At 39.9% G+C, this 282,726-nt stretch overlaps 19 protein-coding genes across 47 annotated transcripts in view; 13 read left to right on the top strand and 6 right to left on the bottom strand.

Moving 5' to 3' along the window:
* agfg2 (ArfGAP with FG repeats 2) overlaps positions 1-2,587 on the top strand; it is a 14,996-nt gene extending 12,409 nt beyond the window's left edge. For all 4 annotated transcript variants that reach the window (XM_067579330.1, XM_067579332.1, XM_067579331.1 and 1 more), the window contains 2 exons: positions 1,191-1,261; positions 1,469-2,587. In XM_067579330.1, the coding sequence (XP_067435431.1) occupies positions 1,191-1,261; positions 1,469-1,516 (119 nt within the window). In that variant the 3' untranslated portion in view covers positions 1,517-2,587. The remainder of the gene's footprint in view (positions 1-1,190; positions 1,262-1,468) is intronic.
* A 2,370-nt stretch (positions 2,588-4,957) lies between these two features.
* On the top strand, positions 4,958-55,765 carry si:ch73-335l21.1 (insulin receptor substrate 1-B). Of its 3 annotated transcripts, none has more exons than XM_067580687.1 (4): positions 4,958-5,882; positions 16,440-16,741; positions 17,193-20,376; positions 52,495-55,765. In XM_067580687.1, the coding sequence occupies exons 1-4, from the start codon at positions 5,534-5,536 to the stop codon at positions 52,500-52,502; spliced, it is 3,843 nt and encodes a 1,280-aa protein (XP_067436788.1). In that variant the 5' UTR covers positions 4,958-5,533; the 3' UTR covers positions 52,503-55,765. The 3 variants fall into 3 exon arrangements, with proteins under 3 accessions (XP_067436788.1, XP_067436789.1, XP_067436790.1); XM_067580688.1 differs by lacking the exon at positions 4,958-5,882 and adding an exon at positions 5,895-7,475; XM_067580689.1 differs by lacking the exon at positions 4,958-5,882 and adding an exon at positions 7,515-7,729.
* Positions 55,766-61,867: 6,102 nt separating this feature from the next.
* Positions 61,868-66,194, bottom strand: LOC137174751 (uncharacterized). Its single transcript, XM_067580210.1, has 3 exons — positions 66,003-66,194; positions 65,783-65,853; positions 61,868-64,895 (listed from the first exon to the last, which is right to left on the bottom strand). Exons 1-3 carry the CDS (start codon positions 66,029-66,031, stop codon positions 61,945-61,947), a joined length of 3,051 nt encoding a protein of 1,016 aa, XP_067436311.1. The 5' UTR covers positions 66,032-66,194; the 3' UTR covers positions 61,868-61,944.
* A 364-nt stretch (positions 66,195-66,558) lies between these two features.
* Positions 66,559-68,202, bottom strand: si:ch73-335l21.4 (E3 ubiquitin-protein ligase-like). The gene is made up of 2 exons (XM_067579952.1): positions 67,607-68,202; positions 66,559-66,941 (listed from the first exon to the last, which is right to left on the bottom strand). Exons 1-2 carry the CDS (start codon positions 68,088-68,090, stop codon positions 66,883-66,885), a joined length of 543 nt encoding a protein of 180 aa, XP_067436053.1. The 5' UTR covers positions 68,091-68,202; the 3' UTR covers positions 66,559-66,882.
* A 454-nt stretch (positions 68,203-68,656) lies between these two features.
* si:ch73-335l21.2 (RING finger domain-containing protein) lies at positions 68,657-74,935 on the top strand. Its single transcript, XM_067579951.1, has one exon. The coding sequence runs from the start codon at positions 73,882-73,884 to the stop codon at positions 74,530-74,532; it is 651 nt and encodes a 216-aa protein (XP_067436052.1). The 5' UTR covers positions 68,657-73,881; the 3' UTR covers positions 74,533-74,935.
* A 3,344-nt stretch (positions 74,936-78,279) lies between these two features.
* Positions 78,280-104,344, top strand: dvl2 (dishevelled segment polarity protein 2). 2 transcript variants are annotated; one of them, XM_067579340.1, is made up of 15 exons: positions 78,280-78,839; positions 89,331-89,400; positions 92,187-92,341; positions 94,599-94,708; positions 94,937-95,066; positions 95,510-95,600; positions 95,772-95,841; positions 95,954-96,093; positions 97,110-97,186; positions 97,319-97,386; positions 97,495-97,632; positions 98,094-98,225; positions 100,565-100,741; positions 101,165-101,389; positions 102,461-104,344. In XM_067579340.1, the coding sequence occupies exons 1-15, from the start codon at positions 78,679-78,681 to the stop codon at positions 103,021-103,023; spliced, it is 2,307 nt and encodes a 768-aa protein (XP_067435441.1). In that variant the 5' UTR covers positions 78,280-78,678; the 3' UTR covers positions 103,024-104,344. The 2 variants fall into 2 exon arrangements, with proteins under 2 accessions (XP_067435441.1, XP_067435443.1); XM_067579342.1 differs by having other exon boundaries at positions 78,281-78,839; positions 97,498-97,632.
* A 3,011-nt stretch (positions 104,345-107,355) lies between these two features.
* On the top strand, positions 107,356-124,246 carry acadvl (acyl-CoA dehydrogenase very long chain). The gene is made up of 21 exons (XM_067579343.1): positions 107,356-107,481; positions 107,701-107,787; positions 107,900-107,963; positions 110,313-110,384; positions 110,499-110,571; positions 110,671-110,735; positions 110,830-110,964; positions 111,724-111,868; positions 112,049-112,178; positions 112,331-112,456; positions 112,580-112,778; positions 113,904-114,008; positions 114,405-114,491; positions 115,004-115,066; positions 117,570-117,671; positions 118,191-118,288; positions 118,914-118,986; positions 119,233-119,305; positions 119,899-119,971; positions 120,242-120,317; positions 122,180-124,246. Exons 2-21 carry the CDS (start codon positions 107,714-107,716, stop codon positions 122,315-122,317), a joined length of 1,971 nt encoding a protein of 656 aa, XP_067435444.1. The 5' UTR covers positions 107,356-107,481; positions 107,701-107,713; the 3' UTR covers positions 122,318-124,246.
* Positions 124,247-125,190: 944 nt separating this feature from the next.
* Positions 125,191-129,339, bottom strand: zgc:194312 (uncharacterized protein LOC794943 homolog). The gene is made up of 2 exons (XM_067579344.1): positions 128,195-129,339; positions 125,191-125,841 (listed from the first exon to the last, which is right to left on the bottom strand). The coding sequence occupies exons 1-2, from the start codon at positions 129,133-129,135 to the stop codon at positions 125,667-125,669; spliced, it is 1,116 nt and encodes a 371-aa protein (XP_067435445.1). The 5' UTR covers positions 129,136-129,339; the 3' UTR covers positions 125,191-125,666.
* A 4,476-nt stretch (positions 129,340-133,815) lies between these two features.
* ponzr1 (plac8 onzin related protein 1) lies at positions 133,816-142,492 on the top strand. 3 transcript variants are annotated; one of them, XM_067579345.1, is made up of 4 exons: positions 133,816-134,003; positions 137,258-137,371; positions 139,912-140,057; positions 141,847-142,492. In XM_067579345.1, exons 1-4 carry the CDS (start codon positions 133,910-133,912, stop codon positions 141,976-141,978), a joined length of 486 nt encoding a protein of 161 aa, XP_067435446.1. In that variant the 5' UTR covers positions 133,816-133,909; the 3' UTR covers positions 141,979-142,492. The 3 variants fall into 3 exon arrangements, with proteins under 3 accessions (XP_067435446.1, XP_067435447.1, XP_067435448.1); XM_067579346.1 differs by lacking the exon at positions 133,816-134,003 and adding an exon at positions 135,404-135,552; XM_067579347.1 differs by lacking the exon at positions 133,816-134,003 and adding an exon at positions 136,086-136,311.
* Positions 142,493-148,483: 5,991 nt separating this feature from the next.
* On the top strand, positions 148,484-167,581 carry si:dkey-33c9.6 (breakpoint cluster region protein). The gene is made up of 22 exons (XM_067579771.1): positions 148,484-150,747; positions 150,936-151,048; positions 151,760-151,864; positions 154,420-154,707; positions 158,024-158,131; positions 158,228-158,282; positions 158,362-158,414; positions 158,533-158,670; positions 158,835-158,950; positions 159,179-159,335; positions 159,446-159,565; positions 159,663-159,738; positions 161,650-161,745; positions 161,970-162,044; positions 162,225-162,322; positions 162,761-162,862; positions 163,945-164,108; positions 164,387-164,526; positions 165,136-165,270; positions 165,507-165,612; positions 166,593-166,734; positions 167,450-167,581. The coding sequence occupies exons 1-22, from the start codon at positions 150,696-150,698 to the stop codon at positions 167,549-167,551; spliced, it is 2,541 nt and encodes an 846-aa protein (XP_067435872.1). The 5' UTR covers positions 148,484-150,695; the 3' UTR covers positions 167,552-167,581.
* A 4,724-nt stretch (positions 167,582-172,305) lies between these two features.
* On the bottom strand, positions 172,306-190,801 carry ntn5 (netrin 5). Its single transcript, XM_067579552.1, has 7 exons — positions 190,608-190,801; positions 183,131-184,608; positions 182,019-182,207; positions 179,262-179,411; positions 174,783-174,833; positions 173,704-173,784; positions 172,306-173,463 (listed from the first exon to the last, which is right to left on the bottom strand). The coding sequence occupies exons 2-7, from the start codon at positions 184,596-184,598 to the stop codon at positions 172,898-172,900; spliced, it is 2,505 nt and encodes an 834-aa protein (XP_067435653.1). The 5' UTR covers positions 184,599-184,608; positions 190,608-190,801; the 3' UTR covers positions 172,306-172,897.
* A 5,686-nt stretch (positions 190,802-196,487) lies between these two features.
* LOC137174602 (zona pellucida sperm-binding protein 3-like) lies at positions 196,488-200,320 on the bottom strand. Of its 2 annotated transcripts, none has more exons than XM_067579994.1 (8): positions 199,809-200,320; positions 199,502-199,620; positions 198,180-198,283; positions 197,441-197,615; positions 197,101-197,218; positions 196,934-197,019; positions 196,717-196,847; positions 196,488-196,609 (listed from the first exon to the last, which is right to left on the bottom strand). In XM_067579994.1, the coding sequence occupies exons 1-8, from the start codon at positions 200,223-200,225 to the stop codon at positions 196,524-196,526; spliced, it is 1,236 nt and encodes a 411-aa protein (XP_067436095.1). In that variant the 5' UTR covers positions 200,226-200,320; the 3' UTR covers positions 196,488-196,523. The 2 variants fall into 2 exon arrangements, with proteins under 2 accessions (XP_067436095.1, XP_067436094.1); XM_067579993.1 differs by having other exon boundaries at positions 198,180-198,286; positions 199,809-200,318.
* Positions 199,990-218,228, top strand: LOC137174601 (calpain-5-like). Of its 3 annotated transcripts, none has more exons than XR_010925412.1 (15): positions 199,990-200,072; positions 206,512-206,758; positions 207,286-207,605; positions 210,595-210,760; positions 213,274-213,405; positions 213,517-213,728; positions 214,347-214,539; positions 214,627-214,814; positions 215,194-215,271; positions 215,541-215,970; positions 216,055-216,177; positions 216,250-216,411; positions 216,933-217,051; positions 217,289-217,425; positions 217,524-217,662. XR_010925412.1 is itself a non-coding variant. In XM_067579991.1 (15 exons), exons 4-15 carry the CDS (start codon positions 210,596-210,598, stop codon positions 217,698-217,700), a joined length of 2,151 nt encoding a protein of 716 aa, XP_067436092.1. In that variant the 5' UTR covers positions 199,990-200,072; positions 206,512-206,758; positions 207,286-207,605; position 210,595; the 3' UTR covers positions 217,701-218,228. The 3 variants fall into 3 exon arrangements, 2 of the variants coding, with proteins under 2 accessions (XP_067436092.1, XP_067436093.1); XM_067579991.1 differs by having other exon boundaries at positions 216,250-216,446; positions 217,524-218,228; XM_067579992.1 differs by lacking the exons at positions 199,990-200,072; positions 206,512-206,758 and having other exon boundaries at positions 207,108-207,605; positions 216,250-216,446; positions 217,524-218,228.
* On the bottom strand, positions 200,452-204,761 carry cnpy4 (canopy FGF signaling regulator 4). The gene is made up of 6 exons (XM_067579996.1): positions 204,568-204,761; positions 203,761-203,887; positions 202,697-202,793; positions 202,223-202,345; positions 201,838-201,955; positions 200,452-201,124 (listed from the first exon to the last, which is right to left on the bottom strand). Exons 1-6 carry the CDS (start codon positions 204,650-204,652, stop codon positions 200,976-200,978), a joined length of 699 nt encoding a protein of 232 aa, XP_067436097.1. The 5' UTR covers positions 204,653-204,761; the 3' UTR covers positions 200,452-200,975.
* Positions 218,229-221,342: 3,114 nt separating the features above from the next.
* Positions 221,343-226,900, top strand: LOC137174604 (transmembrane protein 272-like). 2 transcript variants are annotated; one of them, XM_067579997.1, is made up of 5 exons: positions 221,343-221,456; positions 223,088-223,173; positions 223,282-223,332; positions 223,500-223,706; positions 225,760-226,900. In XM_067579997.1, the coding sequence occupies exons 2-5, from the start codon at positions 223,110-223,112 to the stop codon at positions 225,966-225,968; spliced, it is 531 nt and encodes a 176-aa protein (XP_067436098.1). In that variant the 5' UTR covers positions 221,343-221,456; positions 223,088-223,109; the 3' UTR covers positions 225,969-226,900. The 2 variants fall into 2 exon arrangements, with proteins under 2 accessions (XP_067436098.1, XP_067436099.1); XM_067579998.1 differs by lacking the exon at positions 221,343-221,456 and adding an exon at positions 221,487-222,058.
* Positions 226,901-228,467: 1,567 nt separating this feature from the next.
* LOC137174605 (transmembrane protein 272-like) lies at positions 228,468-245,234 on the top strand. 7 transcript variants are annotated; one of them, XM_067580004.1, is made up of 16 exons: positions 228,468-228,488; positions 229,170-229,244; positions 229,337-229,387; positions 229,554-229,736; positions 229,991-230,119; positions 231,398-231,477; positions 237,967-238,046; positions 238,738-238,812; positions 238,922-238,972; positions 239,170-239,349; positions 240,253-242,234; positions 242,472-243,023; positions 243,358-243,441; positions 243,552-243,599; positions 243,753-243,941; positions 244,906-245,234. In XM_067580004.1, exons 2-6 carry the CDS (start codon positions 229,187-229,189, stop codon positions 231,415-231,417), a joined length of 441 nt encoding a protein of 146 aa, XP_067436105.1. In that variant the 5' UTR covers positions 228,468-228,488; positions 229,170-229,186; the 3' UTR covers positions 231,418-231,477; positions 237,967-238,046; positions 238,738-238,812; positions 238,922-238,972; positions 239,170-239,349; positions 240,253-242,234; positions 242,472-243,023; positions 243,358-243,441; positions 243,552-243,599; positions 243,753-243,941; positions 244,906-245,234. The 7 variants fall into 7 exon arrangements, with proteins under 7 accessions (XP_067436105.1, XP_067436107.1, XP_067436100.1 ...); XM_067580006.1 differs by lacking the exons at positions 237,967-238,046; positions 238,738-238,812; positions 238,922-238,972; positions 239,170-239,349; positions 240,253-242,234 and adding an exon at positions 232,045-232,173 and having other exon boundaries at positions 242,984-243,023; XM_067580002.1 differs by lacking the exons at positions 228,468-228,488; positions 229,170-229,244; positions 229,337-229,387; ... (6 more) ...; positions 243,358-243,441; positions 243,552-243,599 and adding an exon at positions 238,386-238,434 and having other exon boundaries at positions 234,840-238,046; positions 238,736-238,812.
* A 1,092-nt stretch (positions 245,235-246,326) lies between these two features.
* Positions 246,327-249,755, top strand: LOC137174607 (transmembrane protein 272-like). Its single transcript, XM_067580013.1, has 5 exons — positions 246,327-247,401; positions 248,097-248,162; positions 248,275-248,325; positions 248,479-248,664; positions 249,486-249,755. The coding sequence occupies exons 2-5, from the start codon at positions 248,114-248,116 to the stop codon at positions 249,665-249,667; spliced, it is 468 nt and encodes a 155-aa protein (XP_067436114.1). The 5' UTR covers positions 246,327-247,401; positions 248,097-248,113; the 3' UTR covers positions 249,668-249,755.
* A 9,123-nt stretch (positions 249,756-258,878) lies between these two features.
* Positions 258,879-267,712, top strand: LOC137174606 (transmembrane protein 272-like). Of its 7 annotated transcripts, XM_067580011.1 has the most exons (8): positions 258,879-259,604; positions 260,137-260,205; positions 260,428-260,605; positions 261,532-261,605; positions 261,966-262,047; positions 262,148-262,198; positions 263,184-263,366; positions 264,402-265,279. In XM_067580011.1, exons 5-8 carry the CDS (start codon positions 261,987-261,989, stop codon positions 264,590-264,592), a joined length of 486 nt encoding a protein of 161 aa, XP_067436112.1. In that variant the 5' UTR covers positions 258,879-259,604; positions 260,137-260,205; positions 260,428-260,605; positions 261,532-261,605; positions 261,966-261,986; the 3' UTR covers positions 264,593-265,279. The 7 variants fall into 7 exon arrangements, 6 of the variants coding, with proteins under 6 accessions (XP_067436112.1, XP_067436109.1, XP_067436108.1 ...); XM_067580008.1 differs by lacking the exon at positions 258,879-259,604 and having other exon boundaries at positions 260,070-260,205; positions 261,971-262,047; XM_067580007.1 differs by lacking the exon at positions 258,879-259,604 and having other exon boundaries at positions 260,070-260,205; positions 261,567-261,605.
* Positions 267,713-267,930: 218 nt separating this feature from the next.
* Positions 267,931-279,838, top strand: LOC137174527 (transmembrane protein 272-like). 5 transcript variants are annotated; one of them, XR_010925385.1, is made up of 9 exons: positions 267,931-267,995; positions 268,200-268,250; positions 268,385-268,549; positions 268,867-268,995; positions 269,323-269,465; positions 269,886-269,959; positions 270,071-270,112; positions 270,273-270,428; positions 272,329-273,442. XR_010925385.1 is itself a non-coding variant. In XM_067579880.1 (9 exons), the coding sequence occupies exons 6-9, from the start codon at positions 269,908-269,910 to the stop codon at positions 272,514-272,516; spliced, it is 441 nt and encodes a 146-aa protein (XP_067435981.1). In that variant the 5' UTR covers positions 267,931-267,995; positions 268,200-268,250; positions 268,385-268,549; positions 268,867-268,995; positions 269,323-269,465; positions 269,886-269,907; the 3' UTR covers positions 272,517-273,442. The 5 variants fall into 5 exon arrangements, 3 of the variants coding, with proteins under 3 accessions (XP_067435981.1, XP_067435980.1, XP_067435979.1); XM_067579880.1 differs by having other exon boundaries at positions 270,270-270,428; XR_010925386.1 differs by lacking the exons at positions 267,931-267,995; positions 268,200-268,250; positions 268,385-268,549; ... (4 more) ...; positions 270,273-270,428; positions 272,329-273,442 and adding exons at positions 275,677-276,201; positions 276,510-276,630; positions 277,435-277,487; ... (1 more) ...; positions 277,834-277,992; positions 278,835-279,838.
* Positions 279,839-282,726: the final 2,888 nt, after the last annotated feature.

Here is a 282,726-nt window from a genome sequence, read left to right on the forward strand (position 1 = left end):
ACAAATAACACAACATTACAAATGAACAAATCTCCTAAGTGCTACACATAAAATCTTTTTCTTTTATATTTTAGTTTTTGTAAATAAGAATAGAAATACAACAAAACATAGTGGAACATATAATACGTTTTCATACAATGTTATACTGACGTCAGTTCGTACAGTAATGGCTCAGGAATCATCTCATGAGGTCACGAACACAATCCATTTTTCCCAGTAGTGCAAGTATTCATCAACCAGTAGATGCAGTGAGAAGGTCGTTCTCTCCATACTTTGACCATTAGTCATAATATCCATCCACTCAGACTTTGTTGGAGGTTAGTCTGTAACCGTTTTACAGCTTTCTTGCCGGCTGCTAATAATATCTTCAATAGATATTTTGTCTTGCACCAAAAAATGAGCTGCAGTATCGTCCAAATAGATTTTAGAGAAAGAACAGTCACTAAAAATGTTCTGCATCACTTCCTGCCAGTATGACCGAATGTCTGGGTAGCTCCAAAATATATATGGAAGTGATCTGCCTCCAACATAGACCCCTTCCCATCTCACCTGTCTGCACACATTTTAACTTGGGGGTTATAAAATATCTAATCAAACTCCGCCAACAGAATTCTCTCCATAGACCTGAGCTGGTGGAAGTCGACTGTACAAAGCACGTAAAATAAAGCCTTTTCTTTCCAGGTTGGCTATTAAACCTTCTTGCTTCACATAAGGTCCAACACTAGAGTCATTTTTTTATTAGACAAGATGTTCATGATTTAGGTTTGTACTACACATCAATAAACCAAACCACATGATTAACCTTTATGAAAAAATGAAAAATAAAAAGGAGTAGAATAGGGTTTTAAGCTACAGTAAACAAGCCATATAAAACAGCCTCTCATCCATATATTCAACATACAAACGAAAACCCGAACACATACTGTCCTGTAGCACTGGCTGCCTGTATGACCTGTACTGTATGTGCTGCAGATCAAACGGTGAGAAGCTGCGAGGCGCCGATGCAACACAAATGATTCAGTATTTCAACAGTGACCGGCAACAGCTCAGGAATACCAATTCACACGCCCCAGTGTAGAGCCGCCGCTGCTGCGGTTCATGTTATCATCTGCGGTTTCTGGTTTCAAGTTTCAGTGCTGTCTTCACTCCAATGAACATGTGTTTTTTCTGTCTTGTCATGTGTGTTTTAGGTTTTGCCTCCTTCCCTGCATCCGACTCTCAGCCCAAAGTCCCTCGGCCAATGTCGGTGAACCCGTTTACAGTGAGTACCCCCGTTCACTTGCCCGGCAAACAAGTGGCACCAAGTGGCACTTGAACACTGAGCGAGATGGGATGGATAAAAGGGAGGCTAATTGGTATTTTTTGCAAGCTGTCTTTTTTTTTTCTGCTAAAATACAGGAAGCATAGTAAAGTCCTCTCATCTCGTTCTCACCCTGCCTCTCTTTCTTTCTCTCTCTCTGTCTTTCAGGGGAATGTTTACCCCAGTCGAGGGACGTCGCGGAATCCTTTCATCTGATACCACCACCCCCCCGCCCCCCACCACACCGCTCTCCTTACTCCACCCTCCCATCCATCTCTGGGAACCGAGGAGGGAGAAGTGAACTTGAGGAGTCGCTGCCATTTCAATGCCTCTGGAGTATTTTCACCCTCTGAGGGAGGGTTTGGACGTCCATGCAGAACCCCTGCAACCTCCCACCCTTTCTCCTTTTTCTGTCTGTGTTTACGTGTTGTGTGTGTGTGTGTGTGTGTGTGTGTTCGTGTGTGTGTGTGTGTGAGGAGGGAAAAAAAAGGCACGAATGTAATTATGAAATTCAGTATGTCTGTATGGGAGCCTGCTGTGTTTGTACCACGTGACATTACGTCTAAAAAGGTGTTTGTGTGCCAGTAGATGCCACCTCAGGGCTCTGTGGGAGTCACAAGTAAACGACGCCTCTATGATTTTTTGCAGAAATACACACGTATATCACACCACGACGTTGCTGCTGATGCTGCTACTTTGCTTTCATCTCCTGCTTTAAACTGTAAAAAAAAAACAACACAACAACAACAACAGTAAATCCGTCAGCGTTGTCTCCTGCTTTAAAACTCTCGAGTCGTCCAAAGGAAAAGCCAGTTGAATGACCCAGCATCACGAGTTTCTACAGATGGTTATAACCGCCTTAACAGCCTCTTGATGCGTGCAAGGAAAGCGTTGGAAGTTAAAGACAGGCTTTTCTCTGTAGTGTGTGTGTGGAACATGTTTGCATTCGTCACTGTTTTTTGTCAGGTTTTCCTTTGAAGGATAATTGTACGTTTTTTTCCCACTCTCAGGCTGCATGCGCTTAGAGGGCTAAAAGGAGATGCTACTGAATGTAAAAGCAATTTCAAGAATAACTTAAATGTGTATAAAAACGTCATCGCTTCATGTACCGGACCAAAATGTTTCTAGCTGTTTCTTTTGTTGTTGTTTTTTTTTTTTTTTTTGGTTGACATGGAGGCGAAGTTTATTTCCCTTATTTTGCCAGAAAAAAAAGAAAGAGATTCATGTAACAACGTCTTTGTAATGACAAGTATTCATGTTCATAAAATCAGTTTGTTGCTTCTTAAAGCTGCTCGCCTATGGGTGGTTTTTTTTTTCCTACCGTAGTTGTTTACATTAATTCATAAGAAAATGTGCTAGTTAATTAATCTCCACAAACAAAATCACCAAATAACTGCTTGAGTGTGTGAGAGTGGCTGCAGTGGTTTATGTAAACAGCAGGGGGCGCGTGGCATCCAGATTTCTCTGACCTCGTGCACAAGGTTACTTTTGGATGCATATTGCATAACAACATACATACTGCATAAGCATACACTACGAAGATAGAAACCCTTCACCGCCATCTGAATGACTATTATTAGAGTTATATGAATGATTTATTACACTTTTTAGATTCAGAGGCGAATCTAAACTGTACATTTATATATATGTATGTGTATATATACATATGTAAACATAAACGTGTGTTATTCAATGAGATTTATTACAGTGGGATTATCTATTATCAGCCAGACAGTCTAGACACATTAAAATTATTTTGCTCGAAATAGCACATCTGGAAATTCCTCATCTGGCTAATTACAGCAGCTCATTCCGTCCTTAGGAATCAATAATCACAATAAAAACGACTGTTTCCCCAAATGAGTTCACCGTGACCCCGGATTTTCAATATTATTATGCGACCTTCTGCTGTGTTAATGAAAGATTTCATCTAGTAAATGTTTGAATGTGCACGGTGGTGGTTGTGTTAAAATATTTACATGTTCATAAAGGGCAGAAGGGGATTTTTTACAATAAATAGAACAGGATGGAGTCAACACTGACATCTCTCCAACACACTCTGGAGCTGATGCTGCCTTCACGGACTGTGGGAAATAAATGAATGCACCTCAGATGACATAAATCAGAACTTGCACTAAATAAGTAAGACTTTATCGATTCCCATCCCAAAATTCACATGTTACAGCAGCACATGAATCAAGATAAACAAGATTTCATACACTGCAGTACGTTGCAGTACCCATAACCCTCAGGGGCCCAAAAGATGTAGATTCACTGCAAATAAATAGGTTTAATGTAATTTGAGTAATTGTCAACTTCTGTTTTTGAGAGAATAATCTGGAATTTGGGACGATTTCCCAAAAATAGTCTGAGATTTTCAAAGCATATTAATATACAAAACATGTCTGTTTTCACTCAATTAAAATATCACTCAAGTGTAAATAACAGCTGACAAACTCCAGACATCAACTCACTTACATTCACTATAGTACTTATTCATTTATCTCCTTCTTGTTGGTAACACTTTACTTTTAGTCCCCCTATTTAGGATTAATAAGCAGCATACAAAAGTTTTACAAATAGTTCATAACACACTATATTGTAGTTATAAGCAGATATAAGAACCTTTTTAAGTGTTTATTAAGTACAGTATGTGTCAACAATTATAACTTCTCCTATAAAGACATATTTTATATTATTACAACTGTGTTTTACTAAATTATCATTTATACACCAGCCTCCAGTTATAGGTGCACACAGGAGGAACTGTTGACAAATACATTAATAAACTTATATCTGCTTACAACCACATTATAGTGTGTTATAAACCATTTATTAACTATTTTTATACTGCTACTTAGCATTTATAAGCCGAATAACTTAAAGTGTCTGTTATGTTCATTCAATAACGACCACGTCTATAACTCTCAATATTTGTTTATTTTTATTATTATCATCTAATTTTTTTCCTGTAGATCTTTGTTGTATACTTTCCTGTTTATTACAAACATGTATGTGTACTCTACATACATAAAGCATATTAACACCATTGAACAGTGCATACTCAGCAAATAGTATATTATAATCATGGTTGTATGTCTAGTCTCTATTCTATTTTTAGTTATTCTATTTTTTTTATATATTTGAGTTAGTTTATTTCGTTTTGTATGTAGTTTAGCCTTTAATTGCAATTGTAAATTGTATTCTTTTACCTACCTGATCGTTTTTGTATTTTGATTTATGTCAAGTGGCTGCTGTAACACTTTATATTCCCTTTGGGATTCATAAAGAACTATATCTATCTATCTATCTATCTATCTATCTATCTATCTATCTATCTATCTAGACCTGTACATACATTGTTTACATACTTGTACGTAACTGTGTGTATACAGTACATAGGTTCACAAGTACTCCCGATACGCAGATACAGAATACAATTCAAATTGAGCATATTGCTATGTTAAGAAAGACAAAATACAGTATGTGTTAGATTGTATGAACAAAAATAAATGTATGGACCTAGTTTTATTTCAGTTTCTAGTTCAGATTTTAGTTATTTATATTGCCACAAAGCGCTGGAATTCGCTCCAGCATGTAGCTCCGTTGTCGGAGCTCCGGCGGGTTCCATGAACGCACCGTGTTCCAGAGTACTAGTACAGCGCTGAGTGACAGTCCTGCTCCTCCTCGGTAGCTGCTCCGCTCCGCTCCTCACTACAGCTACAGGACCAGAGCCGAGCAGGGCAGGGGTGGGGGGACATACTGACAGACAGACAGACAGACAGACAGACAGTGTGAAGCAGGATGGGCTCTGTACTCTGTGATGTGCAGTAAATGGGATTAAACCGCTCAGACAGCGCTTGGAAACACTCGCAGCAGTAGTAGTAGTAGTAGTGGAGAGTAGGGGGAGCTCCGCACCGCGCCGCGCCGCATGTGGTTCTCCCTGTGCGCCGTTCGTACGAGAGGAAAAACAACCAGAAAGAAGAAGGAAACTAAGTATTTCTGCAGCCCCTCATTCAGGTTTAACCTCCGGGACTCGCAGTAGCAGCAAACCCAAAAAGCCGACCCCTGCCTCCCCTCTCACATGCCTGCGTTGATGTGGGAGAGAGGGAGGGGAGCGGAGCCGGGGGATGTTTGAATTACCTCGCTAAACTTGCAGAAATACTACAAGAGGGGAAGAGATAAAAAAAAAAAACACAAGTTGTGGAGACCTTAAGGGAGATACTGGTTGTCATGGAGAGCCAAGTGTGCGAGAACCAGAGTTGCGAGGACGTGCGGAAGAGCGGCTACCTCCGCAAGCAGAAGTCCATGCACCGGCGGTACTTCGTGCTCCGCGCCGCCTCGGAGCGCGGCCCGGCCCGCCTGGAGTACTACGAGAGCGAGAAGAAATTCCGCGGCAAGGCCCCCGTCCCGAAGAAAGCCGTGGCCCTGGAAACCTGCTTCAACATCAACAAGCGGGCCGACTCCAAGAACAAGCACATGATCGTGCTCTACACCCGCGCCGAGAGTTTCGCCATCGCCGCGGAGAACGAGGCGGACCAGGACGAGTGGTACCAGGCCATGGTAGACCTGCAGTGCAAAAGTAAGCAAAAAAAAAAAAAAAAAAGTCCAAAAAGAAACACACTCATGCACGCTCTCACGCATGCATACACACACTCAATACTGTATGAGGCTCTGCACGGGAAGAGAAACGTGGCAATGCCTGCAGAGCAAAACCCGAGCGGAGCGGCGGTGCAGCAGCAGAAGCGCACTGCAGATCGGGACATGTCTCATTCCAGTGTTTGCGGTAATATGCAGGGATTGTTTGAAAACTATTACAGCTCCACCAGGGCCAGGTTTTGCATAGTTTGTGTCTGCGATGTAGCCGCCAATACCTTTTGGATTCTTGGGATTTTTTTAAAAGCAGGGTGGTATTCATTTTTTCACACTTTTTAAAAAACGGGGTATAGTTGTTTACAAACGGCCTCTGAAGGGAGTGTGAGTGTAAACATGCGCCTTGAAGCTGCACACTGGAGCTTATCCTCACCACCAGTGCTTATCATACTGGTGTCACAGGGTAGATATTTACCCGTAGTTGTCCTCCAGACTTTCTCTGCGGGGCCCCCGCTACCATCTTTTACCTCTTCCCCCCCTCCCCAAGTTAAACTGCTCAAACACACCCTGCCTGCCTTCTTGTTTACTTTGTCTGCTGACATTGCGATATCACTTCATGCATTGATCTTAAAAGAGCATAAAAATGCCTGAAAGTAGTCGGAGAAGCACATCCGAACTTGGACACTTCATTCATTTAAGATTAATAGTCATTTCCTGATTTATTAGCAGAATCCAAGCTTCTTCAAGATGTGTTTGATGCTGCTTCAGATAGCCTCAACTCCCCCAAATATCACCCATGTAGATTTCTCAAATGGTGTCTATCAGCCGCTGTGTAAACACAGCTGTCAGAGCAATAGTGGTGAGCACAGCAACTTCAAATCACCTGTTCAGCCTTCCCCTCCTCTCTCTCTCTCTCTCTCTCTGTCTCTCTGTGTCTCTCTCTCTCCTGCTATGGGAGACCAGACGGGCCACAAGGGACACATGACGCAATCTTGGCAAACTAAGATAGGAGTTCAAAGGTGCTTCTTACACATGACCTGCCGATCTGTTACATAAAGCAGCTGATTAGCGGCGGGGCGGCTCTGAAATAACACACCTGAGGAGAGAAAATGAGGCCAGATATATTTATTAGTCCAGTTTTCCATTTGGAAGCGAAGGCGAGCGAGTAAGTTTCAGATGCAACAAGGATTTACAAGCGAAAAAGGCTGCCAGTAGGTGCATTAGGGAACTCTAGTGTGACCCTTATAGATCAGGAATTGGTGTCAACATCATGGCGCCCCCCCAACCTTCCCAGTTGCTTTTAAACAACTGGGCTCTGTGTGTGTTTGTGTGTGTGTTTGCGTGTAAGTGCATCCCACTCTCCTCAAGTATTTGACGAGTTTCCGCGAGACCGAGGAGAGAGACGGTGAGAGCGAATTGGCAGATGTTGGATCGGAGATGCAAGCCTGGGGGATTGTGGGAAAAAATGAAAAGAAGTTGAGGAACAAAACAAATTTTTCAAACATCCCTAAAGTGTGTGTGTGTGTGTGTGCGGAGGTCAGATGTACAGAAATCCTGGTTTTCATTGGCTGCAGCTCAGCAGGTGAGAGAGAGAGAGAGCGCGCGCTGGGCCCTTCCGAGAGGCAACCAGACCAGCAACCGTCGACATCATCGCGCCATCTTTGAAATAACAAGTCAGTTGAGCCGGCGCTGCAATGACGGCCGCTCGTCTCCGTCGCCCTCTTTTTGTTGCTTCAAGTGTTGGGTTTCCAACGTAAATCACCCTCGCGGACAATGACAAAGAGCTGCGGCTGGGCTGCCGGGTAAACTCGTGCGCTGGCAGGCATTTTTCTTGTGGTATGTGCTGCAGCTCGTGCACAGTTTTCTGCTCATACAAAAATGAGGCCACACAAACACACACACACACACACACACACACACACACATGATCCAGGCTCCTACAGGGAGAGTTTTGTAAGAAGGGGGAGTTGTAGGGTCAAAGCCAATTGCTGCCTAAACCTGCATGTGTGAAAATAGCTTCAGTGCACTTACACACACACACACAAACACACACACACACACATTGAACAGTGTCAGGCTTCCTGCCTGTAATAACCCTCCTGTGGTATGTGCAGCTCATACACAGTTTCACGTCTTTGGTGTCTGTATGTTGATTGAGCCCTCCGCACCTCCTGCTGTCTTCCTGCCTCGTCAAACACACACTATCACTACTCCTCCGCTGTCAGTACGGTGCAGTACTTGTCCCCCCCCCCCCCCCCCCCTCCCCAGCTGAAGAATTCACAGCCTGCAGACTGAAAACAGGGCGAAGCCGAAGGGGCCCGGAGCCAAGAGATGCTGCACTCTCTCTGTCTCACATATTTTCCGGCCGACCACTCCCTCAACTTGATACCTGTGTAGCTCCTCATATCTTCTCTGTAAAGCCCTGTCAGAGTTGCTACGGGGGGGGGGGGATGAAGTTCTCAGCGGGACGCCTCGGCTGGAGGTGGAATCAAAGTTTTGGGTTAAAGTTTGAAATAATTGGGTTGCTTTGAGACTTCGCAGCAGGACGCTGCTCATCTTGCAGGGCAGCGAGCGTGCATACAGTGGAAGCACAATAAACAGTATAGATGTCTGTGTTGTGTATAGTTCTGCTTTGGGTCTGGGAAACTCACCTAAAGCAGTCCAGGAACTGTCCAATATCACACAGGCTCCCCTCGAGCGGGCGGTAATTACACAAACACGAGCCAGCTGCCGTGCAGGGCGATATTAGGATCGGAGTTATTTATTCAGCTGAGTCCAGTAAGACCCTTTCGGGCAGCGAGTACAGTATCAGGCTTGTGGGCAGCTATTTGCTCAACTATTAGGAGTCAGTCGAGTGTGTAAAGGCTTAACCTCGACGAAACGGGCGGAGGTGCGGCCCACAATCGCCGCTTGCCAGGAAAACTTGCCCATAGCTCAGGCACCACCTCAGGAATTGTTGACCTCAATAAAACAATATGGCAGAGTCAAACTTTGGAGCCGGTGGCACTTAATGAAAGAGAAGCGCTATCTACGAACACACCCACACAAACAAACAGCTAAATAAGCAGCATGTTGAAAACATGAACAACAAGCAGATATAAGTCTTTCATTCAGCGCTGAAACAATAAGTCGACTGATATTTTTTAGATAATCGAGTAATCGTTGAAGTCGTTTATCAAGCAAAAGTAAAAATATTTGCTGGTTCCAGTTTCTCCAACGTGAGAGATTATGCTTTTCTCTATTTTACATCAATGTAAATGTATTATCTTTGAGTGCTGAACTAAACCAGTTGAAGGCAAAACTGTCATTTTTCACTACTTTCTTATATTTTCTAGTTTAAATACTCAATCAGTAAATAAATGATTATTAGTTGTGGCCTTACGCAGATATAAATTCACCTCAACAAGATATAATGTGTGTTTTTAAGTATCTGTTATACCCAAAAACATCATAATTATTTTTAGATTTATCCAATGTAGGGCTGTAACTTGATTAATTGATTGTCTGTGTTAAAAAATAGTGGAAAAAGCTCATCACAGTTTCTTTCAACTCAAAATGATGTCGTCAAATCCAAATAATCCAAAACACAAATATAGTTAGATCATTGTCACAAAATAAAATAAGAAAACTCTTATAATTCAGAACCTGGAATGAGGGAAAGTTTGGCATTTTGTCTTAAAATTTGGCTTTAACGAGCAATCAATTATCACATTGTTGCAGATGAATTCTCTGTCGATGGAGTTATTGTGTCAGCTCTGCCTTACGGAGCTGTCTATATAGTTTTGTTGTGATCTTCTGAGGCTTGTTGACATCACTGCAGTACAGTAAATCCACATGGAATTCAGTTTTCCGTGTTCAAAGCTCCCCCCCCCCCCCCCAAAAAAAAAAAAGACATTTGAAACACCGAGTAGCAACATCTGTTTCCAAATATAATGATATGGTTAGTCATGCTAATCCGCAGAGCAGTTTTTCCTTCACTGTAAACCTGTTGTCAATTAGGTCTGTGGATTATCAAGATGTAATTTTTGACACTTTTACTACCACAAAGCAAAAGCAGTCGATGGCACTGAGCTGCAGCCGATATCTACAAACCTCAGCAAACCACACTCAAAGTATCTTGATATATAAGAGGAGGAGTTGTGTTTTTTTGGGGGTGAGCTTGTCCTATATTCTCTATTTCAGGATTATGAACTAAAGAGACTTTCTGTCAGACTGTCTGCGGCTCTGTAGTGTTTTTATCCTGGAGTGTTGGTTGGCTGCGCAAGCCAATGAGATCTGGATCTCACCAGTGGCTAGCCGAGCTGGCCGATTAAACGTTAAGCCGTGCTTAAGCACTGCTCATCTCCCTAATTAGGCAGTAATCATTGTCTCGAGGGTCAGCCGCTGGTGGCACAGTAGAGGCTGTGTGCTAACAAAGTCAGAGAGGAGAGGAGTCATTAAAGGAAGTCATAAAACCAAGAGTTTAAAAAATAATGTCCATCTTTTCTACTTCTCTTGCTGGTGTTCTTTTAGAGCCCTAATCCAGGCTGAAGAGCAACGAGCTGCCACAGGGTATTTCCTCTGCATAAATAGTTTGCGCACGTTAACACCCTGTAATTTCATTTAACACGACAAGCTGGCCAGCCAGGCCTCATCATGGCCTCTCAGCTCTGGCTTCCTCGCATCACAGTTACAGTTAAACATGGCGGGCTGGAGTCTGACAAAGGCCTTGAGCTCTCGGCTTTATCTCTGCCGCTGCGCATCGGGGTCGGCTCACCGCGGAAACAGCCCGTCAATTAAGTGCTCCGGTTTGATCGACAGCAAAGCAAGGCCGGGGGCAACGTGATCCATTTAGTCAATGAGCGTCCATATGTTGAGCACGACAGAGCCGTGGGGCTTTAAATGCATGGTAACCTTTTACAGCGGGCTGTATTGATTGCTGCTGGTTGATACTAACCCATTACCGACGGCACAGTGGAGGTCAGGAAGTTCATGAGTTGGGATTTATCAGCTTTGCAGTGAATGCATTAGAAACTTGGAGAGAAATTAGTGAAGACCCTCCTCATTATTACTTAGCGTGCAGTTCCTCTGGGATGCAATACAAGATACTGCATTGATTGGATGTACTGAAACATGCAGTAACAGCACTGCACCGCCAAGACATACATGCAAGATGAATCCTCTTCCAGTCTTTGCAGCAAGTTAAAAAAATAACATGTATGTTCTGTTTTTTTAATTGTGTCTTTAGAGGGGAATTCTTATGCACTACTTTTGGCAGTGAAATCCAGGAGTTCAGACGTGAAATCAGGTGAAAGTTGGATAAAATATTCACTTCTGTACAATTTAGCTCAAAGGAATGTGTGCTGGGTATTAACAAGTTGGACAGTTTCCTATTTTCTTTGGACATATACACTCTGCTGCACATGTTTACACAGTGCTTGTAGATACGTCTTACAACTGTGGATGACTGAAACTGTAATGAGTTAGATCAGCTCTACAGCATTAAGAAACATTATCTAGGCTCTTTAAAAAAGACAGGCATTAATAAAAGGTTTGACAAGGCAGATACATGAATGAGTAAAATATCTATGAAGTGCAAATGTATGATATACTGTATAATATGGAGATAAATGGTGAATTACAATTGAATTATAAACATTTACACATTAAACGTGACCTTAATCTGATGCTTTGCACTTTTTAACATGAATTTTGTTGGAATGCAGTTCATGTGTGTTATGAGCTATTTTTTTTTTTTTTTAATATTCATGCTCTGTATTTGCTGTAAAACTACCAAAATACTTTTAAAAAAATCACTTCCTTGGTAGACCAGAATGAATTCCTGAATTGCTTTGGAAAATTGAAATAAGAAGAAACATATTGGTCAGTTTTTTTCAAAATTGTATTTTATTATATTAAAAAAAAAAAAAAAAAAAAAAAACCTCACTATTTTGGAAGTTAAGGTCCTAAAACAATGCTGGAATACATTAGGAACCCACACTATCGTTCACACTTACAGTTAACTCCTGGGACTCTTCGCTCAGCGTTACCAGAATGTTCTGTTCTGACCTGATATTACCGAGACGTTATGTTTACTAACTCCGAGCCAGGCGAACCAACAAAATCCAAGCCCCAAGTTTCTCTTTTTTTTTTTTTTTTTTTTTTTTTTTTGCGTGTCCCGTCAAGGGACAACAAACCTTGGATGCGTCACCTATAATTTCATGTGCTTGTGTATGTGTGCACTTCTGGATAACACGAACCACATGTGGAATTAACCTTAGGCAGATGCTGGTGTTGGGGGAAGCATTGTGTCCCTGAGTGTGGGCCCAGAGAGAGGGGGATTACAGATGGTGGAGATGGATGCAGAGATAGGAAGTGGAGGAGCTGAAAAAGAGGAAAGCGGGTACACATGGCAGCCAGAGATTAGCCCAACTGTTTTCACTGCTGGGTGGCTCTCTCTCTCTCTGTCTCGCTTTTCTCTCTCTCAGATACATGCTGGGACAAAAAGTACACAGCTGTCTCCTATCTATCCGCGCTGGTAACCTGGTACGGCAGTAAGGGGGTGCGTAGGGGAGGGGAGGGAGGGGGGCACAGTAGCTGAGACAGAGACGGGGTGGAAAACGGGGTTCATTCAGCCCACCAAAGTTCCTTGTGCAGTGTTTTGCGGTGTTATGACGCAGCACAGCATGCTAGGGCAATGAGGTCAGAAACTTGGAACCGAACCTAGCGAGAGCCAGCCGGTTCATTGCCAGAGTAGTTTTCTCTGATTTACAGGCTGCATTAGCTAACTAAAAAAGGGGATTTTATTATGAATCTTGCTATAAATTTGAATCATTTAAGTCTCTGATATTTTCTTTCTTGGCGGCTTCTCATCAACCCTAAACACTTTTTCAGAAATATATTATATCAAGATTATTGAGTGACTGTAGCTTAAAGTTGCCAGTGGAAAGACGCTACACTTCCATATTGTTTTGCTACTTGAACATTTGAATCTTTAAACTCACAAGTATCCCACCCAGTGCTTCAATAACAATTCCCCCGTATCCTGTTGTTGCTGTGGGTGAGTTGATACAATCCACAGTCCCTCAAGACCCCTATGGAAGACCTACTTCCTTAGGATTTGTGTGATAACCATAACAATAATCAGCCTGTCACACTGGGAGGAGCTGTCAATATCTCAGCAGGCATCTGGTGGCCCCAGGGTAAATATCGCAGCCCTATACCCCCCCTGAACACACACATACACACCAACACATACTCCCTTATAGCTCGACAGCGATGAGAAACCAAAGGCAACACAGCTCCGCCTCAACGCCAATAGCTCGACTCATATTTAGTTGAGAAAATTGGGTTAGATTATGGCTTCCTTGTATACAGTCTATGATCTCAAGGGAGGCAGCTCGAGCACAGCAAATAAATTGGCATGAATAGACAGCAGTGTTGGCCGCGTAGGTTGCCATTCTCCAGCCGCACGTAAGACTGCGAGTTTCATGTGTGGTCACGGCGAAAGTGAAGTAAACAACTGGAGTGTGAATAAGCTAGTGTAAGTTGTTTTCATGTTGCTAAAAAAAGGAAAATACAGCACTGAAACTTTTAAATAATATCAGTCACCTTGTATGAACTATTTGACCAGATATGGGCGGCGTTTCAAGGTTGCGTCAAGGTTAACAGAATGTTGTTCCGCACACATCGCCCCTATTCAACCAGCAAGCTTAACGCAGATGCTTCATTACCTCCAGGTGTGTTGTGCTTTCATGTGCATCCGGCTTCAGTCCTTAGATTTATCTCCTGCTAAGGGCCACTTTGCGTGCGTGCGGGTTCGTTATTTTTTATACGGGTGGAAGCGTTGCTGCACGGAAGAGAGGGGAAAAAAAAAAAAGGGTACAGTTTTCTCAACAGCCACCTCCGTCGAGCACCACACCGCCATGAGGGTCCCCCGGAGGAAAGCCAGGGGCAATCTATAATTCATACCGCTCCGTGTAGGATCAACCCTAGCTTTATGTAACCACGAAGAAAGGTCTGTGATGCCTGACAGGAGTAAATCAGTCTGCAACCCTGTAGGACTCTGGGAAAAAAAAAAAAAAAAAACCTCTTAAAGGTTTTTTCAGTGCTTTTGAGAGTTTTCGGGAAGTGTGCACAGCCTGAGTGGCCCTGAGATGAAGGGTGTTTGTGTGTTTGTGTGGAAGGGCTGTTGAGGGCACAGCTGAGGTTTAAGGCTGCACTGTACTCAAAACAAACAACACACTTGTTCTCAAGACAAGTTAAATGGGCTCTTGAAAATGAAAAGAGGAAAAGATACTCTTCGAGGAACATGCTGCACTGCGGTCTCAGTTAATCTCAAGAAGCAACGGCCTGAAATTTTTAATTTAAGAATAAATTATGCAAGCAATCCGAAAAGAAACGTTTACTTTTTTTTTTTTTTTCCTCTTGAAGGATTCTTTTAAAAGGCCCCGCTGTCCCTTCTTAATGGCGCTCTGATATCTCTTTTCAATCTCCTGCAGTCTCTCATTCCCTCAGTCCCCACTGAAAAATCCCCAAACCATCTCTTCCTGTTGTAAATCTAAATCGAGGAGGCAAACAGGACTTCTTGCGCACAGAGAACAGCAGTACATGAAACAGCCATGCATGGCCATGAATGAGTCATCTAATGTAGGGGGGGGTGCCTCCACACACACAGCCACTAAGCCACAGCCTCCATAGCTTTCAGCAAAACATCTATTCTAGGTCTCTTTCAAGTTGTGAACGATCCTCCAATTTTGGGGAAGCAGACTGGAAGAAGACACAGCGAGACACGTCAGACTTCTTCTTTTGCAATCACAAGAATCACAAGTAAAAAATGTTTTTGGGAAGACGATTCGGGGAAATGTTTGTCATAATGGAAGCGCAGCTAATATGGCGTCCGCTGTGCATGCTGAGGGTTCTTGTCTACATATGGTTGTCATTGTAGGATTTGCAACAGAGGCATGGGAAAGGAAGAACAAACGCACGCAGACATACAAGCATATATTTGTAATGCTGCGGTCAGGGTGCACTATGATTAGACTGATTGGGCCAAAATTGTTGCTTAAAGTTAGAATACCACACAAACTTTGTGAAAGTATGATCGTTCACTCAGATACAGGTCAAGAAACTTTTATGCCATCAACACTTTAATCTGCTGCCAGATATGATGGGCTAATAACGCAGGTGCCCAAGTTCACAGTTATTGCACAAAGAACATCCTGTTCCCACGAAGGGAACAGGTGAGCCTCCTCGTTGAGGTTTCAGTCTTGTTGTGACGATGATGGATTCTGTGTTGTAGATTGACAATTCATATCATGCTCAGACGTAGCCAAACTGGCGATTCAACAGAGGAGACTTGAGAAATGTGATACATGGGAGGAAAGGGAACATTTTTTAAGGAATATTTTGGGGTGGTTCCTTAAAAAAGAATAAGAATCCACCCCAAAACATGAGCTACATTGTGGTATTCCTGTAATCCTGGGCTTTTCAGTCAACAGATGTGAAGTCCCTTGTTGCTGAAAGTAATAGAGCTTAGAAGTAAATCTGTGATATATTCAGAGGCAGTTTCAATTGCTGAACTGAAAGAGTTGCACAGCATGACAGAATTAAGGTAATTTTCTGGGGTAATGGGCACATTTCCTGCTTCAGATCTGTGAACAATACTGTGACTTAAAACACCAAACAGGCAGCCAAATATTGTTAAGTGGTTAAGTAAGTCCCCTGCTTTTGTATGGTCCCTACCGGGCCAGGATCAAATCTCACCAAGTGCTTTCTCTCCTGTGTTTCCTCCCCTCATTAATTCCCTACTGTCTGAGTACAGAACACCTAACACAAAGGATGAATAGACTGCCCTGTACTCCTGCTAAAAGACACTAGGTTTTATTAGTTTACAAAGCCAGTTTATTGTCGGTAGAGCAGCTCAAGAAAATGGCTCTTGAGGAGCTTATTGAATGCCTGCTCTTTGGTTTCTAGCCATCTATTGGAATTGCTTGCTTTGGTTTTGGAGAAGATTCACTTGCTAAGCACTTTCCAAGTTGGTTCACTTTAGTTTTTCCACAACGGTTGCTTTTCTTTCATAGTCATCATTCTTGTTTGGGGCTTCAGTTGTCAACGGTTTAATCCTTCAACACTGGTATGTGTGCTGTTATGTGTGAGTTTGTGTGTGTTTGTGCAGTTGATGAATGAGACCCCAGGTATGGAGCCTGCAGGTACAGCGAGCAGGTCTCACAAGCTGATGCATGCTTAGTTTGAACTGAAATCTGGTCTAAAAATCTGTGAAAAGCTCAATATCAGCACAGCTTACATAATAAAGGCACCTTGCCCTCGACATGCAGGTAAATAGTGGTAGTTTCACCTGGTGTTCCTTTTGTTCACAGATGCATGAAGGTCATAGTGGTGCTTTGTTTCAGCGGTTACACTTGCCAGTGTTCTTCGTAACATAAATCCTCCTTTCTAACACTTCAATTACCCTTGTTTCTATCCAACCATATCCCCCCCCTCATTTTTCTTTTTTTCACTCAAACAACCCTTTTAATCTGCTACTATCTCTGTTTTGTCCCTGTAGGTAAGAACCCCACTGACTGTGGAGCTGCTGGGGACTATGGTGTGCCCAATCCTGGGCCAGCCTTCAAAGAGGTGTGGCAGGTGAAGGTGTGGCCCAAAGGTCTAGGCCAGGCCAAGAACCTGGTGGGCATCTATCGCCTTTGCCTAACTGACAAAACAGTTAACTTTGTCAAACTCAACTCTGATGCTGCTGCGGTGGTGCTGCAGCTGATGAACGTCCGACGCTGCGGACATTCAGAAAACTTCTTCTTTGTTGAGGTGGGCCGCTCTGCTGTGACAGGCCCGGGCGAGTTCTGGATGCAGGTGAGCCTGTAATCTGCAGTCCCCTTTATGTTGACTGTTTCACCCACCAATCCCAAATATATGTGAAGAGCCTATAATCAGCAGAGTGGAAGAAACTGCACAGTTACCCAGTTTTACGGTTAGAGTTGAGTCAACCCTATATTATGGTTCAATTCAGGTTTTGTAGATGCAGTTAAATTAATTCCAGAAGGCAGTCATACATGGAGAAACAAAGAGCTAGTAGTAAAGAGGCTTTTCTGATCTAAAAATACTCCCTAAATGCAAATGTTACTGAAATCCCAACATCAATCTACTATGAGAATGAACAATTAAACTTTCCAAATCATATTTGCTTCAGTTTTCATTCATTGAATGATTTGGATTGAGGGTTGAATTCACAGATCGATTTTGTGTCTGCTACAACTATGGTTTGAGTTTACTGTTTGAGATGGATTTTTGTTTAAATTCTTAGGTGGATGATTCGGTTGTCGCCCAGAACATGCATGAAACCTTGCTGGAAGCCATGAAGGCGCTGAGCGAGGAGTTTCGTCAACGGAGCAAATCTCAGTCAAACTCTGGCCCTGGAGGAGGTGCCACTGCCTCGAACCCCATCAGCGTTCCCTCTCGTCGCCACCACCCAAACCCTCCTCCTAGTCAGGTGGGCTTCACCCGCCGGCCCAGAACTGAGCCTCCTGGAGGAGCTAACAGCGGAGCAGGGGTCAGCAGTGCCAATGCTTCTCCCACCCCACGGCACAGCTTCCCGAGGTCTCGCACTGCCAGTGATGGGGGTAAAGGTGATGAGGGGACCATACCACTCCCAGGGCCAGGCTCCAATCCCTCTACCAACGGATCTTGCTCTACCACCCCAATCCTCAGGTCAAAATCAGCCCGCTCAGCCTCCACCACAGCTGCTAAAACTCCTCTTGGGCTGATGCGCTCCATCTCCACCCCGGCACCCTCCCCAGCCCCAAGCCTCTCTTCTAGCTCTGGGCATGGGTCAGAGTTTGGTGGCGTAGCATCATCTGCTGGGCCTGGGCCTGGGTCTGGTGCTTACAGTCGTGTACCAACACATCGCGCCTCCGTCTCCGGCTCACCCAGTGACTATGGCTCCTCAGATGAATATGGCTCCAGTCCTGGGGATCACACGCTCCTCCCTTCCCCCAGCCTTCCTGGAAGCTCTGTCGGTAGTGTCAGCAGCCAGTCCCTTAGCGAGGAGGGAGCCAATTATATTTTAATGGGCCAACGTAGTGGTGGTTGCAGCGGCAGCAGTAATCAAGGGAGCTTGATGTCCAGCTCCATGCCAGCACCAGGAACACCAGCCTGTGGCTCTCAGCCTCAGACCCGGAGAGTGCTGCGTCGCTCCTCCAGCCGTGAATGTGAAGCTGAACGTAGGCTGCTGAGCAAGAGGGCTTCCTTACCTCCTATGGCCCTGGAGAGACTGGCCCCGCAGCAGCGCAGAGGTGAGGAGCTGGCAGATGAAGACTCAGCCGACTATGCTATCATGTCGAGAAGCACCAGCCGCGAGTCATTTACTTCCATCTCCTCTTCCACACAGAGGGAATCCATCATGGGTGCTGGGTCAGCAGGGGGAGGAGGAGGGTACCTGGATGTAGCTGGGGAGTTCAAAGGTGAAGGGGGTGGTGGGGCAGGTGGAGGTGTCGATTTAGGTGTGGACAATGGGTACATGTCCATGCTGCCCGGAGTCACTCAGCCTCCAGTATCCATGTCCCAATCACTGGCTGTCTCTGTCCCCGATTCAGATTCCAAACCTGCTGATGATTACATGGCCATGACCCCTAACAATAGCGTGTCCCCTCCACAGCAGATCCGGCCTCCACCAACCTCTGATGGCTATATGATAATGTCCCCCAATAGCAGCTGTTCCCCCGATCAGCGTGGGGGTCTCTCTGGAGGGGCTTGGGTGGGCAGTGGCAGTGCTGACAGCAGGGCGGGCAGTGACTATATGAACATGTCTCCAATCAGCGCACGCTCTGTAAATGGTAGCCCCCCACCTCCTGAGCACACCAATCATTTGGAGACCAGTTCTCAACAGCAAGCCCCCAAGATGGTATACTCATATTATTCCCTTCCCCGGTCGTACAAACATAACCCCTCCACTGGACACTTTGACGATGGGCCTGGACGTGGCAGAAGGCCCAACGGGAGTGGTGTTAGGGGAATGGGAGGAGGAAGGACTATGGGAGGTCGTCAGGAGCAACTAGCCGCAGGCAATTCAGTGGTTGGACGCCACCTGTCACTCTCCTCTTCCTCATACTCCTCCAGCTCAGCCAGCAGCGAGAGCCTAGGGGAGAGCGAGGACAGAGCTACCCAGGCTGTGAGCCCCATGGCTGGGGGAACTCAGTCCAAAGATGGGAATAAGCTCCAGCAAAGACGGGGCTCTGGTGGGGTATCAAAGCACGGTAACCACTCTAGAAGCAGACCAGTAAGTCTGTTTGTTGATGTATCCAAGGCTAACACCCTTCCCAGGGTCCGTGAGAACCCTCTGCCTCCAGAACCTAAGAGCCCTGGGGAGTATGTCAGTATCGAGTTTAAGGGGGAGAAGTGCAGTCAGGCTGGGGTTGGAGGAGGACGTGGCAGGGGTCTCAGGCATGGCTTATCGCTGCCTCATGGTTCAAGCAGCCAGCATCCTCAACACAGGCCTATTTCTTGCTCAGGGAACTTTATCCCCCTCTCCCGTAGCCCTTCTGCCCCCATTACTCCCCCGGCTGCCTCCGAGTATGTCAACATGGACCTGGGCCCTTCTCCGTCCCCCTCGCCCCTCTCTCTTACCCCACTGGTTTTCCCATCTTTCCACACACCTCCCACGCCCCCAACTTTGGCTCATGCTCCCAAGGCCTGCGATGAAGTAACAACTGGCCCTCCTGAAGAGGTGGCGGAGGCGGCTGAAGCACCACTTAGAAAAAGCAGAGAAAGTGTTCCATCAGTGACTGAATCTGAGTCCCCTACATCCTGTGGTGACTACACAGAGATGGCCTTCAGCTTGAATAACAACACCGTCCCTAGGTCATCATCCAGTGTCTCTCCCAAAGCTCCTTCCCCCACCAGGACTGATCCTTCTGTACCAGTGCTATCACGGGGTCTAGACTTTCCTCTAGCCAAACCAGGGCCCAACCCAGATCATGGGGCAAAAGTTATCCGGGCCGACCCCCAAGGACGCAGACGGCACTGCTCAGAAACCTTTCTTGCCGCGCCCTCCCTCCCCACCTCTAGCTCTACTTCCTCTTCTTCAACTGCCTCCCTCTTCCCAGAACATGCCCAAGCTGTGGCCCGCCGGCTGGGCCTTGAAAGCATGCTGTGGGGGAATGGTGCTGTGACTGATACCCCCACTCAATTCCCTCTCCCTGGACAGCAGTCCATTCCCACAAACACTCAGACTTCCTCAACAGAGCAAGGCCTTAACTACATAGACTTGGACTTGGCCAACAAAGAGAGTCCCCATTTGGGCCTGGATGGGCCCTCAGGTAACCAGGCCCCCACTCGCCTCTTCTCTGTGCTGGGTGGAAGTTCTGGGGTAGGGGGAGTGGGCGCAGCAGTTGGCAGCAGCAGCAGCTCCAACCTCAACACGTACGCCAGCATCGACTTCTACAAATCAGAGGAGCTGCGGACGCATCAGAATGGAAACAAGGAGGGTACAGGTAAGAGTAGTTTGTTTCCTTTTTAGATACATTTCACCGACTGTCTTCAATTTGCCCTCAAGGTTCTCCCTTCACACAAATGTACCATGTTCTTAATATGTATCGTCATTTTCTCTCTCTCTCTCTCTCTGTCCTACTTGTGTTCTGTCACATTATTCAAATGGAAAAGAATATGCTTGAAAGATAATCCAATGGAGCACAGCTCCCCTTTCCATCTATGCATGTAATCAAACTTCACCTGGCGCCAGATTAGAAAGGAGACACTCGTCTGATTTGTACGACTGTCTATATAATCCACAATATGAGATAAAGATCGGCTGTTCTCACAGTTCATAAGCAGATTTCCTTGTCTGGGGCATGGTTTACATCTGAAGGCATACACACACTTTTCACCTGACGTGATTACGTAAAGTGTGAAACACCAGACACAACCTATAGAGATATAAGCAATATTGACATTCTGGGAATTCTTGAATGTTGTATAAGCATTCTCGTGCTAAACCCCCACCTTAGTCCAGTCTTTTGGTGTTTGAGATGTGTAGATTGTATACATACAGTATATGACAAGTGACTTCTGTTCTGGTTGAGCCATTGTTTTCCCATGAGGAGTGCCATCGCAAACATGACATTACAGTACTACTCCGAGCAAAGGAAACCATTCAGACCTGCCATTGAAGCGTTCTACACCAAGTTCAATCATGTTGAACTTTGACCCTGTTTTCTGTTGACCTTTTGATCAAAGATCCGTCAATATGACATTAGAAGGGGAGAGAGATGGAAAAGTGTGAAATTTCTATGCATCATATTTCAGTTTTTACGTCATTTTATGAGTGTCCAGAACCCTACAACTTAAAATTTATGATGATATCATGAAAGAAAATATGCATTAATTTAAATAAGGTGGCCAGATTTGTAGATTTGGCTGTAATTATATAGGTTGAATTGTTTGCTATGGTTTGTATATTTCTAAATTCAAGCAGGGTGTGGCTTTGTGATTAAAAACCATAATGCATGTACTTACTAATAAAGCTGTAGGACTATGCTGTAACTTTCTATATCATACAGACTGTATGCCTACAATTGTGCCCTAGCTGCAGTGCTATCAGACTTTTTTGTATTGAAGGGAGGTCAACAAGGCCAGATGCCGAATTTGTATGGTATTTACATTTTTTCCTACCGTGTGGGGCAATTTTGTAGCTGTGGGGGACCACCACAGCTAAACAATGCCTCAACTAGGTCACTTTGAGACGTTTCCTCATAGAAAAACATTCTCTTTGAGCCACTGTCTGCACTAAATTGGCCAGTTAAGAAATAGACGCCTGCAGTTTAAGCAGATAGAGCAGCATTTAAATGGAGATGTGGATTTATATGCATCAGTAAAACACTCAGTCGGCTTACTTAACCTTCCACAGAGGGGCTCTTGTGATGAATGCATCCTGCCAAGCCTTGTTGTTTATGTAGCCCTGCGAGCTTCCACATGATTTGTACCGTAGGTTGTGTTAGCCTTAAACCTCCAGGGTTTTTGTGGTAAACATTGCATAGCTTGACTCCACAGTTGGATTTAATGAAGGCATTAGCAAAAATTCATCATGGGATGTTGCGGTGAGTGCAGAGCAGCTGAGCTCAACAGTTGGTTCTCATAGATTCGACAGATGGAAACGAACCATCAGCCTGCATCCATACGTCGCCGTGTTGGTTTTATTGGGAGATGAAGGCCATGTTGGTGGATGCAGGCGGTGTTGACTGTGTGTATTTTAAATAGAAATGCTAGCAGGCTGCCACAGTGGGACCATATGGGCTCAGGCTGCTGAGTACGTCAGCGCGGCAGCGTGGGGGAGAATGTTACACATTGGCTGTGAATGTTGAGATGGGGCCAGTGTTTCACTCACACAGCTCTCAAATGCCTCTGTACAGTGTTCCCCCTCCTTTCATCCCTCCATTCCAACTCCCCCTCTTTCCTCCTCCAATAAATGATCCTTTTGTTAGACTGTTTTTGCCGCCGTGGGCTGGCGGGCCTCAGCAGGGCCAAGCCCCAAGACTAGTGGACTCTCCTAAAAGTTTTTCTCTCGCGGCGTTTTTTATTTTTCTCTCTTGATTCTTTAATTATCTTATTTTCCTCTTTTACTGCCGTCCCCCGTATCTTTGTTTTTGCCATTTGACTACTTGTCCTCGCACTTGTTCATTCTTAACAATCTTCGTCCTCATCTGACATCTAGGCTGATGGATTGTTGAAATTCCTTCCCTCCCTTCTGTTCACTTCACACACAATTGTTCGACATTTTTTCACCAAAACTTCTCTTGTCTTTAAGCCTTTTGTCATCCTCCCTTCTCACATTGTTTCACCTCATCCTATAAACCAGTGGTTCTCCAACCTTTTTCACATCAAGGACCCCTAAACTGACACAAATAAGTCCACAGACCCCCATCTGATAAGATTTTTGCTTCTGGATGTTTTATGTATGAAACCCATGACCAAAATAGTCATACATCCTGTTATTGTGTAACGTTGTCTTATGAATGGAATTATAATGAAAATAAATTATCCCCCTTTTTGCTGGGGACACCCTGGGACCCTCTTAAGGACCCCCTGGGGTCCCCGGACTTCACTTTGAGAACCACTGCTTTAAACCATTTCGGAAACATTTAGAAATAAATTTTTGTATCATGCTGCAATGTCTCCCTTTTGCTGCAGAGCAGAAGTTAAATCAGAGACAGACAGACACATAAAAAGAGAAAATAACTCAGAAACTACATGACAACCAATGTATTCGTTGCCATATAAACAAAAATACGGTTTAGAAGCAATTAATTATCTTGTCTTCGTGGATCCTGTGTGCATTTTTAAAATGTTCTGATCTACTGTAATTACAGGGATTTTTTTTTTTTCAACAGGCACTAACTTGTGTAGGAACTGAGTGTGTGTATTTCTCAGGGGTGCGTACTTTTGGCACAGAGGGCCAGGGGCTAAAATTGAACATCAGTAGTGGGACATGTGCCAAAAACAATCCTATTGGACACTGGTTATGTAATACGTAATGTGTAAGAAATAACCTCTCAGGATTTAGATAATGAGGAAAAGCAGGGCGAGCTATTTTTCGCTCGAAATTATGCCTCTCAGAAATGAAAAGAAATCAAAATGAATCCACTACAACAAATGTGACGTGTGTGTGTTTCTACCTTGCAGCAAACCTTTAAAGACTGTGTGTTTTCTCACGCAAAAAAATGTGAGTGTGTGTGTGTGTGTTGAGATGCCTGCCTGCGTGAGACAGTGACCATAATTACACTGAGCTGAGTGTGTACGTTTGTGCGTCTGACCTGTTTTGACCTTCACCAGAACATAGTGAAACCTTAGTTTATGTTGTGGAGAGGCGTTTCGGGACAAAATGTTAATTTAAATTAAATCAGCCACCACTCCCACAATCTCCTCCAGGAAAACCATGTGAGAGAATTTTATTATCCGCACTTCCAGCTGTCCCTTACCAGCCAATTATTTTATTTCTTTACCATCTGGAGGGGGATGTGTATGCCAGTCTCAAAATAACCCTTCAAAGCCCTTCAAAATTCCTCCCTTGAGACACGGTACTTTGAGGATGAAGTTACTAACGGGTAGATCAACGCATATCCATAGTATGAAATTTTGCCTTGATGCGTGGTCGAAAAACACACATTTGGATTTAACCTGCAAATAGATTTAATACCTCGAAATCTAAACTAAACTGCATTTGGTTTTTCTTCATTTCTGATTCACATTAACATTGTTGACAGTTGACAGTGCACAGAAGCATGACTGTTTACATTTGTTTAGTGTTGGCTAATTGGGCAAAACTCATGCATAACTGACCAACTGGATCAGTATCTACTGTATGTGTGTGTGTACACTGTCTCCTGATGTCTAGACACTTAGCATTTGTAAATACAGTAACTCCAAGTGTATCTTCTATCAGTTTTTATCACTTGTCAAGTTGTTAACAGGTAAATGTTATAAATAGACTCTCGTGGATTCTTTCCTGGACTGAAAAATGTCAGTCTTGAGGATTTAATTGCTCATTAGTTGGATTTTAGTCCTTTGATAACTTGTTTATAGATAAAATAACCAGATAGGAATGACTGTCTTTGGCTAATCTGGCGAATAAAATAACTGAAACATAAAATGATGTAAACTTATTGATGCAAATTTTGCTAAAATTGTTAATATTCCAATAAAAACATAAAGATTCATATAAACTACCGTTCACAACTTTTGTCATTTTACAGTATCTGAATAAAATACCAGAAACTTTATTGACACTGACCTTCCCAGTAGCATTTAGTTTTATTGGTAGCTCACTGCTGGATTTCTTGGCCCAGTTGGCAGCTGGTTGGCACATTCCCACCTCCTCAAAGTCCCATGTCATGTAGGCCAGAGAGAGGTAAACATACTTAAAGTCAGTCAGTGGAGTGACCTAGAACACACACATATAAGTGTACTCTAATACACTCTTTTTTCCCTCTCGGTGAGTCTGGGAGAGCGATTTGCTGTGAATGTTTGGAATGAAAGACGCCACCTATCTGAAGGGGACTGATTAGCAGTTATTTGTATCAGGGACCGATAACATTGATTTTTTCTCTTGTGAAACTGAACATTAAATCATCAAACCTGCAATAGCTGATTTTTACGCCTCATACTGTAAATGTCACAGTTGAAATGTCACAGTTTGGAGTTGTGTTTCTGGGCAGTTGGCCAATTTAAGTCTAATTTTCACTCTGTTTTTGGTCTCCACCACCTCCTGAGGGATCGGGCTCTTTAGCTGCTAAACGCTCCACTGTGTTCGTCAGTCAGTAGCTAACTTTGTCTTAATGCTGTTTACTGTTTGACATGTAGTGTACAGCGGGTTTATCAGAGCTTTTTCCACCTTAAACAGGTTACAGCGATAAGAGTGAACCAAAATAGTAAAGTTTCAGGCCGTAATACCGACATAATGAGCTAAATGACCCAGTAAAGCTGCAGAGTCAAGTGATAATCCTCTCTGGGTTCGTCACTATGGGCAACCCCTTTCACGTACATGTCATGAGATCCATTGTTAAAAAATATTGACCTTCCAGTCCAATCATTAAACCGACTCTTTGTTACATGCAGTTAAGTATTTACTTACTTTTTTTCAGCAATCCAAATATGTCTTGTGTCATATTTGTGCGCCGTTGCCAGAAAAAAATGTAACGGAAAAATTTCTGTGAAAGTGGTGACACGTAGAATCAACTTCAGCCGACATAAGAATGGAAAAATTTTCAACTTGATGGATATGTCAGTCGCTACTAATTGCTTAACAAAAAAATACCCCCCCCCCCACTCTCTCCCAAACAGAAAACAGTTACCATGAACACAATGTTAGATTGAATAATGAAGTGAAACTAAATGGCTATTAGGTCTCATTATCTGGCTACATAGCATGTACTTTGCAGTCTACGTTATAGCAAACACACACACACATTCATTCCTGTGTACACAACACACACACAGTCCCACACACACACACACACACACACACACACACACACAGACACAGACAGAGTGCTCCTCATGATGACAGGCGTGAATCGCTGGGTGTGTAATCCAGGCCAACACTAGGTTAGACTAACAGCACTAGTAGTGTTATGTAAAACACAACCACGTGGATGGGACATGACCCCCAAGAGGGTGAGGCTCAGGGCAGAGTGTGCGGATGTGTTTGTGTGCACTTAGTTGTTTATCTGTTGTGCTTTTTTAACCTCGTTTGCGCTATGCGCTGGAGGCAGACAGAGCTCCAGTCTGCTGCTGCGTACAGTTAGTCCCTCTCTCTCTCTCTCTCTCTCTCTCTCTCTCTCTCTCTCTCTCTCTCTCTCTCTCAGCACATTGACGCACGGCTCGGCTCATACTTATGCAGAGCGTAAATGCACACAGATGTGAAGCCAAAATAGCAGGAGCGAACACGCGGAGGGGCAACTGCAAGGTCGATATTTTACTTTTAAAAACCCTTTCAAATCAATTCACTTTCTTGTCACTTCATTAACCCGGTTAATAAGAACATTAAAATATTTTTTTTTGGCCTCTTGATTCTTACACCAACTGTAGATGAAAGCAATTTAAAAATATAAGATTTGAACTTCTAATTGCCCAGACTTTGCTATTTTCTATCCCAGTTGTATAATCGACCGTATGGATATGAAAAACAGGACGAGGTGGGTGGTACGGCCCTGAATCTTACGGTTACATAATCCATATTAAGGTGGAAATTGGCTCAAATTTCTCCGGATTGCAAACTTTCATTCATTAGACTAATTACAGCATTACACAACCGATTTGCCCCCATGGGAAGATGCAAAACAACCTGCGTAGTTACAGAAAAGACGGCAGAGAACCTGAATCCAATTCCTCTCTGCTTTTGAGGTAAACAAAAGCCGTAATTCTTTTGTTTATCTAATATTTTTTTTCCACGCACATTCAAACAGGTCCGTTCCTTTCGAATAATATCACAAAATGGAGGACATCACAAAGCACAGCCGACCGTGGAATCTTTTTTTGGGGATAGTTTGTTTTTGTTAAAAGTCAAGGAGGTTCAGTTCTCTGAAGTCCGGTTTGCTTTGTTTGGGTGGTCTGTTCAGGGAGTCACCAAACTCGCACCGCACATAGCAACAACTCTCCTCTGTTTGGGTTTTCGGGGGAGTGTTGAAGGTTGTGTGCGCATGTGTGTCCTGTCCCCACACGAACGTGTATATTAGAGGACGAAGGCTTTTTTTTTTTTTTTTTTTTTTTTTTCCCACTGCCTTCAAGCACAGACCATGTGATGAGGTCATCTGCGTGCACCGCGGCAGCAGGATCGTCTCATTACAGGCCCTCTGTCCAATTAGGCGAATCCGAGGGCTAGTGGAGTAATCTGAGTTGAATACTAACACACACACACATACACACACACACACACACACAGCTCCGCGTATACAGCTTTGTGATGGATGATCGAGCTGTCACACACACACACACACCGCTGCTCACTGTGCAGAATTCGGTGTGACACAGCAAAGGCCGGCAACAGTCAGCACTGTCAGTTCCACGGTACAAAATCTCTAAGAAGTACGCAGCGGCTCTTAACTGTGAAACTCTTATCGCTGCTGTAAACTGTCACAGGATATTTTCTGCTCCGGTCCCGCTATCAGCCGTGCTCGCGCGCCGAGCTTTCCACTAACTCTTGCGAGCCAATAAACGTCTGGAGTGTAAGAATAGAGGACAATAACAGCCTGCGCAAATCTCTTTGCAGCCACACATCTGGCGCCGTCATGGAGATCTACTGGAGAGTTTTTTTTTTTTTTTTCGCTGTGTGCAAATAACGGCTAAATACACAACACCCACTGTTTAAAAAGACAGACACCTGGAAAACAGGTGCTGCGGGGGTAAGGTTTAGTCTTGTCAGTGGTGTTAAAGTAATAAACGTGAAAGCATTCAGTGGTTTCATGGAACACATGCAAACTCAGTCAGCAAGCAAAGTGAGCGGAGTCAGTTCAGGTCAGAGGTTTTCAGACTGTGAGGCGGGAGGAGGGAGGAGACGTGTGAGCCGCAGTTTGCGTCGCAACTTGCACTCCTCCTTTTGAGCCATAAATCAGTGAAATCTGAACACGCCGGCACGATTCACATATTTTTAGATGCAGCGTGACAAGCACTTCCCGTAGATATCATGCGACTACCTGGCATGACTTTTCCTGTGGTTTCTGGAAACAGCATGGCATTAAATTAAAAAAAAAAAAAAAGGGTGTGTTGCGTTCAGGTATCAGTGAGATGTGAAATACTATCCAACAAGGCCGGTTTGAATAATAGATTTAAGAGTTTGAAGGTTTATCAGATGCTGAAACACTGCGCCAGAAGGATTTTACAGCTCTGGAAAGTCATCACGGCAACAATCGCCAGGTTAACCGTAAAACCAGCAGCAACTGTGTGGCTACAAAAAAAAAACCACATTTATCTTCTTTATAGCTTATTGATAGGTGAGATTTAATGGTGTCATTTCCAGAAAAACGTTTGCCTTTATAGGGAAGTGCTGTTAGGACTTGTGTTGTTTCAGATGTTGCCTGAGGTCCTCTCTGCCACAGACTAATCTCCCATTGACTACAGTGTAAGGGAGGAGAGGAAATGGTAGGATTTGGTTCTGCAGGATGAATAGAGACTGAATCTCCTGTGTGTGTGTGTGTGTGTGTGTGTGTTATTGTGCAGACTTGCAGCACTTGTTGAACCTTCACGCACGCACTTCTCCTCCATTAGTATCGAACTATAATGCCGATCATTCGAACCACGCTCTAAATCTTTTTCACCTTTCTCGTCCTCGTCTTCGGATGGAAAATTTTCTCGGTTCGCCCGGGTTGCGTGCGTGCGTGCGTGTGTGTGCGTAATATTTGCCATCACTCCCACATATTTGCTTTTATACTATTAGTATTTGCCTCATTTCGTCAGACATCAAAAGACCTTTTCATGAAGCGTTGTTGACACTCGAACATTAGAGACGGACACGGCGGGGAGCGTGGAGAATGGATGAGGATGCTTTTTTTCTAGAGCAAGAGGGGGGGAGATGGATGTTGAGGAGAAAAAGGGGGCGAAGAAAGGAAAGACAGGAGAGCAGTATGACTGGAGAAAGAAAAGAGATGATTGACGAGGTAAATTCACAGCATGGAGATGACATTCGCAAGAATAAATGACGTTTAATCGTTGAATTTGGGGGTTTACATTAGAGATTACCCAGTTAAATGAATGTAGAAATGAAAGAAGAGTGTAAAATATACTAGGAAGAAGTAGGAGGATATTCCTGAACTAAAACCCACCTGTTTCTGTTTTTCTTTCTTTCTTTTTTTTGGTACAAGCTAGAGAGAAGTGAATTGGGAATTACTGTGGGCGTCCAAAAGAAACCCTCCCTTTCATTTTCCGCGCAGACAACGGTACTCGACTGACAGCCGGAGCTCTACCGAGGCTTGTATCAGTACAAAAGATGAGCGACTGTGTCAAAGTTACAAGTCTGTGTACATAAAGAAGGGAAGTTAACGACGACCCCCCCCCCCGGAGGGGAGCCTTATCGCTACAAAATGATCCAATCACAGAGCTTCACGTTCTGTTTCCTCCTCCTGTAAAGCAGAAGCAGAAGTTTTTAGATGAGCTGTTATTCATTCAGCTGTTTAAATCGGTTTCCCCTTTGGGAAATTGGGACGATTTTGGATGAATTTTGGCAACTACAACATGATGTTTTAATCCCGACCAGTGCAACTGGATTCACTGCCGCTGTGATACCGCTGTGTGGGCTCATGAGTTATTTGCTGAACCAAACTGATGTAAAAACACAATTTCTTCAAAAATAAGTTGAAATAATGACAACTTTTGGCCTTAATATGAACATATTGTACAATATCTTGAAATTAATGAGGCAAACATCAGTGGATTTCTCTCTCTTTCTGCAACATTTCAATAATTTCTGAGGTTTTTAATCTTCAAGAGAAAATAAAATACAGCGTTTTTTCATGCTGCCCCACTATTTCGTGGAAAAGATAGCTCATTATGAGAAATGTTACATGATTTTTGAATAGTTTGCCACTACATGTTCCAAAAAACAAAAAGAAAAAGAGTAAAAAAAAGAGGAGAAAAGTCAAGAGTTGAACCATGTGTTCGCTGCCGCTGTGATCACCAGTGAAGAAAACTCCTTCATGCGTTGTCACACTCCCTCTCTCTTTGCCTTTGCTCCCAACATGTTATCAAGTTTTGTTTTCAGTCGCTCATCTTCCCAAGACCTTGATCAGGCTACGCTATCCCTCTCCCACACATGCCTTTTTAAAAAAAAAAAAAAAAAAACAGTTTTAGAGGACATTTTATGCCTTTATTACAGCAATAGCGGAGAGTGTTGACAGGAAATGAAGGAGAGAGAGAGAGAGAGAGATGGGATGGTGCCACAGCAACAAGAGTCTGCTGATGGAATCAAACTGTGGAAGTAGCGGTTATGTTGCGTTCGTCTTAAGCAGTAGGCTACCAGGGTGTGCCGCCATTTTTTAAATTTTTAAAAAGCACACACACACACACACACATACACACACTTAAATCTTCCTGCTCGGTGCGATCTTGCTTAGACGGCATATCCACGAGGTCAGAGGAGTGAGAACAGCAGACCTGAGTGGCTTCATTCTTGCGCTCGTCACATGAAGCCTGAAGAGGGACAGATCAGCTGATAGGACGAGGCGTGTGTGACGTGTGTGTGTGTCTGTGTCTGTGTGTGTGTGTATGTGTGTGTGTGTGTGTAATTCCAGTAATTCCACACACCCAATGAGGGTCAGATCTTGTGTCCGGGAATTAATGTAATAAACATCCATCTTAACTTTGACTTCACAGGTATCACTTACATTCACAAGTACACACACACACACTGTATCTATTAATTCCTTATCGCCTGCTGTATTCAAAGCAAAGGGTAAACACAGACGAACACTCTTCCTGTCAAGCGAATGTAGGTTAATTCAACAAAGGTAGAGTTCGATGATAAGGTGTCAGGAAGTCGTCCAAATGAAAACCGAGAAAGGAGAGATGTGGGAGGAATGTGGCGAACACGACTCTGAGTGTTTCAACATTAACGTTTTACATTTTTAACGATGCTTTAAATTTGAATATTAGAGTTGTGACCAAGTGGAAAATTTAATAGTTGAAAAACAAACAAATACAGCAAATACAACAGTAAAACATTACTAGAAATTAAATGAATATCAATTCAACAATAAACAAAAACACACTAACACAAGGAAATATAGGACTAATGTTTAAAAATGCAGCCCATAAAATGCTTTAAAAATCAGCACTATGACCTATAACCCTTAAATCTAGTAGTGTGAGAGTCTGTATTATGAAGATTAAAGCAATAAAAAGCTAATATGCTAATAAAATAGTCTGTCAGCAACTACTAATTCATCTTGATGTACTAATATTGTTTACTGCTTCTCTTTTGGCATTTCTTGTACTGCACTTTCTCGTGGAAAAACTAAAATTGGCGGATTATATGGGTTCTAATTGATTGATTGATGGTTTTAAATGGTATCTTTGTAATACTAATAAAAATACAAACAGTATACAAGACATAATAAACACTCACTCGTTTGACTTTTTCTCTCGCAACACTGATTCAATTTCCTAAACTCAGGACACTGAATCAGATACCATCCATCCTTTTCTCAAATGAAAAATCTGTACAACAGCTAACTCATTGTGTGGGACTCATTGAGATAAATGAGAGAATATTATGGCACTAAAACTTTAGTCGGCAGCCTGATGTGACTGAATGAATCATGAGATGAAGACATAAACTTTATTCATAAGTCACATCTTCTTAGTAAAGTCAGTATCAGGGCCAATGGTTAGTTCCAGGAAAGGGGACTTTCAAGGTCTGCAAAAATGAATACAATGGATCCCAAGTCCTCTATAACGTGTCCAACTTTTGATCCAAACTTCTTTAATTGCACAAGGCTAGTAATCCATATTTCAACAAAAAGGGATGAAAGAAGTCGACCATGGCAGTAAAAACATTCCTTAGCTAGTAAAAAAAAAACATATAACTTTCCAAAAGCAACATGCAAACTAAGGCTGTTGAGATAAACGCAACATTGCAATACTGCGCTAATGACAAGCCAACCGCGGTGGATGGCAAGAAACCGCCACAACCGCCATGTTGTTCTTGTCCTTTTTTTCATGAGGCTAGGCCCCTCTTGTTTTACACTTCAATGCTTGTGCTCATTGGCTTTTGTCTGCTCGGTTTCCGGCGGGGCAGCTCTGGAAGATCCTGCGTGTGGCATCTTGCGTGCTGCTAGCCTCCCGTAGCTAGCATCCAGGCTAAAAAGCTAACCTGGCAACCAGCCCTCATAACGGAGCCAGGCTTGGGGGTTAGCTGACTGGGGGGTGATGCTCAGTAGTTAAAAACACGTCTGTATGAATCCTTTGTCTCTAAAGTAGTTTTCCACCAATCATACAATCTAAAGGCGCTTCCAGCCAGACTCTATTTCATAAATCTCAGGTTTAAGGAGACTCGGCTGTAGACCAGCGTTGTTTCCTGCCACAACACAGTTTAAAGTGTTTTCCTTGTTTGTCAGGTACAACCGCTTCATTCAGCCGACATATAATCAGACTAACATACCTTGATTTTCACAAAAAAAAAGAAAGAAATGGTGCTAATACCTCTTACCGCGCTGTTGAACCACCCTAAATCACCGCAGGGGAAATTCCTTCACTGCAACAGCCGTAATGCAAACTGTCCTCCAGTTGAATGTCGAATGTCAGAATGAATGCGCTCTGCTATTTTTATACAATGTTGCGCAGGGAAACAAAGGAAAACCAAAGATAACAATGATTTTAAGATACATTATCTGGAGGAAAACTAGAGTGTCTGTGTACACTGAAAATTTTAAACCAGTCAGACCAAAAGACTGAACAAGACATGGAGATCATGTTCCCATATAGACTTGAAAGAACCATGAGTAGTATGACAAGAAAATGACAAAATTGGAGATCTATATAATCTTTTTAAGCAGAAATGAGAATGTTTTCTTTATTTCTGTCAGCTGTAAGTCTACTTCACTGTCCTCAGAGAGATTTAATGTATATTTTGTGTATTTTTTCATTGAAAAGTTGCTCTGTTTCAACAACATATTCCTCAGTTACCCTTGTGCATTGACTTGTTCCGTTTGAGGTGAAGCGGTTTGCTCAAGGGCTCCTCGGCAGGAGCTCGAGCTCAGCCCTTTTTTTCCTTTTTGTGTGTGTGTGTGTGTGCGTGTGTGTGTTTTCTGGTGAGCTGCCCGTCCAAGCGAATGGTAATTAGGTAGTAAAACCTCAGCTAATGGCTCAGTACTCTGGTCATGTTTTGACTGACGAGTAGTGCCTTATTCACATGCATTTGGCACACACACACAAACACACACAAGAACACAGCGGCAGGGGAATGAATTGTATTGGCAGCTTGGTCAGTCAAAGAGGCGCCGCTGGACAGACTAATGTGTGTATTTGTGTGTGTGCGTGTGTGTGTGTGGGTGCTTTGAGGACTTTCACCATTGAACTCATCATCGGATGTGACAGAAAAGCCTTTACCACACCTGTGCGTGCTAGCCTTTCAATTCAGAGCTCTTTAGTTACGTAAAGGTCTTGTTTTTTTTTTGGTTTTTTTGGGGGGGAGTTTTTTGGTTTAAGTGCACACACACACCTACACACAAGTCTCGGGGCTGTGTTGCTCTTAATAGGAAAAGCCGAGACAGATCATCCAAGCCAATCATCTCGCAGGAAGCAGGGATCAGCCAAAAGCTCCTCAACTAATGGCCTACTCGACTACAACCCCACACACACACACACAAACACACACACACACACACACACACACACACATCCATTCTGTTTTGAACAAAGCCGCAGTGCCCCGCCATGCCTCGAAGCCTCTCTTTCTTCCCTTCCTCTTCCTGTCTTTTCTCTCTTTTCTTTTTGTTGTCCCGTTAGACTTTTTGTTTGCTCTCTTTCCTTTTTTGTTTTTGTTTTGTATTTTCACGCTACGCTTTTCTTTTTCTCCTTTTTCATAATCATGTTCCGCAGATTAAGGAGCTTTCAGCCGCTCGTGTGAGCGCTGTTTGTGTACGAAGTGTTTGTGCCTCGAATGAATGAATGCGGCTCCTGTTGTGAGGTCACTGCGCGCCGAGGTCATCCATCAGATATAATACACAGTACATGATTTGATTTAGTTAGATCAGAGGAAAGATTTCAGATAACTTAAAAGGGTATGTCTGAAATCATTGCCAAACATGTTTTTTAGTCGGCGCCTTGCCCTCAAAAGTTAAGGTGAGGCGCCTGCTGAAGCACAGTCTGTTTGTGTCCAACTCTCATTACCGTAACGCATAATGTGTACTTTGTATGCACGTATGTGTACCTGTCTTAGTTTGAACGCTTGATTATCGTCAACTTGTTCATGTGTCGCTGCATTAGTAGAGTTTAAAGGAACAGTTCAACACTTTTGGAAATACGTTTATTTGCTTTCTCGCCCAGAGTTCAATGACAAGATTGATACAACTCACACTTATTTTTACTACTTTTTCACATGTTTTTGTGCAGATTATACTAACAAGATATAGCGTGTTAATTAGTGAGTTTACACATGCTGGTAGGCAGGTTTTGCTAGCTGTTTCCCCTTCCGTATGCTAAGCTAAGCTAACAAGCTGCTGGCTCCAGCTACACATCGAACGGACTGATAGCGAGTGAGGTATCGATCTTCTCGTCTAATTCTCAGCAAGGAAGCGATTAAGCGTGTTTCCCCAACATATCGAACCGTTCCTTTAAGATTCTCCCATTAATTAATTAGTTATAATCAACAGAAAACTATTGAACAATTCTGACAAGAGGCTCTATGAAGAGGCGTTTACTGTAATAGAGCAAAAACGTCCGACATTCTCTGCTTTCAGCTGCTCAATTGTGAAGTTTTGCTGCTTGTCTCCTTTTTTATATGATTGTATATTAAATATTTGGGGGATTTTTGCTGTTTTTCTTAAAAACAAGCAATTTGCAAAATTGTTAGGGCACTATTTTCTGACATGTTACAGACTAAGATATAATCAGCTAATAAAAAGCAGTTTAAGATAATTGACATACTTGTTAGTTGCTGCCCTACTTTGAGGGGTTTTTCAGGTTACTGTTACATCAACTTGTATGTTCCTTTATATATCCTCTGTGTGTTTCTGTCTATATATGTGCATGCCTGTGTGTGTATTTGTGTGTGTGTGTGTGTGTGTGTGTGTGTGTGTGTGTGTTTGCATGGCGGCATGCCAGCTCCCTGTACAAGTGTGATCCTGGCTACAGAGCGTTGATTGTGCGCTGTGATATGGGATGTATGCCGGGCCCGGGGAGTGTTGGGCGCTGCCTAAAAGAACGGAGCAGCCACCCACCAACCCACTGGGGTTACTGAGTGCACAGGAGGAGGAGGAGGAGGAGGAGGAGGAGGAGGAGGAGGAGGAGGGACTGTTTCCCTCCTTTCACACACTCCTTCTTATTTGTTCGCTTTTTTTTTTTTTTTCTCCCTCCTCCCTCCTCACACTCTCTCCCAGGAGCTTCTCTTTTTTGCTTTATTTGAGTTTTTTTGTGTTCTTCTCACTCCGTATTTGTTCCCCAGTCTCACCGTCTGTCTCCGTCTCACATATAAATTTCCTCACACACACACACACACACACAGACTTCTCCGCTCCGTCTCAGGTGATTGTCTTGTTGTCAACAACCGCAACAGCGTTTCTCCCCATGTCTCCATCATGATCTGTGTGCGTCCGACTGTGTGTGTGTCTCGTCAGATTCGGGACCGTGGCATCGCTCAGCTGCTACTTCTCTAACTGGGTTTGTCTGTAAAGAGCTTAGCGCCGGTGGGCGTTGGAGAGCACTAAGCTGATTACCGTCTACTAATGAGCCACCTCTCACATGGAGACCTAGTATGCGAGTGTGTGTGTGTGTGTACTTCTGTCTGGGTGTAGTATTGTTTGTTTAGGTGGTTCGTGTACATATTTGCATGCATGTGTGCGGAGGGGAGCGTGTTACATCTCGAACTATGCCGAACCCGGATGGATCAGGTGGACGAGGTTCAGGGGGATGAGAGAGGGTCAGAGTTGATCTCGGGGTCAGCTGAAGTGCTGACGGTGACAAGAGGGTGGGAATCCAGTTAAGACTCCTGCAAAGGGGTCAAGGTATTCTCAGAGGAGTCGCCATAAAATCCGTTCTCTTTTTTTTTTTAACCACTTGGACTTCGCTGGTGAAGCCTTGATCTGACTGGACTGTTTGAATTGTGCCCAATTAAAACATTTCAGACACTACACTAGTTTTTGAGCAACTGCTTACCTCCTTAGTAGGAAGCAGGTTTGCAGTGAAGCAAAGAAAGGCGAACACTTTTATATATACTGTTACTTTTCTTTCCTTTTTTGTTTTTCATTCAAAAAAATTTCACAAATTTTTTGAAAATGATGAAGTTACGGTACTTTTTTGGTTCTTCTGTCTCATCTATTATAATGTTTACGGCTTCCAATGACTGCTTTACTGCGTACATTAGATCATAAATCACTTTATTTAATGTTAATGACTCAAAATAAGTTTCTCAAAACACAAGTTGACACTATAGACTCTATATAATAATAATAATATATATATATATATATATATATATATCCACCCCATTTATATTGATGAGGGTAGACAAAATATTGGAAAAATGTCACACTTGATGAATGCAATTCAGCTCAACAGTGACGCAGCCTCCTAAACGACCACAAAGTTCAGTCAACAACATCATAAAAGTTATTGCAGGGCAGCTGTAAAAGTGTTATCTAGGATGACCTATTATGTGTGGCATCATTTGTAATAATAAGATAACCGCGTCAATAACAGGTGCAACAGGAGAGCGTGTGAGATGTGTGTGAACGTGCCCACGCAGTCCCGAGAAGAGAATCTAAAGCTAATCAGGCCTCTGTAGCGGCTAAAACATTAATCAGTTATCAGAAATGGTGTTAAACTGTATTCAATGATAACAGCTACATAGTCCGGTTGTACAGTTTGGTGTTAACAGCTCTGTATGCTTCAGTGTTAAAGATTCAGAGCTTTAAGGTGTTTAAACTGTTTTTATACGCCTAAAACTGACATTTGACAGCTACCGAGCACATTTAGTCACTTCAGTCTACACTTACTCTTTTCAAATACTAATATAAAACTTATCTTTCAATCATTTTAACAGTTTATGGCTTTGTGTAAACAAAACAGCTTGCAGACAGCCGACAGTAGCCAAACAACAGAGCTTAACTTGCTGTTGATTAACGTTAACCAGCTACAGATTAAAATGCCCAGTGACAGTTGTAATTTAAGCTGGCAAAACGTAAGCCTCTTAAAATTTGTTAAGATGACATTGTTCATAATTTGCAGCTCTTGCACTCTTTCAGATTGTGATTTTAAAAAACAAAAGTGACATTTTTTTTTAAAATAACAACCAACAGGAGTGATGAATAAATCCATTTAAAATGAGTTTTTAACTAAAGTAAAAGCAAAAGTAAGTTTTCATAATTATCTGTCGTGATAGTTAAAGGTCAGACAAGCCGAGGGTTTTGAGTTTTTGACAGCAGTAATAAGATGCATTTCCTCTTTAATCGCAGACGTGAAATGAAATAAGATTTGTAAAGTATAAAGCAAGAAGTGAAAATGCAAGCTGGTCCTGCCACACAGGGTCTGGAAGTTGAGTTTGGAAATCGGGTGTTTCAAATTAGAAACAATGAACTAAAGATCATGGGACCAGTGGGGCCACCTTTCAACTTCATAACGATTGCTCAACTGTGACTGCCTAGAGGGAAACTATAGGCAAAACACACACACAGTCTACATCTCAGTTACCTAATCCTGACACATCGACCAGGGTCCATGTACTCTGCAGGCTGCCAGACTTTTAGCAGGCGGCTCATTATGATCGAGAAGCCAAATTGACCAAGAATCAAGAATCTGATTTCATCTCAGAGAAACAGAACATTTTCCAATTTGGACATGAGGACGGAGAGTTTTAGATTTACCCCTGACTTGTTCCCCTAACACACACATACAAACACACTTCATCTGTCAATCACTCTCCCGCCCGTCTACGCATGCTACACCCCCCCCCCCCTCCCCCCACACGCTGAAGACTCCACTTAGACAAGATTGTTGAAATCTTCTATAAGGTGATTGAGAGAGAGAGAACAAACAGTCCCTCAACCGGGCTTATGTAACTCATCAGTGCAGATCAAATGAAGGAGCAGAGATGTTTGCTCACTGCTGCCATTATTGGCCGGAGAACGGTCGTTAACCTTTAGAGTGCTGCCTCACCTCCACGTCACCTCGGCGTCAGCACCGTAGCCGGGCCTCAGCGATAGAGCTAACAGCTTCCTGTGCTCTGCAGGCTTTTTTCTTTATTAAATTGCCCAAATTGCTGTGGGGCACAGGATGTGTGTGTGTGTGTGTGTTTGTGTGTGGCAGAGGCAGTTACGTGTGAGCACATGTTGTTGATTAATTCTCTCTTGTCGACTGACAAGAAAGAATTAATCAACAATGCTTGTGATAAGAGATTAATTATTTGTCATTTATCAAGCAAATGCCAAATATTTTCCGCTTCCAGCAAATGTGAATTTTTTTTTGCATCGCTGTTTTTTTGGCTACATTAGCGGCACAGCGTGTCGGTCATCCACCTCTTTGGTCCAGAATCACCATTGGATGGATTTCCATAAATTTTCTACTTACTGTACATTCATGTTCCCCAGAGGATGAAGCCTACTGACTTTGAAAATATTGACTTTTCCTCTAGCGTCACCACGAGGTTGTTTTGTTTTTAGCAAAAACCTATTGCAAGGATCGCTATGAAATTTGGTTCAGACATTCATGTTCAGGCCAAACTTTTTTGCTAAATGTGTGCAGTATTCTGACATGTGAAACTCATGACATCCCTGTCAGCCCCAGCTGCATGTTGTGTCAGCTAAGTGTTCACCTAAGAAGGTGAACATCTGCTAAACATCGGTATGTTAGCTTTACTGTGCTGATGCTAGCATTTAGCTAGTGGCTAAGTACAGCGTCATAGAGCTGCTAGCATAGCTCTGCAAGGTGCTCTGACAGTTTGTAGATATGACCTGAGCTCTGGGAAACCATGGTAACTGTTTTTCACACAGTCTGTCTTTTTTTTAGACAAAATAACTGATGCAAAAATGTAAAAGAATTCACAGATTTGTGTTATTTGCTGGCCTTGTAGCTTGGTTTATTTTATTAGATATGCAGAAAAATGCAATAATAGAGACAAAATCCAAGATCTGGATTTCAGTTTACAGTTGTTTTTAAGACTTTCTACTAAATAACTTTGACTTTGAATCATAGCAATTGAATGTCCACATATTGTAACACATCCAGTATATTAATATAGTAGAATAGAAAGAGTTTAACACTTAACAGGAGTTAATCATGGAGTGAGCTGTGGTCTTACACATTACACTACGATCACTGTTCAGTTGTGATGCATGTGTGCACTTTATTTTAGTGTCACGCTGTAGGCGGAGAGGCAGAGAAAACTGCGCTGAGGGCTAGAAGCAGAGATTAACATTGAACCCTGATCAGCTGATAATCAAACACTGTCAGGTAGTGCGTCCGAACCTGCGTTAACACTCCCTGTTGAAGATGAGTTTTATAGAGATGTGTACAACAACCATATATTAGTCAGGGCAACATATAAAGTATATTAAAACACTGTCAGCTGTTATATTTCATCATCATCAAGGCCAAATTTGAATTTCATGCTGCGTCAACTTTGCAGGTGTTGGCAAAGAAAGTGCATTTTCATTTGGAAACTAAGCCAAGCTTTACTCCATGTTTGGCAGGATTTGTTGTCTTGCCACTCGCGGCGGCATTTGCCATGTGCCTCTTTCTGTGCCAAATTCAAATGATGCGGAAACCACGCCCGTCCGGCACAAACTGGCACCGTGTCGGTCAGACTCCTGAAGGTTTGTGGCTGTGAATGTCTGCACTTGTGCTCGTATTTTTTTTTTTCAACACTTGCATTTAAACTGTGCTGTATCCACAATGTTTCAGGTGTGTTTGACAGTCAGCGTGTTTTCGCCGCCTGCAGTGTAGACTCAAGACGTTTATGTGCTTATAGCTGTGTGTCTTATATGGTTGCTCTTACGGTCGTGTCTTTTCATGTTTGACGGGAACGTGATGCTCCCTTTCTTCCCGCTCATCATCCCACTATTGACCAGACGGGGACCATCTCTGGAATCTACAATTATACCCCCCACCACCACCACCATCACCACCACCATCATCACCACCATCACCGCTTCTCTCCACAACCATTAACACAATGTTCTTCTGCGCTTCAGGCGTCACAGCACCTAACCAGAGCATTAAAAGCCTCGAATCAGGACGGGAGAGGAAATGAAAGGCGCACAACTCCCCTGTTTACTCATTAGTCATACCTGGTGAAGAACAAACAAGTAGAAATTACATGTCGAAGAGACGGAGGGTCAGGAGGCTGTTAGGAAAAGTGGATGAGCAAGGGATGATTGAGAGGTGGAGCACGCTATATGTGCACGCACACTCACTGTTTGCTTCTTACGTTTCTGATGAATTTCATTTTCCATTAATGAAATTGTTTGTATTCATGACCAGTTGTCGTCCGGAGGAGCTGAAAGAAACGTGACATGAGTAATGTTGCATGTATGAGGGTTTTTTTTTGTTTTTTTTTTTTCCTTGTGAACATGTGCCCCGTTGTAGATTGTATTTGTGTGCAGTCGTCACCAGCATGTGTGTCTGCTCGCCATGTCCGAGCGAGGTGGTGACAGCGTGTTCCTTTCCGCTGGGAGCTGATACGGTAGATTGTAGAGCTGAAGGCTTTTTGGAGTCCAGCAGAATCTGAATATGAATCATCACCTCCTGTCCAAAACAACACATGGCCTCACACACACACACACATACACACACACACACACACACACACACACAATGTGCTGTGAAGGCCATGCGTCATCATGCTGCTCATTTACATGACGTGGGGACTGTATGTCCACAAGGATTTTACTTGATGCACATGTGAGAAGGAGTATGGTTATACAGTGAAAAATACCACTTGATGTCTTCTTTATGTGTGTGTGTGTGTGTGTGTGTGTGTGTGTGTGTGTATTTCTTGTCCAGTCACTGGCTGCAGTAATATAGTTGTGCAGCCATGACCCAAGCCGGCCACAACTGTCGCCTCGCTGCCCAGCTCCACTCCACACACACATAAACACACGCACATACTCATTTCCCAATGGCTTGCGGTCCACTGACTCATACATTACACACACGACCGGCGTGTCCTGTTATTGTGCCATCTGACACTTGCATCCGTGTCTTCATTTAAGACACTCTGTCCGTTTTTTTCTGACGTTTTTTCTGCCGTCTCCATTCACGTCCGACGTTGTCAGACAGCCAACCACCACGCATACAGAGCAGGACTTAAAGGACCATATCACTGCTTTAGCATGTTTTAGCTTAACATCACAGCTAACTATGGTGCAACAATATAACAATCAAATATCAGACTCTTGAAACTTGCTTGGGTTGCTTTAGTCACAGTAAACACCAAGCTAGCATACTTTTATACAAAGCTACATCAATGCAACTTTGACAACAACTAAAGCAGCCTTGATGTTCACTCTAACAGACTACACAGTGGAAACATATCCAAAAATCTAAAACTATACAGCACCCATTTGAAAATATAATGATTTTTAGTTAAGCAACACTTGCAAAAATGTTTTATGTCTAATTATTAAATGATGCTGACACATTTTTTCGTTGTCTTTGGTTCTTTACTCCTGCATGTTGGATCTGAAAGTTTTAATGAGGGTGTTTACATCCTCGTTGGTGAGTACTGGATGTGTAAAAACACCCTTAAAACTATATTAATGTAATATATTTTGACAGGTGCAGAAGAACTCCAAAACAAACTGAGAGTCACACCCCTGCCCTGACATAATATCACCTTATAATGTGTTATTGCTAATGTGTTAGCTAACACTTTCCTCTATTTACACATCCAGCACACATAGAGCAACATTAGCATTTATTTGGAGTCGTGTCCGTGGCCACAGGACAAATTAAAGTCCAATATTTACTCTTCTTTGAGTTCTTTTTTTTTTTTTTTTTTGGTCTCCAACAACTCCTGAGAAAAATATGAGCGTCTTTAGCATGCTACATGTAGAGCTGCAGAGCTCTACTTGTGTTGTCTACGAGTGACCCCTTTCACCTTACACGCAGAAATTAGATTTATTGTAAATATAAAACTATATATATCGACAAGTGGAGCCTTAAAGGTGAGGATCAGCACTTCACCTCATGCTGTGTCAAATCCAATTTGCTGGAGTGAAGATAAAATAATAGAAAAGGTCACTGTCCAGATAGTTTCAGGCTGCAAAAAGTCTTATATTTGTAGGCAAACTTCATGCTAAATGTACGAGGCGGCGGACAGAGGAGTTATAGAAGTGGAGCGAGGAGGCTGAAACCAGACGGAGATGCAGAGTAGAAGGAGAGAATTCTTTTAGGTAATTTTTTCTTCCTGTGGAGACGAGGAGAAGGCGAGAAGCGTCGCTAACGGAGCCTCCAGAAGGTTCGTAGATAAATATTTGTGGTGCATGTTGGCCAAGTCTGGCTGTCTACCCACAGTCAGACACACACACACACACACACACACAGGTTTATAGGCATGCAACTTCAAACACTCAGTCTCACCTACGCTCATATGCATGCCTGCACAGTCTATCACTCACTTACAGTGTTTGCACACATACTGATATACAATTACACCCCTGGTTATTCCCCCAAAACACATAGCTGCTCCGGCCTTAATAAAGCAACATGTAGTAACTTAATATGGTGCGGCCTCTGCGTGGTGTGTTGGCGTTGTAAGGGGTCAGGGGTGTCTCTATTAATAATTACACAATTCATCATCAGACTGGAGCAGAGGCCAGGAGCTGGCACGTGGACACACGCACAGAGGCACTGTGAAACACAGATTGGCACCGGCCTCTAAACACACGGGACGCGATTTCCAAATGCAATCCAGATTCCACACTGTCAGCCCCCCTCGTCTTTGTAACGATCCAAAGGTTTGTCAATTGTTCTGTGTACCCTCTGACTCGGCAAAACATTCAGAGACAGTGAAACAGCTTAGCATGAATTTAGTTTATTAGGTAAATGAGGAACACATTTATGATTCACTCTCTTCCTGGCAATCAGTCTTTGTTTTGTTTTTTTTGTTTTTAAGCGGCTATAATCAATATTTTCCATAATAACAACGTATCAAATGACATGTCTGTAATGTGAGAGACGTTGCTTGTAGTGATGAACCTACAGAGAATTATCACCGGAGTCTGCAGCTCCCCCACGGCTTTACGGAGCTTTATGGTGAATTTTTACCTCATTGTTTAGCTGTCCAGCTGCAGCTTAACTGTTTTGGTTTACTCTCACTGCTCTCATAGGGTTCTTTTTTGGCCACAGCAGGCAGCTGTTTTCCGAGAAAAAGCTCTAAAAACCAACTGTACCCACGCCCTGCTCAGCACCAACATGGCAAACACGGCACAGCTGGTTGCTGTTGGTGAACATAGTGGAGCATTTAGCAGCTAAAGAGCCAGATATTTCACCTCTGGAGTCGGTGGAGACCAAAACGGAGCTAAAATGAGACTTACATTCAACGTGTGGACGGAAACACGACTCCTAACGGATGATAATGTTCCACCGTGTTCAGACAGGATGCAATGAGAATTTTAGGTGCGATCGCATACAAAAGGAGACGGCGCAAGTTTCAACTTGAGCGACAAAACAAAAAAAAAACGCGCGTATCCCGAGGCTTTAAACGTACAGAGACGAGAGGGAAAAAAGAGAGAGAATAGAGAGAAATGACAGAATGAATCAGATCAGCAGTCAAATCCATGTGAATCAGGGCAAAATGTTACGTAACCTTCTGTCTGAACATATGTGGAGTAATGAACTGTACTGTATATCAACTTTTGGTGCAAACACATAGATAAGAACAAAATTAGCCAATGTTTTTTCTCCCCTGTTGTTTTGTTGGATGCAATACATCAGAAAAAGTGTAGCAAAAGTATTTTTATTAGTCATATTGATTTCAACCATATTGCCCTGCCTGATTTAGCATTTAACATATTACATTTCAATCCTAGAAAACTCTGTTGCAGTTGAACCATCTGGGTAACACCTCCATCTCGCCAAATGACTTATTTAGCTCCTTGTCACGCTTGAACTGAAAGTTTACCGTCACATCTACAACTATCACAAGATCAGACAAGTTTCCTGAAAGTAACGACATGTTAATGACAAAAGTAAATAATTATCCCACTGACTGTTAGTGAAATCACACTGATATGAAACAGTGAAGCAAGACAAAAAAAAAAAAAAAAAAAAAGAAAAAGTCTCAACAGCAGCTCCTTCGCTCAGCTGCCTTTCCTTTCTTAAAGATGGTGCAACAGCGTCTTGTGTTTCATTTCGTTTGTCCGTCCACGTCAGAGAGCCGGAGCGAGCCGGTCACTGGCATTCTGGGAAAAGCCTTACTTAGAAGTGGAGACCCCACCTGCTTGTGCTATCACTCTATATATCATTTCACTCAAGACACTGCCCCTGTGTGTGTGTGTGTGTGTGTTTGTGTTTAGGAGGGCCATCCACATTGGCGGAAAGTGGAAGAACTGGTGGAGCGACACGGCACACACACACACACACACAGACAGAGACAGAGAGAAATCGGTGGTCTGAGTCAGCAAACAATGAGAATGTGTGTGTGTGTGAGAGAGAGAGAGAGAGAGAGAGAGAGACAGAGAGAGAGAGTGAATGAGATAACATCCCCAAAACCCTTTACTCCCATTGGCTTTAGCTCTGTGTGTCCTGTCCAGGGACAGGACGTCCCATGTCACATTTCAGTCCAGTGGCCAGTTTCTGTTACACAAGGACACCCACATTTTAAACGCTATATTTACAACCTCTAAACGTTTTCTGCTCCAACAGAGTGGAACTTTTGCAGAAGATGTTTTTAAGTAGTTCAAATGAAAATATATCTTCTCTCCCTGCGGTGGATATTTGGCTTTCGGACCAGCAGTGGAATCACTTGACTATGAAAGACATAATGTTTTTGCAGCATGAGCTATTTGGAGAAAATTTAAAGTTTTTATTGGCACTTTAAAAACAATTCTCCTCTTATCTTCTGTAGTTAAGGCGATGACTGAGTTTAAAATACATGGCACTGACTAAGGAAATGTTTGTTGTTCCTATAAACCTGATTGCAGTTTTATATGATACTGCCGCTATTTTGGGATTAACTGCTGCTATACGGAAACACAGGGATATAAAAAGTAGATCCGCAGCCAAGTAATGTCATCATTATCAATTTGCAGATTATTAACAGCTTATCACAATTTTTCCGGCACATTCAAATGTCTCGTTTGGTCCTACCAACAGTCCAAAGCGCAAAAAATATGCAGTTAACAACGCCGTAAAACAAATAAATGACTTAAAAGATAATAGAGTTATCAAAATAGCTCTAATATCAAGTGTCGTATCTACGCTTACAGGCAGCACAGTGGTTTGAACTTTGCTCTAAAGTCTATGACGCTCTGTAAACCGCCCCGCTGCAAGATTGGGAACGTTTTCAAAAGCTTCCAGGTGCACGCGCACACACACGCACACACATGCCTGCATACAGGGACCAGCATAGGGTTCAGCTAACTCTTCAACACTGCTATCTGCCTCTCTTTATATTTAAAAAAAAATGCAAATGTCACAGTCTTGTACATTTTTTTTTTTTTACGATCTGATGAATGTCAAGTATGTAAAGGCCGGGCTCAGGATCCTGACAGGGTAACGAATGCAAAGTGGACGTTGAGATTTTGCTCAAGGATGATCTAAAAATACTCGGATGTGAAGCTGCACGCGAGGCAGCGAACGCGGTTCTCCCCACAAATGTGGTTTTTTCCCTCCGTTTTCCCCCACTCAGCACTGCCGCTCTGTCTCTGTCTGTCTCTTCCTGTCCCCACACATTCCATCTCCTCTGTGTGCCGTAACACACCCACTCCGTCGCTCCCACTGTGTGGCTGCATAATAAAACCAGCCTGGAGCCTCTTGTCTTTTTTTTTTTTTTTATATATATATACTTTAATCACTATACAATCACTTAAAAAAAAATTCTGACAGACTGAAATGACAACTTTAATGAGTGAAACCTTTTTAATGTGTCATATTTTCTTGCCTTTCACACACTTTCTCCACCTCTCTCTCTCTCTCTCTCTCTTGAGATTTCATAACACCTTGTCACTACTCTCTGGTGTTTGCATGTACTTTCATCTGTGTGTGTGTGTGTGTGTGTAAGTATCCACAATCCACGTGTTTTTTTTTTTTTTTTTTTCCGACAGCACACCCCCACAGACTCCTATACACTCATATATGCACACACACCTGGATAAATAGCTTGCTGCATAACTGCTGCGACTGTGATTGACAGCGGCAGGGTTAAAGGCAGCGTAGAGTATGTGTGAAAGTGCAATAAGCGCACACACACACACACACACACACACACACACACATACACACACACTCGTCTTTCCACCTCACACGAACCTGCTCTCCTCTGCCAACTGCATAGAATAGTGTTTGGAAATTTACCGCTGAACATAAGAGAAAATGTGCTGCGTTCACTGTTCTCGTAATGCAGCCGTTTAAAACAATAAAAAGCCTGTCAGATGATTGATAGCATTGCCGTATGTTGTTGTGCCGTTAAGTTAGCCAGTTATCACCCTAATTTTTCCGTAATATTATTAAAGCGGATGTGTTTATGTACTGTGACTTAACAGAAATCACTCGTCTATCGAGCCATGTTGGCGTTACTGTGACAGCTTCTTCTTTGGAGTGTTTTCTGTTGATGTGCTCGGCCTTGGTGATGATCGATGTTCACCCTCCAGCCAGTTCCTCTTGTATGTACTCCAAACAAACTGCTGCTGGTGTTTCTGCGAACATAAAAGGCTTCCAGTGTCCCAGAAGACTTTTCCTTGGAAACACCGGCCTTCTCTGGCCTGTGCTGCATACTGTGTGTAAAAAAAATGTTAACACTTTCATTGACTAAGTGTAGAGAGTCAAAGAAACATACGTTTTTATATGATAATATTGTGTATTTGTGACTGATTATTGCACCTTATTAACTCTTATCTCGCTAGTTAAGCAGATGTTTGAACTTCAGGTTGAAGACGTTTCAGAAAATGTCCATAAAGTGGTTTGGACCTTTATGTACTCAGTCTTTGTATTATCCAAGGCTATTCAGTGTGTGAGAAGGCTTACAGTGGCACAGGGCTACATAAATACATGTGAGTATACTGTACTGCCGATTAGCATTCATCATCACATTATTACGGTCAACCTAGTCTGAGGAAACGGCCAGAAATGAACCAGAGACCTTCAGATCTTCAATCAAAACAAGCGTTCTCGCTGTCGGCTTTTCTAAGCTCATAAAGCAGATTAAATATGATACACATGAGTTTGAATCCTCTGTTGGATGTTATTCACGGATAATGTATTTATGCAGAAATATTTTTTTCTGTGTTGTCCTTCATTTTTTTTATTTTTTTTTCCACTCAACCTGTTATGAATGGATTCATCCAACCAAATTCATTCTCACTGAGTCCTTGATGTTTCCTTGTAGTTGTTCACCCAAAGTCTATCATCTGATCAAATACTCACCTCCTGTAGTTTAAAAATGTTTTTCATGAGGTCATGAGGTTTATGGTGGATTCTAACGGTGACCAAGTTTTTCAAATATCACGCTCAGTCTCTCAAACGCTCCGGTTAGCACGAGTTGTTTCCCGCATGTTGGAATTCCTGCTTCTAAAGACGTTTTCAAACCTGCCTTGTTTCATCCGGTTGAATCGGGCTCTTGTTCATTTTACCTCTTGATGTGATTTCTTTAGGGCTGATCTGTACACAAAAGAGCTGTAAGATGTATCCGCACACTGCTCAATTGTTCCTAAATCTTTCTTTTTAATTCCACACGGACATGATAATGTTTCACAGAGATGTGAACTGAGTGAACGAGCTCATGTGGCTTGTAGTGATGCATTCTGGTTGGCTTGAATTTGACGGGAAAACACAAGAAGTATACCAACTCATCCACTGATCTGGACCAGAGCAAAGGAACTATAGGTTTGTCTAACAGCATCTAAAATCCCTTCACCCTCACACAGTTTTTGGAAAAAAGTTATAAAGGCTTCTCCCTTTATACGTCATTGGACGACCTAGTTCGCCTCAAGCATACTGAACCCTTTACTTTCCTGTTGGCCAACGAGTCAGCTTGGCTTGAGCCGGCCCAACGAATGAGAGTCGGTAAGAGAAGGAGATGATTCGTACGCAAACGAAAGTATATGTTTGCTCAAGAAGCTTAAAAGTGATTATTGAAATGGAAATAGTATATTTATCAGACTCGTTTGAAGCAAGACGCGCATGCAGAAATGGGGGATTATGCAGTTTTATAAGTTTCCATTGGATGTTTTGATGCTCTTGTTTCACCGCGAAACTGAGTCACCATTGGAACGGTTTGTGAATCTTAAGCTGACTACAGCTGCCGCCCTCCACAAAGAAGCAATTTACCAACTCTTTACAGCAACCTTTGAAGCCCACAGGAGGCAAATGCTTGATACTCATAGATTTCGGGTGGAGCGCGGCTTTAACCGAATTGTCTTCCGCAGATGTGCCAGATACATGACTAACAAATAAGTGCTGTGAAATCAGACACATACACTGTGGTCAGACTGAACATTATATCTTCGCAACTGACAGACTTTCTGGCGTCATTGGAAGAAATTAAATGAGGTGACACAGGAGCTATCCCGCTGGCTCAGTCTGCCAGTGTTCATTCCCCGTATCTGCAGCTGTCTCGACGCCGAATCCCGGCTCATGTTGCGCTGTTCTACCTCATACCCGCTCGCAGGATAGATGATTTAATGGAATCAAGTATAATAACAGCGCTGGAGGATCACAGGAGCTAAAGCTGCTGGCATGAAAAATTGCTGCCATTGTGGAAAAAACTGTTCGAGTGGGATCGTTGGGATTTTCACATCGTTATAATTCTTTTATGATCTCCAGAGAAAAAGAAAGTTCTTTGCTTCCCTCAGGGTGTAGGTCAAAGGTCACAGAGAAGCACTCTTGCAGTTAGAAGGAATTTTGGTATCTTGCATAAAGACACCTCTGCAGGGTGGATGTTTGCTGACATGGCGATTGAACCGCACGAACCACACAATTATTTGCTTGAATGCAAATCAAAGATTGACGTATCCAAGAAGAAGTAAGATATTTTCTGCCCCCGGGGGACTTATGAGACGCTTGTAAAAAAAAAAAAAAAAAAAAAAGATGAGCTAGTGATAAAAGACATGGGGATTTCCAGTGATTCTCATTCATTTTTTTTTTTTTTCCCATGTGAAGTACGTAGAACATACCATCGCTCCCTGCTGTCGTCGCCGTGCAAGTTGGCGCTCGGTGATTTCCAACAGTAATGATGTTTTTCTGCTGTTTAGTGTCGTTTTTTTGTCTTTTCTCCAGTTTCTGTTTTCATTTATTACAACCATATGAGGGAAGTCTGATAACTCTACTGCAGGTCTGCTGACTTTCCTTTAAAATAAAAAAAATAAAAAAAAGATTTAACCCAAGCTGACTGAGTGACCAGTGGACTCAGTGACTCACATCACGTTGCTCAGACCGGCTCCGTGTCTTGTGGGAGCGGGGCGGCATGAAAATGACAGACTGACACACTCGATTTACGACCAGAGAACAGGGTGGCTTTCAATTTTAGGCAGCCCTCGATTGAGACATCACATAGACCCAGACTCTCCTAATTACACACACACACACACACACACACACACACACACACAGGCGGCTAGAGAACAGTCATTGGCTAGACACGGACTGCGGAGGCAGATAGCCCTGTCTAACCTCTTGATTTAAACAGTCTGAGAGAGAAAAGGGGAAGGGACACACACATACACTCACACTATCGCCACCGCGGTCATTATTACATCGATTAGCCCACAACACGGAGAAACGATGCAAGGGAACGAATGAGATCAATAGACAAACCACCAAGGGGAGGTTAGACAGATAGATGGGGAAGGAAATATCTGATTAAAGTAGCCAGGAGAGGATACATATTCTGTGTAGTTGCATATGAGAGAAAGAGAGAGAGAGTGAGAGAGCATGTGAGTCAGTGCATTAACATCAGGCAGCGGACAAATGTTTAGTATGTTTCTGTGTATAATTTAGCATGTCTGTGTTTGGAGAAAGGTCATCATTATCTGCATAATCATAGTGTCTTCCTCTGTGTGCCTTTGTGCGCACCCGGCTTCATGTGAGTTTGCATGTGTGTGTCCGTGGCAGTGCACCAGTGCGTGTCCAGCCTGTCTCCTCCGGTCCCTTTGGTTGGCTGGCTTGATTGTTTGTGTTGCTGTTTTTGAGCTGGCTGGCCCGGCTGAATGAGGGAGCTGCTCCGCACCACAGCGCTCCTCTCCGCTCTGCTCCTGCTTTAGGGCCGTCATGGCTTGGCCGGCTGGCGGGCACCGTCTGTGCTGAAGGGGGGGGTGGGGGGTGGGGGTGGGGTGAGGTGGGGGGGCACTAAATATAGCTCACTGCACCAGGAAGAAGACAAACTGGAGAGAGAGGGAGGGGCGTAAATATAGAGTACCCTCGTGCAATTAGAGAGTCAAGCAGTGCTGGGAAATTTTAGGGAATGAGACAGCAGGGAACTCTCTCCGAGCCTGTTCTCTTCACTGGCTTTGTGCATTTGTTGTTTTGGCTGACGGCAGCGTGAGTGCCTTTAGTGTGAGTCATCGTCATCACTTAACAGAAAGTAACCGTGTTAAAAGGGCACGGACTAATAAATGCGTAGTAGCCACCTAGTATTCATTCTTTCACCGAAACATTTGTAACGTACTTTTTCCCACTCATAATATATTATAATCAATAATATCTTGATCTGAATAGTTAGCGCAAGACTGTCACTGATTTAAAGAGCCCCAACTTACTGTGTGATGACAGCAATTTTGCAGGTTCATTGCATATCGCACCGCGCGAGACGGGTTTAATAAAATCTTGGTCACAGTTCGTGTCAGTTTGTGTCATATCAGTTTTGAGGCATGTCACATTTTGCACAAAGACGCCCTCAGTCCGTGTATTCTGCAGCATTTCATGCCGTTTTCAAGTCAAGTCATGTCAATTTTATTTGGATAGCCTGATATGACAAATCATAAATTTGCCTCGAGGTGGCTTTACAGTCTGTACAGCAATATATAACATCCTCTATCCTTAGACCCTTGTTTCAGAAAAGCGGGAAAACTCCCCCAAAAAACATCTTTAACGAGGAAAAAATGGAAGAAACCTCAGAAAGAGCAACAGAGGAGGGATCCCTCTTCCAGGATGGAATAGATGTTGTGTGTATAGAATAGACCAGATAGCAAAATTACAGAAATACAGCATAACAGGATGACAAATTACACATGTATACAAAGCAGTAGGCTGGTTTGTAGCGGCGTTCACATTGTGAGAATTTGGTTTTAAATTTTGACGCAATGTCTTTGGTTGCCAGAGCTTTTAATACACAATATTTTTTCCTTACGAGATCGTCACTCTGTCAGATTAGACGATCAGAGAGTCATAAATTCTTGCCACGACTTGCCCCGTGAGACGTAGCATAGCGCCAATCATCGCTTGTCGTCTTTCACAACTCCAGTGACGTACATAGGTGGGTGAGAAGGACCGCCTGCTCTAAAAACATCATTTCTGCGTCTAGAGGAGCCTATAGGTGAACATCACAGAGCGTGTTTTAGAGAGGGGGGGAAAACATTATGTCAGGACTGTGTCAGGGTCAGACTATTATCACGCTGATATCATGTAGAATAAATCGACCGTCGGTGTATTGTTCCGCTCGCTCCGCTCTGGAGCAGAATTATCATCAAGTCTGCATTCCTGCTAATCCTATCAGCAGTGCGAAAACAAGGCCTTGAAAGACACGTATGTGTTGTAGGGACTCGACATTGTGAATCACCGCGGTAGTGACATTTTCCTCATGCTATAGGGCTGTACGTTGTGTTGTGAGGCACTGAAATTGCCAGAAAAAGCTGTGAGCAGAGATCCTAAAAAAAAACATGTTTTTGGGATGTCTCTTCTCTCTTGTGCCGACACACACACACACACACACACACTTGACTTTGTGCCTGCAGCAGTAGGTATCCTTACTTTCTCCTTCTGCGCTGTTCCTTTTATCACTGTCTTCCTGTCTGAATCTGGGAGTCTTTTTCCAGCCTGTTTGGCCGTATTGTGTATTGCTTTTGTTCGTTTTAGGGTCACTATGTTCCCGAGCCGATAAGCAGACACTGATATCTTACATTAAATATTATAATTAACCTGATAAGCAAGCGACACTGTATATACATGTCATAACATTTATTTCTTCTTCATATCTTCATATCTGAGTTATTGTTTATGCTGCATCTAACCAAACCACTTCCTCTTTCTCTCTTTTCTTCCAGAGTGCTGATGTCAGTGCATCGTCCTTGGGGAAACAATCTGGTACCACTCAGAGAGCTTCAAAGCTTTGCCTGTTCGTCCTGTGACAACCAATCATGTTGGGAGAGCAGCTGGATAGGACACGCCCCACCCCCACCGCCTCCCTCCCTCCCCCCCACCCCCACCCGAAGCCCCGAAGCACTTTGACAGAAACTTGATGGAGAAAGTTGTTTTTTCTTTTTTGTTTCATCTTGTTGGTTGTGAAAACTAACAGGGATGTGTGCCAAATGACATTCTTGAAAAGCTATTTGCTGCTCTCATTCCCTGAGTGAAAGCCAATCAGAGAAGGGTACAAAAAAATAAAAAAGAAGAGAAAAAGAGAAACACTCAAATCATAAAGAATACAATGGTGGCTGAGTATTTAGTGTATGAAAAAGAAAATATATAGAACTATATACCTGCTCAAAAAGTGCCTCATTTTCAGATTGTAGCCATCTTCAACTTAGCCTCGACTAAATGAAGCTTTGGGTTTTGTTTTTTTTTTTCTTTCTTGATTTGATGTAGTTACAAAAATGGCAGCAGAAAATATAAGTGGATAGCACTGGTGTGAGCTTTTGCCGCGTTCACGTTGTATGGATGGCATAGCAAACGGAAATATTGCCGTGTGTAATGTTTACGACGCACAAACATCCAGCTCAGATTACAGAGCTGGTCATGTGAGGGTTAAAAATACTGTTCATGGTCAATATACGACTATATCCATTAAATTTGGGCTTAATTATGACTTTTGGGGTCGTCCATATTGGTTTTGGATATTTTGGAGCATTCAGAAAAATCAGAATTTCCCGGTCACAATTATTACTCGGATGTTGACGTGAACAGTATTTTTAAGTCGTAATCTGGTCATCTCAATAAATCCGATATGACATGTACGCGGCATTTCTGCTAACATTAATAATGATAATGGTACTAGCAATCTGCTGGCCTTCCTGTCTACTGTGAGAAATATAAGCATAGCTGCTGTTAGCTTTCTGCTCATTATAACTTACGCCGCATCTTTTCTGTCAGTCCCCCCCCTCCCCCCCACTTCCCCCTTTTTTCTCCTTCTCTTAACTTTTTTCCACCACCGTTTAATAGAGCCATACACCGAAAGTATTAAACACACAGGCTTGAAACTAAAGGCACTTGTAGCAGGGGATACAGCTTAGCTTGCCTACTAGCTAAAACCAGCTAGGTCAGATTAACATATTAGCATTGCGCCAGGGCGTAAATTCACCATCCTGCTGACTACAGCTTAGGGTGAGACCCCTGATATAGAGCCAAGCAATCCCATTAGTGCTATTAGCTCCAGACACTTGTGTCTCACGTAATCCCCCTTCATCTCAGGATGCTAAATAACATACGGTACACACAGATGTGGATAGAGACCCTATCAATAGCCATACTAATGCTAGCTTTGTGGCGGTCAGCACGCTGCTTTTAGCAGAGGAAAGGGGGTCAGGTCTTATTTCAATTCAGTCAGGATTAAATAATTAATGAAAATGCTAATTTGTTATCAGTTATTTTATATATTAAGGTACAAAACATTTTAAGAAGACAGTTTTTACACTTTTTCATTTTTAAACTGGTTGAGTTGAAAGTGCTTTGCCCCCTAATCCTCATTTAGGACTGTCTGTTTCCGTCTCTGTATCTCCTCCCTCCTCTCTGTCTATAGGCTCTTATTTTAATCTCCGCTATGCATCAGCACTTAAGTGCCTGTCTGTCCTATTTGTCTGTCTGTCTCTCTGCCCCCTTCTTAGCAGCTAGCACTAATAGGGCTGTCCTAGCAGAATATATCAAGTCTATTTTTGTGTCTATTTTTGTCTCTTTTTGGCTGTACAGTTCTCATAAAATAATGTGTTTATGTTTGTTCGGTGTGATGATGAGCTATCAGATGACTTGACTGACAGCCGCGGCCCTAATCGGAGGAGTTTTGGACTGTTTCACTTTGCCGGTAATGGAGGACTCACAGTGATGGTCACAGGGCCGTCAGTGCCAAAACGCAACTACAACACCAACAACAACAACAACAAAAAAGACTACGCTGTTCTCCTCTCCGACAGCACCTCAAGAAGCAACCTTCAGCTCTCAAAGTCTGGACATATTGCTTTGTTTTGTTTTAAACTGTAACCTTTTATGTTCCCCCGTTGTTTTCTTTTTGCAGCGGGGGGAAGAACTGTGACATATCTTGCCTCGCAGTCTGCTTATGTGACACTCGTGAGATAAAGGTCATTGTGAGGACTTGCGTACGCTTTAACCTTGAATTTGTCTATGACTTTGATCGGTGGATTAAAAAGAAATGCATGAGGAGAAAGAAAAGGCCACACCATACCACACCACACACGAAAAATAAAAAAAAAACACAAGACAAAAAAGAAACAACCTAAAATCTCAATACATGTGTATCTGCATAGTTACAAATTGTACTCATGTGTTTGTCTGCTTGTCTGGGAAGTTCATGAACTTTCTCATTCTGGTCACATGACCGTCGGGGGCTGAGAGCATAACAATGCAGCTTTATTACAAGCAGAATGGGATCTGTGGTTGGAATTGCCCCAAATAATGGTGACTAAAGTGGGAAAGGGGGGGGGGGGGTGAATGAAAAAAAAACAACAATTGGATTCAAACCAGATTCAACACATAAATCCAAGATCTTTGCTTTCATGCAGCCTCGCAGGCAAACACATGATGATTGAAATGTTTGTAATGTATTTTTGGGGATGATCTCTTGTTGTAAAGGACTCATCAGTTCTCAGCCAAAACACAAATGCTCGAAGGTACTTGTAGTTTAGAAAGCGCACAATCCTGGCTAGCAGACATTATTATCCTGCCATTTAGAATGAACCACGTTTTTTTTTTTTTATTATTATTTTTATTTTATCAAACTGCCTGCAGTCTGGAAAGTTCTTGGTTTTTGGTGGCCCGTGGCGATCCTGTTCACAAAGGACAAGAGCGTGATGGTCACCGCCACATATCGAGTTCCTTCAGGACGGTTCAGGCAAACAGGGTTCAACAGTTTAAGTGGCTGTATGATTTCATTCATGCGTTGTTAATGAGTTTAGAAATGTTCATAAAATGGGCAGGAAAGTGCTGCTGCTGTTCTAAATTGTTTTTATCTCTTCCTCCTGTTCCCTTAAGGGATGGTACTGAATGGGAATATTGTGAGATTTGCCATTGATGTAGAAAGTTTTACTTCTGTTGCTTGAGAAAAAAAAAATCTGACTAAAAGGAGAAAAAAAAAAGTCAAACAACAGACGGACTTGTGGTTTCTTTTGTTTCTGAGAATGACTGCTTTTCTTTTGAGTGATGTAATGGGGATAATTGGGATGAATGTGTTAAAAGGCGACAAGCGGCTTGAGACAGAAAGACAGCAGAAGCTACTGATCTGGTTCGTGAGAGAGGAGCGGAAGACGATTTACAGGCTGAGGCGAGGGTGAACATCTGCTCGAAATGCCACAGACACTGGTGGGCTCATGCCCTTCACACGCTCGCTCATAGAGGCTGCGACCACAACGCAGATGTCACACTGTAATGTGGAAAAGAAAATAGCCTGATTGTTACCCTCAAAGCTTTTTTTTTTTTTTTTGCCGTGTTAGTCACATTCACCACTCCCCATTGATAAGATCATTTGCACTCAAGGTTGGCAGGTTGCCTGCGGAGTTAATCACTTGTCTTACCGGTAATTTGACCAACATGGTGTTTGCTTGGTGAGCTCAAAGACCTCCCTCTCTGTCGTATTTGATACTGCCCTCTCACTCAGCACTCACTTTAATTAAATAAGCCTCTTTTTTTGGCATGATAAATATATGCTTCTCCCTCTTCTTTATTGTTAACATGTATGGGATCTTGTATCATCTTCGTCACTGGCTCATCCGCAGATGGCCAAGTAACTCAACCCCAGCCGGGTGTGATTGTGCGCTGACTGAGGCGCCGCAAGAATTAATAGAAATGAGAACACACACACACACACAGTCTGAACCCGCACCTGCGCATGCTCTCACTTCCCTTACTGTGTAAAAAAATAAGGTTAGTGTGCACAATAAAAAGCCAGCCAGCACCTGTACGAGAGAAGAAGAGACCTCACACCCATGCCTGAAGGGCTACTGAAACCTACACTGTCTGACCTTGTTAGTTATTTGCACGGCTCGTGTTCACTCAACTTTTGTTGACTTACATCTTAAACTAAGTGTGTCCCGGGAGGATACAAACCCTACTTCTGATTTGTTTGTTCGCTGGTTTCTGCAGATATGATAAACTTGCTCCTGACTCAGTGGCTGAATCATTATTACCTGGAATGTTCCTCATCTTATAATTTTCTCAAGAAAGTCAGGGAGGCATGAATGTGTGAACTGATTGTGAAAAGGTAAACCCTTGTCCCTGTGATGCACCCTTAAGCAATGAAAAGCTCTAAATCCTCAACAGTCACAGTTACTGAGACTAATCATTGCTTCTTTGGTTGATGCGAGAAGGTAAAGAAGATAAAGTCAGGAAACTCAAATCTGACCCACATTCTGTGTGGACAAAGAGCAAGACGGAAATGCAGAGCCGTATCAGCGCTGTTCTCGGATAAGGAGAGAATGGAGGGGCAGAGGCGGGCGAATGGGCACAGCTGCCATCTGGTTGTCGTGGCGACAGGCAGCGACAATGCTTGCCTCCGCTGTGGTGGTAACATCTCCGGTCAAGAAAAGAGAGAGAGAGGGGGAGAGCGAGAGAGAGAGAAGAGGAGGAGGAGGAGGGGTACTGGATGGGAGCCAAAGCAAGAGGACACAGAGTTCATACGAGAGAGGTGCTCTGGATAGAGGCCAACAGGTGGACCTGTTGTGTCTGAGCGGGCGGGTGTGTCATCTCCTCATTATGTGTGTGTGCGTGTTTGTGTCTAGGCCTATATGATACTGCATCTTTGGATCCAAGCTCAGTATCATGTGGACACCAATGAAACACAGGTACATTAACAAACATATACGCACTTATTTGTGCAGTCTCATGTGTTTTAATCAAATACTAAAACTTCAGCAGATAATTAAGTGACCAGCTTGTGATCTTCATCAGCAGGTTGGAGTTTGCCTAACTGTCAGATTGGCAAACATGGATGAGAAGTCCTTAAAGTAGTCAGGAACAAAAATTAAACTTTGATAATCTTCAACTTCACAAGTGAGATCAAAGCTCCACTAACTCTGGACCACATGGTGAAATTTCCAAGCTCAAGATTAATTGATGAACTGAGAGGTGTTGATTCAACACAGTGAGAATCTCTGACACCGCAGTTTGTGAGGATGTATATTTAAATATGTTTTGCATTATCTCCCCTCCCCCTAATCTACTTTACATACTATACAGATGGTCGACACCCAGCCTGGGGTCGTGACCTCTGAAGGGTTTGCTAGATGATTACACAGATAAACAAAATTATTGAGTTTTCTTAAAACGATGCATTTTTCTTATGAAATACTTGATACTTTCAACTTTTCACGCCTCTAAAAAGCCTTAAAATGAAGCCATCTGAGAAGGGGGGAAAAAATCACTCTTTGAACCGCTGTGCATATATCACATTTGTTACTGCTCCCCTGCTCTTTTTCCTAGACTGTTGCACAATTCAACGTTGGGAGCCAGACAGTCCTACAATATTATGCAACAGTTCCACAGACTGTGGCCCCAAAATTGATCAGATTGAACATTGCGAATGGCCTGCACATGTACTGTAACATCCACTGCAGAATACTATACTTACTGTGACAGTTATTGGAGTTAAAGTGCGTTGTATTGATGATGCAGTGATGGAAAACATGCAACTGGTTTCATAAAAACACCCTAGTTTCAAATCTGCTGAGACCAGTAAAAACACGCCTTAAATCTGTGAGAAGCACTGGTACAAAGGAGTGGTATAAATCGCCCGTCATGTGTGTCTTGGCCTATTCCAGAGGGGTGAGAGTGCTATTTTTATGGTGTTTACATCAGCGGTCCCCGGCCTTACCGAGCATGTACTGCTGTGTGCTGGCAACAATACAGGAAGTCTTCCTGTCTTTATGACTTCCTCCACAGTGCAGACCACAGGAAGCTCGCTGGATGTAGGACACGGAAATAGCTTTTGCTCCCATAGCAGATGTGGGAATGTTAACATCGGCCCTTTTCCATGCTTCCATACTGCTTCCTTCCCAGCATTCACATACATTCAAGTAGAGGTTTGGTGTTGGTGAAGAAATGGAAAGTCTATACAGTTAGCGAGATATCATTTTCCCCTTACAAGTAGTCACAATAAACCACATAAGTAATGTTACAGGTGTTTTAGCTTAAAGGTAAACCCGCTGTATGTTGACCGAGCTAATAAAGCCCTGGATTACAGTCTGTACACTGCAAGCTGCTTCTGCTAATCCTCCCAACTTTCCCTCTTTTTCACCCCCTCCCCACTCCTTCCATATAGGTTTTAGGGCAAAGTTAATCACAGTAGACTCAATAAAGTTAGTTTACACACACACACACACAGTCATGGTCAAACCGAGTGGATCTGATGGTTGGGCTGATCCGCTGCATGGCATGTGAGGTAATCTGATCCACAAATGCCACAGCCGACGCAACCGTTTTCTAATGTATTTCCAGCTCTCTTTCCTCACCGCCCCCTCTTTCACATAGTGTACTTAGCCAAACAAAAAGCCTTTCTCTGTCTTTCCCTCCCTCCCCTTTCCTCCCCCTCACTAACGCTCTCTCTCTCTCTCTCTCTCTCTCTCTCTCTCTCTCGCCTCATGAGAGAACGTTTGCCATGATTATGGATTTGTCTTTATTACAGGCTGCATACGAAATTAGCTCTGTCACTGAGTAGCTGCTGGCTGGATTGAGGAAAAGGGAGGTTGAAACTGTAAAAAAAAAAAAAAAAAAAAAAAAAAAGTGCCACATGGAGTGAGTGAGGGAAAGGGAGAATGGGAAGGAGGAGGGAGGGAGGTGAGGGCGTTTTGGGGGAGTGGTGGTGGTGAGGAGGGGTGGGGGGGGGACTGTGAGGCCTCTGTGCTTTATTTTCCTTGAAAGCTCCCTGAAAACCGCAGACACATGGTACAGAATTCCCCTCACAGTATGAGGAGGAGGAGGAGGAGGAGGAGGAGAAGGAGGGGGGTGGGTATGGGGGGGGGGGGCAGCTTGCAAGAGAACACCACACTGTCTGCGATAAACACACACACACACACAGAGAGAGAGAGAGAGAGAGAGGGAATATTATAGATGAGTACACACACTTGGAAAGAAGAGAGTGTGTGAACTAGACACTCACTCAGAAAGAGGCGACTTTGAAGGAGGCCGACACCTTCTTATGTTGGCCAGGAAACCTCAAAAACATCATATCACCTTAATACCTCTCAGCTCTATGGGAAAGTGGACAGTCCCACTTTCCACGGGTATTGCTCGGGTGGTGGTGGTGGTAGTGGGGGGGCGTTAATCCAATGTACAATGTGTTTAACTTTGACTGGCAGATCCCTCAAAACCCTCCCACCCTCTCCTCGCTTTGGGGCCCCTTCTAGCTGTGGACTCAGAGGACAAGCGTAGAAGTGGTATTTTAGGTGGCCAACTGGGAAAAGGTGAAGGGTCAGGTGGTGTGAATGGACCTGTTAGGAGCTGTGATCTGGGCTTAGCGTGGACCCAATGACCCTGAAATAGAGCGCATGGTTGCCTGACAGCTGTACGTTTGGGAAATCTCAAGAAAAGACAATAAATCTGCAATTTCTCTTGTCTGCTTCTACTTTTTTTTTTTGTACATTTCTTTTGCTTAAAAGTTATGTAGTAACCCAACAGAACACCAAAGCACAAGAACTGCAACATCCAGCACTTAAGGCCACACATGTGATAATAAAATGGATGAGTAACGCCATCTAGTGGAAAATCTGGCACCTGCTCTTGCTGCAAATGCACAATCAGGTCACTATAGGTATGTCAATCCGTAGCCTCAAGTCAACTCAGTTAGTGTTGACGATGTAGATAAGCAAGCAGCTAAAATAATACCTTCATTACAGCTTCTTTTGTGGCTGAAATCAATGAGAACAAAACCACATAATGACCTGTTTTCTCCTGATACTCTTTGTATACTCATTAATGGCTTGGCAGAGGTAGAAAAAGGCTTTCTCACAAAGGGTGAGATCAAGTTTTTCCGTCTCGTAGCGTGTTAACCCAGAGACCAGCATGCTCCAAAACCTCCTTGTAAGCTCAAAAGAGGAGATGGAAAATCTGTGTCAGCACACTGAATGGCCACCACACCACACTGCCTGCATGGGAATGAGGACACAAGGAATGGGAATACAATCAATTTATAAAAAGCCTCAAGTATGAATGACCTTCCTTCGTTTCTCCTCTTCATGCTTGACATTGCATTATGCAAATCATTTGCCAAATGAGGCAAAAGTTATGCTCAGAAAGTCACGTTTTGACCTCTGTGGTTTTTCCAGTGAGCATAAAGCTCGCTTTCTGTTTGTCCCAGGAGACGAGACAAGCTGAAGCCATCGTTTTTGACTTTTCACTTGGAGTCACAGTTAAAAGATGTCAGTAAAAAATGCTGACATGATTTACAGGAAATAGTATTTTCAGTTAATTCCTAGCATTTCTTGTACTCTGCAACATCAAACAACATAATGGAAATACCAAAAAGATGAGATAATCAAGGAAAATATCTGAAAGCCAATTCATTTATTTTCAAGACTACTTGGAGCTGATCAGCAATAACCAGGATGAACTTTACAGGCTTAAACATATGATTTATTTCATTATTTCATTATCATTTTTGTCTAGAGTCCAAGGTGATGGCTTCAAGAATCATGTCTTATCCAATTAACAGTCCAAACCCCCAAACATACTTACTTTTCTATCATATAAGACCGAGAAAAGCAGAAGATTATCACACATGAGAAGCAGGAACCAGTAAATATGTTATTTTGGCTTGAAAAGTGACTCAGATTATTATTTGATTATCAAAATAATTATGGAGATTAGTTTTCTGTTTGTCAGTTATATTTAATAGTTTCAACTAAGATGGACTCATTAATATGTTACAATTCATTATGATGTCCCTGCAATTAATAGTCTATTTTAAAGCATATAATGTTCTGTTTTTTTTCCTATTTCTATTGTAATTTTTGAGGTTTTAATAGTGGTCTATTGTGTCCATCCCTTGTACATCTCACCAACCTCCTACTTAAACCAATTAACACAAAAACTTGTTTAAGTACATGTTGTTTTTGACACAGTTTGTTGTAAAAAGCCGAATTATCAGACTTTTCTTACACAGAAAAGGGTATTATTTACCACAATTACCTGCAGGTCTCAATTTTAGTCATTTTACTAAATTATAATGATTTTTAACCTTTTCTTGACCAAGAAAATCACAAATTCTTATCCAGCCTTTATTGGAATTGTTCTTCTTGCACATAATAATACAACACCTCTGTTTTTTCCTTTCATTTATCTTAACGGGACAGTTTCATCGACTTAAAGGAGATGTTCCCTGTAGAAATTCGTAGGTAATCTAGTTCTAACAGATCTTCATCGAGTGCCTGACTTCCTGTAGAAGCAGTTGACAAAATATCAGACAGATCAAAAGCTGCACTTCCACTTCCCTCAGTATCCAGGAATAAATGAGATGTTTTCACTTCACTGTCAACTTTTTTTCGAACACCTAACTTGCCTTCCTCAACACTGCTGAAATCTTCTACCTCACCTTCAGCAGGTGCTTTGGTGTTTTCCCTGCTATGCACAGAACCCTCAGAGTTCGTCTGATCTTTTTCTGCCATGGATTCATCAACCGCCCACAGTCTGTCATCGCTTAATGTACCTCCTTTTTGCTTGGTTGCAGCTGTAGTGTATGGAAAAAAGTCCTTATCAGCTGCTGTGATAGGCGTCTGCGTTGTAGCTCTGACACCGCTGAATGAAGCGCTTCCAAGAATATCAGCATATGTGACAGCTTTGACCCTGGCAGGCCGCTTGGGCAGCCTGACTATAGCTACATATCCAGTGTCGTTGATCAGAGATGTAGAGTCGTTCAGCTTTTTGCCATTGGTGTGTTTTCCCTTCACACGTTTGCCTCTCACAGTGCTGCTGGTTGAACTGTTGAGGAGGCTCGTCTTTATTGCAACAGGTTTCATAGGGTCCCCTGCTGATCTGAGATAAGCTGAGGAGACTCTGGGTGTTGGATTTTGCTCTGTCTGGTGGTTCCACTGTGGTTTGTTATGTGCATTTCCAATTCGGTTTTGAATGGACTGAAATCCCTGAAAAGTATAGATTTTGTGGTTTTTCTTGTATTTGTCAGGCGTAAATCTGGGGGCTGATTCAGTGCTTCCTGATGTCTTTAGAAGTGGTTTAAGGTCTTCCCCGCTGAGCTCATTTCCTCTGTGTGTAGCTGTCACATCGCTTTCAACTGTTTGATTGTGCCATCTGTGAATCCTGCTGTGTTGCCACATCTGTGCATTGCTAAGCTTAAAATCTTCAAAACCCGGAAGAACTGCAGACTTGTCTGATTCTCTGACTGAAGGTTTGGCACCCTCTACCTGATTAAAAGTGGTAGTGCTAAGTGGTCGAGTGCCAAATCCTTTCAGACCATATACCCTTTTGTAGCCTCTGAATTGTCTGCGATCTGGGTTGCTGTCCATACCAGCATTGCTCTCAGGCACCAGAGGCCAGACTTCACTGAATCCTGATGTGAACAGTGTTGGTGTCGAAACAGTTGTTGTTTGGAGAGCATCCAACCTGCTTGGAGAAGGTGAGGTGTTTCCAGGCCCAGAAAACTCTGTGGTTGTCCTCTCGGTTTTTGCTGGATTTGGTGTTGTAGTCATGCTGGATTTTCTTCTCTGGCCAAAGCTATATTTCTGTGACAAAGAGGGATATATATTTGTAATTTTAACTGTATAGTCCTTTCCCTTATCAAAGCTGTATCGTCGAGAGTCAGCTTTTCCATCAGTGCCGCTGCTGGAGAGAATCTTTTTATCTATCTTTTTAAACCCTCTGAAACCATAGATGCTTTTTGTGGATCGTCCAGGTTTGTAACCATGTGCAGACCCTCGGGCGGTCATATTAACCAAGCTGCTTACTACAGATTTCTCGCTGCCAGTGGCGTAGTTATCCTGGAAATCTTCAAGAGGCACAGGGACAAAACTTTCCATGGTCAATGGTCCATGAGCAGGAGTTTGAGCTGTGGTGTGCAGCGGCAAATAAATGCTAGAGATGGGTTGATATTTGGTAAAACTATCTGTCTGACCACCAAACTGGGCGACTTTGGTGTTGGTGTTATCAGAGAAGTGCTGTTCTTCCTTATTTGGATCTTTCCTGTGTGATTGCTGTTTAAAATTTGAAGGAAGCCTGCTGTAAACTCTTACATCCTTTTGAGTATTTGATGTTGCGGAAGAACTGATCAGTCCACTTGCAGTTTCTTCCGTGACTGTATTAACTGTCTCACGTCCAACAATGGAGGCCTGGGAGTCCTTGAAGAGATATGACTGAACCTTTTTGTGTCTTGGTGTCTCACTGCTACTTACAGAGTACAAACCCTGGGAGAAATCTGTGACAGATGATGGCAGTTTTTCTGGGCTAGGGTTGCGTTTAATAACAGGGGTGCCTAAGCTTTTGCTGACTGATGGTGCACGAGGGGCAGTTTGAGTTGCAAAGCTGTGAAATTTGCTTGATTGAATGCCACCACTCCACGCTCCGGCCACAGCACGCTCATTTGTCTCTTTATAGCCACCGTAATGCCCTCTTGAAGTTGGCAGTGAACCACTCCGATATCTACCAGTCTGGGATGAAAAAAGAGAAGATTCAGAGGACTGCCAAACAGTTTTATCTTCACCAGCCGCCCTTGGGGAGTCACTTCTGATGACTTTTCCTTCATCATAGGACTTCTGAGCATCTTTGGGGTCCCAACTCTGCAGAAGACTAGAGCGCTGATGAAAGGGGCCAGCAGCTTCTATGTGAGCTGATTTTCGGATTATAGCTGGGGATAAATGATAAGGACTTCCAGTTTGGACTACTTTATGAGAGAGGGGGTGGGAGTTTACTCTGGAGCTTTGCCCTCTGTGCTGAGAGTGACCAGTGAAAATGCTGCTTGCTGGCCTTACATCTCCTGTGTTATGACCTCTCTGCAATCCAGTTATTCTTGCTTGGGACTGTTTGTTGTGTGGGAGGTTTCGATTGTAACTGAAGCTACTTTCGGTAAGCAGCAGAGGTTTTGATTGACGGTCAATGATTGACAAAGGCCCTTTATCGGAAAGTTTCCAGCTTGTCCCAGTTTCACTTTTAGATGCAGTTGGAAGTCCAGTTTCTGTTGACAGCAGACCAGTAGAGAGGAGATGATTCTGGCTGTATGGAGTATACAGCGATCTCAGGGTGATGTGCTTCACTCCATTTTCCACTTGGACTGTTATGGGACTGACTAAAAGTGGAAAAGAATAAGAAATAATGTTGTTGTTTTTTTGAATACGGTTAAAATGACAATAATTCAGTGTTGGCTATTATGAAGATTTCTGCTTCCCAAGAACTCATAACACTGTTGAATACTGCCTTTTAATAATATTTTCTATATTATCTGATGAAGAGCCAATCTGGGCTTGAAACATTGTAGTTTTTCTTTATTATGTTAGTAGGGAAGGTACAAGTGATGAGAGGCCTTGAGAATCAAAAAATCACCTATTAATTGTTATGACTCAGCACCTGAACAAGAAAGGTAGGTGTGTGTGTGTCATTACTATTATAAAAACTATCAATAGAAAAAGCCCAAAGTCCAAGTTGAATTAATAATTGATGATAGTAATAACAATACATTTTATTTAGAGCATTCTCTACACAGAAGAAAAAAAATATATAGGTAAAAGACACATGAAAAGCACGATAACACACTGAAAATATGTTAAGTAGCAGTAAGAGTAAATCTAACATTAAAAACAACTCTAAAAAAAGTGAGTTTTGAGTAGTTTTTTGAATGTGAGTCAGTTGGTGCATTCAGAAATGTGTTTTGGAAGTTTAATTAATGAAATGGCCTTATATTTAGTACCACACTTTGATAATATGTCATTTTATGCCCCTGGAATTACTATGACTAAAGCCTAATCCTAGTTTGCTCTGTTTAAGACATGCCAAACAAAACTTATACTGTTATTGTTAAAACAATCCACTGCAGCTTTATTGAAACTATATCAATCTCCATCTAAGCCAACACATTCCTCACGATATTTTTTTAGAGGGCCATTAAGATAAGCATTGGTTGACTGGAAGTGCACACGCTGCGGTATTGGCCTGACAGATACCGGCCTGTTTACTCACCTCTTGCAGCATCTGAACTCATGATAAATGACATGACAGCTGCACAGACCAGCACAAGGACAGAGAGGAGTCTGCAGAGAGAGAGGTAAAAAAAAAAAAAAAAACACTCGCAGGAGTTTTGTTGCAACTTGTGGAAACTGTCAGTCAAAAATAATCTCCAAACCGTTTCTTGTTTTATGATTACGTGAGCAGAAAGATAGGAAGATACTCTGATATTTACCTCGAGCAGAAAGGAAAAGTGTCTAACATGATGGACAGCTTCCTCCTTGGTTTGTATGAATGACTTTTACAATAAGCTGCAGCAGTGTTGTCGATCCATGTGTTTCACTTGTCAAACAAATGAGTCATGTAGGAGCTGTAACGCTCTGCTGCAGGTTGTGAGTCTGATTGGAGGCAATGCTGTTCACCTGGCCTTGGGTAACCCACTTCCTGAAACTGTCAGTGAAGAGTAGTTTTTTTTGGGGGGGGGTTAGACTGTTTCATGTAGAACACTATCATTTCTTCACATTTTTGTTTTCTATTCCCTGAGTCTTGTGTGTTTATCTTCAACCATGTGCATTTTTCCCCAATACAAGGATACCTTCCTCCTCCTCCTTGAATTTCACTTTGTAAAGTCAGCTTTTATTTAGGCCTTAACTTCATGCAATGTGTTTAAACTGCACTTTTGTGCACATGCACACAGGTCATAGCTAAACCAGTGTATTTCATTTTATAATACACACACTGATCCAGTCATCCAAAATGCAGCATGCAGTCAAAGAAAGATTCAAATCCAGTTAAAACCAGAATGGTTTTTATTTTCCTTAAATATGTAACAAATACATAAAAAAATAAATACATTTATGAAACAAATAAATATCACATGCATAAGTGCATCACTAGGCCTAAAATGGTCCACTTTGGAAACTCATAAACTTCACATTTTTTCTTATTTGCTGAAACAGCTACATTATATTGGTCACTGCTTAAACACAGAATCAGAAAGCAGATTTCAATCATTTTGTTGGTGAATCTCGCCAGCATCATCATCACCCGTCCATTCAGCAAATTGAAATATATACAGTATCATATTATCCAGGGCGTCTGAAGTTGTGGGCTCTTTAAAACATGTAGCAGGACATCATGGCGAAGTTCTTTAAGTCATCATTGCTCAAAAATTCTGTTGAAGGAAAAGAAGACACATTAGAAACATGACAATAATAAATAAAACAATTATTATGATCTATATTTAGCTTATCTTAGAGAAGTTAAAATTACATATTAAGGCTTGTTCTTTTCAGCTCAAGGCTGTTTGTTAGAAATAAATTCTGGGAATAAGACAGAAATTGGCAAGATAATGTACATGATGGATGGCTTTATGAGATGTGGGTTTACAATATAAACCTGAAACTACCACTTTTGGTCTAGTCTGACAATTTTACAGCTTCAAAGATGATCAAAAGCCTAAATCAGCGGTTCTCAAAGTGGGGTCCGGGGACCCCCAGGGGTCCTTGAGGGTGAATAATTTATTTTAACTATAATTGCATCCATAAGTAACACAAGGACAGACTGGATGACTGTTTTGGTCATGTGTCTCACACTTTCTAAAAGCAAATTATCTTATCTTAACAAATGGGGGTCCATAGTCTAACCATGAGAACCACTAAATTAAGTCCACTGTCCACTGGTTTTTACTCACAACCACCAAACCCTATTCTGAAACTGCTCCTCCTCTTGTTTCGTCCAAAACATTCCCTCTCATGTTACATTTCAGCCAAAAACATGACAACTTGTAAAACTTGTTATGAACTACGTTTCATGAACCACAGCCGTCTATATACTCACTTTCTCCGCCTCTCTTTCGTGACGTCTTCCCGTTTATCTTCCGCCAAACTTTCGACCAAAACCGCCGGTGCCTCCCACCACTGGATCCCGAGGAGGAGCCGCTCTCCTCGGCGCCAGTCTCGGCGAGCGTCGCCTCCTCGCCGTCGTCACAGCCGTCTTGAACTTGACCGTCCTCCTCCTCTTCCTCTGGGTCGTCCTCCTCTTGCCCGAGGACCCCCGCTGCCATTAGACGCTCCAGGACATGCTCGTCCACCTTGAGATCCGCTCTCACCTTCCCCTCGCCGGATATGGGGGTGGTGTGTCGGCACAGCGGGCACACGATGAGTCTGTCGGCTCCCAGACGCGCCTCCTCGGGTCCGTGGGGTCGTGAAAGGGCCAGCAGGCAGCTCTCACAGAAGCTGTGTTTGCAGTGGAGCTCCCGGGGACACCGCAGACCTGCGTTGTAGGTCTGGTAACAAATTCCGCAGTCAAGCTCTGAATACATCTTGCTTTCTGATCTGCTGGTCTCGCGGATTTACCTCCAAGTGTGAATGAGAGAAAGAGGTGACCTCACACTACTTTATATCTAGTGGGGAAGTGTGTGGGAGGAGGGACTTGTCAGACACACACAGGCCTAGTATAAGTTTGTGCCAAACAAATGTTATGAGTCACCAAGCTCGTATCCATGGAACCAGAGGACTGTGACGTGTAACTTCACACACCTCCGCATGTTTGTTCCCAACAGTTGGAGTTAAAAACATACAGTGTTGATTTAATTTAAATTGTCCTTCCCACTCAGTTATACAGTGAGTCACCCTGTTTGTACAAAACAGTGTTAGAAGCCAAACCTAACCCAATGGATTGGTCACTAAAAGTTGAATTGAAAGGATCCACCTTGGCTCAAAGTGTTTATTTTTTTGGCTAAAAGTTCAGTGAAAATGCCTTGTCCTCAATTGGTAAAAGGTTGACTTTTGGGGTCAGTGGTTACGGTAAGTCTCCAGGAAATGAATGTAAGTCTATTTAATATCCTCAAAAGTGACCAAGGACAACATGTGTATGTGTATGTGTATGTATGTGTGTGTGTGTGTGTGTGTGTGTGTGTGTGTGTGTGTGTGTGTGTGTGTGTGTGTGTGTGGGTGTGTGTGATGTGACGTAATGTCCTCCTGCTCCGTGGTATTCCCCAAAGAGTTCACCTCCTATCAATTGTCCCAGCCTGAGCTCCCTAAATGGTGATTTCCGTAAAAGTCTTGGCCAACAATCGCAAGCTCTCAGAGTTGAGTGTGTGTGTGTGTGTGTGTGTGTGTGTGTGTGCGTGTGCGTGTGTGTGTGTGTGTGTGTGTGTGTGTGTGTGTGCTCATACACATTTTATTGTCTTTAGTTTAATATTTTACAGACTTTCATACTTTTGCCCCTGGTGATGTAGTTACTGTAAGGTTGCTTAGTCACACAAAACACAATCATGTTCTACATCACTGACTGTAAAAGAAAACGTGTCTGTTCCAGTGAAACCTTTACAAATATATCCATCAGTGTCTGTGACTTTCCCAAATGTGATTTATGTTTACCACAGGGTGACACACCCACAAACGACAACACAAAGGCCAAACAGGTCTCTGCCGAGAATAGCTGCCAGTTATATGCCAAAAACACTCCCTATGAACTCCCAACTTTTTGTGTTTTCCAACAGCCTAAATGAGCATTTCAGACATTATATTGCTGGTAGTAATAAGTAACATGTTATCTATTAGGATTATGGTAAAAAAAAAAAAAAAGAGTTTTTAGATTATGTTCACTAATAATGGTTGATAGATTAGAAATTATAAAACTTGTAAAAGTTGTTTATTTTATTTTATATAGAAAAAAATGTACAGTTTGCTACACGGGTGACTGGTGCAAATGTTCTAATGTGAAAATAGACACTATTCTATTTAAACAATATAATCATTTTACTATGACAGATGATTTGTAAGATTGTAAAAATTGCATAGAAATGTTCAGCAGCAATTAAATGTCAGATTTATGAAACTAAGCTAAATGCCCAGAAAAGGTACTAAATGTTTCTGTGTTGAAGGGGAACATACATTAAATCAAAGCTATGCATTCATAAGTACAGTTAAGAGAAAAATGACCCTCAAGGGCATCAATAATATCAGCAATAACCTTTTTAATCCACTTACATGTTGTGTACGAACTGTATTTAGAAATCTAGTCAAATCTAGTCACTATGGACCAGGCTCTGACTCTGGATCCACTTATCAAGTGTCTGATTCACTCTTGTTTTTTCCAGCTCAGAAACATTGCAAAACTTAGGCCCCATTGTGTCTAAAGCGGAGACGGAAATGTTAATTCATGCTTTTATATCGTCCCGTCTCGACTACTGTAACTCCTTTTCACCCACCTCAGCAAAACATCCCTGGATCATTTACAAGTGGTCCAAAATGCCCCTGCTAAACTCTTTGCCAGGTCCTCCAAGAGGTCTCATGTGACACTGATTCTGATTGCTCTTCACTGGCTCCCCATCAAATTCAGAATCCAATTCAAGATTCTTGTGATCACCTATAAAGCTCTAAGTCTCTATGGTCTTCTGATCAGCAGGTCTCGCAGGTCTCTAAGGTCTAAGGGGGCAGACACCCTCTGTATTGATAAAGCTTATAGTTAGGGCCGACCAGTCTTGCCTAAGATCAGCCCTTAGTTATGCTGCTATAGGCCTAGACTGCCAGGGGACTTCCTGAGATCATCCCATCAGTAAGCAATCATGTACCACTTATGCATGTTATTATTTTGGCTTCTCCAGAGTTTTTCTGATTTGTCATCTCACAGGAAACTCCAGGATTTGAAATGTGGGCCTTGGCTTCCGGGATTGGAGCAGGGATGGTGGCGTGATCCTGCCCGGACACTTTCTCTGACTATTATTTCTATTGTTCTCATTAGTCATATCTCTTGTTGTTATTGTTATCATTGTTGTTGTTATGCTTCTCTGTGTGTCTCTCTCTCAACCTAACCATTCAAACCAGATGGCCACCCACTCAGAACCTGGTTCTGCTTGAGGTTTCTTCCCGTTAAAAGGGGAGTTTTTCCTCACCACTGTTGCCAAGTGCCTGCTCATGGGGGAATTGTTGGGTCTTTCTAAGTTTAAGAGTTCTTGACCTGCTTTGTGTGAAAAGTGCCCTGAGATAACTTTTGTTATGATTTAGTGCTTTATAAATAACATTGAATTGAAAAAAACTGAATCAGGGTTTGCTGGTTGTTCCTTGAACGAGGCTTAAAACCATGGGAGACTGTGTTTTTGAAGTTGTGGCTCCTAAACTTTGGACTCTCTCCCATTAGATTCAAGATCTGTGTACACCTTTAAAAAAACAGGTCAAGACCCATTTGTTCAAATTTGCCTTTGTGTAATTTTTCTATTTTCTATTCTGTGTGTGTGTCTGTGTGTGTGTGTGTGTGTTTTATGTCTGTGTGTATGTTTATGCTTTTTTCCCTCTGTGAAGCACTTTGGGACGTCTCTGCTCTTGAAATAAATAGAAATAAATAGATAAATAAAGTTATTTATTTACTTATTTGTCAGTTTTTTAAGGATTAGTTGCTTTTGTAGGTTCAGAGATTGTAAAACCTTCCCAACTTGTAAAAGGGTTTTGTTTTGTTTTTTTTGTTTTTTTACAGTTTCTGTGTATTCATGGTAGTACCTTCTTGCCACTGGAGGCTGAAAAATCATTTTTTCCCCCCAGATTGTTGGCTTTATTTAAATTTTGGAGTAGTTCAGACTAATCGCTTTAAGTGTTGCATTAATCTGTTTTGAATCAGGTAGTAAAAAGCAAACTCAAATGTGTTTTTAATCATTTTGTCGGACAGATAGCGTGTGTTCACATGTTATTTCACTGAAAAAATAGCAGATTGGCATCAAGGAAATCAGTCAACCTGCAACAATCATTGTACCATTGAATATGACTCATGTTACTTTATTTATCTGCCAATAATATGCTTGTTTGCGCTTCAGGAGAACGCTCCCCCTGCTCTGAAAACACATATTAACTGTTTTGTACCTGCAACTTTTGGACTTTTACTGTTTTCTTTCACTGTTTTAACATAAAAAAAAATCCCTCTTGACTTGGAAAAATGTGCAGATGTTAATACAGGAACAATTCACACTTTGCTATTTCAAAACTCCTATATGCTGACTGTGAGGAAGCTTAATCGCATAATGTGCAAGTAAGAGAGTAGAGTAAGTCGAGATAAAGAGGCTCCAATCTGTCATTTTCTGTCTCGTGTGTCCTGGTTACCTTTACATCACCATGGGGTTTAATTACTGCTGTGCAAACCACAGAGATGCCTCATGGGGGGACTAGACAGAGAGACGAGGACGAGTAAAATCAGGTGAGACGGAGCGAAAAACAGGTTGCCAGTGAGCCAGCTCAGACACGTACAGAATATTAAGAAAGAAATTTGAGTGTTTCATGTGCACAGAAGAGGGAGGAGGAGGACGTTCTTCCCGGATGAGATCTGTACCAACATGAGAGGAAGTATATGGATTGTTTGAGGGAAAGTACCCGGGTCGGAGGTGGGCATCAAAGCATGCTCTGATCAAAGGGGTGTGTGTGGAGGGTAAGTGGATCTCTTATCTGCTTCTTAGTGTGTAATGATGGAGCGCTGCCAGGTTCTCTCCTCACTGACAAATGATGGCCTGCATGGATAAGCTCAGTTACTTACACACAGCAACCATTTACTACTATTGTCAACATTTCTCTGTAATAGCAGGTTCGTCATTGCATGTGTTGTAATTTTGGAGTCAATTAAAACGCTTATTGTCGGTGCACAGTGTATTTTAACCCCTATTTTAGCTCTGATTGCACGAAATTGTGCATGAGTTCAGGTGATCTGTTGCCATGGACCAATACAAAGGAGACCCCATCTGCTAAGCAACAATCCCCCCCATGAGTGAACTCAGGTTGCCTCGTTTCTCGTCCCATGTGACAGCAATAAGGACGGCGCCAAAAAAAGCATCAGCAGTAAACCCAAAGCAAATCAAAAGCTTTGTTCGATAAATGAAGGTTTTCATACAGCGGACCAAAAATGTGGCTCGAGTGCCAAGAGAAAAGTGGATCATAACTGGATAATATCAGAAGAATTTACACCCAAACTGAACGTTTATTTGAATCACGCTGACACATTTTTATGGTGGCGAATTCCTTGGCTACCAAGATCAGCAGTTTGCATTTACTTCTTGGGCCTGATGCTCGGTGTTAGTGTCATGCCCTTTCAATTGTCCCTTAGTGTTAAAGGGCCACTCCAACAAGTGTTTAGTTTAGTTTAGTTTAGTTGAAGTTTTGTATTGCACAGTAGGCAGAATTACAAAAGATAGATTAAAAAAAGAAGAAAAGAACAAAATGGAAGCAGCAGAGGCCAAAATATTATACGTCAAGCCTCCAAAGCACTCAATCCTACATTGCCCATTATGCAACTTTACAGTGTCTTTTGTTAGACCCTGGTTATCAGGGTTATTCTCTCTTTTTGAAAGACTTTGGAGAGTAAACCTTTATTTTTAGCCTTTGAAACTGATTTCAAGCAGCACATCAAAACCATTTGTACTCTAAACACATAAAAGCTCATAAAACACTGGATTTATGTACTTTATTCATGTATTTATTGTGTTTGTCATTGTCATTGTATATATCACCTCTGATTTGATTTGTTAAGTGTTCAATAAAGTTAACAAAAATAAGGCTTTAATAAAAAGAAAACAGACTGTCTTCACAAAGAAGAAATTGGTGGAGTCCCCCTAAAATTACACAAGCCTGAGTGGAGAAAAAATGATGTGTAAACCCTTACCCATGCACGTATACAGGGAGTATCATTTCAGTGACTTATTACATCCTTTTAACAGCCCTTCTGCTGCTTTGCTTGTTTTCATTTCTCAACTTCCTGGATGTGCTTTGAGTGTGGGTCGTGCAGGCCAGCACTCACTACATGGAGCCCGGATGATTGGGGAAGATTTGGGGATGGTGGATGGTTGAGTGGTTAAATGGATGAATGAAATGAGTCATGGGCTGTGGAATCTGTTCATAAAACACAGAAAAAAACCCACACAAAAATGAAACACAGAAACATCCCTGGAGGAGCTGGAGTTTGATGCCACATATAGTGTTTTTCAAGCTGTATACTTCAGAGCATGTAGGTAGTTGATCTTGTTGTTTTTTCCTCTCTACAGATTATATCATCTTCTGATACAGAAAAAAAAATCATTGTGAAGTTTAATCCAGCCTTCCCTGTACCTCCAAACCAACACCCTCCTCATTTCCAGCATGATAGGGGATGCTGTCTCAGCCCCCCAGCAGGGGGGCCCAGCTGCTGCAGAACCCAGCCCCAGTACCACCCCAGGGGAACCCATGGATGTGGAATGTCCCATCTGCTACCAGGAGTACAACCAGTACAACAAATGTCCCCGGATGCTGGAGTGTCTCCATGTCTTCTGCACCGAGTGCCTCCAGAGGATCCAGCTATGCCCCTCTGAGCCCCCCGACACCCGCAGCCCACCAGCCATCCCCTGCCCCCTCTGTCGCCACCTCACCCCGCTGGAGGCCGGGGATGCCCTCTCCTTACCCTGCAACTCCCACATCCTGGCCAGGCTGCCCCCCGTGGCCTTCCGCCTGCCCGTGGCCATGACGACTCGCCTGGCCACCGTCACCCAGAGGGTGGTGCTCTCCCTGGAGGGTGACAGCAGAGACACCCGCTTCATCATCCTGCCCACTGTCAGCCTCCGGGTACAGCAGATGCACCCGGAGAGGCCGTACGGCACAGCGCCAGGCCTGATGGGGGAAGAGGAAGTCATACAGCAGAGCAAGAAGACACTGTTCTGTGTGCAGCTGCTGGCTGTTATCTTCTGGGTGCTGTTTGTGATCACCTGTGTGGTCGGGGTGGTGTTTGGACCACATTTCTTAAACAGGAAATTTTAATTTATCTCCATGTCTTCATAGCAGATATAGATCTTGATCTAAAGTCATGATATGAAAGCACTGTAAATAGTATGAATCTGACACTGTATATAGTCTTACAGAAAAAATAAAACACAGAATGTTATTATATTATATTTCTATGAACATATATTTTCACTACTATGGTGGTTACTCACCTTGTAGTAACTTATTTACTAGAAAACAACCATTTACTGCACTGTATTGAGTTGCTCTTTCATTAATGATAGCTTGATGAAGAGTTCCCTCTAGTGGATTGATTGGAAATGAACTGAACTGATAACTAAATTAAAAAATTAAAAAAACAAACATACATATTCTTTCTTTTGTTGCTTAGGTTTGAGCTGTTACCCATCTTTCTCTTAGCATGCTTGGTAATGTTGTTGTACAGCTGCAGACTGTCCTGCCAATGAATAAATTCAATAAAGTAGTCTTACGCAACACTATTAGACTGTGTCAGGTGTGAGTATATATTTAGAAAGTGTGTAATTGTTTCATCTTTGTGGATACATTTGCCTTCTTTGTCTTGTTTGGAGCAGAAAACTGATCACAAATGTAAAAACATTTTTCATGAAACATGCTTCCACCCTTCTTCTTCTGTTAAAACGGCTGGATATTTATAGACTATTTCTATGATAAGGAATTTGATTTCCTTATCCAAGAAACTTTTTATTGGATAAGGAATTCAATTACCTCCAGAAGTTCTCGTTCAAAACAATGGTGTCTTATGTGGATAGCAGTTTTTGATGATGGTGACTCTGGCTGAACTGGCGCAATAGGTCAAATTAAGTGATTTATTAGCTTTAATGATGGCATTTAATAGCCTAACCATGCAAAGCAATTGTAAGAGTTTTCTAATCTTATTCCCTCTGTGTGTATACTTTCTTTATTGGACTGTGTGGATCTTTCTTGTACTTTTTAATGTTGATGGATTAATATATTTAACCCTTTTCATGAGTTCAAGTGGCTCTGTTATCATACTGTTGAACTCAAGAATGGCCTGATAGGCTGAGATCCATAAAAACGTCCACCGGCAGACACAGGAGCAGCTGTTGCTTTGCTGTTATCAAAATAGGCATTTTACATCCCCCATTTAATCCCTGCACTTGTCACTTTGATATATTTCATCAAACTGGACATTTTACATTGCATTTCACCTCCACTCTTAAATAATTTATTTATTGCACATGTCAAATTTCATTTTTGCTCTTGACACCTTCATATATTTCATTTCTTTGTCCGTAGCAGAGTCCATATTTCTTTTGCACAGTCTACATATTATTTCAGGCTTTATATCCCATTTCACGCTCAGTATTATTCTATTCTGTAAATAGATTTTAAACTTAATTTTGATATTATTTTGTTGTATTTCAATGTTTATTATTACCTCACTTTCGCTCTATTTTTATTCTTTAGTCTTCTATGTGGCGTTTGTGGCAACAAACACAAAGACACATTCTTTGTGTGCTTGCATAACTGGCTAATAAAATAGATTCAGATTCTGATAATCCTGTTAGGGGGCCTCTATTGACCCCATGTTTACAGAAATTTGGTTAAACACAATATGCAGTTAAACAAGACTGTAACAGTAATATTGATTTAGTGGTGCTACCTAAATCTGGGGCAGTTTTTACTCCATTATATTGATCTGAAAGTTGTACAAGCATTTAAAGCTCTTAATAAAGTTAGGTATGTTTTGTGAAATGTTGTTGTGTTTTCTGATTTGTTACTGTGTTTTCTAAAATGTTGTTGTGTTTTGCACCTCAGGGCCTCCGTAGCAGGCTTGTAATAGTGTTATTTTACTTTTTAAAAGTCAAATTTGAAGAGCAGGGTGTGACTTATTCTTTTTTTTAATCATTGATATTCTTTCGTATAATGATAGGATTATTCCACTGCTGCTTTTTATGTTCTCAAGTTTTAAAATTCTGTTTATTCATTCGTATATATTCCCATCCGAATCAACCAAAGCTGATTACAGAACATAGAAAACAGATACCCATCAAATCACATCAAATCCAGAATCACATTTATTTGCCAAGTAAGGCGACGCAAGTTCATTTGTATAGCACATTACAACAACAAAACAATTCAAAGTTCTTTACATGAAACATAAAAGGCATCAAGACAAAATGAAAAAGAAACACAAGACAATATGAGAAGATATTTAAATACAATGAAAGATAGTTAAATAGAAAATAAGAATAAGCTAAAATTGAATAAGACCAATAAAACAGGAGAATAAAAGTTACAGTGCAGTGTAAGATACGAATCAGAAGTCTCAAATTTGATCTAATAAAAGGCAGCAGCAAACGGAAAAGTCTTCAGCAATGATTTAAACGAACTGAGAGTTGCAGCAGACCTCAGATTTTCTGGGAGTTTGTTCCAGATATGTGGAGCATAAAAACTGAACTCTGCTTCTCCATGTTTAGACTCTGGGGACAGAAAGCAGACCTGTCCCAGATGATCTGAGAGGTCTGGACAGTTCATAACGTAGCAGCAGATCAGAAATGTATTTTGGCCCTAAAACTATTCGGTGCTTTATAAACCAACAGCAGTATTTTAAAATCAATTCTTTGACAAGTAGCAAGTACAAGGAATGCAATGTGGTCCAGATGTCAACAGGAAAAGCAATAAATATGAACATTAGACAATAAACACAAATATAACACTGTAAGAAAGAGAGGGAGAGTCATTTACAAAGATTATTTGTAGTGGGGATGGACTATATGCATGCATACTGACATGATAAAAGTATGTATGTGTGCAAAAAAAGCAGAATATACATAGAAGTATAAAGACTATGTGCATGCATATTGACATGATAAAACTGTGTGTGTGCAAAAAAGCAGAATATACATAGAAGTATAAAGATTACATGTTTGCATATTTACATGATAAAACTATGTGTGTGCAAAAAAGCAAAATATACATAGAGGTATAGACTATGTGCATGCATATTGACATTATTAAAAGTATGTGTGTGCAAAAAAGTAGAACATACACAGAAGTATAAAGACTATATGCATGCATACTGACATTATTAAAAGTACGTGTCCAAAAAAGCAGAATATATATAGAAGTATAAAGATTATGTGCATGTATATTGACATGATAAAACTATGTGTGTGCAAAAAAGCAAAATATACATAGAGGTATAGACTATGTGCATGCATACTGACATTAAAAATATGTGTCCAAAAAAGCAGAATATATATAGAAGTATAAAGACTATGTGCATGCATATTTACATGATAAAACTATGTGTGTGCAAAAAAGCAAAATATACATAGAGGTATAGATTATGTGCATGCATATTGACATTATTAAAAATATGTGTCCAAAAAAGCAGAATATATATAGAAGTATAAAGACTATGTGCATGCATATTTACATGATAAAACTATGTGTGTGCAAAAAAAGTAGACTATACATAGAAGTATAAAGACTATTTGCATGCATATTTACATTACTAAACACACTATGTGTGTAAAAATAAACAGAATATACATAGATGTATAGATTATATGCTTGCATATTGACAACATCATTAATTAAAACAATATTAATGTGAATTAGTTGTTAATGTACTGTTGATTAGTCATGTATAACTTAAGTTTTTTTCTCAGTGATAATAAAATATGTGTGTGTGTGGTGGGGTGGCTGGGATAGTACGTAAAGAAAAAAAGAGAGGGGGGGGGGTGTACGTAGCTACGTCACACGCCGCGTTGGCTCGCAAAAGGTGGTGAAAAGTTTTCAGCCCCCCCCCCTCCCCTGTATGTTTTTGTTGGGGGAAAAGTTGTTGGTAGTTAGGTCGTGTGAATGTAGCGTGTCCGTCGTTTTTCGCCCCTCGGTAACAGGCGGAATGCGAGTTTGTACCGTTTTAAACCCGGAGAGCGAGCTTTAGAGCGGCGGTTAACGCTTTAACGTCCTCCGGCTCGGGCTGAAAAAAATCTCAGTGGCCATCATCGTTTCACCTCTGCCGTCTCGTTAGCCACCTAGCTAGCTCCGCCGCCAGCCCGAGCTATACCCAACAAAGTTAACGCTACCTCGCCTCACTTGTGTGTTTCTTGTGGTAACTTCCAGCTTTTTTTTTATAAGGGTTGGTGGGGGAAAAAAGCAACCGTTGAGATGGCGGAAACCAAAATAATTTATCATATCGACGAAGAAGAGACGCCGTATTTGGTGAAGATACCCATTGCTGCCGAAAATATCACTTTGCTGGATTTTAAACAAGTCTTGAACAAGCCAAACTACAAATTCTTCTTCAAGTCTATGGATCAGGACTTCGGGTGAGTTGCTGCTGCTTTTTTTCTTCTTGTTACTTAGCAGAAAAGAAGAGCTTATGTGGTTTGCATGCAAAATGAGGAGTGATACAAAAAAAAGTTGTAGGTAGTAAGAGTAAAGATGCAAGATAAATGTTGCTAAAAAAGTTAGCAAGCAAACCTTTTTAATGTGCTGTTATGTAGAGAATGGGTGAGCCTTGACTTAGCATAAGTTAACACTGAGCAAAAATGCGTGTTGACTTTGAGAAAAAGCTATATTTAATGAAAAGTTGGGCCTGTTTGCGTGTCAAAAAGTCACGCAATCCTATCTTGTGACCGATATTTGTCACAGGGGATGTTAGAGGGGAGAATAAACTTGAATGAAGCCAGCTAGTTAGCTCGCCATTCACAGAGCACATCCCTAATCAGAAACTGCACTAGATTTAAAAAAGAAAATCCAAGTGGCTCTATAAATAAATACTAAGTGTTACGTAGGCTGGGGGACATTTCTCAGAAAACATCATCATTACAATGGGAGGCATTCCCTGTCCCTGCTGCTTTTCTTTACCCCTAATCCTCATCCCTCCCACCCTGCTTGAGTCCATCATCTTGTGAAATCCTCGCCTTTTCTTTCTTTAGGGACTGAAGCCAGGGTTTTGTCTCCCCTCTTTAACACTTTGGCCTGCCAGCCATCCTTTCATTCCCTGGCTTCCTCCCTTCCTCTCCCCTTTTCTCCTAACCCCACTCCTCCAGAGAGAGGGAGAGAGCTGTCTCCTCTCCTCTATCAATTAATCTTTTTCTCTGTGTGTGTATATGTGTGTGTGTGTATGTGTATATATATGTGTGTGTGTGGCTGTTGTTCGTTTTCCTGCAGAGGAATGCATGTTTGTGGTTTATTCACCCAGTGAGACCCTTAGGGCTTCTGTTAAAAGCATTGTAGTCTTGGATGGGTATTGAGTGAGGCGCTGGGCTATTTGCCTCTTTTTCCTCTTTGGATGGCACCGTCGGAGCCCGTGCCAGAGGAGCTGCAGTATCTGCTAGGTTTGGTTTTAATTTTTGGTTTGGGCATTTTTTTTTTTGTCGGATGGCTAAAGTAAGTGTGTATGTGTTCTTCCTCTCATACACATATCAAGAGCCTGACTCTGCAAAAAGTTGCTGACTTGCCTGAAACTGGACTTGTGTCATGATTCTTATCTGATTGTTTTTTTTTTAATCATTTTTATTTTATTTATAGACTACTTAACTATAAATCTGCAACCAAAATTAACCTTAACAATGTAAATAAACGTTACAGTAAGCTCAAACCTATTTTTAAATCATTGCAAAAACTTTGTATTAGTTTTCATTCAACTCCTGAACTTACGATTAGATCTTTCACTCGGATACCTGAGCTCACCTGAGAGGCTGCGGCTCACCTGTCTGTGTGTCTCTGTGCCGCTCAGGATGCTGCTGACAGTCACAAACAGAGCAGTTGAACAAGCTGTGGCTAATTTAGCCTATAAATAATGTTCATGTCTTAATGACACATGTGCAATAATAACTCTACTTTTGATCCACTCATAGAAAAGTGGAGAGATGGCGTTAAATAGTAAATATTTCTCCCGCTAATTTCAAAGATTAATGTTTGGATTGACTACAGATCATTCTTGTTAAATAAGCTCACTTTGGTTCTTCTTTAAAAAGGATCACATATCTTAATTTGCTTTTGGGAGGAATTTGCACCAAAAGTAATAAAGTTGTTTAATTGGACAGCATGTCAAATTAGCTAACAACACATAACGCCTGAAATTAAATATAATATCAAATGACATTAGTTTTGTTCACTGAAGTTTTTCAATTCTGTGATGTTTGGAGCTTTAAAACTATAAATGCAAACCTGCTTCAGATTCTCCACCTCACCCACTCCACTACTGCTGCTTGAAGTTGAGGGTTGCCAGATCATCCCCATATCCTGCTCTTTCACTCTTTATCATGATAGCGCACTTTTTTTTTTTGCAGAAAACAGACAAACCTGGCAACTCTGCAGAGATCTTATCGTTAACATTACATGGAGTTACAGCGGACAGGTTGTTTGAGATTGGTAAAAATATTGGAATATTATAGCAATACCTTGATATTGGAAGGGACATGTCCTGACCGTCCATGACTCCAACACCTAAATGAAATGGCTTTTCATCCGGCTGTGACAGCTCAGATGCAGATCATTTGAATATTAATACAGCAACATCAATAACTGGGTTGAATAGATTGTTTTTTGAGAAAATCTGTGATAATTGCCCTCGTAAATACTTGAATTCTGACTTTTGGGGTGTATGAATCATAAGTTTAGTAATCATTTTCTTAATCTATGAAAAAAAAGCAGTTGTGTTAATTTATTTATCCTCGTAGCCATTTATTAGGTGAAAATGCAGTTTCCCAGAATGTGGTGAGCGTCTTATTTTTCCACACAGTACGCCTTTTGTAAGTGATGTTACGACATCCCTTCGGGGTACGTAAAATTATGTTTATTTTACTCTGCTATGTTCATTTATTTACCAGGGTGAACACACATTAAAATGATGTATGTCAGACTTTGCCTGAAGGCAAAAAGAAAAAGAAGGCGAGAGAAAAGAAACAAACAAAACACAAAAAGCAGACAAAACAACATCAAAACACGTGCAAGAGAATACAGCATAAACACGCCGTCCGCCATCTTTCTGACAGTTCATAGACTCAGCTAATAACCAGTTTATAACAAAAACAGGCAGATTAGAGCTGCCACGATCGACAGAAAATTACTCAGCAACTGTTTTGATAATCAATTAATCATTTTGGACATTTCTTAAGCGTTTGTTGTTTTCAACTTCTTAAACATGAGGATTTCATGCTTTTCTTAGTCATATATGATTATAAACTGAATATCTTTTGTTTTTTGGACTGTTGGTCGGACAAAACAAGATATCTGAAGACGTCACCTTTGACTCTGGAAAATTGTAACTGTCATGTTTTATAGACAAAACGATTAATAGAGGAAATGATCTGCAGATTAACCGATAATGAAAACGATCGTTAGTTGCAGCCCTACAATAGATAATGAAAATAAATTGTTGCCACCTTAAATTGGACATGACATGTCTGTAGCCTCTATTGCATACAATTTATTTAACTTTTTTAAATCAAGTTATTTGTTTGTACCAGTAGATAGCCATTATCACTGTTATCAATGTAAATAGACTAAATATTAAAAACACTTCTCAGTGTAATGATGTAAAGTTTAACAGCAACACAAGCACAGCTTCAAAAAATGACCATAAAGTTGAATTTACACCTCTGCGAAACAGTTTAATCAAAAACGGAACATTATAACCGTCATGAAGGAAGGATTTATCGCAGCGCAGTTGTATCAGACTGCATTAGTTTTACAGGCAACTGAGAGTGTACACTTAAAACTGTGAAAAGCTATTATTATGGCCAGAGTAATATTTGTAGAGCTCCACTTTATACCCTGTAATGGTCCCCATCAATTATTTTAACTTGACTAGCCTCACCACAATCACCAGTGTAATTTCCAAGTTTTCTGTCAAATTAGGAGCTTGTCCCTGTTTAACTGGACAGAGCGTGATTACATTTAGACCCTTGTGTGCTTGTAAGTGAGCGCACAATGTTCGTGTTTTTCCAAAGGCAAAAAAAAAAAAAAAAAGTCCTCATCTTAAAAGAGCCACCCACGCCAAACTCTCTCAGCAGCGTGTGGGAAGTCTTTCAAAGAGAATTTTGCAGAAAAACTCCAATTTTTTAAGTTAAATTACGCCGCCTGGCATCACACTCTCTCATTTCAATATCTCCAACTGAGTTCAGATGAAAAATTTCAAACATAGCTCCGAGTCAGCTGTCCAATCAAAGCAGGGACATTTTTTTCCCCCCTCTCCGACCCAGGAGAGGAGTGTGTAATAGTGTGTGTTTTCATTTGTTCTGGTACAAGGCCAGCTGTCGACCAGAGCTGTGTGTGTGGCAGTGGGGGAGATCCGTGGAGCAGAGCAGACCAGGGCTGGCGCTGGGAACCTGGGGCTGGACGGAGGCCATTTGCTGGGGTGTCTGGGGCAGGCTGAGCTCTTAACTAACTTATTTCACCGTCCTCCTGGAACCGTCCTGAATTCAAAATCTCTGTTTTTCTACTTTATCATTGGTTAAAATCATTCAAAGTGACCTTTAACTTAAATAAACATCATACAAATGATTAGAGCTTTTTATTTAAAGTCATCTGAAAAGATTAGATTAGAGATTAGAGGTAAACCACTAAAAAAAGGAAAGCGAGGAAACGGATGAAATAAAAGCTGCTTTCAAAGTGCAGAAATTTTTTAACTGTGGTAATTATAATGCATAAAGTAGATCCTGATAACACATTTTAATGGTCCTCTCTGTCTACAGACGTCTCGCTCCTTCGTCATTTTGATAAACCCACATCTCATGTACTGTTTCATCATACTGATGTAGCTTTGACTTCTTAGCTAACTTAACAATACTAACACATTAATACACAGTAATGTGGAGTGCTGCCACATTGAGACGTATGCTAATATGCTAAATGTGATTAGCACCACAATTTTACAAACGACATGAAATTAACAGTATTGAAAATGCACACACGTGCATTTACCTTCTGTAGATTTTAGGCTGTGGGGAGACATGTAGCGACGTCTTGGGTCTAGCTAATGTTACTTACCGTATTTCTTCTAATAGTGGGCAGTAGTCAGTTAAAAGCCAGTTCAGAGTAGATAAACTCCTGGTGCCTGTTACATAATGTGCATCCCAGTTAAGTATAAATAGTTACCTGAATATAACTCCAGTTCTATGCGTACATGCGTAGCCCTCTGGCTTACTGTCACAGAGAGGTGAGGGGGACAGAGGAGTCGCAATATTGTTTTAATAAGGGGATAATGGTGCATATTTTAATAATGATGGCAACGACACCACATGAGCATGGGTAACCAGGGTAACTTGACTAAGCTGGCGAGCATACATCCATGAGCATGCTACAGCTAAGTGGTGCACTGCCAAAACAAGGGATGCACGATAATATTGTCACGTCATCGATATCAGCCGATAAAAGGCTTGAAAATGAAATCTTGGCATCGGCCCAAAATAAATATTTTTGCCTATATGACAGGCTGATTCATTGCCTTCTCCTCCGCTTACTGACTGTGCTTCACCCTGACGGTCCCGGTGTTTCCTCCACAGGCTCCACTTCACTCAGCTGCCCCACAGAACTACTGCTTCCTCCCACTTTAACCTCAATAACAAACCAGGGCTCAGTGCTCCGGTTTGATCCACACGGAGAGCCGGGGCTAGCTGGGGGGCTAGGGGAGGCTAACTGGCTGTGCTTCCCTCCGACCATGCTGCGGAGGGAAGCCCTTTTGGCCCTTTTGGGATTACCCGTCCCTTTTGGGCTGTCCTTAAGCTGGAGCCGCGGTCTGGGAGGTGTCCACAGGGAGAAGAAAGGAGAGAGAAGAGTGGGATGGTGTTGGCTTGGAGTTACTGGATAGTCTGGTGTGTACATGTGCTGGTAGGAGGGGGGGGAAAGGCAGTTTTTGTAAGATGAATTGTTAGAAAGGAGATGCTGTGTTGGGTGAAAGGAATTAAATGGAAGTTGGAAAAAACTTCAGGTTTTAGAAACACAACTCAGCATATTTCAGGGCTGTTTGTGCATTATTCGAGGCATTTTAGAGTGTGTGTGAGATGACTCTTGACTGTGGTCACTTGTTTGTTTGTAGGGCCAAGGAATGAAGACAATTACAGTCTCAGGAGAAGAATGTTGCATCTGTTCATCTGCTTTCTGGTCCCCGCAGAGTTAAATAAATGAGATATGGGAAACATTCATTTGTTAACTAACATTCGGTAGCCACACACACACACACACACACGTCTCTCACAAGCTAAGGCTTCCTGCAACAGTTCCCCGCCAGTGCCCACAATAATCTGGCTGTATGCTAACACTCGCCCACAAAACCAGCTCTCAACAGCTGCTTACGAAAGCCCAGTGGAGCCTGACCAAGTCTCGCACACATAAGAGGAGGCACATTGGCAGATAAAGCTGGGAAAAAACTAAGGAGTTGGAGCACTCAAGTGTCCTCTATGTAGCACTTGTGCCCAGCCCCTGTCCCAGTAAACTACTGTAATAATAACATAGCGGTAGGCTGCTGGAGGGAAATTACACAGCTGAAGCCGAATGTTTGCCTTTCTGACAATCATGGAGGAAGAGTACGGAGGAGGGAAGAGCGGCCAGACAGATGTGTTGCCTCGAAAGAGCTTTGGACATGTGGACATCAGGCTTTAGTAGTGGCTGTTACGGAAAGGTTACTGTTGTTTTGTGTATTGGATTTTCATGCATATTTAGTCGACCTGCCTGTTCAATTTACAGGGAGGCACAAAAACAGTAAGATTGTGTGTACTTAAGCTCATCGCTGTGACAGAAGAAATTCCATAGCGTCTCTCGCTCGCTGGAGGAAGTAAATCGGGATTGTTTGTTCTTTTTGCTCTGAAATCAGCTGTGCTGATTCACGGCTTCATGGCTCGGGTGGTATTTTGTTAATAAGATTAGATCCGAGTATAATCCCAGTAATACAATATTACTTCCATTAGTAGTGAAATTTGTACTGATGAAGGGAAACTGAAGCCTAATGACTGGATGGTTGCTTTTAATGGACAGATAATCACTACAACACTGCAAACAGTGTCTGAAATTTGACTTTTTTTTCATTTTGCCAAAGGGAGTGGAAGATGGAAAAACATCCGCCGGCCATTTATTTACTAGCCAAAATAGTAAATTGCCTTTTTGTGTCACATATACATTAAAGGTTGGCTTATTCCTTGTAAATCTCGCCACATAATAGTTATTTAATTAACGGTAGCTAGCAGCAGACCAGTGGCAAGTGACAGTTTAGCGGAGAGCTGCGACGTCGTGTAGCCGATGTCCCGTAGCGTAAACAGTCCCGCCAAACAAGGAGCGCTCGAGACGTTCTGTGGCCGGCGCTCCTTCGCCTCACACCGTCTCGAGCGCTCCTACAGTTTCACAGCACTGTTCAGAGGCGCATAAAAAAAACACCTGCACCGTGTGTGTTTCCTCCGAGCTATCATGCCAGATATTTTATTACACGACTATTTTGGTACAAACATTTACCCATCAGTGTGGCAGATAGCTCTATAATATATACCTGCATGTGTGTTAAAGACTTATTTTCACAAAATACAACAAATAAGATATAAATAACATGGGGAAACAGGCACAAATAAGGAAAAATGGCAATATATACTAGAGTTGAGAACCGAGAACTGGTGCCAAATTAGAACCAATTCAAAATTCCGGTTCTGCGTATCAGTTCCTTAACGTGATAACTCTTTATTTATACAAGGCTATATATCTGCAAAGATGTGGCTATCTGCAAGGACCTGCCTACGACATGCATCAATGCATCAGAGTGTTGATTTGTTTAGATACGAGCATGCATGGCTAACGTCACATCAGTAGTGAAAGATGGACCGCGGCAGCACGGCGTTGATCTAAAAGAATGTCCAGTGTTTGATGTCTTGTGGTATCCTCTCGCCCAGAGTGCGTATCAGCCAGCGCTAGCACCTCCTGTAGAGCTAAAGATACCAGGCCATGAAAACACCGTGTATGCATGTACTGTATTACTGCTGTACTCCACAGCTGCGTTCAGACTGGAAACAGTCTTGTGTAAACCAATACTCGGGGCTGTGTCGGTGTGTGTGTGTGTGTTGTTTTAAGTGCCGGTAAAGACAATGAAATGTAATCCAGCAAGTCCGGTTGGAGTAAAAGATTATTGCGTTTAAAGGCTGATCAGAAAAACACAGCACAGCGGTTTATAATAATCACAGACTGGATTTTACAACTCTGGAAAGTTATCACGCTTGCCTGTTTGTTAGTGCACACATGTGGAACGCGTCTGTGTCCGCGGACCTCCGACAAAAGTATGTATGGAACCGCGTCCGCATGCGAGTCCACAGCTGTCCGGCATGAAACGGCCTGTACAGTGACAGCACACTATGTCATCGAGGGAAAGATGAAACAGAAATTACTCAAAACAAAAGCAGAATGTTCAGTTAAAAAGACTTTGAAATTACTTTTTTTAATGAAACAATATGAGTAAACACTCAAAAGAATAAAAATATTTTTGTTATCTAAACATTGAATTTTTTTTTACCATATTGGGATTAAAACTAGGAATCAATAAGCAGAATCGATAGAATTCAAACGACACCCAACCCTGATATATAAAGTGAGATGATTAGAGCTGCAACTAACAATTGTTTTTATTATTGATTGTATCTGTTGATTATTGTCTCAATTTCTCAATCAATTAATTGTTTAGACTATGAAATGACTAACAGTATAAAATGTTAAGATATTCATTAAACTGTTATATATGAAAAAGAAAAACAGCAAATCTTCACATTTGGCTTTTCTTTTTCTTGACAGAAAACGTTGAACCGATTAATTGTTGCTGCTCTAGAGATGATAGAAATGTGTCTTAATACACTGAATGAACCAAAACCTGAAACTTCTCATACTGTGAAAGTATAGGCCTATATGAAAATGACATACTGGTGATGTACAGACGGGTGACAAATGAAAGGAAAACCAACATAAAGTGTCTTTAGTAAAGTGTTGAACAGCTTCAACGCACCTTGGCGTTGACTGTCTGAACTCGACTGGAGGGATGAACACTATTCTTCCAAAAGATATTCCCTCATTTGGTGTTTTGTTCCCTCTAAAGGGACAAGCGGACTCAAACCATGCCAGCAAAATGCCCCCCACAGCATAACAGAGCCACCAGATCCCCTCACTGTAGGGGTCAAACATTCAGGCCTGTACTGATCTCTTGGTGAACGCCACATATGCACTGGTGAAGGATGACTCATCTGACCATATCACTTTTTTTTCCACATCTCTGTAGACCAGTGTCTATAGTTTTTGCACCACTGAACTCTCTAATGTGCATTCATCTTTGTAATGAGAGGTTTATGCGCTGCCACCCTGCTATAACATCTCTCTCTATGTAATTGTCGACACACTGTTCTCGCCGACAGTCTGGTCACGTCTTGCGTTGACATTCTCAGTCACCTGAGGAAGAGTTGCTCTTCTGGTTTTCCTTACATATCACATTAATGCACAAGCATCACGGTCGTCAAATGTGCGCTGTCAACCACAACTTCCTACCCTATTTGCTGATGTCTTTCCCATAGATCTGTTGTTGTTCCTGTTGAAACACTAACCAGCTGAGCCGTCTTTGTGACTGAAGCTCCTGCCATCCATGCCCCGACAACAAACCCTCTTTCAAAGTCACTCACATGTTTTTCTCTCGTCATCTCGATACAAAATCAGAGTCAACTGGGCCTGCTCAGCATTTTTATACACGCCACAGAGTATTGCTTGTGCAGAGTTAGCCGCAGACCGATCAACAAAACACCTGGTGAAACGAGTAAAAAGGGAAATGGCAGGCGAACAAAAACAGCTTGTCAAAACATATTTGGGTAATTTATTTGAAATCAAGCTCAGCATTTGATTTATTTCAGCTGTGTTGTTGTCATAGCCGAATATATTTCATGTAACGTGTCAGTAATATAAACTATTTAAATCCATTGCAGTGTTTTTTTCTTTATGACTTGGCTAAAAGCTCTGGTGTAGTTTTCAACCCCCCATTCCTCCGTCCTGCTGTACCATCCAGTAGGGCTGAATGATATATATCATCTCAGCGTCGACATCGCAATGCGCGCATGTGCAATAGTCGCATTACAGGAAGTGCGACGTCAAGTAAGGCAAATTAACTTAAACGTGTCATGCTACAACTTTTTTGACGTGCTCTGGTGAAGGAGTGCACTTCATCAGTTCATCAAACAACCAAAGCAGGCCCCACTAGTCGCCTTAAAATGAGCGCTGCCTGCTTTGGTTGTTTGATAACTGATCGAGTGCACCTCTTCACCGAGCACATAGAGAACAGAGTCTGCGTATCATCTGCCTGTAATCATGCACACGATGCGGCTGCTGGTTCATGCCTCAATGTTAGTAGTATAGCTGTGAGCATGGCAGTGCAGTTTGTGCACAGTTTAGTGAATAAAGGCCATGACGACTCAAGACTCAAGCCAAGTTCCCGTGTCTGAATGTAGGGGGGTGATCGAGCGAAATCAACCTCTTCTGATGGAGCATAAATGAGCTACACCTGGTGCCCATTGGAACTTGACCAGGTTCACTTAAGGTGGACTGACCTTTAAGGTGGACCAGCTATTCTCATTTTTAGTAACAATCTCAGCTGCTCCTAAACAGAGAACGGAAAGAAATGTCTGGCTCCTGAATCTCTCCCGAGTCGCTCACCCCCCTCACCCCCCTCCCCCCCCTCCCCCTCAACCCCCATATCGTTCCAATATCATGCAGCTCTACCGTCCAGACAGCACATACCACGCTATAATGTTATGATGACAGAACAATTTATACCCCCTTAAGCCTCACTCTGTTTCTCTCTTTTTCAGGGTGGTGAAGGAAGAGATTTCCGATGACAGTGCCAAGCTGCCATGTTTCAACGGCAGAGTGGTGTCATGGGTAAGAAATAATAAACCTGCTGCATATTTATAATCAAACCGGGAGTGGGAGCTGTTCAGATTTCACTGGTAACCATTGCCCTAAATCCATAAATGACCCAGGTTTAATAATTTTCCTGTAAGGCTTCTCTGAAAATGTCAAAGATTTGGCTTTTATCTCAAAAGTCAGCCAACATTATTAGCCACAGGCTGTTTTCAGAAACCACTTTTCCTTTTCCTGTGCATTCCTTAAGACCCCCTCTGACTAATGAGTCTGTCTAACAAGCAGCAATAAAAGGAAGTAATTAAATTTCACATTTCACTTATTAACTTTAGCGTTATCGTATATCATGTTGCAACATCATAGGCTTCCCAGATCTAGTTTAGGCGTGTGCTTGGTGAGTTGTGGTGAAAAATATCTTAGAAATGATCTGTTGGAAAGAGTTGGAAACCTGAACCAGATTAACTGTCCTGCCAGGTTAAACAGGAGGAAACAGACTCAACAGATCTGAGTAAAATCTACTCGGGGCTTTAGCCGCAGACTGACTCACTATGGCCAATAACATGTTGACTAGCTTAGAGTGTAAAAATGTTGATCTTAGCATCCATTAAATCTCTCGTCTTGCCTTTTTGTAGTTTACTTTATTCCAGTAGAACATATCTCAAGAATTTTCTTAAAGGATATGGCAATTTTTAAAATTATCAACATATGCAGAGCAAAACCATCAATGAACTGATTCCTAATTTCAAGTGTTTGTATCCAGAGCCTGATATGTCGTATCATTCCGTGCTGTAGTCCTCCATTGTTGTCCAAAAACTATTAAAATCACATTAATGAGTCACACAGCTGCACTCAGTGACATGTTCCTTTGCCCCCGAAGATTGCAGTTACCATAGTTTGTTTAGAAACGACTCCAAAGTCTAATAACAGTGATAACATTTTCAGTCTCTGGAGAGTAGTTGCGTGTACGGCAGGCGCCACTGCGTATGTGCAGGAACGTGGTTCTGTTTACAGAGCTGTGCTAGCTTGTTGTGCTACATATTAGTTGGTCTTTTTTTTTAATTTTTTTTATTTTGAACATGTTAAAAAATAAAACATAAAAGCAAAACAAGAATAACAACCCCTTTCTCAACTACTCATCCATAAACTCATACAATTAATAAACAACCATGCCATTTCCTATACAAATATCCCAATTTCTAATATCACAAACTCTTGAAGGAACGTGTCACCAAGTGCAGCTGTGTGGCTCCTAGATGTGTTTTTAATAGTTTTTGGACAAGAACAGAGGTCTGCAGCACTGAGGAATACAAAATATCAGACTTTGGATCCACACATAATACTTGTAAGTAGATCAATCCATCGTTGGTTTTACTCATGAGATTTGTTGACAAAAAGAAAAATATTTTTAAAAATCGCCGGCCATATCCTTTAAATCAGTTGTTTTTTTGCCAAGAGAGCCAAGTGTGGTACATATATGACTCTACTATAGTCATCCATATTGTCCGTAGATCTATCCAGATCCAGATATGATGGCATCTTCGTTGGTTGCAATGAAGCAGATCCAGATCAAATAACTTGAGAGGAAAGATACATCTCACCCTGTTCCATAGTTTCTTATACTTGGTGTAAGAAAAAGCAAGGCTGGAGTCACTAAGTCACTGAACCGGTCTGTAAAAGTTTGCAGATACATGATATAATCTAACAAATCTGCACATTACAGTGATTATCATGACGACGGAACATGTGGAACCGAAAGGGCGTTCGGTTTTCTGAAGAAATTATGAAGAAAGCAAACGTTTCCCTCATTGTTAATCGAGTTTGCGAGCCACGAGCAGCATGGCATATTACCACTTACAATACAGCCGGCTTTCCAGGTACAGGTTTCATACTTTCCATTTCTCCAGACGGCCCCAGTCGTACCCCACCCTGCAGGTTACATTCGAACAGAGACAAAACATCGGGACTTGGCCCAGATAAGCAGGTTTGAGGCCGAAGCATCTGTTAAGTGCATAAGAATGAGGGAAGGCATTAAGGGGGGGGAACAAAGCGAGGATACCAGAGGGACTGATATGTGATCCGCGCGCCAAGATGGATGGAGGGATCCCAGAAGACGAGTGTTTCACAGTCGCATAGCCATTAGCGGGGAGGGAAGTGTAGGGAGTGACTCTGGGAAGAAGGGGGGGGGGGAGAAACGTCAGACTTTACAGGCTCCATTTGGTCGAATCATTCTGACAGAGGATGCGGAGCTTGTTTATCTGAATGTGAATGGAAAATAAAAAATGTATGTTCAGGCATTTGCAAGTATTCTGCAGTGATTTCTTAAATTTTTTAAACCAATAGGCCCACATATTTTTACCAGCTGCTCATAACTACATCACATTTCCCTTCTGTGTCTGTTTTTAACGGTGTAGGTAATTGGACGCTGAGTGGCATTCATCCTAATTGTTGATGTGTGTTACTGTGTGTGTGTGTGTGTGTGTGTGTGTGCGGGCACTTTTGTTATATAATGAAGAGAGACAGGTTAAGTGTAGGATAGCGTTTCAGTATGCCCTTGAGACGTCCATCTGAAAAGAGCTCAGTGTTTGTGTGTCAAAGTAATTGACATTTTACCCGTTTTTTTTTCCCTCCTCCACCTCTTTCCTCCATTCATTCCTCTCCTTTTCTCACCCTCTCTTCTCTCGATTTATACCACTTCATTCCTGTTTTGCACCAATCTCTCTCTACTTTTTTTTTTCTCCTCTCTCTGTCTTTTGTCTTGGATTCTTTCTCTCTTATTTTTTTTTCCTCCCCTTTTTTTTTATCAGTTGGTATCTTCAGACACTCCTGCAGCAGAGCCTCCGGTGGCAGTGGTCCCCCCTGTGGAAACATCTACCCAGCCTTCGCCCCCTCCGCCACCCCTACCACCCCCACCTGCAGAGAGGACCGGGGGCATCGGAGACTCGAGACCTCCGTCCTTCCAGTAAGCAAAGCACTTGTTTATGCTTGAAACATTTACTGCATATCTGCTGTAAGAGGATGGAAAAAAAGAGAAAACCTCACACATTTAACAAGAAGTTTAAAGCTCACACACTCGTGTTTGTCCCATAACCGTAATGCAGATACTGTATCTTTTCCTGAATATCTCATTTACTCCCAGTGTCACGTTACTACAAGAATAGCAAGAATACTACAGCTCATTTAAACCTGATCTTAGCTGGGGCCGCCCTTGTTATTTACAAGACCAGCTCTGGGAAAAGCTTCCAATACAGTGAACCTCAAGCTGGTGCTGTATGTAAAAGATCTGCTTTTAAAATGTTCTTACATAGAGTTTAAGTAGGTTTTTGGCATGAATGTATTAGTATATTTTCTTATTTTCTCATTTTAAAGCTGCATTAATCAGTATTTTATTTTAAGAAAGGATAAAATGACTGTAAAACAAAAGGAGACACTCGCAATAATGAAGCCACAGTGAATTATCACCCGACACTTCAGTCTCCCTCAGCTCTACAAAATCTTTTAGTCTCTTTCAGCTAATTGTTTAGGATTTCCTGCCCGCATTTTTACAGTTTGATTCACTCTCATCAACCTCACTTCCAGCTGTAACAAGCAGCTGTTTTCAGCTAAAATCTCTGATTAAACCTACTGTGCGCTTCCTGCCTCAGCACCGAGCAGCAGACAAACAAAGTTAGCAACTATCTGGTGAACACAGCGGAGCATTTAGCAGCTAAACAGCCACATATTTCCATCGAGAGTAGGTGAAGACAAGAACAGAGCTGAAAGGAGAATATCGGAATTAAATTAGAGGGAGGGACAGAAACATGACTCCAAATGGACGCTAATGTTTCTGTGTCATCTGGATGTGATACTGTTTGCTAACATCTTGGTCATTTCAGTTCTGTAAGGTAATAATATATCAAGACTGTAGCTTGCTCTGCTGCTGCTGCTGCTGCTGCTTTAATTCTGTAAGAAGGAACAAAATATGAGAGAGCCTGTTTCCATTCTTATCACACAGACTGTAATTTGTCCGAGGTTTAAGCAGGCAAATTGGTTTAAAAACTGTTAGCGTGAAAACACAAGAAAGTCTGGTCACAGACATGTTCAGAATGAAATAAATACCCTTTGAATAGCAATAGTTTTCCTTTATTCTTTACTGCTGTCTGTAGTATCCATGTTATCCTAATAAAATGTGAGAAAACCATTACAGTCATTTGAATAAGGCCTGTAGGGTCCAAAACAAACCTAAGTATCCTTCACTTAAACAACTTCTTACCATCGCTCTCAGTTCCTGAAGAAATACGTCGTCTGGAGCTCTTTAAGTTTGGTTTAGGGGTCAAACGGAGTTCACACCCATCAGTCCAACCTCCCATCATGCCTGCAGCGCCCTCATTCATTACTTATAATTGGACCTCGACCTTGTCTGATGGTGTGTTTGCATCCAGTTTCAAATTAAACAATTTCTTTTTTAGCTTTGCTTAATGTGCGGCTTGCAGCTGTTAGAGAATCGACCGCGTCAGTTTTTTCTTTCCATACTTCGTCCAGAGCTGGAACAACCCCCGTTGCTCATGCTGGAAAATTAGGGTCTCTTTTTTACTGTCTTATGAAAAGAAGTCTTCATGGGATATTTTTTCTCTTGTCTAGACGTAAAGTAAGCGTAGGATTGCACCCAGAATGATGGATTTGCTCGAACGGATCAAACATTTTTAGCGTTACTTCCTTCTGGTCCCTGCGCTAAGTGGCTTTATCTTCCTGGTCATCTTCTGAAGCTGTGTGTATTTTTGGACAACCCAAAAGGTTTTATGTCATCAGATATTGTCCATGAAGACTTATGCAGATGAAGGTTTGAGTTTCAGACTCAAAACCTCAATTGAAGTGTGACTGAATCATATTGTTTTACCCAATAAAACTGAGCATTGAAGCATTTACAGCCACACACACACCAGCTAATCCTGTATAAAGACATCACAGCTGAAAATGTTTAGTTGCCAAACAATCAAAGTGACTGACCAGACTAGATTGAGGTAACGATTTTGGTACAACTGAATCATTTGAATGCATTAAAATTGCGTTAAGATGATTACTTTACAATGTCCCTTAAGTCATAAAAAATATTATTAGCAATATCTGGAAAAATAGCTACACTTAGACCTTTGGAAAAATGGTTATATTGGATTAGTTAAATAAAATTTAAGTTCAGTCATGCTCTAATTCCAGCTGTGATCTCGCTTCTTCTTTTCCAGCCCCAACGCTACAGGCAGTGTGGAGACCTTGGATGACCAGACCGAAACCGAGTCTGTGGTTTCCTTCAGGAGAGAGAGACCACGGCACAGAGAGAGCATGGAGCAACACGGTGAGAAACATAACTCTGCTACGACGGCGCGCTATCAAGATTTGGCACGCCTCCATCTCCCAAACAGTGAATAGATCGTGATATAATCGAGGAATGACAAGAAGTGAGGCATGTTGGGGGGGGGGAGAAGAAGAAAAAAAAAAAAAAAAGCTTGACTTGAGCAAACATGAAAATTGAATGTGTTCCCTCTCGTGTCTGTGGCTTCTCCCCTCCCCCCCTGTGTCCCAGGGCCTCGCATAAACGGCCAGAGTCGGCTGGAGCGCCACCTGGCAGGATACGAGAGCTCCAGCACAGTGATGAGCAGCGAGCTAGAAACCACCAGCTTCTGCGACTCTGAGGACGACGACACCATGAGCAGGTAAGAAGTAGATAAACGGACCAGAGGGGAAGAGTTTAAAATGTCAGTTATCCAACCACAGCAGAGTTAAATAGCTGTCATGTAAAAGGTAAATAGAAGTCTATTGTTTTAAATCACTGTAAAGCAATCTCATCTTTTTAATTTTACACTATTTTGTGCTGTTTTTTTGTTTTACATATCACTTTATAAGCATAGTTTGCAGGATATCATCATCAACTTTTGATATTTTAATGTTTTTCCTCCACAGTGACTGTTTTGGCCTCTTCTCTCATTAAAAGATGCTAAGTGGTTTTAAATGTCTCCCTCAGCTGATCGTATATTTTTGGGGTTCCAGACACAAAATGCGACAGTAAAGAGGAGACTATTAAGGAGCCTGTTAAAGGTTTACGGCAGCATGTTTCTCTGCTGACCCGTCACCTCTTTCTGACCTTTTGAACTTGCAGGTTCAGCAGTGCAACAGAGCAGAGCACGGCCTCTAGGCTCCTAAAACGACACCGCCGACGCAGGAAACAGCGCCCTCCACGTCTGGAGAGGGTGTGTACATGACTTCTTTTGTGTGTTTTTTTTACTTTACATTTTCTTACGGTTCTTTGTTCTGACTGCTTATGTATTTGTGTGATTGCCCCCTGCTGGTCTTCACTGATTTAACATTGTTTGAGTATATTTGTAGGTAAATGTGTGTAATTTTGTTGTTTTCAACTCCAGGCTTCCTCCTTCAGCAGCGTGACAGACTCCACAATGTCCTTGAACATCATCACCGTCACTCTCAACATGGGTTTGTACCCTCCTGATGTGAACTCTGTCTGGGTTTTTTTTAATGAAATATTAAATACATTGCTTTGCCAAATATTACTGTAACACTGTACTCTTATTACTCCACAATACAGAGAAGTACAACTTCCTGGGCATCAGCATCGTGGGCCAGAGCAACGAAAGGGGGGATGGAGGCATCTACATCGGCTCCATCATGAAAGGAGGAGCTGTGGCTGCAGACGGGCGCATCGAACCTGGTGACATGCTGCTGCAGGTGAGGAGGGATAAAGGTTTAATCCTAAATCAAAGGGAGCACTTTCTTTTTCTTTCAAATGACTGTTTAGATGAATGTTTTGCTGCAGATATGCTGATGAAGCGTTTTCAGTTTCGAGAGATTCTCAGGTTCATTACAGGATCTTTTCTAGTGGATTGTCAGCTGAAGGTAACGCTTTATTTTACAGTTCCTTTAATCTTAGTTTCCTAGAAATTTGCTGGTATAAATTTAAAAAAAATTTCAGACATTTTACAAAAAGGGTGGCGCAATTTGGTACAAAAACATGGAAAAAAGTTGGTTTAGTTGGTAAATACTCATATTAGGGTTCATATGTTGCTGTTAATTAGATTCATAAATGACAGAAAATACTCAGTTTTCAGTATGTAGTTTTTTGTGTCAAACTACATGTTAGCATGTTAGATTCTTTCTTAAAAGCTATAATGAGCACATTTCCCAAATACTATCAAATTACAAATATCCTAAACATCAACTGTTACGCAGCAGCAAATTGTAGAAAAAATGTCCTGAAAATTAGAAGGGAAGTACAGAATCTATAAAATAAAGTGTTGATAGACACTTAGTCATTACAACTTAACATGTATGTTCGGTACAAAACTACACACAGAGTTGGGGTCTATTTAAGAATTGATAAGAATCTAATGTATTTAGATTTTTGCAAATTAACAACTACATATGAAGCCAAATATATTGAGTTTGTACTTCCAAACTAAACCAACTTGACACTTTTTTCTTCATTATTCTTATAATTTTCATCCCCTTTTTGTAAAATGTCCTAAAAATGAAAAGTTACATATCTGAAAATTACTCATAAAATTTCCAGGGAATTAGTGTAAAATCAAAGGACCTGTAAAATAAAGTGTTGGTTTAGTTGTAAAAATTTCTTTTCTGTGCTGAAATATACTGAACACTTTTGTTTAATATGTTTACAATTTTTTCACTATAACAAAATGAATGTCAAAGCCTAAACCTGGTTTAATACTTTAATACTCAACAAGGTGAACGACATCAACTTTGAGAATATGAGCAACGACGATGCAGTGCGGGTGCTGAGAGAGATTGTACACAAGCCAGGGTGAGTTGTTGTTGTTGTTATTCTCTCAGTCTGGATCAGATCAGATCAGATCAGATCAGACTGCAGTTTTTTTTTAGCTAACAGATCTTTTTGATCAGCAATAATGATTTCTCTCCTTCTGGTGTTTTCCAGACCCATCATCCTCACAGTGGCCAAGTGCTGGGACCCCTCTCCTCAGGGCTACTTCACTCTGCCGCGCAGTAAGTACCAGACTTCCAGCGTCTGGCTTTTTTTATTCCCTTGTCATTTTTATCTTTTAATGTGACGTCAGTGTCTGTAACAGTTTCCTTTTTTTTTCTCCACATGAGTAGACGAACCGATCCGACCCATCGACCCGGCGGCGTGGGTCAGCCACTCTGTGGCCATGACTGGGGCCTACCCTCCCTTCCCAGGCAGCTCCTCCCTCAGCACCATCACCTCCTCCTCCTCCGTCACCGAGACTGAACGTGAGAGTCTTTTTTTCAACGTCTCCGTAATTACCTCACCTTCCTCGTGCTCTATTCTTTATTTTCAGCCTCTCACAAAACTTTATTCATCCCCTGCTTCTAAACTCGCCCAGATTCTGTCAGCCGATATTCGAAGCCTGAATGACGTTCATTACTGTAAAGTATCTTTCCTGTTACAGCCTCCCTCCATCTATCTCTCCTAACGACATTGGCACAAGAATCATCTTTCACATCTGTCTTTCTGCTTTTGTTGCTGCTGTTATGTGATGTGACAAATGATGTCTCCTGCTTTCCTGCCTTTGATCTCCTCTTCCAAGTTCCCCTCCTTGCCTTCTTGTTTTTGACCCAGTTCTTCTTTCATCTGCCCGTCATTCTTTAATTCATCCTTGCATGTCTACAATTCTCCCTCTTCCGGTTTCCCTAAAGTGCTCTTCAATCTCTCTCTCTCTTTCTCTCTCCAGGTTTTGACGACTTCAGCTTATCACTACACTCCGATATGGCATCGGTTGCCAAGGCCATGGCCTCACCAGAGTCGGGCCTAGAGGTCCGGGACCGCATGTGGCTTAAAATCACCATCCCCAACGCGTTCCTCGGTAAGAAAAAAAGATGTGGAAACAAGGCAAAAAGAGCACATTAGTTTCATAAATGTCTCAGTGCCTCACAGGACCTTACAGGGCAGGCATTATGTTCCCAGAATTAAAACCGTGTGACTTGTGGGAGGGAGAAAAAAAAAAAACCCCTCAAAGTACTAACGTGAGTGCCTGTTCTGACTGAAAACATCTGTTAAATTGGAATCACCTGCAACTGAATCACAAGGACTAATTACATAAACAACATGTTTGTCCATTTTGTGCTTTTTGAAATGAAAAATTCGGGGGTTGTATCAGTTTCTGATTTCATTAGATCTTTTTTTTTTTTTTCCCAATTTGCATTTGATTGTTAATCATCTATAAATCCAGCACATCATCAGGCATTCAGAGCTGAACTGCTGAACTGCACTGATACTTTAAAATTACAGGCAGCCAGTATTCACTAATCCTCAAATGCCTAAAATCCAAACATAATGCACAGCCACAGGGGACGGACAAAATTACACCTTTCCCCTGCAGTAAATACCTTCCTTTTTTTTTTTTTTTTTGGGAGAATGTTGGTTTGTGGTCATTTTTGAGGCTGTAGTTTGTGTTGTAAAAATAATAATGCTGCCAAATTCCTCTTTGGCACAGCCTTTACTGACTCTTTATTGTCACAACATAATTAAAGCATTTAGTTGAAATCCTGTCACGGGAACAGTAGACTAACGGCGTCTTCACACCTGCCTTGTTTAGTTCGGTTGAATCGAAACCCTGGAGCCGTTTAACCCCTTTTGGGCAGGTGTGAACACAGCAAATCACACCTGGGTGCGGACCAAAACAACCAGACCGAGACCTTGTCGAAGGAGGTGGCGGTTTCGGCCCGGTTACAAATGAACTTTGGTATGGTTCGTTTGCGGTATGAACGTGATCTGACCTAGATTCGACCCAACTGCAGGAAGCATTGCACATTTTTTGGATTAAATCAGCTCCCGTAGCCAGCTGTGCTCTCTGTGTGTGTGTGTGTTTGTGTGTTTGTGTGTGTGGTATGCGCTCAATATGTGCTCCCTTTCTCCTCTTTTAGCCGACTGAAAGCAGCATGTCTTCTTTGCGTAACGTGAAGCAACACATTGTTCTCTAGACATCCCCTTGAAGTGCGTTCAAACGTGCCATTCTGCTCACATATTTTGGCGTGGTATACAGCCTAAACGATGACCGCAATTATGAAAAAATGCTGATGAAATTCTGCCAGTGGTCCATTCTGGATCCCGGAAGAAAAACAAATGTTCTTTTTTCTGCCCGCAAACCCCACGAGATTTCCGACCAGTGAACAGGGTGACATCTCCCACGTTGCATTTGTTGGTGCATTTTGGCTGGTTTGAAATGTTGCCATGTGAAAACCAAACCGAACCAAAGGGAAAACACAACAAAGTAGCAACTCTGATCAAAGCGAACGGACTATCAGTGTTAAAATGCCCTAAATGGCCTCTCAGTACATAGAAATAATGTTGTTTTAGCCACTTAAAAGACAGCTTTGGGTATTTGTGTTCCAAAACATTCATGCATGCTCCCATATTTTTAAACTGTGATTTAGGCCGTAGTCAGACCAAATCAGGCGTTGTGGTGCACCGCCGCAGGGTTTAGCAGAGATATGTGGGGGTGTGGGCGTGTTTATTTGCGCTCTAGAATGTAACCGCTATGAAACAATCAGAAAATAACGTTTTATTGATCTGATTCACCAGCTTTCTCGCCGCCACCGCTCCCTCTCTTCATTCACTCTCTAGCTCGCTCGACTGCAACAGCTTGCTGGTGCTCTCTCTCTTTTTCTCTCTTTTTACAAAAAAAAAAAATGAGAAGAGAAAAATGAGTCGGGAAGCTGACAGCAAAGTAGCTTTTAACGTCGTCAAGGAAGAGAAATGTCCTCCCCTCCTCCTAGTGACGTATTTGTACTCCCTCACGGCAGAGTTTACAGCTCTGATCGGTCTGATCGCTGGCCGTGATTGGCCACTGCAGCGTGACGTCGGTTTGCGTGGGAGGACTGGCCTGATTTGGTCTGGACACAGCCTTACACTGCTACTTCTTGATGATCAAAACACTCTAGATTAAGTCTAGTTGGACACAAATTATGTGTGTGTGGAATATTTATCGTATTTGTTGCTTGTGGAAGTTTCCTTCTGCTGTTGTAATTTCACTGTGTGTATAACTGCACACAGCACTGCGTACATACATTTAAAGACACATGTTCTTTATTTTAATTCTGATCTATATACCTGAAACTCAATCTACTACTACAGTTAAGACTTTTCATTGCCTTTGGGACGACTAAAGTTGCATCTTATCTTGTCTCTGTCATCCTCCCTCAGGCTCAGATGTCGTGGAGTGGCTTTTCCACCACATCGAGGGATTCCAGGACCGCCGTGAAGCCAGGAAGTACGCCAGCAACCTGCTGAAGGCCGGCTTCATTCGACACACCGTCAACAAGATCACCTTCTCCGAACAGTGCTACTACGTCTTCGGGGACTTAAGTGACTGCGAGAACTGTAAGTAACTGGCATAAACATCACAGGCCGACTCGAATGTTACGCTTAATAGCATTTGGCACACAGGCCTTTTGTGGACACACTGGTGGTTGTGTCGGCCCGAACATGTGATGTTTCAGTCATGGAAAAGAGTTTTATGACGTCCTGTCGCCGTGCAGCAGAATAACAACCAGCTATTGCATGTCTGTCCTCGATCATTCTCTCGGGTGCAGTCTGACTTTTCTGGTTTTATCTGCATGAAAAAAGATAAATGCGCTCATGTAAATGTGTAACAGGCGAAGACATACAGAGATAAAGTTGATTACGTGTAATGAGCCTATCTGTTAAAGATCTTGCTCAGTCGATCTCCACATCAGCCTCAAACGAGTTCCACAAACAACCTTGTCGTTCTCGTTCATCTCCTCCCTCTTATCTCCTACACAGACATGGCCAACCTCTCCCTGAATGACAATGATGGCTCCAGCGGGGCCTCGGACCAGGACACCTTGGCCCCACTGCCTCTCCCTGGGGCCTCTCCATGGCCCATGATGCACACCTTCCCCTATCAGCCTTACCCTACACATCCCTACTCCAGCCAGCCCCCTCCGTACCACGAGCTCACCAGCTACAGCTACACCCCCGGCAGCACCGGCAGTCAGCACAGTGAAGGTGAGCACAGACAGTGATTAGTGATTTCACTTTTCTTTCTTTGTACATGAAGTTCAGTTCACAAACTCATCATAAGGCGGACTACTCACCCTCTCTGGCTCTGGATGATGTCATCAGGATTATTAGCGAAAGATGCTGTTGAGTTGCATTATGGGAATTGTAGGATCCAGTGTTTTTGGAAAATCTGCATGTTGCTTCAGTTTTTCTATGAGACCTCCAACTTTTTGGAAGTGCAATACTAAATTTCTTGGGTACAACCTTTAAGGAAACTGTGACAAGCTGTGATGTTGGAAAATCAAACCCAGGAGAAATGTAGTTCTTGGTAGTTTCTTGCATTAAAAGACTGTTCAGCATCTTTAAAATATTCCTTCAAATCAGGCTACCAGGAATCTATTTTTGCTCAGCTCAACACAACACTTGAACCCCTTTAAACTTTTAGTGCATTGTTGATTGTTGCAGTACTTTCTTGCTGTTTATGGTATTTCTTATACACTTGTCTACTTCCAGTCGTTTCTTACTTGAATAATAAGTGTGAGTCACTGTCCTCTTAACGCTTGATTATCTTGCATCACTTGTAAGTCACTTTGGATAAAAGTGTCTGCCAAATAACAAAATATAAATGTAATAAAATGTAGTGCTATGCTATGAAAAGTCATATGAGTAAGGTGACTTATACTGTATGTGATTTGTAGTCATTTGGATAAAACATGCAAACTATTGGTGTGGACGAGAGCTGCAACAATTAGTCCTTTAATCAAATAGTTGCCAACTATTTAGATTTTTTTTTTTTTTTTTAAGACAAAAAAGTCAAAATTCTCTGATTCTGGCTTCTAAAATGTGAATATTTTCTTGTTTCTTTAGTCTTCTGTGATAGCAAACTGGATATCTTTGGGTTGTGAACAGTTGATCAGGACAGAAGGAGATGTTTGAGGATTGAAAATAGTCATTAGTTGCAGCGTTAGTATAGACGCTCACCTGTGATGCTGTTCTCTTTTAGGTGTGTGGTTCTTTGACTAAGCAGGATTGAAGCTTAACAGTATTTATCTAACGGCTTTGTGTTTCTGCCCCCAGGGAGCCGAAGCAGTGGATCAACAAGAAGCGAGGGTGAGCGACGCCGCAGCAGTAAAGGCCCCGGCAGCACCGTGGGCGGAGGAGAGAAATCCCCCTCCGGCGGGGGCGTAGAAGCCGGAGGGGCTGACTCTCGCTCCGGCAGCGGCAGCGAATCAGAATACTCCACCCGCAGCAGCCTGAGGCGTGGCCACGGTTCGGCCGCCCCCAGCGAGCACAGCCACGCCTCCTCCCAGCGCTCACATCATCACCGCATGGCCCAGCCACCCCACATGTCCCCCTACCCGCCAGGTATCCTGCCTTACAACCCCATGATGGTGATGATGGTACCCCAGCACCCACACCCGGCCATGGCGACCGCTCACGCTCTCCCTCACGCACAGCAGCTGGCCACAGCCCCCATGCACCCTGCTCTACCCCCGCCCCCTTCCTCCACTCCGGGGGGACCTCCCGGCGCACCGCCAACCCGTGACCTGGGCTCCGTACCCCCAGAGCTGACTGCATCGCGCCAGTCCTTCCACCTGGCCATGGGCAACCCCAGCGAGTTCTTTGTGGATGTCATGTAGTTTTTTTGTTTTTTTTTCTGTCTTGGTGTTGAGTGACCATTCATGTGAGGTTAGCGTACGGTTCCCACTTGTTTTGACGAGGATCTGGCGGTAGCTTTCTGAGCTCACAAGGGCCTATTGGATTGAGGGCACTTGTTACAAATTTGGTGAGAACAGGGTTAAACATTGGCAAAGAAAAATAAGATTCAAACACAATGTGGGAGACGGTCCCACTACACTACATGTGTCTACAAAGTCTAGTTTCTTCTATTCAAAGTCACTACATAACAGTCACTTTTTCAATCCACTTCTTTCTGATGTCAGCAGTGAGCAACTGCATCTAATACGTAATATGACCATAGTCATACTGTGTATTTGTTTATGTTTGGCTCTCGGCACTTCCACTCTGTAGGACAGTGCTTGTTCCAAACTGTACACCTCTTGTTTGTTTGTTTGTTTTTTTTATCAAAAAACAAACTGATGAGCTCTCTGGTTTTTGGTATACCCCAAAAACTGAAATACAATCTTTTTAGGAGGGGAAGCACATTCCCAAATCAGCTACTTGTCTCAGAGCTGTTCAAACACGGGAAAGCGCACAGACCATATTTTTTAAACACTAAAGGATGCACTGTGTACTTGAAAAGGATACAGTCCTGTACGTACACATCTGGATCATCAGCCAGATCCGTCTGCAGTACAGGAGCATATCGAGTGCCTTACTTTTTGCATTTTTTTTTTTTTTTTTTTTTAAGAGACATTTTCACACTCCAGGTACATGAAACAACACATCAGCATTGTCTGACAATGAACTTCTCTGTATATATCTACTACTCGTATATATATAAAAAAAAAAAAAATGCAAAAGTACCAGAACAGCAAGAAGCTCTAATGTGAAAAGAAAATAGGTCCAAATATTGTCAGGCAACTTGTGTTTAGTGATCACTGTCTAGGCCTAGTCGTCAAATAACTCTTAATTGTGAGGAGTACCATGGTTTTCGGTGTGGGACTGTAGAGGCTTAACGGTACAAGTAGGCGGAAAAAAAAAGAGAAGATGCTGAGAGCGGTACTTCTTGATTACATGCAGTGTCTATCTTAAGTAACTGTGATCCAAATGCCCCAGCTCCTCATGCTTATTTTTATGTTACTGACTTGCATTATTCACCCATTTCATTTTTTTTTTTTTTTTGTATGAGTGACTATATAAATCATGTATAACCGAACTACTAAGGTGCTAAATGAAGAGTCAACGTTTCAAAAAAAAAGAATGACATTGACAGTGTCGCATTGTTTGATTTCATATTGCCACCTTTGTTTGTGTATTTGAGAATAAATTTGATACTTACATACTGTTCCGACTTGATTATTTTAAAAATTCAGTTTTGTGAACATGAACTTTCTCACACAGATAGATAATCAAAATTGAAGTGTCATCAAGGTCCTTTGACATGCTTTGGCTCAGACTTTGTAGTAGATATTGTGTGTTGATCTTAATATACTGTAGATATCTGGGATTTGGGTTAGTATAGAAGATGTTGCAGGTCACAATTTTTCAAGTGTGCCTTAAAACAAGTTAGGTGTCCATATGAATACTGAAGGAGGTTTTGCTCTTTCTAATCATTCCTCCTGTTCATACTGGCTATTAAAAGATCCCCTTCAAATCCACAGTGTGTCCACAGAGTCATTTTGTGCCAAAATGCATTTAAAAGTTCATCTGAAGCTTATATGAGGCTTCATCAATCTGAGTTAGTCATATCAAGTGGATATCTGACACATTTACAGTGTATTTAGCATCAAATTCCCTCTTTGTGTTTTCCTGTTGAGCTGTGGTGAAAGAATAGTAATAAAAAGAGGAACTTTGGCACTAAACAGACTGTAATGTTGAAAGATCTACTTGATTTGCCTTGGACGGCTGTAGCTTTGTATTAGCTTCAGATAAACCTTTAAATACAGTTTTGCACAGAAGGAGGCCTGTGGATTTTGTCTCCCATCACTTATATTGTAAGTGGATTATGAAGGGATCTTCTGACGGTCGGTATGAACAAGAGGAATGATTACAGCAAGAAAAAACATGTTTCATTGTTCATTTTGGCTCCTGACTGTTGTTTTAAGACAGACTCGGAAAAATTGTGAACATGTTCTTTCAGCAGTACAATTATATAAACCGTTTCTAGACTTCTTCAGCTGAGTGAAATGAACAATGCTGGACCATCACATCCATGTGACTCAACCACCAATAATTAGATCAAATATCACATGAAAGCACCAATAGTCATTCCCAGCTTTATCAATTATTGTATTATCAATATTTAGGCACCAAAATAAACATTCACTCAAGTGCTGTACCTAAGTACAATCAATTTTAAGCACTTGTATTGAGTATTTGTAAATATTTGATTTCGACACACTGAGTCAATAATATTTGTTTTCCTTTCGGATCAGACTGTTTGTTTTGGATCAAACAAACAAATATGTAGTTATGTAACGAAAGGTTTCTTATAAATCTGGAATAATTTGATATCTAGTAATAACGAGAAAATACGTCATAATAACATGAAAAATATCTTGTTACAACGTGTAAAGGATTGTGTTAAAATGTTAAAGTCATCACGTAACGAGAGTATGAATGTGTGCTGGTGGCAGAGTTAAGGGGAACATAAATAATGATATTTAGTGGCTGATTCTCCGTTTCTTGAACCAATTACACTTCTGAAAAAAGTGTTAGACATCGTAGCAAAAACTTTAATGCTGATTAAACCCACTTTCAGATTTGTGAAACCTTTATTCTACTGGTGAAAACTGAAAAAAAGGGCGATTTCACTGCTTTTTTTCCCATCTAGACCACATTAGACCAGGTCCAGATCAAAAACCACTATACTTAGACTTGTCAAATCTGGATTACATTAACAAGGAGACTCAAGAGATTCATTAAAACACATTTTCAAATTTGTGAAACCTTTATTCTATTTGTGAGAACAGAAAAAAGGGTGAGTAGACATTAGGTTCAGGATTTTTTCATTGAGGGGGCCGTTAACCGCTGCGGTGGAAACGCAGGACTGTATGTTTTGTTCATTTCTTATAATTCATGTAAGAATAAAACAGATTTATAAACACTGTTTAGGATTATATCTGAGGGCAGATGTCATTATACCCATTAGTAAGTGTGGCCCAACAGAATTATAGTTTATTTTATTAGTCATTTGTCTAAAAATGACTAATGACTAATTATTCCCTTCAAACTTTGCTTTTATGACCAGGACAGTGATATTTTGAAATGCACCTATTTCAAATGGGAAAACGAGCAAATTTGCATATTTTCATTCACTTAAAGTCAGAAAAAACAGCATATGAATCACCGGATACGATGATGGGAGACACAGTATAATCATAAATCTCGAAACACTACTCACTTCTAAATCTTTTACAGTCACTTTTGTATAAACGCGTGTTAATTTTGATTCATATGTTGTTTTTTTCTGACTTTATGTGAATGAAAATGTGCAAATTGGTGTCATACAGACTCTGTTTCTGGACTTTTTGTGTTTTTGGTGTTGCTCTGGGTTACAAATTGTTCTTGATAACCGCATTCGCCATTTGCGTTTCTTTGTTTAGTGCCTGAGCTTGGTATTGTTTTTCCTTTAAGTCCAGTGCTCTGTTAGTTTTATATCTGTTATCTTGCTTTGGTTTTATTCCTTGTGTTTTTCATGTGCTGCTGTAGTCCTGTTCAGGCTGTTTTCCACTGCACACCTGTTCAGTGTTTAGTCTCGTTAGCTGTGCCCTGGTTGTTGTCTGCCACACACTCATCGTCTTCATCATTAACCAATCCTTCTGTTCCCCTCCTTCTCCAGTGCCTGCTCCACTCCAGCTGTGTCTTGTTCTGTTATTAGTTCCTTGTGTATTTATACCTGTCTGTTGTTTGAGTTCTTGTTAGTTTGTGGTCAATGTATCTCAGTGTTTGCAGCTGTTTTTTTTTTTTTTTTTTTGCACCTCATGTTTTAAGTCAAACAGTTTTGTCTTTGGTCTGCCCGTAACCAGAGTCTGTCTGGTAAATAAATGATTATTTTCTACAGTCCCTGCAGTCGCCTGCTTGTTGTGTCTGCATTTGGGTCCACTTGTCTGCATAACTGTGACAATTTGCCTGTTTTCCCATTGGAAATAGGTAAACTTCAAAATATCACTGTCCATATCACAAAAGCAAAGGCATAAACAATTAGGAAATAACACTTACTACCCAGGAACAAAAACTGTATTGCATAGTGTAATAACCATAGACTGCAGTAATAACTTTGTTCCACAGTCTAACAGTAGGTGGCGGTAATGCGCCTGAACGCTGGTTACCACCCGCCATTAAACATTAAAAGAAGCAGCAGAAGAAGAAGACCGGTTGAAAGGAGAAAAAAAAAATCAGTTTAGTGGGTCACTTGGAGGAGCGGTCGACTATTAGCCGGACGTTGGGGACGTGTATTAATATAACTTGCACAGGTATGCAACATAACTTTATTTTCAATCGAAGGAATCCAAATATTTCTGCTACTTTCTATACAAAGAGTTAAAGTCATTAGTTACAAAACAAACCGACGTCGTTACGTAGCTGCTAGCAACCCGCGACGTTAACTGTTAGCTACGCTCCCTTTTTTCTGTCATTTGTTTTGTGTAATTTATCTAATAACGATATATTCTTTTATTTTCATTTTTTTATAGAACAAATATAATCATGCTGCTTCGTAAAGTGAGCCAGTCTTCCTCGCTGTGCGGCACCATCCTCAGGATGCCTCCGGTGCTGTCTGGGTAGGTAACGTTTAAATGTCATTATTGAACATGGTTGTCTCTTAAGCCAGATGTGATATTTTGCCTAAAAATATGTTTGTAATTATGTGTAATGTCTTGTTTTTGGCTACAGAGGTCAGCGTCAGGTTGTAGCTGCTGTGCAAAACACCCGTCTCTATGCCAGCCAAACCGCTCAGGTACGATCACATTATACAATATAATACATAAATTATACATATAATTTGCTCTTTGTCAGGTTGGTTTGTTTCATGCTGCAGTTTTGCTATGATCTTTAGAGTATGTTTAGTGTTCAGTGGCTGGATGATATAACGTCGGCATCCCCTCCAGCTGGAAGTAGGGGAAAGTTCACTGGTCACATGACTCTGCTATAAAGGTGACACCATGTATGTGTTGTACACACCAGCGTTAAGGACAGATATATTTACAGACAAGATGTCATTTATGTAATGTCTTACAATCAGATGGACTCTTAAGTTTCAGAAGTAGAGTATATGTTTGATTCAGCAGCCACATTTATGAGTTTAGGTTTTTTTTTTTTTTGTATTTCTGTCATGTTAACCATTTGGCCCATCCCACACGGGATTACAAAACATGCATCTTCCGGTAACATACATACAAAGCATTTAGAGAAGCATGTAGAAAAAGAAAAACACAAACAAAATGAAACTAGACAAAACCACACACGAACTGTTAACAGAAAAGGACTATTACATACATACAGCTTATCTCGATAAAGGCCTTAATATTCTCTTCTCTCAGGTTTTCTCCAAGTAACTGGCTAATTTACATGTTTCATATGTGAACAGTCAACTCAGTCTTTGTGCATTTCCGTCAAAAGTGAATAATTTGTCCCGTCATAGTCCGTTTATTTTTTTACCGCTAACCGCACTGTAATTGCAATATAATCTTTGCGAGTAAAAAGCCAATAATTTAGCAATACACCTGTTCTACAAACAGAAACATGTGGAAAAGCAATATATCGATCTGCTCTGTCTGCAGTCTCTCGTCCACCGCTGCTAGCATATTGCTACGAACAAGCTAAAACAAAACTGTGTGTATGTAGTAACTGTTTTAGCTTAAATTGTCACGTATCTTAAAATTTGGCTCATTCTTGTAAATTCAGCTGCTGGCGGAGACAAACCAGTCCCCATACCGTCCAGTCAGTGGTAAAATACCAGATCTCGGCTGGGCGTGTAGAGATCTTTGCTTTTTTGACAAATTATATACAACATAATTCTCAGTACCATATTCAATTATAAATATATACCGTTGTGGTTGAATAAAACTATTAACTCTAATATATTTTCTTTTAGTCGACATTTTTTTTTTGTATTTTACAAGCATGATTATATGTTTGCAGCATACAGTACCAGTCAAATGTTTGGACACACTTTCTCATTAGAGGAAATGTGAAGGTGTGTCCAAACCTTTGGACAGTACTGTATGTTTACATATGTGGTAACAGATGCTTAATTGCTCTACTTATATAATGTAATCATTTACTGTCAATGTCAGGATCATGGAGTAATGGTTTTTAGGGCTTTTTTCCATTATTGATTAATCTGTTGATTATTCTCTTGAATAATTGATTAGATGTTTGGTCCATAAAATGGTGAAAAATGTCGATCACTGTCTCCCCAAAGCTCAACCTCAAATGTCTTGTGGTGGGTATGATGTGTGAGGCTTTCATACTGTTTCCTTATTACTGGCAACTGAAACAGTAAAATATGTAATGAGAACAACTCAACGTCAAATAAAGAATAGTACATTGCTCATGTGTTAGTCTAGAAAAATACACAGTAAAATTGACTTTTGTTTCCCCGGCTGAAAGTAACATGTGACTCGCTGTAAGGCTAAGCTGATTTGTGCGATAAACTGTTGGAAACCTTTCAATAACCATTTCCATTTTAAAAATCACCCCAGTATAAACTGTAAGCTGCCCACAGCACTCCCACTCACTGTCGCTGGATGACTCAACTTGCTGGCTGTGCCTTCAGTGTCACCTCTCACCTATTTGGGCCTTGAGATCAGTCATTTGGGCGTCTTACCAAACCGATGCCCTTACTGGAGTAGGAAAAACTTTGACTCATGTTTTCTTTGGCTCATAAAACTGGCTTTAGATCACCGTATGTGAACGACGAAGAGCACGCTGTCTGCATGTTTACCTTTGTCCTGCTGATGCCTTTTTATTTAACTTATGTAATCATCTTTCTTCAGATAGGGCACTGAAAGTTGGCAGAGAGCTGAAATATCTGTCTTAAAGTGTCTTTTTTCCCACTTTTAATCTGATATTTTGTCTCGACCTTGTTGTTTATTTAAAGAATGTACAGTATGCTTTCACCTTTTGTTGTTAAGTTAAACCACTGGAGGTCAGCAAAAACAAGATTTCCAGGGGATGTTAAGTTATTCTTGAAGCTTCAATATCTTACAAAGATACTTTATGCTGCTTTTTTATCAAGGCACCTGTTTTGTTTTTGACAGCTTTTCCTCACTTCTCTTGAATATCTCTGTCTTGCTCTCTTTAGGCGGTGCTGGATAAGCCAGCAGCAGTCGGAAGTGACGCTGCCTCTAAAGCTGAGAAGGCGACAGTCGCTGCTGTAGGTTATTTCTCTAAATATGTTTAATAATTATATTTGAGATCATGTTATCATTTCTCTCCTATAACAGTGCGTGCCGTGACGCAAGCTATGTTTGACTTTGTTTTCCCACAGGAATCCAAATCATTTGCTGTCAGCATTTTCAAGGGGCAGATCGCTACTCCTCAAGTGTTTCCCTTCCCCTCAGGTAAGGATATTAATGAGGATATTAATGTATATTCAAAAATTTGCCAATATTTAATCAAGAAGGTGTGTATATCTGACATTTCTCTTGTCTGTGCCGTAGTTTTGAACGAGGAGCAGGATCAGTTTCTCAGAGAGCTCGTGGGACCTGTTAGCAAATTCTTTGAGGTAATTATAAACCTCTTTGAGACCTCCTGATAAATTAGCGTAACCTCCCTCTTAATCACCCGTCACCCTCCATGTTTCTGCTTCCCGTCGGCAGGAGGTGAACGATCCCGCCAAGAACGACGCGTTGGAGAAGGTGGAAGATCACACCATGGAGGGCATGAAGGAGATGGGTGCCTTCGGACTGCAGGTGCCGGCTGATTTGGGTGGCCTCGGCCTCTCAAACACACAGGTATGTCAGCTTGATTAGCTTTAGGGATAATTACTCTGAACACATTATAGGGTTTTTCCACTAGTCCAGGTTGGTCCACTTAAGCTGCTATGATCCTATTGGCTGGCAGGGCCGACCGCAGCCAACCCGTGACGACCCCCCCTTCTCCTCCTCCTCAGACAAGCAGCGTGCTGTGAGACTCAACTCGTGTGTCTGTGCTGGAGACCAGAGAGAAAAAGCTGTTTTTTTTTTTTTTTTTTTAAGTCTGTGTTTTCAGCTCTCAGTACTTTTGTAGCGTCTAACTGAATTTTTGCGGTTTAAAGTTTAGTTTCTCTCCTGCATTCCTGTTTGCACGTTCAAATATCTGCTTTATTTTACTGTTGCAGCTGCTGATGGCTTACAGCTGTATCGGAGCCGCGTTAAGTTCCAGCTGATGAAAAAACTAACTAAAAACTAACTATTTAAATGATGAAAATGTGGAGAATTTATAGATGATGAAATGTGTTTGTAACCCAATTAGCGGCGCTTCGTTAGCGGTGCCATTCTACAATAAAAACAGGTCGACACAACAAGATCTGGAGATATTTGTTCGGCAAATCATGCCAGGAGGAATTACACAAGCAGAAACAGTCGATTCTAGTGCTGCCAGCATGGTTCGGGGTGACTACCCCAAAAACAATGTGAAAACACCTTTAGTAAACACTTTTTTTTATTTGTTCAGTGTGTGAGACAGCTGGGAACGCAACCAGTCTAACGTGATAACATCAATCTATCTCACAGTACGCTCGACTGGTTGAGATCGTCGGCAGTCACGACCTGGGTGTCGGCATCACTCTAGGCGCCCACCAGTCCATCGGCTTCAAGGGCATTCTGCTTTTCGGAAATCCGGCCCAGAAGGAGAAGTACCTGCCTAAACTCGCCACAGGTAATCTGGATTGACATCAGCAAACAAGCTTATTAATGTAGTTATTTATATATCTCCACCCAAAGAAAAAGTACAAACAAAAATATTCATTGTACCATTAAGGAACGTAATCTAACGAAGGAAAGAAACTACATTTCTTGACTGTTTCCTGCATTTATATGTGATTGTTGGTCCGTCCAGGTGAAAACATTGCCGCCTTTTGCCTGACTGAACCGGCCAGTGGTTCGGACGCCGCCTCCATCAAAACCACCGCGGTACAGTCGCCCTGCGGACAGTACTTTACTCTCAGCGGAAGCAAGATCTGGATCAGGTGAGGGCACAGCTGAACTACATCTGATCAAAGCGTTTTGGTACTTTGACCACAAGCTGGCAGCATTGTACAATATGTCGACATGGTAATGGTGTCAACATATTGTATTGTGTCTTCTCTTCCTAATCTGTTTTTTTTTTTTCTCCTGTCAGCAACGGAGGTCTGGCTGAGATCTTCACAGTGTTCGCCAAGACCCCTATGAAGGATCCCAAGACAGGGGAGATGAAGGACAAGATCACAGCGTTCATCGTGGAGAGGAGCTTTGGCGGGGTGACACAGTGAGGATACTTTTTCCTTTACATCGTTGACCTTTTTTTTATCACGCGATTATTTGTTTTTTTCTTTAAATCTCACTTTTTTCCCCACTTTTTTATTTCTTCGCCCCACCTTCTCGCTCGCAGCGGGCCTCCCGAGAAGAAGATGGGCATCAAGGCCTCCAACACGGCCGAGGTCTACTTCGATAACGTCCGCGTGCCAGCCGACTGCGTGCTAGGCGAGGTGGGCGGAGGCTTCAAAGTGGCCATGAACATCCTGAATAACGGGAGATTCGGCATGGCGGCTGCCCTCTCCGGCACCATGAAAGGAGTCATCAACAAAGCTGTGAGAAACACGCCTCTAGATCCATACATGTAGACAGGAAGAGAGTAAAGTGTGAGCTCTTCTTATAATTTGGAACCTAAAACTTCCATGTAGAGCTTTTATGTGTGTTTCCCACTGTCTCTTATCTGTACTGTCTTTGTGACTCCCCCTCTTTTTAATCATATGTTTAACTCATAGGTGGTGGGAAATTCCCTATCTGATAGTTCGATCTGGCCTTTGTCTGTAATGCAACTTCCTGCTGCAGAGTCAGATGTCTGTTTTCTTAGAACATTTTCACTTCTCAAGAACAGCACAGTGTCACACGTTAAGTTCACACCATTAACGTTCCGCTAAATATTTATTTTGTCATGTCAGTATCAGAGTAATTGAAGAAGGTGTTTTTATAAAAATAAACGTGACCAGTATTTGACTTTAAGGTGAGTTGCAGCAGGGACAGACTTACCTCATGTGCTGAGAAACATGAGTCAACCTGTTTGATAGTTTCATCATCAGAAAAGTATGGGGCAGAAGGTTTGTGTCTTTTGTGTTTGTTTGTTTGTTTGTTTTTTTGATGAAAACACTTCCAACGTGTGCCACAAATTTTACCGTTCAATATCAGCCTGGCCATTTCTGTGTTTACTGCACATGCAACGTAAGTGCTAGTCAGAAAACGATTCTTGCTGTTCCGTGCGGTGTAATCGATGATTTTGATGATTGATGCAATGTGGTTTATAACTTAGTCAGTGGTTCAGCTTGTTTATAATTCACACTGGTGCCACGCAGCACTTTTTAACTGGTTGAACTTTTAAAGGTGGCAGTTTCACTTCAGTTGCTTACCTTTTTTTAGATCATGTTTCATTTCCAACCAAAACAACAGTGTGGTTGCGCTGTGATCTTTGCTTGACATCATTACATTGTTCGGGCCCCTCTGCATACTGACCCAGAATCTCACCAGATTTCCGCCTTTTGCACAAAAGCCAGACGGCCATAACATTTCAACGAGGACTCCAAATATGTGTGTGTATGTATGTGTGTGTATGTATAGAGAGAGACAACCTGCAACAGAAACTGTCTGGCAATGTTGCACACGAGCTGTTAATATGAACGACGTGATAGCAGCTTTCACTCTCTCCCCCTTTTCACCAGGTGGATCATGCAGCCAACAGGACCCAATTCGGGAGCAAGATCCACAACTACGGAGCCATCCAGGAGAAGATGGCTCGCATGACAATGCTGCAATATGTCACTGAGGTCAGATTTAGTATCTTTCTACTTGTACCCAGCTCTGATTTTACATTTATTTCAACCATCCTTTCACAAACAAATCACCAGTGCTGATTCTGGCTAAAATAGTGTGGAGCTAAACACCGACCGTATCTTACAACATCAGCCATCACTTCCTGTTATACCCTTAAACAGCTGCAACAGCAATAATCGTCCATCTCGCTGGGTGATATGTGGCACAAAGCATGTTGACTTCCTGCCTAACAAATATCTTTTGAGCACAAATGTTATAATTCTTACTACCATTATTATTATTACTACTACAATATGAATAGTAATATTGAAACTTTCAGTAGCACAGATGGAAAAGATATATTCATGCTTACCTAAATAAAAAAAAAATTCTTCTGTGTCTTCTTGCAGTCAATGGCCTATATGATCAGCGGCAACATGGACAGCGGAGCAACTGAGTTCCAGATAGAAGCTGCCATCAGCAAGATCTTTGCCTCTGTAAGAACTTTTTAATAGCACTCTTTGATTGGTTTAATGCTCCAGAGGTGTAAATATAATGCCAGGTTGACTGTGTTTAATTGCCTTTTATGTCAGCTGTTATGGTTAGCAGGGAGCCTTTTGGAATATGCAGTTTTCTTGTGGTGTCACTATTATAATTAATAACTTTTAGGCAGGACTGTATGTAAACAACAACATCTTTACTGTAACTATATAACCAGTACATCAAGGCTCATGAGGGCGATTGTTAATGATAACCGTACCGTCTCATTCATGAGAGTAAAGAAGGCTTTATGTTTGTAGTATTAATGCAACTCAGATTATGGTGTGTCATACAGAAATGTGATTAAGTCACTTTGTCGCTCCTCTTTCACAACATCGATGATGTTCTGCATTCTGTGGAAGTCTGAAGAGAAAACTCAGGAAGTTGATGCCTCAAGGCCCGTTTGTTTAAAATAAGATGACTTAGCAGAGTGAAATCACTTTTTTACATGTTTTTAATATTTCGACAGGAAGCAGCATGGACTGTGACAGACGAGTGCATTCAGGTCATGGGCGGCATGGGTTTCATGAAGGTGAGTTCAGCTCAGTTGGCATCCTGGAACAAACAAACCAGTTGAAAACCAAAAAAGCGAGAGCAGTTTGCATTACTGCCTGTTAGCATTATTATTGAATCTGCCATATACAGCGTACACAAATATACTGACAGTATAAAGTATTTATGTTGTGATCTTTAAGCTGGGATAAGTGAGCACCTGCTAATCTGTACGCTTTTCTAGAAACCGGGGAACTTTTTTAGTAATTGGATCTGGATTTAAACTGTAGGGTCTACAGTTCCTGGGCTGTTTTCATTTCCATTTACTAATTTTAGCAGATACTTTTGTCCAAAGTGATGTACAAATGAGGTAAAGTATATATAAGCTATAGTGCTGTACTCACTGGCCCCCCAAAAAAGTCCCTCTTCTGTTTATAAAATGGACAGTTCTCAGCGCAGGAACGTTTTCAGGAACCCTGGAACCATTTTAGAAATTTATAAACTTAACTTGTGTTTTGACTACAGGGTCTTAATATTTCCTGGATCTAAATAATTCCCTTCCTTTGAAGATAGTATTTTCACATTCAAGGGACTATTGGAGTTGAGTTTGCGGCTCTGAACCATCGCTCACTGAAACACGAACGGGAGAGTCTGCAACAACTCGTGTACAGCATTCAGTCACACTCTCGACTAACAATATTTGCTGGTAGTATCTATATTAGGTGTGACGGAACATTTCTTGTCATTACTACCGACTTTAAAGCGATCGAGAGCAAGAAAAAGTAAACGAGAGATAAAACAAGATCACATGCAAAAATTTGTGTCACTAATAAAACAGTTTTTATTACCGGTCTATTTGCAGAGTCTTCATGGTACCACAGTTTTGGCTCAAACTCAAACTACAATATGCAAAAGAGACTTTTTGTTCCTGGTTTATTTTCTGGATCTTCTCAGTTCCTGGTACTATTGTTTGATAGAGGTTGTTTTTCCTGTTTTACATCATCACTCTAATATTATTTAACTACATTAAATAATGTGTTCGAACAATATTTGCAGCCAATATTGACTTGAGCTTGATGTTTACTTAAAAGCTTATTTCTACATCAGGTGTATATGGATCAGTGGCTACCTGATCTGAATCAACTTAGTTGTTGTTGTCAACGCTGGCTTATGTCATCACATAAGATAAGAGCGCAGTGAAAGAGGCTCTACCTTTTTTGTTGTTTCACAGAAGAAACATGGACAATACAGCGCATATATGGCAGCAAAGTCTTGGTTTGTGAGTGTGGTATTGAGTCACACAGTTAGTACATGTGAGACACTGCTCAGTTATGAAACCGCATCGATGGTTTTCTCAGGGAAGCAAACCAACCAGAAGTTCACCAGAATAGGCCGGTATAAGCTAGTCGAAGATATGGGGGCGAAGTGAAGCTATGTAAACAATAATGTTGCTTCGTCTTAAAATAAACCAGAGAATATACCACTTCTTAGGCGGATGTCTTACACTTACAGGTTCCTAATACAGTGGAAAGTATGCCGGGTCATGGAGCAACACTTTGAAGCTCTTAACTGCAGAGGTGGAAACTGTGGTGCAAATTCTCCTCTGTAGTCGTTTTAAAGGGCACAGACACAATTACCTGTACAGTTTAACTCAGTTTAACAGCAGCATTAATTCACACAGGACTGACTTAGAACCTGATTTTTTAAGCTCCACTCATGTTCTTATCGTAGGCTGTTACACTGATCTCAGAGATTTTTGCAGTCGTTTCTGTAATTTTATCTGCTTCTGCTGTGTTTCTACAAGTGATTTGTGACATTAGCAATGAATTGTTTTAAAGGAAGAGGGTTTATAACATTTTGACTCAGAGTTTCATTTTACCAAACAAGCAGATTCAGAGGTAGGGATGAACAATTCATCGAATTTTTATCGAAATCGCACTTTGGCTTCCGACAATTTTCAAATCACGTGAGGTGCGATATTAGTTAAAGGTGAAACGTGCATCAAAATACCATAAAATAAATATTGTTGTGCTGCAGAGATGTACTGGCCTACACATCATATTTTACAGACTCAAGAAAACATCTTTGTTCGGTGCAGATCCTCTCAAAAATCACATCTTAATCATTTTAATGGTTTTTCAATTAAAATGAAAATAATTAAATAAAATGATCATTCCCTCTAATCGTGCAAATCATATCACAGTTGCAATATCAGTCAAAAAAACCGCAATTAGATTTTTTTTTTTTCCGGAATCGTTCAGCCGGAGTCAGCAGTGTGCCCCTGTACATTTTCATTTCTGCTGTTCTGGTCAGAAAACATGAACAATGTCTTACACATGCAGAATTTAAAAGCTAGAACATCTCTGTTCCGGTTTCCGTCTGGCGTTTTTTTTTTTTTTTTTTTCACTACCTTATTTGAACTTATCAGAGAGGCTAAGCTCAAAATGTCTTGTAAATGTAAGGTATGATTAAATATGCATGTTGGCTAATGCTAGTCGCTCAAGTAGAAACTCATCATCATCTCTCTGTATCTGTTTCCACAGGACTCTGGAGTGGAGAGAGTCATGAGGGATTTGAGGATTTTCCGCATCTTTGAGGGCACGAACGACATCCTCAGGCTTTTTGTGGCCCTCAACGGCTTCCAGGTAAAAACTCTTCTCTTTTTTTTTTGTGATATTGCTTTTCTCACACTCAGCATGCTGTGATGTGATAATGCCTGCGTGGACAAAACACAGACATGCCGTAGAGAGGAAGTCATTTCTGTACTTCCTTAGATAAGATAATCTTTTATTAACCTCACAACGGGGAAAGTTTCAGCGTCGCATAAGCAAAGACACAATAGCGAGACGCATCGGTCAATAAAAGCAAGATACAATAAACAAGGTAAAGGACTCGGTGGTTGAATTCACATTATTGTGCAAGAGCAATATTGCTATTGCACAAGTTGGTATACACCGACACGGCACACGAGTGATTTTGTCACTTTTGGTGCATGTGGTTTACTGGGAGTGGTGTTGATTGTAAATTCAGCAGCTGGAAGGTGGGACCTGCGGTATCTCTCCTTCACACGCCGCGGGTTAGGCAGCCTGCCACTGAAGGAGCGAAACATTCACACTTGTGATGGATAATATTGCATCTGTCTCTTTCTTCTTCTTCTTCTCCAGAATGCTGGTAACCAGCTGAAGGGCTTACAAAAGGCCCTGAAGAACCCTCTGGGCAACGCCGGGCTTCTTGCAGGAGAAATTACCAAGAGAGCCAAAAGGTTGCATCATAAACACACACACACACACACACACACACACTTCTCTCTTTCTCTCTTCCGTCTGGGTGACAGGAAGTATAAACTGCTGTAGCTGACTGTGGGACTTCCCTCGACATGCAGAATACATGATGAATGCAGTTTATTAATCTATTGTAAATAGGCTGCATTTCTAGTCTTCCGCCCAATCAATGCGCTTTACACCACAAGCCACATTCACACACACACATTCACACACACATTCACACGCTGATTGCAGAGCCTCTGGGAGCAATTTGGGGTTCAGTATCTTGTCCGAGGACCCGCTCTGCCTCCTGAGCCACAGCCGTCCATAATTTAAATGACACTTATCTCCTTTGTGATGCCACTCGGTTGCAGCAGGCATCTGAGCAGAAGCAGCGCCATCCTGCCTAAAAGCCACAATTTTTTTTTAAAAAGAGGTTTTAGATTTCAAAATATCAGCCATGTAATTGTTTTGGGTCATTAACGCTGGTAAAAAGCCTCTAATCGTACACCAAAATTGAGGCTAAACGGATCAAGTTTAGACACTAATTGAGGACATTGGTTAATTTATTTATACTTCCTCAGTCATGTTGCGGTAACAGTGTCCTTTCTGTTGTGTTTGCAGGAAGGCTGGTTTGAGCACAGGTCTGACTCTGCAGGGAACCGTTCACCCCGAGCTGGCACACAGCGGCGAACTGGTGTGTTAAATGTTCTTTTTATACACTTTCCAGTTTAGCCGTTTATTTTAGGGGCTTGCCCAAAGCAGCTTGGCCCAAGTGAGTGGGTGTCCAGATGTCAGCGAGAGATGGTAGAACAGTTGTGATTTTTGGTGATATTATTATTTAACTGCTACGGTACTTTTTTTTTTAGCCCCAAATTACTTATACACACCTTTTATTTTGAACGGCACCTATCACCCTCTGACTTTAGTTTCTGCTTTCTAGACAGTTAAAGCCATCGAACAGTTCGGAGCGGTCATTGAGGAGCTGCTGATCAAACACGGCAAGAAGATTATCGGTGAGTGTGAACATGTTAGGTGGAGAAAAACTCCGTGGGGGCTGTGCACATTTCTAAAAAAAAAAAAAAAAAAAAAATCCCCATTCGGCACCTTTTTTCGCTTTTTAGGGGGAGATGGACAGGCGTGTTGAGTCATTTCAGACATTAAGCGATTTCTTTTTGAGTCTTGAAGAGCAGAAATCGAACCCATTAGCTTAAACGGAGGAAAATTATGACGTGTCAACAGAAAGTCATGCACTTTAGGTTTATCACCAAGTATAACATGTCCTTTACAGCTGCAATGATTAATTGATAAGTTGATCAACAGAAGATTAATCAGCAACTATTTTGATAATCAAATATTTGGGGTTTTATTTCTTTCTTTTTTTTTTTTTTTTTTTTTTTTTTTAAGCATAAATACCCAAATGTGACAACTTGTCAGATGTGAAGATTTTGTGGTTTTCTTTGTCTTCTGTGATGATAAGATGAATATTTTTGGCCTTAGTCAGACAAAACAAAACATTTGATGTCAGGCCGTGATGTCAAATATCACATCGTATGTTTTATCGGCAATATGTTTGTGATAATTTGATTCAATTATTTCCTTTTTGCAGACGAGCAGTTTGTCTTGAAGAGAGTGGCAGACTGCGCCATTGATCTGTACGCCATGATTGTCGTCCTGTCCAGGTATGCAAACATTAAAAAAAAAAAAGGAGCAAAATCATGTCATGCTCTGTTTTCTCTGACCCCATTACATTCGCATCACCCCCCACACACACACACACGCACACACACACACACACTTTCATACACTGCCTCTCTAGCCACACATTCCCACTCACTTTCTCAATCATCTACTTTTCTTCCACATTCATACACCTACACAGCCTAAAGCAACATGTCTTTCTTTTTTTTTCTTCTTCTTCTTCATGTTCTTCTTCTTCTTGTCATTTGCAGGGCTTCACGCTCTCTGAGTCAAGGCCACGCCGCAGCTCAGCATGAGAAGATGCTGTGTGAGACCTGGTGTATGGAGGTAAGATCCTCTTCAAAACCACACACACACACACACACACACACTGACACAAATATCTGTGTGAAATAAAAATAACTTGCTTATAGAAATGGGTTGATATTGAAAAGAGTAAAATATGTATGTAATATTTGATGTCTGTGTAACGGGGGAGTATCTTCTCTGACTATATTAACCTCATAGTTTATAACGCCCCTGTTAAGTCTCTTAGGTCGCTGATAATAGTTACAGCCTACAGTCTCTGCGTGTGTTTTTTTTTTTTTTTTTGCCTGCAAGCATTTCAGGGTCTGGAGGATACAAGCCTGGTCTCAGTGAAACTATTTAGTATAAATAAAATCATAATCAAAGGAAACTTATAATACCTTTTTATAAAACCGTTAAATTACAAATTACAGGGCCAACAGTCTAACTTTGACCAGGAAAGATTTACTATATTACAAATTACACAAAGACACTATTGATCCAGATGGATCAGTACACATAGATAATCACTCTGTCAATATAGTTATAATTAGTAATAAAGTCTCTCTCAGATCGTCTATACAGTAATATTCACAGGTTTCCATTTAACAGTCACACAATCACCCGGGGGATACAAGCCCGATCTGACTTGTTCCCGTGGATACTGTGTAGCCAAGTATTAAATATAAAATAACAGCATAAAAATATGACATACACCTTTACAACTATTAAATAAAGGTAAAATAACTACATAGTGACTGTTAAAAGCTCAAATTATGTATTTAATGTAACATGCAAGAGGCGTATGTTACATCTGTATTAATATACATCCATATCATTTCATTAGTTGGCTAGTTGTAATATGTGTCACCTTTTTAAGACCAGAAAAAAAAAAAAAGTCAAAGATCCCCTTCAGACATGTTTCACAATACAGAAAATGCTCCGCTTTGGATAAAAAGGCTCTATTTCCTCATTAAAATCCTAAAACCAGACCTCTCCTACTTCCTCATTAATATCAAACTTTCCTCTTTCAGCAGAAGAAAGTAAAAACAGACTTGCGGACACATAGTGTTACTCAAACATTCAAGTGAAGTAACAACACATTTTTGAGTGGAGCGGGATTTTAAACCCAGAGCGTATCTCGTCACATCAAAGTACTGGTTCAAGGAATACTAACCTACTTCTGTTTTAGCGATTATCTGGGAGGGGCAGTTATATTTCTCGACAAGAAATGAGAGAGTCACCATGGAGAAAAAAGCCTGACATGTTAGATAAAAATTCAACATAACTGAGATCAAGTCAAACAAAATACAGACAGTTAAAATGACTTTTTTTTCCAGTTTTTTGCCTGTTTGGATTGAATCATCTGTTATTTTAAGAAGCATAATTTTTCAGAAACTGATATACTTAGTAATGAAGATTCTTCTAATATCAGTTCAAACAGCTGCCATCTAGTTTCAGTTTGTAGGCAGCTCTGAAAAGTTAAGATCAAACAAATTCAAACTAACACCTTTTTTTAAGTCATTTGAATGCAACCTACTCAGTCAAACCCAAACTAGCTTGAAGAAGTGACATTGTAACGTGAGGAGGCAGTTACATTTCACAAACTCAGCAAACACTCTGACCTTTATCTGATTAATTTGTAATTTTTTTTTTTTTCCTAGTGTACAATCTAAAATATTTCCTCACATCACTCGTTTGTTTGATGTGGTTTGATGATGTGATTACACTCAGCAGGATGTGCCGGTTTTCAAAATATAACTTATGGTTTTTTTTTTTTTTTTTTTTTTTATGGTTTTGTTTCACACTGTGTCAGCTCTTGATGAATTATTTAGAGATGTTCCACCAGTTTTTAAGAGAGAAACCTTCTGAGCTCAGTTTTTGTCAAAACCTCCATCCATCAGGCCTACGAGAGAGTCATACGGGACATCAAGACTCTGCGCTCCGGCGAGTCCAGACAACTCTTCAAGAACCTGCGGGCCATCTCTACGGCGGTGGTGGAGAACGGCGGGGTGGTCTCTCCTCACCCTCTGGGTTACTAAACACACTACGCTTCCCGTATCCTGATGTCTGCTCTTCTGTTTCCATTTTTCTTTTTTTTTTTCCACTCTTCCGGATCTCTAACCTGCTTCTTGGTCATGTTCACCAAGTCCCCTCATACATTTTTTATTCATCAACTTTACAGCTCCATCACACATCAGTGCCCTTTTTATCCGCTCTGTATAATTAAGCTTTCATGCGTGAATTCGATTGATAAGCGCTTTTGCTGCCGTGGGGGGGGAAACCTGTTTTTTCATTCACATCGTTTATTTATTTAATGCTGATGACAGGTTGTAGCTGTCAGAATATCATCGTTTTGAACTTAAAGCATGAAAAACTCAAACTGAATTTTAAGGTTGAGTTGAATGGAAAGTAAAAATCATGAAAATTAGTCAATGGGTTTAAAAAAAAAAAAAAAAAATCACTATTTCCTCAAATTGTTCAGCCCATCTATCACCTGCATTTAACAACCATTGATGACTGAATGTCTTTAATGATCTTTTGATTTAATCTGTTGAAACTTTACTAAGTTACAGTGTTTTTTTTTTTCTTTTTCCGTTGATTAAACATAAATACAACAACAGCAATGCAACTTTAGATAGGCCAGTCAAAGAACAAATTTGTGATTTAATTTATTCACAAAAAGTATTTGAAAGGACTGATTTATTATTTTTTTTCCTTTTAATTTCTTCACATATCTCCACTGTGTTCAAATGTATATAATGGTGTGGTGTTTATGTACATGATGCCTTTTCTGCATGTCAAGCTCACTCGGTGCTCATCACGATTAACATTAGCGTCCGGAGCAAAAACCTTTTTGCCTTACAAACTGATCCGCAGATGCTGTTCAGACTCCCTGCTGCGACTTTTAGTCATAACACAAAAACCAGTGTGCAGGTCAACATCATTCTTTACTAATAGCTGTCACATTAACGACATAAGAATTTTATTTTCTCTGCTAAAAGGTAGCAGGCATCATTAACTGTAATTGTACAAAATTAACCATCGGGCTTGCAAACCTGGTTTTTAAATATTTTTAACAAATAGCTGTAATTTGTTACAGACATCAGGGTTGTGTACATATAATGGTGGTACTTTAATAATAAACAGGTAAATATATACTTATGAAAAGTTTAAATTGTGTTAAAGCATCCATAAAACCTAAATCATGTCTGCACATTTTTTTTTTTTTTTTGCCTCGCCATGATTTGTGTTGTGACAACGCCTGCTGCTCAGTCAGTAACCGGTTGTCTGAATGCTGAATGTGCATGTCGGGTGATTTAATAAAAAGGTAATATGATAACGTGACTTTAAAGGGAATATACAGTATGTTTTGGTAGAATGACAGTGTTTTTGCAGATCTTCTTTGAGAGTTTTGGTTTAATAAAGCAGTTACCCACTGGGATAAATCTGTTCAACCGTCTAGCCGTTTATCTGTCAAGCCGACACCGGTGAAAGCAATGGATGTCCTTATTACTTTAATTTATTTGTGCCGCCCATTTTTCTGTCTTTAAGCCTGAATATTGTTGCAGTACAGCTGTTGCCTCTGTTTAAATCCAGATCCTTAAAACATTTTGTCTCCATATCTGTGAATGTCGCTTTTAAACAAGCCAAACTACACTTTCTGGTTTCCTTAAACTCTTCTTGTAAAAGCTTTTGTAACCTGTATAAAAACAATTACATGTTGTAAGCTCAGCAAAAATAAAAAAAAAATTCCATCGACGCATTATTTTCTAACACCCTTCCCGCCAAAGTTGCTTCCTATTTCTGTTGTATTTTAAATAACCTGCAACTTTGGTTTCACTTCTGCAGCCTCAAGGCTAAAGCACTGAAGAGGGATGCCAGTAAGTACTTTTTGCCACTAGATGCCTGGCGGTGCATAAATGCTGCTGTCAAATAAAAACAGGAACCTCTTCCTGCCTTTATATACACATTGACTCTTGGTGTGTTTGCGCTGTGGGTGCTAGACACAGACACGCTCAGGGCTGTGGTTAAACGTTGAGAATTTCCCCTGCATGTGTGCCTCTATATGACTGAAAGAGTAACTGACAAGCTCAGCAACAGTCATTACCTACCTGTAGACACTCCTTGCTGATTATATAATTTCCCCTTATTTAGTAGTGGTAAATATTGAGAGAGGAAGCATTAAAGCAAACAACTTTGCTTTGTGAAAGTTGGGGTTTTTTAGGCCCTTTGTTCTTTCTCCAGAAGGGACACTTAGCTCGGAATCATGTATTGCTCTTTTAAAATGTTTTAATACATTCAGCCTCATAATCTATTTAAAATTAACCAAAATATATTCTTAAATTAATTCTGTAGAATTGTATGTGTCCAACTAGTAGAGGAAGTTAGGAGTTACAGCTTATTTTAACATTCACTTAGCTGGAAATGACACATGCAAATACACTATATGTTCTGTGCTGCACGTGGAGAAAGCGCACACACTTGCACCTGTTTATGCTGGTGAAGAACAATTCTGCTCTGGTCTGAGAGGCTAAAGTTGTGAGATTAAAACTGTGTTAGAATTCACACATGAATAAGCTATTCCTGGAAGGTTATTTACACTTAATTTCCACTTAAGTGTGTCTCGCGTCTCCTGGTGTGAGGGCAGTATCAGATGCGACAAGCTGATATTTTACTGAGATTTGCATGAGCTTTTTTATTTATTTTGGTCTGTACAGTAGATTTGTGGGGAAAAAAACATGTAAAAGTTTAATATAAACTACAAAAGTACAAAACTTGAGCTTTCATCAGCGGGTGAAATATGTTTTCTGGAGGGCCGGGTTTGGCCCACAGTCCGCAATTAGCCTCCCACTGATGTATTGCAGACGTGTACATGATTTCAAGGTGCTGAAAGTATTCACGTGAATCAAGATCATTTATACTCCTGATTTTAATATTCACAAAGTTCACAGTAGATAAAAACAGCATTCACTAGACTATCGATAAGCTTTAGTATATCCTCAGTCCCGGACGTTTTCATCCAGAACGGGGCAGGACTGTTTGTAGCCTTCAGGTCAGAAGTTTTTTTGGTTCCTGGACCAGCCAGGAAAATGTCCATTTTCGAGGGAAGGAACTGTCCATTTTTCTTGAAACCACATTGTTTTCTGCTGTTGGCCACAACATGTGTACTTCCCTTATTTTAAAAAAAAAAAGGTCAAAAATAGAGCAAAATATAAATATGCTGCTGTCCCTTGATGCTGTACATGCAGGTCTAAATGTGCTCAGGGTGATTCGTCAGACCATTATTTATGTCCAAGGTGGTTCCTTTTAGTCGAGAACACCAGCAACACATCCAAATATGTTCCTGTGGTGATCGGGATCCTTCTGCTGACTTGCTTTTTCCCCCCATCAGGCATTGTCCTTTTCGCCTTGACATGAGTGCAGGTCATGTGAGGAACTCCTGACTAGAACTGGCCCAGTTTCCTCTTCCCTCTCCTCCTCCTCCTCCTCCTCCTCCTCCTCCTCCTCTGGGACTTGCGGAGTCTCTAAGGAGATGATGGTCTGAGCTGTCAGTGTTCGCTCCCTGAGGGGGGAAAAAAGAGTAAAAAGAACCTGAAATAACTGTGTGTTAAGTGATGAACTCATGCCCGCTTTGTGGTTTCACGTGGCGAAACGTCCTAACACGCTCAAGTTTCCAAAACACTTAAAAGGGAAGTGTTTGCCTTTGAGCTGTGGTTTGATCTTCAAGTCACGTCCATTTTAATTACTCATTCAGTAACAGTAGTACTAGTCATAGTAATATTGAACCTTACGCAAATCAAAGCCACCATAGTGCGATTAGTGATCACGCTTCTTCACAGAATCTACTCGTCTTTCTCATTGAACAGTTGCGCTCAACGCTTTCCCCCAATTAACAGTAACTCCTGCAAGATCACAGTGATGTTCCTGCTCATCAAATGCTTATTATTTCTAGTAAGAACATGTCAATCAAGCTTATGTCAATGCTCTTGTGATGAGTGGCTTCAAGTGCATATGACAAACTGTTTGTAGTCCAGTTCTCAGATCTAATTGGATGACCTTTTATACCCAGTATATTTAAATTTGATGACTTTTAAGCCAACAAAAATAATGAAAGGATTCAGCTCAGTGTGAAGAAGAATTTGAAACATTTAGACCTTCATGTTGGGGAAGAATTAAGACAAATTTGAGACTTTCCTTTTTGTGTCTGGTCAATATCTCTGAGGGTTTAGGTTTGTGGGATTGCATCATGACATCTGTATCTCTAAAATCTTTTCTTCAGCTCTACTGCTAAACTGTTCAAACCAAAATGTCTCCTGCTTGACTTGGTTTTAAAATGTGGTTTGGTTTAAATGAATAAAACAAATGAATAAATAACACTTTCTCTGGAACATGCCACAACATGTTATTGGGTTTCTAGTCTGGTCTAATGTTGTTCTCTGATGACGCATCATGACGTGCTTATGAAAAACCATTAATGCGATTAGCATAACATCAAAACACTAATATGTGTTTGAGTTATGGATGGACAGATATGGAGGTTTAGCAGGCAGCAAATAAAGAACAGTGGGCCCAAAATTCCTACCTACACTGCTGATATAATCTATCTGTGTGGCTTATTGCTCAGTTTCCCTTACGAAAAATAAAGTCACATATGAAACCCTACACATTGAACATGTAAAACCACATGTTTATTTTGGATGAACACTTATTCCACACAGTTTTCTCACATCATGTGACTTCATGTGACGATGTTTAATTCAGTGTTTAGTTAAATTTTCCCTCCCATCAGTCATTTTTTCCCATATGCAAGTGAACATATATAAATCTGCATGTGTTTTTGAAATTCAATAGTTCTCACATCAAATTTTGGCACCATTTTAACTAATGGCTTTGTAAATGGTTAATAAATTGTTTATAATACTTTATAGTTCAGTTATAAGCCAATAATGAGAGCTGTCAGGTTTCGAAACATCTCTGGCTGTTGTTGATCCTCCTCTAGCAGGACTCTTTTTAGCTCTGACCTTCTGCAATTATTTAATTGACTGTTTATTAATGTTTATAACATGATCAGTTACTGTAAAAACTCTTTCTTAATGACTTCAATCATATATTTCTAATTCCAGATCACTTACTAACTTTTGCTAATGGCCTGTTCAAAGGTCAAGACCCTTTATTAATGACTGTGTGTGACTGCAGAACTGATGTTTATAGCCCTGTGTGAATGACTGATAGGGAGGTTTTCAGCGTGGGAGGCGGGTCTCCCCAGGGGGGCTCCAAACAGTTTCAGGGGAGGCTCAGTGAATAAAAGTGAAAACATTACATTAGTTATCAAAAAATCACGTAGAATAGCCTAAATTTGTGTAATTTGGTTAAAGAGTTAGTTCAGAGATGCAGTAGTTTTGGGGGTATTTTACTGTTTTTGCCACTTTCCCAGAGTCAGAAACTAATAAAAGCCTTCAGACAGACCTTTTTATGTATTTGTTGTAGTCTTATGTCAAACAGCATTATTAGGCTTTCTTGGTTCAATTGTTGAGTGCCTATGGGATCAAATAACATAATAATGATCCTATAAGCATCCAGGAATTGATACAAGCTTTGTCTGAGTGGAGACCCACAGTCTCACACTTTGAAAAGCTCTGACTTAGAGCGTTCATAACAGACTTGATGACATAATAGAAAGTAGGAAAATCATGACCTTTCGTTAATGACTGTTAATGATTTTCCAGAAGGAGAGAATTTTCACACGCTGGCAACCCAAAAGTTGCTCTTTATCCTATCTGATCAATAATTAGTAAATAATTTATCAACCATTCATAAAATAATATATTGCTACAAAGAAAGGGCTCCCTATCAGAAAGTAGTACTTTGACTTCTGTAGTTAAAGTAGAGATAAATGTAAATCCATTGGGACATACCGTGATATGTGTTCGATGTGGGGCCAGTTGGCACGCACAGTCCAGCCGAGCACACGCTTCAAGTATCGGGAACAATAGGGGAACCTGTGACTCAACTGCTCCAGAAGTTCCTCTTTACGCAGCCCGTAAACAACCGGCGCGACGCACTGCGCCAAGCTGAAGAAAGCAAATATAACCACGGCTAACAGTTCTTTGGTCTCCGGCTCAATGGAGTTCTCTGGGTACAGCTTTTTTAGGAAGAAGTTCACAAAGTTGGGGAGGATGTAAACAGCCAATTGTGAGCCGTGCAGGGTGATGGTCCTGCAACCGGCACGGTTGCGCCGATTGAGCACCCCTAAACGCCGTCCCTCCATAAGTATCCTCACATAGCTGTACAGTATGAGCAGCGTGCACACAGCGATGAATAACACTTTCTGCACGTCGCCTTTCTTCAGCTTCTCCCGGGTGCACTTCCCATCATAGTCGGCGTCCGGGCGGAGCAGCAGACTGAAGGGGATGATCAAGGCCACGACCCAGGTGAGCACACCCAGCAGCCAGGGCCAGTGTCCCTTGTTGCTTAAAGAGCTGTAGCGCATGGGGTGGCAAACGGCGCAATAGCGGTCCAAAGCCATCACCGTGAGCGTCAGGAGGATGTTGGAGCCGCTGCTGATCAAAATGGTGAGCATGGCCATGCAGGCGGGACGATCCAGCTCCGCGCGCAGGTGGATCTGGTAGTAGAAGACGCTGCTCATGCCCATGTGAACCAGGGCGGAGACCAGCAGGTGGAAAACCAGCACGAAGCGGGCATGAGTGCGGAGCTGCTCCTCGCGAATTATGGTCCAGTTGATGATGAGGTTGAAGAAAAGCAACACCGAGAAGGACACGGTGGAGACGTAAAAGCGCACGCAGGGGTAGTCATTGTGGTCCTGTGGAAAGGTCGTGTTGTTGTTTGCTGACATCATTCCTCAGCTGGGTTTGGTAGGATTTACAGGACAGGGATGATGGATGTGGTGCTGATGGGAGAGAAAGTTTGTCCGCCGCATGGTCCTCTCTCACTGCTGTCCCACTGAAGACTGACTCAACGCGATCACCAGCTCACTTCTCACCTCCCTCTCTCTCTCTTTCTCTCTCTCTTTCTCTTTCACTCACACATATACACACTACAGTACAGTCCTGCTCGAGACACTTGAACGACAGTGACTTTTTTCAGTGAATAATAATTGCAATCAATCAAGTAAATGATTAATTGTGATCTTTTATGTCTTTAAAACAAAGGAGTAATTGACTTTTCTTTAAATTGAGTTGTAAAATGTATTTTTACACAGACACATTTTGTTTAACATGCGTGTCCTAATTGCATGTTGCTGCCACCCTGTGTTGTTTGCAGGAATAGCAAACAGCTGGCAGGACTCATTTGTGGAGTCAGAGTTCAGTTAAAGGATCACAAGTTCTTTCAAGTTTGTCTTAAAACAACGCCCAGACTCCATAAATGCAAATGGAGTATAATGTGATGAGATTATATGTTTACAGGAAGCACATTTATGTAGGCAGGAAAATGAGACGGTTAAGAAGTTTGGTTATGCAAATACCTTCTACAGTTCATTCTGCCATGACTGTGGAAGAGGTGTGACCATACTTAACCTAACTTATTGAAATTTGAATGTACTAAAGAAATCTGTGATCATAATAACAATGAATTAATTTTGTATAGCACCTTTCATACAAGCATTGCAGCTCAAAGTGCTTTACAACATAAGAAATTACACGCACCAAGTGCTTCATGTGAAAAAAGACATAAAATGAACATAAACATGTAAAAATAAAACAACACCATTAATGTAACGTGAGATGGAAAACAAAACCCACTTGATCTCTGCAACCATAAACATAACACATCCTCCCTTTTCCCAACGGACGCAGACTAACCACCAATCTTGATTAAGTGATAAGGAGGGAAGATAAATTATTGTGAAAGGAACACTGGGAAAATAAAAAAGTGACATTGGTTAATGTTTATGCCCCACTTAACAGTGAAAAACTTTTTGGAGAGAACTGCATCCCTCTAAAAAGGATTACACACATTACTCAGCTCCTAATAAAAGTTATGCCAGAACTGACTATATTTTTATGAATAAACGTTGGATCGGTGGTTGAAGAGATAAGAAAAGACAGATGAAAATGATAATGGGGAGTTTTGTGGGATGTTCTTAAAGCAGTCATGGGAGGGAAGCTTATTACTAAGACGGCATCTATCAAAAAAGCTAAATAAAAAGCTTATAAGAAGGAAAAGGAAAAACTGCTTGAAAATGAACAACATAAGAATACACCAGACTCACACATTACTACCAAAAGTTAAAGAAATTAGGGATAGTATTGACAGATTATTAACCACAGAGATAGAAAAGAAAATATGATTTCTAAAACAATCCTACTATGAGGTAGAGCCCACAGCAACTAGATTACTAGCAAAAAGACTGAAAACAACAGGCGGATAGGACAATTGATGAGAGAAACAATACACTCACAAATCAGATTATAAACTAGTTTATAAACCCAAAGAGATTCAAACTATCTTCAAGAACTATTATGAAAATTTGTATAGCCAGCCTCTGTCTGCTGATATTGACCAAATGAAAGCTTTTCTAAAGGCATTGGACTTACCAGCAACTGAGAAAGATCAGAATGACCTTCTGACTTCACCTATTACAAAATCAGAAGTAGAGAAAACAATAAGTAGACTAAAAACACTTAAGTCCCCTGGCAGCGATGGACTACCATCTGAGTGGTATAAAACATTCAGTGAACAACTTATACCACTACTTGAGTCTTCATTTAATTATACACTTGAACACAATGAACTCCCACCAGGAAGCTATAATATCAATAATTCCTATGGGAAGGAACAGTGAGACCTACTTGGGTTATAGATGCATATCAATACTGAACATAGACTATAAGATGTATACCTTGATTATTGCAAAAAGACATGAACACTTTATGAATGACATCATAGATCAGACAGGCTTTATTAAGGGACACCAAACACAAGATAATATAAGGATAACCCTACAAATCATCGAACATGTTAAACACAAAAAGATCAATGCAGCTTTAAGTCTTCATGCAGAAAAGGCATTTGACAGTGTCAACTGGATATTTGTGTATCAAGTACTTGAGAAATTTGGACTAAATGGCAAGGCCATCCAATATATTAAAACACTTTACTAAAAACCAACTGCAAGGATAAAAATACTGTAAATGGCCAGTCTGACTGATAATATAATATTAGAGTGGTCCACCAGGCCCTGAAATAACCCAGAACCTTTAGCACAAGTAATCAGGCAGACTAAAGACCTTAAAGGGATAAAGGTTAGGAATGATGAACACATCATTGGGATCTTTGCTGACGATGTGATCTGTTATTTAGAGGACCCGAACACATGCCTCCCTATATTGATTAACCAATTAGAGCAATTAGAGATGCTCTAAAAATGAATATACCTCCATGACTCCTCTACATATTTCAGTCATTACCAATCGAGATACCTGAGAAACAATTCAGAGCCTGGGATGAAGTAATTTCAAGGTTTATATGAAATGGTCAAAGGCAAAGAGTCAAATTTGAAATGTTACAGGGCAGTGCCAAACCTCGGGGAATATTTCCATGCAGCACAAATTAGACCAGTAATTTACTATTTGCTCTGATAGTACAAGGAAGGTAAATTCAAAGCCTCATTGGAGACAGAGAGGCAGCAAAGGATTTACTTGAACAGGTAGATAGTGTCACTCGATTTACATTAAAGTTGTGGTTTAATCTAGTATGAAAATATAGATTAGAGAAAGAGCTCAGACTACTTTGATACCTATGACAGACATTTTTATCTCAGGCACTCTGGATCAGAGGTTCAAACAATGGATTCCAAATGATATAACAGCATTATGCACAGTAATAAAAGATGAGACTGTCATGAGTTTCCAGGAGCTAAAACAGAACTATACATTAAATAAACAGGACTTCTTTAGATATCTGCAATTAAGGAACTTTTATGACAGAGAAATAAAGCACAATGTAAAGATAGATGAAAATGGAGTAATTAGAACCATTACTGGAGTTTACAATTCAAAGAAATACAGAATAATATCGACACTATATCAGCCCCTAATGGAGAGAAGAGGAAACACAGCATTATATGTAAAGCTGAAAAAGGAACTAGATTTGAATATTGCAGAAGATGATTGGTTGCATGTTTGGAGAACACAACAGTCTACAAATAAATGTAGGTCATTCTCATGTATTTTGGCTTTGTCCTGAAACTGTGCAGTTTTGGGAAAATGTTCATACAGCTATTATAAAAAATTCTGGGTTATGATATAGATCATGTATAGTAGTGTACTTTGGTAATATGACGGGAGATATTGTGTTAAGAGAAAATGGATATTTGCTGAAGGTTTGTTGGCAGCTTGTAAGAAGCTATTACAAAGAGATGAAACCACCGACACTAGATGAATGGCTGAAAATTGTGAGTGAAATATATGATATGAAAATGTGAACTCGTACGATAAGAGCCCAAGAGGATTGATATCAAGAGAAATGGGAGAGATGGACGATGTTTACATGTCAATGACAAGATAAGAGAATGAATTATTGAACATGTCACAGGAATTTGTTGTTTGTTGGTTTGTTCTTTTTCTTGTGTTTTTGTGTGTATGTGATCTTTCTGTAATGGAAAAGCAATAAAAATAAAGAGAAAAAACAACAGTCAGGTGCCAAAATAAACATTGACACATGTTTTTCTTGCCATAATCATTCCTCCTGTTCATACTGGCCATTAGAAGATCCCCTCATAATGCATTTACAATGGGGACAAAATCCAGGAGCCTCCTTCTGTACAAAAATGGATTTAAATGTTTATCTGAAGCTAATATGAAGCTTCAGCCATCCAAATTAGTCAAATCAAGCAGATATCTATCAGTGTTACAGTCTGTTTAGTGCCAGGGTTCCTCTTTTTGTTACTATACTTCCACTGCAGCTCAACAGTGAAACACTGTCTGAGAAAACAGAAAGAAGGAATTTGATGCTAAAACAAACTGTAAATGTGGCAGATATCCACTTGACATGACTAACTCAGACTGCTGAAGCCTCATAGAAGCTTCAGATAAACTTTTAAATGCATTTTGGCTCAAAATGACTGTGTAGACACTGTGGATTTTGGCCCCCATTGCTTACATTGAAAGCACATTTGAAGGAGATCTTTTAATAGCCAGTATGAACAGGAGGAATGAGTACGGCGAGGAAAACCTCTTTCAGTGTTCATATGGGCACCTGACTGTTGTTTTAAGACAAATTTGAGGCTATGTTGCTGCTCTTTGGGTTACTTCAGTGAAAGAGGATGAATGTTCACAGACTCTGGTGCAAATGGGACCTTGACAGAAAACTGAGTCACTTGTAATTTCAAGCTGAAAAGCACTGGTGGAACTTAAATAATTAACAATAGCTCAGTTCCATTCAAGTGTCCACAAGCAATGACCTACCGGTGAACCCACATGCAAAAACTAAATGGGATCCAGCCATCATTAATGTTATCAAATGCACCTGAGTGTTTCCTCCTTTGAAAAGTGCCAAAATGCCCTCTGTGAAAAAGGTCTATAGATGCCAATAGCACAAACTAGACATGTCATACAGATTGAGGAAATAATCATGTAGTAGCCCAAGATGTGTCCTCTCTGGGAGGTGAAATGAGTTGCTGTCAACCTGTGATGAGGTGCAGACAGAGAACATGCACAAGAGAGAGAGAAGGAGAGAGGCATGACAGACTGCACCAGGTTCAAGGTATTTACTGCCAAAATAGCCTATGATAAAATATAATTATTACTATTTAGCTTTTTTGCCAATATCAAATGTCCTGAGGCCTTGTGGTTGGGACCCCCCGCCTTGAGATGTCATGATGTTTGTTCTGACATGTTCAAAATGAAGATTTGTTAGGACTTTCCACCGATCACTTAGACTCCCCAAAAGGAAATATCCAAACCACTGCACCCACACAGGTGTTTTCACTTATTCTGGCTGATTAGATCTTTTGCACAGGTTGTCAATGTCACAGTCTGTATACACCTACACTGTCCTAATCAGGTGATATCATTAAAATCACCTGTGTGGGTGGCTCAGCGGCTCCTCTGGCCCTTAAGACCCCCGTTTAGTAATGGATCCATGTCCCGTCCTTTCATCTGATGCTACCATCAGGCTAAACTATAATTTTACCCCACTTAAGAGCAGCAGTCTATCTCAAAATTTTGATCCATCCAACAGTTTTTTTTTTTTTAATTTTCTGATGTGTAATGATCATCAAAGCCTCACAGGGTCGCTATAGTGTGACATTACTCAGAGTGGTGCATACATTTGTCCTTCTATTAGAAAGCGTATGCAAACACGCCTATTTGTGGATGAACAAAAAGTAAGTAAAGTTAATGTAGAAATAATGTGGCACCAATGTGGCAGGAGAAAACTGTAACCTGCTTTGCAGGTTCTTGTAACAACACTGCAGAATTCCACCCACCTATCCAGGTAGACTATGGTGATGCATTACCAGAGAAGTGTTAAAGCCTAACTGACTTGTTCTGACTCATATAGCGAAATATTTTCCACTCACAATTTCAGTACTGTCTTGTATCTTGATTTGGCATGCAAAACTTCTCTACTCATTTCTGTAGAGAAGTTTGGCACATGTTCAGGCTGTTTGTTCTTAGAAACTAACCAATAATTAATTATACTCTAAATAAACAGGGTAAAAAAAATGCCACTACAAATAAGAATAAATGCAGGAAAACTCTAAAAGTTTAGCACAATTTAGTATTCAAAGGCAATACAACATGATCATATCAATACCACCAATATCAAACACACTTCCTGTTTACTCATGTTTTTATGTTGCGTCCTCTCTGCCTTATACTTGATCCAGTATGCTTATAATAATCCCAGAGGCACTTAATGACATTTAAAAAACATTTTTACACAGGGAATAGTTTGTGGTGCATTACAACTGCACTAATGTTCATGCATTTGAGGTTTTTTGTCTTTTATTATATATATATATATATATATTCACATGTAATCTTACATCTCTCTATATAGTTTGTTTTACTGTTACATTTTATACTGGTTGAAATCAACCAGTATAAACCTGAATGCTTTAAATCTAACTTATTGTAAATTAACTATTCACTGGCACGTTGGCAAAGAATCGTTTCTATTGAACTGTGGGCGTTTCCAGAGAAAGGAAAGTCAGTTCACACATCGTGCCGCACACACCACACTGTCCTCTCAGTTTTTATTAATTTATTTTTTAAAAGTTCTTTCTGAGCTTACGGACCCCGGAGAAAAGGTAAGAATGGTTTCTTTATCTATCCTGAATAGGATCATTTGTAGTATTTATAAGTTAGTGGATGATGTTCAAGCCCATAACGTTAGTGGTCTACTATAATACCGCTTATGGTAGATATAAATTATATTATTTCAGCCAGATATCTTTGGTTTATTTCACTCGAATTCACTTTAGCTGGCTCTTTTGTTGTTGTTGTTGTTTTTTTTTTTTGGTTTTTTTTGCAGCTATAGCAGTTGATGAAATACTCGTAGCTTAAAGTAAAGAGAACAGTTAATGCAGTGAGTCGTGTCCTACAGTGGTCAACCAACCTTTATAACCACATTAACATTAACAGCAGCAACATGTTGTATTTGAGCCTTTTACAAACTAACTAACAGATACATTTGATTCAATTTTTGTTTCCGCTACATTTAGATAGCAGTTTCCGTTGTTGAGATTTTCGGTTCCTCTTTTCATAACCATGACAATGAATTGCGTTTCACCTAATACATTTGAGTATTTTCCTCAGACTCATAAAACATTGATGCTAAACTATTAAACTAAAGCTATATGGTAGATGAACGTTAGCTAATGAAGCTATAATGCAAAAGCTCTTAATTTTTAGTAGGATATTTTAAAACTAAGCAGTCAGTTAGGGAACAAAATGAGGAAAATGCTCAATTTAAAGGTGTTATTTTAAAGCATAAAATGGCCGGTAACAGTTAGCTGAACCGTTAAGCTAACGTATGCAACTAACTAGCTGAAGCGCTGCTGCACAAGGTGATTTTTGTGATTTCTATTGGATAAAGTAACTATCTGAGAAACTCCATAGGGCTTAAATTGTCATAATAAGTCAGTTAAGAAATTATAGGCCTATATAAAACATAGCTGTTGAATATTTGTATTTGAATCTTTAAGCTACTGCTACACTTGGCAAAGCTAGCTAAAAGTTAAAGTTAACCTTAGGTTTATTTTGGTAACTAATTAGCATATTTGTAAACTCTCAAACACAATTAATGATGGAAGCTGTAATTAAAAAAATGACGCTATTGCATTGGACATTTTTTTGTGAATCAAAAATTGGCATTTATAATGTGTTTTGAGTTAAACGTAAGACTACTAGCCATGTAACTTACAGTGATATTTGTGGTGTTAGCCCACATTTAAAGTCAAAGACTTCACTAAATACAGTATATGTGCCAAAATATGCAGACACCTGAACATTACCAAATCTTAGGGAAGAGCAGTGTGGATAAAATCCTCCAACATATATTAAATCACATGTTGCAATATAACATCAACATTTGCTGAGATATAGTTAATTATTTTCTTGCAAAATCAACTTGAAAATTACTGATGGAAAAACCAGTGAAGAAAGAGCGTTTTTTTAAGTAAATCAATAAACGAAATACCATATCAAATCAAGATACTTCATCACATTGCTGCAGAAATAATGTAAACTGCCATAAAGCACAACAACCGAATGCATCCAAAGATATTAAAAGGATACCATGTAAAAACTCCCATGGTATTAATCTATTATAGTAGACTAGGTTTGCAACCGATTATTCTCATTATCGATTAATCTGTTGATTGTTTTCTGTAATTTTGCTTCCTGGATCAACAAAACATAGACAAGCCTTGATCATAATCCAGCACGTCCTGTGCATAAAGCGGTCCCCTGTCTTCCTTATCAGTTTCTCAACTTCTGTCTTGTATTCTCCAGGCATGGCCGTCTACCAGCAGCCAGCTCAGATGGTGGCAGTGACCACCACCACCGCCCACGGCCCTTCGGTATGGACTTCTGGCCTTTGCGATTGCTGCAATGATATGGGCACCTGTAAGTCAACCCAACAAACACTCTTAAAGTTGCTCACCAATTTGTGCCATTTATCACTACAAAGAACTTCTTCAACCCACTGTATAAACCAAAATGTTCTAAAATGTCAGTAGCTACATGACTACAATGAGGAACACAGTGCATATAAAATAGTGGCGCTGAGCGTCATGGTTTCCATGCTGAGATCTGAGATTAGACAACCACCACCAAACCTTTTCCTGGATAAACTGTTGAGAGAACAATCTCACCACAAGGTCCATTAAGCAGCTGTTCTGAAGCTTTCAAAAATATCACATGATCATCAGCAAATGCTCCAAAATTGTAATTTTTTAACTTATCATCCAGGTTGGCTTTAAAGATGAGGCTCAAAATGCCGTGGACCTATAACCCTTGATGTCACTGACTGACTGACTCACTGAGTGATGAAGTTATACCATTGGCCAGCTGGCCCAGTGTTTCCTTACTGGCTGTTGCTCTTTTAAAATGAATTGGTGTGAACAGTTTCAGTTACATCCTCAGGGGGGCGTTTACAGCGGAGCCCTGAAATAAGTTTCAAAAACACACTTTTACTCACTGAAGCATCTCACACGGAGGCTCCGACATTTACAGGAGCACCAACTCATGGATACAAAGAAACACGACGGATCCATTTTACAAGCCTGTACTGGCTAGCAATTAGTTAGCATTGTTAGTATAGCCGTGCCGTGCTGTGTGTAGGTGATAGTATAAAAAAAAGGTGTAGGCACGGTGTTTCTGGCTTAACAGCACCGTGCTGGGCAGATTACAGGTGAGTTCATGGTGTTTGTGTGCTAGCCTAGCGTGCTAATCCTACGTAAACATATGGATGAGACCGTCTGTTTACAGACATCCACAGATAGAAGCAGATGAAAGAGCAGGTGGTGTTAACAGATAATTCAAATTAAGTAAGTTTGTTTCAAATCAAACATCCCAAGACATGAGTGGATCATATTGTTCCTGCAACTGCATTTCTAACCTTTTTTTTTGGCTCAAATGTTGCTTAATCATGTCATGTGATGTGCTACTTCAGTACACTTTAATAACAAATATTATGGGGACCACTACAGAAAATTAGATTAACATTTAATATTATAGGAATTCACATTATACACACTCCAACTGACTATCCCTGTAACAGTTGTTTCCTATCTCTCTCTCTCCCCTCATTCCCTGTTATCTCTCAACTCACGCTCCAGTGAGTAACCTTGGTTACATGAGGCTTGTTTTGAATAAATAGTAGCAGAGAGGTTAACAAACTTTAAGGCGTTCTCCAGAAATGCAGTATTGCATTTCCATAAAGTTAGAGACTCTCGAGAGGCAGATCTTAAGGAGAAGTGACGTTCAGTATTTGTCATATTGTCAACAAATCCTGTGAAAAGACCAAAACCATCAAGTGATCCTATCAACAAGTGCTGTCTGGTTTAACATTTGTTGTCTTTCCATGGGATTTGTTGACAATAAGAAAAATATGGTATACTAGCAGTGTTATCCCTTAAAAAGGAATACTCAATAATCAAAGCAGCAGAGGCCAAGATATCTTGACTATTAGTCCCTACTATGGATTATTTTCCATACAGTAACCAGTAGCTTCTTATTAGACTCTTGCTGCTTAGTTATTTTCTCAGACCTGATGAAGCTTCTCCAGAGCCACAGAAGACACACAGCTGTTTTCACAGGATGAGTAGTGCTCCTCATGACCAGTAAACGAACATTTATTAAAAGGAATTTATGAAATCAGTTCCTCTTTCTACTTCATAGTTCAAACATAGAGAAGTTAGTTTCACTGCTGCTGTATTGTGGTAATTATCAGTATAAACTTTGTGGTCAGTTAATTTCAACAGAAGACTGTTGTGCTGCAAGATGATGCTCAAACCACGGGTGAGATAGATATATCTGAAAACTTACAGTAATCATCAAAAGTTTGGACATACTTTTCTCATTCAAATGAATGGCAAGCAGTGTTTCCCCTAGAATTTTTTGCACCAAAAAAACCCTAAAGAGACGAGGCAGGTGGGATGGCATGTTTGTGCAGTCGGCTTTGGTCAGGTGGCGCAATTTATATTTCAAAACTTAAAACAAAGTGGTCACGAGGAGAGGATGACTTAATAAGCTGCATTTATTGCATAAAAATAAGCCGTCTTACTTCTTCCCCATCTGTATTTTTTCTTGGCTTCAAAGTTTTGGAGAAAAACGTTGATATATTTGTCCGTCTTTTTCTCTAGCAAACCCGCATCTCATACGCTCTCGCTCTCACTCTGCAGTAATTTAAAGGGACTCTGATAGCAGTGGCGCTCGCATCACTTCAAGAGTTTCCTAGGCAACAACACAGAGGTTGACTCACGTTTCCAAACTGTGTCGTACAGAGGGTTCTCGTCGGCCCAGTGGCCCACCGGGTCTGTACAATTATAGAGGAAACACTGGGAAGGTCCAAACTTTTGACTGGTACTGTAGCTCAATGTTATGTCTTGTTTGATAAAGTCAAAGTTTGTATATTCTTTTTTTTTGTCTCTCCTGCCCTAAAGGTTGCTGCGGTCTCTGGTGTTTCCCCTGCATGCAGTGTCAGACAGCCAGTAAGCATGGCTGGTGCTGCTGCCTGCCACTTCTGGACGTCTGCTGTGTGGTTTCCTGCCTTCTCCGCTCCTCCATTAGAGAGAAATATGGCATCCCTGTAAGATTCTCTTTTTTCTAATTATTATTATTATTATCATTATATATATTTTTTAAATTTACTTATTTTTATTAACTTGTTGTTAAGGGGCTAGGCTAGTGGTGAGTGGTTTGAGCTGGAACCTGGGGCAGAGACTTTGGCCTGATGAACTGCTGCTGCGGCACCCAGGGGTGTCGTGAGATTAATGCATTTTTAGTAACATTTCAGCACATCAAAAAAATGGGCGACATTTACATTAACGACGCTTTATGTAACGTTTTCGAACATATCTTTTGCTTACCTGTGAAGTAAGAAGAAATTCAAGTTCCCAGTATAAAATCTGACAAGCGCTTTATACAATATTGATGTTTATCTGATAATTAACTCATCAAGAATTGAATCAAATCAAATCAGATTGGGAGCTGTAGTTGTAGTTCATTTTGGAGCAATCAGTGCATTATTTTAAATGCTTGAGAGAAGCTGTGAGATGCAGCTTTTCTGCAAGTTTCTCCTCTGAGATGATGTGCCTCGTGCACTGCTGCAAGTGTTTTCCTGAGTATTCCCTAAAGTTTCATCATAAAATGAAAATATATGAAGTTGTTTGAGGCTCATAAAACTTTATATTTAAGCTGATCACTACATGTATTGTATACTGATTCCTGGACCTGTGTAAAGCTGTATGCAAAAAATAGTTTTAGTGGTGATGCTAGTCAAATGAGGAACAGTGTACTGCACATAATGTGGACCACTGTGGACAGCTGGTGCATTCGTAGCATTCAAACATTGTTATAGTTAACAAAAAAACAAATGAGTAGTCTTGGTTAACATGAACAAACAAATCTAATTTTACCCAATATTTCAATATTTCACAGGCGCGTCGTGAAGCCTTCTCAAATAACAGCTGATGGAACATGAACATAAATTGTTTGTCCTCTCCATCATGCAAAAATGAAAATGTATCCATTAAAGTAGAAAATTACTTACTTATTCCACCTTACGCATAAAATGTTTAAACCGTTTTTCATTTTCATAGTTTCTTTATAGATTTCAGTGCAAAATACAAATAACAGACTCACTTAAATAAATAAATCACCCAGTTTTACACGCGGATCCTTATTTCTGTAAAACTAAGATGAAGAATACAACATTATTAAATGAGAATATCATGAAGTTGGAGATTAATTCAATGAACAGCCTTCTAGTATGACTCTTATTGACAACCACGCTATAATTTATTGGGCTATTTGGTCAACTTTTAATCTGCACCCTATCATTCTGCAGTGAGAAGAGAAGAACTGAAGAGTATTATTACATAAACCAACATGGCTGCTTGTCTTTTTTTGGTCAGACTATTAAATTTATGTGAAATGCAACATGTAGAGCTGCAACAGTTGATTAATTGAATGCCAAACATAGGTTTTTGGTGCTTCTCCTGTTCTAAACAGGACAACTTGGGCTCTGGGATTATTTTTAAAGGCCAAACCAAATGGGAGGAGGAGGAAACGTTCATTTATTCAAATACCCTCTGAATCTGCTTCATTGTTGTCACGGCAGCTGAGATGTAATGCTCCAGGGAAAGCAGGTGTAACGTGTACGGAGAGTTTTATCTCTTTTGGCTGGTGTTCACACAACTTCTCTGTTTTGTGTAAGTCTCACAAGTCTCATCAAACAGTTTTTTTAGATGCAGCAGGTGGTTGAGACCAAAATCGAGCAGAATAATTGAGTGAATATTGAAAAATGCTGAAAATGAAAGTGTTTTCAGCACTCATCTCACTCACTTCTTGCACTTATCCTCCTCTCCTCCCTGCAGGGTTCGTGCTGTGAAGACTGCTGTCAGTTGACTTGGTGTTACCCGTGCGTGTGGTGCCAGATGAATCGGGAGCTGAAGGTCAGGGGCAACCAGCCAACCGCAGTGGTCACCACGCAGGTCATCGGTGTCTAGGAAATGTTGACCAAATAATTATAACTGAGTTGTTATTTTTTTTCTGTGGTCTAATCTTGAAAACATACAAGTGAATTTATTTTGTAACTAGTGATAGATGGAGGGCAAAGATGTAGATTAAAAATGTAGCATTCAATTCTACTTCACTTTTACACATCATCACATGTAAATCAACTTTTATCAGCTAGAATGTATGTTGTAAACAAGTGGTCTAAACATTTTTTAACATTTAAATAAAAAATAAAATACAAAAAAAAAAAAAAGACTAGATCGGTGCTTGTGTTATATCAACTCTCAGATGAACGTTGCTTTGGATTTAAGGAACTTGTCTGTATATGTATCTTTGATTCTCTGTGGCCAGTGAAATATTCCTGTTTCAGATAACAAGCTCCTATTGCAGCATGAGTGAAAAGATAAATAATTTTTAACACGGATGACATGATATTGATAGACCAATGACAAATGATATGTGTAAGATGTATTAAATCTTTGGATGTTCTGTAATGACACAAGACATCATCATAGCATCTTTTCCGTCACCCATTTTATCCTTTTTACTGGATGTGGATCACAAACTCATGATGTGAAAGTTGGCGAAAAAAACACGGTTTTCGGTACATGGAATGTTGTAATTGTCGATAAGTGATTCATGCACTGGTTGCACTGCAGGTTCACACCACAGGCAAGAAACTAAACTGATTTTGGGAGATATTTAATCAACGTTGTCTATGTACATGCTGTTCTACATGTACAGCATGTCAGCTCTACATGTTCACACAAACAGCTTCAGGGAGAGAATCTGAGTGATTTAATTAGCTGTAAATACTTCATTATTATATTATTTTTATTAAATTATCATATATATATATTTTATTTATGTATACATCACTGCTAATAAGGTGTGTTGACATGTAGTTGTTGCATGTTGACATTATTTAATTAATTAATTAATTCTGATCCACACAAACTAAAAAGGTAAAGAAAGTGAGGTCAACTAGTTCAACTAAAGACTAATGTTTTGGCACAACCACAAAAATACAACATTTTAGGACATTTTTTTTGTATGTGAAAGCAAATAAAAGGTAAACTGTGATAGACAAAATAACATTAAAAAACCCTGTAGAAAGATTGAATAATTGATTTATAATTAAAAACTCAAGTTCTTTATAGCCAAAAAGCCGCATTTCTCAGAGACCTGGAAACATGTTGATATGCAAGTTTTCAAGATAATCTGAGACAACTAACTCTAAACTCTAAACCAGCCGAATGTGTCCCCAAATCATGGGTCATTGGTTAAAAAAAAATGGAAAAATGTTTGGGCAACATGAAACAAAAGCAAAATCCACAAAGAGGAACAGCGTTCGCAAGTTGAAACCAAAACACAGATATTGAGGATGTATGGTGAACAATAGTTCCACAAGTTGTAGGGATGTTCTTTTATATGTCCACCTTTATATAGAAATGTGTACAGTGGTTATTTATTCATCTCAACGTGCACACACACAGATGTACAGTCTGGTGACAGTGAAGACTGAAGTGGTGATAAAGCTTATGATAAACCCAAGACCAGTCCAATGTCATCTTCCTTTTAGCATACTGTCCCCATTTGTTATAAGTACTTTTAGAGGATAAAAGAAGTCCATCAGTGACTCTTAAGCATGATGGCAATTATATTGATGATCTTAAGAAGGTAACATACCAGATGGAAGAACATACTGGACTGGATCCATACAGGGACAAACAGGATAGTGGTGTTTGCACCAAAGCACTACACAAATCCACACAAGAGAAATGTGTATTCGTCTGTAGAAGATCTGTCTTCCTGCATCAAAAAGCCTGAGATAAATAGTGAGGTTTGAAAAAACTGCCCTGCCTTCAAATCTGATGGCAATGCAGCACACAAAGAAGCCAGGACAAACCTTAAGAGCCGAATCAAGACCACCAAGCAAAAGCACGCTACAGATTTGAGGACCACTTAAACAAAACTAACCCATGGCACATGTGGGAAATCATTTGATCTGTATCAGATTGCGATAGCTGGAGAGCTGAAAGATTTTTTATTATCAAAAAACCCCCTCAGACAATCATTCTACACCAGGGATACGTACTGAACCCACTGTTCCTGCACACATCTCTCAGCTTAAGGCCTTTGCCCTTCAGAGGTTGGTGCAATGAAAAACAAGTACAGGGTGGAGGTGTACCTTGTGGGAAGGTACCACTTCCTGACCATCAACATAGAGAAAACAGGTAAATATAGATCACAGGAAATCGAGTTGCTGTGAATGCGTGCCACTGCTCAATAGTGAAGCAGAGAAAAGGACCCCTGGTTTCAGGCTTTCACGTGACGTAAAGCAGCACCTGCACTAGTTTAGGAGGAAGCTCGTCGACTTCTATCGGTACTCACTGCTTAGTGAGGGCAACCAACATAATCGATGGCTCGCTTCACTCAAGTTCTCATTTAATCTTCCTACCACATTAATAAATTTGGATGTGTGTGAGCAATGTTTACCTTATCTTTTTGTATTGGTACCAAATCTTTGGTATTTTTAGCCACAATAGCAGGGATGGCAATGTCACTGTGATGGTTAGTCCACCATCTTTGGTCCAGGCTGAAAAAACTCAACAACCATTGGATGAATTGCCATGAAATTTTGTACAGACATTCATGATCCCCAGCTGATGAATTTAATGAGTTTGATGACCCTATCAGATCAGATATATGATCAGATCAAAATTTCAATTTGTTCAATACTTTGGTTTATGACTTAAATACCCCCAAAACTAATAACATTCAAATCAGCTGTACTTTATGCTAATTAGCAAATATGTGAAACTATGGCGAACATGGCAAACATTATACCTGCTAAACATCAGCATGTTAGGATTTAGCTAATGTCAGCTATGCCCAAGTACAGCCTCATTGCAGTTGTAAATATACTTTTGTTGCAGTAGATAATGACAATAAAACTTTCCCTCTTTGTCTGCGTTCTCCTCTTTGTGGTGATAGTTATAATGACGATCATGTCATCAATGGAGGAGTTTATTTAAAGATCCCCTCCAGACATGTATTAAGGCATCTAAAAGTACTCTGCTTGGATCAATAATATGTGTCTGAAGTACAAAAAAAAGTACAATTACCACGTTAAAATCCTTAAAATCACATCTCCTCCTTTGCTCTCAATAAAAATTCAAGAATCTATGAATATGTAAATATGTCTCATCTCAGAAGTTTAACTGCTGGACACAAGATGTCTCCTACCTCACTGTAAAGTCCGTTCTCAGTGTTTATGCACTGAAGGCTCCAAGTTTCCACATCACACTTGTGTAAGTTGAATACTGGACCACGATTGGCTCAAAACTAGTTGTGATCTCACAAATCATACTCGTAGACCCGCATTTTGAAACGAGATTTTCAATGAGCACAAGAGAAACTTTCCACTTTCAGCAGATAAATGTAAAAACAGACTTCCAGTGTCAAACTCTGCACATACATCATTCTGTACAGTGAAGCTCAAACATCCAACTGAAGGAACAAGAAGAAAAACACATCTTGAGTGATGGGGGACTTTAATAGTTTTCTCTCATTTTTCTATAAAGCTTTTTTTTTATGTTCAAAACACTGATAAGTGTTGCAGCTGGAACTGAGGGGAGAAAAAAAACAGGAGAAATTGGAACATTTCTCTGAAAGACAAACAGTGAACACTGTGATGCAAAATGTTGGCTGAAAACACACATTCAGTTTGAATATCATCCAACTTTGTATCTTTGGGAAAAAACACTTTAGGAGAGGTATTTCCTGTTTGGCAAAGAGCACTGATTTTGTCTTGAGGGTGTGTTGATCATGTATGGGAGCCTCTCTTGCATTGTCACACACTACAGGTTGGTTAAAATACTGTTTTGTTTTCTAACCTATAAAAAGAGAGTCCTATCTTTTTCTTCTTTCTTTTTTTTTTTTAAATCTTACATTGTGAATACTCAGCCTGGGCACAAGAAAGGTGAAAAAGGTGGCTTGCTTGTGATAGTTTCAAACTGCATCATCTGAGTGCCAGTGTTGCAAACCGCTCACACCTCTGCAGAAGAACTCTCACCAAGGTGTTTACATGTTAAAATTTTCCGATGTAAACTGGAAAATGAGAAAGTAAAAATCTTTAAAACAAACTAGATTTGATGCTAAAAGACATTTCACTGCCATGTTTACCTTCTTTAAACACTGCTTGCAGAGCTATTTATCGTTTTGCAATAATCCATTGCAAACTTTATAGATCCTTGTTGACATAAGATCATGTGTCATGGACCTCAACCTAGCGACAAAAGCTGTGCACTTATTTCAGCAGGGATTGCTTTCATTGTATTCTTTAAAAAATAACTTTGTGATGAATGTGGTTTAGTTCAATCATGGGTCATCAGAGCAGTGAAGCACAAGCACTTTAATTAAGGTTACATTCACTGGTTCAGTTATTGGTTACTGAGCAATAAACTCAGGGATAACACTTTATATTACAGACTCATAATCTCAGAATAATTTGATAATGAGAAATATGTAATTTTGTACTAAATAAAGGGAAAAAAGAGACACCGGTCATTTCTGAGTTTCCTAAGTTAAGTAAGGACAAATGTGAGATTCTCTTATTTAGTGCTTTTATTTGTTTTACTTATGTAAAGGATGAAAGTGCAAGTCAAGCAAATATAACATTTGGGTATGTTATTTGACCTGGCGGTTGTTCAATCTTAGCTTCACTCAGTTGAAAAACATTTCCAAGTTTGTCCTTTCTACATACAGTGGTGATGATGTGCATACAGTCACTAAAGTGTTTATAATGCTTTTTACATCGACAGCAGGTGGTGCAAAATGCAGCTAAAACATTCAGAAGTGCATCTGAAAGAAGCTGAGGATGCTTATCACACTTGTTTGAGCTGCTCTTGTGGATTCCTATCCTAATTAATTAATGTATTCATATATTTACTGTCACTGTTTTTATTGATATTGTTATACAAGCTGCTGTTTGAAGTTTCCCCACTCTACTACATTTTATTGCTTGCCTGTTTTATTCTCTCTACCTGTACTTTAAGTCTTATTTTGTGTTTCACTGGTAATTTCAAGTTCACTAAGTTTCATTTTTCCAGTTAGTCAAGCCAGTACTCAGGAGATATAATGACTCAACTCATATGGGTTCATTATAACAAGAAAAAGGCAGGGCCAGTGGCCTTGAGTTCGGTAAACTCCCTGTTTCTTTTCCTTAAGTTTCCAGATATGATTTAGTTTCCTTTTTCGGGAAATTGTGGAGAGACAAGATAGGGAGTGGGACACGGAGTGCAGGAGTATGTGTTTCGACAGTGTAGCCGAAGAGTGATAGCCAGAGGGAGGTCATGACCCGCCCTACTCTGCCTCTGATTGGCTAGTGCTCGATGCTTCAGTTGGTTGGATTGGTTGGTTTTGAGGTATGAGGACTGCGATTGGTTAGAATTAGGGTAAGGATGTCACAGTTAGCCAATCAGAGGCAGAGTAGGACAAAAATATCGTTGCCAGTGAAACACACTGCGTTTTAATCTCAGATAGGAACTCCTGGTTCCCAAAAACAAAAGAAAGATAAGGGAGAGAAAAGAAAGGGCGACAGTATGTCTCCCAGTTTTTCACAAATAATGGTGGGTGTAGTCCGTGAGTGGTGGAAATTAACCTGTTAGCTTAGTGAAACAGGCTACTTATGCTCCCCTTACATAATTTCTTCGAGTGTTTACATTTAGCTCCGCTTTTAACCGACATTTAATCAGTGCAGGCAAACTTTTATCAAGCTAGTCACACAAAATCAGTTGTACCTGTCCGTGCCTGGTACCAGGCCCCGCAGCTTCAGGCTTCTTCCTGTCTCCTCATCCTCATCCTCCCACCACTGAACCAGCCCTGCTCCCACCTGAGGGAGGAGGTGAGCAGCATTGTGAGCAGAAAAATGATTAAATCCTTTTCAATGATAAGAATTCAAACACAATTTTCCCACATAATGATCTTTATATGAAACAAAAACAACTTGCAGTCTGTACCGGATGCTGGACAGTTTGAAGCATTGAGTGACTGTATTAAAGTGACAGCCAATGTTAAAATAATACATTCAAGTCATATAGCCAAGTTATGTCTATGTTTATTTTTAGTTATTCTTTTATGTTAAGAGAATTTTGCATTCAAGAATTTTACCTTTTAGACTGTGAAAGATGGCTTTTAGCACATTTCTTGTGGATTGTGTCAGTCTTGCATCAAATAGTGAATTCCACATATGCAGAATGTTGCATGCATGTCTGCACAGTGTTACTGTATTTTTACAGGTGTCAGTAAACATGTACAGTAAGTATTGCACCACAAGGCAGTTGCAAGCCTGCAAAGGTAGGGAGTCATTTAAAACTTTTGGATTGATTGGGTTCTGCACATTGGGTTCTGCACGTGTGGTTATCGCAGTTTCACAGGATTGACGTAGCCTGTGGTGGTGGTGGTGGTGGGAGGGGGGGTCGGGCTCACGTGACCGTCACCCCCCTGAGCGTGATGATGAAGTGTAAGACTGATCATCATACAGTTTAGATTTCCTTTTAGGTTATTACTCAGATATAACAGCTATGGCGATGTTGGGACTGCAGTGACCCCTGTAGGAGGAAAAATATGGTCACAGTTGTGTTGCTTTCAAGTGCTCATGAATGATAATTTTGATATATTTTTTTTTGTGTGATTTTCGTATTTAACTAAGACATTTAGGGATAGGACACATAAAGACAAAAGTTTTTCTTTTTTTTTTTACTTAAATTTATTTAGTTTATTTGCAAGATATTTTACTAAGATTGTAGTAGTGTATGTCTCAAATTAAAGCACAATCCATGATCCAAATATAAACTAAGGGTTAGCCCGATGATTGGAGCATTCATTCATTTTTAATATATAGGCTTTAACACCAGACAACTGCTACATCTAAGTTATAAAGTTACTTATGGTTTGTTTACGTTAATGATATGTTTTAGATATAGAGGTAAAACAGCCTTTTCAAAATTAGAAACACAAAATTCAGGTTTGTAACTCAAGCTTTTCAATTATATGTGTGAGTCAATGTCAAATGAATGAACTGTATATACTACATATATGGCTTGATGTACCCTCTGCAGACAGAAGGGCGAAGCTGTGAATCTGTGATGTTGTTTTCACAGCACTACAAATCACAAACCAGCAGCAGTACGCTGACCTATTCTACCACTGTTCAAATGCTTGTGTGGTCGACTGTTGTGAAAAAAAAAAGCATTGTGTGGTTGGGGGCTGTTGCCGTGTTTCTGATGTACGAGAGTTGTTGGCAGTTCCACTGAAGAAACATTTCACATCTAAACTTCTCACATGGTTTTGTTTAAATAACTGTTCAAGGCCCAAAGAGGTACAACTATCCAGTATTTCCTAAAAATTCGAGAAAAGTTAAAAAAATTAACACATGAATTGAATGAATGAATATGAGAACATCTATTTTATCATCTCACAACCCCTCAGCCACTCATCTTGGGCACCACTGGATTAAACAACCTGAAATAGATAAATTAGCATCACCTTCACCAGCTACAGTGAAATGCTACTTATACATTGATGCGTCAACATTAACAATCTAATAATATAATAATCAATATCAGTCACTGGGGCCAATTTCCAAGAGGGACACTTTAATCACAATTAGCTGAAAATAAGTCTGTACTTTTTACTTGAATAGGACTTTAAATGCAGGACTTTTACCTGTAATGGTGTATTTTTTACATAAGTGAAGGATCTGAGTGCTTTGTCCACCACCGCTGGTTGGACAGATGCAAAATAAGAATGAAAGAAGACATATGAGGCTGTGCTAACAGCTGTTTTACTGTAGAGGGCAGCGTTGGACTAAACATAGAGCCTCTATAGCTTCCATTTAACAGTTTTTTTAGGGATAAACTAATGCAACATTATGCTGCTAGGACCATCAATCTGTTTAATTTATCAATAACTGATATAAATTTAGATTATATAAATAAAATAGTCTTCCCTGGACTTAACTTGACATATGTCATGGTCATTGATCGTTCTTTAAAAACCACTAAACCAGTCACTAAACCTTTACTTATAATTAGCTGCTATCATACTCATGTTCAATCATTAGTCAGTTTGTTATGCTGCTAAATCCTCCTCACAAGTCACTACTGTCATTTTAATCAGTTAATGAAACAGATGCTGGTTCAGATTTTATACTAATACTTTGATCTCCACAGGTTAGTCTTATAAACTCTGAGATATAGAATTTAAATTGAATATGTAGCTATCAACTCTTTATTACTCACTATTTAAATTGCATTACCAGTTAAGTTGTTGACTATTCTGCATTGTGACTCATTACAAGGTTTATGTTTGACATTTTAGATACATGTGCAGCTCGTAAACTGATAACGACTTGTAAATTGTACAAGCTGATCATAATGTTGGCGACTAGTCAAAACAAATATAGTGAAATTATAATCAACACACTCGCAGAAAGTGAAGTCCAACTGTGAGAATGGATGATACATCAGGTGCCAGTTCTCATCGGCTTTCACACAGACAGGAAGTTGCACTTTCCCCTTTTGCGCATCATCGATAGAAAGAGGAAGTTTTTTGGTCACCGGCTGAGTGTGTTCACGAGCTGCGTCTCTAGAGCTCCAGAGCTCAGCCTGCGCTGCGAGTGACAAGACCTTTTAGAGCTCCGATGGACATCTACCGAGAGGCTGTGGAATATCTGAAGTTGCACCATATACCAGGTGAGCGAGGGAGTGTGTGTGTGTGTCGTTTTATGTGTGTGAGTAGGAGCCACTTTTTGCAATTTAGGAGCACAACTAATGCTGCGTGCTGTTGTTTTTTTTTATTATATTGTCTAGAGACTTGTCATGGTCTTGAGTCAAAATGGATGAATGAATGACACCCTGTATATTGTGCATTTGTGTGACAGTTGAAGTGGAACCACAGCCCGACGTCCTGGAGGAGGATGTTTTCCAAGAGGAGGCGGTGTCCTGCCTCCTGTCCCCTCTGCAAGCAGAATGCTTAGACTTCCCTGACACCCCTGTGAGTTCGCATTTCCACCTCAAAATTTAAAAAAAAAAAAAATTTCTGTGGTTTCCTGAATTTTCTAGTGGTCAACCTACTCCATAAGTAGTTTCATTTTTAAACTGCAAAGACGAGAGAGAAGCCAGCGAGGACATAAATGTGGTTTTAGATGCAAGTAAAGATGCATCCTAAAACATCTCAATACTGTAAACATTTCCTCGTCATATTAAACATCATGGGAAACAGTTTTCCATTTATCTATGATCCATCTACCTAGATTAACTATCTATGCAAAACAAAAATAAATGGACATGTGTGCTTCAGTGTCCGAGGCAAAAAAGACAGAGAATAAAACTGATAAAACATTGTATCTTTGTGTTTTGTTGACATTGGCTTATCTTCTTCATTGGACTCCACTTATGTATCTGTAAAAATGTTAATAATAATGATAATAATAGCAAAATAAAGCAGTTTTCCTACAAAAAATTCCATTTACCACAAACTGTGCAGAGTTGATTTAGGTAAAAGAACACAGAAATCACTGTTTTATTACACTAAATAAGGTAAACTTTGTTTTTTTGAGCTGTTAAAGAAAGACTCAGGGTCTCCAGGACTCCTGAAACCAGAACATAAAAGTATTTACTCTCTTAAAAAAATATGACTATGGTTTAAGTTTGAGACTGACTTTGATGTGTTTCCGATGTGTGTTTTTGAACACGTGCGATTCAGACGTCATGCAGCCTGGAGGAAATGTTCGAGAGGAGACTTGCGGTCCTGAAAGGCATCCTGGAGAGCGAGGAGGTCTACCTCAGAGAGCTGGAGGCACTGCTGATGGTAACACACACACACACACACACACACACACACACACACACACAAACACACAAACATAAAAAAATCAGTTCTCCTCTCTTGTTTTTATTACTGACATTACATTTCATGTTTTTCGCTTGTCTGAACTATATTTAAAAGGCAGAAAAAGCTCGTTGATGTTATTGTTATTATCACTGTTTAACTTCCCCTTTGCTGTTCTGTTTTCACCACAGCTCTCATGAGAATTAAACATGTTTTTAAAAAAAAATCATGCTTCCTAAAGCCGAATCAACAAGCGGCTTTTAGCTTGAGCTCAACTTGCTCTCCTGAGACGATGTTTTGCTTTACATGAACACACGGGAGGTGTTGTATATTTACTGTATCTATTTGCGAGCAGCGTCTTCTGCTGCATGTGGTTAACGTGTGTCATACATGTGCAGCTCACACATCCAACGTCTTCACTGTTCAGCTTCCTCATTTAACCACAAACAGCAATTCCATCGTTGTTCCGTCACAGATGAGGTTCCCCTTTTTCTCTGCAACATGTGCTGCTTTATATATTAAAAAAAAGTTATTTGGCTTCTTGCAGAGACTTAACCCAGACGACAAGATTGATTTAATGTTTATTTAATGTTTGCACGGTTAAAGTGAAGCTACAGCCGGTTAAGATAGTCTGGAAACAACGGTGAACAAAATCTGCCTCCCAGCTCCTATTAAACTCACTCACTGACATTTTATATTTTGTTTCTTTAATCAAAAAAAAAAAAAAAAAAAAAAAAAAAAAAAAGATGGGAGGTAACTTCCTGGAGTGTCCACTGGTTGCCTGGCAACCGGTCTTGGCCAAGGTGTGTGTGTTTTAAACAAATGAGATGTGATGTTTTCATCTGGTTCGCAGATTTTATCAAGCGTACAGATGTAGCGTTAAAGGACGGGTTTACAGTTTTACAAGTGTGTCTTAAAAACAGCAGTCAGACGTCCATATGGACACCGAAAGAGGTTTTTTTTTCCTCGCTGTAATTATTCCTCCTGTTATGATGTGCTTTCAATGTAAGTGATGGGGGCCAAGATCCACAATGTAGCAGAAAGGAAGGAAGTGATGGTGCCATAATGAGTGACTGGGTGCTTTCCTGATCAGATTCTTCCTCCTTTTTCTCTCTGCTATAAACAGTAACAACAACCCCATGTTTCCACACTCTTACATGTTGTGACTCATTAAACTAAAAAAAAAAAGGAAGCAAAAAACGTGGGAAATTAGTCAGAAAGTTGATGTTTTGTCTGGGACGCTGCATTTTTTTTTTTTAATCTGCACTCTCGTGGCTCAGCAGTGTGTATGTATCACTGTATGGGTGTGTCTGGTTTTCATGCTGTTTATTCTTGTCGTTAAGTAGTGGTGGTTTGAGCGTGTGTGCGTATGTGTAAGTTGAGAGGCCGCTGAAATGTGAGTGATGCTTCGGGGGTGTAAGAAATGTGAACTGTGCAGTCAATTCGGTATGTTCGCACATTCTTATTTTTCTCACCTCACCACAACCTGTTGCTCTTTTTAATTTTCATTACATCTTCTTCTTCTCACCAACTTTTTCCTCATACCCACTACAGTAGTGGTGGGAAGTAACATGAAGTACATTTACTCAAGCACTGTACTTTTGTACAATTTTTAGGTGCTTGTACTTTACTCGAGTGTTTCCATTTGATGCTACTTTATACTGCTACTCCACTACATTTCAGAGGGAAATATTGTACTTTCTACTCCACTACATTTATTTAACAGTTTTAGTTACTTTTCAGATGATGATTTGACACAATGGATCATATAACAAGCTTTTAAAATACAACACATTGTTAAAGATGAAACCAGTGGTTTCCAACATTTTTGGTTTTTGATGTCTTACAAAAAGCAGTGTGTAGTCGAGGTCACATTTCACATGTCTATGAGTTGTTAACAGCTGCACCAAATAGTGATTTTTCCCTCTAAACTTCTCACATGGTTTCATTTCAATAAATGTTCAAATGATCCAATATGTCACCAAAAATCAAAGATTAGAGAAAAAGTCCAAAAACTGAAAACAGATTTGTGTATCAGAACTTTGTTTTTTCTTCTTGTCTCTCCCATTAATCATCACAGGACCCCTCAGATTTGTCTGGTGACCCTTTGGAGGGGCCCGACCCCTAGGTTGGGAACCACTGGACTAAACTAACTGTATATAAAGTGGTTGAAACTAGTTCCACCTCCAGCACCTACAACAGTAACATGCTGCTCTAACACTGATGCTTCAGTATTAATAATCTAATGATGTCATATATAGTAATATATCAGTCAGAGGAACCAAACCACTACTTTTACTGCAATACTTTAACTACATCAAGCTCATAATACTTATGTACTTTTACTTAAGTAGGATTTTTTTTCATGCAGGACTTTCACTTGTAATGGAATATTTTTACATTGCTGTATTGGTACTTTTACTTATTTACTTACTTCCACCACTGCACATTAGTTGGCCTTTAGCTTCTCTGCTTCTCTGACTTTTGTATTTACCATCAATCATTCTGTCCCTATTTTTTTTTTTTCTTTTTAGCCCATGAAGGCTCTGCGGGCCTCAGCCGGGACCTCCCAGCCGGTTCTCTCCAGTCGACAGGTCCAAACTGTTTTCTACCAGGTTCCTGAGCTCAGAGACATGCACCAAAGCTTCTACTCAGGTCTGAAAGTCCGACTGAGCGGACAATGTCAGACTGAGCTCAGTCCAGACCTCCGTACGGAGCAGGAGTCAGGTCCGGAGTGGGAGATGAGGCGTTTTAGTGAGGAGACAGAAGAGTTGAAACACAAAGGCTTTGAGCTGATTGTGGGAGATTTGTTTCTGAAAATGGTGAGTTTGTTGTTGTTTTGGTGTTTTTATCCTGTGTCATGCTTCAATTTTTGAAATCCACAAAGAAACTGAGGAAAAGTAGAGTTACCAAACCATTTCTAGATCAACCTCTGGGAAAGTGCCAAGCTTGAAACACTTTGTCTACTTTGTGCCCTTAAGTCCTTAAAATCAGTTTCCCTCTTTTATTAAGTAGCTTTAAAGTCGCATTTATCAGTATTTTTTAGGGCTTAGTCAATTGCAAATTAATTGCAAATTTTTTTATCTGTTCAAAATTTACTGTAAAAGGGACTTTTGTTAAGTGGTAATACTCTTATCAACATGGGGAACTGTTTCACCTAAAGGAAACATTGGAAAGGGAGAGTAAGAAAGCTCTTTGGTCATCATACAGGTTGTGTATATTCGATACGGTGGTGGTTCTCCATGGAAATTCCATAAGTTGTTGGATGCGATCCGAATTATTTCACGCAGACCCTCGTCCCCCACAATGTTAACTGGCCTTTAAGCTGTAGCCACACGATGAGCTATTGCTGTTGAAAGCTTTCTGCTTATAGGTTTGTCCATAAGTTTCCCTCGTACACTATCAAGCATGGTTTGCTGAAAGTAGGATGGCTCGGGGCTGACAAAGCTGTCTGCATGTTTAGTGTGCTTAGCTAGCAAATAGTATTTAAAGTCCAGCTCAGACTACAGGAGTTTTGGACCGATTTATCCTTGTTTCATCCCTCCTGATAATCAGAAGAGAAATCTGGTCTGGGACCTCGGTTGGTACCGATGTTTGGCCCAGTTTATCTGACAATGTGAGGAGTTTACGGATCAAATCATAAACCTCCAGAACTGCTTGAAGACTCATCAGGGTCACCCCAATAATTTCAAACATGTTTGATATTTAGGATTTAAAATCTGAATGATTACGTCATTACTTTTCGAACAGGACCACAGATCCATATCTCATACTAACTAATCTAATGTGTACATTTTTGCAACTACAGTATGTAGTTTTTATATGAACAAAACGTATATGTAGATATTGTTTCATATGAACAAAACCAAACCAAAGTTTTTACCACAGCAGGAAATGCACAGGTGTGATTAATGACATTAACGAGGGTTCTAAGGTGAAGCCTTGGAATTGGTGAGTGACGCCCTAATGACCACCTATAAATCACCTGTGCTTTGACAGCAATCTTGATTGATCTCCACATAAGGGTGGGCCAAGAGCTGTGTGTGTTAAGGGCACCTTGTTATGAACAAGGATGTGTGCTTCCAGGGCTGACATGGGCAGTATGGTGGCAGGTGTTGGGGGTGCACAATGGCCAGGGGAAACAAATAAGAAATAACAAATAAAAATAAAAAATGACCAAAGCAGTTTTATGCAGGATTTTGGAGACACAAGCACACTGAAGTCATGAGAACAAAGTCCCCCCAGAACAACTCAAATAATCAACTCTGCACTAGAAAACTGAAGAAACTTCAGGTTGTATATACATATATCCTGTCATGATGGTCCAAATGTTGAATTCATCACATGTCAGGAAAATAATTCCCCTTTATTCATCAACTTCATTGTTTTTCCTAAAAAATCAGTTTTTTTTTAGGTCATTTAAAGGATAATTACTTGGAAGAAACAGAATTAGCTCAAAAAAAATATCTCACTGTAACTATATGAAATATTCGGGACATTAAAATAACCAAAATCTCCAGAGACGATACTGAGGTTTTGATCTCTGTGTCCAATACGAACCCGAGTCTGAAACCTCACAACACTGACCTGAAATAGTCCCAGAGAAAGAAACCGCCAGAGTACTCTCACTGTTGGAACAAATGGTTTCCACATAAAAATATGTAACTTCCCCAAACAAACACACAGTTACACACAGTCAATACATGAGTCACATCAGCACATTATGTTCCCAAAGTTTTAATAACTTCTGTATTATTTTCACAATGTGTCTGCATGGCAGCCATACACAGAACATTATACAAGCATGTAAACATAAATACTGTCTTTTCTTTTAGTGCCACTCTTTCATGTCGACTCTGATGACAGAATGACTCTTTAAAATGTTTCTTGATGAATTTAAAGCAGCTTAACCCTCCTGTTGTCCTCGGGTCAAATTTGACCCGATTTCAAATGTTTCTATATCAGAAATATGGATTTTCTTTCATCTAATTGCCTTAAAATCATATGGATGGTTCCATATGGTTCATTTCATTGAATTGTGGGTGTTTTATTAAAATTTATAGCATCTGTGGACTTTTGTCCTCCCGGGGCAAAATTGACCCTGGAAGAGTTGCATGGTTGACGGGAAGACAACAGGAGGGTTAAGAGTTTCCGAAACCGATTCATATGTATTTTAAGGATCAAATCCTTCATATCCATATAATTATATCCATTTCAATATAATAGCCACCTTAAAGGACCTGCACAGGTGTTCTTAGTTAGTTTGGCTGATTAGACCTCCGCTCAGGTCTCAGCTGGATGGAACAATACTAGGAAGTGAGGCCAACAAACCACATGGGCTATATAAAGAAAAATAAAGGAGTAAGTTGACCAGCCTGGAAAGCTGAAAGAAAGCTGCAAAAAAAACTTTCAGGAGAACGAGGGAGATGTCAATCAAGTGCAAGAAAGTCAAGTCAAAATGCGGGGAAAGTCTCATCTGTCTTATAGGACAGTGGCTCTTAAACTTTTTCTGTCAAATATTATTATTTTGAATGCATGTTTTTCATTAGTTTCTGCCATGCAAATTAAAAATAGTTAAGCTTTGCTGGAACTGCCAGTGTTTTTACGCACAAAACTCTCCAGCTAGCCTGAGACCTCCTCCTCCCCCCAATTAAGTCTGTCATGTTTCTGAATAAATGTTTGGTAGCATCACGGCATTCTTGTTTTTTTTCATTTGTAAATGAATCAGCGTACGTTGACTTGTAACAGCTGAAAATGCACAAGTGAAAGAAACAACAAACGATGGCTCTATTTTTAGCAGCTCAGGTCTGTTCAATTTTTAGTTTCATTTCACATTTTTCTTCTAGTGGAGCTTCCCCCTCCTATTTTGGGAACTGCTGTTATAACGAATGTTGACACCTATGAAAGTTTTGTGGCTTAAAATGTACAGCTGGTTGCCTAACAACTAAATAGTGTTTCATCATTCTCTGAAATGTTTTGTTGTTGTTTGTTGCATGACAGATATCTTGTTTTGGAGAGAAATTCTGCATCTTAAAAAAAAAAAAACCCCAAATCAATCACTTTGAGAGATTGACTCAGCTGTTCACCCGCGTCCCTTCACTGCATCAATCCATTACATCTGTTATTTTGCTCATGCAGGTGAACCAGATCGGTCTGTACGGTGGTTTCATCCAAAACTACGAGGAAGCGGTTGAAGTCGTGAGGAAGTGCACGCAATCAGACCCTCGCTTCCGAACGCTGGCCCAGGTACTACAAGCTCAACACTCTGCACCTCCTATAAGAACAGACTTGAACGCATGAATGCTCACCTAACAAGCTGTCTCACTTCCGCTGCTTTTCCAGAGCATGATGTCAAACAACGGCTCAGACAAAACACGGACTAAATACACGTTTGAAGGTACACACTAAACTGAAACGTGTTTGCTAAATAACTTGTTGGCCGTCACTGTGTCTGATTGTCGTCTTTCTCTTTACAGCTCTACTGTACAAACCTTTGGACAGAGTAACCAAGACCACACTAGTCTTACGTGTGAGAAAACCCAGATTAATTTATTTTTCATTTGTACATTTCTGTATCTAACACTGGGCTTCTGTGTTTTGGCGCCACATTGATAAAACTTAATTTTGGCCTCTTTGTGATCCTGTAGGATCTCTTGAAGGCGACCCCAGTGGAGCACCAAGATTACGCAGTCTTACAGGAAGCTCTGAGGTTGTCACGCAGCTTCCTGTCTGGTGTCAACGAGAGTTCACAGTGCAAACGAGAGGTCACGCTCAGTCACGGCATGGTGAGAACTCACACAGTACGAACATCTGGGTAAATGCATGTAGAAAAACTTCCCGTCATCCTCACTGCTCACCCCCCACAGTCTGGCCAGTGTACGGTATAGAAGCATCAAAATGCAACTCACAACATAACATTTCTGTGTGTGTGTGTGTGTGTGTATTCCAGAGACGTCAGCTGATGCGTGATGGCTTTGTGGTGCATGAGGGGGAACGTGGTCTACGTCACCTCTTTCTTTACACCGATCTCCTGCTGTGCACCAGATTAAAACCTGCGAACAGAGGGTGAGTGTAGCACGTGAGGGTTTGTGGGAATTGTGTTCAACATTTCCAGAGGTTAGAAAAACACTACAAGTATTAAAGGTTTTGTGTTTTATAAAGCGAGATACAATCAAAGCAACCGAAATCATGTCATGTATAAATATATATCGCAACGTTTTTGTGTTAAGTGTCTGTCTGTGCTTGTACTGTATGTTCCTCCAATATGTTTTTTTTTTTCGCGTCTCTTTCCAGGAAGCAGGACCAGTACAGGTTCTGCTGGTATCTGCCTCTCGCTGGCCTCAAACTTCGCTGGGTTGAAGATCAGGAACAAACAGCTGACACACACCTCCGATTACACGCCATAAGAGCTAAGATGTACCTCCTCCGACAGCAGCTACAGCAACACGCGGTGCGTATGTGAAACGGACAGAAACTCAGAGAGAAAAGAGTCAGACCAGTCGTTTTCACAGAGAAATGATTAAAGAAAATGTGTGTGTGTGTGTGTGTGTGTGTATGAAGAAGGGATCCAGGGGTTCGATCTCGGGAGCTCGCAACAAGAAGAAACTGGAGCAATTTGAGATGATGCTGCTCACACACTTCCCTGTTTACAGGCTGGAGCTACACAGCCCAAGTGACAAGGTACACACACACACACACACATCCAAATATATTAGTGCAGCTGCTGTCATCAATAATACAGACTAAAATCAAAGACAAATGTTTTGTCTCACCGCAGAGTCAAACTCTCCTCTTCTGCTCTTTGTATGAACTTGAAGAATGGAGAGAAGCCATCTACAAACTCACCACAGACAGTAAGTCCCAAACTTTTTGATGATCTATGAGGCTGTGAGTAGAATTACTAGATATAATCAAATCGCTAGATGCAAAAATATCCGCTACTCATTTTGTGGCTTTCTGAAATACGGAAAAACAAACTTTTTTTAAGTTCATATGAACTGTATGAAATAAAAACTGGCTTTACACCAAAATATAACTGTGCACATGTCTCGCTCCAGTCATGTTTTCTTTTCTTTGATTTGTTTAACAAACACATTAAACGGACGTATGAATTCACAATGTGAGGTAGCTTTAATACCGAGGTCTGAACACCCTGCTAGTTTCTGAGAAGTAGTGAGTAGTTGAGTGGCATGAAGGTGTGACATGGCAGCTATGACACACGGCACAGTCTGCATAGGTGAGAAAAATCCCCACAAAAAACAGTTGAAATGTCCTCTGAGCACAAATCACCTTTTAGGGCTTGTACAGTATGTTTCCCTTCAAGCGGATCTTCTCTTTCAGGCTTTGTAAAAATGCTGGCAGCCTGTGAGAAACTGTGTCAGGAAATAACTGATATGGATAATTATGCACAGAAACAGACATCTTGTCTTACAGACTACATTTGCAATTTGTCAAAACAATACTATTTTATTAAATGGCTTGTTTAAAAACTACTGTAAAAGCATCATAATGAAATGTACTGTAATATAGAAAAAATAGCTATTGCCAAAGAATTTTAAACAGGCACATCATCGGTTTTGCACATCAACCGAATGACTTGAGAGAAACTTGAGGTGAAAGGTTTGACAAACCTCATGTACATGTGTGTCTGCGTCAGACTGAACTACTCTGCAGAAACTGAAAATGTGATCGCTGTTATCATCTTGGATCTTTGGAGTCATTTATAAACTAACTACCGAGCCTGTGCTCTTCCTGGTGAAGGAACATGTCAGCCAGTGCAGCGATGTGGCTCATTGATGTGTTTTTAACAGCATTCGGACAACAGAGGAGCTCTGTAGCACAGAGGAATATTATATATCAGGCTTTGGATACACATATGATACTTGTAAGTAGGATGAGTCCATTGTTGTTCGGCTCTGCACATAAGAAAAATGTAGAAAATCACCAGCCAAGTCCTTTAATCTGTTTTCTTTTGAGTGACCCAACTTGATGAAAGTGCAATATTAAATTGCTAGAGTGCCCCTTTAATGGTGAACCACATGATGCTAAAAAACACACAATTAAACAAAAAGCATTGTGCATTTAAGCTTTTTTTAATGGATAGCACAAAAACCCATAAGATAATGTTACTTTTCATTAAAAAAAAGAAGCTAAAAGTGAAAACTTGAAGCCGTTGTGGTAATTCACGTACTGCACTTGCCTTCAATGAGTAAATTTCTCAATACAGTACAGTCACATTTTCACATAACGCTCAGCTCATGGCTCACTCGCACTCGATACAGACGTACGAGCTGTTGTAGGAGGAGTGAGACCTGAACGACGAGGTGAATACTTCTTAATCTGTTTCACACCAACCTCCGGGGCTTGTTGTGACTTCTCTATTCATGATTATACCCAGACAGACATGGCAAGATCTGTTTCACAATGAACAGATGTTCTTTGTTTTTTCTTTCACACAGGAATGTACCGTTCAGATGCACAAACATCATTTCTTTGACTATCGCTAAGTGTTTTAACCTTTCACACAAGTTCACACAAGCATTCTTACATATTCATACAATGGTTTTCCTCACAAAGCCGAGCAGCCTCAGTTTATTTCTGCCTCAGGCCAGCTATGGAGGCTCTGCTGTATCTGGATTTTAACATGTAATTTTTCTGGTTTTGTTCTTAATTAGAATATTTAGTCTGTGGGCTTCAGTTTAATTCTTTTTATTATGGTCCTGTAATCTAATCGGTGCTTTTATTTGCCACGTGTGTTTGGTCAGATATAGAAACTGTCCCTCCAGACCTGCTCACCCTCACCAGCGCATGCGTGAAGCTGAGAATGACCCAACAGCCGCCGCTACACACCACCATCACTGGTATAACCGCCATTTCTATCTATTTACCCATCTATATCTCACCACAGAATCACATCCTCCATCTGAAGTACGACGCAATGACGCAGTGAGGTGTAACTGTTGGAACTTTTCATACTGACCTCAAACCTTTTCAGTACCTAATGTCTTTTCTTCATGTCCTATTAAGTTTCACTTCTGTTCAGGACAGTTAAATTAAAAATATATTTCTCTCTCTCTGTATCTAGGAGAGGACAAGGAGTCGTTGTGTGGGACTCTGAGTGTGGCGATCCACTCTGCCTGCGGCCTGCAGCAACCAGCTTGTATGTTTGATATTATTATTTAGTGAAAAATAAGAGATGTAACATGATGACTATGGTTTCAGAGTGAACTGTAATGTACATTTATTTTCAGTTTAAAGGAGGGGGGAGGCAGATCATCTGTGTAAATGATGGACTAGAGGTCAATAGGTCACTCAGTTTTTGGTTCTCTTTTTCTTTCAGGTGTGTATGTGTGTGTGGAAGTAGACGGCTACGAGTTTTACGATAAACAGGCAAAGACACACTCCTCAATCCACAGCCTCAACCCACACTGGGACCAGGTTAGACTCGATCTCTTCTTAACTCAAATAATTCAATCGGTGTATAAACCTGAAAGCAGGAAAAATATGAATGTAGTTCAAGTGTTTCAGTGACTCTGGCTGCCTGACATATGGTCCTGTAGGTTTGACAGACATACTGTAGCAGGCAGATGATTCGCCGAGCAGCACAAGGTGGTAAATGACTTCTTCATGTCTAGACAGCATCCTACATGTCAGGCTGTTGCTTCAACTCACAGGGGATTAAAAATCCTGCAGTGTGGCCAGAGCGCGGTCCCCGCCGTGCTTTAAACATGATCAGTGGCAGTAAAAAACTGACACTAAACCTGACCGGTAGCCAGGACTGAAAGGCTTAAAATAAGACATGAATGCTCTTGTTGTAGCTTAAGGAACACTGCTGCCATTGTCAGCATTAAAGCCACCATCTTTTCTTTCAAACAGGAGCTGTCTCTCCAGGTGGACGAGGCACAGAACCTGAGGTTGCTCTGTGTGAGTCAGTCCGACGGAGGGGACGATGCTGTCCTAGGAAAAACTTCTGTAAAGGTACAAAAACAGATGACTTCAGCTGTATTATCAATCATCTGTAAGGAAAACATATCACAGAAGTGTGCAAATTAAATCAAGAGTCAAAGATTAAAACTCATGTAAAATATCAAAATCTGTGATATTAAAGCTGCACTAATCAATATTTTTATATCAACAAGGGTTCAAGTAATAATGTGTAACGTGAAAGCGGTTGCTTGTAGTGGTGAATCAACAGTTATCACTGGACTCTTGAGTTCCTCTCAGCTTTGTGGAGCGTTTTAGCTTCTTTCAGCTGACAGTTTTGGTTTTAGGACTTTGCGGTTATGATTCACTTTCTTCGTTCTCAGTCTTGTTTCCTGCAGCAGGCAGCAGTTTTCAGCCAAAAAAGCTCTGATAAATTGTTCACTACCTGTCCAGCACCAAACAGCAGACAGATGGTGAACACAGTGGAGCATTTAGTAGCTAAAGAGCCACATATTTCTTTCAGGAGTTGGTGGAGACAAAAACAGCTAAAAGGAGAGTAAATATTGGACTTAGGTTCATGAGGCGGCTGGCAACATGACTCTTAATAAATGCTAATGATGCTCTGTGTCTGGTTGATGGATAAATAAGAAACTATTTGCTAACAAGTTTCCTATAATAACTTTAAAAGACGCCCAGAGGAGTTTCTGACCTTGATGCTGTGGTGCGCATGTGGTTGACACGTTAGTCTTGCCAAAGGTTTCGCACTATTCCAATGATCTCCAGGTGGTGGTAACGTGCCATGAAATGCAGCAATGCACCAGAGAAGGCAGAGAGGAAGACTTACCTTATAAACATGGATGTAAAAAATGCAGGATTTAAAATACTTTCCAAAAAAAAATCAGCTTTGCAAAGGTTTTATGAGGAAGGAAATGCAATCAACACGTTTGCTAGATGTGAAGGAAACACATAATGTGTTTTGTAACACTGAATATGAAGAGACTTTGTTTACAAGAAATCTCCATGGAAACCTTTTAAGATCAATATTATGTCTACAGCTTATTGTGTTGGCAACACAAGTAGCTAAAAAATCAATGAATGCAAATTTATTTTTAGATATCTTGTGTTTGTCTGTTTAGTTGGAATCTAAAACCCTGAATAAGCGATGGAGAAGACAGACTCTACACCTGGGCCAGGTGGAGGTGACTCTCTCCCTGAAGTACTCGCACCACCAGCTTGACCCGCCCAGCTCCGCGGCTCAGCAGCAGCCCGTCTTCGGTGTGCCGATTGAAACTGTGGCTCAGTAAGTGCAAACACTGACCCTGTCTGGGCTCACGAAGGTTTTTTAAAAGGCTCGAAACTGAAAGTATCAGTTCAGTACAGAGTTTTATCTCCCTCCCTGTGCTGTTTTTTTTTTTGTGTAGCTAGTTTCAGGAAGTGAGGCGGTTTATGTTGCGGGGGAGTGTGGCTGAGAAGTGGAAGTGTGGCATAAGTGGGAGCCTGAAATGAAATGAAATGAAACAAGCAATGCATCATCAAACATGTGAGGTGTATTTCTGAATACTTTGAATCCCCTGCCAGACTGGAAGGAGTGCTGGTCCCCCATGTGGTGCGATGCTGCGTGGAGGAGGTGGAGAGGAGAGGCCTGGGTGAGGTGGGCATCTACAGGGTTTCAGGAACCGCCAGTGACATCAACACACTCAAGGCAGCGTTCAACGGCAGTAAGAAAACACACAGCTAAACATTAGCTTGTGCAGATGACTCAGAGTTATTTTCATACACTTCAACTGCTTAAAATAATTGTTTGTCATATAAACTGTGAAAAGGAAGGACTTTGCATGCATTTCCTCTTCAAAAAAAAGTGTTTAGAAAGCTCCAGATCATTTTTTTTGGGTTGCAACAGAACATTGAACAGTGTTGAATTATCTGATGGCTCACATTTGTGTTCAAGAAGGTGACAAAATGTTGTGCCTTGTGGCTACATGCAGTCAGCTATCAGCCACAGGTCTACATGCTCAGCACCACGGGGAGGCGTTTTCCTGTGTAATGAGGAAGGAGGTTTTAGCCAAATGCAGATCATACTGCGTACTACATATAATTTTTTTAGTATTTAATATTTATGTCATTGCTACTATTCCTATCCTGTTTACAGTTCACAGAAACGGTTTCACCAGTATATTAGTCATTCCTTGTGTGCATTTCTGAAGATTGTTGTCTTGTTCTGTACATTAAGAGCCACTAAACCAGAGTCAAATTCCTTGTATGTGTAAAGATACTTGGCCGATAAAGATGATTACGATTCTGATTCACCGTTTGTCTGTCCTGCTCAGATCTGCGTGAAGCAGTAACCAGGCTGAGAAGAGCAGAAGTGAACGTTGTCTCCGGTGTCCTCAAACTTTACTTCAGAGAGCTGCCTGAGCCTCTCATCCCCGCTGAGCTGTTTCAGAGTCTGGCCAGGACGCTGGGTGAGACTGACACATTGCCAACATATGACAAAACAATCATAGAGGTTTCCTCTTTAGGCCTTTTTTCATTTGATATTGACACTTTTTTACAGAGTTGAAACAAAAAAATGACAGACAAAATGGGCAATAACCAATCTAAATCACTCTGACTTTCTTCCTATCGTTTAATCAAATGTTAATCCTTCAGTGAAGTGAACTAACTGCCGTACATGTATGTGAATTGTTTCCCCCTGTAGAAATCCAGGACTTGAACTCGCGGCTGGTCTCCATGCTGTCCCTGCTGCAGTCCTGTCCCGACGCCAACCGCCACACCTTCGTCTACCTGCTGCACCACCTCCAACGGTCAGAATCAGACAACACCACATCATCACTCCTGTCTTACGCTGACAGCAGCTGATAGCGTATCACCATTGTACTCTAATCAGACTGAACTTTCTGTGTTTTCACTTGGAGGTAAAATTGACCTTACATTCTCTGAAATAACTTCAAGATTCATTTATCATTTTACAACACATGGTTGTATAACGAAATGTAGTTTGTAGTCCCTTAACGCTACTCACAAAAACAGTTTTTTATATTGGAGTGCAAAGGATGTATTGGGGAAAGAAGCTGTTCTGTAGTCTGGTGGTAAGACAGCAGATATTTCAGTATCTTTGGTGAACAGACTGTGGTTGGGGTTGGTTTTGTCTTTCAGTAACCTTTGCGCTGCTCTGTGCAAGAGGCTCCTCACCTCATTGGTGTCACTGACGCTCGGTAGATGAGTTCTGGGCAGTTTTAATCACCAGCTGCAGAGTCTCGGGCTGTGCACATCTCATGCCAATTTTTTCCAGTCAGGATGCTTTCTATTGCTCCTCTGTAAAAGTTAACAAGAACTTGGGATGAAAATTTAGCCTTCATAAGTTTCCTTAAGAAATACTGTCGTTTCTCAGCTTTTTTTTACTAGGGTGGAGATGTTTGATGTCCATGACAGGTTCTCTGTGATGCTGATTCCCAGGAACTTAAAACTGTTCACCTGCTCCACTGATGTAGACAGGGATGTGTGTCTTTGCCCCCTTTTTTTCTAAAATCAAACATCAGCTCCTTAGTTTTGTTGACACTGATCAGTAGTTTGTTCTCTGTGCACCATTCTGCAAGATTGTTGATTTCCTCCCGATATGAACTCTAATCGTCGTTCACTCTGCAGTCCATAACTGACAAGACTTGTTTTACTTAACAAAACTGAAATGCAGCTTTTTTTGTCAACATAAATGTGTGCAGGGTTTGCAATAAAATACAAATTGACTATTTTTTTTAATCAATTTTTAAAAATCCACTTTCTCCAGAATCTCTGAGAGGCATGATATAAACAAGATGACTCTGCTGAACCTGGCTACAGTGTTTGGTCCGAGCCTTGTGCGCCCCCCTGTGGTTGGACTGGGACACGACGGCCCCACTATGGATATCTCCCAGGAGGTGGTGATACAGGTTGGCATGTCTTTGGTGTTTGATACAGTATTGGACATCTTCAACACACTGTCTACCAAAATTAACTCATTGCTTTCAAAACAGCTGCAAATTGGAGAGTAAAATATAACTTTTAGCATAGATCAGGGTTGTAGCCAGGAATTTAGAAAAAAACTGAGACCACAGAAAATGTTCCCAACAGGAAACTCTAAACGTCTTTGGAAGCGTTCTACACACTGACAGGAATACAATTCTGATTGGGAATACTGAATATAAATATATTTATATGTGGAGTCAGCTTATAAAATATCCACCAAGCTTTGCTTTTTGAATTGCAGAAGATAAACTCTTCCAGGTTGCTAAAAAAACAGCCCATAAATAAATGATTTATGAGCAATTATAATCTTTTTAAAAAAATATATTTAGTAGGATCAATTAATTCTATTTACTTAAGCTTCTGCCTTGAAATAAACTACACTGAAAGATGTAAAAGTTGAGTAAAGAGTTAAAAATGCTGCACAATAATATATTATAATAAATAATATAAAACAAAAATATTTAACTCCATTGCAAAGTGCTTTGAGTGTTTTTATTCAAGCAAAGACAGGAACTAACAACACAACAGCTCATGTATCACAAGCAGTTACTTTCCACCTACATATTTTTAGCTGTAGTGCAAAGGTTAAGTGATACTTTTATAAACCTGTCTTACTTTCTGTGCGTGTTTTGTGTTCAGGTCCAAGTGGTTTTCTGCTACCTGCAGTGCAACAACCTCCCTGAAGCCCAGATCTCTCTGCCACATGACACAGACGCTGAAGATGAGACCACCCACATGTGAGACCACCATCTGTGTCCTGATGTGTGTGTGTGTATGTGTACAAAATTTGAATAAAGACTGTAGGACAATAAATTTATTTATTTATAAAATATGGACAGACACTGTTCTTTTCTTTTAACTTCTTTAGCAACTTTTAGTAGAATTTTGCGCATTTTAATGAGTCTGGTTCAGCAGGTGATCACATGTGAAGATATTTAAAAAGACTTAAACTCATTCCAGACTTCCTCCATATGGGATATCAATACTCTAAGACAGAACTATTTGTATTTAACTATTTTACATTCTAATGTCTCTGTATCTTGAACATATGTGTGAACAATTCAATTTAAATCTTCTAAACTCAACAGTACACTAACGTTTCTGTCTATAATTTGAGTTTCAAAGTGGAAAAATGTTTCATCTTTTTTTAATAAAACTGGTCAGAAAGTGAAAATGTTTTTGGTACTGTGGTGTTCTTGGTATTTGACGGACTTGGTGGAACAGAAAATAATGTGAAGTTGAGCAAAAGTCGGGGTTGCAGATGTTGTAAAAAAGTCAGGGGTCACCTCCCCGAGCCTGAAATCCAATCGGTTATGGTTCAGTTCCAACTAGACGGAGTTCACCACAAATTGTACGCCTCCATAAAAGTCATACACACTCAGTCATACAGCATGTTGGAAGCAAACACACACACACATACGGCCCATGTTCGACCCATCCGCACAACAGATGGGAGTCTCTTTTCAACCACACCACCTGGACGGGCCGGGTTAGTGTTACCTCCAACCTTTTTACCCCAATACCCCCTCTTAGTCTTTTGATCGCTAATCCTGGATCCCAAGTCCAGCTTTCCCAGTACTAACACACTCTGCCGTGTGTGCGGACGCCATAACAACATCCAGAATAAGTCCCCCTAAAAAAAAAACAAAAAAAACATGGGATCACCCGGGTGCCTCTGGCGTCATAAATCACCTGTCCCCTCTAACACAGCGGCTGCCAAAATAGGGTTCCGCTTGACGACAACAAAGACAAAATGAGGTTCCCATTGCAGACTACAAAGGGAACAGAGCCAAGGAAGGCCTGAGACATCCCAGACACTTGTGACCAAAGACTGGACCAGACGACTGGTCGACACCTGGGGATTGTGGGAAAATGTTTTAATGGGAGAAGTCAGATTCTGGCTCTGTGACAGACTGTCTCAAGTACAAGCATTACACAGTAACTTCATTTATATGGAATGTCTTTACTATATATTGTGGTTGAGTTGTTTTTATAAACCTGTTTTAATAATTAAAGTAAGAAAAGAAACATGAACCTCCACCTTTTACCATATGAGTTAATTTCCTGACCCTTTGACCCCTTAACTCTTGATTTTTCTTTTAAAAGTGCCATTAACTTTATTTAAATTACATGTTTTCCAGCCTTTCAACATTGCATGATAGTATCAATTCTTTATCTGCTTCATCAAACACTTTATTGAAGCTGCTGCATATGGTTTTGAGTGAATGAAGAGTGACAGAAACATGGGTGAAAGCTGTGAGGATGGAGGCAGTGATTTTGCTCTTGATAAAAGCGTTTCACTACGATACATTTGGCATCAATTTGTATGAAAACACAAACTGCTGGTGTGCACATGTTTGCAGCATATGAGTGTTGTAGTGTAGCTATGTGTGTGTGTGTGTGTGTGTGTCATGGAGTTGCTGCCCGGAGCTGCGCCATGCTTGATTAGTCCTAATCTAGCCGGGAGTCGGGTTGCTGTGTCGGCGGCGTGTCTGTATGGAAGGCATGCAGGCAGCGGATCACAGGGATTGACCCTATGCCTCTCAGGTTAACAGAAGCCCTATGTGTGTGTGAGTGAGTGTGTGTGTGTGTGTCCCAAAAACAGTGTGACGGTGAAACTTGCTGAACTTGGGCTTGAGCTCCTCGCAATGACAGATTGGGTGTGAGGAGAAATATACAAGCCTGAGAAGAGAGTTAAGTGAAATTTTAAGTGTGTGTGTGTGAGGAAAAGGAAATGAGAAAATATTAAAAAAAAAAAAAAAGTGTGTGTATTTGCAAGAGGTCTAGTTGAACTTTGGCTCCGGCAGCAGTGCACGAGGAGTCACCTCTCGTAAAACGTACCCTCAGCAGGTTGTAAACATAATATCACATACTCACACACACTCAGATACACACACACAGATCTGCATTTTTCCATATGCAACCAAAACATTAAGCCTGCTTTCGTCCACAGCGCCTCAGAAAAGTGAGTGTTGTCGGTTTAACGTGAACAAAGCCGCAGACATCGTGCTCTGCCTGCAGCAGAATGAGCTGCAGGCTTAAGCTGTCTGTTAGTGTCTGTGTAAGTGTGTGTGTTTGGGGAGTTTTGGGATCAAACCCTGATGTCGACAGAGGCTGCACCGAGGAGACGGCCGCTGACAGGTGCTTCCTGCAGCAACGCAGCAGGTGCTTTGCTTTCACACACACACACACACACACACACACACACACACACACACACAAGGGCAGACACTTTGCCTCCAAGACATGATTGTGCATGTACTGACACACACACATTCTCATTTGTCTGCCTTCCCCTTCCTCTTGTCCTCTGACACACACACATTTGTATTATTATACTTGTGTGGATGTGACCCGTAACCATGCGCTCTACATAGAACGACAGCGTCTCGGCTGTTGTAATAAGTTTGTTTTTGTTTTCTTGTGCAAAAACATCTTAAGTTTCTTCATCTCAATGGTAAGCTCCTTTTTAAAATGATGCATTTTGAGTATTGAGGGGCTGGAATTTCACCAGTAGTTGTTGTTGTCACCATTTCATGATACTTTCTTTATCTAAAACAAATGCTAATGCTAAGCTTACCTTGTTGCTTTCATAAATCTTGCTCAAATGCCACGTTCAGGGAAAGTGAATGGGGAAACTATTTTGGGCAAGAGTATCAAACCATAAAACTGCATCGACTGCTTTTTTTTTCACCTCTATTAGACCTTGTGAATATTCACTCTCTTTTAGCTCTGTTTTTGGTCTCCACCAACTCCTGAAGGAAATAGGTCTCTTTAGCTGCTAAATGCTCAGCTAGCTAGCAGCTGACTTTGTCTGCTGTTTGGTGCTGGGCAGGTAGTGTATGGTGGGTTTTTAGAGCTTTGTCTGCAACACTGATGAGAGCTGTGAGACTCAACCAAAACACTAGAGTTATGGGCCATAAAACCAAAACACTACGCTGAAAGACACTAAAGCACAGCATAGATCTGAGTGGAAATGCAGAGTCAGGTGATAATTCTCTGTGGATTTGTCACTATGATTGACCCCTTTCACATTATACACATTTACCATTTGTTCCGTTGTTGATATAAGATATTGATTAGTGCAGCTTTAAGTTCAAGGTTTCAGCTATTTATCTGTATTTGTGATAATTTAGATATTTTTAATGCAAATTCTTGATCATTCTACTTGTTGAATGTGTACATTTAAAAAAAACTGATGTATTGATTTTAAAATAAAGCATGAACAAAGGCCATATGTCTTCTGTCCCTGCATTGATGGGGCTAAAAGGGGAAAAACAGCTATTTAAATAAAAATATCTTAACCTTTTTCCAGAGCAATCTCTTCGATTTTTCTTCTGGAAGGTGTGAATATAAGTAGTGTGCGACAAAATATTTTGTGATCTTCTTGTTTGGTAGACCTTGTTCGTTGAGTGGCCCCATAAATCCTTGTGAGGATGTTTGGACCTCAAAAGAGCACAAAAACAAGTGTTACACACACAGCCTTCTCATCAGTGTACTGTATGATCAGTCCCGCTGAGAGGTCATCAGTCAGCGAGTCTATTTTTCTCTCTTTATTTTCAATCACAGGCTTCAACACAGCGGCACGGCCAATCACTGACACCACCACCACCAACACAACATGGCTGCTCAACAAATAGGAGCTCTTCCATCTGTCTTAATGTACCCCCAACAACACCATTTCCCCTGGGCTATGACGCCACATCTCCCAAATGGAAACACAAGTCATGACGACAGGTCGGGCCGATGCTTTTTAGATCCATATCTGAGCTCCTGATCCTCTATCTGAGGATTCCTACATGGTTAGAAAATGAGGCTGAGGTTAGTTTGGTCTCCGTGTCAGCTGTCCAATGAGAGAGCAGATTGTAGATAGTGTCAATTTTCCCAAATATTGTACAGTGTGTAAATGTACATGCGGTATGTGTGTGTGTGTGTGTGTGTGTGTGTGAGAGAGAGAGAGAGAGAGAGAGTCTACTGGAGCTTGCATTACTGTTATCACAATCTCTCCAACTATGCAAAAATGTTATCAGGGCAGGAAAAATGGTGTCTTTTAGAAAATAGGACAAAAGTGTGCATATTTTTATGCACGAAAAAAGCACAAAATAAGGCTCCGAGGACGAGGAAAGAAAAGAATATCCTTAAAAATATTGTTGTTAAAAAAACCGAATTGTTTTCTAAATGTTGACCAACATCAACAACGTTACAGCTCAAGTTTATATGCAGTTTAAAACCATTTTTAAACCATATTAATTAAAAATTTTAAATATGAGAAGTATGAGTGCCAAAACATTGCATTGACAGAATTTAGGTATGTTTAAAAAAAAACAAACAACAAAAGTATATCTTTGTTTTTATTTTTATAAAATGAAATTTCTGAATAGGCTTTGGTTACATTTGTGTGTATCAAATGTGAGGTAGAATATTTATCGTTTAATAATTTTGGTAAATCTGCACATTCTGTATCTTCTTTATTTATTTAGACTGTCAGTTTTCTCTTTGTGTGTGTGTGTGTGTGTGTGTGTGTGTGTGTGTGTGTGTGTGTGTGTGTATGTTTGTGTGCGTTTTACACAAAGTAATCCAAGCAATAAATATAATTCAAACAATATTTTAAAAATATATTTATAAGACAAAAATACTTCATGGCATTTCAGTAAGAGTTTAGTCAGACTTTAATTTTCTTTGGTAGAAAATATTAAAATTCTCATAACTAATATTTCACATACACATTTGAATATTTTCATCATCATTGAACTGCAGAACTCAGTGCAACTAATTTAAGTTAAATATGGGCACTAGTGTTTCTTCACATTGTTAGATGAGCGATTGAGCGTCACATAACAACAAGTGTGTGTGTTTGTGTGTGTGTGTGTGTGTGTGTGTGTGTGTGTGTGTGTTTTGTGGGGATTTGACTTTATCTATATGAGCTTCCTCTCGGCTGGAGAAGCACATTCACTCCTGTTTCTCCTGAAACCTTCAGGAACAAAACAGTAAAAAGTCTGAAAAGAGCACATTCTTCCAAATGTCCAGAAACATGAAGGATAAAAGTCCAAATCTCAGCCAACCTGTTGTTTTTATATTGTCTTTTTTTCATGTAGGACTTTGAGTAGAACACACAAGAGGGAGCGTAGAGGTCAAGGGGGTCGCCTCTGTGGATTTAACCTCACTGTCTGTGTGAGAGTGTGTGTGTGGCGCCACTGAGGTTTGAGTGTCTTTCTCTTTCACACCATCAGGCTCGCTGTCTTTCTCAGTCAGAAGGTGAGGGGGGATGTACCCAGACTGGGGTTTTGAGTGCTCCCTGTTGTTGTCGGGGGTTTTTTCGGGACAACGGCCCCTCTTGTCCTGCCCCCGGAAGCCCCTGAGTTTGGGGCTCCAGTGTTCCCGCCACTGGAGGGCCAGAGTGGAGCGGTCTGCCACCAGGCGACTCTCCCCAGGGCTCCAGCCCCGCTCTCCCTCCTCGGCGCCGATCAGGAGGAAGGTCCGGCCCACGTGGAGCGCCGGGCAGCCGCAGGAGAGGTCACGGTCGGGGACCCAGAGGGACTGGGGACCTCTGCGAACACGGGAGTTGGCCCCCGTGCGGAAGACGGTTTGCACCGAGATGGAGAACTGCCACCAGGGACCTGAACGCTCCATCCCTCTCACCTGCACCTTCAGCACTGAAACACAGAGAATAGAAATTTATTTATTTTTTATTATTATTATATTTATCTTATTTTTGATTACTAATTGTAATTTTTATTTGACTAATATGACCACCAAATCATCAAATTTACAATTTACAGTTATATTATTTCCATTTTCTGTGTAAATCATTTTGTTTAGTATTGCCTGAATGCACAATATAACGTGTTGTAAAATAAATATAAATATGAATAAATGAATATAAAGATACCAACCGTAGTCCTTGAGACAATAGGTCTCCAAGTTCATCTTGACTTTAACCTGGGAAGGCTGGCAGTAGGACACACACTCCTCCGCTACATGAGAGAGAGAGAGAGAAGGAGAGTGAGGGAGGGAGAATGCATCAAATGAGAGGGTATCATTTCATAGCAAGCATATCAGCACATGTCTTTTCCCCTAATTACAATATGGCTGCTTGTATTTGTCATCACAGTATCCTGTGTCTAACAGATGACTCCCGGCTGCAGCAGGTGGGACATTCCTCAAGTCACCACTAGGAGGGAGTGGTTAGCTACTGCGTGAACACAGCTACTTAGTATAGAGTTATACTGTAGGTATATTTTTGTTGTGAGATTTGATCCAGTAGAGGACGTCAGTACTGATGAGGTGACATTAAAAGGGTGCAGAGTGAAAAGCCTACTGTAGGCAGCGAAAATTCAACTTCATTAGAGTAGAATTGATAGAACTGTCTTGTCTCCACATTACATGCAACATCTCATGTAGTATTATGTATTATTTCTCACAATTAAAATTTGTGCCTAACATTCAAGTTTTGAGTCACTTTTTTTCATAGTAAAACAAGGTGCACAGGTGCAAAACGACATCAGAAGAGATAAATAGACAAAAATGGCAAATAAAAGTAGATTAAATCAAATGTAACCTAAAAGAAAAATACAGGATAATATATAAAACATATCTATGAACTACATAGCAATCTAAAATAGAACATACACATGAACAGGTGGATTTTAAAGCTTTCAAAATAAAATAAAGCTTTAAAATAAGTGAACAGGTGAAGGAAATAGAAGAAAGAAAGGAAATCCTGCATTCAAAATATTACCTATGTAAGTATTATCAGCAAAACAGGTAGTTTAATGTACTTATAGTAACAAACATACATGAAATATCATATTTTATAGACTCGATAAAATATAATATGCAGTGAAACTATGACTGTTAAATAAATGTAGTGGAGAAAAGCATATATATATCAGAATTATACTAAAGTATAGTACTTGACCACAGCCTAAAGGTCACTTCTTATGAAATGGATTTTCTGCCTGCATCTACTCACCTATGCTGTATTGAGGCTGGTACACTGGGGTCGGAGCGACCTCTTGAATTCCTGCAAACATAAATACAAATTCATACAAGTGACAAGAGCAGATACACTGAGAAGCTTCTTCATACCTAAATGGGCTGTCAGGTTGCGTGTATGTGTGTGTGTGTGTGTGTTATGTGTGCTATGTCTGAATGCCTCCCGGTGCGTGAGGTATGCTCACTCCGAAGATAAGCAAGTGTCAAAATGACTGCGTGTGTGTGTGGTCCTTTTATGGTCTAGAAACACACTCCTTGACGCTCACTCGAACACACACGGAGACACAAACTTTACTTTTGGAAGTTTAATAAGGTCGAACCATCATTTCTTGTATGGTTTTGTCTCAAACATTGAACAGAGAGTCAAATAAAGTTTTGCTCCGTGACTGCGTGCGTGTCTGTGAACTTGCTGGTCTGCCCATACGTTATCCAGGCCTCTTGTAAAAGTGTGTGTGTGTGTGTGTGTGTGTGTGTGTGTGTGTGTGACAGTGTGGCCATATATTACCAAGCTCACACACTCTGTTCCCCGTCCGTGTCCTGTCCTGTCTGACACAACTGGGCCAGTGACATCCTACACCCCCACCCAGCTGACTGTCCCCCCTTCTTAAAGACAGGAAGGTGATGCACATACAGTATAACTGAGAGGTCCAGTCAGGGAAACGAGGGTATCGTTTTTTTATACTAGTGCCAAATTAAGTTCAGTACTGATGCCAAAACTTCTTTCGACATCTGACCCAGGGATGTTTTTCTACAAACCCTATTGTCATTCAAAAAAAGAATCCAAAGTTGTACAGACACCTTTTTGCTAGTATTTACTGTGCACAGTAAAAATTATGTGAATCATCCTCATAGAGCGAAAGCTTCCTCTTGCTTGCTCTGTCCAAAGAGGTCAGAGGTCAGATTTGGCAACAGATCAGTGCAAGGATTTTCCATTTGTGCCGGACATTTGCTTACTGACATGGACTCTGCCTTACAAAAGCAGATAGCCGTAACTACAGAAGCAATGAAGCTGAGAAAAAAGTTCTTAGGCTGGAAAACTGTAACAGAAAGGTTGGAACGCCTTCATTTTATGCCTTTGAGGTTTGATTATTTTACTCCCCAAAAATCACTGCAATAGAACCTAAATAATACCAAAAAATAAAGATACTACACTACAGAGTGCAAGGGACAGTACAAAAGCTACAAACAAAATGTGAAGTAGTTTATGAAAATAAACTCTATTTTGATTATTCTACGTATAGATAGCGGGAATTAAATGTCTGTTTTTCTAGGTGTCTGTCTGTCCATTTACTATAATAATTTTATATCGAAACAAATTCATTTTAATTTATATCCAAATATGTAAAGCCATATAAATGACGTAAATCCCACTAATCCAGAGCTGAGGCGGTGACATCTGCTAATGTAGTTACGTTAGCTTAAGCAGGAGTTTAGCGGTGTTTTTTCTCCGTCATGGTTGGATTTTTCTCCTGCCTCATTTAGTTATGTGGGATAATCGATCAATTAGTAAATTATTCAGTTCATCAAAATGAGTATTTTTCATTTACAGATAACTAAATAAAGTAAGTAAATTTAGTTCCTCAATTTTTCAGTGTCTCGATTTTGATGACATATGTTGTTACTTTAATTTTGTTTTTGTAGGGCGAGACACATATTTAATCCTGTGAACTTCCTGTGCTGCTCAAGGTGTGGACGAAGGGTTCAGTTGGAGATAACTTTAAGTTTAGCCTGGCTGCTGCGTGCCTTTTAGTCTGTCTGATGAGAGGAGAGGAGGCGAGGTGGCGGTGGGGGTACAGTATAGATGCTATACATAGCCTGAGATGGTCTGGCAGTAAAAACAAACAAGGTTTTCTTTCACTCACTCCTTTCACTGGGAGTTATGAATCTGGGCCCTGTGATGGGGGCGTTTGGAGCCTTGCAACAGGTGTGAAGCTCGCCACTGCTGGCTCCGGGCTTACACAGTGTCAGTGCTTGTGTAGTTGTCGGCACTCGTGCAATTAGCCGTGGAAGTACACGTGGATTAACGCTCACGGCTGAAGTTCGGTGCTGCCCGGGCGCAGAGATATGAGTAGCGACAATGCACTTGATCTGATGCTGATCCCAGATCAGATGGAGATGAGGTTTCCCTGTAGTGGTCAGCTCATGTTAACGCTGCTATGGAAACCGTCTCTAGGGATGATGAAAAGGGGACACGCTGGGAGATTGGGCCAAATTAGTTCGGACAGCAGCGGCCCCTTTTAAACTGAGATAGTATTTGATAAAGGCTTAGAGTGTTTGATAGGAGGTTTAATCCATTTAGGCCATGAGCAAATGAGTTTGAAGGAGACATTAAAGAGGTCACTTTGTCATGACTGACAACAAACTAAAAGTTTGTGATTAAAAGAGCTGGCGGCATATAAATGCAGAATGATAGATGTGCAGAAAGACTCTTACTATTCATATAGAAAGAAGAAGTAAAATCTGTTCCTCATTAAAAATCATATTGACATTCATTACATCACAAATAACAAAAAATCCAGCCTTGCAACATAACCTTATGCAACAATGTGTCATGTGATTAACACCAATTGTCTAGAAAGGATTTTAAATCTTTAAGAAATTATATAAAATTATCTAGACAACTTGTTAAGAGGCCTTTAATGAACACCATTTCCCACAAGCCCAAAATCACTGTGGGTAGTGTGGCATTCATGTGGTGGCGGCATAATTGGAAAAATGACTTCCCCATGGGGAAAATTCATGTATACGCCAATGTCAAGTCGGAACAACTTGGAAAGTCGGGCGAAAAAAGTTGATGTTGTGGTTTTAGGGAATGTTCTGGTGCAGCAACAAGTCTGGTACAAAATACAACACATCTTCTTTGTAGCGTCCATGTTGTATTCCGCATTACGACCTGAAAGCTCAAGAACACACCGAAGTCAAGAGATTGACTAAGGAAATGGGACCATCCGAGGAGCACATGAATGCAGCATTCTTCTGCATTCATGTCATATGGGAGTTACCATAATTACAAATTTGGCTTGTAAAATAGTGTTCATGTCAACCTCCAAAACATAATTACAACTGGGAAACTGAGATTTTTCTATCCAACTTGGCATCTAATAATACGGAAATGCCTGAAAACCAAGTGAGCATGGAAAGTCCGTTGTCCAAAGTCCATTGTTCAATGTAATTAAAACCAAATTTAAGGAATATAATGTAATTTTGCCAGTTCACAGTATTTTAAACCCTCATTCAACCACCTCAGTTATCGTACAACCTTCCTGAGTTTTCAGATGACGTGAACGCAGGTAAGTCCTTAACATGGGAATCTTTCCAGTCCTTCCCATTCATCCGACAGTGCGGGAATGTGGCATAAAGTTGGACAGACTGGGCTGAACTGTGTGGATGTTTTTCAGACAACATGTTTACGATTATTTATAATGAAATGTGATATGTGCACCACTATGCTGTAAAAATTTTTCAGAAAAACTAACCCTTCATTACAGATGGCATTGAGTTATAGAGACAGCAGCTATCCAAGATATGACATCAGGACTTCAGCTCTATAAAGGCAGAAAAGAGACACTTTTCCAAAATCTGGATGAAAATCAATATATATTACTGTGTGAAAAGGTGGCTCCTTGCCCTGGTTCCCAACATTACTAGTTTTTTTTGTGTTAAATCACTAATTTTAAGTTCAAAATAATGGAATACTGGTTTAATTTGGGTGGTATTTATTTCACAATGTTTTATTTTGTTGAAGAGCTTCAGTCCTACTGTGATTTCTTTGAGTTTTGTGATGGTGGGCAGATCGTATGATCGGATGAGACGTTATACGGAGGTCCTGACTCAGTGTGGTAATTAAAGATCCCATGGCAAAGAGTAGGGGGTTCCCTGGTGTCCTGGCAAAATTCCCAACCTGGCTCTCTCCATCTGGCCATCTAATCATCCTCCACTGTAACTGGCTCAGTGATTTCCTCCTTCTGTACCTCAAGCTGATGTATGGTGAACGTTCTGGTGCAAAATGTCTGTAGTGCATCACCCAGGTGGGTGCTACACATTGGTGGTGGTTGAGGTGAGTTTCCCCCCTTCACTGTGAAGTGCTTTGGGTATCAAGATAAAGTGCTATATAAATGTAATCCATTCTTCTTCTTATTATTATTAGTTAGGTGAGGCTGTCAAGGTAAAAGGCCAATCACTGGTCAATTGGTAGATGGAGTGGGGAAGAGAGTATGAGGCAGCTTGCTGTGACGCTGCAGATTTATTTGTTTGTTTGCTTTGGCTTAAGTTATTTTTGTTGAATTTCCTGGTGTTCATTTTTGCCTGTTTCGTTAATATCTTTGTAAATAAACATCACATTTTTGTGCATTTTCCCGCCTCCTGATCTGCTTCTTTAACATCCTTTTAGTGCCAAACAGCGACTGCCCTTTATATGGTGTGACAACATCCTTGAGCTGTGAGACAGGAGACTTACGTATGCAGGGCCGTAGAGGAGACCTGCCCTGTTTGAATCCCGGGGCACAGCGGTTACACCTGAGGCCGGTCACTCCTTCTCGACACAGACACTGACCTGATGTCTGGTTACACCACCGACCCACCGCTCCCAAAGCATGGCACTGACACGCTGGAAAAGATAATGAGAAAATTAAACAACTGATACTTGATGTTGATACTTCATGGCATTGATGTTAAAGCAACAATAATTTATGTTTTTGGTCAGTTACGGGTGGTGGCACAAGCTTATCATCTTTTTGTAAAGTTGCTGTGGTGAATATGTTATCAATCAGTTGCCTATTTACATATTTAGCAGACATGCAACAACATTAGCATTAACTTGAAGTCATATTTCAAACAACCTGACAAATTTAAGTCCAATATTTACTCTTCTTGTAGCTCTGTTTTTTGTCTCCAACAACTCATGTGTAAAATATCTGGCTCTTTAGTTGCTAATATCTCCATTATGTTCACCAGCTAGCTAACGTTGTCCATCTGCAGCCCAAAGCTGGGAGGGAAGTGTGCAGTACATTTATCAGAGCTTTTCATGTTGCCTGCTATTACTGGAAACGACACTGATGAGCGCACTGAGAGTAAAACAAAACAAATACAGTTGGGGGACTGGGAAAATCAAAACAATGAGCTAAAAGACACTAAAGGTCTCTGTAGACCTGAGGAGAACTACAATATATGTTCTATAGGCTATGAAGCTAGTCTGGAAATAAGCATGTTCAGTTGAGTTTCCCTGGTTTTGTGGAAAAGATGGTGCATCGAGATGTAACAGAGAAGTTAAATATTTATTTTCTTATTCTATTCAAATGATCTCTTTCTAGTTGAAACAGGATGTTGAGGTGGGACATGATTAGCATTACAAAAAAGTCCTACAGGAATCCTGCAGGATTTTATCGCTTACATGAGCAATAATATTAAGCTGTACAACAATTGAATAGACAGTCTGTTTAATTTGATTTGAGCAGAAAGGAGAGATTACTTTGACTGTTTTGGTAAGAGTCTATATTCATATACTAGTTATGGTGTCAGTTTATTGTGTCTATGGCAGGGATTTTCAAAGTCTTAGACTGTAGGCCTCCCTGCACTCAACAATTGAGCCAAAATAGCCCGATAATACTGTTTGACATAACTTTGGACTACACCAAATACATAAAAAAAAGTCTGTCTGTTTATTTGTCTCTGACTCCAGGAAAGTGGGAAATTCCAAAACTACTGCATCTCTGAACTATCTCTTTAACCAAATCACACACATTTAGGCTATTCTACGTGATCTCCTTTTGATAACTAATGTAATAACTAATGTACTTTTATCATTACATACTATTTTTTCTTCCATTCACTGAGTCTCCTCTGAAACTGTTTGGAGCTCCTCTGGGGAGGCCCACCTCCCACTTTGAAAACCTTTGGTCTATGGGAAAACCTGATCTTAAAATCAAAGTCTGTTGAACAAAAGACATGACTGGGCAACAGGCAGGATTAAGAAGACCATCAATCAGTGACAGACCTCAGGTTTAATCCCGCATGACAGCAGGCATCTGTCCTTCTCCCTGTCTGTGTCCTTGAGCAAGACACAAGACCTCTACCGACACCAGAAAAGCTATTTTATAGCTCCCCTCATGGGTAAACAAAGACAGATTCCTCAGTAGTGTTTTAACAGAATATCACGTCATGGCAGAGATGGTTTGGTTTGGTCAACATTCTTATATATTTACATGTCAAACCAAACAACCAACAAGATGGAGAAAGGTGATCGATGTGCCATCAAGAACGGAAAGTTTGATCCTAAAAGCAGAAAAAAACTAAACTAATTGGTTTTCTTTTCCTTGATATAAGCTGTTGTGATGCTGTATAACAATTACTGCGTGGATTTGCTGTGATTTACATTGCAAAGCTTTTTATTTACCAGTACTATCAAGGGATAAGACCCAATGAGAGAAGACAGATAGGGGCAGAGGAAGCCACACTTCAGCAGCTCTGTTCACACTCCAATAATGTTTAAACAAATCCTTACAACAAATCCAAACAACCTGACTGGAGAAAATGAGTAATTGGTCACTGAAGGGTAATTCAGTGAAATATAGCATCAATAAATTAAAGGTGAAATGTGAGACTGTGTGTTGGAAGAATAAAAAAATAGAGTTTGCTATAAAAAAAAGTGATAAAATGTAGTCATGTTTGATACTAGATCATATCTGTTTTCATCCCTGCACGTGTGTCTAGCTCCCAGAATGCCCCATTAACTCTGGATATATTAGTCCCATGGTCAAGCTTTCACACGAGCATGCCGGAGTGTCACAGTTACTTAGGACATGTGACCAGTCAAAGGTCAGAGGTCACGGCAGATGCCAACCGGTGGTAACGATGAGGATACAGGTGGCAGCTCAGTGGGGTTTGTGTGTAGTTTTTTGTGTGTGTGTGTGTGTGTATCGCTAACAGGAATAGCTAGCCACTCTCACAATGTAACCACCCCATAAACACTTCTGTACGCTCGGACGGAGACAGAGCGAGCGTGTAAACACACACAGAGAGAGCATTCAGACAGTCAGACATAAACGCCGTCGGTCACATTCTGATTTTGCTTTTTATCTTCCACAAATGCAGAAAATGTTAGTTGTTAAGGTTACGTGTCATGCATCCATGCATGTGCACAAATACACAAAGACGCTTCCTCTTTCCCGTTGACCCGGCCCCACACACAAACACACACACACTTCTAGTGACTGACGTTGGCAGGCCTTGCGGTGGTGCAGCGGCTTGCTGTGGTCGCGGGTGTATCCATTCTGACAGTATTGGCAGTGGCGTCCGGCAGTGTGGTGGCGACATTTCTGACACACGCCTCCGCTGCGCCGTCCCGACTGCTGAAACACCTCCATGCTGAAGCGACACTTGTTTGAGTGGCCGTTACACTCACAGGCTGGACAAGGGAGACAATAATGTATATAAGTGAACAAAATCAGATGCTTGGACTGGTTCCTTTTTTAAAGGGTGATGAAAAATAAGATGAATCTTAATGTAACTGGTGGCATCTGTGTTGTGCTGGTTAGTGATGACCATGCTATGACACTGTCACCTATTTGGTGCTAATTTTTTCATTTTATTTTGAAAGGACCAGATAATAATGCATTAATAAAATTTCCTGCTCCAGCTCATCAGCCACAGGAGAATAGTACAATAGCACTAATAGTACTAATCAACATCATGCAGATATCACTGGTTACACACAGACACATTAAAATATTTTGACATATTCAAATGAATTAAAAAAGTTACAAGTCAAGCAAAACGTCAGCTATAATTACAACTTGTGACCTGGTACTTATATACTGTATATTAGACTAGTTTAAATGTGAAAGATGAAAACAGAATTTCTGGCTTTAATATTTTCAGCAACCCAAAATAGTATTGTATTGGTTTACAATTTTACAAAAATGTATACATTTTATAAATATATCTACTATTTCCAACTATATACTATGTATAAATGTATAATATTTTGTTTTAATTTTTTAGATCAATATTTTATTGATTTCTATACTTTTAGAAGTGTTTGGAAAGAGAAAAAACTAGGGAAAAAATACCAGAATAAAGCAAAAAATCCAATCAAATGTTCACTATTTGTATTTGTAACTACCACACTTATTCTCCATTGCTTGTACCCACAACCCCTACAGTATTCATGTAGTGGTAGTAGAAGTAGTAGAGATATGCTCTGTTGTGTTGTATCATGTTATGTATTGGGCTGCATATCTCAAAAATCTTTCTTTTTTTTAAACAATGAGAAAAAATCATACAGGGAAAAACGTTATTCTTTAACACTGTTTTTGATCCAGGACTCACCAACACAGGGGTTTGGGTGAGTAGGTGTAGCTCGATGCCAGGGTCTGTCAAAGTAGAAATCCTCACACACGTCACAGTCTGGCCCCGCTGTGTGATGCTCGCACACACACACTGCCCGCCCTGAGTCGTCACGGCGACATCTAGAAGCGTGTCCGTTACATTTACACCTGCCCCCTACTTGCAGGTCGGAGAGGGCCAGAGGAGCTCGGCCTGGAGAGATAAAAGCAGATGGCGGAGCCACCTGCAGATTTCTGGAGCTTTGTCTCATGTTGAGAACATTGTTTCTCCGCTTCCTCAGTTCCCGCCCTTTGTTGCTCCTGCTCCGCCCATTAACTGTCCAATTACAGACGTCATTTTGGCAAGGTGGCCAAGGATTATTTTCCTTCTTGCGGCCACGCCCCCTGCCTTTCTCGCCTTTCTTTGAAGATGTGAGCGTGGCTGAGCTGAAACTGTCCCCGCCTTCCTTGCTGGTCACATTGTGTCCATCTTCATCTTGACCTGATCCTTTAGAATGACCCTTCCGTCCAGGTTTGTCCATTTTCTCGCCTCTGTTCCTCACTCTGATCTCTGAGTTTTTTGTCTCCCTGTTGAAAAATGCCAGTGTATTATCTGTCTTGTCGACCTGATCTCCAGTGTTTCCCTTGTAGCCCGATCTCCACCCCAGAAACCCAGTCCCCCTTTCTTCCTCTGTGCCATCACGCCATCGTGGTTCTTCCTTTTTATCTGAGCTACCCGCTTTGGCCTCTTTGGACACTTTGTGAAAGACCACACGGATGTCTGTGGCCGTCACCCAGTCCTGGAGGGTGGGGCTGTAGTCAAAATCAGGAGAAGATGGTCGTCCGTCCAGGGTGGAGAAGGCCAGCACCATGCCACCCCGTTGCCTTTGCAAGGGCCGGGGATCTGAGCAGAGGGGCTCCGTCTCTTGATGCCTGGTCTGGGCTACTGTCTGGGATGGCAGCCCAAAGTTCCCGAGGCAGTCGCTGGAGTAATGCTGCATCGGCCTCCAAGTGCGCCCATAGTCCATCGACTTCAGGATGGAGATGGAGATGGGGTCTGACGGCTCCCCCTGATGGCAGAACTGCAAACTTATATAAGTGATTTCAAAGCGGCGTCCCAGAGGCAGGGTGAAAACCCAGTCCCCAGTGTCAGGACCCCTGTAAGCTGTCCAACAGGTGAGGTTGTGAGGATTATGGAGGTCAGTCAAAGTGGTGATGTTGTCATCATAATCAGACCCTTGGAGCGAGTGGCTAGCATTGACCGGGATCCCATAGGCGGCGTTGATGAACTCTGATAGGCAGTGTCGTGGACGGCCATCTAGGTGGTAGCAGGGATCATGAGGTGAAGTCCAGCTCAACGGGACGTGAGAGAGGGAAGAGGAGATGAGGGATGGAGGAAGGCAAAGGAGGAGTAGAAGGAAAACAGGGAAGAGAGAGGTGGAGGGGGGAGGGGAAAAGGGCTGGAACATCATGTCATCGAGCCTGTGGAAGAAAAAAAAAGATGATTTTAAGAGAAAACCATGGGAGCTAGATCATAAAAGGAAAAATAAACACAAACTGATTGATTTATATGACTTGCATTTTAAGCGTAAGAAGGAAATCCAAGATAGACCACCTGTGCCTTTATAGAAAACACATGATACCAGCTCCCTGCATCACTTCAAGCTGCACCTTCTTGGCTTTTGGTAGATTCCAGTAAAGATCTCATCCCGTAAAAATGTAATCTCCAATCTTCAACTTAGTGTCAGCCACTGTTTTGAACCCATGACCTTAACAGGCTTTGAGAACATATCAGTCTCAAAACTCCCCTCAACCCCAAAAAGAGTGGATGAGTGCGGGTGAAGAAGGGCGCGCACCCAGCGGGTCTGTCTGGAATGACAAAAAACATGCCCAACAGCTGGGGCTAAACCCCAAGCTGGACCACATCCATCACGTTTATGACTCTCCTTTTCAAATCCTTTACCGTCGGTCAGTGCTGCAGGCGAGCAAGAAGCCTGAGCATGAGCAGGATGAGGTGTTATCGAGCGGAGAAGAAGTTATAAAAAAAAACTCAGGAGAAAGCATGGAGGAGAGGGAAGAAGCAGTGTCAGATTAGTCTTGAAGATGGTAGGAAATGATTTATAGATTGAAATGTGTGTTCAGCTTGAGCCCCTACTTGAATACTTCCGTGGTAAAGACAAACACGGACTTGTGTACGTCCGCAGTGTGAACAAATCCCTTCCCCTCTCATACAACTGGTGATCAGTATAATTTATTCCTCTGTCAAGATTTGATACCCAAGAGCTTTAATTCTGGCATGTGGACAAAATGAACAATGAATCTACTTTCTGGAACCAGTGATTTATTGTTAACGCTCACCCGAAGCCCAGAAGCACATTCCCAACAAGCACCTCTTCTGCATGTTTCTTTCTAAGAAGTTCTTCAACTTCAACTTTTGGGTCATTCTATTTCCTCTTCTTCTTAAAAAGGTGTCATTTTCTCATTAATCGCTACCTTTCTTCCACATTTTCAAACAACTTTCCCTTTGCTCTTCCGTCTTATTGCCCATCTATCACCTGCCCCCTTCATTCTGTTCTGGGAATATTCTTAACTGCTGTGAGATTCATGATGTCCTAACAAGCGTTTGACACTGACAGCAAAGTCAGCAGGGCTGCATAAACCAAACCCGTAGGAGAGGACGGGGCTGAGAGCCTCTCCGGCCTCGTCATCCCGCTCAATTAGCCAACGACCGAAATATGAGGCTTCCCTCAGGGACCACACAGCTCTAAGGGCCTGCGAGGAGGCCATGTCACTCCTTCGGCTGCCTCGGACAAACTGCTCCGCTCCTGACCTCCAAAAGCAAAGACAAGCTAGAAAGTGGACCAACCTAGCTTGCTTAGGACAAAAGGGAAGATCAGGAGTATCAGGCGACTATGTTTTGTGGTGTTGCTACTGGAAACGCTACAAGAAACGTGTGCAGTGATGAGCAGTCTGGCTGTGACCCAGGTGCCACCGAGACACATTCCTGGGGTCCAGAATCGGCAGGGCATTCCTGACGAGTCAAGACGTGCCCCATGGGAACCTGAAACACTGATAAAAAGCAGGACTGATTGGGTGATTAATTAGGTCTCTGGTTTCATACAGTGTTGATGTCTCTGCTGTAGAAAAAGGGAAGACGGTGTTAAGGGGACTGAGCAGGGTAAAGGTTATTGGAGGATTCAGGGAAGTGGTGGAAGAATTCCCTCTGGATGAGGAATGAAGAGTGAGCGTAGGCGGGTGGGGGTTCAGCTTTGGGGCGGGTGGGACGAGTGAAACACATGAGGCAAAGAGAGAAAGGGGGCGGTTGTTTAACATTCCCATGACATGCACTTGTTCTTGTCTTTGTCACATTACATGACTAATTAAACATCGGCCCATTACAACCACTTTGATAAATGGATGCTCATCTGAGAGAGGCCCCTGAGGTTTTTAATGCGCCCCTCTAGGCCAAATCCAGACTCTCTCCTCTTCCGAAACCAGATCATCTGTCTGGCACCGCCAACGTAACCCAACCGGATATAGTTTCAAGGTTTTTTCTCTACTGCTTTCCATAAATTCACACGGCCAATGTGTCGGAAGAACATGTTGAAGATGAGCGACGTTCCCTATTAATATTCCTTTCGGTGAGAATAATATGCAATAACTGCACATCATGGGTATTTTACACCAGTTTGGTATCGCTGCATATTGGCAACAAGTAGTTGGAGCCTCAGTTGTATATCATCCCCTTTTTATTCTCCCCTGCAACTGCAAAATAGAGTCTAAATGCTAACAATAACCTTTAAAAATACAAATCAACAAGGAATTTGGAAGCATAATGTATCACCAACATAGTTTTAAAATGACTTGGCAGTAATGTCTGTCTTTCAAAAAGCTTATACAGCCAAATAGTGGTATGATGAGATCAACAACATCTCTGGCGGGTGATCTTTAGAAGCAGCTATGCTTGGCTGGAAAGGGGCTGGAAAAATACTTGCTGACAACCTGGGGGCATGTTTACAGCAAAGTTGAACAGCGAGAGCGAGGAGACCACCGCTCTTGTGCGTGCTCGAAGCCCGGAGCAACAAGCTGCAGTCCGTATTTATTTCCTAATGTAATTTTCCTTCCTTCGTTTTTCATTACACTGAAATGTAAGCTTCTGATGAACTTGAAGAAGCCAAAAAGGTTAATATCAGGAAAAAACACAAGTGCATTGTTTTATGGTAAAACCCATAAAAGCTGTAGTAAGAAGAATTTGTGCATAAACAGTGCCTATAAAAAGTATACACCCCTCATGTAAGTTTTCATGTTTTATTGTCTTACAACAGTGAATCAAAGTAGATTTCATGTGTTTTTTTTTGACCCTGATCAACAGTACAACTATAAAATACAAAGTAATTGTTTGCAAGTATGCATAGTCAGTACTTAGGACTGCATTTTTAAGAGAATAGTGGGGTTATCAGAGGGAGATATGGATTATGAACTGTTAGAAAAAATGCAAGAGGAAGCTTGAAGGAGATTTTTTTGTATGTGCTTGTTGCACTGTCAAAGTCTTAGTTCTTTTTTTGATTATTTTGCCGATATGTGGTTTGTGTCTATTTTATACATTTTGCATATACAGTATATATACTTCATATAATCTGTTGTACTATTTTTAATGCCTGATCCAAGGCAAAGAAACTAGTAAGGAGAGGAACATCAGTAGAAGATTATCACATGAGTAGTACCTTGGACATTTTTCAGCGTTTTGACCCATAAAATGCCACTTTTAAACTTTATTCTGCTGCATAAACATTTCTAGTGATTTGCAGGAAATGAGCACCGCAGCAGGTTCCTGCAATAAAGCGGGGGGGGTAACCTCTGGAGGTTGTGTGGGACTTTGTCTCTTGCTACCTGTTAACTCGCTTTGGCCTGTTCACACTTTAGAGTGTGTCTGGGTGTGGAGCTGTTCTGGTGAGCAGATGAGCTGGATTTGGCGTGTCTCACACATTTTAACATTCCTCGTCATGGGCAGCAGCTCTGGACAGCCAACGGAGGAAAACATGTTAAATTCAAATTGCTCTGCTCTTTTCTGATGAGTTCAACAAGACTAAATTGTGTTTTTTGTAAATAAACAGGAAACTGCGCAGTTAGAAGAGACCGAGCCGATGGTCGCTGGGAAGACTTTTCCCAGGCTTCTACATTGCTTTACTATAAGACATGGAGCCTTTAAATAAATATGATCAATTATATAAGCCCGCTCTTATAGCCTGCATGTTTGAAGCTGAACCAAAGCACCTGTTGGAGCATGTTACCACACTGACACCTTTGTTAATTTGCAATTGTCCTCAGCCGGTCAGAAATACAACACTGGGTGAGAAGAGAAAGGCTACGTATGCAGTCTGTATTCCCAAACTACATTCCTGCCTGCACAGTTGAAGCCCATGTGTGTGTTATTCCACACGGAGCGGATTCCAGGAGTTCTGTTTTTGGTGTAATAATCTAATTTTAGTGGGGCAGTCCAGGAGGTGGAAGCAACAGACAGCACAAAATGGATTATCACTGCTTGTATCTTTAGCTAAAGGCCTCTGTCATTCACGTTTGCGCCTCCAACAAACTGCCAATCCAGTGCATGTGTGGGGGGCCCCCAGGGGCCAAGTGTACCTCAACAGGCACACGGAGGGTGCCTCGGCCTGTGCGTTGACCCATATGAGCCCTGCTTGCTTTGCTTTTGAATAAAAAAACACATGTTACCCACTTGATATTTAAAGTTTCCTGTCAATCCTCCCCCTCCCCTTTACAGGCTCTCATACAAGTTGGCAAGGCGCTTTCCATGGAGGCTTCGCATGTTGATATTGAAAAACAGATGGAAATGAAATCACTGTGATTCCATGTTGCAGTCACGCCAAAGACAACCTCGGGCAAGATGGAAAAAAAGTAAGGCCCTATGGTTGTAATTGTGTGTCAATTAAATCCACAAGGTGCCATACAGCCGATTAATAATGAGGAGCAGCCGGTAAAACAAAAACACAATATTTTGCCCAGAGTTGCGCCCTTTATGAGCACATAGCAAATAAAAAACACCCATGATTCGTGTCAGATAATTTCTTATTTAAATGATTATCAGATTATGAAAAGAAACAAACAACAGCTTGTTGTAATTAATTGTCACCACTGCCAAAAAGGCCTCAACTGTAAAATTGTGCTGACGCCTATACAGAAATTTACGCCCCTATATCCTAACGATACAGCCTATATGTATATTAAAGCAAATACGGTATATTTTCTCTCGGATACGATCCTGCAAAGGGATTTTAGGAAAAACAAATTAACTACAGACGAACCTTAAAAGGCAAACAGCCTGCAGTCACACGCATAATGCAGGCGTTGCATTTAATGGACCTGAGAATAATGATTCACACGTCACGGTTCACTCAACATAAATGTTTATCATATTTAGCCTGATTACTTTGGCAAGAGCCAACAGTGAAGCCCGGAGCCTAATTGCCCCAATTCTGCAGAGCTAATTGCACTTGTTAAGCAGAAATTGGCTGCAGTCAATTAGCTTTATCTCCCCGATAGGAACAATAATATTTACAGTGTTACTCTATCGCAGCTTGATCAGTCAGCTTCTTAAATAAGCATACAAGATTCAGAAGCCTTAAAAAAAAGAAAAAAGAAAGGAATCTTGTTTTGCATGTGTTTGGCTTTTAGGACAAATTATTTCAATAAAGTCCAACCAATTAAAATTAGCTTCATTGGCGTTTTATGTTAGTATTTTGATTTTTATATTTAATTTTATCTGGATCTTTAGACTACAATGGCACAAAAATCTAACATCAATGCTTAAAATTATATTATAATAACGAGTGCATTGTCCCAGCGGCTACATGCTACAACAAGTACATTTGTGGGGGAAAAAAGCTAAAGCTAAAATCTTTGGTTTTATGCTGACAGAAGTTGTAGGTAAAATAATTCATAAAACCATAATTAAGACTGCAGCCAACTTATCTGTTCGGCCTGCTGTAGTCTTAAAGGTTTATCCGGCAAAAGCCCGTCAAATACAGTAAAATAAACCCCAATAATCAAAGCCCCTGCAGGCCAAGGCCTATACAATTTTATAATATAAATCATATTGATAAGTTAAAATCAAAATAGCCTGAAACTCTTCGTTATCAGCTGATTTTCTAAGAATAAGCTGAGCAGCAATAAGGGACAAAATGTCAGGATATTTAGTCAGTTTGGTCAATTATTAGATACTGTAGAGCAGAAAACGCAACCTCGTGCTACATGCTCCTCTGCCTCAAATTTTATCACACAGATTCCAAATAATATTTCTGGGAATGTATTCCTTATCTTTGCTCCTCCTTGCAGTGCCAAAAAATGGCAAGATCGGACTTGCCGTCCATTACGCGCGACTTCAACAGAGGACAAGTCAAAACCTCACACAATCCTCAAGTATCAGCGAAAGACATTTATAAAAGAGGTAAATCATACGAGCTCACCATGTGCCTCCAAGTGATTCCCCTTCTCCTTACTTCTCCTGCTCCTGCGGTCCCTCCCGATCATTAAGAGCAGCGCAGCAAGTGTCCGGACATCCAGCTCCGGCGCGTCTGGAGAGGAGCAGAAGACAGACCTGCCGAGAGGGGGCAACACACCGGGGACTGAGGAGGAGGAGGAGGGGGGCAAATTAACGGGATCTGTGGGGAGGTGCGTCTCTCCTTATAGTAACTGAACTGAGCCAAGAGCTCCCACCTCGAGAGGAGTCACATCCTGCTTGACGCACGGCGCACATCTGCCAAACTGGCTCATATGGCAAATATATATCCATCAAACTCAAACCCAACACAGTGTCAAGGTTAAAATCGAGTCGAATAGGCCCAAAATCTTTTTAGAGTTTAATGTTTTGTTGATTTCGAGGTTAAAATATTTTTAAAAACGTTTTCTTTGCCTACTAATGTTGACACCTACCATCCTATAGACCTTATTTTTTTAAATTGATCTTCTGTCTTTAAATGAGCAGTAAATAATGTGATATGTTGCTTGAGCCAATGTCTGTTTTCACTGAGTCTCCCCCAAAGAAACTTAGAGTTAATTAGATATTGATTAAACAGAAAACATTTTACATTGTTCTGACACTCATTGGACACTTCAGGCTAGAGAGTAGTGTGTGTGTGTATATATATATATATTTACTGAAGCACTATTACACTTGTGTGATATTAGTATTTTACATGAGTGGGCTATTACCATTTTATGCTTCATACTTTTATGCTTTTTACACTTTTAAAAATCCCCTTTTTTATACTTTAATTTATACTTTAAATGATTTTACACACAAAACATTTGATCTGCTTATAAAAAAAGATGCATTACAGCAGCCATTTTTCATGCAGTTAGTACTTTTACTTTTGATACTTTAAAGTTATTATCCTTATAATATTCTTATAACCTTATAAGGATTATAACTTTAAATACATTCTGCAAATTACACTTATGTACTATTATTTTGTATTATTTTCAATGTAAGAATTTTTACTTGTCGTGGAGTATTTTTACAGCATGGTATTTCTTCTTTTACTGGATCTGAATACTTTCTCTAACACTGTCAGCTTGTAAAATATGATGCACTGTTGCAGATTAAACTACCCAGCAGGATAAAATTACCCTCTGCCTTGACCAACTATAGAGTTAAAATGCTGCTCTGACTTCATACTTCAATAATCATAAAAATGCAACACGTTGAAAAGGCCCATTCTGCATACTGAGTGCTTTAACTTTTCAAATTTGTAGGCGATACATTTTTCCAAAACACTTTTACTACTAGAACACATTACTTTTATATAATTAAAGGCTGTTAATACTTCTTTCACTACTGGTCGCAAATAACAGTCATAAGTTTGATAAATTGAGTCATTTTTATCTGAAATTAGTAGTTATTTGTTGAATTGGTTACATAGCTTGCAGAAAAGAACATTTCAGATGGATTACTAGCATGAGAAAATGAACTTTCCTGAAACAGGTTCATCTGTTTGAGACAAGTGGAATCTTCTGAGCCTTGGAAACTTTTCCGTCTTTAAGAGAAAACTACAGTTTTCAGGCTCAATTGAGCATTTCATGGCTTGTTAAGAACATTTTTCTACACTGTACAGATTCTCTGCTTAAAGTTTATTACCACTGGTGGGCAAATTGAGGACAAGGAGGAAAGTTGCAGTAGTCTTATCTCGTATTGTCCAGGCAAAGATCTCATTCCCCACTTTGCTCCAATTATCCCTCAGTGGAATAGGAAAAATAGTTAAAGTTAATTGGCTGGAGTGGATCGTTCTCAGATGTGAGGCAAAACTGATACAGATGGAAATATAAGAAAGAGAATTGAGGTGGAGGGAGGGAGGAAGACGCTTGATTGGAGAGGAGGAAACTTTCCCAGAGAAAGCCATAAAACTGATTGATGACTTCCCTCGAGGAATGTTTCCCCAGGTGTGCTTTGTGTGTGTGTGTGTGTGTGTATGTGTGTGTGTGTGTAGTTACAGTGCAGTTAAGAAATGCTATCCTTGGACGCAGGACAAGTGCAATAAAGTAAATTGAGAGGCAAAATACCACGTTTATTCGTCAATACTGCACTCTGGCAGCATAAACACCCGAGGCTCGAGAGGTTTCACTGAACTAAGATGGAGGTGGAGGTAATTATGACCATTTAATGAATAATCTTAATTACACAAACACTACTTGATAACAGAAATCATCATTGAAAAATAATAAAAGAAAATGTTTAATAAAACTCATAAGGTGGTCCATGACAGGTGCTTAGCGCTGCCAAGTTTACACCCTGCAGCAATGAGTGTGCTAAGAGAGTCAAATCATAATAAACAAAATACCATGGAGGTGTAATTATAAATGTAAACATTGAGCCACCATGACAGAATAGGAGCAGATTTCATAATACATGGATGTCTGCTTTGATGGATTAGTCATGCTTAAACATTTTAAGTACAACAATAAGGCACTGTACTTTGGTTTGATGATCAGATATGATATGATGAAATTTGCAACCACAATCTACATTTACAGTATTTCTCAGTTACTGGAGCACTACAAAAACCTTGAATGCAACCTTGGTAGCTGCACAGATTGGATGCAGCTACCAAGTACTGATTTTATAAATGGCTGTAACACATTTACAATTACAATGAACTCTTCAAGGGAGATAACTGCGGTGAAGATACAGAGAAAAAAAATCCAAAATAAAAATCAGCTGTTTTAATGGAAATCTGTGGAAACTGATGAAGAACAGAGAAAGTGATTAAATCTGGATGAAATACAGATATGTTGATTTATAAAGCCTTCAACAAACAAAGAAAATAAAGAAGTGACATCAGCTAAATCAGATTTTTTGAATGAAATTTACATATTTTCCCACTCGGAGCAAAGGAAATATTAATTTAAGACAACAGGTATACCCCAGGGATCAGTGTTAGTCCCCCTACTATTTAGCTTATATCTTAAAGATCTCTCACATCAGTGTCAAGAGACATAACTGTGAACGTATGCTGATGACACTTTTGTATACTGATATGCAAAAAATAGCCAAGCTAGCAGCTGTAAAGCAGGTGAAAGGACGACTGAAATGTCATCAATAAAGTGAGCATAAGTCATCAATAGTGTGACAAATTTTTTCGTCCTTTCAAAAAACATTTAAAAAAAAACAAACAAAAACAATTAAATGCAACTTGGGAAATTTAATACAAATTAGAAACAGTCTCTCTATAAATGCAGCCAGAATATTTATGAATGCTTTGATCTTTTCCTTCATATGTTACATATTGGTGGCAGATTGGAGAAAAAGTCATTAAACCACTAGAGTACTTGTACAAACCCATCTCAAAAATTCTGGATAAAAAGCTAATTCAATATAATTTTTGCTGGATACTGGAGAAACATAATCTTCTGAGCTTTGGAAATTTTAGCTTGCATTCAAATTTGTGTCTTGTGTATGACATTTTGAATTATTTGACCCACTTTTCCATTAAAATACTTTGTTTTCTATTGCTTTGAAATATACTTCTTGCTGATATGTGTGCAATATATGTATATCATATATATGGTATGTGTGATGTATTGTTTAGTGCAGTTCTGTCTAAATTGTGTCCTTTAAAGTTATAAGTGGGGAAAATGGATAAATGAGATCTTCTGGGCCAGTGAAGTTGCTGGAGAATAAAACTGATTTTTACCAAAGTGCCAAAGTTTCTCCCATTCTTTTGGAAAAGCAGCATCTTTTAAAAATAAAACTTTAACAATGAGACACAGTCCACCGATCGTTTGGTTTTGTTCTGTTTGCTCGGTGATATCACGCTTCAGAGGCTGTAAGAAGATCTTCTATTAACTTACATGATGTATCTCACATGTCCCGTCCAGTTCCTGGGATCAGCCACCTCGTCTGAGCAGATCTTCAAGAAGATCATGTTTCCCGCCCTCTGACCTTCTCCAATGTATATAACGGTATAGTGAGAAAGGAAATTGTGGACTGTCCTGGACCTCTTTCAGACACTAAATGCCAAAATTTCACATTTGAAAAACGATTCTCTCCCAATAATCAATCATAAGTATGTCCTTGCTGGTAACAATGATGTTTTTTGTTTTAATGCAGCAGGAAAGACATCTTTAAAAAACAACAACTTTGACTGAAGGGTTTGGCTCTAAAACGCGGGTTGGCAATAACAGCAGAGTGGAAAATCATGCTGGTTGCCATGAAATGAATGCAATGTTTTTGTTTTTCCAAGTTTGCTTCACTTTGTGTCTGGCAACAGTGTTGACAGGTGCTGGACAGAGATGAGGAGCAGACTGTTGTATTGCAGTGGATAAAAACCCAACAACAAATTCCTGGTGCCTCCGAGGGAAAAAATGCAGCAACCCGTAACAGGCTGCAATCACCAAAATCTAATCTCTACCGGTGAACATCATGTAAAGTTACGTCAAGTTTATGCTTGTCAATTAGCTTTGTTTGACTTTATAATCTTGGTTCAAGGTCAAACTGGCTTTTTATGGAGCTTTTAACTGCATCTCGTAGTCCAATTGTCACGCTCTGATGGAAGTATTTTCAAATCATTTACTTTGCTAATAAATGAATGTAAAAGTATTTGTACAGTAAATTGAAAAATGGACTCTGTGGCTGATGTATTATTATATATGACATCATTAGATTGTTATTGATTGATAATATCTTAAGTTTCATTTACTGACTAAACCTGCGGATGCATTTGAAAAATCACATTTCTGCTTTTTACAGTTTATTTGATCCAAGTGATGTAACATCTCTAGTTATTGGAATATCTGCAAAGTCTAAACTTTAACAAATAGTCAATATCTTCGAAAACAACCCCTCACTTTTCAGATATATTTTAGGAATTCTAATAAAGACTGTTTTGCAACTTTTTAAGCCTTTTTTCAGCTGGTGGTTGATGTTTTCTGCTGGGTCCCTATGTTTATTTATTTTTATTTTTAAAGGAATCTTGTCTGAAAATTATTTTAACAATTATGTAACATTACAGTCACTCATATCCAATTTAGTCATTATGTCAGTGTTTGGATACTTCTATGGTCCAACTGAATTGTGCCACAATTCACAGCTGATGAGGGGAATCTGATTGGTCAGTCTGCAGTGAGATTGTTTTCCCTGTGTGTGATTTATAACCTCACTTGTTTCTGCTATTCAAGAGGGAGCTAGTGTCAACATTTGTCAACACTATGCTGCAGAAATGTACTACACGACGCTTCATTTGATGATAAAACCCCACGAGACATGCCCACAGCGAGACTGAACTAATACCATACATATTTCTTTTCTTCCTTTACACAGGTTGATCTTAGAGTTGATAATGTTGTGGAAATAACTTTGTTCATGTGGAAACTTCAAGTCTTCGACTTTCACTGGAGAAAAAGAAATAACTACAAGACAAGAAGATCCAGTCGCGTAAAACATTTAAAAATAGATTTTTGCAAACCGGTACCTACAGTACATAAGAATTAAATGATTTTTAGTTGTTGGGTTGTGGATTTTTATGGATAAATAATGGAACAAAACACAAAAAACACTTGAATGTCATGGTCTTCGTCAGCAGATGTTTGTTTAGTGTGCAGTGGTGGAAAAGACGCCATTTACTCAAGTACTGTACAACTGATGTACTACTTTCTACTTTTACTTCATTATGTTTCAGAGGATAATATTGTACTTTTTACTCCTCTACATTTATCTCACAGATATAGTTACTGCTTACTATTCAGATTAAGATTTTACATTAAAAAAATATAAGTTTATAAAATACAACACATTGTTATGGCTGCTTTCCCTTCTGCATGCACCTTACAAGTAGGCGAATCTGAAGTCTGCAAACAAACAAACATCAGTTTTATTAAACCCAATAACTTCAATACAGATACTTGTCATTTCCACTGTGTTCAGCCTTTCTGGGGAGAAATATGATTGGACCAACAGTGGTTTCCCTCTGCAGCTCTGCAAGCACAGAAAATCAGAGTTCAGTTGGTCATTTTTTATGAATAAAAGTATTAAAGTATTTAGCGCTTAATAAATCATTATTGTACACATATTAAAGGCAATACCATTTAATCTGTACTTTGTTTTACTCCTCGGTGCCCTCTTGTGGCCGGGCTCATCACTGTTGCTGCGATTTGTCTCTTGAATCTTGTTACAGCTCTCACACACGTCGTCTTCTCCATCCACGGACTTCCACCTGATGCATAAAAAAGACGTCTGACCCACAGCTTTTGTGTTTTAATAGAGAGCAGAGAGAAAAGTTATGAGACTGATGAAACTGACCTTCCGCTCATAAAAGAGCAAGCCTTTTTTTCCGGGTTCTTATTGTTTGAAGTGGGCTCTGCTTCCAAGTGACATGTGATATAGATCTACAGGAGATAGTACATTGCAAACTCAGCCATTTTTTCTCCTTATAGATATGAAAAGAATACTGTAGAGTGAGTGCTGACAGTATGTCTGTGATCCTGATGGAAGAGGAAAGGTTCGAGTTGTATCTGGAGGAGGGTGTCCTGGACTCTAGGCAGGAAACGAGAGCCGGAGCCGTTCAGCTGGGAGTCTGTAAAACATCTGTAAGACACAGATGTATTCTTATCAGATTTTACTTCTTTCCCTTTAATATATCAGTGATTTGGGTGCATTTTATAATAACAGGATGCAGGAACTGAACAGACTTATGCCGGCAATATCTGGGCCTCTAGGCCACCAAAATATGATCAAAGGAAGTAGTTTTTCTTTTCTTTTGTTTAATTAATTGACTACTGTAGACATTTAATTTAACACAGGACTCACCCATGGTGGTCTATGAAGGGGTATCTGGGGTATGATTTCACATCGGAGGTCAGAGTGGTCACGCAGCTGTCTGCATACAGACGAAGAGGAAGATGACGATGATCTACAGAGGCTTCAATGTTGATCATCTCCCCCAGGAAGTAAACAGATGACTTTCTCTCACTGCTCCAGTCATCTGAAGAGAGAGAAGACACATTCATTTAGGAAAATGTGATTTTATTTGACAAGGAGTGCAACAGAGAAAATCACCACTTTATCCTGTGAAATTAGCATTTTTGAGCATGACAGTTTTGTATGTGGCTTTTATGGAAAATAACTGTTTTTGTCTGTTATAAATGTTACAAGTGAAGAAAGCAAAACCTGTTGAAAAGCTGTTCATGAAATATATCATACAACCATATTTTGATTTAATCAATCATACATGTATATGGCATTTCATCAACTACACCAAAGAAAATGTTTCTGTGGTCCCATTTTGATAATCAATATATAGTCATTTTTTGAGCAAAAATGCAAAATATTTGCTCAGATGTGAGAATTTGATGCTTATCTTCTCATACATGAAAGTAAACTGAATATCTTTGGATTTTGGACTGTTGATCATACAAAACAAGACATTTGAAGACATCACCATGAGCTCTGTGAAATTATAATGGGCAATTTTTACTATTTTCTTAAGTTTAATAGACAAAACCATCAATCAATAATTGTTTAGCGTATCATATTGAAAACAGCCCACTTGTCATGAGCCTGAGGTGGAAGTCCAGGTGGAGATGAGTCGAGTGAGTGGAGATCAGGGGACTCCAGGTCGGTTTCAGGGCTCTGCTGCTCACTGTGTACCTCCTGCTGGGTGAGAAGAGACGGTAACCTGGCAACCACTTCCATCACAGTGGAAATTATGAGCAGAACTAGAAATAATGTGCCTGAAATAATGAAATACGTTTTACAGTGTAAGTTTTCTGTAAGCTAAAATGGTTTAGTGTGTTTTCCATCATCTTGCTCAACACTCAGGAAAGTTTTGATTACAAGGTTTTAATGGAACAAGTGCTGAAGCAAGCAGTCGATTAGTCCAAGTTGGGATTTGACATGTGGGTGGGTGTTGGGGGAGGTCACCATAATGGATTATTATTATTATTATTGGATTTTATTTCTGTGTGTATACAGTACAGTGCAAAAGTTTTTGGCACTTAAGATGTTTGGAGTTTTATCCATTACGCAATACCATCAGGGAGGCATCTCATCGGTCCCAAATCTACTCTGCAGCATGACAATGACCCCAAACATACAGCCAGAGTCATAAAGAACTATCTTCAGCGACAAGGAGTCCTCCAACAGATGGTTTGGCCCCCACAGAGCCCTGATCTCAACATCATGGAGCCAGTCTACGATTACATGATGACAGACGCAACTGAGACGTCGAAATCCACAGAAGAACTGTGGCAACTTCTCCAAATTGTTTGGAACAACGACCTGCCAAGTACCATGAAAAACTGTGCACAGAGGAGAACTGGTGCTGGTCACACCAAATATTGATTTATTTTCTTCTATTTACTGCACTTAAGATGAACTTAATTGATAAATAAAAACAATTTATGGCATTATTTTTGAAAGAATCCCCATTTTACTTTTAGTGCCTAAAACAGTGCACGGTACTTTATATGTTCCCTGTTTACTCTGCGTACAAAATCAATAAAAACACAAAAAAATGACTCAATTGACAGACAATTACTCAGCAAAATGTAAAAATGCTGAGCCTTTACTGTTTTATATTCCTCAAATGTGAGGATTTGCTGCTTTTCTCTGTTTAATATCATGGTAAATTATCTTTTTTTTTACTCTCTGACACTTTTTAGAGCATTGACAATGAAAATAATGCAGTTTAATGTTTCAGCTTCACTGTAAAAATCACTTTTTTGCTCAGTATTTCAAAGCAAAACTCAGATGTGTGATCTAAAGGTACACTACCTGCAATCTGCACCATCAGATTTTCCTCTACTAACTTTTCACAGGGTCAGCGGCACATATAAAGCTCTAAAGACCATTTTATCTGTGTGAAATCACCTTTTATATTTACACTGCACAGGAACAGCAGCTCCCTCCACATAAAATACATCTCCTTGTGATTTTGGAGGGGGAGAGTACAGCAGCAGGTTCTTGTATAGTACGGCACTCTCTGTGAACTAAAACAGGTGTAAAGACACAGCGATCATTATAAAAGTAAAGCCACTAGATGGCAGCATAAAACAACTACTGTGTGATCCAGATGGGTTTTCTTGCATAGAGAGAATTTATGGTTGTAAACAGTAGAGTGCGGTTTACTGGCCATCAACACTGACATTATATTTTGATAATAAAGAAGCTCACCAACCATCACTCTGCCTCCACAGTCACTCAGTGCCGCTCTGATGATGTACTCTCCATGTTCAGACTTCCTGGCTGTGCAGTGACTGTGTGCAGCACTGACAGGTCCAAGCCTCAAGTGTGTGGGCTCCACAGGCAGAGCAGGGTCAAACAGATAAGCTTTCATCACAACCTCGATACTGTCCTCATGACATTTCACCACAAAGGTCTTCACCTTGTGCTCTCCGGCAGCAGTTATTATTCCAGCGGGATCCCTAGTGTCGCTCCACGGGTGAGTGTTTGGTTTGTTTGAGTTTGCTTCAAGAGCAGCCAAGTCAGAAAAAGACAGAAACAGAGGTTTGGTTTGATAAGTGTAGCATCTAACTGCCACCAATTTGAACAGAATATATATAGAAAATGTAAAATGCACAGAAATAAGAGGCATTGTTGTGTTTTCATCCAATAACTTCAAAGTTTCTTAATGTGGCTGTCAAAAAAAAAAAGCTGTCAACATGAACCAAGAGCAGCACACCTGCGACTAATCATGCTTGATTAAAGACCAGCAGTCACTGTAACAATCACACTTCTTTACAGACTTTGAAAACTGCACTTTTGTATTGTTTGAGGACATTTTTCTGTAAAAAACATGCAGAAAAAAGACAGTGTTGTTAAAAAAAAAGCATTTTATTCACGATGAAAAACTGTACATATTGCATTCAGGGGTAAAAAATATCGATATGTGCCTTTATAATATTGGCGTAAGGAGAGATGTAACAGCGTTCACACATGATGTAACACTGAAAAGGTCTCACATATTACTAGTAAAGACTTAAAAACTTCATAATTCAAATGACCGAGTGTTTAAAAAGGTGCAACAGTTTACCAAAGGGTGACAACATTCATAAAAATAATGGCAGAAATTTAGTGTTCAATTCTGTAAAGCATCATTTCACACTATTATAATTCTCTTGTAAGAATGTAAACTCTTAAGATTTGGCACAAGAAATAGTGTTGACAGAAAAACTTTTCTGCACATCATCCATCAAACGCTATAATCTCAATGTAACCTCTCCATAATGTACCAGAGTAATTTGTAATATCAGCTTCTGTCCATTGTTTTGCATTTTTCCCACCAAAAGCTACAGTTGAGGTTTTCTGTTGTTGGCTGTATTTCTTTCGTTGAAAATGTTTCCCCTCATAGCTCGCCAGCATCATGCGTCTTTCCCTCCTCCTCCTCCTCCTTAGCGCTATTATTTGCTCCTTCATCTCCTGTGCTGTCGCTTGCTGACTCCTTGACCCCTCCTTTGGTCCCCATGTCTCCTTTCCACACCTCCTTCAGACATTCTGAAAGAGGGAGAGAAAAATTATGACATGAGAAGAAAAAGTTTGAGCTATTATAGCTCAGATTTCAGTGAGTTCTCATGTAAAAGTAAAGTATTTTAACATTGTTGGTGGTTCCCACAGTACATATCTGATTACGTTGACCTCTTGATAATACACTTCTGTTTAATAGCTTTTTAGATTTATGAGCTTTTGTTCTGTTAACTCTGTTGTTAGCTTGAACCCAGTTGTTCTGCTCTCTTGCTATTTTTATTTGGTCTTTGATTTGTTTTATCTCCATGAAGTACTTTGTAACTTGTGATTAAGAAAGTGCTCTTTCATAAAAGTGCGTCAAGTCTATGATAATGATAATACTGGTGATACTGAATTCAATTCCTCTCTTATATGTTGTGTGAGGTTTGTATTTATCATCTGACATTGTAATCTGAACTGACAAGGGCTGCAACACACAATTATTTTCATTATCCAATAAACTTCTTTTAGAAAATAGAGGAAAATTCTCAACATGAACCCAAAGAACCCCCAAAAAACCCAAAGATAATACGTTTACTTTGATATAAAACAGAAAACTAGTGAAGCTGGAACCTGAAAACTGGACTAATTGACTGTTTCAGCGTTAAATGAGACGCTGTGTCGTCAAGCTGACTTGAAAGCATTTTAAGAAGCGCTGGACTATAAGCGTAACTAGCTAGCACAACTTTCTCTGCATCTCGTACCTTGCTCTGACGTTTTGAGGACGTGACTCTCACAGAGGAAGTTCTCCAGCCTCTGGTCCTGATGATGGAAGTACCAGTCCTCCACGACCTCCTCAAACTCCTCCAGCATGGTCTCACACTGAACATCACGCACCAACACACATATTAGGTGTTTCAGAAGCAGGCACATCACTATACACTAAATTTAATGTTTTGTAGTGTTAATAAGGTTTGTTTTTCTGACTTCCAGTACAACTTTAGACTATAGAAGAATTACTGAACAAGTTAGAAAGGGGAAATATTTATTTAAAAACAGAATTTATTTACATTTATTGAGGCTTCTGAAAGATTCAGTGTGTTCCACAGTTGACAGCAGGTAAAGACATATACACAAACACACACAAACCTGTTTTTTCATGTCTGACACTTCTACAGAGGGTTCGTCCCACAGCTCAAAGGGCATGCCCAGATCGACTTTAACCCCTTTGTGGACCAGGTTCTTCAGAGTCGCCATTGTCTGACTGGTCCCCTGCATCACACAAACCAGATATATGTCAGTTTCACTCATAAATTCATGCTCGTAAATGAGAAAAAATAGTAAAAAGTGTTGTGAGAAAAGTCATGTGTTTTGTAAATGTACGGTGATTAATGTTGGTTACTGGTTACAAAAACTGTATGAAGCCTCTCAAATACTTTAAATAAATTATGAATTAGTTCTTGATAGTAGATTTGCACAATGTTGACTCTGTTTACATGCATTAATTTTATAGTGTGTATTCGAAATTTCAAATTCCTTTCTGGGTGGTAAATATGAGCTTTGTCCATCCTTGCTCAGTTTCTGCAGGTGAAACGTTTCAAAGTGCAGGCAGGTAAACTTCACCTTGGCGTAACGAAGGCTGCCCGGCCTCTCTGCATGAACGCTGTACTGCAGGATGCGCTCACATATGTTGTCTACCGCCTCCGTCAGCCTAGTTTCCCTAAAACCACAGAAGACAAGAGATCTTCAGATTAGTTTCCTATAAAACAAAGTTAAACACATTTATGTTAGTGTCTTCAGTAATCTCACTTCATTTCAGATTTAGTTCGAGATTTCTGGCTTCATACTGACAGAAGACTCTAGTTGGGGCCTAAAAGATTATTGATATTTATGGTTTCTCAATTCATATTCCAGACAATGGACTGGATCACAATTTATATTGATATCCTGATATAAAGTTAATAGGGCTGCAACTAACTACTCAATCCATTTGTCGATTATTTTCTCAATGAGTTGTTTGGTCCATAAAATGTCTGAAAATGGTGAAAATGTCAATCACAAAGTCTTCCACAGCCCAAGGTGACGTCCTCAGGTGTCTTGTTTTCCTCTCAACCAACAGTCAACAACCCAAACATATTCAGTTTACTGCCATAAAAGACTAAATAAACCAGAAAATATTCACATTTGAAAGGCTTTTTCTTAAAAAAATGACTCAAAATGATTAATCAATTATCAAAATATTTGGTGATTAATTTAATAGTTGATGACTAATTGATTAATCAACTAATCGTTACAACTCTGTAAATTATATATACTGTGATAGTGGATTTAACTCACTCATATTTGCCACAAAACAATGTTAAACACAAACTTATCAGTAATCTCCCTTCAGAATCATTTTAATTAAAACATTATGGTTTCATAGTTAACTTTAGTCACCTTCTCTTGATTTTGTTCTGTATGCTGCATGCTGGTGTAACTACTGGCTTATTGCACATGAGCCATGTGACAGACAGGATTTAGTTTTTAAGTTAATTGAATGAAATCAGACTTGTGGTGCAAAAAGCGATTAAAGCTTTTCACTAATTCACTACTTTAACACCTGTAAACTGCCAGGTTCAGACACTTGTGTTCTCCTGTAAATACATATTAAAGTAATATTCCTCAGGCAGAGGAAGGTAACTTACGAGGTGTTGTATTTTATCTTTCTTTTTCTCTTGCCTGTGTCCAGCACCTGTCCGACCTCCAGGACTTCTTTCGAGCGGCTGCTTTTCTCCAGAGCTTCCTGCAGCTCCACTGTCAAAAACTTACAAACTGACAGACAGGAAACATACAGACAACCTGTAAAAACTATTTTTTTAAAAATAAAGGCTACTTTGTACCTATAAGGTTTGTCAAAGATTACAGGCTGACATGTCAGCGGACACATAAATGTGAACGCTTGTACTATTCTGCTGATGTAATGCCAGATAACACTGAAACTGTGCAACAGTTATCTTGACATTGTTATTATAATAAAAGACTTTGACAAGAGGTTTTTAAGTTAATTAATGACAAATTTATGGCTGACTTTGCTTTATTCTATAAACATAAGGGCTTCTGTTTGGGTTTTTAAGTTACAACAGAAAGATTTGGAAACAAGCATGCATTATAAATCTTATAAATATCTTAGCTAAGTTTCATATTCATAAGTGCAAGTTTTCCAACAAAAAACCTCTCTTCAGTTTTTCATAAAGAATGTGAGCAGTAATGTAAAAACTGTTAATGAGTGTATTGTTTTAATGTCTTTTTTAAACTCTATTCCGTTGTCTTATTTATTTCATTTTTACTTATGTGTTGTTTGTAAACCTCCCTGGCATTTTGTTCCCAAGTATGTACCTCATGTTCATTCATACACTCAATAAAGAGGAAATAACAACAATAATAATGTTACATATGGTCATAACGTTAAATAACAGCAACAGTTAGCTGTCTCTGACTCTTTCTCGTCCTACCTTCGCATTTATTCGGCAGTCTCTCGTCTTCTTCTGCTTTAACTAAACTGCAGACACAAAACAAAGCTAGTATATAAAGTTTCATTGCAACAGTTTGTGTTAAAATCTACAAACGCACTAAACTTTTAAGTTTACAGTCGCCACATCGACGTATGCTGCCCACTTGCAAGTGCGCATGCGTAGTGTCTCTTAACAGCGGAGACTAATCGATGCCTGATGTTTGGATTTCAGGGAAGATTGTCGATAGAAGAAAACACCAACATTAGTTTTTTTTTTCACTTTATTGAATACAGAAATTCAAATAGTCATCTGTACAACATGGTATAAGTTCATGACAACACAACTGAGAACATGAAAGCCACAAACAGTGCTGAAATCAAATAAATAAATTAAGAAGTAAAATAAATAAAGGTAAATTGTAATGAAATGAGGCTATATGGAGTTGGAAACAAATGCTCTTATTTCTAGTTTTTTTTTGTTTTGTCTACTTGTCAGTTTTGTATTGATTAATGCAAAGACATTTGTGATCTATCAAATAAATAATTGATAAAAAATTGATCAGAAAAAAAGAGATAATGATAAAGTGTGAGAAAAAGGATTACATAAAACACAATCATGTGGAGGCAAGTAGTTTTAGTGAAATTTTTACTTTTAACATTTTTTTTTTTTTAAATGGCGGCCAAAATGTTTTTAAATGCTTCAAAAACAGGAGATTTTAAAAATATTCAGTTGTGTGAATAATATTTTGTCAGCAGACTCGTATTGTTTACAACATGTTCAACCTTTTTGTCCTGCAAAAAAATCCCTAAAGCAATGTTACTTTATTAAAAAGTTTATTTTTTTCAGGCACAACCATAAATACAGATTGTTAAAAAAAATCAAAACAAAACAAAACAAAAAAAACAACAACTCATTAGTACTTCATAAGAAACTTAATTATATTTCTTATTATTTTGCATGCACATTAATTTCTCAAAGTCATACCAGTCCTCACTTGCCAGGTATTTTGTCCAGAAATTATTTAAAAGGATGGCTTTTTAAACATCTTTTATCTTCATCCTTCACACATTTTTTCTTAGATGCTTTGAACTAGCTATTTTTTCAGGTTAATTGTTCATAATTCTGCTTATTTTGGTTGCACTGAAGGATTGTTTTTCTCGTTAACTTTTGGGATTACTTGTGTAACCTATGACTTCTATTGTGTTCTAGTAAAGTAAATATTAAATAAAGTAATATCACATGTTCAAATTCCATATAAATAACAGTGGCAGAAGGTATTTTAAAGGCAGTAGACTAATGTGCAAAGGTGGAACATTATAATATAATGATAATATCTTGGAGAGCTATATATCAAACTTTATATTAAGAGTTCAATGCTCATTAGGGACTGTGTGAAGGTTATTGTGGTGGTGAGAGTGTCAGAAAAGGGGCAGGATTATGTCGTTTTTTTGGTAAGATAAATTTCATTTTTCAGTTTCAGTTTTCACCACAAAATACCTCTTTTAGTTATTAATGGTGAAAAAAGCTGCATCAACTCGATACTGTTATATTATTTAGTGATATTGGGGACACGATCCTCGCAGTTTTTTTTTTTCTAAGTCAAGAGAAGAATCTAAAATATTAATAAGATTGGTTATTAACACTGCTTTCATTCATAGTTTGCTGTAATAACAGCTTTATGGTGTTGTTAAATAGTAACTTTTTCCTGTTTGTCCTTGGATGTGTTTGTCAGAGCTGAATCTGAACTAACAGAACTGAATTTAATTGTTTTTAAGTTAAATTAAAAAAAAATAATTACATCATATTGGCCACCTTAAACATGCTCTCTAGTTTATCAGCAGAGTTGTTGCTGCAGGCTAATCACACAGAAATGGGAGATAATTGGCTCGGTATTTGGCAGGGAAGCAGTTAAAATAGAAGGTGCTTGCCTCTTTGGTTTCTCAGGTGTCAGTGGCAACACGCTCGACAGCAACAGATACTCCAGGAGTCTGTGCGCGGGAGAAGATAGCGAGGAGAGAAGAGGAGAAGAGACCAACAAGATAAGACAGAAAAAAGAAAAGAGAGACGACACTGTGGGGAAATGTCAAAATGAGCACTTGTTTGAGGAAAAAATGGGAAAAGCTAAGGTATGAGGGGAGGAAGAAGAAGGCAGAAAAGTGCAGAGTCACCAACCAGAAAAGCAGAAACAGCAGTAAGTGATATGCACACACACACACACACACACACACACACACACACACACACACACACACACACACACACACACACACACACAGAAAAAAACATATGTTTAGGTTCACCAGCAGCAGAGCAGTTTACACACAGGTGTCAGAGGATAAAGTGTTCGTCTTGAGTGTCTGAAACTCAAGAGTATCTGCAGTAACTGTGGTGTTTTACTGGTGGGAGACTTTCCACTGCTATAATTGTTGTGTGTTATGTCACTTAGCGCGGTGACCGTCTGTCTATTGTCTGCAAGGAGGGAGCTAGAGTTACACAGGCACTCGGCTCCAGCAGTGTCACCCTGCACTGCATGTCACGGTTGTGTGCACATGGACACACACACTCGTGCATCTACTCTAGAGGCTGTTACGTATACACACACTCAGATGATACACAGCCGTGAGACTTGCAGGACTCACTTTGAGCTGTACCTTCATCCTGCAGGCATCACAGAGCCGCTTACATTATTCTAATATCATTTTATTTTTCTTCATCCAGGTCCAGCGAAACTAAACATTAGATGAGAACCTGGTGGAGATGAATCAGACAGTAACTTGTGACGAATACAGAGGAAAGAAGAAGAAAGTGTTGCTCTGGATGCAGTCAGACAGCTTTTAACAGCTGACTAAAGGACAGAGAAGAACAAGAAACAAGAGGAAAAAGAAGACAAATGCTGCTGTGATTGTCTCTAAAAAATCAAAGATTTCCAAATGGAAGAAAGATTTCTTCTTCTTAATGAGCTAAGGAGGACTGGATCTTGGGCTCAATGAATAGTCTCATCTGAAGAGAGCACGTGAAGCTTCTACAGTGACATAAAGGTAAAAGAATTTACTTTTACTTTGTGTAACTAACAAAAATATATGGCCATATAATATAAACCTATGACTCATGGTAATTTAATGTATTTATATCTGATATGTCACCATAAATTCAATCTAAAATATAAACAAAACTATTGCTGCTTCATCAGCATTCAAGACAACATTTCAGTCTAAGTTCATAATGTTTCTGAGGGTGTTAAAGGTTTGTTTATATCAGTAACACTTGGGGGAAAAAATCAGCTGAGAAACAACATATGCTTAATTTTTATCTATATATCTTTTTCAATGTGCCTGTAAGTTACATATTCAGAATTTGGGCTTTTAACACCTACTGAATCATGAGTTTATACTTGTGTACTTGCAGTTAAATACATTAATTAATAAATCAGCTTAAATAGGCAAAAGCTTTTCAGACAAGTGTTTTTCAGCCTATAAAAATGATTTTCTTCTTGCGCAAACTTTGAAGCTGCCTATGAGGATGTTCTTTGTTCATACAGTATATTTACATGTTCAGTTTGGTTCAGTCTTTATCGTCCAGCATGGCAAAAACACGTCACACACATCAACAGCAAACAGGATGAAAAATGTCAATTAGAAAAGTAGCACAGTAGCGAAAAGGCAAATAAAAGCAAAGATGATGAGTAAAATAAATAAATAATAATAATACATTTTATTCATACAGGACTTTTAAAGGCACTCAAAAATGCTTTACATAGATAAATAAATTGGCAAAAAAAAAAGTTTAACACAACAACAACAACAACAACAACAACAGAGCAGCAGGAAAGACACACAATAAAAGACAAAAAAGATATTTATACATATCAGACTGAGAGCGGCTTTAAAAAAAGAATGCAAATTAATTGATAAAGTGCATATAAAGTGATCTCTTTTCACACACTAAAAGGGAAAGTTTCAATCTACTTGCACCTGGATCTATAGGGAGTCTTCACCTCCACTCTATACGGATCTGAAGGTGGACCAACCTGAATATAGATGAGTCTTAGCAACATTATGTAAGCTGAATGCTTCCTGAAAAACTAAACCGACTAATTTCTGGACAATTCTAGCTCGAAATGTGACTCTAAGGTCAGAAAATAAAAATGACAAGTTAAATAATGTTTTCTTTAACCATCAAAATGTTTAACTTGATGGTGTATTTGGTTTTAAAGGATCACATGACCCTCTGGAGCTTTGATCAAATAACCATATTGAGCTACAGGAACTGATAAATCATGATAAGTCATTAGTTTGTTCCGCATGTAATTAATCATAGATTGTGAATGAGTGTTTACTTCATGTTGTGTGTCTCTCTGCATAAATCTGATACACCTGATGACCTGCACAGTATCTGCAAGTATCTGTGTTTTTCATGCTGTACAGCAAGACCCTCAGTTGACCCTGACATGAACACACACATACACACACACACACACACATGCTGCACCTGGCATACTCTCACTGACACAGAATCACACACTGACGCACACACACACACCAGTTGATGTTCACATACATTACACACTCTGCACTGCTGACTCAGGGTACTCAGCAGTTCATATCACTGATGACTAAAACGGCATCATTACCTTACTGCTGTCCTCACCTTATCCCCTCCCTCTCCCTAACACACACACACACACACACACACCCAGCACACACACACATTGGCTCTCCGGGAGGAGTAATGTCATCTTTTAGATTTCCACAGCCGTTGTACACGTAAATGATTCACTTCAAATTTAATGTTCATATTTGTTGTGTTATCTAACAAATTTATACTAATCCAATGTGAAAGATGATCTCAGTAATCTCAGTTGGAGTAGTAGTAGCGCAGTAGTAAGTAGGACATAAAGTTCAGGTTGGGTGTAGGGTGTCACATCTCGGAAACATTTTACCCAACGCAATTAATTTTATGAGTGAACATTTTAAAGTTACATCATATATTTTTACTCCTGTGTTTAATATTAGCCTGTGTAATCTATGTTGTTAACCATGCTAGCGGGATGGCTCTATGGGTGGCAATGCTGGTCTGTCAGTTAGTCCAACACTTTGTTTCAGACTGAAATATCTCAATAACTACTGGATGGATTGCCATAAAATTTTGTATGGACATTCATGATCCCCAGAGGATGAGTCCTAGTGACATTAGTGATCCTCTGACTTTTAGCGCCACCAATGAGGTTGACTTTATTTTTTTTTGTTAGACATATTTCAACAACTATTGAATGGCCATAAAATTTGGTACAGACATTAACATCCTCCTTAATGACCTTTGTTGAACTTTTCCCTCAAGTTTCAAGTTGTTTTAATATGACCAATACTAGATTATTTTTAGCAAATTTAAACAATTTCTTCTGATAAACTCTATAAACAAGGATATTCAAGGTTTAATTTTGACGATGGCCAGTATTAACTATGAATCCCACCAGTTACAGTTTATGCCTTCAAACAAAAACACTAAGACCACTGATATTGATATGTGAATGTCTATCAGAGGAGATTAAGGATTTAATATTCCACTTTGGACCTGTGTTGCTTTAATATTAATCTGATATGAATGTAAGCTATAGTTTAAGGTTTGACTAGTGTAGATTCTTTGTGCCTCAGCATCTTTACTGCTTTTCTGTCCTTATGTCTCTTCTGTTTTTTTTTTCCATCAGAGTCTTTTCTTTGTATGATGGAAAGCCTGAAGCAGCATTTAGAATAACATGGAGCATTAAAACTCTCTGTTTAAAGTAATATGCAGTGTCCCTTTCCACCTGTTCAGTTACAGGGGAAATATCAGATACATTGGACCATAAAAAAGGGTTAATAATACAACATAAGGAATCCCAAACATTTTATATGAACTATTTTGATATATAACGATAGTCCTCCAAACGGCATATCAGTGTAACCCTACACTACTGAATGTAATATTTGAACCATGAGATGTATTTTTATTTTTCTTATAACTACCATCTGGCCTCCACTCCCTGAACAGAATGCCGGAGCGAGTGAGTGACTTCCAGGGCCAGAGCTTTCACAAGCTGAGGCGGGCCTGCCTGCATCGAGGCGCGCTCTTTAAGGACCCCCTGTTCCCCACCACTGCCCAGTCCCTCTTTTATAAGAGGGAGCCACCGCCCGGACTGACCTGGAAGAGGCCGAGGGTGAGTGTGAGGAGGAGTGAGGAGCCCCAGGAGACAGAGAGTGGACAGAGGAAACTCTGATTATTCTCTGTCTAAATCTGTAATTTGCAGAACAGTTCTTCAAATGGCTTAAACAACTGCAAAGAGTTATTTTTAAAAATAAACCTCCTCTCCTCCCCATTGAGTGGCTGTCTCAGCATGTTACACTTCCATCAGATTGGGTTAATTAAAGCACTTTCTATTATAGGAAGGGCGTCAGGCAGTGAAACCTGATCCCTCAGTGAAGAAGTGATGTGTGCTGCCGATAGACTGCTTCATTGAAGTGTGTGTGTGTATGTGTGTTTAATAGAGAAAGCAACAACCAGTTTAAATAGCCCAGGTGTTTTTAGCACAGTGTTGTGATTGGTGTGTGTATTGTGGCATTCACTAGGCCAAGTGGCCTTTAATGGTGGTCTCACTCTAACAAAAGCAGTGGCATCTGAGGTTAAAGTCAAGGTCAAACTAATTATTGTCCAGCGCAGAGGGAAAAGAAACTATATTTAATAATTCAAGGATATGGATTAGGCGCATATAAACAAAGCTTCATCATTCAACCAAGAATAAAAGTTTTATTTTTGTAAAAATGCATGAGAGAGATGAAGAAAGGAATCAGAATGAACGTTTTGGCAACAAAAGAAACCTTTGTTGTAATCTTTTGTCATCATTTGTCATCTTCTGGTCATTTTTTGATGTTTCTCAGGACTATTTATGTCAAAGATATCCAGCAAATTTGTATAAAATTAGACAGTGTGTCAAGTCAAAACCTGTATTTGCGTTTGGAGCTTCCCCCCCCCCAGAAGCTGAAACCAAACTGAATCAGAAAACTAGCATTCATCATGTAAATCTGACTTATCTACATACAAATGTCAGCAATGTCTCCTGGTCAGGATCAGTGGTGCCTGGAGTTAATTCGGTATGTGAGCCAAACCTCCACTACCCTGAATGTGAAACCCTGCTGGCGATTAATTCGCTGATTAAGGGCTGAAGAGGAAGGATTAATGGTATTGTGTTCCTAATGCTCCACGCGGGTGTTTTTAAGCGTGTATCAACAGGGAGTTGGATGATAGGGTGACATCTGCCGCCTCTCTCTCCTGAAACTGCATAGCCTCACTCTAACTTCCCATCTGCTATCATAACTGTCAGGTTCACAATCTAGTGACCTCATCTGTCCATCTGTACTTGATATCAACTCAGGGAAGGTTCATATCTTGTCTAGAGTTGCATCTGAAGAGGTTATGACCACCGAGTGTGTATCTTTCTGCATGTGTGTGTGGTCCGGCAGCAGGTCTACGGTTACCTGACCCTGTCCAAACGGAGATCAACAAGGTCCACACAGACAGGATCTGTCTCCTCAGCAGTGTTCTGACACTCTGGCTGAATCAGCTTGCACGGCTCATAAAACACTGTGACACCACTAACTGCTGCATGCTTTAAACACACAGTTCACTCCACATTATTGGGAGTGTATCTGAAACTGCCTTATAATCAATATTTTTGTATGAGCAATAAATAAAATGACTATGTGTTGTTTTTTTTATGATTGTTCTCCTTTTTATAACCTACTTTATATTTCTGGTTTTGCTTACTTCAACACATCTCCTCTCTTTTAGTATTTTATAATATTATCATTATTATCATTATTTTATCTTCCCCTCTTCCCTTTTTTCTTTCTTTTAGTATTTTATTATCTTTTTTCACACTTTAATTTTATATTATGCTGAATTTTTACATTTTTATCCTACCTCTGGTGTTAGGATAGTGTTCCTCAGTTCCTGTTTTTACTGAGTCCTTTATTTTTGATAGTCATTTATTGTTTGTGCGTGGATGTGGGTTGGGATTGTATTGTTTTATTGCATAGAGCACTTTGTGTTACGTTGTATTTGTATGAAAAGTACTATACAAATTAAGTCTGATTGATTGATTGATGTGAAAGGGATTGCTTGTTGTAACAAACTCACAGAGAATCATCACCGGACTCTGTAGTTCCCCTCAGCTCTATGGAGAGTTTTAATGTCTTTCAGCTCTTTGTTTTGGTTTTCTTTCCACAACTTTACTGTTTTGACTCACTCTCTCCATTCTCATCTGTGTCGTTTCCAGCAGCAGGCAGCTGTTATCAGGGAAAGGGCTTTTAGGACGTACTTTACACTACCTGTCTAGTACCAAATGGCAAACACAGAATGTTAGCAACTAGCTGGTAAAATAGTGTGGAATTTAGCAGCTAAAGAGACAGATATTTTTCTCAGGAGTTGGAGGAGAGCAAATAGGAGTATTGGAGAGTAAGAGAATATTGGACTTACAAATAAATCCTAATGTTGCTCCATGTCTGTTTGATGTGTAAATTTGCTAACATATCGACTTGAAAAGGTCGATATGCTGGCAAGCAAACACAGTGTTGTGTTTACAGATTGTGGTAGTGCCCCTAAGTGGACAAACAAAAATTAATTAATGTAGTTATAATGTGTCTTTTTAAGATAAACTCAATCTCTCCCCTCCAGGAGATATGTAAAGACCCTCGTCTGTTTGTTGACGGCATCAGCACTCGTGACTTGCACCAAGGAAGTCTGGGGAACTGCTGGATGGTGGCTGCTATTTCCTGCCTAGCGTCTGAGCCATCTCTGTGGAAAAAGGTACTTAATATACATGTGTCTTTCTTTCTTTCCCTCCTGTTGCCCTTCTCTCCTTTTTGTTTTTTTTGCTTCCTTCCTTTAAAGCCTCATCTCACCGTCTTCTCCTCCCAGGTCATCCCTGACCATGTGGATCAGGAGTGGAACCCAAAGCGTCCCGACCTCTATGCAGGAATCTTTCACTTCAGGTTCTGGCGCCTTGGCCGCTGGATGGATGTCGTTGTGGACGACCGTCTGCCAGTCAGTGGAGATGGAGTGCTGCTCTTTTGCCGCTCGGCAACACCGAGAGAGTTTTGGAGTGCCCTGTTGGAGAAGGCCTATGCCAAGTGAGTGGTAATGGAAAATGCTGGTTGATACCTGATGGTTCAGTTACATTGAATGACAGACTTTAGCTGATGTTAGGCATCCATGTTTGTTTGTTTTTCAGGCACTTCCATATTAAGCATAGCATTAGCTAAGCATATAAGCATTAGCAAATTTCCCGGTTGTGCTTACGTCTTGATGTTGACATGAACACTATGTACAAGTTGGAAATTACACTAACTCCAATGTGATACTAACGTGGCATAGGCAAATACTCACAATCACCATAGTAACCCTCCCAAACACCCAAGCTACCACCTACTAAAGTCCTACCAGCACTGAAAGTTTAGCAACCACCTAGCAACACCCTAGCAACCCTCTTAAGAACACTATCAGCCACCCAGTAGCACCTTTGTAAACACTTTGCCCAACTGGCTACTGGTTAGCAACCATGCTAAATATATTAGCAACCACTTAGCATCATCTAATAAACATCTAGCTACCCTTTTCTGACATCTGATAAACTGCCTGTAGAAAATTCTAACCACCTTTTTTTTTTTTACCAATAAGCAGCAAACACATCTTTAGAAATTAGCCATGAATCAGTTAGTCAAACGATTCCACTGCTGGTTGTCTTCTAGGCTAAATGGGTGCTACGAGGCCTTGGAGGGCGGAAACACCGCAGAGGCCCTGATTGACTTCACTGGGGGGGTCTCAGAGCCCCTCATCCTGGATCAGGAGGCCCTCAGCCTGCACAGCGACCAGAGGAGGGTGTTCTTCCAGACGTTGGCCAAGGCCCACGAACGCAAAGCCCTCATCACCTGCTCCATACGGGTAGGACACTTTATCCTGAAACTCTGAGAATCTTCAGCATTTTAGAAACTGGTGAACAAGTTAAAACATATATTTCATATTTCTCAGCCAGCAGAGGGGGAGACAGTGGAGTCAGTTTTAGATTGTGGCCTGGTGCGAGGACACGCCTATGGGATCACAGCGGTGAGGAAGGTGTGGCTGGGGGACAAGATGCTGAGTGGGGCTTACCGACTCTTCATGGTGCGCATGAGGAACCCATGGGGGACAACAGACTGGACGGGTGCCTGGAGTCAGGGGTGAGGGCAGTTTGAACTCTAGCTTCATGTGCCACATGTCCGACTGCTGAGTATATCATACATTTTGCAGGAGCTCTGGGAATAAAGCCTCCGCTGACGTTTAACAGTGTCAGTATTTTTTACATTTTACAATTTCCTTCTAACTTTTTTTTTTGGACATTTGCTGCCATCACTAATAACATTTTACAATAGTTCGGGGATGACTTTTACCAGCTCCTAGAGTCATTACACAAAGGAACATCTGCCATTCACATTATTAAACTCTGAAAATGGCCAAAATGGGCTAATAAAGCTTTCCAGAAGTTGAAACAACTCTTGTATTTCTGCTTTCTTTTTCTCTGCTGCCTTTGACATTATTGTCCTTGCATGCCCCCTGCAGGTCACAGCAGTGGCAACAGATGAGTCGTTCAGAGAGGGAGAAGATGGGCCTCATTGTTCGAGATGTTGGGGAGTTTTGGTAGATCTTAAATTTTTATTTGTTGTTTGGATTCCCACTAACTTCCATAGAGTTGTTGCTAGTCTTCCTGGGGTCCACATGAAATAATAGAAATAAATAGAAATTTAAAATCTCATAGGATAAATGGAACAAGAATAGACAGAATAAAGATTTGGCAATAAAGACTACAGTAAAACCCCCAAAAAACAACATAATCAGAGTTTTTCAGTCACTTTGGAAGGAAAATCTACTTTTAATCTGTCTAATTTCTTGACCCTCTCCTCTCTCAGGATGGATTTCGGGGACTTCTGTCAGTACTTCACAGATGTGGTGGTGTGCCGGCTGGTGGAGAGGCCTCTGCTGTGGCCGAGACCTCACTGGAGAGAAGTGCGCTGCTATGGGGAGTGGGCTTCAGCACCTTCCAACCCTGGAACACCTCCGTCATCCGCCATCCTCCGCAGCAACCGCGCATTGGGGAAGAGCAACGCCAAACCAGGAGGGACCAAGCAGCAAGGTCACTGGAAGGAGGCACGGCTTAGGGAGAGTCAGCAGGAAGGAGGGAAAAGAGGAGGAAGAGGAAGGTGTCACAAAAAAGTGACAAAGGAAGATAGAGAAGGCGATAGAGAGGAGCAGAAAGGAGGTTGGGAGGTGCAGGTGAATAAGAGGAGTCGATGTGGAGGTTGCATCAACCACAGGGACACTTTCCTGCACAATCCACAGGTAAACCTGAGGTAAAAAAAAATAAATCTGTTGATGAGTACAAGAATTTTGAGTTTTTTCCCTTTCTTTCTTTCTTTGTGCTAGTTCATGTTTGAGGTGACAGGCAAAGAGGAGGAGGTGCTGATCTGTCTGCAGCAGGAGGACAGGAGGATACAAAGGAAAGATGGAGGAGGAGCAAACCTGCCTATTGGTTTTGAGGTGCTAAAGGTGAGCAGTTCATGGACCGAGATGTGAACACGCACCAGCAGCTTATTAACAACAAGACCTTGTTGTTCCCAGGTGGAGGTGAACCGCTGCAGCCGGGTGCAGTGTGTGGTGGAGCAGGCGGCCAGCTCCGTCTACATGGACTCCCGCAGTGTGACTCTGAGGGGAACTCTGGCTCCAGGTCGCTACGTCGTGCTGCCAACCACCTTCCTGCCGGGCACCACCGGACGCTTCCTTGTACGCCTCTTTTCCCATTCCATTGTCTGTCTCAGGTGTGTGGCAGTTGTTTATGTTTGTTTTCAAATGCCAAAAGGTTGCTTTTATGCTATAAATTCAACATAATCTGTGAGACCCTTGTTTTTTTTTTTTTTTTATTGGTTAATTTTTTTGTTCAGCCACTGCTTTTCTACAAACTGTATGTCCAGTACTGCATCTGACATTATCTGCTGATGAAGTTTGAACATCTGTAGCGAGTTCTCATTTCACATAAATTGCACAAACTTAATTTACTCATTTCAAACATCCCTGCTTTGAAACGGTGATAAATGGAATTGCATATAAAAATGTTCAAATTAGATGCAGATTTAATCATGATGTTGTTAAAACATTTTCCAAAGATAAAAAATGTGGATGTCTCTTAAACTTTTAGCATCAGTACATTTCTTGCTCTCATATTTTATTAACTTTCCCTGTTCCTCTTCAACCCTGATGCCAATCTTCTGCTTCTTAGTTTTGCTGTGTCCTTATTTTTTGTGTAGGGAATTGAGGGAGGACTTGCCATCTCCTTCTGTGTTCCAGTGTTTTCTACCTCAGCCCACTGTGGTGACCACAGTCTATCTCCGCAGGGCGTCAGGACTCAGCCCTCCCAAACAGACAGGTTGCTCAGCACAACGGCTATCATTACATCTCTTGCACTGGGACAGCTATACAGATAGAAGAGGGCAGAAAAAGCAAGAAAAACACTTGGTGACACTTTTTGCTTGCATGTAGCCTCCTAACAAAACTGCATACTGTATATTTCGATCAGAAAACTCTCATTTCTTGGTAGTTGCATCTTTCTTTGGGACCTTCATTTCTTTCTACAGTATCTTATGTTGTACGTTATGATCCACAGTTCCAGATGTTTATGCCGTAGTGAGGTGTGAGAACGACACCATCAGGACACGGGTGTTCAAGGCCGAAGGAAACCCCGAGTTCAACCTCAGAACCATCTTCTACAGGAGATACCCAAACACACACATCTCTATCCAGGTTTGACTCATTCATATTCCCTCACACACTGATAGACACACACACATACACTCACACAAACACAATCTAAACTACCCGTTGTTATCTGTTGCATGTAGTTGTTGAGCAGAGGTCTGCTGTGGGACTCTGTGCTGGGCAGAGCTCGACTCCTGACAGAGGAGTCTGAAAGGGGCCGGAGCCATGTGATTGATCTACGAGGCGGCCAATCGGGTTCAGGATTCAGAGGTTGCGTCTATGTTGAGACATCCTCCAGCATCTGCCTGACAGACTTGTAGCTAATTCATAATTCATTCACAACCACTGTCCTGTCTGCGGGAGCACTGATGGACAGACAACACGATATTTTGATGAAATGATGAAAACTTTGTTGGACAGTGAAGTAATTCCTAAAAAATACATTATGATGGTGCTGTAGTTGCTTTGACAAACTTTAGTAGTTGTCCTGTGTATTTCAAACCAAACTCGGTGCTCTGACTGTTAAAAATAAACAAAAATACACATGAAGAAGAAGATGACGCGCTGTAGTGATCTGCTGGTCAGATATACAGGGGGACGTCCTTCGTGACTTCAGCAGTTTAACAAAAACAACAACTGAAACTGCTGCCAAATTAAGATTTTTGTGTGTCCTTGTATTATCTAGATTTATTAGTACTGTTGTCTGTGTTATTGCTGTCAATAAAATTGTCATATTTATTTTTGCCATTATTTCTGTTGTTGATATTACATCCAGATGTAAATGTCCATAACCACATTTGCATTTGTGTTTTGAAAACATTTTTCTTATGATTAAATAATTAACATTGTGTGAGTGCGTTTCATTTTTTATTATAACTAAATGCTCCCATTTGATAATTTGGAGAGTATAAATCATAGATAAAGTGATTACGTTTTACGAAGACTGACACATTTTGTAATATTTGTTCAATATTTGTTGAACATCTTCATTTTAGCCCAGACATGTTTGTTGCAACACTTTGCATTCCTGCAAGACTCTCTTGGCTCAGTTTTGCTGGTTCAAGCAGCCTCGTATCTTTAAGTGATTAGACAAGACTAGAAGCAGGTCAAAAAGACATGAAGACGTTTTTTTGGACAGAAAAGTATGCATTTTTGAAGTTTAACCAGGTAACTGCAGAGATAAACCACAGATGACAGTGCAATTTCCTAGATGTAACTGTGTTTTGAACCTTTCTTGTGAGCAACCCAACATAGTGCCAAAAACAGAAATGTTGCATTTTGTAATATTAAGTGAGTCCAACCTTAAAATCACACATTTACAGAGAAAAGGGAAAGAGTTTAAAACAGTATTAACATTTTAATGACAAAATCCTCTTTATAAAATATAACTGACAGTTCATGAAACACACAACAGCTAAGAAAACATTCTTTATATCTATTATGTAACCCAACCCATTTCAATGCAAACTACACAAGATAAAGTGGTTCATTCAGTCTTTATCTGTTCTCATTTGACATCATTTGTTTATCATGAGCCTGAGCCTGCTGTAACTGAGTACTGCTTTCAAAAGTGAAGGATCATAAACTACCATTACCTGCATTGGAAGTGTGTCTTTTATCTTAACCTGTTTGTGTTTGTGTTTAGAAGTCATTAGTATTGATATTTTGGCACACTATTGTGAGAAAAAAGTGTTCTCTCTTTTGTTTTTCTCTTTCGTAATCTATGTTTCATATTGACATTTCCCTTTATTTGTTTACTTGCATTTCTTTTCTTTGTTTTTCTCCTCCATATCTCAAAGAAAGCCAACCCTTGACCAACAGGATCTTGTGTAACTTTTTAAGTATGGCAGCTCAGTGAGAGCACAGGATTTCCCCCCCCCATTACTTTCATCTATTTTCCTGCTTTTTGAACCCTTTTTCTTTAATTCTACCTAAAGCATTTCATGTAAAATGATTCAAACATCTGCTTTGAACGGTACCATGTAAATATTTTGTATTATCTCAATAGTAATATTCTGAAAATGTGTAAATAAGACCTGTTAGTGCACCAAATCACATTCAAAAATATTATAATTTAATGGGTATAAAAACATAATGTTTTAAAGTGTCTATACATTCACTGAACTCCTAAATCTGCACAGGTGTACATCTTTTTATCTTGTTAAAGGGGACATATCATGCTTTTTCTGATTTTCTGATATTTATATACTATTACGATGTTGGATATCTATGTTAAACATAGTTAAAGTTCCAAAACTTGAGGTTAACGTGTGTAGAAATGCTCCCTGCAAGTCAGAAGCCGAGGCTCTGAATGCTTCGTTTGCAACGTTTTTCCTAGCTTGCTGACAAGTTAGCGTGGCTTGTTGCATGCCCATAAACGGCCATTGTTTCATGTTCCTTGGTTGCTAGGTTGTTGCTAAGGTTATTATTTATTATTATTTATTTGTATGTATGTTATTTGTGTTGTCCACTCTTGTATTTCAGATTGGATTCGGGCTCAAACATGTGTGGATGTATTTGGGAGGTTGACATTTTGAGTAAAGAACGAGAAAAAGTTGTGAAATCCTACTACTATAGTTTGTTGCATGGTTTGTTGACGTAGCCTCTCGAGTGGCCAGAACAGAGTGGACTCCTCAGGAGAGGCCCAATACGTAACTCAGTCATTTGGTCGCCTGTCAATGGTGTCATTTCTCTTTTGCGCATGTGTCAGCATTGTGGTTGTCCTCCAGTATCTGTCATAAATTGACCTTTTATCCAGTTTTAAGCCACATTTTTAAAATACAATTAGATCTTGATTGTTTTGAACTATATCTTTTAACCAGATGAAGGATTTTAGTCATCGGACATCTAGATCTTAAGTTATCAGAGACAAGCTGAGCAAACGTCCGCAGCAAACGTTCGTAGCCTCTCTGGTTGTCCTGTGTCCACTGAACAAAGTCAGAGAAACACTGATATTTAGTGTGAAACTGCTTTATTCGGTGTTTTTACTGGTTTTAATCATCATGTACATTTGTTTTGGAGAGGAGGATAATTCAGCTCCTGATAAAAAAACCCAGAATGATGAATACTAAAGGAATCCTAACTGGGACAAACTGACTGCAATGACGGCAATGGTGGCTGTTTAACAATGGAGACAACAACTCCCATAATCCCAAGCTACGTCAACAAACTCTTGCTGCGTTCCTTCTCTCTCACATACTTAGTACGTACCGCAGCTGCCCTTATTAAGTACATAAGGTACAAAAGTACAAAGCATTAAAAGGCAGCTGCAGTACAGACATTGCGGCTTCTCTTGTTGCTCTGCCAATGTGCTGTCATTGGTCTGTTCTCTTTCAGCAGCTCAGTTGATGTGACGTATCTTCCGCTGTGCAGAGGCTTGTGGGTCAGAATAGCCAGAAAAACATGGTGGCTTGCATACTGCAAAATGTGACTGGATGTAGTACCTCCTGGTACTTTTGGCATACTGCATTTGACATACTATGTATTGGGACATATTAGGCTAAATCTTTTTCTGACATACTTAATAGTATGATAATATGAGTATCGGAACACATCCTCTGTCTTTTGTTATTGTTTTGATTGAGAGACCCCTCATGGCAGAAAATGACATAGCCTATTGTGCATTTAAAGAGACAGGAGCTAAGGCAACCTGTTTCAGACAGAGGCTGAGCTTAGGGGCCGCATAGACGGCTAGTATAAGATAAATAAGAATTTTTTAAAACTGTTAATCCTGCAAATATGTTCCAGTTGAGCCCCAGACCAAAAATATAGACGTTGAAATGTGCGTGATATGTCCCCTTTAAATTAACGAAATGTGCTTTGGACGACAGACACATCCTGATGCTATTTTGTTTTTATTTGGAATTTATTTAGAATTTATTTAGAAATAAAACATTTTTGGCCTCATGTGCAGGAGTCTGGTATGGCATGAGTCATTTTTACAATCAGCTGACCGCATGAACGCCTCCTCTCACTGTGTGTCTGCGCGCTCCCGAGGAGGTTTGGCATCCCACAAGGCGCGGCTGTCAAGAGTCCCAGCAGCACACCGGGAGGAGGTAAACAGACCCACAGAAAAGGTAAGAGTCAAAGAAAAGGACGGGAAACAGAGATTTCACGCATAAATAGATTGTGTTGACGGTAACCGGAGACTGTGCGGTTGTATTTGGAGAATAAACTCATTTCCGAGGAGCAGAAGTCAACTTTATGTCAGTGTGTTACCGGGGCGCGGCGCTGAACATTCAGCCAACTTTCAAATAAAAGGCGAGGCCGTGTTTTAACCTTATCTGGTCTGATTTGGTTGTATTTGCTTAGCCTGTCACTTCTAAAGGACTTACCTCGCCCTGTTTTTAGTGAGGAAGTGCACCGAGTAGTTTTTTTTAGGCTTCCTGCGGTAGGATTTTATTCTTAATTTATCGTGATAATAAAGCGGGAGTTAAACGAACCAATTTCTCTGAATATTTCCCCCCATTTCCTTAATTTCTGCTGTCTGTTTATGTGTTGTAATAGGTTGTTTCCTGCTGTTCCTGTAATATTGGTCAAACTGGCTCTGCTGGGAATGCAGTCAAACCTCTTGGCTGTAGTTCAGAGAATAGTCTCTCCTCATAATCAGTCACGTTAAAGGACTGTAGTGTGTGAGCATAAATCCACACTGTGTGCAGTTCAAGTCACTATAGCCCATGTAATTATATTTGCTGTTGGTGCTAGACACTCAAATAGTTACTTCATGGGAGCCTAAATTAAATTTGGGTAGTTGTGGTCAACTGAACCCAATAACTCATGATTTAATCACTCCAACAGTCACATGTTTGTACAGCTGTTTGAATGCTTTGTCTTAACTCAACTAAAACACAACTCTTACATGCTCTTTGTACTTCCCCTAAAAGCTTCAAACCGGTTTATAAGACAAACTACATGCATTTGAAAATTACATTACTAAGTCAAATACAAATTCAAAATGGACTCATTTACTGCTTACAAAAAGAGACAGGTATCTGCATGGCGTGTCGAGCAAAAATCGAGCAAAAATCCCAAATACTCACTGGTTTAAGCTTCTCAAATGTGAAGGTTTGCTGCTTTTCTCTGTTTTGTATCAATGTAAATTAGATATTTCAAGGTTTTGTGGTTTTGGTTGGACAAAATCATCTATTTGAAGATGTCATCTTGGTGTCCAGGACATAAATTAATTATGCATGTTTCACTATTTTCAGACATTTTATAGACTAAGTGATTAATTGATTAATCAATACTGAAATTGCAGCCCTACATTAAAGTGCAGAACCAGGTTTAGTGCCAAGTAGGTTTTCACATACAAGTAATTTGCCTTTTGTGTTGTGGTGTCGAAACAGTCAAAAATATACACTTCAGATTGAAATGTCATTCAAATCCACCACAGTGCTAAATCTTTTTATTATTTTTACAGCATGAAAACAAACATATTTTACTTTTAACTACAAATTTCAAACACATCAATTGCAAATTTTCCAATGTCTTTCCAATAAGAAATGTTACTTCTTGGGTTGGGAAGAAGAGTGAAAGTAAAACCTAGTAATTCTTTTTCTTGCTTTGTTGCTTTGCTGTGTTTTTTTTCCCTCTTGTTTCTTATCTGATAAAGACAAAAAAATCACAGTCAGCTTTCAGTGTGCAGATATTTTTACTTTTTAAAAACATGGCCAATATTAGCCAGTGATTTCTTTATCTTCCTCTGTAGGTTAGAGTCTTAATTGCTGATAATGTCAAACGCTGGGCTTATTCAACGCATGCGCAGTCCTCCTCAACCCCCAACGCCGATACTAGGTGAGATGTTTTGACGGTCAGAGTCATACACACTTGTGTCATAGTTTAATTGTTGTCAGATAAAAGCATGCGTGTGCTTTTGTTTAAATATATTCTTCCTTCTTGCAGCATGTTCAAAACTGGTTTTCTGCATCATGCCCATTGCTCAGATTGCAATCGGTGAGTGACAGATGGGCATTTTGTTCACTGAATTGTTATGATTTTGAGATGTCAGAAAGTCCAATTTTTTCTGTACTTCTGGTTAAATAAATTCTTGAATTTTGTGAAAACGCTAAATGACCAACCAAGAAAGTCTCATAAAATTGTCATCCATCTGTGTCCAACAGGTGCAATACACCTGAATGACTGCCCGCGGCAACACTACATTCCCATCTATTTGATAGTGGTGGGAGTATTTGGCCTGATCCTGTCGGTACTCTCCTGCCTGCCCTGCGCTCAGGAGCCCAAAGATGGCACCGCTAACCCCCTCAGCCGACTCTGCACAATCTGGAACTCTTTGACTTCTTTCTTCATCTTCTGCTGGTTCATCGCTGGTAAGTTTAAACCATGGTAGGCTGACAAATAAGGGAAGTGACAGGAAGCATGACAAATGATGGTTCTCACTATGGCCAAGAGGAATTCGTGTTTCTGATTGTCTCTGGCTGGCATTTATTTGTTTAACTTCTGTAACGGGACACCTCAAACATAGTTGTGGTCAATAGGTAACCACCGTTCAAAATTGGTAAAGGGGACGCATCATGCACATTTCCAGGTCTATATTCATATTCTGGGGCTCTACTGGAATATCTTTGCATGATTTACAGTTAAAAAAAACTCCTTATTTATCTTATACTGGTTCTTTATGCAGCCCCTCAGTTCAGCCTCTGTCTGAAACAGGCTGTTTCAGCTCCTGTCGCCGTTAAGGCCCCCTTCCCATTGTGTTTTCACTGGCCAACTTCCGGAAACTGCGTCTCAGGAGACGTCCAGTGGCTCTGGAGGCTACATAAACAAACATTAGTAGTTGGATTTCACTTCTTTTTCTCGTTCTTTAATAAAAATGTCAGCCTCTCAAATACAAAAAGCCTGAATCCGATCCGAAATATGCAAATGGATGACGTAAACAACCCATGGAACAGCCTTAACAACAACCTTAGCTACAAAGGCGACCAATGGAAAGCTGCTTGTGGGCATACACGAATAAGAGCCGAACTATGTGTGCATTTAAAGGTTTTAATGCACACCTGCCTGCCAGTCAGAGAAGAGTATTCAACCAGACCATGGTATGAGATGATATATTATTTACCATGAATCTTGGAACATATTGTCAAAGAGATTTTGTAATTCCCGCCTGAAGAATCAATTAAAAGACAAAGAAACGTGGAAATATAGAAACTGAGTAGAAAGAGGAAAGGTATTTCTGTTATGCAGTCAGATCTTTACCGAGGATGCTGTTGAAATGAGAACTCGGGTCACACTAAGATAGAGGAAATTGACTCTCCTTTAAACTAAAATTCCATTAAAGTTCACCAGATGGTGAATAAAAACACTGCAGTAACAGGTAGAGGCCACTAGATGTCCACCTTATGTCTTTAGAGTCTCTAGAGGTCCAATCCTGTCAAACCACGTTTTTTACAATTCTGTAGCAGCTGCACACAAACTCCTTTAGGTTGACATATTCTGTTTGGAATCAATCTCGTAAATGTAATATGTCTCTCTGAGAGACTAGGGGCAGGAACATGCAATAATCTAGCCCTCGATCCTCTAAAAGTCACAGCTTTACTAACTTCACCCTTTATTTTAGGCAGCATATGAATGTGAACACACCGTGTGTGTGTTTGTTGGTGCAGAATGTAGCCAGCCCAATTTAATTAAACATTTGATGCATATTTTGAGGCTTAATTTTACGAGATGTCCTGAATAATTGTTACTGCTCAAAACTGTTGATTTGAAGGACACCGAAGATGCTGGCACAATATAGTGTGTAAGCTACAACATACATTCACTAACTCCATGCAATAGAAAAATGTTTTGGAAAAGTAAAGTTAAATTTCTCCTCAGACTAAAAGCAGATTTTAATCTACACATCACTGTGCTGGAGACTGTGCAGAAAATGGTGAAATTTTGCAATGATGTATGCAAAATTGTGCAAAGTGAATCCTTGTACTCTAAGGCAGTAGCTGGGCATTGTTGAAGAGATGTATGATATGGAAAGAACAGTTTGAGAAAATGTTTAGTGCTTATAAAACCCATCACAAGAACACTACTAAAATTGTATTTAAAAAATTAGAAGACTTTTGTATCAACAAAACCAAAAGCAAGAAAAGGTGGAGCCATGTGTGGAGAAGAAGACACAAGAAAGGACAGCTTTGCTTTAACATTAGACATAATTGCACAATATGTTAGAAGTTAGATTAGACTAAATAATATCTGACAATCATATTAGATAATTACTCTTAACATCAAACAATCCTGTCAACGTTGTCTGAAATGGCTCCAAATCTTTGATTATTTCTTTCATTATTGGTATAAAGTCAAGAATTGTAATTTTAGATGTGGAATTACTGAAACTGTCATAAAAAAACACAAAGTGTATTTTTTTTCTTCTAGGTAATGTGTGGATCTACTCTATTTATCAGCCCAACTACAACAAGAACACAACAAGTGTGGATCCCTACTGCGACAAGACGCTCTACCTGTTTGCCTTCTGGACCACCACCTTGGTCTACATCCTCTTGGGTTTGTTCCTGTTGTGTGGCTGTTGCGTCCTTGTTTGCTTCTTACTGTGTGGCCGTGCCGACCCGGACGACAACGTCTAGAGACAAATAAATAAAAGAGTTAGGGGGCAAGATGCATCTGATGGGGCTGTAATGAGGATTACTTGTAGTACTCCTCATTTTATCACTTAAACATCAGCAAGTAGTAAAACAGTTAAAGTAGATTAAGAGTGCACTTTATTTACTGGATGAACCCTTTGTTGTCTCTAGTTAATGTTAATGGGTCATTATTTGCAGCACAAAATTTGCAACACATAATTTTTCTTATTTTAACACCTATCATGCATTGTAGTGGTATTTCTAATCCCACAACGTTCTTGTGGGTGGACCAATAGATACATACTTAACTCTAAAATGGTGTAGATGAATCTTTTCTCACCGCTGAACCTTTTCTACCTCTGCAGATGCTGCAGTACATTCTGTTTGTAGGTAATTAATAAATTAATAGTGCCTTTCCAAAAGATATATATGTATATGTATGAGATCTACTGTTTACATGCTGAGCCAGTAATTGAACTATTTCCAGATACGATAAAATTATAAAATGTGTGTACTGTGCAAATTCATTTTCTCTTATTATTATGTCTTTTTTACACTGATACCTGTTTGTATATAATTTGTTTCAACGGTCATTTAACCAATCAAAGTCCGCATCGTGCCTGTCAGGCACCAGACAATAATGTTTTATACTCCATAAACTTGTGTAAAATACTATATGATACATAAAGCAGGGGGTTTGTTCTCTGAGGAAACCAACTTTTTGATGGTTTCCTTTTAGTTTTTCACTGTTTATGGTTTAATCACAACATATACTGAACTTAGTTTCCAGATCAAACTGTATCAGAGGAGTTTCATTGCTGTAACTGATTTACTCTAAATGTTAAGATGATATATTATTTACCAAGAACCTTGGAATATACTATCAGAGATTTTGTCATTTCCACCTGAAGAATCAATTAAAAGAGAAAGAATTATTCCATGTCACTTCTTTATCTTCACAGGGACTGAAGACGTCTCTAGCACTAGGGCCATTTTTGAATATTTAATTTGCAGTTTTTTGATCATTTTGGCTGTGTTAAAGCATTCGGCATAAATTTTGACAAGGGTGTGGACTCTTCTTATCAATTTTGGAAATTCCATGGCCATTACAGCATAAAATCATGCATTCTCTTATATCACGCTTTCAATCTAGAGCCCTGGCTTCAAAATTGTAGTTATTACTATTTTCTACCAGACTGAACAATTTTCTCATGTTTGCATGTTTGCCAGGGCAAAAATATGTATGTGTGTGTGCACGTGTGTGTGTGTATATATAGATAGAAAGATCAGTCTCATAATTCATGAATGCACTTGGAAGGATTCACAAATGTATTTTTGGATTTATATATAAATGACTCTGTCCACAAAAGTATTTTTGAATGCACACAAAAATATTTATCGTTGTATATAAATGTAACAAAATATCCACATAAAAATTAAGGTTCACAAATATATTTCTAATTAACACACAAATATTTCTTGTTTTAAATATATGTAATAGAAATCCACATATATCTATATATATCATATATAATTTTCATGACAAACATATTTGGATGTTATTACATTTATATACAAACTGTTGAACCTGCATTTACAAACTGTTCGTCATTTTTGAACACAGTTGCCAGATATTTATCTGAAAAATATATATATTTTTTCATTTATAAACATAGTAGCATCATGTCAAAAACCGGCATTTAAAGGGTTGAAATTCTGAAAATGAATGAGTATTTGGTAGTTATGATCAGGACTGAAGTTGGTTAAAGATTTAACTCAGTTTAAGTGGAAAATTATATTAATATAGTTTTATGGCAGTTTTTTTTTGACACGGACATTTTTTTCCTTTAACAACATCAGTGCAACTTTTTTAAAGTGAGGCACAAGCTCTAGAGGAAGGATATAGATTCAATAAATACTCTATTGACTCAACTTATTGCAGTATGATACATCCTCTTGCAAGCATCAAAAGAAACTTAGAAAATAAAGCTGAATTTCTGATTAATTTAAGTCGATGTTCCCTTAATGGATATTTAGAAAGAAAAAAGAGACATTTAATGTCAATGAAAAGTTTAATTAACTTATGTTGAAATGTTTGTCAAGAAAGATTCAGTTGTAGGACAAGACAAAAAAAACACACATAAAGGTAGCAGTGTATAAATTGTATTTCTAAACATTGGAGAGACCTCAGAAATGTATATTTCTGAACACTAAAAGCATAATAAGGAGTCCATGAAAATTCCAAACCTGTGTCACATTTGAAGTAATAAAGATAAATACCAAATTCAAATTCAAGTTTCTGACTCACTGCCTCCCATTACCAGACACTTATAATAGAAAGAGCAATCTAAAAAAAGACACTCAACTAGGAAATTGAGACCTACAATGACAAACCTTACAAGAACTTGTGAACGATGAGCTCTCTGAAACCTTTTAATAGATACATAACAGTCTCTCGAATGGGCTTTCACTTTCCCTTCCAGCAACCAGAGACGAGGTGCAGATCATCTGACACGCAGCAAGGTAAACATATTTGATTAATAGTTTAAAATCAAATATTAGTTTATTGTGCTTCAGAAAGAATAATCAAACCATCCTCTCCCTGTAGAAACTGTTATTGGTTATTTTACTAGATTTATGTTACCGTTAGTATTCTTGCTGATCCTGTTGCTGCTGTTGCTAAAAGTAGAAAAACAACATAAAATTTGTCCTTTACTTAAAGGGAAGTAGACTAGCAGGGTGGCAACTAATGATTTTCATTGTTGATTTATCTACTGATTGTTTTCTCAATTAATTGATTATTTGTGTGGTCTATAAATTGTCAACAAATTGTGAAAAATGCCCATCACAAGTTCCCAGAGGACATGGTTACTTTTTTCCACTCAACAGTCCAAAACCCAAAGATAAGCAGTTTATTATCACAGAGGAATGTTAAAACCATAAATATTAATATTTGGGAAGCTGGAACCAGTGGATTTTTGCATAGATATTGCTCGAATGATTGTTAGATTATCAAAATTGTAGCAGATCAATTTATCAACTAATTGTTGCAGCTTTATAGACTACAGTAGGCTATGTGCATTAGTAGTGTTATTTCACCACTATATTATGATGAAGAGCACTTCTTGTGAAATGTTGTACTTCCAGTTGTTTGTACCTGGAAAAAACAAGCTGCTGATGTCCTGTATCTCTTTCTGTCTGTAGACTGATCATTACTGACAATGCCAGAGAGTGGCAAATGCACCAAGTGCCTTGCTAAAACTCCAATAGTGATACTAGGTGAGAAACAGTGATGAACTAAGGTCCTCACATCATCTGCAGCTGCTGCAGGTGTCATTGTTGACCTGAAAATATTGTCTGTCTTCCCGCAGTATGTGCCTCAGTGATTATGTGCATCATGCCTGTTGTTCAGCTAGCAGTAGGTAAGTGACTGTGCATTTACTGTCATGAGGGTGTATTAAAATTGTATTTTTTTAAAATTATTTTTTCCTGACTTTTGTAATATCAGATGACCATAATTGGTTATTGAAATCATCACCAGTAAAATTAAGTACAATGATTAACAGATTTTGTCCTTGTGTCTCACAGGAGCTATGTACCAATATGAGTGTCCACGACAGCCCTACATCCCCATCTACTTAATGGTAATGGGAGTCATCCCCCTGCTGCTGTCTGTGCTCGCCATCCTGCCCTGCTTCGCCGGCTTTGGAAATCAAAGCAAGCTCTGGAGCTGCCTGGTCTCTGTCTTTTTCTTCTGCTGGTTCATCACTGGTAAGCTCAAAGACTGCAACCAATGCATAATCAATGCACTGACCTATTAATGTAAGTTTAAAGAGAAATAATGATATTAAATTTTCCTATCATGCTTATTGGTGAATAAATGCAGTGCAGTAACATTTACAGGCCTCTAGATTTAGCACACAGATGCTTCACTCTTGTTCCACTGTGTTGTACTTGTTATATGATGGGAAAACACATTTACCTCTGTTAGAAGTATGAATTTGCTTGGGCCTCTTTTTCTCAAGGTAATGTGTGGATTTACTCCATCTACGAACCCAACTACAATAAGACAACGACCAGTGTGGAACCCTACTGCAACAAGACGCTCTACATGTTTGCCGTCTGGTCCACCAACCTCACCTACATCCTGTCAGGTCTCTTGATTTTGTCTGGCTGTTGCACATTCCTCCTTTTAGAAGACAGCAACCCAACAAACGTTTAGGATTGTTGGTGGATTTAATAACAGTAATGTAAAGTATATTAATCTTTGTTTTCAAAGATGTCTGATGTACATTCTGGAGATATTAAAATCACCTCAAGTACCAGTGTCACATGTTTTTATTATTCATCTCTTATCCCAAAAATACTAACTACTAAGCAGAGAGATCTTCAAACAGAGTGCTGATTTGAAAAAATATATATCTCGAACAGACAACCCAGTTGACACAGAGATGGAGAAAATAAGATTAATGGACTAAGAGGACAAACAAACCAGACACTGTTATCTGTGTTATCTCTTTTCTACACCCCAAATAGTGACAGTATCTCATAATCTATATGACGATTAAATAACAGTACACATGTATACCATTAAAAGGCAAGAAAATATTAGGAGATGTTATTGATATGCTGTATTATTGCATGTCATGTAATCTTATGTGGGTTGGACTGTTTTTAATGGTATGACACGAAAAAAAAATCATTAATTCATAGGATGTTGTGACCTTGTTTTGTAGCTTACCTTGACTTAAATTATCATGTAACAATGCCCAAAGCTTCTCTATTTTAATTAAGATACAAGTCTGATAACTTTATTAATGCCATGAATTCACTTGGCATGACAAAATAATTTTTTTTGCTCTGTTTTCCTTACCACTCTCTCCATGTGCTTGAGTCCAAGATGGATTGAGTAATGTGAAATATACTTTCTTAATTTGTGGTCACATGATTACTTTTGTTTATGGTTACCTAAATAAAGGGGGCAGCTCATTTTGCCCACTGTCTCGATTTACCCCGTTCTCCCCTACACAGAGTTTTTAAATCTGAAGTCTGTGGCAACTTTCTCATGCTGGTGCACCAGAACTGCTGGAAGTACATTTCTGTGGTGGAAAAAAGGCTAAAAATAGGGGAGGGGGATGCAGACCCTATGCAGACATTGAAACCATAGACAGTGTTTTTGTAATTACTCAAAATTCCAGAAGAGGGAGACAAAAGTCCCACACTGCAGCTTAAACAGGTTCTTGTCTGGAAACTTTTCACTTTATCTTCATCATTTATGAGCTGCAGCCCATTTGACACACATAAAGGTATAACATGTCTGTTAGTATTGAGTTTAAATACATTTTCTGCTAAAAAAAAAAAAAAAAGCAACTTCCTGTTTTCAGACTCAACTTTTGCAGCTTGTATGATCTGACATGTTTCTCCCTCTGTAGGTTCAACTCACCATTACTAATAATGTCAGAGATTGACACATTTCAAGGCATCTGCAGACGTCATCCCTCTACAGCAGTAGGTGAGTGATAGTGATGTGCAAAAGTCATGTATGCTTGTGTTCACAGTGGCGGCACGTAGGTCAGTGTTGACTTTCAAATATGTTCTGTCTGTCTGTCAACAGTATGTTCAAAGGTGATTCTCTGCATCTTGCACATCACTCAGATAACTCTGTCTGTATTTTCTTTTTATTTTGCTGTATTTCTGGGCTGCAACCATTGGGCAGTGGGTGTGTGGCCCCCAGAAAATAACAATGTGCAGGGTGTGAGTGTGGGACTCTATGAAAATGTAGCGAAAAAAAAAAGCTACAAAAATGGCACTGATGTTCTGCTTGTTCAACAGTTATTTGATAAATTGCTTGTATTGTTTCCCTTACTGCCAATTTTTTTTTGCACTTATGGCAGTGAGCTGTCGTAGTCAATTCGAGTAAAGTATAACCTAAAGTCTGTTTCATTCTGTCTGCTCTGGACTCTGTGTGTGTGTTTGTGTGTTTGGGGGGGGGGGGGGGGGTATTTTTAGAATTGTAATTTTAGATGTGGAATTACTGAAACTGTCATAAAAAACACAAAGTGTATTTTTTTTCTTCTAGGTAATGTGTGGATCTACTCTATTTATCAGCCCAATTACAACAAGAACACAACAAGCGTGGATCCCTACTGCAACAAGACGCTCTACCTGTTTGCCTTCTGGACCACCACCTTGGTCTACATCCTCTTGGGTTTGTTCCTGTTGTGTGGCTGTGGCGTCCTTGTCTGCTTCTTACTGTCTGGCCACGCTGACCCCAACGACGACATCTAGAGACAAATAAATAAAAGAGTTAGGGGGCAAGATGTATCTGATTGGGGCTGCAATGAGCTGGCTGCTGAAGGTGTTGCATGTATCTCAAGCTACACACACTCGCTAGTTATTTGTAGTATTGGAGTATCGGGATGTCTTGGTTTGTGACAGTCAGCGATCCCTTTTACATTACACATTTGAGCCATTGTTAATATAAAAATATTGATTAGTGTAGTTTCAAATCCAAGATCTGTAAAGGTGAAACATCCGTATGAGAGAATAACAGAAGTCTAACAGCCCTTCATATACAAACACAGTGTACTTTTGGTTTCTTTGTCTTTAGGTAATGTGTGGATATACTCGATCTATGAACCCAACTACAATAAGACAAGGTGACACAAAGATGTAGATCCTTACTGCAAAATGCTCTTCCTGTTTGCCTTCTGGACCGCCAACATGACCTACATCCCAATAGGTCTGTTCATTTGCTGCTGCTACTGTTGCCTCCATCACCTTCCTAATTAGATGCAAAGTTAATTAAAAAACTTATAGAGAAGATCACAGTGGAGGTGCAGTGTGGATTTAATATCATACATATTTTACCTTTGAAGCCGCAGCAGCTTTCCTACAAAATTACCTCAAGCACCAGCACCACATGGTTTATTTATAATTTGCATATAAAATACTGTAATTTCTTTGTATTTTTCTTTTTTTTACAATTTTTAAATTTTACTACACGACAGTATTTTTACTACCACAAAAATATGTGTTTGGATATTATAATATTTTCTATCATAAAGTAATAAGTGGTCCAGACTGAAATATCTCAACAATTGTTGAGTGGATTTCTATTACATTATGTACATTTATGTCATTCATGTCAGCTGTACTTTGCGTTTACTGCTAATTAGCAAATGTTAGCCCTCAGTGTGTTCCTGCTAACTCCACTCACCTGATCCCCACACCTGTCTGTGCACCTGCTCCTCATTCCCTCATTAGTCACCTAGTAGCCTATAAATCAGCTTTTCCCCCCTCAGTCTTTGCCAGCCCATCTTGTTAATGTAAGCAGGATTTGTTCAATAAGGATATCCTAAGCATACAACATAGCACTCCAAAAATCTCGCACTGAACTTTTAAGTACCAGCCATGAAAATAAGAAGTTCTGTCACATGCATGACTAAATATTCTCCCAACTTACATGTTAAGTCAGTTTTTAAATGGCACTGCCACATGCTATAATCAGATCCAGAACTAGATACTAACTTTAAAGATCACCTCCCCCTCATCTCGCCCCTCTTGTTGACATGACCATAAATTGATGGAGATTTTTGGTGCATGCAAATTCTGCGCATAAGAATAGACCTGCACAACCCACTCAGACACCTCTCAGCCCTCTCCATGGAAAGTATCGCAGTGGTAACTGTGCACAATATAACAACACCTCCAAGATCACACATTTCAGTCATCATCACACAGAGAAACAGTTCCCTATCAAAAGTGTGATCACCTGCTCTTCCACACATGTGGTTTGCATGTTGCATTGTCCTTGTGGTTTATAGTATATAGGTAAAAAACAAAACAAATACATTGTATTTGAGTCTTTGGCTTTCCTTTACTAATCCTCATTTTTATCACTGTAATGGAAAGAGATTAGAAATCCAGCATGAAAATGACATTAAACAAGGAACCTCATGCCCACATGCCCAAAAACTGTCCTTTTTTGAGTTTTTTATTGGGTCATCATGTTATTTGAAACTCTTGCTCCTAAAAAAAACCCCACCAACCTTCCCTTGACTTTCTTGGAAGTTTGCTACAGTAAAATTTTTGGTTTTTTGTTTAATGTCACCCTCAGACTTGTCTCTTTTAATCTCTTTTTATGATCACTGATCCAATTTTTTTTTATCACTGTAATGAAAAGGGAACAGAAATCAAGCATCAAAAAGAGATATTGAATGAGGAAGGTGAGACTAACACACACCCTCATGCTCACACGCAACATATACAGTACATTACCAGGTTGTTGTTTACCTGACTCCTATTAAGGTCCATCAGTTGGAGAATAAATACACTGTAGTAACATATAGAGGCCACTAGGTGTCCACCTTAAGTCTCTAGAGTCTAGAGATACAACCAATACTAGCAACCTACATGTTTTTACAATTTCACAGCTGCACACAAACTCCTTTAGGTTGATATATTCTGTTTGGAATCAATCTTGTACATGTAATATGTCTCTTTGAGAGACCAGAGGCAGGAACATGCAATAATCTAGACCTCGATCCTCTAAAAGTCACAGCTTCACAGGCTTCACCCTTCATTATAGGCAGCATATGAATTTGAACACCACGTGTGTGTTTGTGTGTGTGTGTGTGTGTGTTTTGGTTTGGATAGTAGCCAGCCCAATGAATTTTACTAAATGTTTGATACATATTTTGAGGCTCAATTTTATGAGACTTCCTGCCTCACATTGAATTATTGTTACTACTCAAAACTGTTGATTGAAAGAGACAGAAGATGGTTGAAATGTTGGTGAAGATGAAAATATCTAACGATGACTGGTACAATATATGTAAGCTACAACATAAAAACACTAACGTCAGGAATTTCTCCTCAGACTAAAAGCAGATTTCAATCACCACATCACTGTGCTGGAGACTGTGCAGAAAATGGTGAAATTTTGCAATGATGTATGCAAAATTGTGCAAAGTGGCTGGGCATGATATGGAAAGAACAGTTTGAGCAAAGATGTAGTGCTTATAAAACCAATCACAAGAGCACACAGAGAAGGTGGAGCCATGTGTGGAGAAGATGACACAAGAAAGGACAGCTTGGTTTTAACATTAGACATAATTGCACAATATGTAAGAATTAGATTAGAGTAAATATCTGACAATAATGTTAGATAATTACTCTTAACATAAAACAATCCTGTCAACATTGAAATGGCTCCAAATCTTTGGTTATTTCATTCTTTACTGGTATAGTCAAGAACAAAGGTGTAACCCTAGTTCTATAATCACAGGCAGAACCCTTCACTGGACTCTATAGGTAATACTCTCCTCCAAGCAGATGCGCACACAATCGCCCACTTACATGTGCTTCACTGCTGCTCTCATCCCTAAACCACTTCAGCTGATGGTGTAGGAGTGGCAAGGTCCACAGATAGAGGGCTTCACCTGTGCTTATAGAACTAGGGTTACAATATCGTAACCTTTGCTCCATCTCACACAGACTCTGCCCTCAACTGGACTTTATAGGCACAGTAGGTGGACCCTGATGAATGTACTACAGCTGACACTCACACCAGCTTTTCACAAGTCCTGAGTTGCCCCTGCAAGCACAAACCTTGAAAAGGAGCCCGTCTTGTCCAAGCAATAGAACCTAATAAACAGATCAGGCTTAGACCAAGATGCTGCTGTGCAAAGTCCTCAACACTCACCTCACCTCACTGAATAAGACCTGCAATGCTGGTATACTACATGTGGAATGGGCTAGGGCTGTAGTGGAGAGTTCCTTACCCGCTTGCCTTTAGGCTTGGGAGATGCATTCACAAAGCCAACTAGCTAGGCATTTCTTGGATAGGGCTTGACTGGCCACACCTCTCCATAGCACAGAACAGCTGTTCAGTGCACCAAATGGGGGCTGTTCGTTCAACATAACATGCCAACGCACATACTGGGCACAATAGACGTAATTTTGCCTCCCTGATGTGCCCATAGGGTGGAAGACAAAATGGTTCTAGCTGAATAGTTTTCGACAGAAATGAAATCCTTATGTTCTTGGGAACAAAGGAGGGGTCCGGTCTGAGAGTAACACTGCTGTGGTCACCACAACAGCTGGGGGAACCGTCAGGGTGCACAGCTCACTCACTCTCTTAGCTGAATTCAGCACAAGCGGCAAAGCTCTCTTGAATGACAGCACCTTCAGAGAGGAGTGCTCCAGAGGCTCATAGGAATCACCAAGACCTTGACCTAGTTCCCACTGGGGGGTGGAGACAAGTGTCAACAGGTGTTGTCTCCTAACCCCCTGTAAGAAACTTTTTCACAAGGGGTTGGGCGACAACAGGTCTGTCGCCAAAACCCTCATGACAGGAGGAAATAGCTGCTGCATACACTTTAACAGTGGCACGAGACAGCCCCTTTTCCACCAGATACTGTGGAGAGGAGAGAACCTCTCCAACTGCACATGTCAGGGGGACTAGTCTCCTTTCCTCACAACCAGTCTTTGAATAACAAGCACTTTTCTTTGTAGCAAGCAATGGTGGATGCTGCTCTCGCCGCCTGAATGGTCTGTGTCACCTGTGCAGACAGTCCAGCCTGCATCAGCCTGCCCATCTCAGGAGCCAAGCCTGGAGAGGTTGGCCAAATGTAAGTGGACTGCATTTGTACAGTGCCTTTCTCGTCTTCCAACCACTCAAAGCACTTTCCACTGGGTGTAAACATTCACCCATTCATACACTGATGGCAGAGGCTGCCATGCAAGGTGCCACCCTGATCATCAGGAGACCTAATCTAATACATACACACACACTCACGGTGCAGCCTTTGAGAGCAATTTGGGTTTTAGTATCCTGCCCAAGGACACTTCGACATGCGGACTGGAAGAGCTAGGGATCAAACCATTGATCTTTTGATTAGTGGACAACCCTCTCTACCTCCTGAGCCACAGTGTGCCTATTGAGTCCACCTTCTCGGACAGGGTTCCCCAGACTTGGTGGATGGACCAGGGCTGGGCTGCCAATATCTGGGTTATCTCTGTGTACCATGGTGCCGTACTGTGGTCAAGGGCTATCAGGATGACCAACAGCAGCTCTTTATCACCATTAGCCAGAGAGACGAGCTGCACTAGCTGGTACAACAGATAACGCCACCAGTGAGCACAACCAGAGACAGATCTGCTTTTCTGTGATGCTATGTCATGCAGGATGTGTTTCTTTCTAAACCAATGTGACGCTCTTTCCCCTAAGTTCCCCCTAGCATTTAGTATACAGTGTATACAGAAAATAATTCTTTTTTTTTTTCCATAAAAATCACAAGTGGCATTATGTAAACAAACTGGCATTTAAAGGGTCAAAATTCTGAAAATGAATGAATATTTGGTAGTGATAATCAGGACTGAAGTTGGTTAAAGATTTAACTCAGTGAAAGTGTGACATTTTTTCCCTTTAACATCAGTGCAACATTTTTAAAGTGAGGCACAAGGGCTAGAGGAAGGATATTATAGATTTAATAAATACCCTATTGACTCAACTCATTTTAGTATGATACATCTTCTTGCAAGCAACAAAAGAAACTAAAGCTTAATTTCTGGTTAATTTAGCTTGATGTTCCCTTTGTGGATATTTAGAAAGGAAAACAGACATTTAATGTAATGAAAAGTTGAATTAACTCTTTTGAAATATTTTACCAGAAAGATTCAGTTGTAGGACAAGACCAATAACAACATATAAAAGGTAGCATAAGTTGCATTTCCACACATCGGAGAGACCTCAGAAATGTATATTTCTGAACACTAAAAGAATAATAAGGAGTCCATGAAAATTCCCAAACTGTGTCTCATTTGAAGTAATAAAGATAAATACCAAATTATTCAAGTTTCAAGACACTTGTAATAGACAGGGAAGTATCAATCTAAAAAATGCCACCCAACTAAGAAGTTGAGGCTGACAACGACACACCTCACAAGAACACGTGAACGATAAACTGTCTGCAACCGATAAATTGTTGTGTTCCAGCATAACAGTCTCTGGAAAAGGCTTTCACTTTCCCTTCCAGCTGCCAGAGACGAGGCGCAGCCCATCTGACACACAGCAAGGTAAATATATTTAATTATTAGTTTAAAATCAAATATTAGTTTATTGTGCATGAGAAAGAATAATCAAACCACCCTCTCCCTGTAGAAACTGTTATTGGTTATTTTATTAGATGTGTTATATTATATTATGTTACAGTGAGTATTGTTGCTGATACTGGTGTTGCTGCTAAAAGAAAAAAAAACAACAACATGGATTTTATCCTTTACTTGAAGGGAAGTAGACTACTAGGGTTGCAACTAATGATTTTCATTGTTCATTAATGTACCGATTGTTTTCTCTATTAATTATTTGTGTGGTTTGTAAAATGTCAACAAATTGTGAAAAATGCCCATCACAAGTTCCCAGAGGACATGGTTACTTTTTTCCACTCAACAGTCCAAAACCCAAAGATAAGCAGTTTATTATCACAGAGGAATGTTAAAACCATAAATATTAATATTTGGGAAGCTGGAACCAGTGAATTTTTGCATAGATATTGCTCGAATGATTGTTAGATTATCAAAATTGTAGCAGATCAATTTATCAACTAATTGTTGCAGCTTTATAGACTACAGTAGGCTATGTGCATTAGTAGTGTTATTTCACCACTATATTATGATGAAGAGCACTTCTTGTGAAATGTTGTACTTCCAGTTGTTTGTACCTGGAAAAAACAAGCTGCTGATGTCCTGTATCTCTTTCTGTCTGTAGACTGATCATTACTGACAATGTTTTGGGGTGACACAAACATCAGCATACATGCTAAACCTCCAAAACTACTACGAGGTGAGAAATAGTGATGAGCTGAGGTCATTCTTGCACACTTGTCCTCACATCATCTGCAGCTGCTGCAGGTGTCATTGTTGACCTGAAAATATTGTCTGTCTTCCTGCAGTAGGTTCCTTGATGATTATGTGCATCATCCCCACTATTCAGCTAGCAGTAGGTAAGTGACTGTCCATTTACTGTCATGAAGGTGCATTAAAATTGGTATTTTTTAAATTATTTTTTTCTGACTTTTAAAATGTCAAAAAATTATCAATTTTGACTTTTGAAATATTGGACAACCATAATTGTTGATTGAAATCACCACCAGTGAAATGAAGTACAATGATTAACAGATTTTGTCTTTCTGTCTCACAGGAGCAGTGTACAAAAATGACTGTCCACAGCAGCCCTACATCCCCATCTATTTAATGGTAATAGGATTCATCACCCTGCTGTTCTCGTTCTGCAACATGGCTAGGAATTTCATCTTTGAAAGTCTCTACACGGTCTGCAGCGGCCTGGTCTTTCTCTTCCTCTGCTGCTGGTTCATCGCTGGTAAGCACAAAGACTGCAACCAATGCACAATCAATGTGCTGACTCAAGAAATTAATGCTCCACTTATCCTTATGTTTATATTGACAAATGGCTCTGTTTAATGTGAGAATGTGTTGCTTGCAGTTACCGAAAATTTATCACCCAACTCTCCATCCCTACATATATTTGAACCTTTTTTCTTAGCAGATTGTTTTAGTTTTATGGCTAACGCTATAAAAGGTGACTGTTTGCTAACATAGAAGCCATGTCAAGGCAATAATATGTCAGCTTGTTGTACATTAGGTAGTTGTGAGCTGAAATTCCAATGTCTCAATTTTGCAATTTTTTGAAAAAAAAAAAAACACATTTTGCTGGTATTTAGTGTTGTTATTTAAAGCTGCAGTAAAGAGTGATGTGACAGGGGTCGAGCCCACAGAGAATTATCACTTGACTACAGTTTCCCTCAGTTCTACTGAGCGTTTTAGTGTCTTTCAGCTAATTTTGGGGGATTTTAGGGCAATTTTATTGTTTTGATTCACTCTCACAGCTCTCATCAACATCGTTTCCAGACACAGTTGGAATGCAGTTACCATTTACCTCAAGGGTTGGTGGACACCAAAACTAAGCTAAAACATTAGTAAATTGTGGACCTACATTCACTAGATGGTCATAAACACAACTCCAAATGGATGCTTATGTTGCTCCATGTCTGCTGTAAATAAGCAATTCTTTTTGTGATATTAGAGCTCTCTTCTCTTCTTGTGCTTATTGGTGAATAAATGCAGTGCAGTAACATTTACAGGCCTCTAGATTTAACACACAGATGCTTTACCCTTGTGCCACCATGTTGTACTCGTTATATGATGTGAAAATATGTTTATGTTTGTGAGAAGTATTAATTTGCTTGGGCCTCTTTTTCTTCAGGTAATGTGTGGATTTACTCCATCTATGAAACCAACTACAATAAGACAACAACCGGCATGGAACCCTACTGTGACAAGACGCTCTACTTTTTTGCCTTCTGGACCACCAACATTACCTACATCCTGTTAGGTCTTATGATTTTGTCTCTGTTGCATAGGCCTCCTGTGTTGTGGTGATTAAAAGGCAGCAAGAAAGAGAAAATGTTTAATGCTTATAAAACCCATCACAAGAACACAACTAAAATTGTATACAAAAATTAGAAGACTTCTGTATCAACAAAATGAAAAGCAAGAAAAGGCAGGGCCATGTATGGAGAAGACGACACAGGAAAGCTTTGTTTTAATATTAGACATAATTGCACAATATTTTAGAAGTTAGATTAGAGTAAATAATGTCTGACAATAATGTTAGATAATAAAACATAAAACAATCCTGTCAACATTGTCTGAAATGGCTCCAAATCTTTGGTTATTTCATTCATTATTGGTATAAAGTCAAGAACAAAGGTTACGATATTGTAACCCTAGTTCTACAAACACAGGTGGAGCCCTCTACTGGACTCTATGGGTAATACTCTCCTCCAATCACATGTACACAATTGCCCACTTAAATTTGCAGGTGTACCACAGCTGACACTCACACCAGCTTTTTCACAAGTCCTGATGGACAGGGCACTTCAGACTTGGGGGGTGGACCAGGGCTGGGCTGCCAATATCTGGGTTATCTCTTTGTACCATGGTGCCGTACTGCGGTCAGGGGCTATCAGGATGACCTACAGCCGCTCTTGTCTCACTCTCCAGCAGAGGGAGAATGAGACGAAGAGGGGGAAAAGCATAAAGCAGCCTCCTTGGCCACAGCACGTGTGCAAATGCGTCAACCCCCAGGGGTGGATCGTCTTGCGGCATCAAGGAGAACCAGAGTGGGCAGTGGGTGTTGTTCTGTCTGGCAAACACGTCCACTTCTGCTTTCTCAAATGTGTTCCAAATATGCTGGAACACCTCAGGGGTGCAGCCCCCAGTTGTCTACCAGAAGGTTGCCTCTCAACATGAGGTTGGCACCCCAGTTTTCCAGAGCCAGAATGTGGAGGGCAGGAGGCTATCTAAAGACCACAACAACAGGTTCTCCACCATCTTAACAGGGCTGCGGATCAGACATGGCCACACATGATAAGAACCTGAACTTTGAGGAGATTGATGTGTCGGTTTTCCCCTGAAAGCCACACATCACGTACCGCTCTCCCAAGGCAGGCGCCACCCCCGTCAGGGGTGCATCTGTGAACACCACTATGTAGGAGGTCACTCAACCCAGTGGTGTCCCGTCAACAGGTGCTGGAGGACCCCCAATAACACAGGTCCTCCTGCACTGATTGTGCCTCCTAGGATCCATTTATATACAAACTGCTGAGAGTGGAAAATAAAATTAATATATAGTATTTTTATAGTAGTTTTAGGAAGGTGACATTTTTTCCTCTAAGGTAACAAGTGTGATTTTTTTTTGTTTTTTAAATCTGACACTGCATAAAAAATAATAAAGCATCAAAGTCAGTGTTGTTGCTAATCATTGATATTTCCCAGACTGTGAAGCAGCATCTAGTATACAGTGTAAACAGAAAATACTTCATTTTTTTGTTATTTTTCATAAAAATCAACAGTGGCATTATATAAACAAACTAAGTGTTTAAATTCTGAAAATTAATATTTGGTAATGATTAGGACTGAAGTTGGTTAAAGATATAACTCTGAAAGTGGAAAATTATATTGATATATATTTTCTGGCAGTTTTTTAAAATAGACATTTTTGTCCTTTAACATAAGTGCAACATTTTTTAAGTGAGGCACGAATCAAAAAAATATCTCAGCGCAGGATACTAGGATAGACACTATTTTGTTAGATTACATTAAAAAAAAAAAGAAGCAAACTACGTGTTTCGCACATTGCTTCATCAGATTTGTTCTGTCACAGAGCAAATCTGATGAAGCAATGTTTTTTTTTTTTTTTTTTTTTTAATGTAATCTCCTAATAAAATAATGTCTATCCTAGTATCCTGGTGTGCGCTGAAATACTTTTTTGATTTTCTGTAATTTGCCCTGCATCAGCTGGCATTGCTATGCACAGGATATCTTCATTTTTTTGACTAGGAAGTATATTATAGATTTAATACCCCATTACAGCCTTATTCCTGATTAATATAAGTCAATGTTCCCTTTATGGATATTTAGAAAAAAAAAGTGACATTTAACATCAATGAAAAGTTGAATTAACTTCTGTTGAAATATTTAACCAGAAAGATTCAGTTGTAGCACAAGACAAAAAACAACATAAAGGTAGCAGTGGATAAGTTGCATTTCTACACACAAGAGAGATCTCAGAACTTTATATTCCTGAACACTAAAAGCATAATAAGGAGTCCAAGACGATTCCAAACCTGTGCCTCATTTGAAGTAATGAAGATAAATGCCAAATCATTATACTTATTAACTATACTATAACTAATAATTATTATTATAGTTTCTGACTCACTACTCATTACCAGACACTTTTAATAGAAAAGGAACAGAAAACAATTTTAAAAAATAAAAGAATAAAAATAAAAAAAGCGTTCAAGTAGGAAGTTGAGGCACATGATGATACAGCTGACAAACCTCATAAGAACACGTCAACAATGAGCTGTCGCTAACCTTTAAACAGATATAAAACAGTCTCTCAAAAGGGCTTTCACTTTCCCTTTCAGCCACCAGAGACGAAGTGCAGCTCATCTGACACACAGAAAGGTAAATATATTTAATTATTAGTTTAAAATCATATATTAGTTTATTAGACTTATGTTACTGTTAGTATTCTTGCTGATACTGTTGCTGCTGATTTTGTCCTTTACTTAAAGGGAAGTAGACTAGTAGGGTTGCAGTTTAATTTTCTGTCGATCGACTAATCGATTAATCAATTAATTGTTGCAGCTTTATAGACTACAGTAGGCTATATGCATTAGTAGTGTTATTTTATCACTATATTATGATGAAGAACACTTCTTGTGAAATGTCGTACTTCCAGTTGTTTGTACCTGGAAAAAACAAGCTGCTAATGTCCTGTATCTGTTTCCGTCTGTAGACTGATCATTACTGACAATGCCAGAGAGTGGCATAGACATCAACAGGCTATTGTTGGATGCTAATCTTTCAATATCAGTCCGAGGTGAGAAACGGTGATAAGCTAAGGTCATCCTTGCACACTTGTCCTCACATCATCTGCAGCTGCTGCAGGTGTCATTGTTGACCTGAAAATATTGTCTTTTTTCCCTGCAGTATGTTTCCTGGTGATGTGCATCGTGTCCATTACTCAGCTAGCAGTAGGTAAGTGACTGTCAGAAAGGTGTAATAAAATTGCATGTTTTTAATTATTTTTTTCTGACTTTTGAAATATTGGACAACCATAATTGTTGACTGAAATCACCACCAGTGAAATGAAGTACAATGATTAACAGATTTTGTCCTTCTGTCTCACAGGAGCAGTGTACAAAAATGACTGTCCACAGCAGCCCTACATCCCCATCTATTTAATGGTAATGGGAATCATCACCCTGCTGTCCTTGTTCTCCACTGTGGCTTGCAATGCCAGCTCTGGAAGTCTCCACAAGGTCTGTAGCTGCCTGAGCGGCCTGGTCTCTCTCTTCTTCTGCTGCTGGTTCATCGCTGGTAAGCACAAAGACTGCAACCAAAGCACAATCAATGTGCTGACTCAAGAAATTAATGTTCCACTTATCCTTATGTTTATAGTGACAAATGGCTCTGTTTAATGTGAAAATGTGTTGCTTGCAGTTACAGAAAATGTATCACCCAACTCTCCATCCTACATATATTTGAACCTTTTTTTAGCAGATTGTTTTAGTTTTATGGCTAACGCTCATCTGCTAGATGTGTAAAGACAACTGTCAGCCTGTTGTACATTAGGTAGTTGTGAGCTGAAATTCCAATGTTTCAATTTTGCATACTTTTTGCTGGTATTTAGTGTTGTTATTTAAAGCTGCAGTAAAGAGTGATGTGACAGGGGTCGAGCCCACAGAGAATGATCACTTGACTACAGTTTCCCTCAGTTCTACTGAGCGTTTTAGTGTCTTTCAGCTAATTTTGGGGGGTTTTAGGGCAATTTTATTTATTTAATGCACTCTCACAGCTCTCATCAACATCGTTTCCAGACGCAGTTGGAATGCAGTTACTATTTGCCTCAGGGGTTGGTGGAGACCAAAACTGAGCCAAAACATTAGTAAATTTTGGACCTACATTCACTAGATGGTCATAAACACGACTCCAAATGGATGCTTATGTTGCTCCATGTCTGCTGTAAATAAGCAATTCTTTTTGCGAACATGTTTGCCATAACTCCTCCATGAAGTGTAATATGTCAATCTTGTGTTTACAGCTTATTCTTCTGCCCCCAAAAATTTATTAATTTAAGTTTAAAGAGAAATCATGATATTAGAGCTCTCTTCTCTTCTCGTGCTTATTGGTGAATAAATGCAGTGCAGTAACATTTACAGGCCTCTAGATTTAACACACAGATGCTTTACCCTTGTGCCACCATGTTGTACTCGTTATATGATGTGAAAATATGTTTAATTTTGTGAGAAGTATTAATTTGCTTGGGCCTCTTTTTCTTCAGGTAATGTGTGGATTTACTCCATCTATGAACCCAACTATGATAAGACAACAACTGATGTGGAAGCCTACTGTGACAAGACGGTCTACCAGTTAGCCTTCTGGACCACCAACCTGATCTACATCCTGTTGGGTTTTTTGTCTTGTATTGTCTTTTGTTTCTTTTGTCTATTTAGTGCATAGGCCTCCTGTGTTGTGGTGATTAAAAGGCAGCGACCCAACAAACATATAGGATTGTTGGTTGATTTTATAACAGTAATGAAAAGTATATTAATCTGTGTTTTCATGTGTATCTGATGCACATTCTGGAGATTAAAATAACCTCAAGCACCAGCGTTACATGTTTTTTTTGTTATTCATCTCTTATCACAAAAATACTACAAGGTGAGAAGAATAAAACATAATTAGGCTTTTTGATTCATTAGTCGTCACTTGTGTAAGCTCAGAAAATGGGAATTTAAACTGTAAGAAGGGAAAGAGAGGAAACTGTTACTTGTGAAATGTAATTTTGCAAGGCAGACTGATCTGAGCCAAGATTGCTGTCAAAAAAATGACTGTTTTGTCAAAAGATATACAAAGAACTCATGTTTTTTGAAGCATGTTTATTTATCAAAAAATTATTCTAAGAGAAAACTTCTTAGAGGAAACCTGAAGATGGGATACATTACCGGTAATAAGGACTACACAAAGAGTTTGGTATGTTGATGGATGGCAGTCAAATGCAACAGACAATCCATTGCGTATGGATGCTTCTTCCTGTGTGATTTTAAATAATGTGCTCTGACAAAGGAGTGTGACGTTTATTTGTTGATTGGTTTGGTTCAGAAAGAAGCAATGAATGGAAATGTAAACAGTAAGGACTTAATGAAGAGGGAAACAATCATTCACAAACGTGCTTCATCGGAATTGTGTAAAAATGGGAACTGTGTTTCTGCTAAGCAGAGAGATCTTGAAACAGTGTGCTGATTTAAAAAAAAACAACAAAACCCACAGATGTTCTACATTTCAACAAACAAACCAGACACTGTTATCTGTATTATCTCTTTTCTACACCCCAAACAGTGACAGTACCTCATAATCCACATGACAATTTCATAACAGTACACATTTATACCATGAAAGGCAAGGAAATATTAGAAGATGTTATTGATATGCTGTATTATTGCATGTCATATTATCTTATATGGGATGGATCATTTTTAATGGTATGAAATGAAAAAAAATCAGTCATTCATTCAAAAGCATCATTCATTCATAAGATGTTATTGAGTTAGGGAATAAATAAAAAACTCCTTTAAAAAATGAGAAATATCAACACTATTAAGAAATTTCCACTGCTACAATTTCCAGACTTTCACATGGAGTTTGGTACATAATTGGTCACAGACATAGAGGTATCAACATCCTTTACAATTTAAACTGCATTCAAAATCTACAAAGAAGCCACAGCCTTCATGACATCACTTGGAGTGTAACGGACCCTGACCAACCTAAGGCGCTATTTCTTGGACAGGCATGGAAAAGGAGATATGGGGGTTTCAAGCTGGGTGTATTGTCTGGAGCCTACAGAGAGAAAGGGCTGAACCACGAGCCTCACTCAAACCTGTTGAGGTATCTTACTCCCTGGAGATAGTAGCCCTTGATTTCCTTTCTTTGAGTGGACCCAGTGACACTCACCAGAACTCCTAGCAGGTTAACCGCGTCCACTTAAAATTTGGTCAGCCATGTTGTATGACATTGATGATGCTAAATGGAGAAGCTTTTGAGTTTTTATCAAAATCCATTGCCATGGTGATACATTATTGGAAACAGGAAACTGCATTTGAGGGGCTAGGGATACTTGAAAACTCGGAAACTGGGCACACATCAGAAGTGGTGTATTTACTTGTCTGACATGGGTCTTGGGCTTGGGTGTGACAAAATGATTCAAGGGCGCCCCCTAGAAAATTTCAAACTCGTTTAGTTTGATATATTCTGTTTGGAATCAATCTTGTACATGTAATATGTCTCTTTGAGAGAACAGGGGCAGGAACATGCAATAAGGAGCTCACAGACATTATTTTATTAGGAGATACCATTTTTAAAAAAACAAACAAAAGGAGCAAACTACACGTTTCACACATTTTTGTTTGTTTGTTTGTTTGTTTGTTTTCTGGTGTGCGCTGAAATACTTTTTGGATTTCTGTAATTTGCCCTGCATCAGCTGGCACCCAGGAGAGAGGCATTGCTGTAACTAATAATAATTATTATAGTTTCTGACTCACTACTCATTACCAGACACTTTAAATAGAGAGGGAACAAGAACCAAGCATCAATCTACAAAAAAATAAAAAAGCACTCAGAGAGGAAGTTGAGACCCACAAAAACAAACCTCATAAGAATACGTGAACGATGAACTGCCTGCAACCTATAAATGGATACATAACAGTCTCTGGAAAAGGCTTTCACTTTCCCTTCCAGCCACCAGAGACGAAGTGCAGCTCATCTGACACACAGCAAGGTAAATATATTTAATTATTAGTTTAAAATCAAATATGAGTTTATTGTGCATAAGAAAGAATAATCAAACCATCCTCTCCCTGTAGAAACTGTTAGTGGTTATTTTATTAGATTTATGTTACTGTTAGTATTCTTGCTGATACTGTTGCTGCTGAAAGTACAAATACAACATACATTTTGTCCTTTACTGAAAGGGAAGTAGACTAGTAGGTTTGCAACTAATGATTTTCATTGTTGATTAATCTACTGATTGTTTTCTTGATTGATTGATTATTTGTGTGGTCTATAAAATGTCAGCAAATTGTGAAAAATGCCCATCACAAGTTCCCAGAGGACATAGTTACTTTTTCCACTCAACAGTCCAAAACCCAAAGATAACCAGTTTTTTTTTTTTTATCATGGAGGAGTGGTACAGTAAATCAGTGGAGGCTGGAACCAGTGAATTTTTAAATATTTTTGCATAAATATTGCTCAATATTTGATTATCAAAATTGTAGCAGATGTTCTGTCGATTGACTAATTGATAAATCATCTAATTGTTGCAGCTTTATAGACTACAGTAGGCTATGTACATTAGTAGTGTCATTTTATCACTATATTATGATGAAGAGCACTTCTTGTGAAATGTTGTACTTCCAGTTGTTTGTACCTGGAAAAAACAAGCTGCTGATGTCCTGTATCTGTTTCCATCTGTAGCCTGATCATTACTGACAATGTCAGCGTATGAGCCAGACCTCAGCACACTTGATAATAAAAAAAAAGGTGAGAGATAGTGATGAGCTAAGGTCATACTTGCACATTTGTTGTCCTCACATCATCTGCAGCTGCTGCAGGTGTCATTATTGACTTGAAAATATTGTCTGTCTTCCCGCAGTATGTTTGCTGGTGATTACGTGCATCATTACCGTTCCTCAGATAGCAGTAGGTAAGTGACTGTGCATTTACTGTCATGAAGGTGTATTAAAATTGTATTTTTTAAATTATTTTTTCTGACTTTTGAAATATCAAACAACCATAATTGTTGATTCAAATTACAACCAGTGAAATGATTAATAGATTTTGTCCTTGTGTCTCACAGGAGCAGTGTACAAAGATGACTGCCCACGGCAGCCCTACATCCCCATCTACTTAATGGTAATGGGAGCAGCCCTGCTGCTGTTCATGGTCTACAATCTGGCCTGCAGTAGCGGCAATAGCGACAGCTTCATCAGGGCCATGTGGCACAGCATGCTGATTTTCTTCTTCTTGTCCTTGTTCATTGCTGGTAAGCTCAAAGACTGCAATCAATGCACCAACTCGAGATATTAATGTTCCAATTAATGGCTTTAATTAATGTGAAAATGTGTTGCTTGCAGTCAAAGAAAATTTATCACCCAACTCTCCATCCCTACATAGATTTGAACCTTTTTTTTGCAGATTGTTTTAGTTTTATGGCCAACACTCATCTGCTAGATGTGTAAAGATGACTGTTTGCTAATATTATAGCCATGTCAAGGCAATAATATGTCAACTTATTGTACACAATTTAGCAATTTTTGAAAAACACTTTTTGCTGGTGTTTAGTGTTATTTAAATCTGTGGAAAAGAATAATGTGATAGGGCTCAAGCCCACAGAGAATTATCACTTTACTACAGTTTCCCTTAGTCCTACTGAGCATTTTAGTGTCCTTTCAGTTAATTTTAGGGGTTTAAAGGCAATTTAATTGTTTTGGTTCACTCTCACAGTTCTCATCAACATCTTTCCCGGACACAATTGGAAGCTGCTTATGACAAAGAAGTTTGATAATTACTAATTGCCTCAGGAATTGGTGGAGACCAAAACTGAGCTAAGAGATTGGTAAATTTTGGACTTACATTCACTGGATGGTCAGAAACACAACTCCAGATGGATGCTTATGTTGCTCCATCTTGTTTTGCTGCCCCCAAAAATGCTCATGCTTATTGAATAAATGCAGTGCAGTAACATTTACAGAACTCCATATTTAACCCTTGTGCCACCATGTTTTACTTGTTATATGATTGAAACATATGTTTACTTTGTGAGAAGTATTAATTTGCTTGGGCCTCTTTCTCCTCTTTCCCCAGGTAATGTGTGGGTTTACTCCATCTACGAACCCAGTTACAATAAGACAACCAGCGTGGAACTCTACTGTGATAAGACGGTCTACCTATTGGCCTTCTGGCCCATCAACCTGTTCTATATCCTGTTAGGTCTCACGATTTTGTTGTTCTGTTGCCTAGGCCTCCTTGCAAACAGCGCCACTTAATAGCAGTAATGAAAAGTATATTAATCTGTGTTTTCATGTGTGTCTGATGCACATTCTGGAGATATTAAAATCACCTCAAGCACCAGCATTACATGTTTTTTTTTGTTATTCATCTCTTATCACAAAAACACTACAAGGTGAAAAAATAAAACATAATCAGGCTTTTTTGATTAGTCATCACTTGTGTAAGCTCAGAAATTTAAACTGTAAGAAGGGAAAGAGAGGAAACCGTTACGTGAAATATAATTTTGCAAGGCAGACTGATCTGAGCCCAGATTGCTGTCAACAAAATGACTATTTTATTTGACTATGGTCGCTGGTGCTACCTTCACATTTCACACTATGAAGCTGCCAATAAACAGAGTTGGTTTCTCAGTGGGTGTGTCACTGAGTGGGGAGAAACTGTTAGAAACGTGAACTGGTTGGTGGTGAACCATGGGCTTCTGCTTAGGGCTATGTGTCCGTCCGACAGTCACCCAGCCACCCTGGCTTCCCGGCTGCTCAGGAACTACCGGGGGAGTAGGAGTTACGCTAGGTCAGCCCGCACTGGCTACTGGGGGCTGGCTAACTACACTAACTAATGATTGGTTTTCCATGGTGCGGAGCCGCGCTTCCAATTCATTAAGCCTCGCCTCCAACACTACAAATAAACTATATTTTTACACGCACCACTATCACTAAAGGAGGCAGAGGAATAGCTTAAAATATGACACACCAAGCAAAAGAGAATGCCATTTATTGGCCAGGCATGGAAAAGGAGATACGGGGGTTTCAAGCTGGGTGTATTGTCTGAAGCCTACAGAGAGAAAGGGCTGAACCACAAGCCTCACTCAAACCTGTTGAGGTATCTTACTCCCTAGAGATAGTAGCCCTTGATTTCCTTTCTTTGAGTGGACCCAGTGCCACTCACCAGAACTCCTAGCAGGTTAACCGCGTCCACCTAAAATATGGTCAGCCATGTTGTATGACATTGATGATGCTAAATGGGGAAGCTTTTGAGTTTTTATCAAAATCCATTGCCATGGTGATACATTATTGGAAACAGGAAACTGTATTTGAGGGGCTAGGGATACTTGAAAACTCAGAAACTGGGCACACATCAGAAGTGGTGTATTTACTTGTCTGATATGGGTCTTGGGCTTGGGTGTGGCAAAATGACTTAAGGGCGCCCCCTAGAAAATTTCAAAGTCAAAGCCCCCACCTTTAAGTTTGACAATGAACGAAATTTAGTAGGCACATGTACCATGTCCAGACGCACAAAAAGCCTCTTGGAGCCATACTTAAGTCCAACAGGAAGTCAGCCATTTTGAATTTACTTTGCAATTTTTTCACAGTTTTTGCCATTTGCAGATGTTGTATTTTAACAAACTCCTCCTAGAGATTTAACCCGAGTGACATCAAATTTGGTTGGTGTCATCTAAAGACCTTTGCAATGCTAAATTGTGGGGCTTTTTAGTTTTCATGGAATGCCCTTGGCATGGTGTGGCGTGGTGGTCAGTTTTTCCCCAAAACATGTTTGGGGCATTAAACAGGAAGTTTACTCAACTTTACACTGTCCAATCTGCCCCAAATTTCTCATGTTTGATAAGAGTCCAGGCCTGAACACATTTATCTGTCAGTATTGATGTTATTTATGAGGCATTATATCATTATAGTCTATTTAAATTGGACTTAAAAATGTTATTTTTCATACATTTAAAAGTGTGATTGTATTTTTATACAAACCTTTTATAGGAACTCCTTTATAGGACTCCTTTGACTTTAAAAGTCAAAACCACATACCTTCAAAAGTGAAACTTAAAGATAAGAGTAGGGTAGTAGTAGTAGAGTAGTACTTACTGAATACAATTTCATACTTCAACAGTGGTGGAAGAAATACTATTTTTCTTACCCTACAGTACTTTAATGAAACAATAAAACCAATACCTTAATTCAATATTTTACTGCATTTGTTAATAATAAAGTTTATACCATAAAGAAAGGACTGTTAAAGTTAATCTAAATGTCAAAAGTTCTTCTTTTAAAAAAATTGTGTGAAATTACTGATGTGTTAACATGGAAGCAGTGTTTAAAGGTTGTAGCCACTCACAATGAAGATTAGACCTTTACTGTTATGGATTTTACAGCAATGACTCTCGTTGTTGCTGTCGAGTGAAAATCTCACATGTCCAACTTTGGAGATTACTTTTATTCTCTTCCAGTGTCACATTGCATTTTGGGACAACTCAAAACTCGTGGTTAAAATGGTGCAATTTCATCACATCAAACATCTGATGTGACAGTAATTCTTAACAGAAAACTCACAAGCCCATATGTATATTGAAATAGTTATTGGTCTCTGTAATTGTTCCTCCTGTTCATACTTGCCCTGAAGTACTGCCAGACTTAAATGTAAGTGATGGGAGTCAAATACTCTAGTCCCTGTTTCGTGAAAAAATGCATTGTTAAATTCAACATAAGCTGAGGTTCGATAGCCTGAGTTAGACAAAAGTAGGTACCCTCCACATGTGCAGCTTTTTCAATATTAAATTCCCAAAATAAAGAACTTCAAAACACAAAACAAAACAGACCCAAAATAGTAGAATAAAACGTATACAACACAATTTACTCTAACGTTATATTTTAGACTTTCAGAACTGTATATTTGTTTGGTGGAGAGAAGCTGTGGTGCCTCACGCTGAAAACTGAATACATGACAACGTATGCACATTAGGATTCAAACATGTATGTATTGTCACGTAATTACCAGTAATCCGCGCAGAACTAGCTCCTCTCAAACAAGCTCGAACTTCCTCTGTGGTTTAGTTGGAAAGGAAGTCACACTTGACAACATGCTCTGCAAAGCTCTGAGAAACTCAGACAAAGAAGAAATCTAGAGAAACAGAGGAAGCAAAGCAATAATCTTTATAAACATTGTTACTGTATTTGTTTGAAGATTTCTTCATTCTGTCATTTTTCCACTAAGTGAAGACTTACTGTATCTTTGATTTGTATAATCGTAATAAATAAAAATCTGTCTTTTCAATTTTCAGACTGCTAGGATGTTGCATCCATTGATCTTACTTCTCTTTATGAATGTAATACATTCATCAAAATTAATATTAAATGTTTTTGATTTCCAAAGAATATTATACTCTGCAGTAGCATTAACTTGTGTAATTTTAAAATACCACCTGAATAAGTGGTGCATGAATACACAACTTTTTTTTCCAGAACAGCTCAACAGAGATTTAACATTTAAAAATTAAAGGACAAAATGTTTTGTAGTGACAATGTGAAAGGGTCTCTTCAAACAAATGTAATGTTTGAAAAGTTGAAAACACTCAGTCACTTTTCAAGTCTCATTTAGTTTCTCTTCCTGTCCATCTGCAGCTGCTGAGAGAGAACAACAACACTGGATGTGGTTAGAAAAACGCAGGAAGGTCAAAGAGTGAAAAACAGTATATTGAAAGTCACTGACTTCACTTGTAGTGAGAAACTAATATACATGTACTGTATATTGGCTGAGGACTTTTTTTTTATTCCTGATTCAATGATGGCATATTTGTTAGTTTTCTTTTAACTTCTTTGGATTCACAGAAGTTCAGGATGATTCATCTGACTGATGGACAGTCTTTCACAGTTTTGCTTTTCCATCACACCATTATTTATTAAGGCCTGAGCACTGAGTAGTGTGAAGGCCCCATTGTAATGCAAGGAATTATTGTTTTTTTTGTCCAAGTGAATCACTTTTTTTTGAGGGGCTCAAAAAATCATGAAACTTTCCACGTGTCAGGAGTGGTGAACATTTATGTTTTATGGGTCTTGGGCATTGGTGTAGTAAAATGGCTTGATAGCGCCCCCTATTAAATTTCAAAGTTGAATCCCCCACATTTAGGTTTCACCTAGATATACCAAATTTGGTAGGCACATGTATCATGTCCAGACTTACAAAGAGCCTCTTGGAGCAAAACCCTTCAGCCATTTTGAATTTACTGTGCACTTTTTGCACAGTTTTTGCCATTAACAGGCATTGTACTTGAACAAACTCCTCCTAGAGACCTAACCAGAGTGACTTCAGATTTGGTCTGTGACATCTAAATATCTGAGTTTTTATGGAATGTCCTTGACGTTGCTTGTCGGTCAATTTGCATCTTTCACCATGAAACATTACCTATGGTCATTGGTCTGCCAAATAGAATTTCAGAAGGACTGAGATTATTTCTGGATCTGATGTGTGCTCTCAGTTGTATTAACACCATCTCAGACTTGTATCACCACAACATGTTTAGCTGCTTTGGCATGGAGTGTATACGCATCCTGTCCCAATAAAAAACGATTTACAACCGGTAACATAAGTGTCACCCCTGCAGACTCCCTGACTGCATGGCAAAGCTTATTCACACTTCCAAGACCCCCTCGGATGAGCCGGATCAGCAACTAGCTTTCCATGATCGATATGAGACACAAATGATGAGATTGTGTTTGTAAAACACCTTTTTTATTCACACAAACACATAAATATGTTGTTGTTGACAAAAAATAGTAATAATAAAACTAGTAACATGCATGAATAAAAAAGAGTTGATCATAATACAAGAATTAAAAAGAATCAAAAGAAGTACTTTTCAAATTTGGTGCCATCAGTGAATGATAACGTTGCATGTGGTCAAGCCCTACAGCGTTGTGCAGCTGTTGCGTGTAATCCAGTTTTTTCTTAGTCAGACATGGCAGCATCAGCAGAGTGTACAAGGAATAAACAGAGACACAGGTTGTTGTCTTCAACACCATTGTTAGAACTGTACAGAAACCGCACTTTCTTTGACAAAATCTCATCATATGGCACGCTACCCAACTTAAGACGAGCACCACCACTTCTATTCTGTGCAACCATAACAAGAAACTCCAGTTCATCATCCGATGTAGAAGTGTCATTACTCTGTAAACCTGAGCCATTTCCTCCATAAACAGGTCCACATTGTAATCGTTACAATGGTCTGTACGTCACTGGCCAGGGACGGCCCTCTGTGAGGTCTCTAGTGCCTGATCGATAACACCAGCCAGCCTCTCTCTGACCCTAACAGGCACCTGCTCTGGATTATCCACTCCAATGTCTCTAAAATCGACACACTGGCGCAATTCTATGGCATTAAAAGCTGGTATGTCCCTAACCTGAACCTGTCCTCCACCAGACCTCCACTGTACAAAGCCATGATAAATTAGTGACTGATTTTTATGACATAAACTACTGTTGCTGACAAGATTCCTCCCGACTTCTAAAACTGACTAATATGGTGCATATCTGGTTTGTATATGTAATGAATTTTGTAAATGTATCTCCCAGTTTTTTTAAGTTATCTAATAAGATGTTTTTGTAATCGTGGTTTGATTTAATGGTACTTTCAACTGTTGTCTCCTGTTGGCTAAGTCTGGCATCAATTCGGTCAAATCTATCCGTTATCAACCAGCGCGATGACTCCTGCTCACCGGCCTGTGCTTACGACAAGTTGTCTCGCTGATCAGCAGCAGAATTCAGGCAGATCTCATAAAGCATCAACCTCAGTCAACTCCTGAAGACCTGACTGATCTAATAAAGTATCCTCCTGCCTGAGCCTCATGAGCACTGTGGGCATATGGTTACCTACCTCAGCAAAATCAAATGTAGCAGCGGCTACATCAGACACAGGGACACTAGTGTGAGTCTCTACAACCCCATTAAAATCAATTGCATCATGCTCTAGAGGGACACTGTTGGCGGCTGGTTGAGTCTCTATAGTGTTATCCAGCAAATCCTGCAAGCCGCCAGGTGATATTCCAGTAACAGATTCACTGGTCCATTCATTTATTAATACACCTTATAAAAAAAGGCTTGGACTTCACCGTGGTGGTTGATCAACTGCTGTGCAGATATTGCTATCTCCTCCTACTCCTTGTGGAGTATTGTGTTCAGCGCCTCTGGGAAACATCTCGATGAAGCATCTACACGTTTCTCATCCACAGGCGCAGGTTGTAACTCACAACTCACAGACCTACACGTACAAAGTTAGAAAAACACACATTTTATATACATATAAAATAACAGTTAATTTGGATAAACCATCCACAATTGTTTTTTGTACATACCCTGTGTCCGCGCTTGTCTGGACTGCTTTGTTGAGCCTTCTTTTCTCTGCCCTCTGCTCCCTGATCACCTTTAGCGACAGAGATCTCTTACGCTGAGGCTCATGCAGAGCCTCTGGGACTACACAAACATATGCAGTGTTTCAGTGTAGCAGGTAGATGTATTAAATGACAAATAGTTTCTCACTTTAACAAGTATGAGTTATCAGATGTAATAGCAGGGCCAGCTTCACGCTTACGCATGCACAGCACTCGGCTGTGTACAGCATTAAGTTTCTCTTTCATGTCTTCAGACCACTGTTCAAACGCTTCAAAGTTGAAAAAAAAATCCATATTTGGCTGCGCATGCCGATCCTCTACTGAGTTATTATTGTTAACAACCGCCCAGCCAGAGCCATCACTATGTTTAAAAATTTTATTAGGTGGGGCCATGGTTTAAATTAGTGACTGATTTTTATGAGCCAAGCTACTGCTGCTGACGAGATTCCTCTTTACTACTGAAACTGTCTAATATGGTGTATATTTGGTTTATATGTGTAATGAATTTTGTAAATGTATCTCCAAGTTTTTTTTAGATTATCTAATAAAATGTTTTTGTAATTGTTTGATTTAATGGAATTTCCCACTGTTGTCTCTTGTTGGCTAAGTCTGGCATCAATTTGGTCAAATCTATCCATTATCAACTAGTGCAGTGACTCCTGTGCTTGTGACGAGTTATCTCGCTGATCAGCAGCAAGTAAACGACCAGAATTCAGGCAGATCTCATAAAGCACATTCAAATCAACCTTGGTCAACTCCTGAAGACCTGACTGATCCAATAAAGTATCTTCCTGCCTGAGCCACATAAGCACTGTGGGCATACGGTCACCTACCTCAGCAAAATCAAATGTATCACCTGCTATATCAGACACAGGGACACTAGAGTGTCTCTCTACAACCCCATTAAAATCAATTGCGCCAAGCTCTAGAGGGACACTGACAGCGGCTGTGTGAGTCTCTACAGTATTATCCAGCAAATCCTGCAAGCCGCCAGGCGATATCCCAGTAACAGATTCACTGGTCCATTCATTTATTAATACACCTTATAAAAAAAGGCTTGGACTTCACCTTGGTGGTTGATCAATGGCTGTGCAGGTGTTGCTATCTCCTCCTCCTTGAGGACTTTTGCTATCAGCTCCTCCAGGAAACGTGTAGATGCTTCTATCTCATCCATGGGCGCAGGTTGTACCTCACTAATCACAGAACGACGGGTACAAAGTTAGAAAAACACACATTTTATATACATATAAAATAACAGTAAATTTGGATAAACCATCCACAATTGTTTTTTGTACATACCCTGTGTCCGCGCTTGTCTGGACTGCTTTGTTGAGCCTTCTTTTCTCTGCCCTCTGCTCCCTGATCACCTTTAGCGACAGAGATCTCTTACGCTGAGGCTCATGCAGAGCCTCTAGAACTATATAAACACATGCAGTGTTTCAGTGTAGCACGTAGATGTATTAAGTAAGAAATAGTTTCCCACTTTAAAAAGGATTACTTACTCCTGAAGCGGAGTTTAGCTGACGCACAACCTCTCTATTTTGCGCGCGCATTTCTACACCAATGGCAGAAGACACTAACAGTAAACATAAAATTAGATAAATTAGGCTACAAACATTTACTTTTACGTCTAAAAAAGGTCTTTACGGAAAATGTAAAGTGTTAAAACCCTAACCTTCCACATCAATATGAGCTGAAGCAATGTTGTTTAAAAAAGTGTAATACAATTTGAATGACCACTCAACAATATTATTTTTTTAAAGTATAATTTTAGACTGCTTACCGTTTGGAAGGACCATTCTTGATCGAGGTATCCAAATGTTCACTCAAAAGCGTAGCAAAGAGGGTTGTACGAGCAGCGGTCAAGCCAGAAAAACACAATACTGTCGAAATGACTAAAACGCATCATGTAACAACATATTTTATATAAAACATGCCCACTAGCAGGTGTGGCTTATCATTTTTCGCACCTATGGATACTCTGGGGATGCAACAGGTAACGCAGGATGGGCATGTAGCAACATGTAGCAACGTGTCGCAACATGTAGCAACAACATCGTCCTGTCCGAGCGCGCTGGCATGAATCCGTCCAGTGCAGCGGTCGTGTCTCTGCACGGGCAGCACGGTGGTGCTGCGGAGCGCTAACAGCTGGTCCCTGATGTAAACATTACACCCATGGCAGCGCTCCTAGTCCCCGAACACTGTCGTTAACAGCGCAAAAACTACTGGTAAGACCACGGCAAATGTAGCAGCTTTGGTCTTCATAGTGCACGGGTGGTTAAAGTGGTTAAAGTGCCCCAGAAAAAAAGAAACTCAACAAAGATAGATAAATAAATAATAATAGGCCAAAATAAAAAAGCTCAGCAGTGACCAAGAGCTGCTGCGGTCACTTGGGAGGGGGGGGATACACGCGCATTTTCACACACACGCGTAAAAAGTGTGGGTTATATCCTGCTGTTTGCTGCTCTCACAGCATGAATTTACCCAACACTCAATTTTAGAAGATTTGGAAATACAGCCTGCTTTATAAGAGAAATAATAGTCCCATAAGTCAACCTGAAATTTAATATTTTTGCCTGCTACCATGCAGGTTCATTTCAGGTGTCAATCTCACAACCAAAATAAATAAATTCCTTTTGTATAGACAATAATGAAATAAAGCAAAAATAATAAACAAAATATCTGAATAATGGACAAAAAATTAGAATGTATTTTCTAGTATATTCTTCATCTGTAACGTCTCCATAGAATTTGGTGTCCCAAATATTTCTAGGTCGCAGCATTCTTGTAACTGTTTTTATTAATTCCTTGTTTATTGTGTAGTTATGTTATTTCTGTCTGCTGATTGTGTTCCTGTCTTATGAATGTTTCTTGTTCTCAGGTCTCTTTTTTGGAAAACAATTATGTTCAGTTATGGTCGATCATGATCAACGATTACAGATCATAAATTCCATTGAAAACCACACAGTCATAAAAAAGTGTTTAAATCTATTGCATTATTTAAAACCTGGACAAAGTTGTGTGTGTGTCTATTCTGTGTTGCTGTCGCTGTGTGAGTGTGTGTCCCACGGCTCCACCTCCACAGTTGGGTGTCTGACCTTCGTCTATACCAACTCTTTCCAGTCAAATAACCATTCCGTGTGAGAACACCTTTTGGTTAGACAATTTCCAGGTGCCATGGGACAAAATGTCTCAAAAGAGCCATTGATGGTGAAAGTCACTGTCGATTCCATGAGAGAACACTCCTTGAAACCGACACGCAAAGACTCCTCAGCAGTGGCAAAAGCTATAACCCAGAAGTATCCAGACAGTTTTTTAGATAAAACTGAAGAGGGAGAAATAATTGGATGTGAATACTTCAGTTTACTGAGTTAGCTCAAGACCAGAAATGAGTATGTCAACAGAGGCAACACACTCTCCTGTCTGAGGAAGCTCTAACTCTCAGACAAGTGATGATCACCAGCCGTCAGCTGCCAAATGTGCTAGAATTGACAGTTATGGATGTATTAGTTGGCAGCCACAGGAGTATCCAGAGGGGGAAACATCAGCATCACTTGAAGAGAAGAGGAAAGAGATGGTGGATATATTCAGTCAAGAGGGGCTAAGGGCAACTGAGAGAGGGAGAGTAAAGGAGCTAATGACAATCACGTATACAAAACAGCTAGAGGACATAAATGCAAACCCACCCCCCAGCATTCTGGACATAAGTCATCATTTCTCCTGTCTTGGAAGTTCTTACTCTCCCACTTCACCACCCTCACTGGTGTTGAACTTTAATCCAGACTGAATGTAAGCTGATGTAAGTTTTTTGCCACAGTTTGCCCTCTAGAACTCCTGTTGTAAAGGGCACTTATTTGTTGTGGCCACTTGGCCCTGGCAAAAGTGCAGCAGTTCAACCTCCTCACAGTTCATTTTTTCATCTTGTAGAATAGACACATTGGCGCCATCTTGGGTTTATCAGATGACGGTGCTTTTAAAAGCTGATCAAATAGAGAAAATGAATAATTGCAATCTCACTGTTTATCGTGTAGGTATTCTTTAGGTAGGTATTTGTAATAAATGCTCTCTATCTTGCAATCAAATAGGTTTGTATATACATTGTATATATATTGTATTTGCATTCGTCTTCACTCTAACCAGGGGCCTAAAATATGCATTCATGTTTTTAATGTATTGCTTGTCGGCCTGCACATTATTGACAGATGATCATATTGAGACCAGGCTGAAAAAAGGAAATTACCCTTAAACCTTAGAAGTAAAAACTAAAAGTTACAGACTAATTGCTTGGAGTGTTTTTCTGTGCCTTTGTTCATCTAAATTGTAAAACTGAGGTGACTACAACTCCTGCCGATGCCAAGGCCCAGTTCTCCTTTCCCACCACCCCGAGGCTCATGTGCTAGGTAAAACTCTCTTTCAATAGAAGTAGTCTTTTGAAGATAAATACAATTAAGTGGACATAGCAACTGTCCAGTAACTCTTAAAGAAGCTCTGCTTTCTAATTAAAGTACTATTTCAAAGATGTCATGAGGTCCCTTTTTATTAAGCACAGAACAAAAGTGAAGACAGTCTGCAGACGTTACTATATTGTAATTGAATTGCTGTTTTATTTTTGATTATTGCAGGAGATACTGTGTGGTCTGCGAATAAGTGGATGCTGTCCACAGAGGGCTGTGTCGTAACCCCACATTCACCTCCCATGCTGGATTTCGTAACTGTCTTGGCTGTCTTGTTCGCCAGTTTCTATGTGTTTAATATAGAATATCAGGTGGAGGCAGCAACAACACTGGAGTTTGTTCAGAGGTATCGCTCACAAAACACATCATACATCACACTTCTTTTAAATTTACTTTACTTTTACTTTTACCGTATTTCTCCTTTAAAAGTTTGCTTATAACATTGACCCAGTGAAGTCACAAAACTTGCATGCAGGTGGCATTTTTTTATTATTTTGATGGCTTTCTCCTTAAGCCTTTAGAAACATTTAGGTTAACATGTTCAAATTACTAGGGCCATATGACGTCCTAACTATTAAACTACAAAAATTAAGGGAAAAACATACTTTAACATTTCTTAGCAGTGAAAGAATATTAATTTGTGCCCTAAGACTAAAACACAGAATCATACTGACAGAAGAGAAATGTAAAAAAATATTTACATGGACAATCAATTCATGTCCATTAAAGGCATATACTAATGTCATTAAGTGGAGGAGAATACATCCACCATGAACATTTGTCTGCTGTGGGTTAATACAAGAATAGGACTTCTTAAGATCAAAACTCCAAACAGCATCTAAGTGATTTTTATGTTTTAACAAGTGGGAAGCACTTCGACTTTGTTCTTAAAGTTCATATCCTTTTGACCTATAATTATAAAATAAGAGTTTGATCTTTCTATAAACTTGTTGATCTGCTGTGAGAGGATTCCTGTTAACCTGATATGCTCATCAAACCAGTCAGGTGATTCTAACCAGCGGGCAGATTTTAATAACCATGTAAAACAATACACAGACAAGACATGACAACACTACCCCAGAGTTGAACCTATTATTTATGTATCAGTCACATAATAGCAGATGTTGATCCCATATAAGACAACAAAATATTTTAAGGTGACACAAAGCAAAAACAGTGAAAAAGAAATAAATGACTCATATGAAAGTACAAATCAAAAAATGATCATTATTCCAATGCATTTTGTCATAATTCAGCAACACATATTAACAGGTTCTTGTCTGGAAGCTTTTCACTCTATTTTTCAGCTGTCATTGAGGAGCTGTAGCCCATTTGACCCATGAAAGGTACAACATGTCTGAATTTGTTCTGAAAACTCAAAATATATTTTTGTACTGTTAATTTACTGTACATGTTGCATTTAAATGCCTTTTCTGCTAAAAAAAACACCCTTCTTCCTGTCAAAACTGTTCTTTCTTGAGCTTGTTTGGTCTCAGCCTTTGTTGCAAAAACTAACACGAAACTATTCATCAGTTTCAAGGAAGTAGACTTCAGTATGTGTGGTTTGTGGGAGGGTATATTTTGTATTTGCCTTTTGCTTGATAAAGAACACTTCTCAGGAAATGGCACCCCTATAGCAACTTTCAGCAGTTTTCAGACTCAGCGCTTGCAGCTTGTATGATCTGACATGTTTCTCCCCTCTGTAGGTTAGACTCACATTGCTAATAATGTCAGAGAGAGACACATCTCAAGGCATCTGCAGACATCAACCCTCAACAGCCATCGTAGGTGAGTGATAGTGATGTGCAAAAGTCATGTATGCTTGTTTTTCACAGTGGCACGTAGGACAGTGTTGACTTTAAAATATGTTCTGTCTGTCTGTCGACAGTATGTTCAAAGGTGATTCTCTGCATCTTGCCCATTGCTGAGATAACAGTTGGTGAGTGACTAGTGTCCTTACTTTTATGAATGTACATTCAGCTTGTATCTATATTATTTTAACCCCTTAAAAGATAAGACTCGCTTCATTCTATATTTTTCTCATTGTTGACAAATCCCACCACAAAAACAGAAAATGTTAGTCCATCTCTCAATACTTTCTGACTTCCCAACCTGTCTATAGGTTATTCTTTCCTATTGAAGACATAAATCTTTTGAAATGGGTCACAAATATATAGTTTCCATGTTTAAAAAAGGCTCAGTAACTTCCTAAAACAGGTGGGCACTAAAGTTTTTTTTTTAAAAAGCTACTCAAACAGAAGTGAATAGTGCAATTTTTGGGGACTACTTTCAGCAGCGGATTAATACACATTTGGTGCTCTAGAATTTACAGCAGCAGGATGTTACCCAGTGCAGGATGTAACTGTGTGACTCAATGATGTGTTTAAAATTATTTTTGGACAATTTAAGTCTGTGACACAGGCGAATAAGATATCACACTTAAGCTACACAGGCAACACTTGTTAGTGGGATCGATTAATTGTTGGTTGTTTTTTTTCTTTGTTGACAATAAAAAATATAAAGCATTGCCTGACTTATCCTTTAACATTCAGGTTTCTCTTTATTTATTCCTCTTAAGTATCTTTTTTTAAAATATGTTATTCCACATTGTCTTACAGCATTATACATATTCAGCTTGTGTCAACTTATTATTTTCGTCAAAGCTTTATGATGTCTATACTGTTCTTTATGACTGTGCCATTGATTCTAAGTGAAATATTTGAGATATTTTGTGCATAATTTTATACCCATTTCCCCCACGTTCTGCCTGATATAATTGGTATTTTTAGAAACTACAGTTTAAAATAAAGTTCTGTGGGTTTGAACAATGTTTGTATGACTTTATAAGGAGTGGCCCACCAGTGAGTCACTGGGGTCAAGGACAATAATAAATGACTCCTAATCTTTGTCCATTTGTCTAACAGGAGCATTGTACCAAAATGACTGCCCGAAGCAGCACTTCTTCCCCATCTACTTGGAGGTAATGGGAGTCTTCCATCTGCTGTTGTTAGGGATCTCCTTCCTGCCCTGCTCCAACCAGTTCACAGCCTCGAGCTTAGCCTTTAGTGGCCTGAGCATTCTCCTCTTCTTGTGCTGGTTCATAACCAGTAAGTTCACAGAGCCAAGCAGTTACTGACCACTGCACCACAAGGAGCAATAAAATTTAAGAGAAATACATTATATGTAAAGCACCTAATAGATAAAGCATCTAAAACACCAGTATTGCTCATTGTTCACTGAATGAATACTTGGTTGTTCATCCCCACAAGATCAAAGCGTTCTCTTCAGGCTTATAGTGGGACCAAGCAGCAAGCTCCAGCTCTGGAAAGTGAAGCCATTGCGGAAGTGCCTTAAACCTGCATTCTTTCTAATGGCCAGCAGGGGGCGACTCCAATGTTTGCAAAAAGAAGTCCATTTTTATAGAAGTCTGTAAGAAAATGACCTTTCTTCTCATTTGATTTGTTACCTCAGTAAACATTTTCCCAATTAATTTATGGTCTTTATAAGTAGTTTCAAGTCTTCCTCAATACAGTATGATGTTCATTTTGTAAATTATGGTCCCATTTAGAGTAAAATAGACGATAAAGCAAGGTATGCTTTAGAGCATGGCTACCTTGTGATTGACAAGTCGCTACCACGGTGACAACGTTGGTTACATACATTACGTATCATAACCCCAGATTAAGATAGGAGTATTGGTGTAGCTATCAGTATTTCAGTGTGTTTTCAGTTCATGAAAGTTAATTATAACATTTTGTTCGCCTAAAAGTCTTGTTCAGCGTTTGGTTGTAGTAAAAGACCCTCTAAGGAGTCAGCTGTTCAGTTTTTCCGGTAAGTACATTTAATTTTAAGCCTGTTTTTCGCTAGCCATTAGCATTAGCATTATGATGTTTGGGTCCACGCTATATGGACCCAACACTTTGTAGAGCTGAGGAGAGCTGCAGCTGGTCATAATTCTCTGTAGGGTTTTGACAATGAGCGATCCTTTTCACATTACACAACATTGTTAATATAAAATTATTGATTAGTGCAGCTTTAAATCCAAGATCTGTAAAGGTGAAACATCCATATGTGAGAAGAACAGAAGTGTAACAGCCCTTCATATACAAACACAGTGTACTTTTTGACTTTTTTGTCTTTAGGTAATGTGTGGATATACTCGATCTATGAACCCAACTTCAATAAGACAATGACAGATGTGGATCCTTACTGCAAAACACTCTACCTGTTTGCCTTCTGGACCGCCAACATGACCTACATCCCATTAGGTCTGTTCATTTGCTGCTGCTACTGTTGCCCCCGTCACCTTCCTAACCAGTTGCAAAGTTATTAAAAGTGGTGGTGCAGTGTGGATTTAATATCATACATATTTTACCTTTGAAGCCACAGAAGCTTTCCTACAGGAAATAATAATGTAAAATGGCTTTCTGTGATAATAAATTCAAGCACCAGTACCGCCTGGTTTATTTGATATCCACCTTTTATCACAGACATATTATAATTTACATACAAAATACAATACTACAATACTACTACAGTACTTTTTTTGTATTTTTCTTTTTTACTTATTTTGAAATTTTATTATACAATAGTATTTTTACTACCACAAAAATATGTGTTTGAATATTTTAATATTTTCTATCATAAAGTAATGTGGTCCACAACTGTTGGGTGGATCTCTATCCATTTTGTACATTTATGTCATTCATGTCATCTATACTTTGTATTTACTGCTAATTAGCAAATGTTAGCCATCAGTGTGTTCCTGCCATCTCCACCCACCTGACTCCAACACCTGCCTGTGCACCTGCTCCTCATTCCCTCATTAGTCACCTAGTATAAATCAGCTTTTTTCCCCTCAGTCTTTGCTACTTGCTACCTGCCTGTTAGTGACGCCTCCTTCCTTTTCTTTGTTTTTGATGGCCAGATTTTTGTTTGGTTTGGTTTATCCTCTCTCATTGCCTGCCTGTTATCGATCTCCTCTTTGAAAATCGACCAAATAAACTCCCTTTTAACTCCAGCTGCTCTGTGTCTGAGTCTTGCAATTGGGTCCTCACATCTGGGTTCAGAAATCTTACAAAGGTCTCGGTGACTGACTTGATGAAAGGCCTTATTGAGGGAAATGTCAACTGTCGCCATGTTACTTTACACATAATTACTGAAAAAGAGAAGGAGAATTCAGGAGAGGAAATATGAATGAATGAGGAAGAGTGTAGATGTATGACTTGTGTTTGGACGTTTGGATTCTTTTATGAATTACAATTAATCAAATTTGGGCTCAGAAAGAAGCAAAGAAATCAATTAAAAAGAGAAATATGAACAGTTGAGATTGAAAGTGGAAATGTGTGAATAATAAGTGAACTTAAATGTTAAAATGAGAATTGTATTTCTGTGGTTTTAAAAAATGTTTTTACCACAAAATGTACAGTTAAGTGCCTTTCTGATAAAGTTGGTGAAAAAGGATGAAAATGAACTGTTCTGAGAACTAAAATTGCTCATCTCACTCTATTCATTCCCTTAATAAATCATTACGCAGGCTTTCTTTTACCAAACCAGAAGCGTGGGAACCATGATGACAAGGCAAAAATAAAACATCCAAGCGCCACCACCAAGCAAGATGGTTCGCCACTATATGAAGTGAAAGCTGCTGATAGCATCCATCCTGGCAGGAAATATGAACAAACATGAACAAACATGCAGATACACAAGATACTGGTCAACAAACACCACACTGTTGTCTTGCTGTCTCCTTTTTACACACCAAACATTACCTCGTTGTCTGCATAATAACAGATGATTTTCCCATCAAGGCAAAAACCTTTACAGTGAGACAATACTGAGCAGAAAATGGTATTTAACAAAAGAAAAAGGTTAATGATTTACAGAAAAAACAAATTTAGATTATCTTCCTCCAGATATTAAAATTTAAAGCCAGACTAATGTAACTTTTTCTGAATGGCAGCCATTGCAGTCATGTGGTGATTATGTTACACAAACTCACAAACTAGCACAAAGTGTTTGGCCTACTTTTCTTTTCTTTTTTCTTTTTTTTATAAATCCATTAAAATGTTTGAGATGATAAAAAAAATGTAGTGAAACAGTTGCACAAGTAAAGACGAGTTTAAAAAAAAAAGTCACTGAAATGACTTGATCATTTGCAGCAATGTAAAGTTTGCTAACGTTAGCTAACAGCAACCACTAGCTAACGGTCACAGTGGACCAAGTTAAGGCTGTATGTATCATAAAGTGAGTGTATTGAACTGAACAAGTTCAATAAGTTGCATTTTATTGCTTGTGAAATCAGTTTTTTATTTCTATGAGGAAGATGTGTCATTTCTTCTTACAAAAGTTACATATTCTCACATTTATAAAAATCTTAAACTGTCTCCTCTAATTTATTACAGAATTATTTGAATCTTAGCTGTCCACCACTGATCCTAATTTTTATAACTTTATTGAAAAGGGAACAGAAATCAACCATCAAAAAGAGATATTTAACAAGGAAGTCGAGACTTCATGCCCACCCACAACACATACAGTAGGCCTATATTACCAAGTTCTTGTGCAAAAGTCTTTCTTTTTCTTTCTGTTTGAGCAGGAGTTTCATCCATCAGATGCACAAACAGGTATGATATAATCTGTCTGTTATACTGTCATATGCTGTATTTTTAATTACTAATTTTCATGTTTTGTGTATTCTGTGCTGTGTATTATGTTTTCTGCTAAGAAAAATTTCCTCTTGTCTTGTAGAAACTGTTTGAGCATTTTGGATGCTTATGTTAGATTTACTATATGTCACTGATATTATCTCAATCTCTTCTAAAACCAAAAGAAACATAATTAAAAAAACAAAACCTGCTTCTGACTTCAACTGAGGTTTGCGACAGTATGTGTGAATAATTCAGTCTTCCTATGTCAGTTTTTTCTGGGGGGTTTGTTTAAATGAAGAGCACATTTTACCCTTCAGGAAACTTTTAGACCCATCTCTTGTTTACACTATTTATCATCAAGTATATTAAACAGCTGATGTATCCGTCTCTGTTTTCTTTGTCTTTCTGTAAGTTCGATTTATTGGTAAAATGCCAGAGAGTGTCAGACCTCAACACACTGAACTTCCAGCTGTGACAGTAGGTGAGACACAGAGATGTGCAAAATTCTTGTCTAGGACATGGACGTATAAAGAGAATTGGATACAGCATCAGAGGCGGGCCCCAATTCATTCGTATGAAAGTTACTCAGTTGCGCATGAAGCCAAAAAGCCACTTCCTGCTTTACTTTCCTCTGTACCCAGAGGAAAACATACTGAACACACAAGCTATATGGACCCAACACTTTGTAGAGCTGAAGAGAGCTGCAGCTGGTCTCTGTAGGGTTTTGACAATGAGCGATCCTTTTCACATTACACAACATTGTTAATATAAAATTATTGATTAGTGCAGCTTTAAATCCAAGGTCTGATCAAATAAACTCCCAAGCAAGATGGGTCGCCACTATATGAGGAAAAAGCTGCTGATAAAGACCTGGAAAGTTCTGTGCGGTTTCCATTTCCAGAAATATGAACAAACATGCAAATAACAAGATACTGGTCAACAAACACCACACTGTTGTCTTGCTGTCTCCTTTTTACACCTCAAACATTGCGTCGTTGTCTGCATAATAACATTTATCGGTATTTATCGGTAAAATGCCAGAGAGTGTCAGACCTCAACACACTGAACTTCCAGCTGTGACAGTAGGTGAGACACAGAGATGTGCAAAATCTAGGACATGGACGTATAAAGAGAATTGGATACAGCATCAGAGGCGGGCCCCAATTCATTCGTATGAAAGTTACTCAGTTACTCAGCACACTTGCAGTCATAGTTGAATTAATTTAACATCTACAGCCAAAATATTGTCATTGGTCACTGTAACACATTCTGCCACTGTCTCTCCTCCAGTATGTAGCGTGCTGATTATGATTATCTTGCTCACTGCTCAGGTGACAGTTGGTAAGTGACTGAAGCATTTACTGTCATAAAGTTGTATTCATGTTGTTTAAATCACTGTTTATTCTGGGACAAGAAAGAAACTACAATTATAATTACTTGATGAGACACGTTATCTTTGTCTTTGTGTCACACAGGAGGACAGTACCAAGATGACTGTCCAAGGCAGCCTTTTATCCCCATCTATTTGCAAGGATTTGTATCCATCTTCTTCCTCTTGTGGTGGTGCAACAAATGTGACATGTGCAATGTGGTCTGTTACTGCGTGACCGCCGTCTTCTTCTTTTGCTGGTTCATTGCTGGTAAGACAAAAGACTTGAGACTAACCAATACACTAACACAAGCAGGTAGAGTTCCACTAATCAATGTGTCTCTTTTTAGTCAGTCAAACCCAGTGTTCAGCAGCAGCAGACAGCTGCTTTCAGAAAAAATTAAGAAACTCATTATACACTACCTTCTCAGAACCAAAAACCAGACAAAATCAGTGACTAGTGACCAGCAACTTCCTGCAAAGGGACTGAATGCTTTTAATATGTCATTAGTTAAAAGCCACAAGGAAACTTTGAAAATAAATGTGCCACAATACTATCTGTGAGATGTATATTCTTTTTTTCTACAGGTAGTATCGCGATCTACTCCATCTACGAACCCAACTACAACAAGAACACAACACAAGCTGATTCCTACTGCAACAAGACACTCTACCTGTTTGCTTTCTGCAGCACCACCTTGACCTACGTCCTGTTAGGTCTGGTCCTTTTATGCTGTTGCTGTTATAAGGAACCAAAGCAGGATGTTTATGCACCAACGCTGTTGCAGGCATAAATAAATTTGGATTGAAATAAAAGAACTCAAACGAATATTGATCTATGTTTTCATGTCTGCCTGATGCACATTTTATCCAGAGTTTAAGATGTGATTTTTATGGAGGATAATTGATGCAAATTATTTAAAATCACCTGATGATGTTTAGGCATTTTTAATTTATTTTACCAATTATTATTATTATTATTATTATTATTATTATTATTATTATTATTATTATTATTAATTGTTTTTATTTTATTTTGGAAAGGGAAGTGAAATCCAGAATCAAAGACAGATTCAAGACATTAAACCAGGAAGTCAAGACTTGCGCACACCCACATGCCTACATGCCTCCAACAAAAGCTTTTTCTTTCCATTCGAGTAGGAGATCATCATCAGACGCACAAACAGGTATGATATAATCTCTGATACACTGTCATGTTCTATTTTAATTTAATTATCATTTTCACATGTGCAGAATGTCTTGTATTTTTCTGAGCATTTCATATTGTATTTAAGTTTGTATTTTAAAGTTTTCTGCTAAGATTTTCAAACTCTCCTTTGAGCTTTTTGGGTCATTGTGTTAAACTGTAATGTTACGAATATCAACCTCTTGCTACTAAAACAAAACAAAAAGCAACATAAAAACTGACCCTGACTTTCACGGAAGTTTGCCACAGTACAGTTGTTTGTTTTTTGTCTAATGATAAACACACACACATTTTATATATTATACATTAATTAATCACCCTTACACTCATCTCTTTTAATTTACCTGACAAATGGTGTAAACAACTGATGTATCTGTTTTCTTTGTCTTCCTTTCTGAAGGTTAGATTTATCAGAACTAATAATGTCTGGCATTTACGGACTTCAAAGCAACTTCTCACTTCCAAAAGTAATAGGTGAGATATTGATGTGTAAAACTGAAATCGTTTTGCAACATATGCATTGTCATAGTCTATTGCCTGTCTTGTTATTAGTCACTCAAACATATTCTGTCTTTCTGTTTTCAGTATATGTCACGGTTGTGATTGTCATTGCTCATACACTAGTTGGTAAGTGACTGATGCATTTACTATCCTAAAGGTGCATTTGTTATTTAAATCAGTATTATGTGGTGGGAAAGAAGTTTTTAAATCAATAAAAGTAAAACATCATTAGTTGATGAGAAAGCTTAAATTGTACTCTTATGTTTGTCTTTGTGTCCCACAGCAGCAGTCTATGGAAATGACTGTCCAAAGGAGCCCTTCATCCCCATCTATTTGTGGGGACATTTATTTGGAGCCGTGATCCTGCTAGTCCTCTTCCAGTCAAACTTGGACGTCTATTTATGTGTGACCGCTGTCTTCTTCATTTGCTGGCTCATCGCTGGTAAGCTGAAAGACTCGAGTTACAGATCAATCAACGCACTAACACAAGCAGTTAGATTTTAACAATGAGTCAAATAACAGGGGAATGTGAAAGATGTTGCTTACAGTGAGGGAACTGACAATTAGCAGAATGTCTCTTTTTAGTCCATTTCCAGCAGCAGCAGGCAGCTGTTTTCATAAAAATTAAACTCATTATACACTACCTGCCCAGCATGAAATGCAGAGACAGACAAAGTCAGCGACTAGCTGGTGAAGAGAGCATGGGCATATACGTGTGGGTATGGTCCATGGATGTATTATAAGAACCCAATACCGGACTCACAGATGGCACCTCAATGGCATTAAGATTGATTTTCTAGGCTCGAGGAAAAGTTTACAAATATAAAACCTTCATGGATTAATAATTCCTAATCCAAAGAGTAATAATTGACCTTATTTGCAGTTAGAGGTGTCAGTTTTATAGACGTCTCTTTTATAATGGTGGTCTTTGGGGAAAATGCTTTTTGGGTCACAGGGGATTTTTTTCACTGCAATACTGCAAGTGGCCACTGGGAGGAATTGTTAGCAAGGCTGAGCAGCAGCTCCGTATCCAGTTCTCTTAATACATCCATGGTATGGTATAAAGATGGATGACGCGCCCCTACCGCTATGCAAACGTGTATAAACATCAGTCAGTTGATACTGTATATAAATTTCAGGCGTAAATTGTGATCATTAGATAGACATGACGGCATTTTATTGAATGAAGATGTCAGGTCCTTTCTAAAGAAGAACCACGTGAAAGTTACAGACACAGATGAAGACACAGATATTTCTAGATATAGGTTTGAGTATTGATGCGTTCTTTGTCACGAACCACCATTTTCTTAGTTGTGGGAAAAGTTGTCGCCCAAATCAATAAGCTGAAAGCAGGACAGAGGTTCAGAATCTGAGGTGAGGTTGCAAAATGGCAAACAGCAGATAGTTGGTTTGAGCACATTTGCACATTACCATAATATGGGTTATTATATATTTATTTTCCTGTAACATGTATCGTGAAAATCTTTCATGTCAATTTTAAACACAAACTTTGTTCATAGAACAATTAATACATTATATACATACATATTCGTTTTTACTGAGTAAAGCTCTTTATGTGTGTCAGGATAGAGGAGCTGTCCTTTAGTTGACATTTGAAGAACAGATTGTGCCTTTAAAGTATGAACCAGAACGATAATTCATCCAGATAAAAGTTACCTTACCAGTTTTTCTGCCTTCTTGCTTTCAGTTTGTTCATATCTCTCCATCATCTGATAACCTGGGCTGCTTATCTGTGTTTCTCTTTCCATCTAAAACCAATCAATCTCCAATCAGTTGCATCTTCTTTACTGTCACCTTGTTTTTCTATTATTGTTACATCCAGCAAATCTTCCTCGATCTGTCTTATCTGTCTTAATTCCTTCATTCACTCTCTGGAAATGTAAAAAACTTTCCTTTTGAAAAATCTGACATGTGCATGAAGCAGAACTTTAACTTCCATGTTGTTAATTACAGCAATTGTGGATTAACAACATACTGTGGGAATGTATAAGCAGTGAATCTATCCTACAGAAGAGGAGTTTAAAGTCAGAATACTAAGTTTAATTCTGACTGTTTATAAGGCAACAAACCTGTACTGTATGTCAGGACTATTGTTTTATCAGTTTGATGTGGATTTCCTCTGCCCTTAAGTGGCCAAAAATAATCAATGCAGCTTTAAATAAAAGATACACAAGGTGGTGGGCTGAAAATCAATGTCTTAATGTTGCAAATGAAAAGTACACCTTGTCTTTAGGTAGAACTCATCATATTGAAGGTGTTTTCTCTGGCTTATTCCACTTGCGTTGAATACGATCTGTGAGATGTGTATTCTTTTCCTTTAGGTAGTATCAAGATCCACTCCATCAGTGAACCCAACTTCAAGAACACAACCGCAGATTCCTACTGCAACAAGACACTCTACCTGTACGCTGTCTGGAGCACCACCATGACCGATGTCATATTAGCTGGGTTTTTTCTGATAGGTGTGATAGATTACTTCTTTCCTCCTATTGCTGATGCAAGGAACTAGAGAGGAAGAAGGATAAACAAACCAGAGCTGCTTATACGTCTGCCGGTCCAAGTTCAAATAAAGTCTCAAGTCTCCAAGTAAAGTCTAAAGTCTTCAAGGCCAAGACATGTCTCAGATCTCCAGCTGTGACACAAACACTGATGCAGGGATATAAAAATTTGGACATTTTACTTTTACATTTTATACACATCGTATTTCACCATGGAGGATAATAAACGCAAGATATTTAAATCACCAGCATCACAGTTTAATGATCTGTATTTTTCTTAGCACAGAAATATTATAATTTATATACAAAATATAATTCTTTATGTTGTATTTTTACTATTAAAAAATGTAATTGCTAAAGCTCCTGCTAAATTTAAACATTGCCATAGAAGATTAAGAGTCATGTATACAAGTTCAACAAAAGGATTGACAATCTGGTATTTAGTCACCTTTTACTACTTAGACCAATTATGCCGTATATTTGATCAGTACTTGATCAGTACAGATTTTGGCATTGTTTGAACTATTGATAATTGCAAAGATGTGAATCTAGATTGATGCATTCATTGATCATTGCTCTGCTCCAGAGTTTGAATGGTTTGTTGATGGGATTAATTTGCTTTATTGATTAGATTATTGATTGAAGTTTATTCAGATTTTATACTGATTAATATAATGACTACCAATTGTTTAGACATATTTCTGACTGATTTTCATTCAGCTCACAGATTAAGTATTATAAAGCATTTGAAATTTGTTAATTGTTACTTATGTGCCTACATATATTTGATGTTTAATAAAAGATCATTCCCCAAGTACGGTTGTTAAGTCTGGTTCATTTTTCCCATCATTAGAAAAAAACATAATATTTTCATTCTTTATGTAAAGTTACATGTTTTCAGACTGACAGACAATCTGATTAGTGGACAGGGCTGTGATGTCAGCATGGTTTGCGTGACAGGTTGGCCAGTGCTTTGGCGTGGATGGGCTTATAGAGGAGAGTGAAGCTGGAGGGGCTGAGAAGGCCGTTGCCCTGTGCATCGACTTTTCCCATCAACACGTAATGCCGGCCTGGAAAAGAACAACAACAACAGAAACTGTCAGCAACAATCAACAAATCAAATATTGTCAGTCCTTCTTAAACTACTGACTGTTGTGTTTACGATGATCCAGGAAATCTTGTTTTTCAAATTAAGGCCCATTGCCAGGAAAACTAATCAATCACTAATCAAATCATAATAATAAAAGAATGTTTTTACAGAGAGAAAACAAGAACAAAGTGGTGAAATGAGTGGCATTTTGGAAAAGGTAGAGATAGTGGAGAACATTTTGTGAAGACCAGATGGCAACTGATGTTGTGGTTCCAAGGCAAGAAAACATTTACAGTGACACAATATTGAGCAGAAAACGGATTTTAAAAAAGTGCTTATTTACTATCTTGCCAAGAGTTAAATGAGAAGAATGATAACACTCATGTCTCTACGGTAAATATAAGGCCATAGCCAGCAGCTGCTTAGCGTAGCACAAAGACACAGCACAGATATAACAGTATATCTGTCTGATATACTGTCACATGTTGTATTTTAATTAATTTTTTTTTTTTTTATCATTTTCACCAGTGCAGAATGTTTTGTATATTTCTGAGCATTTCATACTGTATTTAAGTTTGTATGTTTAAGTTAATTTTTAAATTTTTAAAGATTTTTAAACTGTCCTTTTTTGAAGTTTTTTGGGTCATTCTATAATATCAATGTCTTGCTATTAAAACAAACCAACAAAAACAACAACAACAACCCAACATAAAAATTTCCCTCGACTTTCATGGAAGTTTGCTACAGTACAAATGTTTGGTTTTTTGTTTAATGAAGAGCATGTCACCCTTAGACTCATCTCTTTTCATTTCTCTTTTCATTCCACTGCTGATCCTAATTTTTTTTTATCACTGTAACGAAAAGGGAATAGAAATCAAGCATCAAAAAGAGATCTTGAATGAGGAAGTCAAGACTAACACACACCCTCAAGCCCACACGCCTGTAACACACAGTATACTACCAGGGTCCTGTTTACCAGACTCCTTCTATTAAGGTTAATCAGTTGGAGAATAAATACACTGTAGTAACATATAGAGGCCACTAGATGTCCACCTTAAGTCTCTAGAGTCTCTAGAGATCCAATAGTAACAACCCACATGTTTTTACAATTTCACAGCTGCACACAAACTCCTTTAGGTTGATATATTCTGTTTGGAATCAATCTTGTACATGTAATATGTCTCTTTGAGAGACCAGAGGCAGGAACATGCAATAATCTAGACCCTGGTCCTCTAAAAGTCACAGCTTCACAGGCTTCTTTAGGCAGCATATGAATGTGAACACACCCTGTGTGTGTTTGTTGGTGCAGAAGGTAGCCAGCCCAATGAATTTTACTAAATGTTTGATACATATTTTGAGGCTCAATTTTATGAGACTTCCTGCCTCACACTGAATAATTGTTACTGCTCAAAACTGTTGATTGAAAGAGACAGAAGATGGTTGAAATTTTGGTGAAGATGAAAATATCTTAAGATGACTGGTACAATATATGTAAGCTACAACATAAAACCACTAACACCAGGATATAGGAAGAATGTTTTGGAAAAATGTAGTTAAATTTCTCTTCAGACTAAAAGCAGATTTTAATCTACACATCATCATGAAGGAGACTGTGCAGAAAACGGGGACATTTTGCAATGATGTTTGCAAAATTGTGCAAAGTGAATCCTTGTACTCTAAGGCAGTGGTTGGGCATTGTTGAAGAGATGTATGATATGGAAGGAACAGTTTGAGTTGAATGAAAATGTTTACTGCTTAAAAAACCCATTACAAGAACACTACTAAAAATGTATTAAAAATTTTGAAGACTTTTGTATCAACTAAATGAAAAGCAAGAAAAGGTGGAGCCATGTGGAGCCACAAGAAAAGACAGTTTTGTTTTAACATTAGACATAAATCACTCACTAGGACCTCGAGCACCAACGGTAGTTCCCACTGGGGGGCAGAGACACATGTCACCCATAAATTGAACTATTTACAGACAGAGGAGGAAATTATATTATAAGATGTTATAGAGTTAGGGAGTACATAAAAAATAAACCCTCCTTAAAAAGATGAAGGTTCATACTATTCTGAAATTTCCATGGTTTTGTTTCCAGACTTTCATCCTTTTCAACTTTGAAGTTTGGTACACTATTGGTCACAGTGGTGGACGAAGTATCTACATCCTTTACTTCAGTAAAAGTACAAATATAACAATTTAAAAATACAAAAATCATTAATCTGCTGCTCATCCTCATTCCCACCACTGTAATGGAAAGGAACAGAAATTAAGCTTCAAAAAGTTGTTGAAGTTGAACTAAAATAAAAAATTAAATAAATAAATACATTTAATTTGTACTGCACTTTTAATTCACAGTGAATGTCAAGGTGCGACAGCATTAAAAACATATAACATGGAATATAAAGCAAAAAAAACAGTTAAGGTGAAAAAGCCTTCCTGGATAAAGAGGAAGGGACACACACACTTCACGTGTACAGTGATCTGTCTGTGACCTACAGATATTATAATTCAGCAACGCATATTAACGGGTTCTTGTCTGGAAGCTTTTCACTCTTTTTTTCAGCTGTCATCGAGGAGCTGCAGCCAGTTTGACCCATTAAAGGTACATGTCTGATTGTCTTTTCCCCCTAAAACTCAAAATATATTTTGGAACTGTTAATTTACTGTACCTGTTGCATTTAAATGCCTTTTCTGCTAATAAAAAAAAATGGAACTGTTCTTTCTTGAGCTTGTTTGGTCTCAACCTCTTTTGCAAAAACTAACATGAAACTATTCATCAGTTTCAATGAAGTAGGCTTCAGTATATGTGGATTATTGGAGGAGCTATTTTGTACTTGTCTTTTCCTACTTTCAGTTTCCATACTCAACTTTTGCAGCTAGTATGATTTGACACATATCTCCCCTCTGCAGGCTAGACCCACCATTACTGATAAAGTCAGAGTGACACATTTCGAGGCATCTGCTGACATCAACCCTCAACCGCTGTAGTAGGCGAGAGATAGTGATGTGCTTGTGTTCACAGTGGCTGCATGTAAGTTAGTGTTGACTTAAAAGTATGTCCTGTCTGTCTTTTGACTGTAAGGTGGTTTTCTGCATCTTGCCCATCACTCAGATAATAGTTGACACGACAAACATTGCCTTGTTATCTGCATAATAGCAGATGTTGTTCACATCCAAAGCGAAACATTTGCAGTGAGACAATATTGAGCAGAAAGTGGAATTTAACAAAAATAAAAGGTTAACAGCTTTTAAAAGAATTAAACACATTTCAATTCTCTTTTCCTCCAGACATTAAGGGAATAGAGCTCCAGTATTTCTTCCAGGTGACAAAAGAAAGACATGACGGTAATGTTACATAACTTGCTAACACACAATATTTGTACCTTGTGTTTAGAGTACATGGAGAAATTAAAGCTCACCTGGAAGAAAACATGAATGGTTTTAGTCCTATTTCAAACATGGGGTAGTGGTGCACTTCAAACTCTTGTGGCCAAAATGAGTATTACAACAACAAACAGAAAATCCTGACCAAAAAAAAAACTTTTTTTCACATGCCAAAATTTTTTTCCACCTGTTTCACAGATGAAAAAGAATTAAGGGACTTAGAAAGGAGCTTATCCTGGCAAAAACTTTTTTCCCCCCTGTTCTTAAGTCATAAACTCAGGAGAGAAAACAATTTAGATCAGACTTTTTTTTTGTCACTTGCCTCTCAGGGCTTCCATAGTCCATTTTAGCCTGCAGGCAACTTTTAGACTCGTCTCTTGTTTACACTGTTTATCATCAGTTATATTAAACAGCTAATGTATGTGTCTCTGTTCTCTTTGTCTTTCTTAAGGTTCAGTTTGTCGGAAGTAATAATGCCAGAGAGTGACAGACCTGTTGTGATAGGTAAAGAAGATGCAAGAGAGACAGAGATGTGCAAAATTCTTGCACACTTGCAGTCATCTTTGAATTTTGAAACATCTACAGCCCCTAATATAATGTCATTAGTCACTTAAACATATTCTGTCTGTCTTTCCTCAGTATGTGTCTTGGTTTTGTTTATCTTGGTCATTGGTCAGACGATAGTTGGTAAGTGACTGATGAATTTACTGTCATAAATGTGTGTTTATGTTATCTAAATCCGTATTCTGTGGTGGAAAGAATTTTTTTTAAATCAATAAAATAGAGTACAATCATCATTACTTAGTGAGGCAAGTTAAATTATACTTCTCTTTATGTTTGTGTCCCACAGGAGCAGTGTACCGAAATGAATGTCCAAGGCAGCCCTTCATCCCCGTCTATTTGTTAGGATTTGTCTCTTTCTCCATCATCCTCCTCTGCTGGTGCAACATGTGCAAAGTTGATTGTTCCTGCATGATTGTTCCATTCTTCTTTTGCTGGTTCATTGCTGGTAATCTGAAAGACTTGTGTTAATAGACTAACCAATACACTAACACAAGCAGGTAGAGCTCCACTAATCAATTTGTTTAAGTCAGTCAAGCCCAGAGTCCAGCAGCAGCAGGCAGCATTTCAGACACATTTCAGAACATTCAATAAAATTAAACTCATTATACACTACCTGCCCAGCAGCAAATGCCAAACAAAGAAAGCAACTAGCTGGTAAAGAGTCAAAAATCACTCAAGCAAGACAAAACAGAGCTAAAGTTGGTCTTTGAATATTGGTCTTTGTCAAAGGCTACAAAAATGAATCAAAATGAAGGCTAAAGTTGCTCCGTGTTTGCTGGAAGTGTAAGAAGAAAACAGATATAACCATAACAACTTCATAAGGCAACATGCCTTTATGTCAAGGCTGTTGTCAACTTGTTGTGGATTTCTTCTGCCCCCAAGTGGCCAAAATGAATGAATACAGCTTTACATAAAGTTGTGAGCTGAAACACCAATGTCTATGTTGCACATAAAAAATACTCCTTTATTTTTGTTTAATGAAAGTATAGTCACTGGTTGTTGTTGTTTTTAGTGAAAAGTCATGATATTGAAGCTTTATTAGACATATTGCAGTTAGAAAGTGAGTGTGCTGTAATAACATTTACAGGCCACTAGATGTTCTACTAATGCCTCTATATGATGCCTCTATGTAACACAATCATTACAATATTCCTGCAAAAGAACTGAACACTTTTATTAACATGCCATTAGTTTGAAGCGAAGATCTGTAATTATGACACCAAAAGGAAGCTTTGCTACTAAATGTGCCACAGTACTATCTGAGATGTTTTGTTTTTTTTTCTGTAGGTAGTATCGCAATCTACTCCATCTACGAACCCAACTACGAGAAAAGAAGAGCAGATTCCTACTGCAACAAGACACTCTACCTGTTTGCTTTCTGGAGCACCAACTTGATCTATGTCCTATTAGGTGTGATCATTTGCTCCTTTTGCTGTTGTAAGCCACAAAATCAGGATGATACACAAACCAGAGCTGTTTTTACAATTTCCGGTCAAATTCCAAGTCAAGTCTCAAGTATTCAAGGCGAAATGCAAGTCTAACTCCAGTCTCAAGTCTCTGAGTCAAGTGTCAAGTATTGAAGGCCAAGTCAGGTCTCAAATTTCGGGCTTTAGCAGAAGTACTGATGCAGGGATATAAAACTTGGATTGAAATAAAAGAACACACAAAAATATTCAGATAATATCAGTTTTTACATGCCTGATATACATTTTACTTTTACATTTAATACATGTCATATCTTACTATGGAGGATAATGGATGTAATATATTTAAATCACCTCAAACACCAGCATCACAGTTTACTGATCCACCGTTGACCTTTACTTGTGCTCCAGGATTTTTGCATTAATTATAACCATGACATAAATTTGTGATGTAAATCAAAAGCTTTTGCTGTATTAAAAATAAAGGGCCAAAGTACCCTATCAAATGCTTTTTCTACATCGATTGTTAGCAAAAGCAAATCTTTTTTTATTTTTTTGACTGTGATCAATTATATTTAAAGTATACCTTATATTACCAGCTAAATACCTGTTAAAAACAAAACCCCACTGGTCTCTATTTATTATATTTGGAATTATTTCTTTTTAACTCTGTTATTCTTGAAGAGAATACTTTTTGATCTGTGTTTAATAGCGATACTGGCCTGTATAATGAGCACTCAGTTAAATCTTTCTTTAGGGATGAATGTGATTACTGATGACTTCCAGGTCAGTGCTCATGTTCCCAAAACTAATGCAAAATTATAGACTTTATGTGGGATTGGTGTCAGTAATGGTAAAATTCATTTGTATATCCATCGTCTCCTGGAGTCTTACCCTTTTTAAGTTTCTGTATTTGTCTTGATACTTCATCCATTGATATTGTTATTGTGAGGGATGTGTTCTGATGTAAAGAGACTTGTTTTAGTTTAAGTTTTCCCGGATACATTTCCATTTTTGTTGCATTGATTTTTGCTAATTTGTCCTTATGTAAATTTTCATAAAATTGTGAATGTCTCCTCTTTCTCAGCTATTTGAGTAGCATCGTCTTTTAATTTAGTGATGTAGGATTTACAAGTTTGCTTCTTAAGTTTATATGCCAGAACTTTAATTGAGTTTGGTCCTCCATTGTAATGTTTTTGTTTTGTGAATATAAGAGATTTTTCTATTTCTTTTGTCAACTAGGTCAACTAGGGAGTGTTTCTTTTTTAGTTGTGTGGTAATAGCAGTATTAGAGTTGAGTCTGTGCCTATCCTCCAGGAGTTTAATTTGTATTTCAAGCTCCTTTCTAACTTCCTCCTCCTGTGTTTTCTTTGCAGATACATAAGCTATTATTTCTCCTCTTACAGTACCATATAAATATTGCATTGACACAATCATAGTATCAGAATAGGATACAATGCATATTTGTCTATCCAATGAGCTCCAATTGCGCTAAACTCACAACGCAGCTTCCCAGAGTCATATTGTAAACTTGTACTGCAACATTGTTAGAGTTCTGTGAATGCACAAATGTTACCTATTTTGGCAAAACTCACAGTAATTTCACTGATAAGTAAAATGAGAAACACTACAGTAAGAAAATGTCTAGACTGTCTCTCAGGGGATGTAATGATGAAATCAGTGTCAAATACAAAAATTAATATTGTTACTGTAATACAGTAAAATGTTCAGCTGACTGAAATGACTGCAAAATAAAGTTTTTTCGTAGGCCCACAAAAAATAAAAATATAAAATGTGGTGAAACAGATCTACATGTAAATCAGACCTCATCTACATCGGCTGCGATGTTCTCCCTGGCCAAGCAGTGGGGGAAGAAGTGGCTGGCGTGGTGGATCCACCCCTGGCGTCTGTGTGGATGTTGTCCCACGCCTCCTCCACTGCCTGGAGTTGCATCACACACTCATGGGGTTTGCGGTCACATACCTTCCCCCGCCATGCTGAAAAGAATTCTTTGGTGGGATTTAGAAACGGGGGAATATGGTGAGACATAGAGAACTAAAAAATGTGGGTTGTTAGTGAACCAGTTGTGGACCAGAGCAATGGAAACGTACATTATCCCAAATGACAACGTAGTTGGGCTGCTCTGGTCCCTCTTCCTGTAGGGGATTGAGGATATTGCAGAGTGCATCAAGGAAGGTTAGCAGACAGGCCGTGTTGTAGGGACCAAGTTGGGCATGGTGATGGACGACCCCATGGTGACCAATGGCTGCACACAGTCACATTTCCCCCACGCAGGCCAGGGACATTGACGGTGGCACAGCTGCTAATGATGTTCCTCCCCCGCCGCCTGGTCCTGGTCAGGTTGAACTCTGCCTCATCAATGAAAATATGTATTGATGTGGAGCAGCACTGGCATCAAAAAGAGAAAATGACCATATCAGACAATAGGCCTACATACAGGAACACTGAGGTGCATAGTGACATGTCTACACAAAGTACACAAGTACTTAAAGGCTGTGGTCACTCACAGTAACCTGCTGTAACTGACCACAGCTCCTTCACTCTGTGAGAGTTGCTCTCAAACATTATGTGATATATCTGTTTCATTCAAAGCTCATGTCTCTTCAGGACATGATCTATTGTGGAGAGGCTGACCTAGTCACTGTTTGGGATGAGGATATTGTCTTGTAAGACAATTTCTTGTCTTTAATTTGCTTCAGTATATTGTCATTATTAGCCAAATTGCCTCTTGCTCATCAGTAAATTTCCAGCCTCTGCCACATCTTGCAGGTCGTCCTTCTATTCTGTGAAAAGTATATACAGTATAGCCTACACATAGCCTATTTCATAAATGTACTATATGTTTCTCTAAGCACTATAGATATCCATAGAAACCATAAAGTTACATTACTGTAATTACTGTAGAGAGTATAGAAGACTACTGAAGTGGTTACTTATTCTCATCTCTAGCTCAAATTCAGCTGGACTTGCTTTGGTCATTGTTAGGCCGTGACTGAGTACATGGTCAACCAAAATTGCAAGGATTTCATTGGAAATATTGGCTTGCCTTCCTCCTCCTCCTCTTCCTCCTCCTCCTCTTCTTGCTCTCACTCTTAGTTTTTCTCTCTGTTCTTCATGCTACTCCATTTTTTCCCCAACACAGTAGAGGTCACCTGAGGCTTTTATGCTCTGACACATGATTGAAGTGTTTTGATTTGAACACGTGAGAAGTGAGTTCAAATGGTAATTAGGGCGTAGCGTTTTGAAGGCCAGTGTTTTCCAACTGAACAGAGTGTGCTAAATAATGTGATTTGTGCTCAGACTTTTGCAAAAATGTGATTTAGAATTTCTATTTGAGTGAAAACAATGGAATTGTGCTTAGTTTAGCAGTCTGGAGTCTTGTTGTTTATAAATTAGCTTCAGGTTTTCAGAATTGTGTGCATTGTTCAATTTTTTTTGTGTGTATACAACAGAGAAAAACTGTAAACAGCTGATGTATCTACCTCTGTTCTCTTTGTCTTTCTGAAGGTTCAGTTTATCAGTACTAATGATGCCAAAGAGTGAAAGTAAACACACCATTGAACATCCAACTGTGAAAACAGGTGAGAGAGAGAGAGAGATGTGCAAAATTCTTGCAAACTTACAGCCATAGTTGAATTAATTTAGCATCTACAGCCCCTATATTGTCATTGGTCACTGTAACATATTCTTACTGTCTCTCCTCCAGTATGTTTCGGGTTGATGTTTATCTTTGT

Source organism: Thunnus thynnus, chromosome 22, assembly GCF_963924715.1.
Source record: "Thunnus thynnus chromosome 22, fThuThy2.1, whole genome shotgun sequence".
NCBI lineage: Eukaryota > Metazoa > Chordata > Actinopteri > Scombriformes > Scombridae > Thunnus > Thunnus thynnus.

Coding starts and splice junctions, on each gene's coding strand:
- si:ch73-335l21.2 (XM_067579951.1), top strand. CDS start 73,882: ATGATAGGGGATGCTGTCTCAGCCCCCCAGCAGGGGGGCCCAGCTGCT.
- LOC137174601 (XM_067579991.1), top strand. CDS start 210,596: ATGCCGGAGCGAGTGAGTGACTTCCAGGGCCAGAGCTTTCACAAGCTG. Junction 216,178..216,249: donor TTGGTTTTGAGGTGCTAAAG/GTGAGCAGTTCA, acceptor TGTTGTTCCCAG/GTGGAGGTGAACCGCTGCAG. Junction 217,052..217,288: donor CAGCCCTCCCAAACAGACAG/GTTGCTCAGCAC, acceptor TATGATCCACAG/TTCCAGATGTTTATGCCGTA.
- ntn5 (XM_067579552.1), bottom strand. CDS start 184,598: ATGATGTTCCAGCCCTTTTCCCCTCCCCCCTCCACCTCTCTCTTCCCT. Junction 179,412..182,018: donor CCACCGCAAGGCCTGCCAAC/GTCAGTCACTAG, acceptor TATCTTTTCCAG/CGTGTCAGTGCCATGCTTTG. Junction 173,464..173,703: donor CTATTGTCTCAAGGACTACG/GTTGGTATCTTT, acceptor TCTGTGTTTCAG/TGCTGAAGGTGCAGGTGAGA.
- si:ch73-335l21.1 (XM_067580687.1), top strand. CDS start 5,534: ATGGAGAGCCAAGTGTGCGAGAACCAGAGTTGCGAGGACGTGCGGAAG. Junction 5,883..16,439: donor GGTAGACCTGCAGTGCAAAA/GTAAGCAAAAAA, acceptor TTGTCCCTGTAG/GTAAGAACCCCACTGACTGT. Junction 16,742..17,192: donor CGGGCGAGTTCTGGATGCAG/GTGAGCCTGTAA, acceptor TTAAATTCTTAG/GTGGATGATTCGGTTGTCGC.
- acadvl (XM_067579343.1), top strand. CDS start 107,714: ATGCTGCTTCGTAAAGTGAGCCAGTCTTCCTCGCTGTGCGGCACCATC. Junction 107,964..110,312: donor ATGCCAGCCAAACCGCTCAG/GTACGATCACAT, acceptor TGCTCTCTTTAG/GCGGTGCTGGATAAGCCAGC. Junction 112,179..112,330: donor GGAAGCAAGATCTGGATCAG/GTGAGGGCACAG, acceptor TTCTCCTGTCAG/CAACGGAGGTCTGGCTGAGA.
- LOC137174606 (XM_067580011.1), top strand. CDS start 261,987: ATGTCAGAGAGAGACACATCTCAAGGCATCTGCAGACATCAACCCTCA. Junction 262,048..262,147: donor ACCCTCAACAGCCATCGTAG/GTGAGTGATAGT, acceptor GTCTGTCGACAG/TATGTTCAAAGGTGATTCTC. Junction 263,367..264,401: donor CTTGTGCTGGTTCATAACCA/GTAAGTTCACAG, acceptor TTTTGTCTTTAG/GTAATGTGTGGATATACTCG.
- LOC137174527 (XM_067579878.1), top strand. CDS start 269,908: ATGTCTGGCATTTACGGACTTCAAAGCAACTTCTCACTTCCAAAAGTA. Junction 269,960..270,070: donor CTCACTTCCAAAAGTAATAG/GTGAGATATTGA, acceptor TTCTGTTTTCAG/TATATGTCACGGTTGTGATT. Junction 270,113..270,269: donor CATTGCTCATACACTAGTTG/GTAAGTGACTGA, acceptor TGTGTCCCACAG/CAGCAGTCTATGGAAATGAC.
- si:dkey-33c9.6 (XM_067579771.1), top strand. CDS start 150,696: ATGGACATCTACCGAGAGGCTGTGGAATATCTGAAGTTGCACCATATA. Junction 158,283..158,361: donor GACTAAATACACGTTTGAAG/GTACACACTAAA, acceptor TTCTCTTTACAG/CTCTACTGTACAAACCTTTG. Junction 162,045..162,224: donor CGGCCTGCAGCAACCAGCTT/GTATGTTTGATA, acceptor TTTTTCTTTCAG/GTGTGTATGTGTGTGTGGAA.
- LOC137174605 (XM_067579999.1), top strand. CDS start 229,187: ATGCCAGAGAGTGGCAAATGCACCAAGTGCCTTGCTAAAACTCCAATA. Junction 229,245..229,336: donor AACTCCAATAGTGATACTAG/GTGAGAAACAGT, acceptor GTCTTCCCGCAG/TATGTGCCTCAGTGATTATG. Junction 229,737..229,990: donor CTTCTGCTGGTTCATCACTG/GTAAGCTCAAAG, acceptor CTTTTTCTCAAG/GTAATGTGTGGATTTACTCC.
- LOC137174751 (XM_067580210.1), bottom strand. CDS start 66,031: ATGTTAGACACTTTTCCTTTCTGCTCGAG. Junction 65,854..66,002: donor ACTTTTCCTTTCTGCTCGAG/GTAAATATCAGA, acceptor CTCTCTCTGCAG/ACTCCTCTCTGTCCTTGTGC. Junction 64,896..65,782: donor GAGTTCAGATGCTGCAAGAG/GTGAGTAAACAG, acceptor TTCCACTTTTAG/TCAGTCCCATAACAGTCCAA.
- zgc:194312 (XM_067579344.1), bottom strand. CDS start 129,135: ATGATGTCAGCAAACAACAACACGACCTTTCCACAGGACCACAATGAC. Junction 125,842..128,194: donor CACATCGAACACATATCACG/GTATGTCCCAAT, acceptor TTCCCCCCTCAG/GGAGCGAACACTGACAGCTC.
- LOC137174602 (XM_067579993.1), bottom strand. CDS start 200,225: ATGCCTCTTATTTCTGTGCATTTTACATTTTCTATATATATTCTGTTC. Junction 197,219..197,440: donor CCCTTCATAGACCACCATGG/GTGAGTCCTGTG, acceptor TGTGTCTTACAG/ATGTTTTACAGACTCCCAGC. Junction 196,610..196,716: donor AACAAAGTACAGATTAAATG/GTATTGCCTTTA, acceptor CTGTGCTTGCAG/AGCTGCAGAGGGAAACCACT.
- si:ch73-335l21.4 (XM_067579952.1), bottom strand. CDS start 68,090: ATGTATTCAGAGCTTGACTGCGGAATTTGTTACCAGACCTACAACGCA. Junction 66,942..67,606: donor ACGAAAGAGAGGCGGAGAAA/GTGAGTATATAG, acceptor TTCCTTCAACAG/AATTTTTGAGCAATGATGAC.
- ponzr1 (XM_067579345.1), top strand. CDS start 133,910: ATGAGTTGCTGTCAACCTGTGATGAGGTGCAGACAGAGAACATGCACA. Junction 134,004..137,257: donor CAGACTGCACCAGGTTCAAG/GTATTTACTGCC, acceptor TGTATTCTCCAG/GCATGGCCGTCTACCAGCAG. Junction 140,058..141,846: donor GAGAGAAATATGGCATCCCT/GTAAGATTCTCT, acceptor TCCTCCCTGCAG/GGTTCGTGCTGTGAAGACTG.
- cnpy4 (XM_067579996.1), bottom strand. CDS start 204,652: ATGAAACTTTATATACTAGCTTTGTTTTGTGTCTGCAGTTTAGTTAAA. Junction 203,888..204,567: donor ACTGCCGAATAAATGCGAAG/GTAGGACGAGAA, acceptor CCTGTCTGTCAG/TTTGTAAGTTTTTGACAGTG. Junction 201,125..201,837: donor CCTCAAAACGTCAGAGCAAG/GTACGAGATGCA, acceptor TCCCTCTTTCAG/AATGTCTGAAGGAGGTGTGG.
- LOC137174604 (XM_067579997.1), top strand. CDS start 223,110: ATGTCAAACGCTGGGCTTATTCAACGCATGCGCAGTCCTCCTCAACCC. Junction 223,333..223,499: donor CATTGCTCAGATTGCAATCG/GTGAGTGACAGA, acceptor TGTGTCCAACAG/GTGCAATACACCTGAATGAC. Junction 223,707..225,759: donor CTTCTGCTGGTTCATCGCTG/GTAAGTTTAAAC, acceptor TTTTTCTTCTAG/GTAATGTGTGGATCTACTCT.
- LOC137174607 (XM_067580013.1), top strand. CDS start 248,114: ATGTCAGCGTATGAGCCAGACCTCAGCACACTTGATAATAAAAAAAAA. Junction 248,163..248,274: donor ACTTGATAATAAAAAAAAAG/GTGAGAGATAGT, acceptor GTCTTCCCGCAG/TATGTTTGCTGGTGATTACG. Junction 248,326..248,478: donor CGTTCCTCAGATAGCAGTAG/GTAAGTGACTGT, acceptor TGTGTCTCACAG/GAGCAGTGTACAAAGATGAC.
- dvl2 (XM_067579340.1), top strand. CDS start 78,679: ATGGCGGAAACCAAAATAATTTATCATATCGACGAAGAAGAGACGCCG. Junction 95,842..95,953: donor CACCGTCACTCTCAACATGG/GTTTGTACCCTC, acceptor TCCACAATACAG/AGAAGTACAACTTCCTGGGC. Junction 96,094..97,109: donor CTGGTGACATGCTGCTGCAG/GTGAGGAGGGAT, acceptor ATACTCAACAAG/GTGAACGACATCAACTTTGA.